Source organism: Ambystoma mexicanum, chromosome 13 (assembly GCF_040938575.1).
Source record: "Ambystoma mexicanum isolate Mex_15411 chromosome 13, UKY_AmexF1_1, whole genome shotgun sequence".
Classification (NCBI taxonomy): Eukaryota; Metazoa; Chordata; class Amphibia; order Caudata; family Ambystomatidae; genus Ambystoma; species Ambystoma mexicanum.
In genome coordinates this window covers 449712625-450000982 of record NC_090938.1, presented here as the reverse complement: position 1 = coordinate 450000982, position 288358 = coordinate 449712625, and positions in this window count along the sequence as shown.

Here is a 288358-nt window from a genome sequence, read left to right as displayed (position 1 = left end):
GTGACTCACAAGACAGCGCAAAAGCAAGACTTAGGAGGAGCGTGTAGTGAGAGACATAAGACTGAAATGGGGATTGACTGCGTCTGCCGATAACGCAGGAAGAGATAGTCAAGCAGATCAGGATTGCAACAAGAAATTCGAAAAGGCATCTGCGCTGTCAGACAGAACCTATGCAGGGTCCTCTCTGAGGGGGGACAGCAGGAACCTGATGGATTTAGGATGGCAACCAAAGGAAGGCATGGTACTGAGTAGACTAAGCTTCCATGACGATTTTGACAATGACCTGGAGACACTGGGTCATAAAACGATTTGGTAGAGAGTGAGGATGAGGGAATGGGACAACCTGCTTGTCAGTCGACAGGGAATAAGACGGATCGAAGGTCGATATGGGGAGCAGATAGAGACGCAGGGGAATTGCAGGATGACAAAGGTGAGAGACAACGACAGTCCAGGGATGCATTGCGCAGCCTGGATGGTGTAAACCCATATGCACAGAGGCTCAGGGACATCCCAGCATGAAGGAGGGGAGAAATGGTAAGGGTGTTTACCGCCAGCAAAGACACTGGGAGATCAGAGGGGGAAAACAAGTTGACAAGAGGACCGGACAGAGGACCGGACAGGGAGATTGGGTTCGCACAGATACCCCTACTGGGAAAGGGGGGGGGGCAGCCTCAGTACATACCATGGAAACATATAGACAAGGAAAACTGGAGGTGTAAGGTACCCTTGTTGACCACAGGTGCAGGGAAATTGATATATGAGATGGAAAAAATGATGCAGGACAGAAACTAGCAGTAGGGGACGTAAATGATTTACTGGTGGCGACCCTTGGAAGGCCGCTGATGACATATTACGAAGGGCGGGGCTGTATGGCAAGCTCTTCGGACGCAGTACCCAGACACGTCAGACATTAGTGCAATTATGGCACGCAGAATGGTGGAAAACAAAGACCCACTACAATATATTCAGGCTATTCAAGAGCTCTGGCGCCTTAAAACACGAGAACCGTGGGATAAAACAGTGACATTGTTCTATAATATATCATGGCAAGGGTTGCCAGAACAGGTGCAAAGGCAATTGAAGAATCTGGTGGGAATGGAAGCAAAACCATGGTCAGAAATACAACTTACAATAGTACTTACTGAAGGTTAATGCAAGAGACTGCAAGGAAAAAGCTTGAGGAAAGAAAACAGGAATAGACAAAATTAGTACAGAAGAAGCTATCTAAATACGCAATGGAAGGGGCAGCATGGGAGGACAAGGCACACCACAGACACAGTACATACCACCGCCCACGGGAGGGGGGTTCATGGGGTGGGGAATGCACACAACGGGTTTCAAGGAAGAGAGGGGCCACCAAGGGGGTGCAATAAATGCAAGGATATGGGCAACACATGAAACAGAGCCAAGGGGGATTTCCGGGGGGGTATCAGGGATATGGACAACAAATGCAGCAGACTCCAGAAGGTTTCCATGAAGGGTATCAGAGGCAAACGAGAGAACCAACCCAGTGCTTGGTGTGTGGATTGATAGGACATATCTCAAGAGTGTGTAGGAGCATAGGAGGGATTCAACAGAATGGGAGAATGCAATACCAGCCAGCATATTCAGGGGAACAAAATGAGTTCTATGCCCAGGAGCAGACACAACAACAAGGACAGGCACTGAACGCATACCCGCAGACACACCATCCCATGACACAGACCCCACAAATGCAGGCGCCCATGCAGCAGTATTCACAGATACTGAAGATGCAGAGTAACACACAGCAATTATACACAGCACAGCAAATATTGCAGATGCAGAACAGCACATAACACAATGACAGGACAGTGGCACACATGGACTCCATGACAACGACTCCCATAAGGAAACTAGGTGGGTCACTGTAGTGGGGGGCAACCCATTCTTGGGAAACAGAATGTCATTATACCCTGAATGGGACAGCCCGCAGATGGACTTGATGTGTTCCAGTGTATCTATTACACCTGACCCAGCGGAGGAACCACATATACAGGAAACGATAGATGACAAAACTTTTTCCTTTCTTGTAAACAAAGTGGTGACTAGATCCTGCATCCGGGAGGGGAAAAATAGTATGTCAGGAATGCTCAAGGGTTTTCTGAGGTGGACAAATTGGTTCCTTTCACAGAAGATATTGCACTTTTCATAGGGGAACGCGATTTAGCTTTGGCCCTACTTTATTCTCTATAGATACCTGTAAACATACTAAGGAGAGATATGATGAGCAAACACTTAACATGACCATTTCATTCACTGACAGGGGTATAGTGTGTTCCACACCAGGGATACACCTTCTAAATGTGGGGGAGATCATTCAAACCAATTGTGAATGGACGCTACAGAGAGGGTTGCCAGTAGACAAGGAACTGTTTCAGTATGGGACTAAAATAATAATAGCATGGCTCCCAGAGATTGTGGGGAAAATGTTGTGCTGGGAGGACAGCTGGGTCATGCATTTTATACAGGACTCTTGCCCTCTCAACCACATTGTAGAAGCAGAATGTCCTTTAGTTCCGAACCCAGCAACAATCTTGTGTAGCATTCCCATGGAAGCTGCTTACTTCACAGTCATAGATCTGAAGAATGTATTCTTCTCTATATCATTACACCCAGATTCACAGGGCTTAACTTCATTTCTATATAGAAATAAGATGTGGAAACATACAAGATGTCCTCAAGGGTACTGTGAATCACCTTTCATATTCAACAGGGTACTTCAAATGGACTTAGTCAACGTACAGATGGAGAGCATGGTCATACAGTATGTTGGTGACATACTAATCTGTAGCAACACAGAGGAACAGTGCAGAAATGACTCAGTACACAAACCCACAACAGTCAGAGAGATGCAGAAGTTCTTGGGACTATGCAATTATTTCAGGGCATTAGTATTTGACTACATCGCATATACCAGACCCTTACTAACTGCACCAAAAGAAGCACAGAAAGGGGAGAAAAAATTAAGGACAACAGAAATGACTGACACCTTTAACAAGCTGAATGAAGTAATCTGCACAGCTCCAGTGTTAGGGATCCCTTACTATCAAAAGGAATTCTTCCTGTTTTCCAACTCTGATGGCGTGGAAATGACAGCAGTACTGACACAAAAGACGAGCCTAGGGCACACGCCACTAGCATACTACAACAGGAAGCTAGACCCAGTAATGAGAGGACACTATTCATGCAAGCGAGCATTGGCTGCAGCCGCATTTGCAGTGGACAAATCAGCGAGTGTTATCATGGGATGAAGAACCACTCTTTACGTGGAGGATGCTCTCTTTGCAATACTGGAGAGACCGAAGAGCACACTGTGAACACAATGAGTATCAGGTTTGAGGTGTTACTATCCAACCCAGCCCTCAAGGTAGTGAGATGCAGATTTGTTAACCCAGCAACATTTATTGCTGACATTCTAGAGGAAGGGGACTATGCACATGACTGCGCAGCAAACCTGGAATAATTCAGTGACACTTGCACAGTACAGGAGGACGCACTTGAGCGGGGAGACGTGCTTTACATTGATGGATCATCAACGATCGACAGATGGGGAGAGACATACTGGGACTGCAATAGTGAGATTGAAAGAAGACAGGACTAGTGAGGTAGTGACAAGTGCAGGACTGCGATCAAATTACTCACAAGCAGCAGAGCTAATAACCTTAATATTAGCCTTAACGTGCAGCAGGGGAAAGGAAGTGATGACTTATTCAGACTCGGCCTACGTGACATCCACAGTACATTCTGGACTGTCATGTTGGATGAGGAGGGGCTTCAGACCTGCTGATGGATCGCCAGTGCAGCACGCACTTCTATTGGGCAGGTTGGTTGACGTCATACATTTCCCAGAAAAATTAGCAATAGTAAAATGCCAAACACACACAGAGGTGGAGGACCATGTCTCAGAGGAAAATGAAGCAGCAGACATGGAAGCAAAATGCGCCACATATTTTGGGGACCTTTTAGAAATGGAGGCTTCATCACACGCATGTGATTATGCAAGAACAATGATACTAAAAGAGGGATACAAAATACTCCCATTGAAACAAATCATGGAGCTGCAAGGAGCTGCACCCAGGGAATAGAAGGACACGTGGCTTAGGAGGTGATGTACAGTATCTCCAACAGATGCCCTATGGTGGAAAAATAACACAAGGAAAGTGGTTATGCAACTCGCATTATTGCACATAGCACTAACACAACTACATTTTCCAACACATATAGGGAAGGAGGTGCTTGCCGCCCATATTGGAGAAACATGGTTCTGGCCTAACTTGGCAGAACATGTGGCCAAATTCATAAGTAACTGTCTGACTTTCCAGCAGTTTATCTTAGGACATACATTGAGAGTTGTGAGAGGAGCCCAGTTGGTCCAATCCGATACCTCCATGTCGACTATGTCGACATGATCCAAGTTTGCAAAGGATACCACTACATGATAGTGGTTGTTTGTCCATTTTCCCGGTGGATCAGTGGCTGGTACCTGTTCTCATCCTGAAGCCCTCAGAGCGTCGAAGTTACTGGTCCGGGAAGTGTTCCCACGATGGGCCGTGTGTGAGGTCCCGCAGTCTGACAATGGCCCTCACTTCGCCAATGAGATGTTCCAACATATGACTATGTTGCTGGGCATGCAACACAAATTCTCCTGTGCTTATCACCCACAAGCGAACAGGAACTGTGAACACCCCAACGTCCTGCTCAAGGAATCTAACCCTACACAAGGTGGTAACAGGACGGCACATGCAACTTCCCCTGGTTCCTCCCACTAGGGCAATTTAGGATGCGCAGAACACTGCAAATGCATTGCATCAGGAAATGTATGATTATGTGACTTCCTTTATTGCTAGTGCCTCTTTTATCTCTTGCCTGATACAACACCAGGTGTGGTCTGAAGTCGGCAGAGACAGCAACGGTGTCGACAGCACCAGTAACCCAGAGGACCTGCTTAAGCAGCCACTCATATATTCAGGAGACAAAGTTCTCCTCAGAAATTTCTCTAGCTCTTAGGATGCACCCAGTTGCAAGGGTCCCGACACGGTCGAGGCAGTGGCTGAAAGAGAGATCAAACTAGTGGGAAAGACTGTTTGGAATCATATCAGTGACATCAAGCCCTACAAAGCTGTGGCCTCACCTGACAAGGAGATAGACAGGGCCAACAATCCGCCACAAGAAGAGCAAGGAGACACTTCAGAACCAGCACTGCCGAGCAGAGGACACCCAATGGTTACTCGCTCATCGGGCAGCAGAGTTAGGGCAAGGACTTCCTGTACATCCATAGTGAGGGTATACTGTCTGTTTGTTATTTTTCTCTCCACACACATTCTTTGTGAAAGTGCGACTGGTTTATGCATAATTTTTCATGCTGCCCAATGATTCACAACCTGCGTCTTATCAGAGACAATTTTCAACTTCATCAGAAGGTCCAACAGATTCCAAGCATGTCCTCCTAGTGTGTACTACAATATCTTTATAGCATACTTGGCCCAAGCTTATCCACAACTTGAACGAGGAAGCCCATCTGTCCTGGAAGTATTCAGAGACCCTAGAATTAGAACTGTGTGGGAACAACACTTTATCTTTGCCATGACCGTTTATATGATTTACGGGGCTTAAACTAACACAATACTAAAACAATAACGCCCAGTTTTTGCGCATTTCAGGTGGTATACTGATATCTTCACGCTGCACATGGATTGAGCAGCACAGGTAAATGGAAGCAGTAATTAAAAATATGCTTATCTTGTCTTGCCTTTTATTTCTAAGTGAGGTTTTTGCATTTCTCTTTTGGCGAATATCTCTTGTCTCTAGTGAAACCGCTCTATCCTCTACTAACATTATCCCAACCCCATCAGATGGAATGACCATGTCAGGTGGACAGGGGAGCACTGTAAGCATGGTAAGGAGAGGTAAGCACAGTGCTGACACAGACATGGGGGATTGACCTATATCTCACTGGCACTGCTCAAGTGTCTAATAACATGTGGTATACACACATGACCAAAGTAGGTAAGGAAACCACTGGGGAGAGCTGCTATATCTGCTCACTAATTGCCTATGTCATGAGTGTCTCCAGATTGTTCATAGCAACTGAAATACCAGCAGCAAGAGCAAAATGCCTCATGTACCTATCCATGTTCATGACCCGAGGAAGGTTCCAAGGGAAGACAGTAACATTGAGATGGATGTCTCAAACAACATTCTCCTATGAAGACAGCTGCATAAAGACTCTTGACATGAGGAACAACTACTGGCAGTTAGACCAAGCTATACAATACGTAACTGATAGCCTGAAGAAAGGTGAGACGAAAACAATAACACTGAAGAAACTACCGTGCCCGAAGAGGGGTGTCAAAGAGATAGAAGCAGAACCAATATGCTGGGGAAGACCACAGATGCTTGTGTATGGCCAAGTATACACAGAGGAAGGAGGGATGATATTGATATTTTATTTGTATCGCACACGTACACAAGTGTTTCAGAGCGCGACAATGCAAGGGGGGGGGACAAGGGAGAACAAAAACAACTATCTTACTAGGCCCAGTGACATTGAGAACACGTAAGTGCATGGGAGAGGAAAAGGGGAGAAGTGCATGGAAGTGGGGAGTAGTGGAGAGTGCGTAGCAAAGGAAAACCCCAACCCCAGCAGGTGGAACGACCATGTCAGGTGGACAGGGGAGCACTGTAAGCATGGGAAGGGGAGGTAAGCACAGTGCTGACACAGACATGGGGGTTGACCTATATCTCACTGACACTGCTTGACTGTCTAACAACATGTGGTATATACACATGACCAAAGTAGGTAAGGAAACCACTGAGGAGAGCTGCCATAGCTGCTGAATAATCCCCTATGCCATGAGTGCATCCAGAACGTTCATAGCAACTGAAATACCAGCAGCAAGAGCACAATGCCTCATGTACCTATCCATATTCACGACTCGAGGAAGGTTCCAAGGGAAGACAGTAACATTGAGATGGATGTCTCAAACAACATCCCCTATGAAGACAGCTACATAAAGACTCTTGACATGATGAACAACTACTGACAGTTAGATCAAGCTATACAATACATAACAGAAGAGTGAGACGAAAACAATAACACTGAAGAAACTACCGTGCCCGAAGAGGGGGGGGGGTCATAGAAATAGGAGCAGAACCAGGATGCTGGGGAAGACCACAGATGCTTGTGTGTGGCCAAGTATAAAAAGAGGAAGGAGGGATGATATTTATTTATTTATTAGCATTTTTAAAGCGCTCACACAGCCTGCGGGCATCGAGGCGCTGTTACAGGAGTTGTTTGTCTCAGTTGCATAGTTGTTTTGTCTTAGTTGTGTATTTATAACGCACTTCAACACCCAGAGGTTTCGAAGCGCGGACCCGGGGATCGAACCTGTGTTGCTTTGTGTCATCTTTCTTCCAAGGCGAGCGCATTGCCGCTGAGCTATCCTCCCGGGACGAGGAAGATAGCTCAGCTATATTTTATTTGTATCACACTCGTACACAAGTGTTTCAGAGCGTGACAAGGCAAGGGAGGGGTACAAGGGAGAACAAAAACCACTATCTTACTAGGCCCAGTGACATTGAGAACACGCAAATGCATGGGTGAGGAAAATGGGAGAAGTGCATGGAAGTGGGGAGAAGTGGAGAGTGAGGAGCAAAGAAAAACATATAAATAAATTAAAAAAATAGTAAAAGGCAACAAACAGTGGTAGTGCAGCCAGAAATTGGCAGGTGCTGGGTTTAAGGCAGCAGACAGGGTATGTCTGATAAGTGCAGGAAGAAAAGGGGGGACTGTATGATTACAGATACAGACCCCAGTGCAAGGGATTGCCATGAGTCAGTGTGGGTGGGTGGCAGGTTGAGGATGTACCTGGGCCCGGATGTCAGAGGGTAGGCCAGGTGCACAGTGCTGAGAGAGAGAAGATCAGCAGGGGAGAGGAGGGGAGGGAGGGGGGAGCGAAGACAGAAGTAAAGAAAGGTCTTGAGGTGTTTCCGAAACCGGAAATGGTTCGCCTCAAGTTTCAGAGTGGCAGGGAGGCTGTTCCAGAGGGAGTCACCAGCTGAAGACCGAGATCTAGCCCTAGTTCGTTTCTTTGAGAAATGACTGACCCTGAGGGAGTTAGAGGTAGAGGAGCAAAGACCTTGAGAGGGGAGGTATTTACGGAGGGATAGCCGAAGGTATTTTTGACCCAGGCCCCAGAAAGCCTTGTGGACAATGCAGAGGGTTTTAAATTTAATCCTTGCACCCACAGGGAGCCAGTGGAGAGATTTCAGGGCTGGAGAGTTACGATCCCAGGGTTTGAGGCCAAGGACAAGTCTCGCAGTCCTGTTCTGGAAGAGTTCAAAAGGGCGGAGAGTAGAGGCAGGTAGATTTAGAAATAGGCTGTTACAATAATCCAACCTAGACGAAACCAGGGCTCGGGAGACAGTGAGCTTCTGGGGAGGGAGAAGAAAGGCAGAGTACCTCTGAGGAGGTGCAGGAGGAAGTTTGACTTTTTAGAGACATCAGAGATGTGGCAGAGAAGGAAAGAGTGGAATCAAAGATGACCCCAAGGTTTTTAGCCTCAAAGGTGGGGGTAGGAGGAGGGCCAAAGGAGGCTAGCCAGAGAGTGAGGGGAAAGGAGGGTGAAGGTGTGCAGATGAGGAGGATCTCCGTCCTGCTGGCATTCAGGCAGAGATTGTTGGCAGCACACCAATCCAGAATGACAGATAAGCAATCAGAGATGAGAGAAGGAGAGGAGGTGGCCGAAGGAAGCCTGAAAATGAGTTGAGTGTCGTCAGCATAGCAATGGAAATTGGAGTCGAAATTTGCAATGCAGTGGGTGAGGGTTTCCATGTATTGGTTCAAAAGCCAGGGCAAGAGGTTAGACCCCGGGGAACACCGCAGGTAGAAAGGGGATAGATGAAAGGAAGGATCCAAGTTGGACCTGGGATAGTCGATCAGAGAGGAAAAAGGTCAGCCAGGCCAGAGCCTGATCAGTGATACCCAGGTTGTCACTGAGACGGTTGAGCAGGATGGTATGGTTGATATTGTCGAAGGCAGAAGAGAGATTGAGTAGGATGAGGACAGAGAGAATGTTAGCGTCAAGGTTGGAGAGCAGATTTTCATGGATGTTCAAGAGAGCAGTTTCCGTGCTTCTGGCAGCTCTAAAGCCAGATTTATGGTCGTGGAGATAGCCAACAGAATAAGAATGAAGGCTAAACTGCGAGATGGACAGCTTTTCCAAGAGTTTGACCAGAAAAGGAGTAATGGAAATTGGCCGATAGTTAGCCAGGCAAGAAGGATCAGCTGTGGGTTTCTTGAGAAGAGGATGCACAAGAGAGTGCTTCAGAGGAGAGGGGAAGGCTCCTGAGGCAAACGAGAGGTTGCAGAAACCGATGACAGCCAGAGGGAGCGTATCAATGTGATCCTTGATGGTTTTAGAGGAACAGGGATGAACCTGTTTTGACAAGGTTTTCATAGATCAGAGTTGTATAGCAACCTTGTCAGGGGAGAAAAGAGGAAAGGACGAGAACAAGGGTGGGGGGTGGCTGAAGGAGGGTCAGAGTTCACAAAAGGAGGAGGAGAGGAGGAGAGGAGGGAGAAGGGAGGAGAAGGTGGACAGGATGTCCTGGGTTTTTGAGATGAAGTGAGAGGCAAGGGCATTGCAAAGGGCCTGAGAGGCGACAGGAGGGGTAGAGACTGCAGCAGGGTTGGCCAGCTCCTTGCAGGTTTTAAAGAGCACGGCTGAGTTATTTGAAGCTGTAGAGACACAGTCTTGGATGTAGGCTCTGTTCTTGGTGAGGGCAGAGAGTCTGTATTGCCTTTGGAGCAGGTGACAGGCCAGTTTGTCTGAGGATGAACAAGAAGCCCTCCATTTCCTCTCAGCCGCCCTACACTTACGTTTAAGTGTAGCTAGGTCAGAGACATACCAAGGGTTGCACTTGGCTTTGGGCTTCAAATGGATCCTCATGACGAGGCAAGAGCATCAAGAGTATCAGAAATAGAGGAGTAGAGCAAAGACAGGGCTGTGCCATAATGTTAGTCAGCCAGAGGTGGAGGCGGGGGAGAAGGTGGCGATGAAAAGCCTCCAATGACACACGTATCATGGGCCGGATGACCGAGAAGGTAGGTGGCAGTGTTGGGGTAGGCTTGGCCTGGGGGGAAGAGAGGGAGAGATGAGAGGAGTGGTGGGAATGATTGCTGCAGGAAAGAGGAGTGGTCAGAGGGATGGAGAGGGGGAGTTCAAAGGAGATGAAGACCTCAGGTGTTTGCCCTGCAGAGTGAGTCGGCCCAGAGGGGAGGATAGAAAGGGAGAGGTAGTTGCAGAGGTCACAAAAGAGTAAATAGGAGGAACAAGGAGAGTCTAGATGGATATTGAGGTCACCAAGGAGGATGAGTTGAGTTGTGGATTCCAGGAGGGAGGAGGAGAGGTCTGCCCACTCAGAGAGAAATGAGGTGATTTCACCAGGAGGCCAGTAGATAGTAGCCATGGTAAGAGAATTGCTATGAGAAGAGTAAGTCTGAGTAGGAATGACAGAGGCAGGAATCCACCCAGGAAAGATCAGGGCTACACCCCCTGTGGACCGAGATTATCTGGGTGCAGAGAGGATCTTGTAGCCATCAGGGAGGAGAGTGTCAAAGCTTGTGACAGAGATGGCCATAAACCACGTCTCAGTAATACCGAGGACTTAAGGTCTAGTTCTTCAAGGAGATGGCAGATGTCAGAGGAGTATTTGACAGTAGAGCGAGAGTTGAGAGTGGAAAGATGAAGAAGGTTGCCAGCCTTAAAGACCTTCCGCGGAGGGGCACAAATCAGAGGTACACCCTGCAGGTTGGTCGGAGGAGGAGGAAAGAGAGGGCAAGGTAGCCAGGAAATGAAAGGAAACGATGGAGTAGTAGAAAGCAAAGCACACACCCTAGCACAATCACCATTGATCACAGTTCAAGGAGAAAATGATAAGTACCTGAAAGAATGGGATGCCAGGGCCAAGTTGCTCACATGGGTAGACAATGAAGCTGGACCGATGCCCATAATACCACTGAAGAAACCAGCATTGTGCTACAAGAGTGAAGGAGCAGTAAAGGTTGGAGATAACATAGAATGTAGGTACACTGAAAAGCATCTAGCAATGAAGGTCGGAAAAGCAGTATTAATGGACCACTATTGGATTTGTGGATCCAAGGCATACGAGAAGCTCCCACCCAACTGGGGAGGAGTTTGCTTGTTGGTGCACATCAATATGCCAGCACTGGTAGTGTGCCACAGAAAGAAGTGAAGATAGATGACTTCCCAAAGATGGATACTAACACGAGAAAGAAAAGGTCAGTGGACGTAAAAGAAAAGGGAAGAAAGAAATGATCTGTGGAAGAGAGGCAACTATTTCTCATCAGAGTCAGAAGCATCACTAGATGATGTACCACCTGAACATCGGTTATTCAGCAGAACAGAAATGGTTTTTGCATCAGTGGTTCCAGCAGTTCAGACGTTTACAAACACAAAATGGTTGCAGATGCCCAGGTTGGAGCTGATGCAGACAATAAACTCTTCAGCAAATGGCTTAAATGCAATAAAGGAAGAGCTCCGAGCAGTGAGAGTGATGGCACTCCAGAACAGATATGTTCTAGATCTTCTCACAGCAATGGAAGGAGGAGTCTGTGCCAAGATCGGGTGTTCCTGTTGCACATCTGTGCCTGCTAATGACAGAGAGAATGGCAAACAGACAGAAGCAGTGACACTTTATAGAAGATGCATGCCAAGATGGAGGAAGAGGCCAGAGACCAGAAAAGACCAGAGCTGGTTGGCGTACCTATGGTCCTGAATCCCGTCATGGCTGGCGGGCGGACTGAAAGTATTACTAGGGGTACTAATATTAGTACTAGTGGGACTGTGTGTGGTGAATATCTGCATTACACAATGTCGCAAAACTACTGAGCAATCAATAGGGATGAAGGTGATGGTGGATGTGAACATGGGAGAAGAAACACACAATTTAGTGGAAGAAAGAAATAGCTGAAGGACCAGGATAAAAGAATGCCCAATGTTTCCAACTGAATTCATAATATTCGACAACCCATATGACAATAACAGATACTGGGGAGGTGGGTGGCGTGCAACACAGAAGGAGAGTGCATTTGTATGAACTGGAGTTTTGAAGTTAATGCACGTTTTTATGGACACCTTGGAGAAGTGACAAAGATATGAATGCCAAAAGCAAGAGTGAAAAAGTATGGAGGATTGGTCAGCAAGTCGACCAGAGGGGAGACTGAAGAGTGGGTCCCAGGAATGCCCCTCCTCACCCCCACGAACATGATGGCCCGAAGAGTCAAGGACGCCCGAAGTCACTCATTTATCGGACAACCCCCAAGTGCACCACTGACTGGCACTTAAGCAGAGAGGTATTCCCTCACACAGCCATTCCAACCTTATCCAGTGCATGTCCTCATGGATACAGGTGGCTCGACGGTGATCATGAATCCAAACACCAGGATGCACAGCATCGATTAAATACCAAAGAAGCTACAGTGCTGACGTCATTAGTGACACTATGACATAGCTGCGTTAGCCACCAACAACACCTGCAGCCATGCACAGCTTACACAAACGCTCACTCGCATACATGAAGAACATGCTTACACAGTTCTGTAGAGGCCAGACACATATACATACTGTCAAAGTTTTTTAATTATTTTTCTCATTAGACAAGTGCAGCAACGCCAAACGCATGGCAACAAGAGATCCTGAGCAAGCTTGCAGAAGTTTATGGCAATTAACTCTATGAGACTACAGGAGTAAATATGGAGTCTGGTAGGACCATGTACGACGAAACTATCAGATACATAGCCCAATATAAGTGTGTAGAAAGCATATTTATTATAAGTCTAATGAAAATCATAGAAGGCCTCAAGCTACAGAACACCAGACAAGGGAAGCAGACTCAGGCTGCAAGAATCGGGAAAACCGAGCTCACAGCCAAGGTCAGAGATAAACTAGTGCATTCCAACCACCAAACGACATGGGGCCAGCTACAGGAAAACAGAATAAATCCTCATAAATGCAGTACCAAAGAGCTCGATTTTGTGGTCCACAACCACGTGATGCGGCCAAACTAGACAATGGGAATTCACCCTTGGTGGGAAGATAAGCCATTCTCAGCAACCCAGATGAGACGTGAAACAAATGTTGCAATGGGGAGTGCACTATCATAGGCAAAGGTGGTGTTACTACCAGAAACATTTGGGACACATAGTCGCTTCACATAATTTTGGAGAGGTGCACAGAGGGCTGAGAACCGAACTGGGTGCCAGACCTGGGGGGACCAGTCCAACCATTCAGGAGACAGAAATCCAGGGGTGGGTGACAGAGGGCAAAGGCCAAAGGTAAGTCTGCAACCTTGCAACAATATAATAGGTAGTTTAATGGGGAAGGAGGACACTAGCCACATCACATAAGAAGGCCAATCAACTAAGATCCCTATAGGAGATCTATAGAGTATACTACTCTGAGCACCCAACTATAAAAGGGGATAGGATTTTGGGGGAGGGCCCAGGCGATGACGCCATTTGGTATCAAAACGCTTGTCTTGTGAAATTGAGAATGACTGGAGAATCGTTATTGTCCTGTATGGTCCCTGTCAGTTTTTGTAATAAACAACAGTTCTAACTTGCCCTTCTTGGTTTAGTGCTCCATTTATTCTGGGAAAAGGGTTGTTGAGCCCCTTGGGAGCCATACGAGTAAGCTCCTAGCATCTCCAGACCTCTGGTATACAGGGATTTCTCACCAACACTGGTCGGGAGATGTTCCCATGATGGGGCATGTGTGACATCCTGCAGTCTTACAATTACCCGTACGTCATCAAAGAGATGTTGCAACACAACAAAACCTTGTTAGGAATCCGACACAAATTCTCTTGTGCCTATCACCCGCAAGCAAACATGATGTGTGAGCACCTCAATGGCTTGCTCAAGGAAAATATAGCCAAAACTAAAAAGACGCTGAACAAAAATTGCCCCATTGCCATCCCTCAGCCTTATTTTCGCATTGTCCAATAAAACGCGCTTCGACCACCATTTAACCCCACATGAGGTGGTAACAGGACAGCGCATGCAACTTCCCCTGGTTCCTCCCATTAGGGCAATCAAAGACGCTGAGAATGCATCTGATATATTGGGTCAGGAAATGTATGAATATACTGCACCCTAGATTGCTAATACCAGTTCTATTTCTCATAAACTGCAGAGACAACGGGAGAGGCCTGAAGCAGGAGAAGAGAGTGACAGCACAGAAGCCAACAAGGACATACTTAAGCAGCCACCGTTGTATCCGGGGGACCAAGTCCTCCTACGCAATTATTGTAGAAAGTGGGAATCACCACTTATCACAGGACCGCATATTGTTGAACTAATAACTGAGTGAGCAGTCAAACTTGTCGGGAAGATCACTTGGAACCAACTTAGGGACATCAAGCACTACAAAGTGGTGGCCTCTCCTAGCACCAATATCGAAGGTGCCAACAATCCACAAACATAAGTGCAACACAATAACTTGGAATCAGCACAGCCCAGCAGAGGACAGCCAATGGTTACCCGCTCACATACAGGAGATATAGGGCAAGGACCTCCTACACATCCTGAGTGAGGACACACTGGGCCTCATTACACGGTAGGCGGTAAGGGTTTACCAGTACCGGTATTTTACCGGTACCGCTAAACCCATACCGCCTTACTATGAGGTCCCTTTGCGGGTTGGAGAATTTAACGCCTGCTTTTTGCAGGCGTTAAAAACCAACCCGCAAAGGGACCAGGGAGCTAATTAAGGTACCGCAATTTGCGGTGCCGTAATTAGCACCTTCCCCATTCCCATTATGCCCTATGGGGCAAAAATGGGAATGGGGAAGGGCAGTGGGGGAAGGGGGAATTACTGCAACACCAACCTTGGAATAGGGCGGTAATTCCCCTTTCCACCAAGGCGGTGCCGGTATTTTACTGGCATGGACCAAGGTGCTAATTGCACCTTGGTCCACGGCTGTCCGTGTAATGATGTCCACTGTCTGTTATTTTTCTTTCCACACACATTAATTGTGAAAGTGTGAATGTTTTGATTGCATTTGTTCCAAGATTCCCAGTGATCCTCATCCTGAAACTTTCCAATTCGTTAGGAGGTCCAACAGTACCAGAAGACGCCACACTAATGTGTATTTCCGCTTCTTTATAGCACATTTGTCCCAAGTATATCCACACCTGGAAAGGGGTAATCCATCTGTACTCTCAGTATTATGTGACCCCAGAATAAAAGTTGTGTGGGAACAGCTATTCCTTCTTGCTATGGCAGACTATTTTGTTTGCAGACCTTGAATTAATACAATACTGACCCAATACTGTTTGTTTTTTGCATTCCAGGCGGGCAACTGATATCTTCAACTACACAAGGATCCAGAAAGGGTGTAAGTGATGTGCAACATTATTAAAAGATTGATTGTGCCTTGTGTCTTATTCTCTGGTCATATTTTCGCCCTCATGTTTTGGCGAGTATCTTATGTTGCTAGAAATGCTACTGTATCCTCTTCTAACGCAACCCCAACTATAGCAGGTGGAATGACCATGTCAGGTGGACCAGTAAGCACTGTAAGTACACTAAAGAGAGGTAGAAGCAGTGCAGATTCAGTCATGAGGGGGTTGAACTCTATATCACTGATACTGCTTGAGTATCTAACAACATGTGGTACAAGCACATGATAAAAGTAGGTAAAGAAACCACTGGGGAGAGCTGCTATGTCTGCTCACTAATCCCCTATGTCATGAGGGCCTCCAGAACATTTACAGCAACTGAAATACCAGCTGCCAGAGCTCAATGGCTTATGTACCTATCCATGGTTATAACCCAAGGAACTTTCCAAGGGAAAACAGCAACATTGAGATGGATGTTCAAGGCAACATTTCCCTATGATGACAGTTATATGAAGACACTTGACATGAGGAACAATTACTGGCAGCTAGACCAGGCTATAAATTACATAACTGATGGCCCACAGAAAGTAGAGACAAAAACGATACGACTCAAGGAATTACCATACCCTAAGAAAGGATCCAAGGAAATAGGAGAAGTCTCGGGATGTTGGGAAAGACCACAAATGCTCGTGTATAGCCAAATATACATAGCCAAAAGATGGAAGGAGGGAGTAGTAGGTTGCAAGCCACATGCCCTAGTACAAGCACCGGTAAACACAGTACTTGGAGAAAATGACAAGTGCCTGAAGTGCCTGAAGGAATGGGATGCGAGCACCAAGATATTGACTTGGTTGGAAAATGAAGCTGGGCCAATGCCCATAATACCATTGAAGAAACCAACATTGTGTTTTCAGAACAATGGAGCAGTAAAGGTTGACTAAAACTCAGAGTGTTGGTACACATGAAAACATCCAGCAATGAAGACCCGGACAGCAGTACTAATGGATCACCATAGGGCATGCAGATCTAAGGCGTACGAGAAGCTGCCACCCAACTGGAGTGGTGTGTGTTTGTTGGAACACATCAATATGCCAGCACTACTAGTACCACAGAAGGACATCAAGATTTTTTCGTCAGTGGCTGTGCATACGTACACAGATACGAAATGGTTGCTGATAACGAGATGGGAGCTGATACAGACAATAAACTCAACGGTAAATGGCTTCAACGTGATAAAAGAAGAGCTCTGAGCAGTAAGGTTTACAGCTCTTCAGAACAAAAATGTTGTGAATGTTGTCACAGCAATGGAAGGAGGAGTTTGCGACAAAATCGGGAATTCTGTTGCACATTCGTGCCCGCAAATGACAGAGAAAATGACACACTGACAGTAGCAGTAACAAGATTATCAAAAATGCACGCCAAAATGGAGGGGGATCCCAAAACAACAGGAAAAGATCAGAGCTGGCTTTCATATATATGGGGTATGAACTCTTTGTTGACCTTTTGAAGGAATTGTGTCCTGAAGATGGCCTAAGAAAAGAGAGATCTAAGACACTAGAGATAGTGTCTGAAACAAAAAAACAGCCGAAACATGTCGACATCTATCTGCAACACCCTTATGATTTAACTGTGGGATTCATATACAAACAAAGCATTGTGTGTTTGTTTGCACCCCCATGTTCTATGAGTATATTTGTACCTTGTTGTGTCATAGTGAAACAAGGTTTTTTAACAAACTATGTCTCGTCTAACTGTTTAACTGTGTAATGTTGTTTGTAGGGCATTTTTCGCCCCCTGTTTTATCCATACAAATATTAAAAGTGAATTTATTATTATTTTTTCTAATTCAGTGCCTGCACTGGGTTCATGATGTCCTTTAGTAGTAAGATGGGATGTGTCTAGTCTGTAATTGAGCGTCACGTTGACACAATAGGGCAACGGAAAGAGGGATAATCAGACTCACTCTCTGTTATTTCTTCTTTGAATGTCATATATATGGTCATGGATGCCAACATGGATGGCGGATGGACTAAAATTATTACTAGGAGCACTAATACTAGTACTAGTAGGACTGTGAGTGATTAAGATCTGCACCACACAATGTCACAAAACGACTGAGAAAACGATTAATATGAAAGTGTTAGTGGATATAAACTTTGAAGAAGAAAGGGACAAGATAGGGGAAGAAAGAAATAACCTGAGAGCAACGATAAAGGAGTGCCAACTGTTCTCGACCGTGATGATAACATTCAACGATCCCTTTGACAACAACAAGTACTGGGTGAAATGGGTATGGTGCAACCTGGAAGGAGACAGTTACATGACACGGCATTTCGATTGACCATGCAAAATACTATGGACATCTTGGAGGAGTAACAAAGATATGGCTACCAAAAGCAACAGTAACTAAGTATAGTGGTTTGGTCGACAAGTCGACCAGAGGGGGGACTGAAGAGTGGGTGCCTAGAATGCCCCTCCTCACCCCCATGAACATGACAGCCCAAACAGTCAAGAATGTAGGAAGGAACTCACTTTTGGACAGCCCCCGGTAGGGCCAGTGATATCCATGTATGTGAAAAGATATTCTCTTGGCCAGTCATTCAAACCTTATCCAGTCAATGGTCCTCATTACGGGTCCGGCAGTAACCCTGCTGGTGCTACCAGCGGATTGCCACCATACCCATAATAATTTACCGGCGCCTCACTTCCCGGTGCCACTGGCTCATTACGAGTCCGGGGGCCCAGGAAGTCATGCGCCGGCAAATTGTTAGTCCCCATTCCCAAAGAGTCCTATTGGACTCTATGGGAGTGGGGACACGGCAGCACCGGCAAGAGTTGCCTACCGTGGCCGCTGCGCCCGGCAGGGTCATCCCTGTTGGACACAGTGGCTCTGGAAGACAGACACAGACTTTGCCGATCCGAAACAAGAGTGCCGGTGAGCTTACTGTCACCCTTGTTTCCAGACTGGCAAACTCCTAATGAGGCCCAATATCTTTATGGATACAGATGCCACTACCCTGATCATGGATCCAAATGCCTCGATGGATCAGGTTGACTAACAACAGAAAACCATTGTGCTGACGTCGTTAGTGACACCACGGCATAGCAACATTAGTCATGACGCGAACTCGCAGCCATGCACAAAGTTATACGGACACACACTTGCACACACGAACAACATGCTTACACAGTTCTGTAGACAGAGGACAGATACATCTACTGTTGAACGCTTTTTTTATTTTTCTCATTAGAGAAGTGCAGAATCACTGAACGCAAGACAAAAGAAGAGCTGCAGAGCAAGCTTGCATACACTTATCGCAACTAACCCTATGGAGCTACAGGATCGTATAAGAAGCCTCGAAAAAGCGAATACTGCTAACCTATAAGAAACATAGCATGGTATAGATATATTGAAATCATAGTATAACTATAATAAGGTTACATGAGGCCACAAGCCACAGGACGAGAGGCGAAGAAAAGCAGAACTAGGCTGCACAGAACAGCAGGCCAGGGCTCACAGCCAAGGTCAGAGGCAAACTGCACATTCCAAAGCTAAGAGACAAGAAGCCATCTACAGAAAATCAGAATAAATCCTTATAAATTGCAGACCAGGGAACTTGATTTCACAGTCTCAACCATGTGGTGCAGCCGAGCCAGACAATGATCATTCACCAGTGGTGGGAAGACAAAAGTCAACACAGACATGAAGTGAAACATGGATTCTTTAACAATGTTGCAACACTGAGGGCACTCTCACAGGCAAAAGTGGTAACACTGACGGTTATATTGGGAACACAAAGGGCCTCATTATGAGCATGGCAGTAGTCTTGCCTGTATGGCAGGTACGGCTACCACCATGCTCGCTACCGGCACCGCCTCCCGCGAATGGGCACTTACCGGCCCATTACGAGTTGAATGGGCTGGTAATTGCCCATTCGCGGGAGGCGGTAATGCCGGGCTCCTGATCCCCATTCTGCCCCATAGGGCAGAATGGGGGTCGGGAGCATGGTTGCATCGGCACCATTGATAATGGTGCTGGTGCAATCACGAGTTTCCCTCGTGAGTGCAGCACAGCCCACCAGGGAAGACCTGGTAGACTGTCAGGGACCCGTGAGGGAAACTCGGAATAAGCCGGTACGGTATGGACGGTGCCGGTGCTATACCGGCACCGCCCATACCGTCCCGCCAGGGTCGTAATGAGGCCCATAGTCTTTCTCATCACCTTGAGAAGGCGCGCTGAGCGCTAAGAACAGAGGTGGGTCTGAGGCATGGGTAGACCAGCTCCAGCCAATCAGGGAACAGAAATCCAGGGGTGGATGGCAGAGGGAAAGGGCCAATGGTAATCCTGCGATCTTGCAACAATGTAATAGATAGTTTTCAGGGAAGGGGCAGGCAAGCCACCTGACATGTTAGGACCAATATCTATAGATGCCATGCATGGGCACTAACACCCCAACACCTCAACTACCCAGTCCTGTCTTCTCATAGGTTTTTGGGGAACAGCCACATGTTGTGACGTAGAAATTGAACAAAATCACCCAACATGAGCTTAGGAGCTGTGAGTCCAGGAGATTTTCATTGTCCTGTATGATCCTTGTTTGTTTGTGTAATAAACAATAGTTCTAACTTGCCCTTGACTGAGTCCTCCGTCTGTGCACTGGGGAAGGGTTCATTGGGCCCTGGGAGCTGGAACAGTGTGCTCGTAGTGTGACCCCCAGTCCCTCTGCTATACCCAAGCCAACATCAGGGTCTTCAGTTACTGCTAGAACAGGACCGACTTGCACTCCTCGTAGGCACCCCTATTGGAAAAATGTATTTGCAGATGACGCAAATGAGTTACCACCCACCACTGTCACTCCTGTGCATTGTGGCACGGTATTCTGTCCCAGTATGGTTTCCCTTTCTAGAATTTGTGTCTGCACTGTTGCCTGAAGTACACTCACTGTACCTTTGAGTTCCTGCCATTTCCCCACCTTGTACCTGCACTTGTTTCTGGGTAGTAATACCTTGTGTTTGTGTGAGCTGTATCGGTAATTGCTGTTGCTGCTTCAATACCTGCTCCTGTTGAGGAGTCTGTTGCATGTATGTCTGCTGTTGTTACACTGCCTGTGCAATAAGTGGCCATGTTAGTACAAAATGTCCAAAACTCCCACATGCGAAGCACTGTACTCCAAAACGTGGCGTCTTTCCGCTGTTTATCATTCCCCTTCCACGTGCATAATATCCTCATCCAGTGTGATACTGTCCCATGTACCCATTTCCTCCACGGCCTGCATGACGCCTGGCTGCTGCTGCTGCACATTTATGAAAGTGGGTTGCTGCTGCATCTGCACTGTTCCCCACTGCTGGTTGGGTGGCACCTGAGTGTAACCTCCTGGCTGCATTACTGTGGCCACTGGAAGCCCTCCTTACTGAGCTTGTAGAACGACAATTGGCCCTGTGAGTACTGCTCCCTCCATATTTATTTTCTCCAGTTCTTTCTGAACTAATTTATTTTCTGCTTTTGTTGCATTATCGTCTGTCTCCTTATCCTTCTCCTGCTTCCTTTTGCAATAGTGTACAATTGTTGCCTGTATTTCAGGCCGCCCTTTTGGCTCAATTCCCACTATCTTTTCTAAAGAAGTCTGCACATCTGCAGGGAGATCCCTCACTAAGATGTGGTAAAACAAGGGTATTTTTTCATCCCATGACTGTTTATTTTCCTGTGCCCGCATTTCTTGTATGGATCGTATGTATTGCGCGGGATCCTCATCATGCTTCATTTTGCAAGCTAGTATTGAGCCTATATCTGATGTATAGAGTCTACCATACATGTGCTCGATAGATGTTAAAGGGTCTCCATCATGTATGTTACAGCTTAATTTTACCCCAGCATATCCAGCCCATTGCCTTATTTTGTCACTTCTCTCCCCTACCAATACTGCCAATAAACTTTTAATATCACCTGTTGCCAATGGGATTCCTGCTGTCCCCTTTTCAAAAACATAAATCCACTTGCTCGCCTGTGCCATTAATGAAAGGCAAACTGTAAACTAAACTGTCCCCGTCGATTGTCTGCCATGGTATGTAGTGAACCTCGCCCTTTGCTTTCTGAAAAAGGGGCATCTGTGCATGCTCTATGTTTATTATCACATTGTGGTCTCTTGGATACCCCTATTCTCGTTTTCCTACTCTGAAGCCTATTTTCCCAGTCACCCAGTGACTCTTCTCTTTCCTCCTCCTCTCTCTCATTTCTTCTCCTTTCCCTTCTCATGTCTGTCAAATTGCGTGTGTCTGTTTCGTCATCCACATGATCGCTGTCACCACTGTCTTCCCAGTCTGATATGGTGCCCCCCCCTCGTCTGCCATATCAGTTACACTGTTGTCCCATTCCTGTACCCAATTTTCTATTTTAAAATGTATTCATCCGGCTGTACACCCCTGTTCATTGGCTCACTTCTCATGTTCTTTTCCTTTCAGCTCTGTTTCCCTTTCCATTGCTTTTTGTGCGTCCTTGAACACACTATCAAGTTGCTACCATGGGCGCTCTTTCTGATATCATTTAAATATTTCCTCCTCCTTTTCTCATCCTGCTAATAGTGCTCATGTCACCCTTCTCTTTCTATTTATGTGTTCCTTCATTGTCTCGTTTAGGATTCGTATAGCCTATGGCTGGGTTTAATAAAGGGTATTTTGTTTAGGGAGGGGGTGGTGCACTTCCCTGCTCCTCCTCCTCTTTCCCTTTCTCTCCTCTTTTTCTTTTCTTCGTACAACTTCCAAAGCCCTAAAATAGCCTGTCTCTTTTTGTGCTTCGCACCTTTGTGTATGAATACATACTGCCTATAATACCTTTGTCGAACATTCCTTCTCCAGGCCATTCTTTATAACACTTTCCCACTGTGTCATATACCCACTCAAATTGATACTTTGTTATTTTATCGCGATATTTGGGCAATATTTTGGACATGTGATTAAGTGGGCATCCATCCAATAGGACGTCATTGCCCCTGCCTTCATCCTTTTTATTGAAATATTCTTCTCTCCCTTTTCCCTTTTCCTCTATTATTTTAAACCTTTAAACTCTCACTGCTTTTTCAATCAGTCCCACTCACTCAATGTTATACTTACCACTTCACTCAATCACCCTATTTCAATTTGCTCTGGCCTTCTCCACAGGCCCCACCCTTTCACACCTCGCACTCAACACTGTCCTTCTCCACAGTCCCACTTTGTTATATCATATTAGTACAAAAATGGCCTTCTCCCCAGGCCCACCACCTCAAGAATGATGCCCTATGTTAGTGCATTTGACAAAGTGGTTATTCCTCCACTCAATACACCGCTTCATTTACTTGCGCTACGCAGCTCTGCAACTATTTACAAGCTACTTCGACTCTGGCACTTCCGTTCTTTTCCACAGCCACATAAATCAAATAATACAATAACTCCTCAGAACACAAAAACAGACCGTTGCTATTTACAAAACATGTGCACATATATATCTTCCTCTCAAACCCTTTCCCAAAAACCAAAAATTATGCAACTATACATTGCCGGCACTAAGCGCAACTCTTGGCTACTAAGGTCGCCACTTACTACGCATCCTTGACTCCCTGGGCATCTCGTATACAAACTATGCGGATGACACCCAGGTCCTCATCCCACTCACAGGCGATTACTTGGCGGATACTAAAACTCTTACCACCATCTACTCCACTATCCAATCATGGATGGCAGATAACTGGCTATGCCTTAATAGTGAAAAAAACGAACTCCTCCTCATAGGAGCACCTTCCACGCTGGGGAACCTCGGTGAACAGTACACTTCCTTCACTATTGATAACATTCCCATCAAGGTCTCCAAACATGTGAAGATACTCGGAGTCTACCTAGACTCCGACTTGTCAATGGATAGACAGGTCAATGCCATTGCCTCCTCCTCAGCCTATTACTCAAAAGTCCTCAACGCTGCCAGACCTTTCCTGTCACGCCAGAATTGCCTCACCATTGCTAGGGCAATAATTGGATCCAGGCTGGACTACTGTAATGCCCTACTCGTTGGGACCTCCAACAAGAACCTGGCCAAACTTCAGCTAGTTCAAAATAATGCACCTAGGGTGGCCACAGGTACCGCTAGAAAAGACCACATCTCAGAAGTCAGAAGACAGGCACATTGGCTCCCTGTGAAAGAGAGGATTGTCTTCAAAACACTCGCCCTCACCCACAAATGCCTACATGAACTTGCTCCACCATACTTGACCCAAAGAATCTCCAAGCACTCTGCCACCAGACCATTAAGAACGTGCTATTCCAACACGATTGTCACGCCCAAATCACGCAAGGTGCGCGCTGGCGGCGCCAGCTTTCCCACTCGGGCCGCCACCCACTGGAACGCACTGCCACCTCACATCAGAATGATTGAATCCCACCAAGCCTTCCGCAAAGCGGTTAAAACCAAGCTCTTTGTATGAAACGTACCTGAATGCATTCTGCTACTGTATTATGAATATCATGCCTCACCTGCAACTATGCCCGTAATTTTGTATCCATAAGACCTCTGGTCTCATGCATATCTGCTGAATTAAGAATCCAACACTTACTTGTAACAGCGCCTCGATGTCCATGGGCTGCAAGTGCGCTATACAAATGCGAATAAATAAATAAATAAATAAATTCTCTGCTGTGGCGCAGATGTGCCACGGTCCCCTGCTCCCTATAGGAATGGCAGACTTAACATCTAAGACCACTACAATCAATCGGCCTCCACCACTATAATGAGGGTGTGTCTAATACAACATAAAAATAATCCCTCAAGCCACTTGCGCTATCGTGCACCGGTACTCTCATATATCCTTTTAGAAGATTCTTCAATTCTCTCGACCTCTGTGTCTCCCATTAAAGCACTTCGTCAGAGGGAAGGCAGCACCGGACCAGGTGGACCTTTGTGTACTCTGCGTCCACGGACCTCCTCTTACTAGAGATCTTCATACTGGACAGTGGACAATGTCCTGCACTCCATGTAGCATGGCTGGAATCCCACACCTGGTCAAAAGGCTGACATATCTAGCTGGGGCCTCCAAAAATGCATCAGGGGTTGCTTCAAAACTCACCAAGAAATTACAAAAGTAGTCAAAAAGGAGTGTACGCCATGCGAGAAGTAACGCAGTTTTCTTTGGTGCCCTAAACACAGCGGGGACAGCAAATTCAAACAGATCACAGAACAGAACTGCATGAAAAGGTGCTTCCAAAGAAACGCCCCTAAATCTAGAACTTTTACACAATGCAAAATAATTAGCATTCGTGACTATGCGACATGAAAGAAATCTCCCCACACAAAGCTGATTGGTGTTTGCTCTTTGAACCCTTATAGAAAAGCATACGTTATGTTCAATAATTTGGTCCATGAGCCTTCCCACACCGTCCTCAATTCCAATATGTGGTGTCACAATCCACCCACAGTTCCCACAGCACAAAGTTAATTTATTGAAACATTTGAGATGACCAGCGGAACTTTAATCATCTGCCCTGGTCGCCTCATCTCTGTTCACATGAGAGGCGATTACCACCATGTCACCATCAGATCTTTCAACCACGGACGTACTGCTGCACAAACGCATTCTGGGGACACTCTTAACCTTTTCCCAGAGAAGACATACTACGGAGCAATTTGAAACAGCATGGTTCTTTTCGGTTCCATTAAAAATCGTATTTTACAAGTGATTTTGGAATTATAAAATGGCTATGCATTCATTACTTCTTAGCGGAACCTGCGAGATCTAATCTATGACCTTGAACAAATAACAACCATTCTATACTTCTTTCAGTATTGGCTTGGGATCACAGGCTCTGCACTAAATCACTAGCCGCAGCAGATTTTTCTGCACACAACAGGCTAACATGCGTTTTCTGCAAAAGCAAGCTTTTAAGGCCTATTTACCGCATTTCATCCTACCACTAAGTTTGAATATACTTACCTGTGCTCCTGTATTTATGAATTTATTTTGTTATGGATTTCATTTCATAGTATCAGAATGAGCCCACTCCACTTTTACCATGCTACTCTCGCAGCTGATAAGTGCGTTCCTTTATACCGCATTGAACTTGCATCTTTATTGCATTATTATGCTTCTTACCTAGGGAATGGTGCCAAGTAGATTCAACAAAACAATGGTAGACTATGGACACCACGGTAGGGGCCATACCTTTATGGTGACCCTTATGACTGCCCAGGAATGCCAGGCCCAAATCTCTCTGCGTCAGCCCAGTGGACAAGACAACTCTCAATACATGGAATAAGCTTGCTGCCTCTTCCGGTTCAACCACCTTCCCATCACCACTCACCATACGACAATGTAGAATTCAGCTTTGCCAACAGTTCTGGTGCCTTCAAGAAATGGAGGGACAACACAGGGGGTGGTGCGTAGTAGACCCTTTAAATAATGAAATAAAGAAATTCCAAGGGTGCAACATTGAGGTTCAAATAACAGAGTAGAACAGATTTCAATACTACCAGATCAGACACTGGGTTCAGCATAAAGACATTGAGGAAGCAGCTACGAAACAGCTAACCAAACATGAACATTTTTTGGTGCATTCTGACTCCACAAAGGGCTTGATTACGAATATCTGTCAGATTCTCAGGGAGATGGGAGGCAACAGAAAAAGGGCCTACATGATGGCATGGGAAAACAACTTTGGCAGGGAAATCACGGACGAGGAATGGAAGGATATGTGGAACCATAATACAACCTCCTCCAGCTCAGTCCAGTTGCAGGAATTACAAATTAACAAGGGGGGTCCTGGGAGTCCCTCTGCCAGACATTAGTCCTGGTTACGAGAGACTTGCCCAGAGTCTTTAGCTCACTATCTTTCACAGAGAAGAAATATCCCAAACATATCAGTCTTTGTGCTGCCCTGGGGCAGTCCAGCAACGAAAGGCTAGGCAATTCTCCTCTGAACAAGAGTACAAACAGCAACCCCAGACACGTGTTTCAGTCTGGTTGGACCTCATCAGTAGGGTGGAGCTGTGCCTCTCTAAGAATAATGAGCAAGGTGTCCATGTCTGGATTCCCCTAGTAATTTAGGGTGAGACCCAAAGTTACTTAAATATACAGATTAACAAGGGGGTTCCTGGGAGTCCCTCTGCCAGACATTAGTCCTGGTTACGAGAGAGTTACCCAGAGTCTTTAGCTCACTATCTTTCACAGAGAAGAAATATCCCAAACATATCAGGAATTAGCCTATAAAATGTCACTAAGATGGTATCTAACCCCAAGGTGCCTGCACAGAATTTACCCTGACACCTCTGAGAATTTCGGGACAGGGTGTGGTCAGGTGGGAACCTTTATGCATATGTGATGGGAATGCCCGGTATTCTGGAAAGATGTTTGTCACATATATTGAAGGTTATTTATAGGACCTTCCCATTCGAGCCTGGTGCTGTGCTTCTGAGTATACCTATTAGGGAGATTGAGCCAAGACAGGTCAATAGAGGGAGGGTGGTAACCACGATACTGATGGCAGCCAAATTAGCCTCTAGAAGCGAGAACCCTCGCACATAAACTTAAGGTGTGTCAAATTGTGGAATATTCTAGCAATGGAGAAACTGTCCACCGATAAAATGAAAATAGGGGCTCCTTCCCCAGAAAGTGGGGAATACTGCTGATATATTTAACATCAGAACTGATGAAAATCACATGCCCCAAGAGATTACAAGCCATGAATCTGTTTGATCTTCACATACAGGATCAAGAAGGGCAATAATGGACCACCAGACATATTCAAACTGTCAGCTAGGGGGCTTGCGTCACTAGGGAATGGGGGAGAGAACTGGAGTCATACACAACACGGCACCCCCAGAATGTCAGATTAAGGCATAGTGATGGAAGGATCTAAGGAGGGGAGACACTGGTGGGAGGATGGAGGAGGGATGAGGGGGTGAGGGAAGGGCAATAAAGTAATGCTTTCTATAGGTTGCTATATTGATTGTTTGGTTAATATGTATTGGTTTGAGTATTACTCTATTGATGTTTATGAAGCAATAAAATCAATAAAGAGATTTTGACAAAAGAAGAAGAAATGACCTTGCTTAATTTGCACATCCACCTGCGTCTGTTCTGAACAGGCCCTGTGGGAAGGCACTCGATTCTGGGCATTTCAAAGCACATCACGTTGGACAATTCGGTATCTGCTATAAAATGCGCATAAATAGCCCTTATTTGCACAACTGCACAAAGGGTGGGTGGTGCATCTGAATGAGCGGATCAAAAATGTGCTCATTCAGAGGCCCTTTGTGAATTGGGCTGCCCCATTTTTTTGCACAAATGTGGAGATGCGCTAGTCGGTGACAAGTCTTTCATTCTTATGTGGGGACTGCAATACACGCGCCTTCATGGGGTGTTGAAGCGCTTGTATATCCTTGTACCCTGGGTCTTTCCTCTGCGCGGGGAGGAGGCAGCTGGCCTGTCGACCGGGCACCTGATCTTCAGCGCACCTTCTTGTCCTGTCACTGGCACATTCGCCCGTAACTCTTCCAGAACTCCTTTTGCTTCTTTGGAGGAGGTGGCCCGGCGTCCTTTCCCCCCCACTCGAAGTTGAGTGAGAAGGGGAACACCCGTCTGTACCGAACATGTTGTTCCTTTAAACCAGGTTATGAGCGGCCGGCATCCCTTCTGTTTGAGGAGGATAAGCGCAGAGAGGGCCTGGAAGATTCTCACTGTTGATCCTTCAAACATGATGGGCTCTCTTTCTCTTGCCTTTGCAGCATGTCCACTTTATGTTTGTAGTAGTGACATTTGTCCAGTATGGACCTGGGACCACTGGGCAGGCCTCCGGCCCTGTGTACTCTGTCGAATTTGGAAGTCTGCAGTTGCAGGGGGATCAAAGAGAGCATTTATCAGGGCCTTCACTTGAATTTCAAGAGCAGAAGGGGAATCCCCTGGTTTTTCTTGGAGACCCATGATGCAGATCTTCATCCATCTTTCCCTGTTTTCCATGTCGTCGAGCTTTAATGCCAGGTCTCTCTCCCTCTGCTCCAGGTCTTAGATGTGGACTTCGCTGGTCATTATGGTGAGATCGCTGGGTAGTTGGTTGTTTACGAGTGCCTCTATGCGATCCTCAACTTTCCCCATTCTGGCCTGAAGGTCTGTGACCTTCTTGGTTAGTGTGGACTTGATGGGCCTAATTTCTCCCAACAGGAGCCGAATGTCCGCTTCGGTGGAGCTCTCATGATCCGGTCCTGCACTGTCCGACTGCTCCTACATTTTGCTTGTTTCTGCGTCTGCCGGGGCGTAGCGATAGCTCTGGAGCCTGTCCTTGGTGCACTCATAAAGTGACAAGTAGCTTGTATATGTTTCTGACAGGACTGGCACTGATTCTCTTTGGAGCAGCTGCTTTGCTTTTCTATGCTGGCCTTTTCCCGGTGGTACATAGTCCCGGGCCGCTGTTCGCCCCTTGCTGCGTTTGCTTGGTGTGATCTGTGCTTGGCGACTTTGGTCTATCTTGTGTCTTGGGCACTTCTGTGACTCTATCTTATGTCACCCATTTCTGCCACATTGATTGGGGATCCGGAGCACTGCTTCAGTGTTGGATGATGGTTTCAGTGTTTGCTGGGGACGATTGGGTTGTTTGGGCTGTGGCTCTGCGATTAGGAGCCAAGGTCATGTTGGAGAGCTCCTATCTATTCTCAATCCCCCAGGCCACTTGGTTCCCGCTGTGTACATTCCTCCCTCTCTGCAGCAGATAGTGGTGGAAGGTTTCAATCTCATCTAGGCTGCACCTTCATTCACCCCCCTCTCCCTCTGGCTGTCACACTGCTGCCTCTCTCATCTGTGATCCTGGCCACGTGGCCCTTTATCCCCCAGACCTCTGCGCTGCTGCTCCTCTCCTTTTTGGTCTTCCCTGCAGCGGGCAGGGAAGAGGGAGGATTCCGCCTATTTCTCAGGGCCTGGGCATGTGCACACTTCGCTCCGGCATGGGGCGCCCTTTTGCTGGGGGCACAGTATTGGGTGCTGGTGTCTGCTTTTGCTGGGGCTAGGCTGAAATGATCAGGCCGGGGCTCATTGATTGGGAGCAATGGCCGAGCTGGGGGTGCTCCTCTCCACTCTCCTTCTTCCCAGCTGTCCGGTTCTCACTGTGTCCTCTCCTCCCGTGCAATGCCGGTTGGGGGGGGGCATTTCAATACTGTCTGTGCCACTTCACTGCCTGCTGCACCTCTGTTCGCCCCACCCCCGCCCCAAGATGTAATTCTGCTTCTCCTTACTAACACGGCCTCCGTTTACCTCCTCCTTCTTCTTCAACCATGTTGAGAGCGGGGTCGCGCTCTTGCTGCCCACTGCTGTGTCAGATCTTGCCTTCAGCCGGAAGAACAGTTTGCTCCATTCACTATGCCTTCGCGCCTGCCATATTTTGTTCCTCCTTCTTTCAGGCCGCCTCTGGACTTCGATCCGGGCTGTGTTCGGGCCTGCAGCTGACTCTAATTCTTCTGAGATTTGGCCCCAAGGTGCTCAGCGGGTCCGGTCCCTGTTTCTTTAGCCGGATAGTACCCCCTTATCGTTTTCGCGATCTGCTTTTATTTGCCAGTTTCCTCGGCGAAGGACACCATGCCCTAAGCTGCCATGTCGTCTGCGCCCCCTGGTGTTCTCCCCATGATTTATTTGTAATCAGTAATAAATATCAGTGATCAGTGCATGCGGAAATCCATGATGAGCATTGTTCTCAAGTGCATGAAAGGGAGAATATGAAGGTCTTAAAGATTTGTATTTACCCCAAAAATATTCCTAAATTGGCATGATTTGCACTGGCATAGGTTTCCAAAGCTCAAATGTGGAGCCAGTTCCAGGCAGCTGCTTATGGCGACACAACCAGAGGGCACCATAATTGCCAGAGAAGGTATGCAGGCATTATAGTCAAATTGAAAGGAAAAGGGGAGCCCAAAATGTTATTTCCCTTAGGGCAGGGGTCTGCACCCTTTGGCTCGCCAGATGTTAAGGACTACGACTACCATCAGCCCTAACAAGTGTAGTCAATGGTGAGAAACCATGGGATCTGTAGGCCAAAATATCTGGAGAGCCAAAGGTTGCAGACCCATGCCTTAGGGTAAGAAAGTTACTAGCACTGACCATGCTCACCTGAAACCTATTGCAACAATTCAGAAATAATGACTCTCGTCAAAAATCCCCCTCCTCGTAGTTTTCCCACAGTTGATCCAATCTCTTCAAAGCTGAAGTCTTCTCATTCAATCCACTATAGTTCCATTAAAACGCAATTTATTCCTGCAGAAACCTTTGTTTGAATTTGCAATCCCGGATGAGATAAAAGTCTGAGCCTGCTCTCAGTGTCGAGCTTGGAGGGCAAATCACACAGCATAGCAAAGCAATTCCATTTATATTTGATGAGGCGCAATGTGTCTCTGTTAATATAGGATATGCACAGTCTGGCAAATGGATGCAAGGCTTAGTGTCATCAGAAATGAAATGTGAAACCAAGTAACTTAATGAAGATGCGTCCATTCAGAAGAAACTATTGGGGTATAAACAATGGTTTTAAAATGAGCCGTTGTTTTATGTATTGATAATAGTGTTGCACTATTTTCAAGTCAAAAACTTTTCCCTGTGTAACAAAACAAGCATTGGCAATGCCAACAGTTTGGGCTTTTGCGTAGGCATGGCAAAGGCACTTGTCAGGCATAGTCGTAGTGGTACTAACTGCCCATTTATGGTAGCAGGTGCAACACTGTACATAGGGATCTAATAGCACTGCCCAGCAAATGCATAATACTTGTACACAAGCCAAAACAGTTGGCTTTGCCAATGCTTGTTTTAACGGGTCTTCAGTGAAGGACACGCATTACACTTAGAAATAAAGTGGCGGAAGATAGACCTGATTAAGACATTTGTATTACACCAGTAGTGAGTTTACAACTTCAATTAAGTTATTAACTCCCAGAAGACTGCTTTGAAAAAACACTGTCAGGCACTTTGAATGCAAAGTTTGATGGAAGGGCTTGAGTAAAGCGAGCTCAATGAGGAGTCGTTTTTGGTGTGGAGGCGCAGGAACTGGGTGTAATGGCCAAAGGGATTAGCATGGCCATGAGCATCCAATTGATGGGCAAATAACCAAACAACTCCTTCAAGGTGTGTGTCCCTCAGCCTATGCCATTTTTTTCCTATCTGTACTCGAATGCAATAGTTTTGGCTTATAGGTAGCACTGAAGCACCACCTAAAAGCCCAAACTAAAAAGTAGGGCCGGTCTGCTCACTCTCCTCATCCTCTTCAACAGTTCATTCAGCAAGGTGGAATACCAGGACTTTCTCCCCACCACATCATCCCTTGACGGAATTATCCATACAGTACTGACTGGTTTACCTGATTAACTTCAGGTAGACAGGAAGTTGTGCAATACTAGTCCCGATCAAACTTGCCACTATGAGCAATGATATAGAGTACTTTTTAAAGTGTAGACGATAAATTAGATTAGAGAACTAAAAAAAGGAACTGTGCTCCCAAAATTCACCAGTTCTGCAAAATGCTAAAAACTTGGCTTTTTCAAAAGCACCTGACCATGAACTAATTCATCCCTGTGGATGCACAGACCGCAAATCCCGGTATTGCGCCACTATTTTAAAGATGTCCGCCCAAAGGCTGTCTACCCAAACCTTGTCCAGCACTCCACTGCTCTCGATCTAGGACCTTTCTTTAAACCAGAGGCGTTGGTCTTTGGTTGCAGCCCCGGATAGAATATCAGGAGCTACAACCAAAATGCTAGCTAGCCCCCAGTCCCAACAGTTCCGACATCAGCGTAGCCCCGGGTCTTTTCCAGACCTAGCAACACCCCTGCTTTAAACAATAACATTAAAACATTTAAAATAATGCTGCATGGGGAACTTTTGTGTGTGTTTTTTTAAAACCTTTGCTGCCCTGCCCTTGACACAGTATCTTTAAAATGTATAGTGTGGGTTGCGGGAGGTCCTGGTCAAATGTTTCAGGATCATATCTAGAAGAGCGGTATTGATACATTTTTTGTTGTGTTTTATTTTCCTTTTCTCCCCTTATTATGACACACCACTGACCTGTCTTCTTAAATTGTACATATTGATCAACTATTCGATGTATTAATCATGTTTGGGGGAATTTTATATGAAATATAACTGTTAAGCCTGAGGAAGACCATTAGTGAAAGGTCGAAACACATGTTGGCACTAACAATAGCGATTGGGCATCTATTGTAAAACTGCTAAAGCATCAATTGAGGAAATTGAGTATTAATAGTAGAACTGTGAAAGCAGACTAATACCCTTTTGTATGGTTGAGATTTGTAAAAAGTACAAAGATCAAAAAGTCTATGGCCCTCATTACAAGTCAGGCGGTGGACCATGGTGCTATTAGCACCATGGTCCATGGATTCCGCCATGGTGGATGGCGGAATTACCGCCCCATTCCAAGGTGAGTGGGGCGGTAATTCCCCATTCACCATTTGCCCTTCCCCATTCCCATTTTTGCCCCATAGGGCTCAATGGGAATGGGGAAGGCGCTAAGTACGGTGCCGCAAATTGCGGCACCGTACTTAGCACCAAGGTCCCTTTGCGGCACTCTACTTTAACGCCTGCTAAAAGCAGGCGTTAAGGTCGGGTCCCGCAAAGGGAACTCGTAATGAGGCGTTAAGGGTTTAACGGCGCCGACAACTTTTACGGCGCCGTTAAATCCTTAACACCAGGGTCGTAATGAAGCCCTATAACTGTGAAAGTGATACGATTAAGAAGTGATATATCTATATAAAGGATTTACCTTTAAACCGTACAACCTGTACATGCATTCATTTTTGTGTGTTTGGTGCACAGAGAGGTTTAGTCTTTGTGCAGATGGGTTCTCTTTTTTGTGACATGGGGCTTTTAGTCACTTTCTAAACCACCCTATGCAGCCTACGGCACCAGGATAATCTCACATTTTCCAATATAACTGATTGTTTAATAATTAGTAAGTGTAGAGAAGTACGAAGCCCACCCTTTTACTTTATATAAAAGCACCAACTTGCTATTAAGCAAGGGCCAGTGCAGTTCAGTGTGGCAAACATTATTTCATTAATGCTCACATATCACCATATAGCTACTTTAGAGTGTATTTGAAATTATTTGAAAAATAGGGATGTCAATTTTGATAAGAAATGACTTGAAATGGCACATATACAGATGGTGGAAGCATTCCCCCAAATGGTGCCTGTACAACAGAATAAAGATCAAAACAAGTAGCAAGCCAGTTTATCAGGCTGTAGAAAATTAGGGCAAAAACTAGGGACAAAACAAAAGGCATGAATAAATGTATATAAGAAAACATGTGACTTACAAAGATAACATTAACCTGAGGGGCCAAGGAAGAGAGAAATGATAGGATGAGGGAGAGGTGAAACAGGTTACACAGTTGACTACAAACGTGGCAGTGATTCAGAAACGAATAATGTAAACCTGATATCAATGTATACAAACATGTTAAAACAAAATGCGAACTATGATCTTTTAAACATGCATCAGTGCAGGAGGATAACATGGTCACCAGCATATAACCAGAACACCAAATAAAAGTGTCATCCACAATGTACATGACGTTTTCTGCAACCTCTATTTTATAATACCTTTGCATTATTGAAAGTTAGTTCAATAAGTGATGATTCAAATGGATTTAAAATTTGGGAAATATAGAATCAACATTCTGGTTATTTTATTGCTACTTTTCATATATACTTTTGTTACATTTTATTACAATACAGGATATTATTTCATGTTGTAAAACATTCTATGCAATTCCAAAAATACAACAAAGCGACTGATTAGCTTCTGCCCTCCCTCCCATGGATTAGAAAAGTATTTTGTAAATTGGTTGCTGCCTTACGTGCTATGGTAATTTTTTGGGAAAGATTGGCGAATCCATTTCTGCACCAGTCTCACTATTTGCTATCTCTGTATTTCGTTTAAATTGAACTGACTTTGTTGGTCACTTTATATTTTTTAGATTAAATTGAAATAATGATGCTTTATGACATGAAACAACATGTTGAATTGTAATTAAACGTAGCATAAATAAACATAGTATTACCAAAGTAAGAACTTTGTTGGTTTACTAGGAGAATTATGAATTATTGAAATTGGTGGCACCTTCCTTTAATCGTACAGAAAGTGATGCAGTCAATTCATTATAAGTCACCACCTTTGGGAGGATTCCATAAACACATATATTGAAAAGGGTGAATTTTCAGTTGTTTGCAGAATTTCATCCAGTCTGGTTCCCGTCTGAGAGGAGTCGAAATGGATTCCAAAAGTTAGGAGCCTTGATAATGTGGATTTCTACCATTTTACTTGGGCCTGCTGGTGGCCAGCAGGTTTTGATAGACCAACCTTAGGTGTCTGGTCAGCAGTTAGGGGGACCTTTCTCCGGTGAGGTATCCTGGAGCTGTGCCACATAATTCTACCACACAAACTCTCACCCACTACCACCTGCTCATTGATCCACTCCCTTGCATTGTTCAACCCGAGTAACATAGCACTTCCAGTGCTTTTAGACTCTCCTCAAAGCATCCCATCAGATTCTAACCCTTTAACCATCCTTGCCATACTACCCTCCTACCACTCACCCAAGACGTTTGTGAAAGTACAAGGTGACGATACAAGGCAGAAAAGTTCCTCTCTGAGGACCCTTGAAAAAATTGACATGCCCATGGGAGAAGTCTCCTTACTGGAGCCACAGGGCCAAAGCCCTAACAACTACCCACTTGGCCCAACCACAACAGGACTAATAAGGTTGGGTACATTGGTGAAAATTGAAGAAAAAGGTCCCACAGCAACTAGCCCGTTTTTAAATGGATTTGCTCTTCTACGACTATGGTCCACGATACCCCAGCTGGCTACGATCACCTCAACAGATATATTACACTTTGAGCTCCCCAAAAGGGACAGTCCTACAAACTGGGCTCTAATACGACTTATATCACCAACTGTTGTATCATTGTTATGTTTATGTGCAGATGTTTTATATTATTCTTTATTTATAATTGTTTTTTAGTTCAAGAATCAAACTTTTACAACTTTTCATGACACGTATTTTACAACAGAGACACATTGACATAAAACATTGAACATACATCGCAATAAATAATGATCAGACTAACATTATTCTATCTTGCAGTCATTTCATATAGTGCTCTAAAATCTAAAAAGTACATAACAAAAATAAAAATAGAATCATTCACTATTTCATTGCAGATTATCATTACCCAGAAACAGCAGAGCATTTTCCCATACTCTGAAAAGTGCTATGTTTATAGCTCCTGACTCAGTGTTCAGACAGTACTGCCAGAATTCCATCGATTTAATTGTACGATATAGATTTTCATATTTTGCAATAAGGTCATATAGACAGACCCTAAGCGTGGACATTCTGTAAGCACATGTCTGGCAGTTTCGATGTTATTAACATTTTTGCACATGCGACATATTCTTTGATAAGGGGCCAGCTTCCATTTACCGCTACATAGGGCACAAACTGGAAGTTGGTTGGTACGCATTAGCAGCCTAAAGTTTCGTACAGCAGGGTCAGGACATTTAACCAGATATATCTGGGGGTGAAGTTATGTCGATAGCAACCAAGAGGCTCAAGCGCCTGAGCTTTACTACTAGTTAGGGTGTTTTGGACTACTTTGTGATAAATCCCTACTTGGGCCTATAAATCAATGCCAGCCAAAATTATTTTCACATAAAAGAGACAAAGACGGCTAAGCCCTGACGCTTGACCCATTTGGTCGAGGCATTTGCGAACCAAACAGCAGGTTACTCAATAGAGGGGATAATTACGCGCTATAGACAGAGTTTCTGCCCTATGGTTTTGTATGATTTAGATTCCCTGGCGATGAGTGATCTAAATTGGTTGGACAAATTGGAGGGATATTTCTGGAGAAGGATATTAAAGCTTTCCTCCTCGACTTTGGTTGAATACTTGCAGTTGAACTTGGGCTTGGTCTCCCTAAAGGGACAAATGCTGGCAAGGCAGGGAACACTACATCTTAAAGCTAATTCCCATCCCAAATGCCAATTGCTTACTCTGTTGGGAGGTGTTAATGGTCGAAAACAAGAACACTGCAGAGGTGAATTTCAGTGGTTGAATGCCAATTTGTACGAACATATAAATTGGCAAGCTAATTTTGCATGAGGAACTAGGTGTGTCACCCTGAAACATCTATTTAAGAGTAAACTTGCGCAATGGGATTGGGCAAACAACAATGCATACCTGTCTACTTTACACACCTATAACTATATCTCAAATGTTACCCATAGCTTCTTACAAACACAAAGGTACTTGAGACAGTGTTCTAGACGGGCAGTACAAAATCTCATACTGAGATTACGTACACACTAGCTTACGCTCCTTATCCTCAAGGGTGCATATTTTAAGACAGTAGTCCCAGGTAACATTGAGACCACTAAAAATGTCTTCACTGAGTGTAAACATCTGCGGCCAGTTTACACAGTAATCCTTGGCAAGCATGTGGATAATCTTGACTCGATAAAACATGAGGCATTGTGGGGCTACTGCCTTAATTCGGAGTCTGATAGTGTACAGATTGCCCTGTCCTGGTAGCAGCGTTTTATCGTATAACTCTTACTTGGAGACAATAAGGACTTCTAGTAGTTTTCTAAAGTATGTGCATTTCCATTTCTCATTTTCTCCACTACTATATTTAAATATTTTATTTTTTAATATTTAAATTCGAATTTTTAACATTGTATTATTCTAATAGTGATCCATTTACCAGATTTATGTTTCATATTGTGTTTTATGTTTTTACTTTTACTTAACAGTCTTTTATTATGGTGACATGTTTGTCAAATGTTGGTGTTTTATCTTAGAATTGAGCCGAATTGAATTTTGTTTCCATATGGATAATGAATCAGAATCTTAACAGTCTGATTTTTAACATTTCGATTTTAGTATAGATGGTAAATGTAAAAGTATGTTGAAAATGAGGAAACGTTTAATTGTTGTTGTTTGTGAATGCTCTTATAGAATCAGATACAAATAAAATAAAATAAATACAATGTTTTAATAATAAAATGTGACGAATAAATTAAAAATGATGGGGATATGTTAACACATCTCGCCTAAGGGTTTATAGTCATTCCATCGACAGCCAAAGCATCTAATGCCATACCATCTAAAAAATGCATCTAAAAAAAAGCATCTAATGCTTTTATTTTACTTTTATTTTTTTTAACGGGGGTTCCCCCCCAAACCACCCTTTTTTTAAACTTTAAAACCCATTTTTATTAAACTAAACCCTTTACCATCTAAAAAAAATGCATTAGATACTTCTTTTAGATGCTTTTTTTAGATGGTATGGCTGTCGATGCTTTGGTTGTCGATGCAATGATCGGATACCCACCTTAAATATTCTAGGATTTTATAATGTACTATTCTAACTCCAGCCCTAGAAATTTGGGGAACGTTTTTGATTTTGGGTCCCCATGTATGGAGCTACAGCCCTCCCACCCCCCCTCCCTGCCCCCAGGGGGACTTTTTGGAGAATACCTGGGGATAGTGTGAGTGGCCCAATCTATTTTGGGATTGTGCAAAAGTAACCAAGGTATACCCAGTATCAGCACAACTGAAGGGCATCTAGTAACTGGAACCTATTTCTTTTCCTATGTCCCCTGGGCATTCTAATTTCAGTTCAACATTGTGGTGCATAATGAGACCTCAGGATAGGTGGGTTCATCTACTGCCCACACTTTCTCATTCCAAATCTTCCTTAAACAAGGAATTCTCATCTCCCAAACACATTTTCAGTCACAAAGAAATACCTAGGCCCTCTAAGTCATTCATTAAAAAACATTCCTCAGCTTCACCACGTCAGACCTTAAGGATATATTAAAAGTGAGATGTGGACCTTAAGTTTGAAAGTTTTTGGCCACCAGAGGGTGAAGAGGAGATATGAGCCTTCTGAGGTTAACGCAGGAAATCAATAATGACATGCCCATCCTCTCGCAATAAATGGAGACATTATTTTTTCAGTGATTCACGAGTGAGTTAAGAGAGCCATCTCTCTTAACTCACTCGTGAATCGGAACTGATCTGTCAAATTGTTTGAGGTTTAAATCTCCTAAACTCCCCTTGCACTTTTTTATTTTACCCCAATATCTTCCTCCGGGCGGACATCCTTCTGGCGCATACGTCCTCCAATCTCCCCGCGGTCTCTCAGTCTGAAGTCAACTGGAAGTACCAGACGTATCGAACCCTCACAAATGGTACGTCAACCCACAATGGTGGCCACTGTATTTATTGAATCTTTCATAAATCCCAGTTAAAATAGAGATGCTGTTTTTTCCACAGGCACATCACGCTTGAGATTGAAGGGGTCAAACTGCAGCGCTCTTTACAAGCCTTTTGTTTGGGTACTGGAACACTAATATGAGCACTAATGCATTCTCACACTTTTTGTGATAAAAAAAAATAGTCTTAACCCCCACCTTAAACAGGATGTTTTATTGGAGGTATGTATAAATGGGTAATCCCTACTTTTTTTGTTTACGGGGGGTCAAAACTGTAGGAAGGGATTCTCTGTGACGGAAAAATTTTACGAAAAAACAGATCGACTACCCCTCTCTTTAAGTCCTATATGGGTCACGGGTGAAGATAAAGGTTGACCTGTATACTTTGTTAGTAAGGTGTTTTATTGGAGCCAGGGCCAGCGGCCACACAGCCCTAAAAACTAAGTAGTTGAAATTAATACAACTTCAGCCGATCGGCCAATCGGCCAAGTCTCCACATGATGCTAATCTGTACTTTGTTGGTCCCTCTGACTATGTATTTCATTGGGGAATAGGTGAACATCTCCATAAACAATAATAATTTGTGGTGCGAGGGAACGAGCCGTCCTGCACAACTTGCAACATTGCTCTGGGCCGCTACACTGATCAATGCGGGAAAAGTCTCAGACTAGGGCATGCACTCCACCAGTCTTGGAGTGCAGGCTCCATCATTGTGGATCTGGCAGCCTCAGAGAGACTGTGCCACTAGTTTAGCGCATGTGTGAGAAGCTCTGCAAGCATACACTAGCCAAGTTAGAAAGACCTTCTGCCCAACTCAGTTTCCAGCCAATACATCTCTGACTAGAAGCCCCTGCGCCTTCTAATTGGATGCATAAAATTGCACACTGATTCCTCTCTGAGCTTAGAGAGAAGCTTTGCACAGCCTCTGCATCTCACGGATGTTGCCGAACGAGACAAAAACACTCATCTGGAGTTGCTATTCATCCTGGGGAGAAGTTCCTGGTGTTTAGGGCCTGGACTGACCTTGTGGCAGGACTAGGCTGAACTAAAATGTGATTTTTGCCCCTCCTTAGGGGTCACCAGTTACAAGCATAAGTTAATTAGCTTTATTTCTACTCAGTAGAGGGGCTGGCACATTTTAAGACAGGCCTAGTTTTCGATTTGTAGTATTTTAGTCATGTAATATGATATTGCCATTTTATATTAAAACTCCTTTTTTTAGAGCGCACCCCACATTGTATTAGCAAGTGCAATATGATCATCATGAATATTATATCGAAGTACTCATTTATACGCATAACGTGTATTGTAAATAATACAATATTATACAAATAAACGATGCCACATGTCACACGTTATCTAAGTCAATTTTAAAGATAAACAATGCACTTCGCTATAGATAAAATGTGTTCATATGTATCATACATTTAGAAAAATATTAAATAATATATAAACAGTATTATCCATTTTAGTATATTTAAGACTGATATTAGCATCGTGCCTGTTTAAATCTGTGATTGATATGACATACACATGTTTTTTACATTCATGTTTCATGAATCCCTCTGCAATTAATTAAACTTAACATATGTACGAATATTGCAATATCTGAACATACAAAATACAGGGGGATAAAACATACTGCATTGTATTGTGGTGAAGAATAAGATGGCCACCATATTGTTCAAGCTCTGGATCATTTAGCAGTATCACAATTAGTGATATGTGACTAAATTGGTGATGGTAATCATTGTTTAGGTTTATAAAATGCCCAGGATTGCTAAAAATATTTAATCAATGTGAAGTATTGCTATATGCATTCAATATATTTTAAATGATAGGATGTGGGAGTTATATAAGTACATTATGAATTGTAAACATGACTCATTGTATGCATAAACAACTAACTGATGAGGGCATGAGGGCGTCATGAGTGTCAACCCTTCGCTTGTTATGGAAAGCATCCAGTACTTTCTGTTCCACATAAATAGTGTAAATCTGGCAGTGGCAGCGGACATCATTATCCTGTGACTGGTGTTTTTGAGAAATCCATCTTTTTTCCATGCCATATTCCAACGATTCTAATTATCTCTGAAGGACCACCTTGATGAAGCGTGATGGGGTCGAATAATGTCATTGTGTACTGCTCCTGAGAAAAAGACTGCATTTTACTCAAAATCGCTTGCCTGATTCAGCGCTAGGTCTGTAGCACTGCGAGCTGAGAACTCTTGCTACCACAGTTCCTGCTTCCTGGAGGAGGCGGGACGTTGCAGCCTCATGTGACCAATCACGTGATAATCATCAGGCTTTTTATTCAGACCTAAACCACCCTTGCGGCGCTAAGCCCGGTGGAGACAAGCCCGCTGGCTGTTGTGCGGCTGTTTGGCGCTGGGGCGCTCAAATTGATGCGCAGAGTAACACTGTTCACCTTGTTGGCCCGGAGAGGTGGAGACCTAATGCTTGACCACATACCCCTGTTATACACCAGTTCTAATGAAATGGCAACATACTCATAGGAACCCACGTGGAGATAAGGGAGCACTGACGATTGCGGTGTGGTTGGAGGCTTTATTTTTATTTTCAGAATAACCAATACTTCCTTGAAAGACTTACCTGCTCCAATCGCGTAAGTCTCTCAGCTGATTATTCATCAGCAGACAGCAGTTGAAGTGAGCGGGCCAGTATTCATTGGTTGCCATCTCCCCACGTGAGCAGGTTCACGTGACTACCCGGAGACAAGTCTCCCGAACATCGGCACAAAACCGCAGCAGTGAAATCCTTGCGGAAGCCGGCCGAAAAGCTAGGTAAAATACCAAGTTTATCTAATTCTGGTGTAAGTATAGTGTCTGACTAAGCTTAATTTCAACTTGACCAAGATGGATAATGTAAAACCTCGTACTAGACTCCAAGAGAAATTGGAAGAAACATTAGCGATGAATGAAAAAGTCAGAGCCCAAAAAAGTACAAAACCTCAAATAAATAACACGCATATAGAGGAAAAATTAAGACCAACTAAAACTAATGCAAATATCGCACTGAAACACGACCAAAAAAACAACATTAGCGAGGTAACACAAAAAAACTCACTTAAGAGAGATGAGATTGTGAACTCCGAAGCACATGGTCCAATCAGGACCTCTACAGATCTGGTTTACCCTTTATCACTTGAAAGTATAAATCGACAGACCCCATCAGATGCATTTATAGCTCAGGTCAAAGAGACACCAAAACAAGGAGAAGCGGAGTCCAAATCCACAGAAAACAAGAGCAAATGATTCATGCGTTACTCCATCCTTAAAAGAGAGAGCATCGATAGCAAAACAGTGGCAGACAACATATCGTCCCACTCATTCCCTATGTGATAAGAATCCACAGGCTCTCCCTCTCAGGATTGCTCGATTGTCACTGGATATAACAGAAATTGATGCTTTAATGGACTGCCAAGAAAAAAGACAAGAGGTATTCAACGGGAAAGGTTTAACTAACCAAATAAATACCTCTACGCCAAATAACTACAAAGACAGTAAAGTACCAGCATCAGTAAAACCATGTGAGATCGAAGCAAATAGTTACGTGAAAAACCTTAAATCTGAAATTGAGGAATCCATATCGACAAGCATGCACTTAGACCGCTCAAAAGATTTGGTGGAGTCTCCAATGAGAATACCGACCACAATGTTAGACTTGCAAAATACTCTAATTGCAGTCCTATCAAATGCAATGATCCCATTCTTGAAAATACAGGAGGCTATGGTCGATGCTACAAAAGACCAAGCAACGCTACTAGCGATGATCATGACTAAACAATCCCTTTTTGAATCCCTAACAATTAGCTTACAAGAAAGAATGAAATATGAGGCAGAAACGTCTAGGACCTGGCAAGCACGTTTAGCGGACATGGCAAGAGCGGAACGCATCGAAAAGCAGACCCTAATGGAAACAGTCTCAAATATAACAAAGAAATTAATAGATGAAAAGGCGAAAAAACAGTCACAAATAACACATCTGCCCAAAGTACTAACACAAGAAACACAAACTGAAGGAAAAGCCTGCCCAAATAAAAATCACATCGATCAGACAACACAGTATGAGATCCAACCATTAATGATGGAAGCAAATTCCCAGTTAAATCCAATCATAATTGATAATAACGAACCTCCAATGTGCACACCTTTTGACATATTCGACCTTACAAAACGCAAACCAATAGGACAAGACAACTTGATTAGACAAAATCACAAAAAATTGACAACCAAATCACAAACGGGATCCCGTGCATTTTTGAGAAACATGCAAAGGGTACAAAAAGCAACAAATGACAAATTACCACAATCGAAGCAAACCAGGGCAATGAAACATATAGAGCTTGCAGCTTCAAATTTGGCACTGGCTAAAACAAGCAGTTCCAAACCAGTTATCCAACTAGACAAACTAAAATCAAAGGAACCATTGGATGATCTGATAAGTGAAATAAACCTTCACAACAATAAGCAGACATCAAGCCAGGGCACCGATATAAACGGAGACGACAAAAATTTAAAATCAAATACAGTATCGGCAAAAGAGCCATCAATAATCGGGGATTCAACAGAAGATATTTCATCTGTCACCAATGATCAAAATGAAGAGTTGATTGTTATCGATGAATATAACGATTAAACACTGTCTTCGACGACATACTCCCAGGAATTGACAGATCAAGGTGGAAATGAATCCCTTAATTATTCAGCGGTTTCAAGTGATGAAACATTGTCATCTACAGAAACGCAACAGAAGCAAAAAAATGATGATAAGCAGAGTTCCACCCGAGATTCTATTATTATGAGACCGAAGTTTCAGAACCCTTTGTGTCTCAAATATCGCCACATCCAGAAGACTTGGTGACATTAAACAGATCTAACATTCTTCGACTGTTGAAAGCAATTCCGCAACTCGGAGATATTAAAACGAATGACATCGAAGTAATTATCTTTCCGAATAAGAAATTTATGGAGGAAGCCCATATTGACTTCTATTCAGAAGAAACCATGCAACGTGTCTTAGAATCAAACAAGCTACTCAAAAATCTTGGATTCAATGTAGAAGAAATATACGTATCCAGATCGATGGCTAGTAAAAAATCTATGAATATTACACTTCTTGACCAAAGGCTGCAAAATGACAAAAAGAACAAGCCAATCCAAGGGAACACCAAAAAAAACAACTCGAGTACTCCAACACGTGCAAATAGAGTGGATGAAGTCAATAACTCCAGACAACCAAGGAAAACATTTTTATAACAATCAAAGGACAAAGTAAGTGACACACAGAAAATATCCCTAATGTCATGGAATACAAGGGGATATAAACATCTCTTGAAAAATCAATCCACAATGTTAGCAAAAGCGGAAATAATCTGTTTACAGGAGACCTGGCTAAATGAGGAGATCCTGTGTGAGGGATATATAACCTGGTTGAATCCCGGAATACCGTCGAAAACAGGCAGAGCTGCTTCAGGAATAATAATTCTCATGCAAATCAATGTGACATGGTCTATAACTGCAAGAAAGAACATTAATCCCTGGTGTCAATATATTACCATTAGCATGCCAGCATATAATCTAGAACAAAATAGAAAGCTAACGACATGCAAAATGGAACACAGAAGTATTTCAATTTTTAACATCTATTGGAATCCTATTGCAATCAACGACAACATTTTTATCGATGCCGTATTTGAAGAAATCGATTCCATCATACAAGCTAATAACCGAAATGAATTTATTATAGCTGGCGACTTCAACATGCATCTCTTTGACAAAGCGGGTAATAAATACTTGTCACACGAAATGTCATCCCGGACAAGGAAATGGATGAAAGAGCTAAGAATTCGCAATATTTACTTAACTAAACAAACAACGAATGCAAATGGGACACTTTGTCCGACTTGGACAGGAGAAACCACCACTTCAGTAATTGATTATATATTTGCTTCTGACACCTTACAGCATTCTGTTACTGGAACTAATAACTTCCCTAATGAAGAAAGCGACCATCATCAAATTTCAATTTCATGGCTTGTATACAAAACTAGAAATGAGCACATAAATTTACCTGATTTAGAATTATCCAATGGGCTGAATAAACTAAGAATAAGAAATCATCAAGCCAGCGAAATACTTTCAACTTTTCAACTGGCCCCCCAGAAAGAACATGAAAAACTGGACTATAAATGGATTTTAGAAAAATATACATGTCCACAAACAAAAACAAAGAGTGTTCCCAAAACCTCACATTGCCATCAATATAATCAAAGAATCAAACAAGAAAAGCAAGAACATCAAAAGAGAATAAGGCATTTGAAATTAAAAAACGACCCAGACCTTAAAAAACAGATACACAAGGAAAAACAAAGATATTCTATTTTTTTAAAAAGTAACAAGGCAATGATGATACAACACGATGCAGAAACAATTTTGAAGGCCCTACAAAATAAAAACACAAGAAACTTGTGGTCAATGATGACTGATAAATCCAAACAACAACATTTAATACAAGAAGTTGAGTCCCATGTTTGGATAAACCATTATCAAGAAGTTTATAACAGCAAAACATCCATTTTGACAACGATCGGAGTAAACAAAGTGTGTACCTGGAAATTTGAGTGGAACATTGAGGATATAACAAACAAGATTAAAGCCTTGAATTCATCACGAGCCCCTGGCCCGGACGGGCTTTCAAATGCAGTCCTCAAAGCGACACCAGAAATATGGGCCAAATTTTTCTTTCATTTACTCGAACGTATAGCAAAAAGAAAAGAAATTCCCCACACTTGGACAGTCGCAATTCTGATCCCAATTTACAAATCAGGAGACCGAAAGACGCCAGGCAACTATAGACCCATAGCCTTGCTAGACCCATTGGGAAAATTATTTGCAAGCTACCTTCAAAAACAACTGAACATCTGGGCAGCAAAGAACGTAAAACAGGCGAAAAGGCAAACTGGCTTTTTGACAAAAATTGGAACAAATGTAAACCTAATGTTACTGAATATGATAAAAGTAGAAGCAAGCATCAAAAAGCAACAAGTATATGCTTTGTTCATAGACTTGAAAATGGCATTCGATTCAGTAAACAGACAGAAACTCTGGGGTAAATTAACAGCATGGGGTTGTCCCACTTACATCCTAAACCCAATCATTCAACTATATTCAAATACCTCCATTCGAGTTCGACTCACAAATGCTGGAATGGTCACGCAAGCAATTCCCACCTGGAATGGGTTGAAGCAAGGCTGTCCGTTAGCTGCGTGTTTATACAATCTATATACCAACGACTTTGAGAAGCAGATTGAAAACACGAAAGCAAATCCCCCAAGAATTAACAACGAAACGATTCAGGCACTAATCTATGCTGATGATATTATTATACTGGATAAAACGATATCCGGACTACAAGAATCTCTGAACAAAACCAAAGATTACATGTATATAAATGATCTCCAAATCAATACGTGTAAAACAAAGATCATGAAACTCATCTGTCAGAAGCAGAAAAAACAATATCCTATAAAAATCTTGCATGATAATAAAGAAATTATTATCACAAAGACAATCAAATATTTAGGTGCTCTCATAAATCCTTCTAATAATGAAAAAGAATGGTACGAAAACATTGAACAAAAGACCAGATCCTTGGCCAGGCAAGGTAGATTCTTTCATCAGAAGTATGGTACATACTCAGTGAAGGCCACAATGCTACTATACAGGCAAAAGGTAGTTGCAATCGTAACCTATGGCAGTGAATCCTTAATCAACGGGAAGGATTATTAACTGGTCTGTTCTAGAAGGTCTATGTTGGCGACAAACGTTAGCACTCCCCAAATCGTTTCCTATTGCTAGGATCCGTTTTGAATTGGGCTTACAATCGATAGAATCTATAGTCACATGGAAACAGATGGACCTTTACAGAAAAGTCATTTCGGATGATCAGATACCATCACTGGAAATATTAAAAAGAAAAGAACAAGCATTTCAAACAACAGCTCTTTTGAAATGTATTACAATAATAAAGAGAAAAATGCAAGCTGAAGAAATTACCGAAGAACTGTTGGTAAAGAGACCCCAGCATGCGAAAAGAAAATTAAAAACGAATGACTGGATAAAAACAATAGACAAACAAAAAAACTACAAACGCTTCCTTAAATGTGACACAGAAGTAAGAGCCTTAAATGAACTACCAGAATATTTAATGCAATTCCCTGATAGGATGATTCGTGACTTATTTTTAAGATTTCGCCTGAATATACTCCCAACTAGGGACTACTTAGCTACATTTGATAAAACTGGTTCTACTTCCGCGGACTGCAGATTTTGTAAAGAACTCCAAACACCAGAAACACTATTCCATTTAATCATGGTGTGCCCGATGCTGAAAGAAAAAAGAGAACTATTCAGAACCTTCTTTGGTATTTCCAATAAAGAGATGACGACAGAAGAAAGATGGGCGAATCTGCTAAGAGGAAATGATCAGTGGCTAATAATTACAATAATTAAATTCTGGACTGAGATCATGAAATGAGTCGAAATGAATGGACCAAATGAAATTTTTCTTTCTTTTTTTTAACTATAGATTTGAAAAAGAATGTAATGTAAAGTTTGTAAAATCAAACCAAACATTTAATTTAAAAAAGTTTGTGTCCTGGCCAGGTCTATGAACTTTTTTGAACTGTGCTGTGAATAAAATATGCTATTTTAAAATGTTTTGTGTTGTCACCCATGTGTCACCTCACCCTTTTTGAATTCCAGTATTGTAAGTCAGCCCTGCTTCAACAGTGGCAGATTTGTTCTCTTTTTTATATATTTATTTATTTATTTTTCTTTGATTTGATTTCCCTTTGTGGGCGTTTGTTGAAATTCGCACCAACTCAGCCAGACTCCAATGAACATGTGGTTTTGGTTCAAGATAATTTGAACCAAGAAGCAATCGAATTGGGGATTTTTAGTTGACATTAAAATCCCATCTTGAGTCTCTTCTAAACTGCTAAGCCTGATTCAATCCATTATTTCAATGATTGGAACAATGAGTCAAGCAGCTCTGTCTAAGACTCCACCACTCTCAACCTGTATTCCTCCTTGCTAGCTTTCCCAAACTGACATTGGGTGAGGACTTCAAGTGTTGACTGCCCTGAGAAAGCTTATTGAATTCTATTCCTTCAATCTAATATTTGCAAGCACAGCCTTTCAATGTCCTGTGAAGTAGTCTTACTCTCATGGAAACCAGCGCAGAGGTCAGAGGTGATGTGTTTTGTTTCATCCAGCTTCATACGCCAGTGGGATTGTGGGTGCCCTCTGATATTTTCTGAAGAGTGTATTCAAAGTCACAATCACAGTAAACTATGTATTTCAGAGTTGTTCTTAGGAACAGAGAAGAGCTGCAAGAAGCAAAGGGTGCCTCCAAAATAAAATATGAAAAAGTGTTGAAGTACTTCGAACGTTTGATGCTTCAAAGATTCAACAGCGCAAAGGTGTTACATGGCATAGCTGTTTTCATCCACAGGGAGAACAAAGCGACTGATGTCAGATAAAAGGGGAACTTTCTAGTGGAAGCTCTGTGTGCAGCCAAACCTCTGCGAAAATAATATGAAAGTTACGATCCAAATGCTTTTCAGTTTTGGGTGTCCTCATTTGGGGCATTAACTCCCAGGGCAGGGGGGACGAAGGGGTGCTACCCTTTAAAAGAAACTGAAGGACATGTAAAGGGGTTGTGACCTCTGCTCCTAAGCACGTCATAGAACAAAACATGGCGGCTGCTGAGTGGAGTCAAAACGAGGAGCTGGAATAAAACGCAATTTCAGAAGTCGACAATGGTCGAAGTCTATGAAAAGAAGTCGTGGACAGCTGTTTAAGGGAATGTTCAGTGCAGTGCACAAGTGCAAGTTTAAACTTCTTCCTACACTTTTGTTTTAAAACCAAACCATTCAGGACCAGTTTCTTTTTAAAATAAAGGTAAAGCAACAGTAAAACCTAAAACTAAAATAAGTAGAGGAGCACCGCTCCCAACTGACCCTGGAGGTCCAACTGATGTTGGCTTCCACTTCAGAAGGATGAAAGCAAACATCAGGCAGCCTGCGAGGTACATAGCGCATGAGACAGCAGCATATTATTGAAAATACTCCGCGTATGTTGCGTTTATACAGTGGTTGTGAGTGAGCCGGGTCAAGCAAATGCTGTCGACATCACTTGAAAGCGGCTAAAGGAAGCACACATGACAGTACGCTAGTGGTGTCTATGGATAGTAAAGGATGTGTGAAACCAAACGAGCGGTGTAGGGGTTGCAGTTGGGCCAGAAGAGATTAAAATCCAGTTTAGCGTTTCCGTAGGCATGTGTGCTCCAGCGCCAGCAAAGGATTACTGCAGGTTTCAGTTTAGAAACTGGATAAAGCATTCCTTTTGGGTGCTTCTATATGTTGAAGTTTAAAGCTTGAGGCATATCTGATTTGCTTGTTTACTAACGTGATATGTGTGATGCAGGCATCCAGCTTAAAGGATGACTGAGGGTGCTGTAGTCTCAGAAAATGTGCAAAATAAAAGTGGCAATTGCGGAATTAATACACTCTAGAGACTACAACTACATGAAAGCAATTATGACCTGGGGAAGACTGGCCATCAATTTGGAACGCCTAGCCCCTTGGTGAGAAGTGGGTGAAGGGAGGTAGATGCCCATTATTTTTACCACACTATAGAGCAGTGGTCTTCAAACTTTTTCGTACTGAGTACCCCAAACCCATTTGAGTAAAAATATTGTTTCAGGTCCCCCCGCCACCTATGGGTTGCCTACCTGAGGGGCCCTAAAGGATGTCCAGGGGAACTGCAGGCTCTTTAACCAGGTTTTCTATTGCTTATATTTTCTATTAAAAGCCGTCACCGTAATCCTTTTTTATTTTAAAAACTGTCATCTTAATCACTTTTCAAAGAGTCTAGGAGCCCCCTGGAAATCCTTTGCTCCCCCACCCCCAGTTCGAAAACCACCACTATACAATAACTACTACACCCAAACATACACAACACATTTTGGGCAAAAAATACTGTGTACTATATTTTTGAAGACAGGCTTTAACAGTTGTATAGGGGAAGAATCTTTGGGTGGTTTGGGAGTAAAAAAGGGGCGGTCAGTGGGGGCGGTCCCCTCCATACTTGGGCAGGACCAAGGTAAGGCGTGTGGGGAATTGGAACCACTGGGAGAAGTGAGGTAGAGGTGGAGAGAAGTTTGTGTATGAATACTCAGCTTACCCCCAATGTACTGTGATAATACATTGAGAGGTATTTGAAAAATAAAATGAAAAACCACTTACATTTGGGACCCATTTGACAACATAGAACCATTAAACAGAGCTATGTCCTATTCTATAAATAAGGACATTGGTCAGAACTTATCCAGATGGTTGGCATCATTTGATCAAAGAATCCTCAGACATCCATTGTTGTGACTGCTCATTGGATTGCATCAAAGTGAATGTAGCTCTGCAAGTGATTGCCCCAGTAAGTGATGAATTATGGGGCACACCTACTTTTAACTCCTTGGTCTCTTCAGAGAATTATTTCCTGAAATCCTTCTTTAATCCTCCAAATTATGCCATTTATTCCAAACTTTTTCGCCACACTTAAGATATTGCCATATGGCAGCTTCAGGTGGTATGCCCGGATACTTAAATCCACTTGCTGTTCTGTGATTATCCATACAGAAGGATCTTGGAACCAATTAAAATCAACAACATGATCTGTTATGATCTATTCATCAGATCCATGAGTTTGGCAATGTCATCTGGCATGCCATGTGAGCGGGGGATAAGCAGTTTGTTCTCTAGTTGAAAGAAAGCGATGGAATGTCCTATGTAGACTTATTTGCACGCATCTTTTGATAGAGTGTGGCCTCCCACAGATAGTGGGCAAGGCTTTTTAATAAACCCCATCAGACTTTCAAACTCTCCTTCATTGGAACTTTGAAACAGTGATCAAATGTATTCCAGAACACCATATGCTTTTAGTTTCCGTTCACCATGCTTTTTCTATATCACTATATCTTGTGCAATCAGGAAGAGCTGGTTCTCACAGTGAAATAGCATGGGAGCTAGGTGGCTTGTGATTATTTTATTAGTCTTTTATGAGAAGACTCTCTGCATGGTGCAAAGAACCAGGAGACAATTCTACTGGTGTGAACTAGAGGCGTTTCAGCATGGGCGCCCAATAGTCATAACCAGAAGTACCAGATGTATCAAACCCTCACAAATGGTTGGTCTACCTACTATGGTGGCCACTGTGTCTACTGAATCTTTCATAAGACCCTGTTAAAAGAGAAATGCTGTTTTTTCCATGTTCACCTCACTCTTGAGATTGAAGGGGTAAAACTGCAGCCCTCTTTCCAAGCATCTTGTTTGGATACTGTAACACTAATATGAGCATCTTGTGGAGGAGCCGTGCCCTAATATGAGTGCCTGCTTGAGGAATTAGGTCCTAATGTTATTATCTTCTGATCAAATAAGTATTTCCACTTCTGTGGCTTTGTCCCCAATTGGTGGAATTGCTTCTCTGCTAAACTAAACTCAAATGCGAAAGCTAACTAACCAGGCCCATACATATTTAAAACTGCTCTCACTAATACTTACCTGAAACCTAATGGATACCTAACTACAGTTCCCCTTGCAAAACACTAATCCATTCTCACACTTTTTGTGATGAAAACGAATAGCCCTAACCCCCATCTTAACCAGAATGTTCTATTGGAGCCAGGGCCGGAGGCCACACAGCCCTAATAACAAAGTAGTTGAAATTAATACAACTTCAACCGATCGGCCAAGTATCCACGTGATGCTAATCTGTACGTTGTTGGCCCCTCTGACTATGTGTTTCACTGGGGAATAGGTGAACATCTCCATAAACAATAATAACTTGTAGTGCGAGGGAACGAGCCATCCTGCACAACTTGCAACATTACTCTGGGCCCCTACACTGATCAATGCGGGAAAAGTCTCAGACTAGGGCATGCACTTTTCCATTCTTGGAGTGCAAGCACCTTATTGGTAGATCTGGCAGCTTTGGTGGGATTGTGCCGCTAGTTTAGTGCATGTGTGTGAGAAGTTCTGCAAACATACACTAGCCTAGTTAGAAACACCTTCAGTATTGTTCAGTTTCCTGCTGACTAGAAGCCCCTTTACCTTCTAATTGTATGCATAAAATTGCACACTATTTCCACTCTGTGCTAAGAGAGAAGCTCTGCACATCCTCCGCATCTCACTGATGTCGCTGAACCAGACAGAAACACACATCTAGGATTGCAATTCGTCATTTTATCCTGAGATGTTCCTGGCATTTGGGGCAAGGACTGACCTTGTGGGCAGGACTAGGCAGAGGCATCATTTGGGGGTTGCCAGGGGTAGCAGCTGTTACCCCTGGCTCTTGCTCTGCTATGTCGTCAGGCCTAGTATGATTGTAAATTACCCATTCTGAATGTCTCAAGGCCTTGTAAGTATGTTATTATATTTTCCATTGCTCACTCCCCTGCCTTGAAGCACTTTGAAACACATGTGTATAGGCGCTATACAAATAAACTATCATATCATGTCATACCCCTAGCTGCTCAGCTACCTCTAGACCTGTTCTTGTGACCCCTGGGCCACTGGATAAAGAGGACGTGCCAAGAACAGATATCTGTGTTGCAAATGAAAAAGGCGGTTGTAAATGCAGCTAAATGTGCCAGAGCTTTTTTCAGCTATGATCTAGATCTCGTTAGCTGGAGAAAAACAGGGATGGAGGAATAACCATGAAGCCGCCATCACTATAAGGTTGGCAGTGCATTAGTAAAGAATGCCTGAATGGTTAGGTTCAGAGGCGAGGCTGTCTGTGCTGCTCATACCGCGTACTGTAGCAACAGGAAGGGTATGGGGGCTAGGTCTAGCTAGCTGGGAATGGGTAAGAGCAGCTTGCAGTACTCAGAGACAGCACAGCATAAATGCAAATCAGATCAGTGTTTCTCGTGCTCTACTTTGCACATCAGTGAGCCACTGGGCCTGAGAAGAGAAGTGTGTGCGCCAGTGGCTTCTGCCACCAATCCTGCCTGGACACTGTGTGATCTGACCCAGATTTGCCAGACCTGCATCACAGGTACACAGTAGATAGACGCAAGGTAAGATAATTAATTTGCATGAAGTTGCCCTGCACGTTTGAAGTAAACCATCCGTTGCTTCCGCAATCAAAAAAATATATATATTATATATATATATAGCTCAGGGGCAAAGCACTTGCTTTGCGAACAAGATAATGCAGCACAACATGGGTTCTGTTCCTGTTCCAATGCTTACAAACTGGAGGAGGCTGGCATTAAGCAACACCATACAAATCCACTTGCACTCATTAATGCAAGATGTATGCAAGCACACACTACAGAAATACACAATCTGATCACAAACCTAGAGCTTGATGCACTAGCCATTACTGAGACCTGGCTACACGAAGCCTCCGGTCCCGCCGTATGCCAATCCCTTCCACCAGAATACACCATCTTCCGTCAGGACAGATCCACCCACAAAGGCGGTGGGGTTGCACTCAAAGTCAAAGAAACACTCAAGGCCAGACAAATCCAGTCCGCCACATCAAACAACATTGACGGTCTCTCAGTAAAAATATCCCTCTCATCCAATGACACTATTACACTCCACCTAGTTTATCGCCCACCAGGCTCTTTGCTAGGCTTCCAACCCAAGATCCTACATCTCCTAGGTAATAACCTTAAAGCCAGCACTCAGGCCATTCTCTTAGGTGATTTTAACCTCAGATTCAATGACACAAAAGACAAACATGGGAAAACCTTTGCTACGTCTCTCCTCGATCTACGATTCATTAAAAAAGTAGACTCCCCAACTCATATTAAAGGTCCCATACTTGACTGGTTAGTGGACCACAACTGTGGCATTGACATCAGCACCAACACCCCCCTCCCCTGGACTGACCATCACCTCCTCCACTTCCACATACCTGCCAAAGTAGAAACTCAACAAATGCCTTCCATGCCAGCCGCTATGGCCAGATCCAGAAAATTGCTCACTAAGGACAGAATTCTCCCCCTCCTCGAAGCATCAGCGCTAGTACGCCCACTCCCTAACAACCCTACAGAATTGGTTGAGCTCTATAATACAACTCTCAGTGAATCAGTAGATGATATAGCCCCCTTAGAAAACAAAACAGCAAAAGTATCAAACATACCAACTCTTGGTATAATCAAGACCTTCTTGATCTAAAAGCCATCAAAAAGCTAGCCTTGAAAAAATGGCACTCTAGCCCATCTGGCCCCACATGTGAGGCCTACCTCACAATAGCCAAACAATACAAAACATCCATTGCCACCGCTAAAGCTGCCGCCTATAATATCCAAATTGACAATGCAAAATCTCAATCTAAGGAATTATTTCCCATCTACAAAGAACTGAGCATCCCTCCTTCATCTACACAACAATCTGTAAAAGATGAGAAATGGTGCAACGACATCCAACATGCACTGCTCAACAAAATTGACCTATTGCAAGATAAAATCAAAGCCAACCTCAACAACATACCCACTGCCATGCTCCCAATACATAACGACCCAGAACCAGTCTTACCCAACCCTCAAAACCTAAAACAACCAACACTTTTTACTTTTAGGGAGGTAACCATACCTGAGGTCCTTCTAATCATGAAACGCATAAAACCATCACTGTGCAATGGTGACATCTGCCCAGCAAGTGTAATCAAAGACTGTGCAGCAACATTAGCCCCCTTCATCACAGCCTTCATTAATGCCTCCTTCACCTCTGGCACTGTACCCACCTCCCTTGAGGAAGCCTGGGTCCAGCCTCTCCTGAAAAAACATACACTAGACCCAGACTCCCCAAACAACTATAGGCCAATCACCACGGTGCCTTTCTTGTTGAAGATCTTGGACACGGCGGCATACCTACAAATTCATTCCTACCTTGAAATGCATAACATCCTGGGAAAAAGGCAATCTGGCTTTCGCCCACGGTACGGCACATAGTCAGCTCTGCTAGACCTACAAAATCAGCTTTTAGAAAACATGGACAAAGGCAAGGCCACACTCATCCTGCTCCTCGACCTCTCTGCAGCATTTGACCTGGTCGACCACGAGATCCTAACAAGACACCTCAGACAGTCTGCCCACTTCTCCCAAGAAGTCACCATCTGGATTACATCCTTTCTGGAAGGCCGGGCCATGAGGGTTTTCTCAGACCAGGCCTCAGCCAACCCATCCCCTATTGGGTGTGGAGTGCCAAAAGTCTTGTGTACCTCTCCCACACTCTACAACCTCTTCACTCTAGCACTATTCAAGGACTTAGAAGAATTTGGCATAACTTTCACCAATTATGCTGACGATACACAAATTCTTCTCCCTCTAACCGGTGACTATGAGCAAGACTTGAAAACCCTACAGCATATCTACGCTATCATCCAGACTTGGATGGAAGCTAACTACCTCTGTCTCCATGGGGACAAAACTGAAATCTTACTAGTTGGCCCCAAGGAGACTTTAAAAAAACTAGACACCAAATACTGCAACTTCCAAATTGAAAGTACTATAATCCCTGCTTCAACCACGGTAAAAACTCTAGGTGTCTTCCTGGACTCCACCCTCTCCATGGACAGACAAGTTAGCTATATCGCATCTTCAGCAGCATTAACACTTAAAGTCATTAATGCCATCAAACCTCACCTCTCATCCAAAAACCGCCTCAATATTGCAAGAGCCACCATAGGGCCTAAATTGGACTACTGTAATGTCCTCCTCCTAGGTACTTCATCCAGAAACATTAATAAACTACAAATATCCCAAAACAATTCCCTCAGAGCCGCGCTTAGCATCTCTGGGAGAGAGCATATCTCTCAGGCTAGACGAGACGCCCACTGGCTCCCTATCAAAGAGCGCATTCTTTTCAAGGCTCTCACAATCACCCACAAATGCCTATCACAAGCTGCACCCCCTTATCTAACCGAACGAATGCACCAAGCACCTTCAACCAGACCCAAACGTGACCTATGCTCACACCAACTCATAATCCCTGCCTTTAAACAGAGCCAAAGCAGGAGGCTCTAGTCTTGAAGTGCTTGCACCAAAATCATGGAATGCACTCCCACACAGACTTAGGAAAGAATCTTATCTCATGGCCTTCAGAAAGGCCTTGAAGACCATTCTTTTTAAGTAGACCATACTCTCTCTGCTGCTATGCCTTATAACCCCACCTTACTGTATATTTACTTACCTTACTATGTACTGTATAACTACCACCTTACTGTATAATATGTATGCCAACCAACAATGTACCCAACACGTAAACTGCATGTATGTAACAACTACACTGTAACCTAACACCAAGAAATTCTCCCATATAACCAGCACCTAAGCAAATATTCTTGTAACAGCGCCACGATGCCTGAGGGCCGTTGTGCGCTTTATAAATGGAAATAAATAAAAATAAATATTAAGCAACATATAAAAGGCCAGGGAACATATTAAAATGGGAATTTTCTAAGTGTGATATCATGAAGTTGCTGCAGCTGTTTACATGTTTACATTTTAAAATTAAAAAACCTGCAATTACTGTGACCTACAACACATCCTACCACTCTATCGCCCAACTAACAAAAAAATTGTGGGTTACTTATCAAATAAGCAAAACAGAAAGATGATGGCTGTAAGGTTTCCAAATCATTCATAACCACTGGCACTGATCTGGATTTCAGCAGTAGCATATTTAGTCTTTCTGCTGCCCTAGGCTCAAATAAGTGCCTGCGCCCCTGAACTTTACTCTACCTCTGCCAGACTCTGCACCTTCCCCAGATTTTGCCCCTTCAATAAACTCTGTCTGCGTTGTCCAAACTACACCCCTTCACTCCCATATTGTCCGCCATTTTGGCTCCATAACATTATAAGGGCGTTTTTAAGGTTGCAGGGATTAGAACGTTATTGCTTCCTCTCTATTAATTCCAAGCCTGACATCTTCTATGTTATGTTAGTTGAAAAAGAGTTTTCAGATCTCTGCTGCCCAAGATTTGGACAAGGCATTGTGTTCCACTAATTGCCTACTTTCGGTTAGGTCCGAAAACATTCTTTTAGAGGAAGCAATAAGGACATAAACTGTCTGGCAACTGGACACAAGTGATAGAAGGTTGAAACGAGGAATTCAGGTTTCAATGCTAATATCTGGTTTCTCTCACAAATTGCCTGCTGTCACTCTATTTGAAGCACCTAGACTGGTCTGTAATATTAATGCAACATAACTAAATGTCTACAACCGGTCTTGTGAAATGGTAAATATAAATATGAAATATATGCAAGTGTTACAGGCACATCTTATAAAAATGTTGAATAAAAAGAACTGAACCCCCTTCTCATGGTTAAAGCTCTGGTGTTAGCAGAGGGCAAAATGTAAATAAGGCAAGTTACCTGCTCCAGCCGTTGTACCTCTAATTGCGTGGCCTGGAACACTATTAAAATATGCCAAAATCACAAGTGAAATGTGTAAACTCTGCCTGGGCATAAACACCTCAGTAGAGTAAAGACAGTTGGAGAATGTTCTTGGAATCTTTGGCTGTGCATGCTCACAGTAGAGTAATGGATAAGGTCGACCCTGAACATTCATGTGTGGGAAGCAGCAGCATTCCTCGTAGCTGCACAATGCAGGCACCTTGTATAACCAATGAAGTGGTACATACTGTTTACATCATTGCTGTTTGTGTAAATGTTCAAAATACCCAAAGTGTAGAATTGAGCAATGGATGAGGCGTTCCAAAACAATATTACCTATCTGGGTGTGGTTTAGGCTATGGGTCTTGCCAGTTTTTGTTTAAGCTAATTTAAAATCTGCGTCTAGTAGAATTAGTTGGATTGTACAATACGTAGCAACGTTTTGAGATTTGTGTGTATAGATGTGCTTCTGTCGTTTGAAGTCCTACCTTTTATTAAAAATATAATAAATGCAAAGATTACTCATAAACATCACAGTTAATAATAATGTGTTTCTTACACAGAGCTACACATCCTTAGGTCTCAGAGCACTGAAATAACAGAAAGACATTATGAACCCAGAGAGTGGGACTTCATTTGCTGACCTCAGAAGGATGAGTTGACTCAGCAGGGATTCGAAACAGCCACAGCAGGCTGCATGCATATCCAGGGCGAGCGTTTACCTCACTGTGCTATCTGACCAGATTGTTATGTTATGCATTGTGTGCCATGCTTTGCAGTTGATTCTCCTGGTAGTACTGAGTGTGCAGCAGAATGTCATCGAAGACACATGACAAACCCAGCAGGGATGTCATTTGCCTGCTTAGTACTGAGCAGCTTCTGTAAAGATGGCTGAATGGATATCTTTACGGGACACCTTTAAAGCTTTCAAACAGTGTGTACCTTTGGCACACACTTTTTGTTCTCACCCTTCTATGGCTTTGGGTATCCTTTCACAGGTTTCTTGATGCACTTGCGCATTCAGATTTACTCTTTTCATTTTAACTTCTCTATGATCTATTTCATGCTTGCACCTTTTGGGCGGCCACAGACCAATGAAATGTGGGGAAGGGGAGGGAAATTAGTGCTTGCTTCTGAAAATAATTTTAGAGCCACATGTGGGAACTCTGTGCTTGACTTTAGCTGAGGCATGTGCTAATTATTGTAAAATTATGCATTGTTTCTAAACTTTACTTTCTGAAGGGAAACCCCTGATTTTTGGAACAGTTTAAAAAATGCATGTATTTAAATATAAAAGTGATTGCTTTACACAGTGTATGTGTGTATTGATTAGAAAGAACCCCAAAGCTAATGTGAAGTTGCATCAATAAAACCAATGAGGTTTTGGCTGTTTTGCATATTAAAGAGCATTTTGGGAAGCTAAGAATGACCAAAGCGCTTTATATATGTAATATATGTGTGTGAGAGTTGTATGACTGAAACAGTAGATACCTAAAGCATGCTGGGCTTGGTACACATTTAATTTAAAGTCACCCTAACAATAAAGCTTTTGTATATATCCAGCATGTATATAAGTTTGGCCATGAAAAACATTTGCTGTTAAAGTGGAATGACTGCTAAAAGCTCAAAATTACTCGCAGTGTTGTGGATCAGCCAGACTCAGAGACACAAAATTGGCTTTATATTTAAAAAATGACTACCAGTAAATTGAAAGTAAACTCCCAAAAAATAATAATGCTCTTCTGGCAATCTGCCACCCTAGGCCTGGGCCTTGTTGTAAATACATCTATAGGTTTGATGTGTGTACTTGAGGCTCAGTGTTGTGGAGGCTAGTACTGGAGACTTAAGATGTTGTACTAGTGACTTACAAATGTAGTGAGAGAGTATTTGAGACGTAATGTGTTGAAATGCATTGAATGCAGATATAAGATGTTTGAGGAGGGTAATTGAGACTCACACTGTTGGGGTGTTGAAGGAGGGTACTGTAGATTTCAGTTGCTAGTTTGCTTGAGGTTGATGGTGTTGGAGAATGCTGGAGAGTTAAATTGCTGGAGGGTGACACAGTGTAAACATAAAAGTATTGGAGTTGTAAGGTGTTGGAGGGTGGGAGTGGATGCCAGACATTTAAAGCTGTTGTTGGAGGGCATCTCGCAGTGGATGGTGGGGTGCTCATGGTGAAAATAGCTGGGGGAAATTCAGGATCTGGGTGACTACTGGGAGTGGAATGATGTGCAATAGTTCAAAGTGCACTATTGACAAGAAATCCCTGTGTGTATTGTAGCATGCGTTGGTACAGACTCTGGTTGGACTTGTGTTGGTCAGTTGCTGTTTCCCGTCAGTGGCCAGGCATTGGATGTCTGTGATTTGCGGTTTAGGCCTCTTCGAGATGCTCTGTCTGTTTAGAGTTTAGCCCGGGTGATGTACAATGAGTCCAGGTTGTTGTGTTTGGCGTCTGCTTACATTCACAGTCAGTTGGTAATATGGGCCTTTACACACTGATATTAACGCTACATATGGTGATCCATTCTTGTATGAAATGTATTCAATATTACCTTGATATCGTAACCATATTTTTCTTAGTGTACTGAGAAACAATACTATGTGATGCTACTTCCTGTTTTTTCAAGGGGAGAATGGCTTTGTGCCATCAGTTCCTGTGATATCACGTGGGGTGGGGTCAAATGACAACACTACCCATGATGTCATCAGAGGTCAAGGGTCATGTGATGTCACTTCCGCTACCGAAGGCATTTTGGTGACATGATGTCCCTGGGTCTAGGCTGAACACAAATGTGTTAGTTGACTCTCCTGAAGGCTCACCAGTCCCTAGCACACATTAATTGGCCTTATTTTGTCTCAGTAGAGGGGTTGGCACATTTTATGACAAGAGTAGTTATTCGATTTGTTGTTTTCAGTCATGTAATATGATATTGCCATCTTATATTAAAACCCCTTTTCTTTGATAGAGCACCACACATTTTATTAGCAAGTTCAATATGGTCATCATGACTGTTATATTGAATTAGTAATCGGCGAGGGAGAATCAGAATGAAAGAGTCATTCTGATTGGCCCTCGCCGGGTCATTACCCAGCCGGCAATCCCTCGGATTCCACGCCTTTGTCCCCGGCGGGGTTGTGGCGGCCCTCAGCCAATGAGGAGGCTCGAAGCAGGACCATCCCTGCTCCGAGCCTCCACACGGCTGGAGGCTGCCTTCGTCCCCCGCCAGGGATTACGGTATGTTTTATTTTTATTTTATTTTTTTTACTCCCCCCCTCCCTGCCCTCCCAACCCCACTTACCTTCTTCTTTTTATTTTTTCGGGAGCGTCCGCGCCCTATGGCCGTCACAGAAAGGGAAAACAGACTCTGTTAAAGTGAAAACAGACTCTGTTTTCCCTTCCCTGGCAGCCATTTTCTCAGTAATGTTTTTTGTTTCTGTTCTGAAACACTGCAGCGTTTCGGGACAGAAAAAGATGCTTTTAGTATCCCGGTCTCGCAGATCTTGCAGGCCGGGGTACTAATAGCAATATGCACCTCGCGGCAAGGGCATTACCGAGTCAGGTGATGGCCAGGGGCCTTTGTTAAAGCCCTCGCTTCGCTTGGGCCTCTAACTATGGGCCCCGGGGCATTACCTGACTCGGTAATGCTCCCGCCGCTCGGGGCATATTGCTAAAATAGTCATTTATAATCGTAATGTGGATCATAAATAATACAATATGATGCCCATGAATGATGCCCCATGTCACACGTTATCTAAGTCAATTTTAGTAAAGAACAATGCTATTCATTATAGAGAAACGTGACTATATATATCATACATTTAGAAAAATATTAAATAATATATCAACAGCATTTTCCATTTAATATAGTTAAGTCTAATATTAGCATCATGCCTGTTTAAAAAATGAGTTTGACATGTTATTTACATTCATTTTTCATGAAGCCCTCTGCATTTTATTAAATTAAACACATACATGAATATTACAATATCTGAACATACAAAATGCAGGGGAATAAAACATAATCCACTGTATCGTAATGAAGAACAAGATGACCACCATAATTGTTCAAGCTATTTAGCAGTATCACAATTAGTGATATGTCACTAAACCTCGGAGGGCATCATTGTTTAGGACTGCAAAATGTCCAAGACTATAAAAGATGTTGAATCAATGTGAAGTATTGCTAGATGCCTTGAATATATTTGAAATGATAGGACGTGGGAGTTCTTTAATCATATTATGAATTGTAACCATGACTCATTGTATGCATAAACAACTAAGTGATGCGAGCATCATGATTGTCAACCCTTTGCTTTTTATGGAAAGCATCCAGTACGTTATGTTCTAAATACATTACATAAAGCTGGCGGTGGCGGCGGACATCATTATCCTGGCACTGGTGTTTAATATCAATCAATTTTTTTCCTGTGATATTCCAAAGATTCGAATTATCTCTGAAGGACTAACTTGATGAAGCCTCATAGGGTATAACAAAAGCATTGTCCTTAGTTGGCATCCTCGCCAGGACTAATGAACCTTTTTAAATGTGTTACCCAGCAATATTTAAGAAAGTGCCCAAACCTGGCAGTTAGATTCTTTCAATTGAGATTGCGCACCAACCGGGTACCGTTGCTGGCGCTGATTGGCGCCCAATTAAAATTGCCACGGAATGAAAGATATTGTCGAATCTGTAAGAAGCCAAATATTTTAGAGACTCTCCAACATATATTTACAGAATGTTCTGTTTTGAGAGTCGAATATATGATAATCCTGGGCCCTCTTGTACATGAATATGAGGCGCTTTAAAGTGACGCCTTTTGGATATATTGTCTGAATACAGAGTGTCAAGTGGTACATATAGCCCCGTATCAATTGTGGGTACGTATCAAAAAGGTTTACCATCGGCTATCTAGGCACTAAAGGTGGGGACCAAATATGTAAAGTCCATATATTACAGTTGTGTGAAGTGAGACGAAAAACCCGTAGGTTTAAATGGTTTTAACATGAATTTTTATAATGAGTTAACGGTTTTATAGTTATTGTTAAATTAATAAAAATTAGATAATGTGTGATAATTGATTTTAGAATTAGGTGATGAAATTGATTATTTAAAATTCGACATGAGTCAAATGGTTTTTGATTTGATTTTGTTTTGATTTGATTGATTTTCCAATGAGATGTGAGCAACAATCGGTGAGAACATGGGAAAACATTTAAATTTGTAATGTAACTGTTAAGCTGTTTTTAAGCACAAGTGTAAGTAGTTGATGTAATGTTATTTTGTAAAGTTTTTATGAAACTTCACAAAATAAATTATTATAAAAAGTGTGATGAATAAAATATGCTATTTTAAAATGTATTTAGTGGTCACCCATGTGTCACCTCAGCCTTTTTTATATTCCAGTATTTTAAGTCACCCCTACTTTAACAGTGGCAGTTTTTTCTCTTTTTTAAATGTATTTAGTTTCTTGGATTTAATTTCCGTTTTTGGGTGTTTGATGAAATTCGCACCAACTCAGCCAGACTCCAATGAATATGAGGCTTTGGTTCAAGATCGAGAAGTTTGAACCAATTTGAACCAAGAACCAAGTGAATTGGGGATTTTTATTTGACATTAAAATCCCATCTTGAGTCTCTTCTAAACTGCTAAGCCTGATTCAAAACATTATTTCAATGATTGGAACAATGAGTCAAGCAGCTCTCTCTAAGACTCCACCGCTCTCAACCTGTATTCCTCCTTGCTAGCTTTCCCAAACTGGAATTGGGTGAGGACTTCAAGTGTTGACTGCCCTGAGAAAGCTTATTGAATTCTATTCCTTCAATCTAATATTTGCAAGCACAGCCTTTCAATGTCCTGTGAAGTAGTCTTACTCTCATGGAAACCAGCGCAGAGGTCAGAGGTGATGTGTTTTTTTTTCATCCAGCTTCGTACGCCAGTGGGCTTGTCGGTGCCCTCTGATGTTTTCTGAAGAGTGTATTCAAAGTCACAATCACAGTAAACTATGTATTTCAGAGTTGTTCTTAGGGACGGAAAAGAGCTGCAAGAAGCAAAGGCTGCCTCCAAAAGAAAATATGAAAAAGTGTTGAAGTACTTCGAACGTTTGATGCTTCAAAGATTCAACAGAGCGAAGGTGTTACATGGCATTGCTGATATCCTGGGCTGGGAGAACAAAGCGACTGATGTCAGATGAAAGGGGAACTTTCTAGTGGAAGCTCTGTGTGCAGCCAAACCTCTGCGAAAATAATATAAAAGTTAGGATCCAAATGCTTTTCAGTTTTGGATGTCCTCATTTGGGGCATTAACTCCCAGGGCAAGGGGGACGAAGGGGTGCTACCATTTAAAAGAAACTGAAGGACATGTCTTAGAGCAAAACATGGCGGCTGCTGAGGCGAGTCAAAACGAGGAGATGGAATAAAACGCAACTTCAGAAGTCGACAGTGTTCGAAGTCTATGAAAAGAAGTAGTGGGCCTGTGTTCCCTGCTGTCCCGCTCACCAGCAACCCCATCGCCACACCCCTGCCACGTGCAATCTAAACAACCACACAAGCACACCAGCTGTTTAAGGGAATGTTCAGTGCAGCGCACAAGTGCACGTTTCAACTTCTTCCTACACTTTTGTTTTAAAAGGAAACCATTCCGGACCAATTTCTTTTTAAAATAAAGGTAAAGCAACAGTAAAACCTAAAACTAAAATAAGTAGAGGAGCACCGCTCCCAACTGACCCTGGAGGTCCAACTGATGTTGGTTTCCACTTCAGAAGGATGAAAGCAAACATCAGGCAGCCTGCGAGGTACATAGCGCATGAGACAGCAACATATTATTGAAAATACTCAACGTATGTTGTGTTTATACAGTGGTTGTGAGTGAGTGGGGCGCAGCAAATGCTGTCGGCATCACTTCAAAGCAGTTAAAGGAAGCAAACATGACAGTAGCTAGTGGTGTCTATGGATAGTAAAGGATGTGTGAAACCAAAAGAGCGGTGTAGGGGTTGCAGTTGGGCCAGAAGAGATTAAAATCCAGTTTAGCGTTTCCGTAGGCATGTGTGCTCCAGCGTCAGCAAAGGATTACAGCTGCAAAGCGTCCATATGTCAGGGTTCAGCTTGGAAACTGGTTAAAGCATTCCTTGTGGGCTGCTTCTATATGTTAAAGTTTAAAGCTTGAGGCATATCTGATTTGCTTGTTTACTAACGTGATATGTGTGATGCAGGCATGACTGAGGGTGCTGTAGTCTCAGAAAATGTGCGAAATACAAGGGCCAATTGCGGAATGAATACACTCTAGAGACTACAACTACATGAAAGCAATTATGACCTGGGGAAGACTGGCCATCAATGAGGAACGCCTATCCCCTTGGTGAGAAGCGGGTAAAGGGAGGTAGATGCCCATTGTTTTCACCACACTATAGAGCAGTGGTCTTCAAACTTTTTCTTACTGAGCCCCCCCAAACCCATTTGAGTAAAAATATTGTTTCAGGACCCCCCCCCACACCTAGGGGTTGGCCATCCGAGGGGCCCTAAAGGATGTCCAGGGGAACTGCAAGCTCTTTAAAATATAAGCATGTTTTCTATTGCCTATATTTTCTATTAAAAGCAGTCACCGTAATCGTTTTTTATATTAAAAACTGTCATCTTAATCACTTTTCAAAGAGTTGAGGAGCCCCCCCGGACATCCTTCCCTCCCGTCCCCCCCAGTTCGAAGACCACCACTATACAATAACTACTACACTCAAACATATCATACACAACACATTTTGGGCAAAAATACTGTTTACTATATTTTTGAAGACAGGCTTTAATAGTTGGATAGGGGAAGAATCTTTGGGTGGTTTGGGAGTAAAAAAGGGGCGGTCAGTGGGGGCAGTCCCCTCCATACTTGGGCAGGACCAAGGTAAGGCGTGTGGGGAATGGAAACCAATGGGAGAAGTGAGGTAGAGGTGGAGAGAAGTTTGTGTATGAATACTCAGCTTGCCCCACTGTACTGTGATAATAAATTGAAAGGTATTTGAAAAATAAAATGAAAAATAACTTACATTTGGGACCCATGGGAAAACATAGAACAATTAAACAGAGCTATGTCCTGTTCTATATATCAGGATATTGGTCAGAACTTATCCAGATGGTTGGCATCATTTGTTCAAAGAATCCTCAGACATCCATTGTTGTGACTGCTCATTGGATTGCATAAAAGTGAATGTAGCTCTGCACCGGATCCATGAGTTTGGCAATGTTATCTGAAATTCCATGTGAGTGGGGGATACGCATTTTGTTCTCTAGTTGAAAGAAAGTGATGGAATGGCCTATGTAGACTTATTTGCACACATCTTTTGATCAAGTGTGGCCTCCCACAGATAGTGGGCAAGGCTTTTTAATAACCCCATCAGACTTTCAAACTCTCCTTCGTTGGGACTTTGAAACAGTGATCAAATGTATTCCAGAACTTTACACCATATGCTTGTAGTTTCCGTTCACCATGCTTTTTCTATATCCCTATATCTTGTGCCATCAGGAAGAGCTGGTTCTCACAGGGAAATAGCAGGGGAGCTGGGTGGCTTCTGAATATTATATTGGTCTTTCCATGAGAAGACTGTCTGCATGGTTCAAAGAACCCAGAAGACAATTCTACTGGTGTGAACTAGAGGGGTTTCAGCACGGGTGCCCATTGGTCATATCTCCCAAGGTTAAATATGCCCATGTTCCTCACTGGTTGAGATATCACAGGGGGATCATCTAAGCAGCCACGCCACCTGAATAGAAGAAGGCATGTATTTCAGGAAATAGGCCATCCATCCTGTAACACTTTGGACAAAATAAACTGTCTTTCATTCATAGAAACATGAAGTGTAAGCAGGGCATGATATTTTTCTTATTTTGTGATCCCCTTTCTAGTAACGGATTTAGCTGAAAGTTACGAATATGCATCTGGAACTAGAGGTGTTGCTTTATGACTGAGCCAAGAGTCACATGAACACACTGAGCGTCAGATATGACAGCGAGGATATGTATGGCATCCTGTTGATGCTAGACATTGTATTGCCCTAATATGATCCTTTCGCTTAAGTCACTTTATTCCCTACCAAAGATTCCCACCCATGTATGCCGCCATCATAGTGGTGTTTGGTGATTAACAGTTACACAAGATCAGTTCTACAAGATTGGGTGGTACTCAACTAGGGCAATACGTTGCACTTCACTGATATCTATTCAAACCAATTCCATTCTACTGACTGGTGTGAAGCTGAACCGTCCAGAGTCTACGGCCATTGGGTTCAACATATATCTCCAAGCCTTTAATTGTGAAGGGACATCTTCCAGGAAGGAAAACAGTTAAATTGGTCTTACGATTTGGATGCTGCCTTTTTGTGGAGATTGGTCACAACCATGTGTTTCAGTAGCCCGGGGCCTATGGCCAGTTGGAGGGAGGAATATACAGTCTCACATACATGTGAATAATTGTTGTGAAAAATTCTTGTATCCATTAAGTATAACAATTTCAGAAGAGTCATTCAACTTCTTCATTTAAACAATCTCGAAGATCTGCAAATAAACCTCAAACAAATTGGATGCGTCACCACTTCCACTGACACAGTTCTGCTAATTATATGCCTAAAGAGTTCAAACTATTGTCTCAAAATTGTTATAGTTTGTTGAATCTTGACAAATTCACATAGCCAATATGCTCCTCTTGACAACCAACTTACAAGCCACAGATGCAACAGGTAACACCTTAAGCCTGAATTTACAATGCAAATGAATCTCTTAAGGAACCAGGGCAAACTGTGCAAACTATCCCTTCATTCATGTGTCAATGAATACATGACTAAAGTAGACTAAAGTTAAACATGGTTAAGGTTGTGTCTTTTTTGTTGTAAAACACCACAAGTACTAAGTGTTTTTGTCCTAACACAATACTTCAAACAGCAGAAACTCACCAACATGTACCCTGGTATTAGTATTGAAAACCCCCACAGACAAGAGTTTAGCACTTTTTGTTTTTTTAATGGATGGCACCTTGTTTCTGCCACCACATTAAATGGGTAGCAACAAGAAAACATCAACAACCGGAGTCCATCAATACCATTAGCAGGTGTTTTGGTATGTACTATAGGCAATTATTTGCTGTAATTGATGTTGATGCCTAAGAATGAAGAGGTAACAATTCGGAGTTTTCATTTTCATTTGATTTTTTCTATCACATTTGTCAGTGTGTCGAAGCTTGAACCACTGACAAAGCTGTAGGTCTAACAATTGTAATGTACCGTGTTGTTAGGAGTTGTGGCAATTACATTTAAATTGTCAATCTAGTACTGATTGTCTTGAGTCACTGCTGTTGTCTTTGGAGTAGGAAGAGCCTTTTCTCTCAGTTAGAGCCATTAAATATAAAATACTCCTGCCCCAAATAATTCTAAGACGTTTTCTTTGCAACTAGTATTTTGTCTCATCATGAAATGATTGCACACACAGTTGCAACCACTAACTATGATTTCTCCAAAGAATTCTAAACGTTTTCCTCTGCAACTCACTTACAATCCTTTGAATATATTCTCCACGCACCTAAAAATAATTGTAAGACTTTTCATTGTAACTAGTATTTGTTCCTGTGTACCACAAAACATCGGTACTGCATCTACTGATTGTAAACATTTTCATTTACCTCATAATTAGTGTCTGTCTTTTGCAACAAAAGTCTTGGCACATTAACAGCCACTGATATAATCTCCTCCTGCCTCTTATGATTCATAGATGTTTTCTTCACAACTAGTGTTTCCACTCACCCATCACAAAAAGATAGGGAATTTAGTTGTAGCCACTGAATGTATTCTCCTAACTATTGTTTCTATAAAGGAGATAGAACTGGACTATAAACTAATTGACTTGACCATACAACCCAAAAACATCCCTGATTACCCAGCACACTAAGTCAGTAAAAATAGACTGTATGCTGTAATGTATCAAAAACTATAATATACATTTATTCAGAACAAAGTAAATTCAAGTAAAAACACAGTGGAACAAATAACCTAATACCTAGACATATTGTCTAAAAACTCCTAACATAATTACACAAACACAAAAGACACTCAACTAAAACAATAAACATCCTACATGTGTTGTAAAAATTATTCCCGACATGTTTCTGTTCTTCCAAAGCCTAAACAGGGTGGACATTCTTCAGGGGAAAACTTCTGTAAAAATTGTTGTAGACTGCTTCAACACTGTGTACAAATGGTCAATTTCCACATCACATGAATGGATGTACCTAAAATGCAAAAAAATTGAGGGATCTTAGGGAAGGTCAAAAAGTACTACATTTATAACCACACACTACAGTATAAATTTCTGAAGCATGAGGACTGGAGGAAAGACCAAAAAGTAAAGTCCACCTCACTAACATTTCTGTAAATGAACTTATTAAATTGCCTTCAATGTGTAATTTCTTCAACGGTGTGCTGACAGTTTAAACTACAGCATATGCACCAATTAACAGATGCATCTACTGCCACCAAAGGTGCAAAAAGTCACCCCAATATTCAGTAGAGGACACTGCAGAGACAAGAAAAACACACACCCAAATATTGGTACGGGTAGTGACTGGCTTTTATCTAGGATAAAAACAAGAAAGGGACTCATTCCCATCAGTTACCTTCAGTCAAAAACGAAATCCTGATAATTATATCAGGGATTGCATAGAGTCCAAGATTCAACTTGTTGATCACAACAGGGCGTCCAAAAAACTGTATCCACGTAGCCTAGGACCACAAACAACAGAAAACATATTTCCAAATGCAACTCAAAAAGGCTAACCTGCAAACAGAGTAGAAGTGCAACACTACACCTCTCCTTAGTTATCCCAACACCGTCAGTGAGCATTGCACCCAGTGGTTGCCTATATCATGTACAACAACATGAAACGCAAAAGACCACCGATGTTGTTGAAATAAACAAACGCTGTAAAGTGGAGGCACAAATCTGATTACCCATGTTCGAATAGCAAAACACACCCTTCACTGATGGTATCAGAATGAATCACGGGAGAGAAAGTGGCGTGAAACAGGTGAAAAAGATGAACGGCAACATATATCCTTCACTGATGGTATCAGATGGATATACTGAAGAGAGTGCACGGCATAAAACAGGTGAATCAAACACACGGTCAAAAGCGCAATCGTAATGCACAAGTCACTTACCAAACAATGTGGTGGCAAAATCACCCACACGTCCGTCAGATCGAGCAAACAGGCAGGTCCCCAAACACGGACACGCTACCAATGGTAAACATCGACAACAGACTCACCCCATTAAGTGGAGAGTACCAGCCACAAAGGAAGGACAAAAATCAGGTCAACAGTAGACGACCATATTGAAGGTACTGCTACAAATGAATTAACAGTGTACAAAAAAGCTGCGGGGGTACAGCGTTCACAGAAAACAAGAGTATGCGCAGGTATGCACTGGAGGGGGATACAATTATGGTAAATATCACCCATGATTCAGATTGAAGCAGCCTACAAGCCACAGGATACATTACGACATTATCACAAAGTGACCAGATGATGATATTATTGCTGCAGGCATTCCTAGTATATCTATGTTAGAGCTCTTCACACCAATGTATTTTACAGAAATTACAGCGCAGGTCAACAGATGGCAGCAAAAAACAGATAGCAGTAGAACAGGGGTGGACAACAGTTACCCCAGCCATCACATAATGAATGTGCAATTGGTTACTATTGGAATATTTAGAGAACCAACAATAAGAGGGGAGGAGAATTCTATCATATGATGATTACATTGTTTTCACATATCCAAAAAAGTACACAGAAAGATATTAATGGTATACAGATTGGAAAATTGTAGACAGAATGAAATTACTTGAGCTCAACCAAATAACATAATTCAAATAGCATATCATTTCTCTAAGTGGACTTGACAGAGAGGATTCTGAAATTAAATTAACACAATGCCAATCAATTGCCTCATTCAAACCTACTTTGTGGCTCTGTAGCTTGAAAATCATCGTTTGTTCAAAATTAAGCAACTTGCGGTCAATCTCCTGTTTGCTGACACCATTTATCTTTTTTAATATAAACCATGTGAAGTCTGTGTGTGAATGATCTTTCTCCCAAAAATGTTTGACTAATGGAGCTGTAATTATTTTATTCGTAATGCAACTTCGATGCTCAATCACTCGTACCCGGCACATTCTATTTGTTTTGCCTACGTATTGTAAGCCGCAAGGGCACGTGATCAAATATATGACATTCTGGGTATTACAATTTGTCATTTCATTGAAATTCCATACCAGATCTGGAAGAATTTGAAAAGTCCTTTTTACTTCTGTTTGTGCACACATACTGCATTTACCACATGGGAAATGACCCTTGACATTCGGTAGTTCTCTCCTAACTACAAACAATCTAAGACTTTTTCTTGCAAATAACTTTTTCACTTTTCCATCAGAAAATAATGGCACACTCAGTAACAGCAACTGATATTGCATCCAAAGAATTCTAAGGCATTTGCTTTACAACTAGTGTTTTCTATAGTCTGTCACAAAAAAGATGCCAAATACATTTAAAGCTGCTGAATATCATCTTCTGATGCCTGCCCAGAATTCTAAGACTTTCCCCCTGCAACTGATATTGTCTCTTGTTCTTCACAAAAATCTTACACAACCTGAAAAACCACAAAATGAACTCTATGGCCACCAATTATACGACTTTTTCTTCTCAACTCGAATTTTCTCTCATCTTTCACCAAAATATTGTACACTTATTTACAGTCACTGAATCGACCATAAAGCCTCCCAATAATTCTTAGGCTTTTCATCAGAAATAGTATTTTCTCCTGTCCATCACAAAAACTTGATGCACTCAGTTATAAACACTGACAGCAGTGTCCCTTTTGTGCCAGAGAAAGTGAAGACTCTTTCTTTGCAACCAGCAGTTTGTCTTATTACAGAAAGATGGACACTCAGTTACAGCCTCTGATAATAATCTGAATATAATCTTCTCCTGCCACAAAAATAATTGTAAGGCTCTTTTCCTGTAAGTAGTATTTTCTCTTATTTGTCACCTAAAAAGGGAACACCAAGTGCTACCAGTAAAATAACTGTCCTTCTGCCAAATCATTTTAGGACATTTTCCTTACAACTAGTACACGGAGATGGCACACTCACTCCACTTACTATAATCTCCTCCAACTTCATAAGAGTTCTAGAGATTTCTCTCATCAACTCAAAAATAGGACACATTTAAATATATCCCTATAACACATTCTACCCCTTTCTTGTCATGAATTACATATAAAATGTAAAAAAAAACAAAAAAGGTAACAGGCACCCCTCTCTAGAAAGAACATGTCATGATAACCTGTTCAGTAGTTTTTACCCACTTTGAGAGTCCGCAGTCATCGTTTTTTGCCCACTTTACTTTTCACAAAGGTGGAATTTCTATTTGCATATCTGTCTTTGTCCCGCCCACAAGGGCAGTCCAGCACTGAGATGCTAGGCAAAGCTCCTTTGAGAAAGAGTACCAACAGCAACCCCAGACACGTGTTTTAGCCTTGTTGGGCCTAATCAGTGAGGTGGAGCTGTGCCTCTCTGAGCACAGTGAGCAAGGGGCCCACATCTGGGTTCCCCCGCGACTTAGGGTGACCAACCCCAAGTTCCTTGCAAAAATACAAAAAAAGGTTGCAGGTGCTCCTCTCTAGATAGAACAATGCATGATAACCGGTTCAGTGGTTTTTACCCACTTTGAGAGTCTGCAGCCATCGCTTTTTGCTCACTGTACTTTTCACAAAGAAGGAATACCCATTTGCATATCAGTCTTAGTCCCACCGACAAGGGCAGTCCAGCACTGAAATGCCAGGTAAACCTTCTTTGAACAAGAGCACCAACAGCAACCCCATAAACACGTTTCAGCCTTGTTGGGCCTCATCAGTGAGGTGGAGCTGTGCCTCTCAGAGCACAGTGAGGAAAGGGTCCACGCCTGGTTTCCCCCAGGTAACTTAGGGTGACCAACCCCAAGTTCCTTGCAAAAATACAAAAAAGTATTTAAGCATCTGCCACTTCACCACTAAAAGAAAAACATTGTTTTCAAAAGAAAGTATGTTCTAGCCAGTTACCAGATCATGCAGCAACATTTAAATTGTAATAAAAACCTAATTCATAGAGGTAAAACGATTATTTGCTGAGTTTAAGTGTTTTGTTTGAGATAATGTTCAGTATGCATTTTTCGTTCAATATTTCCATCAATCTAAGGGATTTTTTGATTCATTTGCTACATTCGTTTGGTAGATCATTATTATTTTGTTGAAGGATTCTAAAATAGCTGTAGACTGAGACTGGAGCTGAAAGAGATATTTCATTGTCATAGGCCAGAGTCTCTGCTTATATTCCACACTTTTAGCCTTTATGTGACCCTTGACGCAAGGATGAAACAGCAAAACCTCTCACCAGGTGCTGAACAGTCCAAATATCTTTATATATAAATATATTGTGCCTAGCCACAGCCACCAGCCCCTATTTTGGAGATAAAGGACCCTGAAGCCTCTAACTGCCAGGTTGTGCCTACCACAAAGATACTGGCAGGGATCAGTATAGTAAGGGCCTTGATTCCTGTATTTAAAAATAGGATGACCAGCACATAAAACCATATTAGCAAGCTTAAATCCAGAGCCAGCTCAAGTTGGAAGTCTCCGAAAGACCCTACCTCCAAAAAACTCTAGGAAACATGATTATTGACAATCTGAGACTGAGCGAGGTGTCTGAAAGTTGGAGAGCTAGCCTAAAGTTAGACATGCAGGCTTATCTAAACACATTATGAAAGTCCTTTTACCTGAGGCTGCATTTGCTCTTCCAAATGTCAATTTTATGATTAAACAAACTTAACAGGTTGGGAAAATCACACCTAATCTAAACCTCCTCAGACAAACACTTATCCAGTTACTGAACTTCTTGATGACAGAGAGTTTCTTTTCAGACACATCAAAACCCAAAGGTAACTTCTTCTTGAAGGCTAAAACACTTTTTTAGATCTTCCAGATAAGGTTGCTGGCAAAATAACTACCTTTGGTGAAGCATGCAAAATGTCTCAACATCTCCAAATTAGAACAACGTCACCTGGCCACTGAAACAAATGGAAGCCTTTCAAATTTTTTGACTACCTCAAAAAAAGGAAAAGCAGTAATTGGTTTCCCACAGCGCCAAGTCTCTACACATGGAGTCTCTTTGCCCCTTAGGATATCCTGGAACAAACATGGCCCTTCCCTCTTCTCTGGCTTTAGCCCTCTGCCCCTTGACTCTGTCCTCACTCTTTCACAATTAGTCTTTAATTGTTTCTATTTCCTTTCATATGTTGTATTGTAATTCTTTGATAAGGAAGGTGTATTTTCGACACAGGGGTTAAGTGGAGTTCGGAGGCTGATGCCTTACCATCATTTTAATGCTTGGCATTTCTGTAGGCATTAATTATCATTTGTCATGTGAATGTCTCAGGATGCCGTTACTTAGGAACCATAGAGTTACATCAACACAGAGGGCAATCGATTTATGCAGGAATTCCTCAAAATGAAATGTGATATATGTAGTTATCTCCTTTATTGCTATGGCCTAGAGTATTGGGTCCAGACTGATTGAGTGTATTTTATAATCTATATATATAAAATGCTTAGGTATATTTCTGTACAAACTGATACAATTTATCAGTGTTAGGTTGCCCTCTGCTGTCCAAATGGCAAAGTGCACCATGTGTGCACTTCAACAATAGCTATCATTTTAACAAAGCAATGAATCTGTGTTATGTTGGCCTCTGCTGTCCAAATGGCAAAGTACACCTCTGTGGGTCCTTCCACATCAACAATAGCTATCATTTGAACAAACAGAATGAGCACGGTTCTATACGGTCACCTTCATCTTCCACTATCGCAAAGATTCGGAATAATTTCAAGTTACTTCTTTCTATCCCGACTCCTCTTCACACAGGGCACGGCGGTTCCAGTGTCAATGAACAGTTAATTACCGGCTCAATGTTTCAGTCTCTAAAGAGTGAAACACTGTAGGATGAATGCCACCTCATGAGCTAAAACTGAAAGAAGGTACTGTAATTAGGCTACTACGCAATCTTATGCCCTCATAGGGACTCTGCAATGGAACAAGGTTGACAATTACACATCTACAAAGACACATCATTAAGGCCTGTGTAATCAATGGTTTAAACTTAGGTACTGTTCTGACACCGTGCATACCTCTATTCCATCTGATACAAGTATGCCATTCAAATTCATAAGAAGACATTTTCCTATGCATTTAGCATTTTCAATAACCATTAATAAGTCACAGGGACCTACATGGAAGCGATCAGTGGTAATTCTGATATTTCAGAAGGGGAACAGAAGTGACCCTATTAAATAGCGACCAATATTGACATTTAAGATATGCTAGAATGGTGCATGTTACGCCGGGAACAGCTAGTAGTTATTTATACATTCCCTAGGTACTTCAAACACTATTTGCACTATTGCACTTTTGCATGTCTCAACAGATACTTTGTATTGTATGTCTTATGTTGTATCTACATGCTGATTATTGATGTTTTTACTTGTTAACATATTGTTGTATACCAATATTTAAGATTTATTTTACCACCTATGGTAATTTATTTATTTACTTATATCACAATGGGGCTCATTACGGGTCCGGTGGTAACTGTGCCAGTGCTACCGGTGGGTTGCCGCCGGACCGTAAATATTTACTGTCGCCTGACTTCCCGGTGCCACCGGGAGATTACAACCCCGGCAGCCCATAGAGTCAGACACCGGTAAATTGTAAGTCCACATTCCCAAAGAGTCCTATAGGACTTTATGGGAATGGGGCCCACAGAAGCACCGGCCCAGTTGGTGAATGAGTTATTGCTTAAATATCAAAGCCTCCAGGGCTAGTTACACTATCAAGGAGGAATCCAACACAACCTGTCTCACGAATGAGACATCAATTAAATTCTCATGCTTAATTAAAATACTTTATGAGAAACTCTACAGTAGCAATACAGAGTGTTCAGGAGTTCCTTCACCATGTGGACATTCCCGAGTGAGTGACTGAACTGTCACATCTCCTTTAAAGGAGTAATGCAGCCACCAGCTTACAAAAATCGAATAAGTCTCCAGTTCCTGACAAATTCACAATTCATTTCTATAGGTCCTTTGCTCCACTAATTGCCCCGCAGTTACACAGAGTCTTTAACAAGGCCATGTATGATATGATATTTTATTTATATCGCGCTCGTACACAAGTGGTTCAGAGCGCGACCAAGCAAAGGGAGGGGAACAAGGGAGAACCAAAAGGCCCAGTGACATTAAGAATGCGCAAGTGCATAGAGAAGAGAAAAGGGGGAAAGTGCGTGGAAGGGGGAGAAGTGGAAAGTGCAGAACAGAGGAGAGAAAATAATAAATAATAAATTAGATAAACAAATAAATGCAGGCAATGAAAAGGTTGTAGTGCAGCTAGCAAGTGGCATGTGCATGATTGGTCAGTTAGGGTATATCTGATAAGTGTAGAAGAAAGGTGGGTGGCCCGGAGGCAGTGCAAGGGGGAGGCAGGGTGAGCAGGTACCTGGGCCAGAAGGACAGAAGGTGGCCAAGTGCACGGTGCCAAGAGAGAAAACATGTCAGCAGGGGGGAAGAGGGGCAATGGAAGAAGAGAAGAGCAAGGTCTTGAGATGCTTCCGGAACCAGAGATGGTTCTCCTCAAGTTGCAAGTTGGCAGGGAGGCTGTTCCAAAGGGAGGACACAGCCGAAGACAGATTTACCCCCAGCTTGCTTCTTTGAAAAACGACTGACCCTGGGGATATTCAAAGTGGAGGAGCAAAGGGCACGGTAGGGGAGGTATTTACAGAGGGATAGTTGAAGGTATTTTGGACCCAGGCCCCAGAAAGCCTTGTGGACAATGCAGAGGGTTTTACATGTAATCCTTGCATCCACTGGGAGCCAATGAAGGGATTTCATAACTGGAGAGATACGATCCCAGGACATGAGGCCAAGGACAAGTTTTGCAGTCCTGTTCTGGATTAGTTGGTTGTAGAGGGCAGAGAGTGGAGGCAGGTAGGTTTAGAAAAAGGCTGTTACGTTAGTCCAACCTGGAGAGAACCAAAGCTTGGGAGACAGTGAGCTTCTGGAGGAAGGAGAGAAAAGGGCGAGTACCTCTAAGGAGGTGAAGTAAGAAGTTTGACTTTTTAGAGACATCAGAAATGTGGGCGGAAAAGGAAAGTGTGGAGTCACAGATGACTCCAAGGTTCTTAGCCTCGCAGGTAGGGGTAGGAGGAGGGCCAAGGGATGCTGGCCAGAAGTGAGGGGAAAGGATGGTGATGGTGTACCAATGAGGGGGATCTCAGTCTTGTTGGCATTTAGACAAAGATCGTTGGCAGTACACCAATTTTGAATGGCGATTAGGCAATCAGAGATGAGGGAGGGAGAGGAGGTGTCTGAGGGCAGCCTGAAAATGAATTGAGTGTCATCAGCATAGCACTGGAAGTTTGAGCAGACAATCGAAATGCAGTAGGTGAGAGTTGCCAGGTATTGGTTGAAAAGCCAGGGCAAGAGGTTAGACCTCTGGGGAACACTACAGGTAGAGAGGGTGATCGATGAAAGGAAGGACCCAAGTTGTACCTGGGAGGGTCAATCAGAGAGGAAAGAGGTCAGCCAGGCCAGAGCCTGATCAGTGATACCCAGGTTGTCATGAAGATGGTTGAGCAGGGTGGTATGGTTGACAGTGTCGAAGGCAGAGGAGAGATCAAGTAGGATGAGGAGAGAGGGAATGTTAGAGTCAAGGATGGAGAGCAGATCTTCAAGGATGTTCAGGAGAGCAGTTTCTGTGCTTCTGGCAGCTCTGAAGCCAGATTTGTGGTCATGGAGAGAGCCAACAGAATCAGAATGAAGGTTTAGCTGAGAGATGGCCAGCTTTTCTAGGAGTTTACCCAAAAAGGGAGTAACAGAAATTGGGCGATAGTTAGCCAGACAAGAAGGATCGGCTGTGGGTTTCTTGAGCAGAGGATGCACAATGGAGTGCTTCAGAGGGGAGGGTAACGCTTCAGAAGTGAAGGAGCGGTTGCCAAAATCGGCAAGGGCCAGATCGAGGGTATCAATGTGGTCCTTAATGGTTTTAGAGGAGCAGGGATGGACCTGTTTTGATGAGGCTATCATATATCGGAATTGTCTAGCAACCTCATCAGGTGAGAAAAGAGGAAGGGAGGAGAAAGAGGGTGGGGGGGTAGCTGGAGGAGGGTCAGCAAGCAGAGACGGAGAGGAGGGGGAGTGCAGGAGAGGGTGGACAAGATGTCCTGGGTTTTAAAGATAAAGTGAGAGGTGAGGGCATTGCAAAGAGCCTGGGAGGCAAGAGGAGGTGTGAGGACTGCAGTAGGCTTGGCCAGCTCCTTGCAGATTTTGAAAGAGTTTGGCCAAGTTGTTAGATGCTGCAGAGAAATGGGCTTGAATGTGGACTCTCTTCTTGGTGCAGACAGAGAATCTGTATTGCCTTTGGGGCAGGCGGCAGGCCAGTTTGTCAGAGGATGAACAAGAAGCCCTCCATTTCCTCTCAGCCGCCCTACACTTAAGTTTAAGTGTAGCTAAGTCAGAGTCATACCTGGAATTGCACTTGGCTTTGGACTTCAAACGGATCCTCATGACAGGGGCAAGAGCATCAAGAGATTCAGAAATAGAAGAGTAGAGAAGGGACAGGGCTGTGTCTGGGTGTGAGTCAGCCAGTTTGAGGAGGGTGGGGAGAGAAGGTGGCAGCAAAAGCCTCAACTGACACACACTTCATGGGCCGGATGTCCGAGAAGGTAGTTGGCAGTGTTGGGGTAGGCTTGGCTTGGGGGAAGAGAGTGAAAGATGAGAGGCGAGGAGGCAGTGGTACTCCAGGAGAAAGAAGTAGACAGAAGGATGGAGAGGGGGAGGCCAGAGGAAATCAAGACATCAAGTGTGTGACCGGCAGAGTGAGTCAGGCCGGAGGGGAGGATAGAGAGGGAGAGGGAGTCACAGAGGTAGCAAAAGAGCACAAATGAAGAACAGGGAGAATCCAGATGGATATTGCGGTCACCAATGAGGAGGAGGTGAGTGGTTGAGGCCAGGAGGGAGGAGAAAGGTCTGTCCACTCAGAGAGAAAAGAGGTAATTTGACTTGGGGGCCGGTAGAGAGTAGCAACAGTGAGAGAGGGGGTAGGGGAGAGAGAGAGCCTGAAGACAAGGCATTCGAAAGAAGAGTAAGTCTGAACAGGGATGATAGAGGCTCGAATACACTCAGGGTAGATCAGTGCTATACCCCCTCCAGGCGGGTTGAATCTGGGAGCACAGAGGATCTTGTAGCCATCAGGGAAGAGAGTGTCAAAACTCATGACAGAGCTGGCCGTGAACCAGGTCTTGGTAAGTCCAAGGACATCAAGGTCAAGTTCGAGGAGGTGGCAAATGTCAGATGAGTGTTTGACAGCCGAGCGAGAGTTGAGAGTCGCAAGGTGAAGAAGGTTACCAGCTTTAAAAAGCTTCCTGGGAGGGGTACAAATCAGGGTACGCCCTACAGTGGTGTGGAGAGGGCTAGAGGTGGGGCAAAGCCTGATGGAAAGGAGGGCAGGGTAGCCAAGGGAGGAGAGTAGGGGACAGCTGGAGAAGAGAGGAAGTTGATGAGGCAAGGGAACCGCCTATCAAAGAGGAGGAGATTAGCCTGAGGGCCTTGCGCCATGACAGTGCCATTCAGGTAGACATTAATGATGACTCAGGAGGAGTCAAAGAAAGCCCTGAGGACTTCCCAGCGGGTGCCACCTTTAATGGGAGAGGAGGAGACAGGACAGAGCACAGAGATCATATGAGGGCTCCATAGATCAGGTGAAGGAACGAAAAAGTGAATGTCAGCGAGGGTTTGTCTGGCAGAGGCACTAGAATTGGTATCAGCGATGGGGAGACCTCGGTTGGAACCCAAGATATCCTTTATGAATTTGTTTCTTACCAGACTTAGTGGGAAGGGTAGTTGATAGAAAAGCAGTTGTAGTAGATAGGAGAGATAGATAACACCATGAATGAATAGAGAGAGGAGGCAGTAGGAGAGATATGCAAGAGAAGCGGTAAGGAACAGTCACTGGGCTAGCAGGTTACAATTTAGGACCAGAGTGATGTGGAAAACATACCCAAATTTGACTTTCAGAAACAACCCAAAATTGCAGTTAAAAAACACACCCAAATGTGACTTTCAGAAACAACCCAAATTGCAATGTTAAGGCAACATAGGTGAAAGAGATGAGGTATGAGTTAGAGGCAGGTGCTGAGGCTAGGGCATTTGAGTAGCATAAAAGGAGACCAGTTGAAGCAAGCAGAGGGAAGAAAGAAAGTCAATGAAGGGAATAGAATGGGTAGGCAGAAGGAGGGAAACTAACTCATGGGGAGGGAAGTAAAGTAGTCCAGAATCATGTCTGTGAACTGGCAACACCAGGGAGGGTCACAGTGCGGTATTGGCTTCATGTAGCGTCCTGACAGCGGACAGGGAAGCAGACAAGGGCCTTAGGAGTGGGCTTCTGGTAAGGTGGGCCGGCCAAAACCTGCCAGTACCAGGTTGGCCAGGAAGAGTCAATGGCCAGCCAATGGCAATGCTGGAAAAAGGGATGCAGCTCACTCCAGCTGCCTCAGGAAATGCAAGCACCAGCGTGGCCATCTTGAAGGGACCGCATGGTGCAGCACTTTGGTGGCAAGAAAACAAAGAAAATCCACAAGCCCAGTAGCCAGCAGCAAGATCATTCAGAGGGGCTGTAAGCAAGCACATTGGAAATGCACTGTAATTTGGTTGTATTTCGCTCTGGAAAAAAAGTGCTTCACAATTTATTTTTTTTCTTCAAAAATACACTCCAAATTTCATAATTAGTCTCCTTCAGGTGTCGTGGATATGGACAATGCACCTACCTCTTGCCAAAGGCTGCAGATCGGAGCATACACAGTCAGGAGGTGCCGATGATCAGCTCAGCTGGGAATAGAGCTCCCTCACGCTCTGTAGTGTTGAAAGGATATGGGAGCAGTGGAACTCTGGTGAGATGGCCAGGAAGAGTCAATGGCCGGCCAATGGCAATGCAGGACACAGGGATGCATCTCACTCCAGCTGCCTCAAGCAATGCAAGCACCAGCACAACCATCTTGAAGGGACCGCATGGTGAAGCACTTTGGTGGCAAGAAATCAAACAAAATCCATAAGCCCAGTAGCCAGCAGCAAGATCATTCAGAGGGGCTGCAAGCAAGCACGTTGGCAATGTGCTGTAAATTGGTTGTATTACGCTCGAGAAAAAAAAGCACTTCACGCATTTTGTTTAGCTCACCATGAAATGGTCATAAATCTCCCTCATACCCAAACTTAAAAGAATCTCACATTTTGTGCTTACTTTGCCCGATACCCTTAATTAGTAGCAGTGCAAAATTGCTCACCAAAACCTGGGCCAACCCCTCAACTTTATCATCTCAATGGTAATTGATAGAGCTCAAGCATGATGTATTAAACACCAAAAGGATACTTTTAATATCTGACAAGTGGTAGAAACCATTCACCTGGAAACTCAAGGAGGGTAATTCTGAGTTTGGCAGTATTGCCATGGCATTTCGCAGAAAAACCACCAACATCAGCTATCATTACCACCACTCTGTCGAGCAGAATTAGCACTGTATTACAAATTATGGCATGATAGTGTTAATTCCCATTTGTGGAATTCATGGCTCCGCATTGTGGATTTGGCAGATTTAATGCAGGAGGTAATTCCACTGGTGGTTAATGTACCATTTTCTGGAGTTAAAGTGGTGGATTTACTTCCAACTACATGCTAGCGAAAAAGTAGTTGTACCACGACTGCTACAAAAAATATACTGCACCACCAAACCCTCAAGTTCATCACACTCAGCTAAGTCTGCGTGTCAAGAAGGCCGTTGATAATGTCATGTGGGAACATGTACCTCAAACCATGTGCTTAATGAATTTAGGTGAATGGTTCTGTTCAAATGCTAGGCCGCTATACTAGGGGTCTAGACCAAAGGTGAACACCAATGATATTCAGCCCTAAACAAGGCTGCCCTTTATATCTGTGTGCTTTACTCTCTAACCCCTGGCATTTGTGATCAGGTCAGATGACGGCATTGAAGTAATGCAACTAGGGAACTGAATATCAAAACTCTTCTCTTCACACATAACATGCTTGTCATGATTTCTTCACTATGGCCAACTATCCCAGCTCTCCTTAACTTAATGAATCTGTTCTGAGGGATAGCGCGTTACAGAGTAAACTGGTCTAAATTCACTTTAAGGCAGATCTCTCTTCACGTCAATCACAAGACAAATATGGAGTGGCCACTGAGTAGGAAAATCAAAGGCATCACCTGGGCATTTTCATTCCATGCTCAGGAGAAATTACCTGAATGACAACCTGAAGATGGAGATCAGGCGTGCTGAGAAGAATGCTGAATGCTGAACTAAACTAAATCTGGGGTTCTGGCCAGGGTCAATTTACTCAAGATGACCACTCTTCCAAGGTTCCTGTATCTACTGCATAACCTTAGGCCCACTGTCCATTAACTCACCTTGCTAAGATTGAGAGCACTTGAATTTCATCTGGCACCAGGAGTTGAAGCTCCTCCTGGGTCTGGAGAAAATTAAACGGCCAGTGTCCTCTATGTGCTTTAGGTTTTCTGAGATTTATCAGGTATTTAGGCTCAATTGCTTTGGACACTGGCTGGGACCGAAGTCATCTGAAGTACCCAAGTGGGCCTTTATTGAACACTCCGGTTTAGGAAATGTCAGCCTATCTCAAACTTTAGTCATCAACAAAGTCCTTCTCAGGGGTCAATCCGCGACTCTGCAAAGCAAACTAGGAGGACTTTTAAGCAGATATTCAACAACATGAATATACAACAAAATGTGACTCTTACAACCAGTCATTGGAACAACAACTTCCTTAAAACCACTGACTGTAGACATGTAAAGGTGAGTTGGTTCCCACATGGAATTGATAATGCTTCACACATGATACAAAACAACCAGTTGAAAATATTTGATGGTTTGAAGGAAGAATCAACGCTCCACTTGTAAGAGGAAGGATGATATGAGGAGTCAAGAACTAGTATCCAGCGAATTGTGGATGGTCCTGACATAAACCTTGAGTCCCAGGAGAAGCTGGACTTCCTCCTTCAGAGGCAGTCTAACCCTCTTCTAGGATTTATCGATGGCTCTATGTTCAGTCTGAAGTCTCTATGGAACAATCAAGAGTGACTTGGGAAAATTAGCCAGGGGGATCGGTAGAAGCAACTAACTGGTTGTCCTACCTGATTGAAGTATGCAAAGTTAATCACAACTTTCATCATATCTATATGCAGAAAACGATAGTAAGCAGGACATGATGGGCTCATGAGATGTTGTGTAACCCCCACCTTCTTCTGATGGACCAATTCTGCTGTAGTTACTGCCCTAATGTCACCCTGCTACATATACGTTTGTGCTGCACCTGGCTGTCAGATTGGTGGAAGGATTTTAAGGAGCACATCCTCCGCTCCCTGGGATCATTGATTAATCTGACCCGCTACGTACTCACTTCAATGAGCTTGTTTCTATGCGCACACTATCTAGACTGCACATCTTGGCCTAATCAGAGGAATTATGCTGGCAAAAAAAGTAGTATCGCAATCCTGGAAGTCCCAGGGAAATGTGAAGGTTGAAGCGTGGCAGGTGGACATAGGCACCCTTTGAAAGGCTTTCCTACAGACGAAACAATAATGCAGTCTCATCTAGGTACTGTGAAATGTTCTGGATCTCTACGATGAGGAGCTTTATTGGTAAATTCCCCGCCTCAAGCAGAAGATGATGGGGTGTAGTATGGACTACAACTTGTCTATCACCATGTGACTTAATATCTCATTTCTCTCAGCAGGAAATGACTGGTCCCCAACTTGACTGTGATACTGCACCACATGCCCACTTATCTATCTTCCACCAGATCCCTTGACTTTTCTCCCCACCTTCTCTTACGCCCCTTTATGTCCCATTTCGCCCTTCTCGTTTGCATCCATATAATATGTCATTTGTTTCTGCCTTCTTAAAACCCATTAAGACATGTTTAAAAATGAAATCTAAACTCTGTCCATTTGTGTCTAAAGATCCATACCAGCTATCTGGTTTTCTCCAGATTAAGCTACATCAAGACAGCGAAGGATAGACAGCTCAATACATAACAAAGACACAATAAATTACCTACATATAGGGATACGTACAGAAGAAAAAATATGAACAAACATTGTAAGATGCAGAGGAGAGTTGGCACTTACCCAGGGAATAAGGAGTGCAATGATCAAAGCATAGGAGGGTCTCTTAGGCTCCAGTAGCCCATGTAATTTACATTGGATTAGCAAGGCAGATTTCTAGCCTATGCAGAGGCAGTACCTCAGTGTCTGGCTTTAGCATTATCTAGGAAATCTTCTAGTGAAACCCACTGTTACCCAGATGGGTAATACAGAATAAAGTATGCGGAACCGGAGGGCTTGAAGTAACATCTTTCTTTAATGCAATACAACTCAAAACTGAAAACCCTTTTCCAAACTGCTCCCTTTCCTCCCACATTATCTCTCTCCTATCACTAGTCTCTTGTCTTGCCCTTAAAGGGGCAACAATGTGTAACATCACCCCAGGACAAATGTTCACACTTCCGGCCTTAGCATTCTTCAACCAGGCGAGTGGGCTTCCTGATCAGGCGATGGGGTTGTGTGTTTCTCTCGCCCATCCCTTCTGGCTCTGATGCCTCGAGTGGCACGGGCACTGATGGCAATCTTCTTCCAGAGGGATCCATAGATCATCTTGAGGTTCCCTTGGTTCCGGATCCATCTCCGGATAAGGTGTTTCACAATCTTCTCTCTTGATGAGATGTTTGAATTGCGAACTGTTCCTTGTGATTTCAAGATCTCCATTTCGAGCAGTCACCATAGTTCTTTTAATGTCGACTACGTTCAAAGCTCGCTGTTCATATCTGGATTCTGTCTGCCTTATCATGGCCTGCTGGACTAGCACTTCGTCCCCTACATGGAAGTCTTTAGGCATGGCTCTTCGTCTCATGTCTGAGTCCAACTTGGCCGGTTCTTTCCTCTCATTATCTCTTCTTCTGATTTCAGCGTCCCCTTCTTCAGGGACATTGGGATGCCTCACGATGCGGGTATGTACTTCGTATCAGATTATTAGCTCTGCCAGTGACTTATTGGTGGCTTTATGTGCCGTGTTGCGGTAGTCTCGTAAAAGGCTGCATAGCGCTTGGTGTGGGTTTGTGCCTTCTATGTGTGCTCTTTGAATTGTTTTTTTAATGGACGCATAAAGCATTCGGCCATTCCATTAGCCTGTGGCCACCTTGGGGTTATCTTCTGGTGGGTGAACCCCATATGTTTTGCAAAAGTTGCAAATTCATGGCTTTTGAATGGGGGTCGGTTATCCGATTTGATGGACCTTGGGATGCCCCACTCGCTGAGCACTTTGTCAAACGTTTCTGCCATTTCGGAGTACGCAGTGGTTGTCACTTTCTTGACAATGGGAAATCTTGAATACTCGTCAATGAACAACAGAAGATATTCCCCTGAATCCAACTGCGCCGCAAACGTCAACTGCTACTCTGTCCCATGGACGGTCCAGGATGTGCATCGGCTGGAATGGGATCGGGGCCTCCACTCTTGCTGTACACTGGCATGCCAGGCAGTTCTGGACCCAGCTGTCAACCAGTGAGTCTAAAAAGGGGAACCATACATGGCATTGGAGTTGCCTCTTTGTGTTGTCTGCTCTCCAGTGTCCTTCATGGGCTGTCTTAATGACCTCTGCTTGGAGAGCTGCAAGGATGATTAACCAACACCCTCTCAGTAGGATGATATGGTGTTTGACTGCCAGTTCAGTGTGTATTCTTGCCAACCTCACCAGCTCTTCTTTGCACATCCAGAGTTGGTTCAGAACTGCACCCCAGTAGTCTTTCCACTTGTTATTGCTTGTCAAACTAATGGCCAGTGCCATGGATGGGTCGGCTGGGGATGCAGCCGCAACCGTCTCGAGTGACAGTGCTGGTGGGAGTACATTTGCAGCCACGTAAATGATGTATTCAATGTCACCTGCTCGGGTGGTCGGCATGCCAGCTGGATGCCATGCTAGGTAGTCAGCCAGATTTTGGTCCCCTCCTGGCCTGTGGACAATGTAGTAATCATATTCTTGAAGCCTGATAATGCCCCAGCTCTCTATCCTGGGCGACATCTTTGTGCGTGGATTTACGAAGAGGGACAATAACGCCCGGTGGTCTGTGATCAGGGTGAACTTCTTCCCAATGATGAAGTTATGGAAATGTTTGCAGGCCCAGATGGCTGCCAGGCTCTCTTTCTCAGCCTGCAAGTATGCAGACTTGGCGGCCGACAGGGCTCTGCTCACATAGGCGATGATGTGCCTGAGATGTGTTTCGGCTCCGCTCGTCTGCACAAGGATGGCCCCGAGGCCTACAGGTCTAGTGTCCATTGTGATTTTGGTGTGCCAGTTGGGGTTGAAGTATGCCATGCGGCATGCCCCTGCCAGGGCTTTCTTGATGGAGTCAAAGGCTTCCTGGCACGGAGGGGAACAGACAAATGCTGACTCCTTTTGCAGTAGTATTCGGATTGGCTCAGTGATGGATGCGAAGTGAGGGATGTAGCGTGCAAAGTACCCGGCCATTCCCAGGAATGAGCGGACATCGGCCACTTGCAATGGTTCTCATAGGTTAGTGATGGTACTGACTTTGTCTGGGTCAGGTGTCATGCCGTCGGCAGAGAAAATATGGCCGAAGTACTTCAGTTTCCTCTTGCTGAACCGACATATCTTAATGTTGAGGGTTAGGCCGGAATTCTGTATCACTGTGCATGTCACACGTAGGGCTGCGTTGTGTTCTTCAGATGATGTTTAAAACACAAGAATATCATTGCTGTAATTCACTGCACCTTTGGTGGGTCTGATCACCTGTCTTATGGCCTCCTGGAAAATTCTGGCAGCAGAAGAAATGCTGAAAATGTAGCGCCTGTACCGAAATAGGCCTTCATGGGTGACAAATGTAGTGATGCCCCTTGATTCGGGGTTTAGTTCCAGCTGGTGGTACCCTTGAATCAAGTCAAGTTTCGAGAATATCACAGACTTGTTGAGCTGGACTATCATATCTTCTATGCAAGGCCCAGGGTGGCGCTCTCTTTGTATAGCACTGTTTGCCATCCTCATGTCCACGCACAAGCATAGTTGTCCACCTTCCTTGGGCACAATAACCAAAGGGGACACCCATGGGGTGGGGCCTGTAGCTGGCTCGATGATGCCGTCATTAAGTAATTGATTCAGCTCCATGGAGACGGCCTCTTGGAGATGGAAACCCACCATTCTGGGGAGTTTGGGGACCGGCCTGACGGCTGAGTCTATGTGTAGTTTATTAGGAGTTCCTTTGAGCTTCCCAAGTCCAGTGCACAGTCGGGGGAACCTCATCAGGATCTCCTGCTTGGGGATGAGATTTGGACCTGCGGAGGAGTTGATAGTGCACACAATGCTTGTCTTGTCACTTCCCCCTGCATCGAGTGGATCACATCCCCTTCTCAGAAATGAATGTCAATGAGGTCTAGCCACGAAGCTGTGTGGTAACTGAGGAGGCATTGACCTTTTGTCAGGCTCCTGATGACATGGATAGTGGTGTCCACTGTCAGACACCTATGCATAAGTTGGCGTTCGAAATGTCTGATGGTGTGAGGGGGTGACATCGCGCGCCATTGAAAAATTCTAGAATACATCTTCTCCAGCGTCGGCCTCTCAGGGATTTACAGAAATTCGTGCTCCCCCATGATGTTAACTGTGGCACAAGAGTGGACTAAGAAACAAAATTGCCTGTTCCCTAACTTGACTGGTATTCTCAGAGCCTCCCTCGCCTCCCTATCATCCTGGATGGGGTTGACATATTCATTCTGGTATGAATGGTTGTAGTTAGTACTTCCGTGATAGGGTGTAAACTGTTGTTGGTCCTCATAGTCCTGATAGTTGTGTGGGGGCTCATCATACTCATCCTCCACTCAGGGGGGCTGACCATAGTATCCGTAGTCCTGTGTGTAGTCGGGTGGATTGTATTCCTCTACTGCTCTGATGTATCGCTGTTGACCTGAGTAGTAGAACCTGTTCAGGTAGGCTGGGGCTTGCGGTGGTCGTCCATACATCCTGTTCTGTGGTTGTGGGTTCATTCTCGGGGTAGGGAACAGTCTCCCTTCACTGCAGACAGATTGTAAGTGGCCTTCCACCCGGAGTTGGCGCATCTTTACGAGAGGGCAGGGCAAGTCCCTGAATGTGGGAAAGCCATTCCACACCGGTAGCACTGCCTTTGGGGTCTGGTCGTCTTGAATGATGTGGTCCCTCTGTACCCTGGTCGCTGGGTCAATGGTTGTACTGCAGCAATGAGTTTTATGCTTTCCTGCTTCATGGCGGGGTTTGTTCTGACCTCCATCTGGTTTGGGTCCAGATGGTGCACTAGCCTGATTTGGTTTTTCTTGTGGTTTACCCTTATGTTGCTGTTTGTGGCCCTCTTTTGGATTGGAGGTATTGGAATTCTCCTTGTTATCTTTCTTTGGCTGCTTTCCCTTATCCTTCTTCTGAGTTGCCCCAGAATCCTTGTGAGTAGCCCTGTTGGCAACCCACAAGTCAGCAGCCTTAGCTAACTTCTTGGGATCTATCTCCTTAGAATCAGCCATGTGCTGTCTGAGCTCAGGAGAACAGGCATCATAAATTGACTCCAACATAACAAGATTTATCATACCTTCATAAGTGTTTACTCTGTAACCCTTAACCTAACCATCTAAGTTTTTACAAACATTCACATACCCAGGTAGCCCAAGGGGTACCATCATGCTTTTTGAGGGTCCTAAACCTCTTAAGGTACTCGGAAGGGGTATTCCCAAATCGAGCAATTAAAGCTAGCTTCACACACTCATAATCCATCCTATCCACCTCCCCCAACTCCATCACAACATCAGATGCAACAATGGGTAGCCTAGAGAAGAGCCAGGGAAGCAACTGATTCCCTGTAAGACCTTGAATCCCATGGTTATATTCAAACATTGCCAACCAATCTAAAATATCAAGCTTAACCTCATACATACCCACAATTTCTTTAGGCATACGAGGTCTCTTAGGACTGGAAGACCTAGAAGACTCTGGGAGAGAAGCATTTTCAATAGACAACCTTTTAATTTCTAAGGCATGGTTCATCTCCATTTCTCTGAGCTTAAGTTCTTGATGCTTTTGTTCAGTTTGAGCATTTAAACATCTAAATTCCAATTCAAGCCTCATCTTTTCTAGAGCAATGCATTCAGGACTGAGTGTAGCACCTGTAGGGGTCCCAGTGGACAAAGGTTGAGGTTGCTGAGCAGGTAAGGGAGCAGTGAGGCCTACATTATGAGACACATCTACTTCCCCTAACTCATCAATAATAGACACATTATCATCCTCATTATTTTACACATTTGCTGAGGGGTCAGGTATTTCAGACCTACCTTCCAGACTTTGTTTCTCTAACAACCTTTCAATCAATTCAGACGTTTTGCCTTTGGCATAGAGATTCCTTTCTCTACACAGATTTTTCAGATAATCCACAGTGTAACTAAGGGGGGTCTCCTGACTGTAGCTTTCCATATCAGACATGATTAATATTGCTTTTTAGTGATGTTTAGCCTTGTGGTTAGTTGATCCAAGGTAATAGCAGCACTCTAAGTGTAATCACTATGCTTGATCCTCACCGCTGTACACCAGTGTTCAGCAGAATTATATGCAGTTCCCTTTGGGAACACCACACACAATTAGGACTACATGTGACATTACAAATTCACCTTTGGTACAAGCCCGTACTACGCAGTAAAGTGGTAGCAATGGCTGAGCAGCCAGACTTATCTCAGAGTAAGTGAGCAGTGTCAATAGTTACACAAAGGACAGCAATTACTATGATTCAAACAAACACTGACTCGAGGTTTCTGAGTAAAAGAATAAACATTTATTTACACATCAGTTGTAAAACATTTCACTAAAGTAAAGCAGTTGAAAAAAAGCACACTCTTAATACACTACACCGCACCCAATAGATTCTGGACAAGTTAGGCTCAAAATGAAGTCTGAGGGAATGGCACTCCAGCAATTTAAAAGGGAGGGAAAGACAAAGTTAGGTAAGAATTGAGCAGTACCAACAAGTAAGTAAGCAGGGCAATCTAGAAAAAGGAACTACAGTGAGGAAATCAGATTAAATCAGATTAAAGGGGCCTGGCCCAAAGTCAAGGGACCAAAGTCTTTGTTCAAGATCACACAATTCAGGGTAGTTTGCGGTTAAGTCTTTGCCAAGAGTTCAGGACGAAGGTGGTCGGCAGAAAAGTTAGCTTAAAGAATGGAGAAGGACAAGCCCTCAGATTGGCAAAAGGTTGCACATGCTTTCACCGCGGCTGGACGAAACGAACAACCGGATTTGAACAGTACCTTAAATGAAGAAGAAGGTTGTAGCTGAGGCGGACGTTCCTGGCAGGTCCTGAAGTCACTGTCGGACTGACACAAAGTAGGAAGACTGGAGGGTCCTGCACTGCCTAGGGAAGAAACCAGCAGCAGAGCAAAGCAACAAATAAAAGGTGCGCTCCTTAAAACGCAAGCAGGGTCCGTTCCTCCTGGCTATCCGGTTTACTGTAGCTCTGTACAGAAAATTCAACCAGAGAAGGGAGGCCTGGCAAGCAGTTTAGTAAACTGGTTGTTCTCACCAGCTCAAGGGGAGAAGATTCCTTACAGATCTTCCCTGTCGTTGGAGTATGACGATTCGGACCCTCAGCAGGGCTTCACCGGGCGGTACAGTCATGGTAGGGGTCCTCTTCTGTCAGCTCCTCTTCGGTTCTCTCGTTCCAGTGGCGACTATGCCTTTCCAGCCTCAAACACCTTCTTTTTATGCAGTTTTCCCCCCATTCACACAGCCTGGCTGTCAATCACACAACAAGGTGCCTGTCCCGCCGGGACAGTCACCACAGCCAATCAGATCAGAGTGCGACATGTGTCTCCAAGGAGAACCTGTGCAGGGAATCCTAAACCCCTCCCTCACATCCTGCCCCCTCCCAGACATACAGGCGCCTAAGCAGGGCTTCTGTGTAGAAGCCAGTGAAAGGACAGCGAACAAGGAACCAAACCAGGTTTGGCGCGCACAGTAAAACACAAGAAAGACTTTTACAAAAAGAAATGGTGAATAAACCTAGCCGAAACCATATAAAAATGTATATGGTCTAGCAGGTTTAAGTTCGGAGCTACCAAGATAGCCTGAAACTATACCAGAGTTATTTACGATAACCGCGGTAGGAAAAATAGGGTAGTTACCACTGCCACCAGCCAGGTCTTAATGAAAAGGGAGAGAAACATTGCTCCAAAAGAAACAGACAAAAAGGGATATGTATTAACCCTTTCCGGAACTCTATTTAAGATAGTTTGTACTGGGTCTGTGAGTTTTAAAAGAGACTAATAAAGTCAATGGCAACTTTACATGTTCTGGGAGACAGTAGTCAGTCCCAGAAAATGGAGTCGGAGTTGGGAAGCCAAAAAGACAACCCTGTGTCACTGCACTGAATGTGCTTTGTGACACACAGTAAAAAGATGATACCTATGGAGTAGGTGAGGCTCCACAGTCTATGAACACAAGAAAATGTTAAAACACACACAGCAAAACACATGCAAGAGTGGGAAAAAAGGCTCACACTCTTACCAGGTGAAATAAATAAATCCTAGAAATACAGCAAAGCTGCTGAGGTACTCAGTAGGTAAGGGAAATTACCCATTCTGGAGAATTCTCCCTAACAGAGCGGCCATAGGGTAGTTGCTGTCCATGTGGCCCCAGTAGGTGGTGCACCTGCTTATTTGCGCAGGACAGTGTGTACTGAACCGTCGTGGGTTAACGTGCTCTTGTCTGGGAGCTTACTCCCTCTCTGTGTTGACACCTAATCCTTCTTACGTTTACATTTTTTTTTAAATTCTCAGAAGTGCACACTTACTTTGGTGCGTATGTGCGGCCCCAAATTGTGGATAGTTCTTGTTTGGGGGCACGCAGTACATGGAGGGGGTTTGATCAGGAGAGGGGCGGTGGTGGCACGATTTGAAATGGCCACCCACCTGCTGTGTGCTCTGTGCTCCAGCATGTGCGGTCTGTGCTCCGGCACGTATCCCAGCCACATGGAGCTGCCGTTGCAAATGAAAACCACTGGCGGATTGCCGTGAGGCCAAGCACCTGTGTTTCGCTCCCCTTTATGAAGTGTCAGAAAGGGATGCTGGAAAGGCGTGGACTGCTGGGGTGGGGTGGATGGTACTGCTGCATCGCCATTGCGCGTGGGGATATGCGGACTGTGTATCAGGCCTGGAATGGTGCTATGGCACGGTAGGATCACCCGCCGTTATCTGGAGGACGGTGCTGTGGGATCACATGCAGACAGCAGGAGCTCCAGCCCGCTGGAAAGCAGCCTCATCGCCCGTTGTTACCCAGATAATACAGAATAAAGGAGTGGAACCAGAGGGCTTGAAGTAGCATCTTTCTTTAATGCAATACAACTCGAAACTGAAACACCAGAGCACCATGTGGCACTTGTGTTGTTCACCCACTTCAAATGACTGAATGTGTCACATCAATGAAAACATACCTACCCTAAATCTAACTCTGTGAGTCCGCAGTGACTCACTACCTCATACAACCCTTCTTCCCACTCAAGTACTATTTATACTGCAGTAAATTACCTATTCACTACATTTCCTATACATGCCTGCAGCAACAGCCCCTTGTCTCCCTGAAAGCTGCTTAAGACGGAAACCAAACTCCCTGCATGTCCCAGGAGGTTACAATCAGCTGAGCTTCTCAAAAGGTTCGACTGCAGGTCGACCAGGTTAGATCATCTGAAATCCAGGTGATTTGGGACTCTTCTGAAAATGTTTTCCCAGGTTTACTCGGGAATCACATTCGAGAAGACCAAAAGGAAACAAATATGTGTGATGACTTTACTGATCAGCAAATCTAACAAAGTCATTATTGGTAAGCAATCCCACATGTAGCTCGCCTCAACCTGCTAAATATTTGGAAAATCAGGCACCTCCTTCCTTTCAACACCGCCAAGCAACTCTTGAGCACTCTTGTCTTCTCTAAACTGGACTGCTGTGCCAGCATCCTCTCTGGTCTCCCCAACTGTGCTTTCTGTCCTCACAACATGATCATTAACTTCGTTACCAGGACCCTCTTTGAACTCCCTCACTTCACACCTACTTCCTTGTACCGTCACCAGGCTGAATGACTGACGATGCAAAACAGGGCCAGATATACATTTCTTCTTCTGGCTCACAAATCTATCCACGGTAAGGCACCACTGTATCTATCCTCCTCTATCCAACTCTACAAGCTTTCTTGTAATCTCTGCTCTGCCGCCTCAACTACCTTTGTGGCCCTACCTGTCCTTTCTTTCGCTTCTGCTCATTCTCTCTTCTTGCTCCACTTTCATGGAATTCTCTTACCCTGGACAAATCGGAGAAACAGTTCATACAAATTTGTTCAAAACCAAATTAAAAGCCTACCCCCTTGCCTCCGAGTTACCCTCTTAACCTTTGTCTTCTCTGCCTGCTATCTAACATTTTTCTCTCACCTCTAACCTGACTCTGTCCCTCACTTCCTCTGCCCCCACTCTAGCACTTCACCCATCAAAGTCACATTGCAAACACAGCTTGTTGTACCGCCTACCTGCACTTAAAAATGTCCAATGTTTATTGTCCTTAACCTATGTATGTAGCACATGTACTGAACTTGTTAGATATCTGTAGGTCAGTACACCTATTGCACTTAGAAAATTGTCGAAGTTTAGCACATTTTTGCCCTTAGAAGACTGCAAAGGTTAGCTAGTGTTTTACACTTAGAGGCAATTCTGTGCGTTAGGTCATGCCTTGCACTTAGAAGAAGTTGGGTATATCTAGCACTTGTTTTATACCTGAACAACTGTGAAGCTGGAAATTGGGTTGCACCTAGGAGTAATTTTGTGGGCTTGCACCTGTATTGCACTTAGAAGGAATTGGGTAGGTTGACACATGCATTACACACGAAGAACTGTGAAAGCAAATACTTGTACTGCTCTTATAGAATTGTGAAGGTAAGCACATGCAATGCATTTAGAAGAAATTCTGTAAATTTAGCACACCCATTGCACTTGAAGAACTTGGAAGGCTGGCACTTGTATTGCACTTAGAAGAACTATATTAGTTAAACGGATCAGAGGGTGGGCAGAGTGTGGCATTAGATGAATCTGGGAGTGGACATTTTGTGTTGTGTCTCATATTTTTTGCCCAACCATCACGCTCGGAGAAATGTGTGTGTAACCCTCCATTGCACTTGTAGATCCTTAAGTTAGCCATTGTAACATATATTGTCTCCTGAGGATAGCTGAGGGGCAACTTGCTGACCTTGGAAGCAAGGCGACACTGAGCAACACAAGTTCGATCCCCGGGTCCGCGCTTAGAAACCTCTGGGTATTAAGCGCGTTATAAATAACCTACCATATCATATCATATGCAGGTATCATTGATATCGCATTTAGTAGATTCCTGTTGGTAGCGTTTAAAGAACTTGGAAGATATTTAGTAAGACCATAAAGGTAACCTGTCTATTTGTGTTTAGAGAATCCTATTATCCTAGATTCTATGATAGCCTCCCTGTCTTGCCTAGAAGATGTACTAGGACAGCAAGTCTATTGTGCTTAGTTGACTTAAGTCCACAGTGCATAGTAGAGTCTACGAGGGTAGCTGTTTGTTTTTCCCCACAGACGGTCGGATGACAAAGCGACATCAAAGATAATCTTCATCTGAGCTTAAACTATGTATAAACGCACCACTTTGGTGGACATCTGGCGCAGGCATGGCTATCCATCCACACACTTTAGAATGCAGCTATGACTTTGACAAATTCGGTCTAACTGGACATGTAACGACTTCACCCTTATACCAGACTTGCCTCAACATCTCTGCCATTAGAATGCAGCAACAACCTATGACAATTTTCAGTCTATCTAGTCACATATCGAATATTTTGCACTAGTGCTCGTCCGTGACCTCCCACGGCACCAATCCACATGCCTGACCTCTTGGGTTGCTTACTAGAGCCTAGCCAGCCCACCCAATTCCTAATCTTGGCCAAATGCCCACATGCACTTTAAGCCCTTCTGAGAATGTTCCCTTACCTGGACTTCGGTCCCTGAATGCATTCCTACCACAAAGCGCTTTGAAGCCATACAAATGGGTAAAGGTGCTATATAAATGACAACTGCTACTACTATTGGTTCCACCTTCTCCCCTCCAACACCTTACCTTCACTGTCTCCTCAATGAAAACTCTGCACAGTCTCCTCCACAAATTCCGTCCACAACTTCCCACTCCTTTGTGGTTTTCTGGTTTCTCCTCCACTCCACTGACCTCATCTGAAAAACCCACACTTAACTTGAATTCTCCCTGGTTCTGGGGCGGTTCTGTCTTTGTTTGCCAGCCCACAGTAATCCGTGTCCAGGGGTTGGGGCAAGCAGAGTCTGGATCTGCCATTTTAGTATCGCCTCTCTCACCGAGCTGCGTTCCACGCGTCTCGTGGAGCTGAGTGCTTCCCCCTGGCTGCTGCGTTGCTGTGGGTGGCATTGGCTTCTCCTCTGCTCTCATTGGTGCTCGGCAACTGCATCCTTGGTTTTCGGCATCCTTGGGTTACTTTCCTTTCCTTTCCTGCAGTGTTTCTCCAGCTCCTGTCTCCTTCTCCGCTGGTAAAGAAAGACCCATCGAGTCCATTAGTACTTTACCCACCACATCCATTAAATGACAAAGCAGGCATGTGTTTGCTGATCCCTGTCACACTTCACAAACCCTATTTAGCCTACATGAATCAGATTACGCCACACCTTTTTCAATTCACTGCTGAAGAACAGTCACAAAGAAATGACATTCCAGATTCTGAAGAGAAATTGACTGATCATTATTTTCATATGAAGGGTTTTACATATCTTTTTTTTGTATTTACAGTCATCGCTGTGCGAATGTACCTCCCTCTACATTATCTACTACTAAAGCATTAAAGAGATCTAACACCTTTAAGCAAAAATATCTTGGTAAAATCTCGTAAGATTCTACATGTATCCTTCAGTCAGGGAATTTGGGATTGAATTAATTCCCCAATGGTTGGCCGTCTGTCAAGTGTCCTGCCCCCGTCATTTAATCAGTTTGAACAAGGTATCCATCCCACCCCTTAAGAACGCTCTGATCTCTTCCAGACACATGTCTGTTCTGATCTGTATCTGCATAGTATTTCCTGGCTTCACAATCAAGCGCCCCTCATCAGCATGCTGTCCTACTACCTTTTTATTATCTTTTAATTTACAATGTTAGAAAGGGCACCCTAACCCAATGGTAGCAGGGGACTGTGCAATACAAGGAGAAGCATACAATATAATAAAAGTCCTCATCAAATATTAAATCACAGTAGACCTAAAACAGTGCATTCCCAGAGAGCAACAGAACATGAAAAATGCAGGAATTAAAACATTAAGATTATGGGCCTCATTATGAGTCCGGCGGTAGCCGTGCCGGCAAAAATGGCATGGCTGCCGCTGGAGTAATTTTTTTCCGGTGCCCGGCAATGGGGACTTACTGGGGCATTACAGCCCTGGCAGTCCCGGTAATTGCCCGTTTCCGTGCACCGGAAAATATTACTCTCCATTCCCATTCGAGTCCCATTGGACTCAATGGGAATGGGGAGGATAGGAGCACCGGCCGTTTCACTCACCAGGTCAGACCTCGTAGTTTGCCGGTCCGGTAAGAACAGTGCCAGTAGCTTACCGGCACTGTTATTACCGGACCGGCAAACTTGCAATGAGGCCCTATATCTTGAAAAAAAAGAGTTTTTAAGTCCTTGTGAAAGTCCATCAAGAATGGAAGAGCTCCAATGGAGATGGAGGTTGATAATGAGCAGCAGGCACGAGGCGACGTGGCAGTACATTCTTGGGCAGATTACAATGCATGGTGAAAATAGGGAATTGTTCATCTAAGAAAAATGGCACTTCTGGTTTGTCTGAGGCCTCCTGATAATTGAGGATTAGTTGCAAGATAGGCAGATTGACCTAGTACAAATGGCTTGGTTACATTAGCTTTCTGTATTCCCTATCATTTTACCTTTACCTTTCCCAGCCTTCACATAGAGCAGGTGGTACTAAGGGAGCTTGGGGCATTCTCACGGGCTGAGGATGCTGAGGTTCTTTCATCAGCAAGGCTGAACCAATGCCTTGGCGGATGCTGTGACCACAAAAATGACGGGTGGAAGGCTTTGAATGAATCAGTACCACTGGCATTGCTCTGGGCAACCTTCCACACCACCGTTTTTTAGCCTGTCTGCGCCATTGCAAAAGGGGTCCAGCCATATGCAAATTAGTCAAGTACTGCCACCAATGGTAGCAGCCCAGCCCAAACTTCTAGGCCAGGTCCCCTCTGCCCAGAAACACAAGCAACCCCAGACATGTTTTGTCCTTGTTGGGCCTCCCCAGTGAGGTGCAGCTTGGTTCCATATGGCGCAGTGAGCAAGGGACCCACGTTTGGGCATACCTTCTCTCACATAGTGAGACAAACTGTGACCACAAAAGTGATGGGTGGAAGGCTTTGAATGAATCTGTACCACTGGGATTGCTCTGAGCAACCTTCCACACCACAGTTTTTTAGCCTGTCTGCGCCATTGCAAAAGGGGTCCAGCCATATGCAAATCAGTCAAGTACTGCCACCAATGGTAGCAGCCCAGCCCAAACTGCTAGGCCAGGTCCCCTCTGCACAGAAACACAAGCAACCCCAGACATGTTTTGGCCTTGTTGGGCCTCCTCAGTGAGGTGCACCTTGGTTCCATATGGCGCAGCGAGCAAGGGACCCGCGTCTGGGCATACCCTCTCTCACATAGTGAGACAAACTGTGACCACAAAAGTGATGGGTGGAAGGCTTTGAATGAATCTGTACCACTGGCATTGCTCTGGGCAACCTTCCACACCACTGTTTTTTAGCCCGTCTACGCCATTGCAAAAGGGGTCCAGCCATATGCAAATCAGTCAGGTACTGCCACCAATGGTAGCAGCCTAGCCCAAACTGCTAGGCCAGGTCCCCTCTGCCCAGATTCACAAGCAACCGCAGACATGTTTTGGCCTTGTTGGGCCTCCTCAGTGAGGTGCAGCTTGGTTCCATATGGCGCAGCGAGCAAGGGACCCACGTCTGGGCATACCCTTCTCACATAGTGAGACAAACTGTGACCACAAAAGTGATGGGTGGAAGGCTTTGAATGAATCTGTACCATTGGGATTGCTCTGGGCAACCTTCCACACCACCATTTTCTAGCCCGTCTGCGCCATTGCAAAAGGGGTCCAGCCATATTCAAATCAGTCAGGTACTGCCACCAATGGTAGCAGCCCAGCTCAAACTGCTAGGCCAGGTCCCCTCTGCACGGAAACACAAGCAACCCCAGACATGTTTTGGCCTTGTTGGGCCTCCTCAGTGAGGTGCAGCTTGGTTCCCTATGGCGCAGCGAGCGAGGGACCCACGTCTGGGCATACACTCTCTCACATAGTGAGACAAACTGTGACCACAAAAGTGATGGGTGGAAGGCTTTGAATGAATTTGTACCACTGGCATTGCTCTGGGCAACCTTCCACACCACCGTTTTTTAGCCCGTCTGCACTGTTGCAAAAGGGGTCCAGCCATATGCAAATCAGACAGGTACTGCCACCAATGGTGGTAGCCCAGTCCAAACTGCTAGGCCAGGTCCCCTCTGCACGGAAACGTAAGCAACCCCAGACATGATTCGGCCTTGTTGGGTCCTCCTCAGCGAGGTGCAGCTTGGTTCCCTATGGCACAGCGAGCAAGGGACCCACATCTGGGCATACCCTGTGGGCGTGTGCTGTACTCAGCTTCCATCAGGTTTGGAAATTATCCTCAAACTGAGCATTGCTTTTTTGAGTCTTTGCCCCTTTTTCTATGGTTGCATCATAAACGTGTATTGGTAGCCAATTTTTATAGAGATTATTGTAGGGCATACCCTGTGGGCGTGTGCTGTACTCAGCTTCCATCAGGTTTGGAAATTATCCTCAAACTGAGCATTGCTTTTTTGAGTCTTTGCCCCTTTTTCTATGGTTGCATCATAAAAGTGTATTGGTAGCCAATTTTATAGAGATTATTGTAGGTGTAATGTGATGAAATGTCCACCTATTTGAATTAAGGTGGCCTGCAGAAAGGAAGATGATTTTTAATGATATGATATTATTGGTTATTCATAAAATGCTTAATACTCAGATGTTTCTAAGTGCGGACCTAGCGATCGAACCTCTGTTGCTCCGTGTCGTCTTGCTTCCAAGGCGAGCACGTTGCCCCTGAGCTATCCTCTTGAGACAATGAGGCCAACAAGGAAGAAGAACGGCCCACCAATACGGCATCTTATGCCTTTCCTTTAAGAATCAAGGACAGCCTTCTCTCTGCACGGTCACTGGCTGACACTATCAATACATCTTGGTAAGCTGCTCTCATTCAGACTTTATTAAAGTCAAACTTTAATTTCAAGTGCACAGCACTTTATGAACCATTATAGATTAAAGGCTCTTCTAAGTCTTTACATTTTTGGGAAGGTGTTTCCTGTCATGTCTTGTACCTTCCCACCAGTCTTTTACACCTTCCCAGTTCACACTGCCAGGGGTCTGCAACCTGCGGCTCTCCAGATGCTTCGGACCATGAATTCCATGAGCCCTCACCATTGACTGTGCTGGCTAGGGTTGATGGGAGTTGATGTCCGAAACATCTGGGGAGTCAAATGTTGTAGACCACTGCACTAATCTCATCCGTCAAATAAGTCTCATATAGACTGTACGAAAATCCTTATCCTGCAGTCACCAAGCATTGAATCTCCATCTTGCTGTCCTTCTATTCTCACCGCATTTTTTTTCAAATGAGAAAGAAATAGGAGCATGATCAGAAAGCACTAATGGATCAGATTTAACTACACACATAGGAGTAAAACCCATCTTCCTTTATAGAAAATCAGCAATGATAAAACAACACCTCTCACCCAGCTTCATGGCATGGTATAATTCCAATGAACTATCTTGGGTGCATAAAAACAACACTGTATATCATACGTGTGGAACCTGCTTTCAATGTGTTCTCTAAAGAACCACTCATTGTGTTAGTGACACTGGAAAGGTACAGACTATTTAGGGTTTTATTATTTGCAGAACTAATTAGTTATGTGAGGGGCAACAAAATGAGAAATCCGTGTTTGAATTAAGAGCATGTTCAAACCATTAAGAATAGAAACCGACATTGTTCTTTAGCATCAGAGGGAAACACATCCACTACAAACTATCTCCAAACATGATTTCTAGACTTAGAAAGAGTCAAGGTGAAAGTGAGATGTGGCAACAGAACTGAAAATGCAACAAAGAGAATCCAAATGTATCTTCGCGTTCAGGACTCTGTAACACGGACTTAACAAAGATCATGAGCTCACTGTGTTTATTTAGAATCTGAATTGGAATTATGTATGCTTATGAGAAACCTGCAACAAGTGATGCACCCTACTTGACTCACCACCTGGAATGAAACAAATATTTTACAGAAAATCATCAATACGAAGGAGCCCCATCCATAAACAAGTTATTTTCATAGCTATGTTATGTTGATTTATACTGTGCACCGCTACCATTTGCATGGTTTCTATGCGCTCACAAGGCTCTGTAAGAAAGCAGGAGGGGTAGGTTAGGGAAGGAAAATAGATAGGATACAGGCTGTGCTCTTCTGTTGTTGTTTGCAGAACCAGGAGAAACTAGCATCTGTGCAAGTCAGCTTTCTGAGTGTGCTTGGGTAGAGTGCACTGGGCTTGTTGTGTCCAGAGGGGTAACGTCCAGTGTTTGCGTTGTTTGTTGTTTGTGGCTGTTTGTTCTTGTGGTGGAGGTATGGCTTGTGTGTTTTGTGTGTAGTATTGACTAGCCCTTTGTGTGTGTGTCAAAAGTACATGGGAGGTATGTGTGGCAAGAGCAAAAATCAGGGGGTGGTTAGTTGTTAGTGGTTGTTGTATTGTTTTTTTGGACTGCTATGTTGGAAGTAAACCTTATTCTTTTTTGTCATACTATTTAATTATTAGTCATAACAATATCATTCATTCTTTATACAAAGTGTTTTAGACAAAACAATGATATACTGGTATGCATGTTACTAAATGGTATAAAATGATGATCTTTGATCTCATAACCCCAAACAGGAGGCTAAACTGTCTGCACTCGACAGAAAAAGATGCACTCCTAACATTATTTATTTAAGGAGATGAAATGATACATTGTTTCAAGCTCGGAAAAGGAAAATTCATACACAAGATGAGCTATAAACAAACAGGATATTGCAAGTAGCGCCATGTTTACCTCCAACATGGCTGTCTCAGTATCAACCATACTATTTCAACCGTCCATGCATCTTGTGGTTATTAATACAAGCACAAGATAACATCTCGTTGCACACGTTGACCAACTATTTGCTCTCACCAACAAAAGCTTAGACCACAGAATCTTAGTGCACAGCAAGTAAGACACATGATCATCTAAATAGTTTTTTACTTTATGAGTATCATGTTAATTGTAAACTGATTCAACCAACCCCTAACCCTGACAAACTCCCTAATATAGTGCCCCTCTTACTTTTTTGTAGCAGCTCCTGATCTAAATTTGCCAAGCTTAAATGTTGGACTCACTGTTTGTAGAGCATGTGAACATCCAAGAATTCCACAATGCAACCATTAGAGTAGACAACACAGGGGGATTGTGTAATTCTTCACAAATGACAGAATTGTCCATGCTTGCTTTTTAGACATATATCATTTGATGAATTCATACTAGTTCAAGCCAACACACTTTAAGTTCCAATCAATCGGCAAGCAGCCATTCTCCTACCACCATAATGTTGTACTCAAGTTAGATCATTCCTTTATTTGCAAATGCCTAGGACGTGAAAACAATCCTCTTTACATATACATAAATCTATACTGGTGGTCAGCGCCCCCTTTCTTTTAGACATAACCTACAAACGTCACATTGTTTGAAGCTAACGTGCTGTAACCATAAAATACATTTTAAGTAACAACTTATCTTTGTTCTTCTACAGTCATACTCGTCCATTATCCACTATCAGACAGCGGTCATTAAAAGCTAGTAACCATTGACAGAGGAGCCCCTAACTTGAATTTGCAGAATTCCCGGATGAATCCAATTCTCAACCTAATCTACTCCAGCTATGATAACAGGAGTAAGCAACACTTTTCATTCAGCCTTTCTTTTCCATTATAAGATAAAGATTCTAAATGGCAATGCACCAATAGAGGCTGATGCACTAGGCAAGAATAATAGCTTGATTCATTAACAAATTAATCATGTTTATACCCAATCCTTAGCGATTCTTACTATTAGTCATGCACCCCCATCGCTCAAATCTAGACTCTAATAATAACAGAACCTATAATAGTGTACATATGCCTTATTAAGTAAGCTTTTCGTATTCCTACAAACAAGTCAACCTGAATGTATGTACTCTTCTGAATTAATGTAAATTCGTTTGAAGAATCAGACAATTTTGTTATTTCAAATTTTTCCCTTCTGTTGTTTTGTTTTTATAAATGATGTTCTCTCATCATTTATCATGCTTTCCATCTGCATTTTTCTATAAATATTTTGTATATCTTGCTTTGTATTTCTAATGGTTATAAGCCATACTAATATTGGTAAAAAAAAGTATAAGATGTCGTGAAGCATGTGTTGGTATGTAGATATCATTGCACACTTGTGGCATAATGTTTTGTACCAATTAGTAAACACATTTTGTAAAAAGAAAAATGTTTCTCTGGCATTTTATGATTCACACCAGCTGACAAAGTAATTATGTGAAGACACAGTTTTAAAAAGTATAACTTTGGAACCAGTGCAGGTTCAGGTTCATATCCAATATAAAAGGCACAGTAATCGGTCAATGTCTGCACTCATCGGTCCTCTTACTAACCCTGGTGTACAAATCAGTATCTGTGAGTGCAAGTTGGGGGTATGAGGATAGAAGGTGATGGTCAGGTCATGATGATGGTAGAGTCACCAAGTATCTGTTGGGGTATTTTTCAACACTAGTCTTTTAATCTACTTGTGCAGCCTTCCTAACAGGGGGGTCAAAAGCTAGACTGCAATCTACCCTAACTTCCAGAAATAAGTTCAGAAAGAAACCTAGAGAATGCTGAGGCACCCGTGGTTAAATCATAAATATGTTCAGAGCATTGTATGTTGGTCCACGTAGGGCTACCTACATCATCAGCCATCTTCCCACCAAGTCTTGCGTGCTGGAGATGACCGTCACCCCATTCCCTTTCACATTCAGGTTGGGCAAACCTGGATTATTTCCATGATCCTTACCAATGACCACCTCCTCCAGCCATATTTCAACTCGTCTGATTATTTTTCATCCAGATATGTCTCTTGTATTAGCAGCATCAAATTTGTTTCCTCTTTGGATGAGTTACATTTTTTATTTATTTAACCGGATTCTTGATTCCCTTCCCATTTCAAGTCTATCGCTCTGAGACAGGGTGGTATGAATCTCATACGAGGGTAATGAACAGAAGAGAAGGAATTCCAGAGTTTTAAAAATGTTCTAGCTATGCAGTGCTCTATTCATAAAATCCTCTCCTTCACTTGCTCAAGTCTACTGACAATACATCTAATATGTACAAGCAAATTCCATTCAATCCCTCCCCACGCTGCTTGTTAACAAATCTAAAGACATCTGTAGACTAGTACAGGAAGACAAACATATAAAACAAAACACAAACAAGCAAACATTTCATTTCAGGAACATTGGCCTTGACCCAGCAGGAAGCCGGAAAACCTATGGATATGATAATGCTCAGCCAGAAATAAAGAAAAAAGGGGCACATTCAGTGCCCCAGACGCCTTGAGTAGAGAGCCATGTCTCCTGCCCTGTGGACCCTTATCGGCACATTCATGCCCAGACTACCTTCAATACAAGATAAACCAGGTATCTATTTAAATAAGAGGTCAAACTTTATAAGCCCTGATGAATTTGGTATTGCCCGGTAGCTCTTGGCTTTAAACATCGGCACCTTAATATGAGAGCCCATGGCGGGAGCTCAACCTGACGCCCCTAATTTTGACACATTACAGACATATATCCATTCAGACGCAGACATGTCATTGGAGAAATCATTGGTGAAAATGGGGTGCCTGCAATTGTGTTTGAAGATACATTTTTAGGATGCCTGTTTTTATGATTTAATAACAGAAAATAGGGAATTCAAGGGATGATATTCTGTCAATGGATATAGGGGAAGGTTTGTATTCCTTGCTTAGTGGAACAGCGGTGAAATACCACGTACTTATGGGCCACTTCTCCAAGGTGCTGAGAGGCCAGAGAGGCCAGATAATGTCCTTGGCCATGCTCTAGTTTAGAATTATTGACTTTTATTTGCAGTCATTAACAGTTGTAAGTAGGCTGTTTTCTTGCTATTGGTTACAAGTAAAGCGAGGCTGCATAACAGAGAAAAGGGTCAATTGACAACCATCAACGAAAGCAAATGGAACAATAATGGTTTAAAACCATAGTGTGAGTACATCCGTGGAAACCTCCTCAAACATTGGGCTGCTAAGTACCAACTGCTGACATCAGCTGTGAAGCAAAACATTTCCTTCATTATTTTGTTTTCGTTCAGTGCCAGCAAAGCTGCAGGCCATTACAGTGAATGATTTATTTTGACAGAACAATGATGAAATCATGCATTTCTTTCAGTTCCAACACCATTACTGACATTGCGTGAAATTAAAAAATGATTTTTTTTTCATTCATATCACCAGTAAGCTGCTAACATGTTCAGTGTAATGTTGCACTTTTGAAAAACAAAGGGAGCATTGTTTAGTTTGTTTCTATACTCGGAGTCACTTAGGACCGTGCGTGTGCCCAGTGAGAGATAGAAACCTTGAAGAAATTGGTGATGCATAAAAGACTTGGGGGCAGATTCATGGAAATGTGCGCAGAAATCCTGCAAGGGCCGCATGCTGAGAAGGACACTGCTCAAGCCTGCGCACAGAATAAAAAATGCACGCTCCCCCGTATTCATGGAATTCACTGCACCAAGTAACCGTATTCGCAAGTGGCACCCGGATCGCCCTCGACACGGCTACACGCAAAGCATAAACAGCCAGAACAGTTACGTTTGTGCACACCCCCGGGCGTGAATACACACAACCTCAAAACAGTGTGTGGGGTCCCCACAAGCAGGCCTTCATTTCTGGGACCCTGCGCAGGGTCCCCTGTAACTGTTGCAGGCACCCCGCTCCACAGTTTAAATGCATCCCTAATTTAGATGGGAACCCCGGTTCTGTGAACGCACCCCTAAATCCTACATGCAAACCCACCTCCGTGCTGCGAATCCTATGCACAAGTGTACTTGCACAAGGGATTTGCGTGGCCATTCCTATGCCGAGAGGTTGCGCACTCGAATCCATCAATACATCTCATGCCGCGCAATTGTGGGCGTGCGAGGGACTGCATGCGGGCCGTCCCTCGTAACACCCACTTTTTTGTATGTTCTTCCCCATTTTGTGTGTTATGCCCCCTCCCCCACCCCCTGCGCAGGCCTCACCTACGGTCTGGGGGGTGAATCGCACAAGGCACTCGGCGGCTCACAGAGACACGCCGAGCCTGCGCGAACTCCACACAAGTCCTGGAAAAGTATAGTACATTTGATTGCATGAATCGACGAATGGCGATTTGCACGCAGTGTGGCACGCAAGAACTCTATTTTCTGTGCAAATAATTCCATGAATCGGGCCCTCAGTCTAGTGATAAAACAAAACAAGCATTGGCAATGCCAGTAGTTTTGGCATTTGTACCGACCTGGAATAGGTATTTGCAAGGCATTGCTGTAATGCTACTAATTGGTCATTAATGGTAGCAGCAGCAAACATACTGCAAGCATCCAGGCATATAATAGCAGTTCCTGGCAAATGTCCATCTAATAAAAATACAAAGGTCACAACTGTTGGATTTGCCAATGCTTGTTTTTTTATTGTGCATACAGTTTGTAAATAAACCTTACACGTTATATAAAATAAAGATGATATGTATACAAAAATCAGCAAGTAGCAAACATGAGTACAATTACATACAATTACGTACAATTCCTAATGTCGATACCTTACAGTCTTTGAGCGCTCTATAAATATCTCATACAATACAAATACAATATCAATAAACATACACATACAAAGATACTATTTAAAATTCCTTCATTCTTGTCTGATTTATATCAAGGCATGTTACACTTATGTCAGCCTATGTAGTTACAATGAAACATTATTTTCATTACCTCACGGGTAGTCGATTTACATCATTTCTATTAGGTGATGAGATTAGATTTCATTTAGATGGTTTTCAAATTTCGCCAGTGCATATAATAGCTGCCAGTATCAAGGATATGTGGGTCCCTGCTAGGATCTTGCTCCAGAAATGCAGCCGCCAAAGTATTTATATCTTAAAAAGAGGATTTTCGGGCATTCCGTTAAAAGGTGATATAATATGATATGATAGTTTATTTATATAGAGCCTATACACAATTTGTTTCAAAGCGCTTCAAGGCAAGGGAGGGGACAAGGGAAAAGACAATGGGCCTCATTACGAGTCCGGCGGTAACCGAGCAGGTAAAACCGCCTGGTTACCGCCGGACTCGTATTACCATTCCGCCTCCGTGATTCCCGGAATTACCGGGGCATTACAACCCCGGTTTCCCGGGAATCACGGAGGCGGAATGGTGTTAATCCCCATTCCCAGTGAGTCCTATCGGACTCAATGGGAATGGGGATCATGGAAACACCTGCAGCATCTCGTAATGCTGCCGTTGTTTCCTCGTCCGCCTTCAGGCGGGCGGTGTTAAACCCGCCAGGTCAGACCTGACGGGAACATCACATCCCGCCTGCAGGAGTTGTGATCGCCCGGCATGGAAACAACGGTGGCGGCGGGTTTACCGCCACCGTTGTTTCCATACCGGGCAATTTGTAATGAGGCCCATTGACATTCTTACTGGCCATGAACAGTAAGGATGTGAAATTAAATATCGTACTCGGCCTGATGACATTTCAGATAGTGCAAGAGCTAAGACATAGATAAGGAAGGGAGGGGAGAGTGGGAAGGAAATAGAGACAGACAGGCGACTACCATGCTAGGCCTCACAACATTTCTGGTAGAGTAAGAGAAATCAAAAAGTGAGGGGGAGGGGTGCAGAAAGGGAGGGGAGGAATAAAACAAGTGACTATCGCACTAGGCCTGATGATATTTCAAATAGTGGCCTGAGAGGGGGTGCAGGATAGAAGAAGGGTGCTCCAGGGTCTTCATTACACCCCGCTCCAAGCAATATCTACATATCCGTTTATCTCTTGTGATGTCTCATCTTGCCCCTTTCCAGAGTAGGAAAAAGATTTACTTAGAGTCTTAGAAACGACAGCCTCAATTTGGGAAAGAGATATTTTTTAATATAGGGCTCTACAGAGTAAAAAGGTTTCTCTTGACGGATCAGGGTATGGTCTAAAGAGTACTTAGTAATACTGTCTATTGTAGTGCACCAATCCTCTTCCATAAAGCTTTCTTTACTTTATAAGGTTTGGAGTCAAAGACTCACTTGTCCGATTGATATGGATTAAAATAGATTGACAATCATTTACCCAGTTTAAAAAATGGATGGAAGATTCCTTTTTCAGCAGTAAATTCAATTCAGCAAACAATCATTTTTTGGGAGCATCCATGATTATCCTGTAGAATGCAAGGGTTCTCCAGTTCATCAGAGACGCCATAGAGAGGATGCCAAATTCATGTTCGGGACAAAGTTCGGCAACCCAATACTTTGCGCCAGATGAACCCTTCCAATTTCTGCCATTCCAGGTCCTTGATATTAAAAATAATCTATGCATCATAGAGCAATTCTGGAATTACTTTTGCTCGATAGTACTTCACTATGAGAAGAAAACAGTAACGGCCATATTTAAAATGTAGCCTTTTCGTCTGTGGTATGTATACCTCACATTTCTTTTTTAGTTTGTCAAAACGTGCGACTATCTGAGAACAATTAAAAATGGTAAAACCTAAGTATGTATATTGATCTACGAGGTCCATCGCTTCCCCATTAATCTTCCAGTTATTCTGCAGTTTCTTCCTCTTATTGGTACAGATCATAAGATTTATGGGTATTGATTGCCAGTTCATGATTCCTCATATGGACTGCTAAGGCGTCCAAACTACGCTGAAAGGCCTATAATGGTCTGATCTAAGTTGACCAGCTCATCAGCATAGACAGGATAATGAGCAGCCAAGGTGCCTATACGAGGAGTGAAAGCCCTGACATTTTTAAGGTGGTCCCACAAGTCTAACACATAAAGATTGAAAAGTGCTGCAGCAAACCAACAACCTTGCTGGAGCCCCCTTTCGGTGTTAATATGACATTGCCAGTGGGGCACACAGCCTTCAGCAGCGCTGCCCTGGGCCTTTGCTCACTTGTTATGGAGAAACTGGCACATCCTTCAGACTGTCAGTACTGGGAAACTATGTTTCCCTTAGTCTTCGACCATGTGCTATTTCTTGGTAACATTTTAACAGTGCACAATGTACCTTCCAGTACCGTGCGCTGGGGTTCTTTTTGTTTTATTGCGTTTTACTTCTTTTTATGGAATCACATTGAGTTTACCGCATTTGGTTCAAGACAGTGACCAGGTTCGAAAATGGCAGAGCCACAAAGTCTTTTGTTCTGTCCCATGACCATTGTGTCCCTTGCCTTTACCCAGGTCGAGTAACCCGTATTTTCTTTATTGGGGAAAGCTGCCTTCCGCGAAAACCGATCTCTTTCCCGTGCTTCTGCCTGTCGCATGTGTGAACCCTGGAAGTGGGTTGGGACTGTCTGGTCCCAATCCACACTACTGGTGCCAGGATGTCCGGTGGACTTGAATGACTGGAACCACTGTGGACCATAATTAGTCCACGATTGGGATGCCTACATGAGAGCATATCTTCGATTTGAAGTCCTCGATGTTGGCGCGAAGGGGCTCTACATCCATTCCAGGTCGATCACCAGAGTTCTCCCCGAACTACATAAGGAGCCAAGTATCTTGTACGAAGAAATGGACTTGTGGAATCACCAGAGATGCACTAGATGTTTTTGGCACCCTTTGCCCTCTGCTGTCCTTTCGGACCCCTGTTTTCTTCATCGATTAAGAAGGCATGCCAGGGCGCTTTGCCCCTTTGGAGTAGTGGGAACAACTACTCCCGGCGCCCCCTGCTTACACGCTGGGCGAGCCCCTTCAGAAGTGTTCCTAGGCCACCCAGTGAACTGTCCAGCTCTACCACAGGGTATCCTGTAGAACCACCACCATCTCAAGTTGAAACCCGAGACTTGGGATATTACATGCTTGTGGTCCTGTGCCCTCTCCTGTCAAATTCTGTAAGCCTAACTCCTCTAGGTCCGGAATTAGGAGAGTGCATAACGCAACACACAACTGTAATTACGATGTCACTACCTGCTGGTGACCATCACTGTAGGTGCTTTGCTGACCTGCTCTCCTGTGCCCTGAAGCCTGCTGCATGGAATTTTCTTGGTATCTCCTTTGGAAGCTGAGAAAAGGCAACTGTCCTGTCACGGACAATTGTTCTATCCCACAGCCTATGAGAGCTGGAGCACCGCAAAACTGCAAAACTCGAACCTGCTAGTGACCTCGACTAAACTGGCAAAGTTTGGTCCCGACTGTGGCGAGGGGTGGTGAGTACTAGCATCACTTTCCAGTGGCCCCCTGGCACAACAGATCTCTTTTACGAACAAATATCCCTTAAAAGGTATTCACTTTTGGATGAGTTAGCCTGCGCTACCTACCTATTCTCACATTTTGAAAACTGCTCTGCCGCCAAGGGCAGACCCTACTGGAATAGTGGTGTAAGCGGATTCAATTCAACACTACAGCTAAGTCAATGCCTAGTCTGGGATGCTGAGGGAAACCCTTATTGATATATTTTTATGTCCAGTTTGTTTACTCTGGATGACAACCCTTATATAACACCCCTCTCTTAGAATCCCCCTGACCCCACTGAGCCAAGAAGTAGGTTTGTTTGAAAATTAAACAATATATATATATATATATATTACACTTTTATAATAAATTAATATTTGGTATCACACTTGAGAATATGATGTTGATCAACAATGGATAATGTTATAGTGGTACACTCTTTTTAATGGCTTAGAAGTTGATATAGAGAGGATAAAGTAGGTATGCTCATATGGCTTCAAACGCAATGCAATCATGAATGAAATGCAGTACAGAAAATAAACTTGATATGATTTCAACCAAAACAATGTAATCACTTTTCCCCCTGGTAGCAATTCACCTCCCCCCCTTTATGCAATGTAAAGAGATGGAAGGAAAGCACACAGTTCTCAGGAATGCAATCAAATATAATTCAATTCCCCCCTAGCAAGCTTAGAGGGAAACAGGTAGGAGTTTTAAACACAGGCAAAATCCATTTAAATGTGGTGGCAATGAAGTGAAAAATATACTCAAATTGCTTTTAATTCCCTATAGGAGGTTCAGGGTGAGTGAGAGATACTTTGAATCAGTTCAGGCCAGCCCTATCAATGATTCAGGGATGGTTATTAGGTTGAAAACAGATTTCAAGGATGGAAGCAAAGACAAATATTTTTACCCTTGGCTGAAATGAAGCAAAATGTCAAATCGCGCCCATTTACTTGCGTGCGTCGAGTGCAAATACGGAGGCACTAGCAAGTTAGCTGGAGAGCTTAGAATCTTAGCTTTAAGATGACAGTTAAAACTCGCTCCTAGCACAAACGGTTCCGGAGATACGGACGATTTTGTGAAGGTAGTTTTTCAGAAATGAAATCACAGTTTCAGAATGACAGATGACAGTTTTCAGTTTTAAAGATGACAGAATGACACGATTCTAGGAGGCAGTTCTAATAGGTTAAAATAGTTTGGATTAGATTATTTTAAACTAAGAGATTGGTTTTGGCACAGTGCTAGCTGGGTACTCACACTAGATTTTGGACAGGAATGCGACTTCGTCACGGATCGGGTCAACCGGTTGGACTGGAATCCTGGCGGTTCTCTCGCCACGGACAATCTCTGCCTGGTTCTGCTCACAGCAGTCTGGGTCAGCCCTGCTAGCGGCGCTGCACAGCGGTCTGGATCTCTGGTTCTGACAAAAGTTCTTGGCACTGCACGGTGGTCTGGTCTCTGGTTCCGGGTACAACTCTGCTTTCTGTGTGTTTCTGGCACAGGGTCTTAGCCAGAATCAGACAGCTCAGCCCGGCTGTCTGAATAGTTTGGTTTGGTTGCCAGGATTTGAAGGCCTGCTGATAGGAGTTCAGCTGTTGGGTTCTAGTGTTCTTGGAGTTTCTGGATGTGAAGTCTGAAATCAGGATGTGGAGTTGCCTGTCAAAATGCTCCGCAGAAAGTGAAAAAGAAAGTCCTATCTGGCTTCCAGTGGCTCTTTTTATGTGTTTAGAAAGTGGGTGGGTCAGCTAATTCTGCATGCCCAACCCTCTCAACTTATCATTGGCCAGTTCCTCCTCTCTTCCTTGATTGGGGGAAGGAAATGGAGTGTCAGAGTGATGTCAGCCATTTATGATCTATTGAAGAACGCCCCTTTACTTTTGCTTTAGAAATCATTTTCATAACTACACATATTTCCCAGATACATAGTTGTTTGACATTACATGTACATATTACAGATTACTTAAGGTACATTCTGGCCCAACTCTGATCTTCCTGGGGGCTTGCATTCAAAAATGACAACTTATTTTTGTTTTTAGTTGGTTTACCAATGTTAAATCTGTATCAAAAATTACACAAATGTACACCCTCCTTCTACACACATTCCAGTAATTTACTAGGTCTCTAGCATAAACCCAGTGTCTGTAATATCAATAAATAGCGGGGTTTTGCCTCAGAACATGTTACAAAGTTGAATCAAGTCTTGAATTGTGGGTACATTTCTTAGATTAAGGTTCTCCAAATTGCACATTTTTGTGAGCTTAATACAATATTTTAGAAGCATTTTACTTAAACATATATTTGCTGCAATATGATTCCACAAAAGTGTCTGGGTCCGCCCCCAGAAACTTGGGAGTCAGGAAAGACATGTCTCTCCTTCAGGCAGGGCTCTGTTTACAGTCCACACTGAAAATCAACATACCCCATTCAATTGCAAGGGTCTAGTGTGTTGGGTCCAGCAGGCTGAGGTCAACAGATCAGGGGGCCACTCTGCATTTGATTAACAGAAACCTGTGATTTCCCTGGGCTGTTTTGTGGGTCTCTGAGGTGAGAAGGTTTCCCAGCCTCTTGGCCTGTTAATGCAATCAGATTGTCTCTGGGAACCGCAGGTGGTTAAGAGTTTTAATTAACCAGCGGGCCTTTGAAGTTTCCAGCTGTCTCGGGAGGCTGATTAGCTTCTGAAGTAGCAGTTCTCCTGTCAGAGTTTAGACCGCTAGCGCCGGTTTGTGGACAAAGCTGGTACTGCACCCATTTTTGGGATCTGTCTTGAATTAATGCATTCCAAAAAAGGGGATTTTACTTGATAATATATAATCCTTGCTTAACATGGCATTGGTGTTTTTCCTTTGGCACCACATTTCACTCATGGCACTCCTGGCCCCTCACACTCGCACTGGTGGGTGGCAGGTCAGGGACCATTTTGCTGTGCGCAAAACTGCGCGGTTCTCCTGGTTCTGGCGTGAATGTGGGCGGCGACAGCTCATCCCCACATCTACCCAGTCTATTGATTGAACATGGGTCAAACCCCTTGACAGTGGGAACCAATTCTTCATCGCCTCAAGCCCCTTCCTGACTTTCTACAGCTCTCCCAAGAAGACCCGCTTTTTGTTCTGCTTGCGCAATCGTGCGTTTTTACGCACAACTGTACTGTTGAGCACAAGGCTCCCCTCTTCTTAGGGCTGCACTCGAAAGAAATAGAAATAGTTTGATAGCCCATTGGGGCCTGCTGCTCTAGACAGGTTAGCCCTGAGAATCCGGTGATCAATGTCTTCAATGTCCATCTCCACCATGTCCATATTGTTGGATTGGTACTCCACCCACTTGGGTCCACTAGTAGCAATGTACTAATCCCCCAAATAGTACAAGCAAATATGTTCCAGGGATGGGATTTCATTGTTTACATTCTTGATAACCTGGGTCCTCATTTATATGTTTCCAAAAGGCCTGAGAGCCTTTTGATATAAGAACCCTTAACATTTTGTCCCCATCTAATTGATATAATTTTGATTTGTAGCCCTTCAAACAGTTTTTGAAAGCCTGCTTTAGAGATTTCCTTTTTTTGTCAATTTCCTGGTTCTACACCCTGAATACGACCTTGATTTCGCAGACTTCCTACTGTTCTGTTTAAACATCACAGCGTCCTACGTTCGGTTTCCATCACCATAGCTCCAATGTGCAAGATTGCTGTCTTGACAAGACGGTTAAGAAACAGGTATGGTAGAATATTTTTTGTTTAATTTCCAATATATTTAAGGTGATGAGAGTGGGGCACAGGGTCATTACAAGTTTGGTGCACCTGTAAAAGTGCCAGAAAAAGCCTGGTAAATCTGTTGTTGGCACTTTTACTGCCCCGCCAAACTACAGGTCTGCCAGTTGGGGCCCAACTGGCAAAAAACTGCCAGAATTACTGGTACTGAAATACCAGTGCCGGTAATTCAGGTAATTCCTCGTATGGAGCCCTAGGGGACTCCATGGAATGAGGAATTACTGGCATTCCCGCAACCAGCAATAGCCCAGAAATACTGGGATATCTGGCGATGTGAAAGCTAATTCCATAATACCAGCAAACTTGTAATGACAGTGTGTTAACTAGATAATCAATGCTGTTTAGGTAATCCATTGCAGCTATTCATAACAGAATATTAAGGAAAGTGAGAACACAATATTGTATGGTCACAACAAGCTGCTGTGAGCTTTACATCCTTCAGGATTATTATTATTTTTTTAAAGTTGTGTTAGCTGAAAATGTCAACTTTTTCAACAGATAAGAGAATAAAGAAAATGGAATAAAAAGCATTTGCTTCACTTTGATCATATAATATACAATTTAGAGAATGTTTAAATCGCGTGGGGCAAACAATGTGCAAATATTAGAGCCTGATACACAATCCAGTGATTTAACACCCAATCTATATGCAAGTGTACATTTGTACAATTCCTGTTTGTGTTAGTTCATAGATCAAGGATATGAGCTTAGATTATATAGATAAGAGCTCCTTTAACAAACATTTGTAATCAGTTTTACAATCCATTTGCTTCCTTGAAATACTTCTTGTCATCAGCTATAAAGAGGTTTGCAGTTGGTTTTTATAGTAAGGCAATTGGCAATTTATGCTAAGAGATAGAGACAATTTGTACCAAAAATGACACATAAAGTTAAATAGGCAGATGTCCATATTTTAGATTGTAAAATGGAACTAGAATATCCTTAATAGCATTGGCTCATAAACAGTCAAATCTCCTAAGGCATAATGTTTTAGCAATCCAATTATTCACTCAAAACTGTTCTGGTTACAATTATAGATTCTTTGGAGAGCCATCTTCTACTAATATTCCGATTTGAACCTCATCTTGAATGTATAAATAAAGACATAGAGAAGGGGTTACATAAACTCAACATTTTAAGTTCTTGGGCAAATTATCCTTGAGAGGTTGGGTCTAAGTCCAGGTGTAAAGCTAGAAGAAAATTAACCTCAGCAATATTCACAGATATATTTGGAGTGTTAAATATATGAATCCATATTTCATTTTTCGTCAGCGTGGTTAGGTCTTTGAAATATTTAAAAAGATATAACAACCTTGTTTCTAGTAACGCGGGGCAGACCATGAAAAGATGTTTTAACGTTTCCTCAGATGAGTCATCTTTGCAAATTATGCACCATTGGTCTTTGTCACTCCTGTGTTTAAATGTTGCCCTTTTCACTTTGGTTGGCCAAAGGTTTATTCTTAGTCGAAGAATCGCAGTCGCATACGTTGAATCAGGGAATTTTTCTAGATAAAATGGAAGTTTGTCTTTTGATTTGTTTATAAAGGCCCAAAGTTTAAATATTGAGTAGGACTGGCATATGTCCCATGTATGGCACCAATCCCAGCACCACAACTTCTTCGACTTGGCTTTGTCGGGGTCCTCTAGAAGGAGATCTAGAGATATGTCGGCTTTCTCAAGAATTTGATGAGAATAAGTCTTCCATGCATGTAGTGGGCCTTGAGATGGAATTAGTAAGATAGCTTTCAGGAGAGGTAACACATTTGAGGCAGAATTTGATGATGTTAAGCATTTGCAATATGCCGCACGGTATTGCCAGGAAACTATGGTAGAAAGGACCATCATCCCAAGTTCAAAACAGATTACCGCTATCGGAGTACTAAATGGTAATGATAGCATGGTTTTTCAATATAGGGATTCAAGCACATCCCATTTTGGTGCATTACTTGGAGGTTTTAATTGGGCTCCGTAAGTAATTACAGGAATTACTTTAATTTTATAAAACATAATAGATGGTTTTAGTGAAAATGTACAAAATGTTCTTTGAAGCGCTTTCCCTTGGACAGCTAATAGTGTCATACTAGTTTTAACTCAAACTTATATGGAAGGTCTGATCAATGTGTATTCAGGTTAACTGAGCTATTTATAAGTTGACACTTGGGATAAAGATGTTTTAGCTAAAGTCCAATTAAATTTGAAGCCATTTGGCGAAGGGTGGTGGTAGAAAACTAGTACATTAGATTTTTCTGAGTTGATTAATAGATGATTTGCTTGGGCATAGACGTCGAGTGCCAGTAGCTTTCTCTGAAGCCCTATTGGAGTCATGTCTAAAATCACTAAATCATATGCATATAGCAGCCAAGAAATATCCTCTGGTCCTAGTCGCGAAGGGAAATGTCTTACTAATTTAAAAGCTTCATCTGAATCATTGATGTAAAAGTTAAATAAAATGGATGCAAATATGCATCCCTGCTTTAAGCCTTTGTTTGTTAAAATAGGTTGGAATAAAACACTATCAGTTGTGAGTTTTACTTTGACATTTGTTTCTGAGTAGAATTGACAAAGAAAATGTATAATATAAGCCGGACAGTTTGCATTTTCTAATTTGGTCCATAAATACTCACGCGATACTGTGTCAAAAGCCTGTCTAAGTCTATCAAGGCTAAAAACACTGACTTCTTGGTTGTGATTGCTTGTTTCTTAATCGCTGATAAAATCGTTACATTTAAAACAGTACCCATACCTTTTATGAAAACCCGATTGGTGCCTGTCAAGATGACTAGTATCATTAAGGCTTCGAGGATCAGTCTACAGAAAATGTTACCGGGCGCATCAAGGAACGAAATGGGGCGATAGCTGGTTTGCTTCTGTCCCCTTTTTTAAAATTATAATAGCCCGACGCCTTAAATATGATGTTTAAGATGTTTAAGATGTTTGCCCACTCAGAGGGGTGGGATTTTAGGATGTAGTTAGAAAGTGAGTCAGGTTCCAGCGCTCTAAATGAACTAAGAATCATTATCATATCTTCCTTATCGAATTCAATTGAGGAATATGTATTCACTGGTTTAAGAGGAGGAGGAGAGAGGGGAAGTGTAGGATCATATAAGAGAGAGGTAAAATGTTGAATCCATGTCTGCTCATCAATAATGTTTAGAGTTAACGACTGGGGAGTGTTGTTCTTGATGTTTTTCATGAGTTTCCATATTTCTGATGCTGACTTGGCCATTATGGCTGTTAACATGTGTTCAGCTTGTTCTTGTTTTAGTTTAGCAATGATTTGCTTTAATTTATACTTATATTTCGTCCTCGGAGTAATTCTCTGGGGCTGCTGATTAAAAGTGGGGAGTGTTCGTAGTGCTTTACGGAGATTCCTTTTAAGGTCTTGAATTTCTGTATTAAGTTGGTACTTATTGGTAAATATTGGACGTTGTGAGTGGTGTGAGGGCGTTTGTTTCAGATTGGCTATAAAGTGGGATAGTCAAGTGGATTTTCAAGTTGATGATCACAAGAGCCAGCAGTTAATCGTAGAAGTAAAATTGATAAATCAAGGGATCTCCAAGCCAGGCAGTTACTGCCTTGATTTAGACTGACCATTGGGCAATATACTTGGTTTTTATAGTTTGATGAGGAAGCCATTTTGTGACCATTTCGTTGTGATCACGTGCTGAATTGGAGAGTACCTCAAAGGAGGCGACCCTAATGCTATCATTAGACGAGATGTACACAGAGAGCCTCATTACGAGTTTGGAAGTAGCCATGCCGCTATTTGTGGCATGGCTGCCTCCAAACTCGGGTCCGGGTTCCCTGAATGGGGATTTACCAGGTCATTCCAACCTTGGAGGACCCGGTAAGTCCCCATTCAGGGAAGCCATCCCCATTCCCATTTGAGCACCCATAGGGCTAAATGGGAATGGGGACGGAACTAATAACAGGGGCCCTTAATTACAGGCCCGTTATTAGCTCCCTGGTCATTTAGCAGCTCCCGCTAAGGGCGGCTGGTTTTACCAGCCGCCCTTAGAAGGAGCGGCTAAAGGATTTCAGAATGCGGCGGTAAGGGGTAAACGGCACCAGCATCCTTACCTGTGCCGTTAACCCCTTACGGCCGCACTCAGAATGAGGCCCATAGTCTATTATAGACGAATGTGTTCCTCTGTTCCAGGTTGATTTAGGAGGGTTATCTTCAGCGAATTAACCTTTCAGCATAGTGAGTTGCCTAACTTGCATCAAGAGAATCCAGTTTGTTAATCTAGAATTGGCTTTTTTAGCATTTGCTGTAACCCAGTTCATATTCAAATCACCTGCTAGAATTTAGAGTCTGTTTTCAACAGGGGGTTCCAGTAAACATTTACCAGCGCTGTTTTAGGAAAGAAGGGATTATTAGATTGTGCAGTTGACATGATTACTAAATGAATGGAGGGACATGGAGAATAGGATTGTTCAATGTGTAATTTTGATTTTATCGAAATGGCAGTGATTAGCCCTGCGGCTGGTCTACCCTTTGCTGCTTTCGTTGCTGGAACCCAAGCAATGTTATGATTAGGCCATGTAGGCTCTGATGTGATCCAGGTTTCTTGCAACATTATCTGGTCGGACCAGACGTTAAAGGAGGGACCCGCTAAGGGACCTCGGAAGAGGGCACAAAGGGATTACCGGCACCGGTGTCCTTACCGGTGCTGGTAATCCCTTTGCGCCCAACTCGGAATGAGGCCCACTGTGTTAAAACTGCGTTGAAGATTGTGAGTAAAGAAATTACAAGTACCAAGAGGCCACAGCGGAGGCCGTTATAAGGTGTTGCGGTGGTCATATAACAGTCGAGCCAAATCCCTTGTACAATCGAAAGTCCTTAACACATTGCAGAAGTTTTGTCATTGTGGAACTGGTAATTGCGCCTGGCTGAGGGAAACGCCATGCTAATTGTGATGGTAAAAGTCCTACGCTTGCCGTAGGTTAACAGAGTGACCCACCGAGAAGAGATCGCCCTTCGGAAGTCTCTGTTTGAATTTGCATGTGCTCTGGTTGATCCGAGCCCGACTGAGGGAGGCTGACGATGGAGAAAAGGAATGGAGCACGGCTGAGGGGGATCAAGGGTGAAGGGTAATCACCCGATTTAAAGGTAACAGAAAGAACTGTTTTGTTTTGGCGTATCAAGCCCTCTGAAGCAAGAGACTTTGCAAAGAAAAGCAAAGTTTTTATTACAATACTTTCGTGCTGGATGCCACCGCCCTCTTTGTCTTTAAAACACTATCACCTTCCTTTACACTCCTCCTTTCGGAGCTAGGGCCCCCTTCTACCCGTGGCGCGCAAAGCCCCCTGTGGCTTCGTGCCCCGTGCAGCGCGCTTTTTGTGCCACCCAGCCTTTGCCATGCTGCCGCTACACAGCGCACCAGCATCGTACTTCTAACTCCTCCTGCTTCCCCTCTGACTTCACTGCCTGCGCAGTGTATGCCCTTCTCTTCCCCCTCCCACTGGTCGCACCACCTCTCAGTGTGACCCCTGTGATCAAAGACATGCTGGCGTTCTCCATGCGCGGCCGCCCTTCGCCCCTCCTTTACCGCGTGTCTCTGCCTCGATCACGCTTGAAAAAGACTGCGGTGTCCTATGCAAATTCTATGGGTGACATCACCAACTACTACAATGGGTTACCGGTACATACAATTACAACAGAAAATGAAATGTGTGCTATTTTTGACAATGTTATTGCCCACAATCCCCACACCTGTTCATTAATCACTTTGTTATTACAATTGGAATACACACGCGGCGGCGCCTCGCGTGTGATACGCTCCCTCACTAGGGGAACTTAACCAGCCAACTATCTTCCGCACTGAGCAACAATCTTGCTACCTCCTGAGGGAATATGTCATCTATTCACTGAGCTAAAACACTCAATCAATAGGAATCCACATCTATTCATTGATCTACAACACCAACTCATAGGAATGCCACACCCCCTTATACAGGTGTCCGCGATCAAGACCAATCAGCGCGATTCACCAGTCACGTGTGGGTGCTTAAAACCCCACCCAGCTTGCTCTGTAATACTAGAGGGGGCGGCCCTCGTGCCTGTCCCCACTACACCTTACACATTGATCGCCGCTCAATGACCAAAATCTTTTCTGAACACAATGCGACAACCACACGCCTCCCTAGTTACAATGCCTCCCGCCACCAGCACAACATTACATTGCTGGTTGTGTGTGCCATACTCACATCAGGCTCTCGCCTGCCGGTGCCGCTAGACTGCGGGCACCCCTCCTAATCAGCTCGCCGCCTCCCCTCGTTTGGACCACGTCTGGACACTCGCAAACCGCAGGCGGGATACTTCTGAAGTCGGCTCCCGATGGCCAATCTCCGGATATCGCTCTCTGGTCGTCTCGCAGTTCCGCGATGGTCCTGCAGTCCTCCAAAGGGGGCAATGGCAGAGGGGGCTGCGTTGCCGGGCCAACTTGATGCAAGCTGCCTCGCTGTGGTCTATCTCACTATCTCAGCAGTGCCTCCAACTTGACAGGGTAATTTTGCAGGGGTCGGCAGGGCCGTCCGCAGACCACTGGGCTTGGGGAGGACCCAACTCCTCCTGCGTCCCAAAGAAGAAAGAAGTATGAGGCACACACAAGAGCAAAAGAGTTACTGCTGTTTATTGCATAAAAAAGACAGGGACAGGTTCTCGGATCACAGGTACCCAGGAAAACGACTCATTCGTGGTGGGCTTTCAGGCCCTTTTTCTAGCCGGATGACGCGGCTATGTGTGTCACCTGGGAGAACTAGCCCCTAAACGTAACGCTATCTCGGGTTGGCTCCCCGAGTGGTAGGGTCTGTATGGACCCGTATAGAAGAAAAGGTTATTGGTAGAGAAAGGGTCAGGTGGTACACTTGGGTCGTCCCTAATAGATGCTACATGAGAATTGTTACAAGGGGAAAATTAGTGATTGGCTAAACTATAGTGGTGTCAGTGGTTAGCCCCTTGTATTCTGATTGGTTCACCTCTGAGCCCCCAAGCTTGGAACCATCGCTGTTCCCAGCTCGCGGTGTACTTGGTGCTGGCAACAATGTATGACTATGTGTCAGTGGTGGACAATGGACAGGTCTGACTATTGGCTGTCGGGTGTCCCTTTCCCATTGCTGTTGGTGTCCTCTCGTCAGGGTTTGTTCTGCATGATCAGCATCTTGCAGCTTCGTCTGAGCTGCTCTGGCTCGGGGACTCTGGTTTGTGGCCTCCTTTGGCCTAGCTCATGGGTGGCAGTATACAGTCCATAATACAGGGGTCACGAGGGGTGACATGGGTTCTTATGAACTAGTCCATGTACAGGGCTACATCTTCATAGTTTTAGTAGGGAGGAAGCGTCTGCAAGCATGTACACAAGCTCTTCTTGCATTTCTGCAGTGCTGTAGCTGGCCTATGTGAAAAATAACAATGATGCATATGTGAGTGTGAGTGGTCCTCTATGTCATAGCACTGAGTATGTTCTTTGTGTGGCTTGGTGTGTGTCTGATCCATGTGCTTGGTGGCACGTGTGTTCTTGTCCTCTGGCTATGTCGTCATGGCATCTCTAACGATGGCGATGTTGGTGGGTGATGTCTAATCGAGTTGGTGCATATGGTCGGTGTCAGCTCCACCCGAGGTCCCAGCCCGAGTTTGGGATGACGCGCAGCTTGCCTGGGTGTGTGGGGCGTGGCCACAGTGGATCTTGACGTGCGGGGCGGCAGTGAGCTGGTCGAACTCCTCCCGTGGTGGGTGCTTAGGTCGTGATGTCATAGGTCATAGTCTGGATGAGAATCGGGGGAAGGGGTCATCCCATTTTCCCTCTTCACAAGCCTTTGGGACCCCCCTATGGTCGTGAAGAACCACCAGACTTATGACTCTTTCTGGGCGCTAGTGGTTGGCACTTCCTTTACCTCTTCTTACTGTTCCTCATCATCCTCCTCCACATCACTGTGCCTGTTCCCCTGTCCAGACCCTCAAGTTGGTGGTTGTGGTGGTGACCCCTGGGAAGGAGGGATGGCCATGACCATGCCATTGGAGCAGGGTTTTAAAATTCTCCAAAGCAAGTCTTCTCCTAGTGCTCTCTCATGGATAGCCAGCTTGAGAATGATTAAAAGTAATGGGTGGTTCCCTTCAGAGGAATCGTCTCTGTACCGTGCGACTGTCAAGCCGAAAATAGGCCTTGGAAAGTTCTAGAAAGTTGACAGATCAACTAAAATGGGTCTAGAAGATCTGGAAGGGTACACTTTCAACCTGAAACATCTTTGATTGGCTGAAAATGCAGTTTCAAACTGTCCGCACTGACGGACAACGGTCCATGGACACGCCGTCACGCCACTCCTCATCGAGGGAGGGAGGGATGTTTCATGAATCCGTCTTTGATTTATATTTTATTAATTTTATTGGGGTGATTTCTGGGGGTTAAGGGGACAGGTACAAGTAGGACAGTGATAATGCACATTTCTAATAATATAATTTTTAACATAATGGCAAAGTTATTTTGAGTAATTTGTAAGTTTATCCAATTTTGAAGACAAGATCATAATTGTATTGTGTACAGGTGGAGATTGGGATTGTCTTTTTGATTGTTGGAATTTTCCTTAATTAATCTGTGTTGTTTCTTCACGCAAAGTATGTACTATAAGAAAAGGAGAAATTATTATGTGAGGTCTGTATACATTGTATAATTTATTTGTATTAAAAGATGTATTGTTTATCATTAAAGATTTCATCATTGCGCATTTCTTCTTTGGGAACATTTTCATCTAGCCACTTGTATGTTTGCCATTTCTTTCCCCAAAAAATGGTGAAATTTGCTTATGAGAAATGTTTATATAATGAATGGTAATAATATAATTGGTTAAGATGCTCACCTTATAGAAAGAGTACTTTTTGGACTGCTTATAACTTTTGCGCCATTCGACGAATGGTCACCGAACTTTGCAGAGAGGCGGACGCTGATTGGTTGTCTCACAATGTGAAGTGCGTCATCATTTTTTAAACTGTGGCCATATTGGATGGGCGGATCATGGCCTTTGTCTGCGGACAGCGCGGTGAGGAAACATGGTCTGGAAAATATATTTTGGGCTATTTTGTGGACGAAAGATGGCCTGGAAAGGGTGGAGCAGTGGCGAAAAGTTCTTATAGAGCTCTTTTTATAGGTAAAAAAAGCTGTGTAGGTGCTCGTCCCTGTGTCGTGAATTTTTCTGTTCATGGACGTTATTGGAATTGGGAGGAGAGGATCTGGGTGAGTCTTCTTATTTGAAGGTGTATTGTACATACTTGTTATATGGTTTAATGCTATTGTGGTGGTTGTGGCCAGTGGCCAGATTCTTGGGGGCATAGTAATGTGTAATAGGTCTATAGTTATTATAGGTACTATAAGGGGAGTATACCGTATTTGTAATATGGTGGAATTATATAATTGAAGTGTATATAGTATTTCTGATCATAGTACAATTGAGGATAGTGCTCCTCAATCTCTCCTCCACCCTTGACATGGTCAACCATTCTATCCTTATTAAACAACTCCATGATACTTTCTTCATCACGGACCGGGCACTGGACTGACAGACCTCTTTCGCCACTAACCACCCTTCCCAGCTGCAACTGGGGTGTTTCTCCTCCACCACCTCACTCTCTACCTGCAGCATCTCCCAGGGTTCTATCCCATTGCTATGACTCTTCAATATCTATCTCGGCCCTCTTGGCCCACCTGATCTCCTCCTTCTCTCCTAATTTCCAGTGTTATGCTGATGACACATAGCTTTCCTTGACACTTCCCTCTACTACTTTCTCCTCTCCCTCTCTCATCCCCAATTGTCTGACTGCCATCCAGGCATGGTGTGCAGCTAATGATCTCTGTCTCAATGGCAGTAAGATGAAGATCCTTCTTATTGGGACACCTTTGCCCTGTTTCCTGCCTGCCCTCTGGCTGCCCTCCTTGGGCCCTCAAAAACCTTGGGTCTTCTTTGACTCATCTCTTTCCTTCACTCCTCACATTTTTTACCTTTTCAAGAAGGCCCACTTTCAGCTTCACCTCCTTAAAGGCATTCTACCTTTCCTCACCTTCCCCCAGAAGATCAACGTCACCAGAGCCCTGGTCCTTTGTAGGCTGGACTACAGAAATAGCCTCTTCCTCAACCTCCCCCTGTGTTCCCTACACCCCCTTCAGCTAACCCAGAATAGGCCTGCAAGACATATCCTTGGCCTCAAGCCCAGGGACTGTATCTCTGTAGCCCTAAAATCTGTACACTGGCTCCTGCTGGCCACAAGGATGACATTCAAGACCCTCTGCATCATCCACAAGGCTTTCTGGGGCCTGTGACCACGCTATTTCCAACCTAATCTCCCGAAATACTGCACTGCCAGAGTTCTCCGCTCTGCTAACTCCAATTCTCTGCTGGTGAAACACTTCTCCAAACAGAGAGCAGGAGGCAGGTCCCTCCGTTCGGCTGGTGCCTCTCTTTGGAATAGTCTCCCTGTCCCTCTTAGACTTGAGCAGACTTCCTTAAGGTCCAGAAACTTCTCAAAACTCTGCTTTTCTCTTCCTTTTTCCCTCTTTCCCATCACAGTTAACTCATCCCACTGCCACTGAGACTGGTGGTCTGGTCCCTCATGAACATCAGAGGTTCCAGGCCCTATACCTAGCAACATTAGTACCTCTCCTTCAGCACTGCCCTTGTGGGCCCACCACCTGGCGGCTGTGCACCCCACCATTGGAACTCCTCCACCTCAGCACTTAGCCAGTGGCCTCCCAACCTGGCACCCATTGGCACTTCCTTCCTTGGCTCCTATCAGCACTTGCCTATCCCTACTGCCCCTTCAATTCACGCAGTCCTCTCAGTGCACAATGCATATGTGCATTTATAGCAGCAATGTGTACAATTTATTTTGTAAGAGAAATGCAGATGGAAAACATTTCTAGAACATTGTTAAGTGGCAGTTGGTGTGTGGGAGTTTAATATGTCGATAAGGTTACATGTAGAGATTTTGGAAGTGATTGCTGGATGGATGTGTGACGGTTCGAAAACAGGCAACGAGGTAGTGTTGCAAACATAAAATTAAAAAGGGTAGAAGGGCAGTCTGTGCAATGGTGTGCACATGCTATCTGTGTCTTTTAATGATGCTGGGCCTGGAAAGGGGACTGTAGAGACCATGGATAGTCATGAAGGTCAATGGATTATGGTCCTTATTGTATGCTAGAGAAACATATTTGTGGCAGAAAATAGTTTCTGTTCTTTTATTCTTTTTCTCTAGTATACAATTGTACATTACTTCCATAGTACAAAATGCTAATAGAAATGTTGGAGAATCATATTGAATCTACTTTATTCAAAAATTTAAAGTAGATGGAAATTTTGATTAATAGTTTTTAGTTGTATTTTTTAACTGTGAAAGGTGAACCTTTTTTGGAGTGGTTTTTGATTTTTTATTTTTTTAGTTTTGCAGGAGAGGCCAGGCAGTAAGGTGGGGGCTGGAAATAAGGGATAGGGCACCAACCACAGATAGAGAGGGGCACGTAGACAGGGGAAGATGATGGGCATGCCTTAAATCTAAGCTAAGGGGCAGTGTTTCGCATGCTCCATGATCGCATCCTCTAAAGCTCTCTGAAACTGCAGCCCCCTGCAGAGTGGTATGTTGCAGTATATACACTGTACTATTGTCTTGGAAATATATGGATCAACAGCCTCCTTTATGGCTTAAAAGGTAGCGCGTGGGATCCTCTGCCCTGCAGGTGTAGCCTGTGTGGTGGCAGTAGCGGTTGAGGAAGATGAGGTAGAGGAAGACAGCCTACTACTTCCTAAGAAAGGAAAAGCCTTTCTCAGAGCACCTGTGTGGTATGAGCAGGTGTGGAGGTGCCGGACGTGGTAACAAAAGAGTACTGCCTGTGTTTTCCATGACTGAGTATGATTCGACACTCAATATGGGTAGCCTGAGCCTTTGGAACCCCTTGTACGGTCTTAAAGAACTGCCACACCCATAATTCTCTCTGGGTGCTGGAGGTAGGCATTTCATGTATCTCGTCTTCCTGGTCCTCTTGACCATCCTCTGCATCATTGCACCTTTTCACTTTTCCAGGCCCTCCAGCTGGTGGTGATGGTGGTGTTGGTGGCTCCTGGGGAGGGGGGATGGCCATGCTTCATACCATTTTTGATGTTAACTGGCAGATGTGCAAATACTCTTCCAACCAGGTGCTCTCTCCTGGATTGCAGATGGAAAATTAGTAAGAATAGGTTGAGGAGCTGTGTAAGGGTAAACTTTCAGCTCAAAACTTTCTAGATCGGCTGAAAATGCAGTTTCGAAACGTCAGCGAAGCACTGACCCATTTGTGGACATGTCATCATGTTGTGTGTGGAGTCACATGACACTGTTCGGGAAGTCCGCGAACATCCGCGAAAAAGAACAGTGTCAAAAGTTGCAGAAAGTGGATAGAAGTGTTAAGAATGTTGCTAGGAGGTGGGGAAGGGCACCGTTTTCAGTTGAAACTTCCTAGATCAGCCAGAAATGCTGCTATATTGGGGTGAATATGATATACATGGGGAAATAAGCATGCCATAAACAAACAATTCATTTGTATACATGACAGTAACCTCTAATCTTATTGTCATTTTCTAGTGATGTTCTTTCTTTCCTCCTTGCTGGAGTTTCCGTGTATGTGCCTCAGATTCCTATGCATTGTGGCTCTTCATATGTATTGTTTGTACTAACACACTTGTGTAGTAAGTCTTGTATATTTCAAGTTTTACATTAGTCAAGATTCTGATAGCCTTGCATTCATTATTTTACTGAACTATATTACCAGATTAAAAATACTGTATTTCTGTGGTGCAAGCTGCACCAATTGCCTATGTTTATGTATCATTAGGTTGTTTTATCAACAAGAACACGCCAATATAACATTTTGATTAAATGAGTACATTTTGAATACATTAAGTACTTTGTGAGAGCACTCCCGATCATCCCTCATATGATGCTACGAACAAAACCTTTTATCGACTTTTCATCAGAATTAATTTGATATGTCATGTCATCAGTTATGTTATCAATGTCATTTGTGATATCATCTTTGATGTCCTGGGTGTTAGTCTTAGCAGTGCATGGTAGTGGTGCGAGTTATGGGTGCTTAGCTTACCATAACTGGTGAATTTCTGGGGTTTTCAATTTTACTTGTTTGTAACAATAACATCCCTTTACCAAAGTTTTTTCACTGTGTATTTATATATATATATATATATATATATATATATATATATATATATATATAGTAGCCTGCAGTAGTGGCCATGTAGTTATGGTTTAGTTGCTAAACTCATAGGAAGAGCACTTTTTTTATGGGCCGCTCTGAATTTTTTAGCAAACGTTGGTGAGGTTTCGTGCAGGGGGGATGAGTTATAAGGGGGGTGCCAAATGTTTTTCTTCCATAGACTGAATGGGGGAAAACTTTGCGCACGGCTACAGCACGAACGGCTGGACGGATTCACACCAAATTTGCGGCAGGGGCGGGAGCTTGGGTCAGAAAGTGTGCTTTTGTGTGTTTGGTAGGGATTCCGATCAGTACTTTTGTTGCAAAAACTGAAATGTACGTCTCTAAAAATTATTGATATCTGGATCCGCTCTGCGGACCCATTTCTTTGTTTGCTCTGCGGACAGAAGTGTCATTGGCTTGCGGTACGGCGTGCTGTTAGAGAAATTTGGTCGCGGCCGGTGGTTGGCTGGAGGGAAGTGTTCTCTGCGTCAAAATTTTATGGCAAACGCAGCCATGGTGTATCGGAGGACAGTGCACCGGTGGAAGGGTCTGCAAAATATAACGTACGCCATGTGTTGGCGGCAAGAAGGGAGGGAAAGTGTGGAGGAATGAGAAGTAGTTCATGTGATATATGTAAATAGGTGGAAGAAGACGGAGGAGTGGGTGCAGTATTCGTGCATATTGTGCCAATTTGCAGGTGCCTAGACAGGCAACTACTTTGTATGGTGATTGGACGCAGCTGGTGTAACAGCCCGATAGCTTCTGCCGTGAGCTGTTTGCAGCGACCTCTTTCCCTGGTGAGTCCTGGCAGGTGAATTTCAGAAGGGGTGTGAATTGCACATGGCATTGGTTGGGTGGAGCGTGGGTGCCTGTGCTATGCGGATGGATAGTGGTAGTTGGGCACATGGTTTTATGCATGGGTGCATGAAGTTGGGATGGGTCTGTTGAAGGATTAGACTATTGGGTGCATGGCCGAAGGCCGTAGGGCGTAGGATTTTTCCTACTGCCAAGGTCATTTTCTCATGCATAACACCAAGAGGAGTATGGGCCTATGATGGTGTAATTTGTGGTGTGTTATAAACCCAATTATGCATGAATTTATGCAGACTGCTGGCATGTTCTCCACCCACTATGAGATCATGAGGTCGCAAAATATGCACTGCTTCTGTAGAAATGGCATTTATTTGAGCGCCATTGGCAATGCTGTTTTCTTTTACACTGTGCAAGAAGCATTGACCAGAATGTGGTAAAAAAGTGAGGAGAGGCAAACAGAAACGCATATAAAGAAAAAACAAAAAAAGTTGCTTGCATGCACGTAAAAAAAAGAAAGAAACCTTTATATATCTACGATGGAAGACCCAATCCCCTACCCAGCTTGATATTGCTTACATTACCACCCCCCACCCCCTCTCACCCCCCTCACTATCACAAAAAGTAGCAGATTCCACAGTACTTTGAGGATTACACATGCCACATCCTGGGTGGCCATGTAGACGTATGCGGATGGAGAAATCATGCATACTTTTATTGAACTTTGTAGTGGACGTGCTTTGGAATGGCACAACACTTGTACTGTAAATGTGTAACATACATTTGAAGTGTTGTTGTCGAGTAACAGTGTTCGATGATGGCGGCTTCGATGCGATTGGTGGATGCCTGTGTGCTTATTTATGCGTAACCCAATAAGGTAGTGCTGCAAATGGCATGTCTTTGTCGACCATTGGCAATAACATTTTGTTTCACGATCTACAGGCTGCACTGAAGACCCTATTGTAAGAATGTGACCTGACGTTGAAAACACAAATTTACTCATAAAAACCGCAACAAAAGGTGTTTCTACGGAAGCAACTTTAAAAAAAAAAAGAAAAGAAACAAAGGCTCTTTTAAGAGCCGCCACAACTAACGACGTCCCCACCCTGGTTGAAAGTTATTCCCCCACTCCCACACACGCAGAGCACAAAAAGTCTGTGAATAACGCAATAGTTGCAGGGTAGCATGTGTCAGATACTCCCCTTTTGCAGATGACGGCCATAGAAATGAGCCTGTAGAGGCTACGGGTTTGGGCAATAAGGTTTCTGGGTGTGGTGTGTACGCACAGACTGTGGTGCACAGTGTATTTGTCAACAAAAATGCAGAGGGTGTGGTTATGGCTGTGTGTTTCACGAGTCACAGCGTGCAGGTTTTAGGGGAGTTCGAAATACATTGACTGAAAGTGAATGGAAAACAATGTGCAGTATCTACAATGAAGTTACTGATTTTGGTTTGTCTGTGTGACACGCAATCAGGCCGATATTATTGTTGTTCAATCTGGAGGGAAAATTGCACAGCATGTTACACGAGTTTCAGTGCCGTTTATGATGAAGAAGGCACTTGTCCAGGTCATGCATTTGTTTCCGATCTCTTGCATAACTTTCTATAGCATTATGCAGACACTGATGTGGCTGCGTAATTTTCTATTTGGTCCGCAAATGGAGAAAGCACAGTACATTGCGAAGAAGTGTATCTGTGCCTTTGTACGACATGTGCCAATGGCATACTTACACATGGGAATATGATGTTTCACAGCACGAACAGTTTTCCCCAGCTATAACATTCATTTTACTGTGCCTGTCATCCCAATTTCTGCACACCCTATCCAAATTGCATTGGTGCCCTTCTTGAAAGTAGTGAAACATGTGTGTAGTAAGTGTTGCGCACTGACACTCTTCAAAACACTCTGCAACACATAAAGAAACCTCTTTCTTCAGCAACCCCCTTTCTAACCGATTGACCTACAGTGTTTTGCATAGTGCCACGCCTCACGACCTGCATCCATTCATTGGCAATTCCATTGTTCATCTCTGAAAGGTGCTTTGTTTATTTCCCTTTTTTCCTTTCCCAGTTAATTTCCATTTATTATGGTCTTCTGCCACATGGCACAGAAGGAACGGCAGGAAAGTCCCAGTACAGAAGGGGCAGCACCTGTATGGATACCATGGGGGACGTGCCAAGAGACGGAATTATTGGGTGTCCCTCACCTACATAGGGGGCAGTCATTGTCATGCTCCCAAGAGGACCCTTCCCATGCACTTCCAACTACCTTTCCTCTGTAGAGTAGCGCATTGCAGTACATGCAAAATACAATGCCCTTTGCTGGGTAAGGGTCTGTAGCGCAGCATATGGTCTGCATGGATGTTTTAGAGCTCCGCTGCCCTACTGGAGTGCCCCTCTTGTTGCCCGCAGCAGATGTGGCAAATGCTGTACATGAAATGACCCTACGTAATTGTTGGAAGGGCGGTAGACTGCCCACTGGTCCTGTGTGCTTTCATTTCAGGTGTCGTCACATGCAGTACAAACACTTCATGCTACGTCATTAGTCTTAAGGGTAGCATTCCTCGAGATGCATACATTGTGGAATACAAGAATGTTTACAACAACGCGAAACACATCTTCATTACGTGGAGCAGGAAGCCATTTATTATGTGCAACCCATGCAGCTAGAGTACTTTTCTAACCATCACCAAGATTGTTTGGGCTCTGCATATTCTGCTGTTTCCTTACTTGCCTTTACATGCACAAGTATGTGCGTGACCAAGCTGCACCAGCTTTGCTATTTTGCAGACTCACTACAAACTGTTCCACCTGCAGTTACATGTTTTCTTCAACTGTGTGACCCGCAGGCGACCTCTTGACACTTTCCGTCACACTGCTCAGTGCAGACACAATGTGTCTGTTTCATGGGGCATGGAAAGGCAAGCAGCACATCAATCAAATTAATGTGACATTTAACACGCCCACGTTACACTGCATACACTGCAGGTTGCTGTTCCTTCTTTACTAGTGGGCATCATACAGTCAGGCATGCATTAGCCACACGTTGGTAGGTTTGCAGAGCCACCCACGTAGTCGGCAGGAGTACTTGAAATATGGTAGACATCTGTATGAATCCGTAGGGCTGGCGGCAGGGGCGGTGTTACCAGCACACAGTGGATTACCTATGCATGGGTATAGGTATGGAACAGACACACGTGCGCTTCCACAATTATTTGAAATTGCATTAGAAGATGCGGACATGTGGCCACTAATGGAGTCCTACGGAAAACTTGCAGTGTGATTGCACATATGCCGACTAGGTGCAGTCTCCCTAGGAAACGTCCATATCGTTCATCTGTAGTCATCTCGGCCAGTACTGTGCAGCACAGATTCACCATGCAATGTTAACACAAAAAGAGAAATTACTCAAACACTCATCAACATTTACCATGTACATCTGTAATTGCTAAGATACACCAACACTATTTGGAAATGGAAGGGCTAGCGCAAATGGATACATACACCAGACAATTTGGCCTTTCCACATATTTATCATGAGGACAGCCAAGGAATCAGTAACAAACCATTGTTAATGGGGCGTTATGGTTCTGTTGCAGTACCAAACAGCTATCATCTTTACAGAAAACAGTATGCTAAAGCAACGTTCTGGTTACAGTGCACTACTAAAAACCTATGAAATTCACTAACAAAAACATTGTTAAAGGGACATTAGGGTTACGTTGCACTAGCAAAAACCTATGAAATTCAATGGAAAAACGTTGTTACAGGGACATTATGGTTACTGGTAAAACCGTTAAAAAAAAACGAAATTCGCCAGTTATGGTAAACTAAGCAACCAGAACTTGTGCCACCAGTGTGCACTGCAAGGACTAACAGCCATGACATCAAAGATGCCATCCCAAACCTCATGGAAGACATCACATGTGCATTTAGTTTTCATGGAAAGCCTCCACAAGGGATTGCTATTGTAATGGTGGCAGAAAACTATCAAAGATGATTGGAAAAACTATCATGAGATAAGTAATTCTGTTAAGGATTTCCATTAGGCACACACCCAGGTCTCGCCTAGCATGTAGTGTGCAATGAAATACTTATTTATTTGTCTATAAGTTCAACATTCTGAATGATATACCACTCATATCACACCCGTCTCAAAATACCCCCCAGGTCATACTGAACCAGGAATCAGGCTAGTTTGTAAAGGTAAATATTTAGTTATTTATTTAATATTCACATCACACATACATTTTAATATATATATATATATGTATGGGGCAGCAATCACCAAGTGGTGTCAATACAATTCAAAATAAGTAAAGCAATTGAATTCGCTTATATTAATGCATAATGTGAAACACAGGAAAAATAACAGTTTTGGTTTGTGAACAAATAGCGTTTAGGTTAATATTTCCCTCTGCAAAGTACTTAAGGTACAAATGAGCAATCCTACACAGATGTCAGTAATCAGCAGGTATTCAGGAATGAAAGATAATGGGCCTCATTATAACAATTGCGGAATGCGTTTAACGGCGCCGGTAATAGTGCCGGCACCGTTAAACACATTCCGCACTATTACGAGGTTCCCTCGCGGGACCCGATGTAGACGTCTGGTTTATCCAGACATCCATAGCGGGTCCCACGAGGGAACCATGGAGCTAACAACGGGCCCTCTTGTAATGGACCCGTTGTTAGCTCCCTCCCCATTCCCATTGAGCCCTATGGAGGCTCGAATGGGAATGAGGGAGGTCCGGGTTCCCTGAATGGGGAAATACTGGGCCCTCCATACTCAGAATGGCCCGGTATTTCCCCATTCAGGGAACCCGGACATGGTTTTGGAGGCAGCCATGCCCTTATTTAGGGCATGGCTACCTCCAAAGTCGTAATGAGGCCCAATTTCTAGATTCTGAATGCAATCTTCCCTCCCCAAACAAGAGAGAAAACCGTTTTTGGAAATTCACACTTGAAAATGGCTTTGTGAAATAATGCAAAAGGGTGCCAAAATGCTTAAATGGAGAAAAGTTCTTATGAAAGCAACACTAAACAGGTCCTAACATACATGAGCTACAATATAAACAACAGTACACGCTTTATATCAGGATGGGATTTGAAGAAACACTTTGAAAGGGAAAAAGACATGTGTAATCTTTTGATAAATGTAAATTCGTGGCAAATTTTCACTATGTGTTTTTTTATAGAAATTAGTGTGGATGTAGCTAAGGGTCTTGGGTATCAGTGAGAGTTGAAATTTCGTTTCTATCTATAAAATTGAAGAAGTTATAAAGGTTTTAGTGAGAGGCGTTTTTGAAAAATAGGCACGAAAAATGAAAACAGAAGTTTGGTTTTAAAAATAACAGATTGGTTTTATTACACTAATGACTATGAAAAAGAGAATGCCACCCGGGAATCTCCACAGTTATGTGGCCAGCATAACCCTTCATGTGGTGGATACTCTATTTCTTTCTGGGATTTACTTTAGTTACTCAAAATCACAGATGAGAAAAATCTGCGCAAAAATGGTTCTGACAATACTAAGGTTCTGAAGTTCAAGATGGAATAGGTTGAGATAGGGATAAGACAATGCAAATATATTATGGGTCACTGTTCTTCCTATTCATACTCACAGTCGCTTGTGATTAAAATTGGACCGTCAAGGTTCTGGTCATTGGATCGGGTCTGGTCTACCCGCAGCAGGGCACCTCTGGTAGGATTGGATCAGCAGTGCGGTTCCGGTCAATTTTGGACTGCAACTCAGACTGGATTTGCATGGGCCCTTGTGGTCACTGGACACGGAAGATAGCAGGATGCAAGTTTCAGCGGGCAACCCTTAATGGTAGCAAGCCAGACTGAATCAGAATTAAATCCCCTAAAGTTTGGGATGGTTGAAATTGGGTCTAGCTAGAAAGAGTTCGACAATACTAAAGTCTGGATTCTGCAAGGAAGTCTGGAGTCAGCTGCAAGGTGAAGAGTTCTGGATAGAATGAAGAAGTCAGGAAACAAGCACTGTATGGGACCCTGGATGGTTCCAGGAAGCAGTGTGGTCAGGAAGCAGTCAGTTATGTGTGGTGAAGTTCCTATATTTATCTTCCCAAGTGACATCACAAAGTTTGTGGTGTGGGCAGAATTTCAAAACACACTCCCATGGCTGTGGGTGGCCACAGGCACTTGCCTTGTTCTGGTTGGCAGTCAGAAAAGAGCTGTCATCTTTATGATCGGATTTAGGAACTCCCACATTGATTTAACCCAAAATGTTACTTTTGCACATATGTACATTTCTAAAATTATGTCCCCTAATAACATTTGACACATACATTGTATATTTGATGGGTTATGTTCACATTCAATCCTCATATCTGTGAGAGCTGTCTTTGTCATTCTATAGAATTTTATCAATTTGAACCATAACAGTTTAGACTACTCATTTCTAATTCAGTACATATCTGGGCGATTATCACTGGATCATGTATATACAAGCTTAGACTGGCAACATTAATAGTTTTTGCTCCAATTAGGGGCTTTCCTGTAACTTTGGTCCTTAGGTGGTACAAGATTCATTAATATCTTCAAAGCAAAAGCCATTAGGTTAACATCCACCAATTTTTACATTTATCCTCCTTCAGGTTGCACAGTTAAAGAGTTTCAAATTTAATCACAAACAAAGATTTAAACATCAAAAAGTTCCAGCACTTTTTTTTCCTTTGTAACTCCCCTTCACAGGCAACAGCTGTCACAGTCCTTTGATCAGGGCGTGCGTCCTCTTCCTTGAGAGGGAAGCTCCCCTTAGAGATCAGTAGGCAGCTTGCCATTGTTCTTGGCTCAGCCACAAACGAAAGTCTGATGAGTCCATTGTGCTCCTTGTTGTCACTATGCGGGAACCATTAAGGTTTCCTGTAGCAAGGGAGTGTCCATTTTGAAGTGTCAATCTTTCCCAGGCTACCACTGTCAGGTCAGAATTAAGTATTTACTTAACTCCAATACTGGGTTGCTTTAAATTAAAGTCTTTTCATTTGACACATATAAAAATAAGCACAGTTTACAAGGGATTTGACCATTTAAAGGAATTAAGCCCTTCACAAACATGCTTCAAATAGGCGAGTTTTACAATTTCTTCAGGAAAAAGAAACACGTTTAAACTGGGTTTGACATCCAATTTTCTTATGCAGCTGTCAGTCAGTGAGGCCCGGCTTTCTCTGAGCCACCTGGAGAATCTGTGATTTCAGCACACTTTTCATTTCAATAGCTCACTGGTAAAATTACTGAAATTAGCGCCAAAACAGCACTTTGAAGGTTGCAATAGATGGGGAAAACTGGATTTTAAAGGCATTTTTGGATTTTAGCTCTTCTGTGGCCTTACTTCATGTGACAGGTGACAGCACCCACTGACATTCAGTGATGCCTGTTTTTAAACCAACATTGACTTTGTGTGGCAGGGTGATGCAGTCTTTTATGATTTGTGAACCATGCGCAGTTTTGTAGATTTGGCCTGCACAGGGTTTAGCACATCCATTTTTAGCTGTTTCCTTTCCCCCATTGGCAAAGGGGTGTAGTGGGGCGCTCACTGGCATGGTTAAAAATATTCCACAGTTCATTGAGCAATGCATTGCTATACACACCATTGTATTACAGACTTGCGTCCAGTACATGAACCAACTCATGTGGACATATATCCATAAGTCTGCACCATGCCCCATAGAAGTGTAATCTTGAAAATCGTCCCATGTTACATAGTGAAATCATGAATGCTTTTGTTTTAGAGTTTCAGTACTGTGAAACATGTAAGAGGTAGCTACCATTGCCTTAATAACTACATAATTACACTACTGCACAGAAAACATAAAGACACTACAATGCATACAAATATGAGCATATATAGGGAAATTACAGTAGGCAAACAAGGAGCAGTATTACCAGAAAGTGTTCATAACATAACTGATTACCTTCATGCACAGAAATGAATGCCATGTTTTAGGCTTTCTTCTTCCCCTATATGTATATGTATCATATTATGTGAGTGAACCCTGAGGAAAGTAGTGCAAGAACATACGAGAAGGGTGTCGTGCACAAAGATAGAAACTTTTGAATTGTTACTTCCTGACTGGGAGTGAACAAAAGCACCTGGCCTACTTATGTCAGTGAACAAAAAAGGGGCAGGCACACATGTGATGTCATCAGTGATGTCATCAATGAGATGTGTGATGGCATCTTTGATGTCATGGGTGTTAGTCCTTGCAGTGCACACTGGTGGCGCAAGTTATGGTTGCTTAGCTTATCATAACTGGTGAATTTAGGGTGTTTTTCGTTTTTACCTGTAACCATAGCGTCCCTGTGACAACATGTTTCTATTAAATTTCATAGGTTTTTGCTAGTGCAACTTAACCATAACGTGCCTTTAACAATGTTTTTGTTAGTGACTATATATATAATTAAACCAGCACTCGTCATATGTGTTAATAGGGTCCCTTACACTGCATTTTACAATTGTTGCAAACCTCAATGAAGTAGGCTGTGTCACTCAGTGGTAATGCACAGCGGGATTAGAAACATCACTCGTGTTTCATCCATTCCATTGGCTTCCTCCTATGGCATTAAACACCAGGTCATGTTCTTCTCCCTATTAAAGAGAACAGGCACAAAAGTCATTTATTTAAAATAATAATGGCTCGATATGCAAATGTAAGATCTCATCCTTAAAAGACTCATGGCTCTGTATGCAAATTTAAGATCTCATCCTTCTGATTACTGATGCTGTTTTCACAATTATATATTCACATGAATATTCGTAAGGCTTTATTTAAACATGTGACTCTAAACACTGTGCAATTGTTTTCCTTTTACATTTGTGCCGAACTAATGTGGTGCGAGCTGTAGAATCAGAGACACATTGAATGTAGAAATTAATAAAAACAATCAATGGCTCATAGAAATAAATGTAAAATAGATTAATTTCTCCTAATGTAAACTACCGTTTGAGATGTATTGTAGTATGTTTTATCGGGCAACAGCTAACTCAGGAATGTTTCACCCACCCCAAACCAGGCAGATACAATTTGTTTCAATTGAACAAAGTTCTTTTTATTAACCTGGGACCCCAAATATAACAACATTGATTGGCCGCAGCCTCCCTCCCCTTCCTGGACAAAAAACATACAGGGTTGCATAGAAGATATATTTATTAATAAAATAGAACAATAATAATCAATTTAAATATCAACCAAATATGCATTTATGAACATCCAATGTCAAATGTTAACTACAATGAAGAATGATAAATACACTTGTTTTATCACATTTCTCTGCTACATTTAAATGAATATGGACTTTTAAAAAACACATATCACCATATACACATTTGATTTATCTTGAGCGTGATTCACCATGCTTTGACCACTGTATGAGAACTCAGGATAACATTCTCATTTAATAGGAACCCTAATAAAATCAGAAAATCCCTTCCTAAATCTAATTCTTATTCATTGCAAATACACATCCCCCCTCAATGGACATATCTCAATTTAAAACAGCATTTTAGTAAGAAAAGCTGCTTGGCATTCCTCCATGTGAATCAATCGCAAAATCAAAGTATATGTTGGCTAGATTTCCTTCAGTGGTGTTTCTATAGCATTCTGATGTAAAAGTGTACCTTTCTCATTTTCAATGGACAATTTAAAGGCAGGAAAATGGCTAGCAGTTCATTACACTTTCCCCTTTGTCTTGAAGGGTTCAGCACCAGTAACAGAACATTGCTTGGTGATGTAACCAGGAAATGACTTCAATTTGTATTATTTTTCTAGGTGTGCACACAGTGAGTAATCCTTTTGACTCCCTGAATACTTCTTCTGTGTTTGATAATTACACTTAGAAGGAGGCAGGGGATCACCTAGTAAACACACCATATCCCTAATCTATCAATTCTATCATTCCAAAAGCACACACACTTCTAAAACATTTATTAATTTCTCAGTATGTCTCATCAATTTGCATACCCCATCCCATCAGTACTTTCACTAATCAAAAGGGCTGGGATTTAATCTATTGCACTGGATTATTTCCCCTTAATATTACATATTCATTTATTTTGATTGTCTCCCATATAGGAGGGCACTCCCTTAAGGACTGGTTCAAATCCCCCCTCTAGGAACAGGTAGGCATCAGTCAGCAAGATGGGTTCAGCTTTCCTCCACAGTCTGGTTAGCTTCTTTCTATTTTGGGCATGTCTGTTGTCTCTTCCACTAAAGAAGCCCTGGAATATTTATTCCAATTAGGCCTCTATTACCGGGTGCTGATAGTAATCCATTAATGGGTCCAAAGGAAAGCAAAATAGTCCCCTCTCCTTTCAGTTGTTATCAATTCTATCAGCCAGCCAGTGAGTGAGTGATCAAGTGAGTGCGTTTCTGTACAGAATCTATGGGTTTGAACTTTTATAGAGTAGAAACCACTCCCTTTAGTGTTAGGATAGATTCCATAATTGTACGTAATTTTCCCTCCATGTGTCAACCCCCAAACTTTTTGCTGCTGTTGTAACACCAATGACTGACTTTGCCAGAGAAGCACAGCCCTCAGCTGCACTCCTCTGGGCTTTCGCTCACTTCTTATGGGTAAACTGACATGCCCTTAAGACAGTCAGTACTGGGAGACTTTGTTTCCCTTAGACCTTTCCTTATGTTGCAACTTTTGTGCAACATGTAACAAGTGTGCAATGTAACTTAAGTTACAGCACACTTGGGTCTCTAGTCATTTCCAAAGGCCCTAGAAACTATCGCTGGACTTTTTATGAACTGTGCAGATGTGTCATGGACAGGATTGGTGGCAGCTATCGTTTTCTTATGGTTTTAACCCTTTCTTGCCATGTTACCCCCGTTTACTGCGCTTGGCACAAATAGGTGGCCTGGCTCCAAAATGGCCATGCCACGAGGTTCTTTGTCCTGTCCTTTGGCCATCTTGCCCCTTCATCTTCCCCAGGTCGAGTCGATCCGGCTCAGTCCGTATTTGGTCATGCACCTTCCCGCGAAACCCAATGCTTTCACGGGTTTCTCCATGCCTTGTGTGTGTGCCTCCAGGATGTGGGCTGGTATGTCTGTTCCCAATACACAACCTGGGTGCCAGAGAGTCTGGAGTGTCCTGAATGCATGGGACCACCGTGGTCCATGATTGGTCCACGTATGGAGTGAGGGTTTGTGAGCAGATCTCCCATTGGGTCCTCTCCGTTTTGGCACAAAGGGAACTTTGGATAAGAGGAGGCTGAACATACCACTACCATGTCGATCTCCTGAGCTCACACCGAACAAGGGATAAGGAGCCAAGTATCCTGTAACAAGAAGCCGAGTCAAGGAACCGCTGGTGACCCGCTGGAAGGTTTGGAACCCTGAGCCCGCTGTTGAACCGTGGGACCCCTCTGCATCTGATCGTCCTAGAAGGTCTGCGAAGGCGCTTCGACCCATTGGAATAGTGGGATCAACTATACTCGGCACCTTCAACAAACACTGCAAGTAAGCCTCTTTGGAAGTGTCCCTGGGCCAACCAGTGGGCTGACCAGATTACACAGGACGTTTGCTCTGTTACCGCCGCTGTTTCGGGGAGGCCCTCGAAACTTGGTGTACTGCTTGCTCTGTGTCCACGGCACCCTCACACTGAATTTCGTACACTTGGCATTCCCAGGTATGAAGTGAGACGGGTGCGCCCGGACCGGAGTAAACGCGGTTACCGTGTTGCCCTGCTGTGGCAACGACCTGTGCAAGTTTGCTGCATTTGTGACCCCCTTCCCCCTGAAGCCTGCTGCAGTGGAATTGGGCTGATTCCTCCACCCGGAGTGGAGAAATCGCCACTGTCCCATTTCGGAATCCTCACTGTATCTCGGGAACTACACAGTGTCGAGACGTCCTGATTGTCGCATTCAAACCTGCCAGAGAAGTGGACTGTACTGGGGAAGTTTGGGTCTGCCTGCATCGGGGACCGGTGAGTAGTCCTTACCCCAACCGGTGGCCCCTAGTCTGGAGCCCATTTTTACACACGAAGTGACCCCTGAGGGCCCCTTTCCTTTCCACAGCTATTGCAAAATAGCAACTCCATCCCGCACTCTCAAACTGCCTCTGCCCTCAAGTGGAGGTCCTGCTTGAATAGTGGGAACTTGTTCTTCATCGCCTTATCCACCTTCCTGAGCTGCTAGAGACCCTTGAAGAGACCCTATTTTGTCCATTGGCACCAGCGCGTGCAGGTACTATTGAGCATAAGGCTCCTCTCTTCGTAGGGCTTCGACTGCCTCTTAGTTAGGTGTATTCTTGATGTGGAACTGGGTCTAAAGATTACATGCACTGCCTGTTTTCCTCCCCATCTAGGTGGTCTACATATTTCATGAGTTTAACCCCTTACACCCCATTGGTCTTGTATATATATTGGGTTGATTGTGATGTATTGGTTTAATCTAGTGTTACTGTGATTCTTTGCTATGGTCTATGTTACAAAGGCCTTGTAATAAATGTGTCTATATTTTTAATATAACACCTGTCTGGAGTAATTTGTAAGTGTCCTTGCTTTGTGTGCCCATTGAGGTCTTTCAGTCACCCTCACCCCTCCTGAGACTTAGTCTTGACCACCTGCCATAGCTACCCCGATTGATCTGGCTTGTCCAGAGGTTACCCTGTTCCAAGAAACTAGGTTGGCCTTCTGAACCTCTGCCCCTCCAGGTCAGAGTTCAGAAATCCTTCTTAACATTTAGAGGTGGGTATAATTTGCTATAATGAAGACGGTACTCTAATGGGAGTGTCTTCGAAACCCAATTTCCCTCCCATTTGATGTGATGTCATCTTAGAGATTTTGACATTAAACAATTGCAACTTTCTGAAACAGCATGTTACTCACATGTGATCAAGTACTAATCAGTTCATCATATTACTCTCACTTAGATGAACCAAATAATATGATATGGCAGGACATATGATGGATGACTTTCATATTTTTACATTTGTACTTCTGACACTTTTATATAAACATTTCATTTCCAGCTCAGAATAACAGGCTCACCGGCAAATACTCTACGATATATGAATCACTTTGATAAGGACCTATGCAAAGATATCCACAATTGCCTAATTCACATAATAACATAATATCTCAAAAATATCATTTTACATTCCGCTTATAGATCTTTTCACCCTGAACATTTTCTAAAAAGTATATATCTAGGACCTTCCATGAATAGTTAGAAGCAAAAATATGATTCCTGAGGTACATTTTACATATTACATTATTTTCTTTATTGCTTATTGTGGGATGAAGCATCATCTGAACTGGTGTACCATACCCTCACTGCGAACAGTGCATCTGGTGTCATATAATGTTTGCTCCTTTATATCTGAGATCTGGGCCATTTATGACTTATGAGAATACATGGCATAGTGCAATGTTGTTTAGAGGGAGATGAATATGTCATCCATAGCTTCTGCTCTGCCCCCGGACCCAATACCACAAAGGTGAGAAACATTACCCACTGAGTACCACCCTTACCCTCAATCAGGTGCAGCAGGGCATGTAGGCAATTTAAGCTGAAGATGGCAAAATCAGTCAACTTAACATTGTAACAGTAACAATCACATGTATTAGACATGAAGCAAACATGCTCATCACGTGAAGAACACATACACTAGGTAATATATGCATTTATACATGTTGAATATTAACATAGCATCTACAGACATGAAGAAAACTAACATGACCAATGTATAAGGGGACTGCACCATCAACTACATTCTAATAAAGCTTGCTAATGCAGATACAAGAGTATAATTGGACAGCCATCTTCTTAGAAAAGCAAGTTGCAAAAGGGTTTTGAATGAGCAGAGGCCTCATGTCCTCGGGAAAACTCAGAGATTAATCCACAGAAATACATATCCATGAGGAGCTCAGAAAGTAGCTGCCACCTAGTGCCAAAGGTCAGAGTGAAATAAGGGAGGATTGGAACTGCAGAACAAAGGCACGAGATAACAATTCTCAAGACATAAGCAGTATATGCCCAGATTTAGTTATATATTTATTTTGCATTTTTTAAAGCACTCACACAGCCCGCGGGTATCGAGGCGCTGTTACAGGAATTGTTTGTTAGTTGCGTAATTGTTTTTTTTGTCTTAGTTGCGTATTTATAACGTGCTTAAATACCCAGAGGTTTCTAAGCGCGGACCCGGGAATCAAACCATGTTGTCTTGCTTGCGAGGTGAACACGTTGCCACTGAGCTATCCTCCCGGGTCAAAGGGATTAATTAAAGATTTATAAGAATGCAACCAGTCTTTGTTAGCAAAGTGCAGGAACGAAGTAAGCCAAAAGACTCTGTGAACAGTACTCAAGAGAGTCCCTGTTGGCAACAGAAAACACGGCACATACATTAATATTAGCTAAAACCTCAGTGAATAGGAGGTAATTCAATTTCATACACAGTCTTCTAGAACGTGATCCATAATTGGAGAACAATGACTTTTCATTAGATGCCAACATAGATAGAGAACCTGCAGTACTCCCTAGATGCACATATAGATGCAAGCCACCACACAAGACCAAGTACAAAGAGATTGCCCGGTCACATGACCAACAATCCATGGGTCTCTCTCTCCCTACTCCCTGTCTGTCCCATATCTTGACGACCTGTCAAGTGTCCAAGGTTAATTTACAGAGGGCCAAACTATCAAAATCCCTAGTGTCATGCCGCCCATCAACCAGTATGTTTTGTTATTTTGCATTTATATAGTGCCTTATGTACCATTGATCGCAAGGCGCTGGTAGGTCGAACTCCCTCGGGATCCGTAGTAAAGTCAGTAGAGAGAGAGAGAGAGAGAGAGAGAGAAAGAGAGAGAGAGAGAGAGAGTCATAAGGTGTGGGTGTGCACCAGATATGTGTGCAGCAGGTGTGACGCTCGTATGATAGCTGATTCTTAGTGGTTGGTGTGGTGGTTGGAGAAATCAGAAGTATGTATTCATTCTGGCAGGGTGATTCCAGACTGATTCTGGCTGCGTTAGGCCTGAGGAGAATGCGTAGGCTGGCAGGTGTGCAGCCAGCTGTGTTTAATTAGGATGATGGAGTGTGTGGCAGGTGTTGGTATGAGAAAGGCTATACTGAATGTGTCATAGTATCGCTGTGTTCTAGTTGAGTGGTGGTGTATAGAAGAGAGTAAGTGTGGTGGTGTGATATAGTGGCTTACAGTAGGTGCTTGAGATTGAGTGCCTCCATGCTCCGTGCATTGAATGCTCATCGACCGTTCCATGCCCTCCAAATGTTCCACACCCTCCAAACATTCCATGCCCTCCGACCGTTACATGCCCTCCGACCGTTCCATGGACTCCGACCGTTACATGCACTCCAGCCATTCCATGCACTCCCGCTGTTCCATGCACTCCCGCTGTTCCATGCACTCCAACCGTTCCATGCACTCAAACCGTTCCATGCACTCGAGACATTCCTTGCACTCCAACCATTCCTTGTACTCCAACAATTCCATGCACTCCGACTGTTCCATGCACTCCAACCGATTCCATACACTCCAACCGATTCCATGCACTCCAACCGATTCCATGCACTCTAACCGATTCCAGGCACTCCAACCGTTCTATACAATCTAACCGTTCCATGCACTCCAACCATTCTTGTACAATGTTGATTCTATGCCCCCTAACTGTTAAGTACTTCCTCACGTCTATGCACTCCATCTGTTCAATCAGTTCCATGCATTCCTACTGATCCATGCACTTCTTCCATTCCACACTCTTTGTCCGCACCACACTCTTTATCCGCTCCCCCACTTTGTCGGTTCTATGGGTGATTACACGCTTGCAGACACTCACCGTGCTCCAAGATGGGAAATAGAGCCGGTGTGGCCACGCAAGCAGGTACACTCGTACCAAACAGAGGATGCACCATATGCGAAGGCAGTGGGCGGGTCGGGAGGCGGGGGGGATCGCGGCCACCAGGAAGAGGGAAGCGGGAGGGGGACAGCGATAAGGGGGACTCAAGCAGGGGCGTAGGCTCAGCGGAAAACCTAAATCAACCAGCAAACTGGTGACTACACGCTTGCAGACACTCACCGTGCTCTAAGATGGGAAATGGAGCTGGTGTGGTCACGCAGGCAGGTACACTCGTACCAAACAGAGGATGCACCAATTGGAAGGCAGTGGGCGGGTCGAGAGGCGGGAGGGAGCGCGGCTACCAGGAAGAGGGAAGCGGGAGGGGGACAGCAGCAAGGGGGACTCAAGCAGGGGTGCAGGCACAGTGGCAAACCTAAATCAACCAGCAAACAGTGACTACACGCTTGCAGACACTCACTGTGCTCCAAGATGGGAAATGGAGCCAGTGTGGTCACGCAAGCAGGTAAACTCGTACCATAAAGAGGATGAACCAATGGGAAGGCAGTGGGCTGGTCGGGAGGCGGGGGAGCGCGGCCACCAGGAAGAGGGAAGCGGGTCAGGGGACAGCGGCAAGGGGGACTCAAGCAGCGGCGCAGGCTCAGTGGCAAACCTAAATCAACCAGCAAACGGGTGATTACATGCTTGCAGACACTCACCATGCTCCAAGATGGGAAATGGAGCCTGTGTGTTCACGCAAGCAGGTACACTCATACCAAACAGAGGATGCACCAATGGGAAGGCAGTGGGCGGTTCAGGAGGCGGGATGGAGCGCAGGCACAAGGAAGAGGGAAGCGGGAGGGGGACAGCGGCAAGGGAGACTCAAGCAGGGGCGCAGGCTCAGTGGCAAACCTAAATCAACCAGTAAACGGGTGACTACATGCTTGCAGACACTCAACGTGCTCCAGGATGGGAAATGCTGTAAAGTACTGTAAAGTCTAAGAGAACGTACCTCGTGTTGTGTACCCTCACTTGTTCTCAGTTGAGACTTGTCTTGGTTGCTTTTGTAGAGTTGCTATCAGCTTCTTTACCTCACAAGCCTAATTAGCTTGTGGCCCTACTTTGATTTATTTCTTCTTTTCTACAACTACTTCTAAAACATTGTGCAAGACTTTTACTTACCTGCAAGAAGTGCTTCAGCTCACCTAGACTTTTGCCCAATTGACTTTGGCCTAGCCTGGCTCCCTGAATGACTCTTCTTTCCTCTGACATTCTGTTTGGTCTTCCTTCCAGGAAGGGGTTAACTGCCTTTGCTTTTTATTTTTTTAAAGTTCTTAGCTGCTTCAGAATATTTCTGTGATCTCTTGTTTTGTTCTAATAATCTTTTTCCTTGACATACTCACCAGTATTACTCTAAATGCAACAGTGATATATTAATGTCCACAGTGGTCTAGTCACTTAAGTCACCTGAGGGTGTAGGAAGTGTCTGTGTTCCATCGCAAATGGGTACTTGCTGATCTAGTAACTGTAACTGTTCTCCAGCATGGGTCTGGCATGGATTCACATGCTTATGAACACTCCCCGTCGTCAGGCTGGGAACCCTCAGCAAAGAAAAAGTCAGCTTCACCTCTGAACTGTCTTTGTCCCAATAGCCAATCACCGGTCCCCGGGTCCCACCGCCCCAGCCAACGACTTCCCTCCACCCAAGCCCCACCCCCAGGCAGCCATCCCCAGATTTGGTAGCATGTAAAGTGGCAGTAGGACCAAGAGAAGAGCCTCAGAGGGGTAGGCGGGAGAGTTTGCATGTGAATCCATGCCAGACCCATGCTGGAGAACAACAGTTACAGGTAAGTAACTTGTTCCTTCTCCAGCATGGGGTCTGGTATGGATTCACATGCTCATGAATAAAAGAATACATGGCAGTACAACATGCACAACCACAGGAGGTGGCAAGGCTCAACATTAAGAATTTCAACAACTCAACATTTAGCATCTCTTACTTCCTAACCAGACTCACCTTCAAGCGAACAGGTTGCGCATCACTGCTTGGCCGACTCTGGACCATGCTAACCAACCACTTGTCGTAGAGATGATGTACTTTTCACCATATCAATATAGTGGTGGTTCCAGGTGGAGCCATCATATATTTGTAACCCAATGAAATGTTTATGTGGCCAAACCCAATAAACTATGCCCGTTCCCCATAGGTTTTGTAAACCGAGATTATATAATGACATCATTGATGACACGTTTATAGTACTTAAACAATTGTTTTTTATTAACATGTTTCGAGCAACAACATTTCAGTGCTTGTATGCTCTCCCGACTTTTGCACTGCATATGCACTATGTCGCTGCCTCCAGCATATCACCACACGGGACAGTCATCCCTGGGAGTGCATTGAACTGAGCCTAACAGGGATACCACAGCGTGTCACTGGTTCCGCACACCCATAGGAGGGCTGCAAGTCACCATGGTACTGATCAGTGCAGAATTACGAATATGCTACTGACAACAGCCAACACTCCCTACTACCAAATCTCACAGAACACAACACATCAATGATTTCACTCCAACACTGCTGCATGCATATAGGATGCACGTGCAACAAGATGTGAGTGCACACCATAACCCATCCTGAGGATGCTACCCCCTCCATCATCCCATTGCAAAGGACACATAGCGGGGCCAGAAAAGGGGGCAATGCATCCAGGGACATGTGTTTATGGGCAGAAATCACCTGCTGCCATGTATGACTAGTACAGTTGTCCACCATGAATGTAGGAACGCTTACCTTCATTCCCCTCTCATGCAGGTGATGGTGGCTATCCCTTGAAGCCGTGGCTCATGACCCCTGTCCGAAACCCACAGAACAGGCACGAGGAGGACTACAATTGTTCCCATACCCATACATGTATGGTGATTGAGCAGACCTTTGGCCTGTTGAAGGCACGATTTTGTTTCCTCAGCCGGTCGGGTGGGGCACTTATCTACAGCCATGAGAAGGTGTCCAAGACCACCATGACATGTGCAATGCTGCACAATATGTGCATCCATCAGAACGTACCCCTGCCCCCTGACATGGAACTGCTACCACCTAAGGAAGATGAAGGGGAGGAGGAGGAAGAAGTGGCAGGACAACATCACGGTGCCGATGCACAGGAGGGACGTGCCGTGCGGCAATCATTGATTGGACAATATTTCTGACACACAAGTCAGCAGAGGGTGTGAGGATGTCAGGACATCGGGCACTGGGTGTGGGGATACATGTACACTATGCACTGTGCAACATTAAATGACACATGCGCAATGATGAATGTCCACTCTGTTGTTTTTTTGATGAACAACCGGTGTATTGAATTAGAAGCTTCAAACGTGAGAAACAAACCCTCCCCCCACAACTCTGAAACACACCCTCACCCCCCTCCTACTCCCCCCACAACTCCCAAACACACCCTCACCCCCCTCCCCTTCCCACCACAACAACCCCACAGTAGTCCCATAAGAACCACATAGGCCACATGTGTATGTCAGCATTGTCACTGTGCGCTCCCAGAGCCAGGGGGAGCCATGTCCTGGCGGCGCAATGTACGTTGGGAGCGACGGAGCGGGCTAGTCTGGGTGGAGGAGCATTGAGAAGGTGTGTCCTCCTGCTGGGGCTGTCGTGCAGGATGTGCAGCCTCCAGGGCATCTGAAATCCGGCCAAGGACCTCGCAGTGCCGGTTTGTGCTGCTTGTAATGACTTCGCCCAGTGCCCTGAGTTCATTCCGCCATTCCTCCCTGGCCTACGATTGTCTTGCATAAAGTAATTTATGAGGCCTATGAGCTGCTGAGCCCACTCTGCATCAATGGCTGATGTGGTTGATGTGGTTGGCCCGCTGGGAATCGGGCTCACATGTCTTTCCGGTGCGTCACTAAGGGAACTGGTCACAGGACTGGCATGTTCCAGTGTTGCTCCTTGCCCCATAAACCCAGGTGTATCACTCTCACCAGAGTCACTATATGAGACCTGGGGGTTGGTTTGCAAATCAGGGGTGTGGACAATGTCATAAGTGTCCTCCTCCGTTGCTCCGCATATGGATGAGGGGCTGTCAGGGACATCGAGGGGGCCCGTGTCTGCAATCTCCCCAGCCACACTAGACTCCTCAGAGTGCGGTGTAGGGCATGTGTCTGCTGCCAGTGCAGGGTGGGGTAGTGGTGGGGGTGGTGGTTGTGCACCCTCCATGGGCCTTGTTGGAGCCGGTGGTGTGGCTTGAGGTGTTTTCCTGCTCGCAGGTAGACGGCGGGGCCTTTCTTGGCCCCTGGAGGTGCTGGGCCGGTTGCTTGCCTGGTCCTTGCTGTCATGCTCGCTGCCTGTGGGGGTGGAAGAGAGGGACGGCATGAGTGATGATTTGAGAGTCAGCATTTGGACATGCCTACAATATCACAATCAGATTCTAGTGGGTTGTCGGCATTTGGGTGGTGAACGGAACATTGATCTATGCTTGGATGGTAGATGCATGCATATGTCTGTGTCACTCATGTTGGCTGGGTACTGTGCTGGCTCACATGCACACTGTTTACATCAACTGCCCTGTGTGCCTCATGGAATGGGCCTCTTTGTGTGGTATGTGTCATATAGGTTACAGCCTTGCACCTGGCACTAGCCTGGGTCTCACTTGGTTCGGCATGATTTAAAGCGGGGGGGGGGGTGGCCGACCATGCCGTAACACCTTGCCCAGCCCTTAGCAGTGACTTTCATAACAAATGCATTGGCAGTATTGACTTTGGACTCTCATCTCCATCAATGGATGACGTTGCCCCGCACTCCATGTCTCCAACCCCTTCAATGACTTCTGGGACTATCATGGCCGCACATGTCTCCTCCCACAGCATCAATTTCATGGGGGAACCTGGCCCTCCTCCTGTCTCCAGGGCCTGGCTTCTGTTGGCCGAGAGGATGCTCTGCACCCTCAGGTACAGGTTGTCCCACCGTTTTCTACAGTCCTTAGTGGTGCGGGAGATGTTTCCCACGGTGCTCACCTTCTGCGCTACCATAGCCCAGATCTCTTTTTTCTTGATTACCGTCACCCTCCACATGTCACTGCTGAATATGGTGTCGGCATGCTTGTGGAGGGTGTCCACCATCACTTGGAGCTCACCATGGCTGAAGCGCTCCTTCCTGAGGCGGGCAGCTCCCTTTTTTGGTGCTTTTGGCATTCCTCCTTGATGATGGGATGTTTCCACAGTATTGAAAGTTTGCCATGGGTCCTGTCTGGTGAGGATGGCAATAGATTGTGTTTTTAAAGATGGCTGCCGTGCTCCTTCCAGTTCTTGTGCGATGACGCTGTTTCCGGTTCCGCAATTTAACGGTGACCGTAAATAACGGTGACAGCTATTTACGGTCACTGCTAATGCCGCTTTACTCTATGGCGGTAGTGTTCGCTACGGTGCGATTCATGCCGGTAGAGGATTTTTCAGCGGTTTTTGCGGCATGGCGCCAGGTTCATTACCGGCATGGCGCTAAGCTTGTGCCCGCGAACTCATAATAGGGCGCTTTTAGCGGTCTATTGCCAGCTCGGACACACTATTTGCACAATGCCGGTAATGAACGGAACTTACCTCCAAACTCGGAATCAGGCCCACTGTTTTACAGAAAAACAGAACAAAACTGTTGTACTAGGCCTGACGGAATTTCAGAGAGTGAAAGTGCTATGACACAAATGAAGGGAAGAAGGGGAGGGGTAAGAGAGGGCGAAGGAGCAGACAAGATGACATGATAGTGAAGATCAGGCAGGCAAATGGTAGGCAAGGGATGCAAGATGTAAAGCACACCTATTCGAATTTGCCAAAAGCACTAGAAGGCAGCACAAACTTGAGGATGCACAGCCTACAAATATTCGTACAGGCCTCAAGTCATTCAGGATGAGCGAGCGCAAAATGTGAACAGGTGGATGCAGCAACACAGAGGAAAAAACTGAAATATTATTGTACTAGGCCTGACAGCATTTCAAAGCGTGCAAGTGCTGTGACATAAATGAGGAAGGGGGAGTAGGGAGGGCGAAGGGACAGTCAAAATGATGAGAAGGAGAAGTTTAGACATGCAAAAGATAGGCAAGAGGATTCAGGGATGTAGAGCAAAACATAAAATTCGAATTTACCAGAAGAAGGCACAGTTGGACAAGCACCACTAAATTCGAATTTGCCAACTACCACTAAAATAATCAGTACACAATGGGGGAATGCACAGCTGGAAAAGCACACCTAGGTTCGAATTTCCCATCAACCACTAAAAATCAGTACAAAATGGGGAAATGCACAGTTGTACCAGCATACCTAAAATCTACATTGTGAGTAGTATATGTTGCATGGTCCTGAAATGCAGGGATAAGTTAAGTTGCAGATAGTGCAGTGCGGGCTTTGGGAAGCTTGCAGCAGCGGCATAGCGGGGGCCGTGTGAAAGTTTAAGTGAGGCTGGAAGATTGTAGGGCAATCAGAGTCAGAGTTCCCAGGAGATCAGGAGTGTGTAGAAAATGAGCTTGTGTGCAGATGGATGAGGGCACAGTAAAGGGGGTTTAAATGTAGCACGGGAGTAAAGGCTCATCGGCAGAGATGAGCAGGAAGGGTCCAGGTAAGGCATATCACTTGTAGTGACAGAGGGTGGGAGTTTTAGGATAAAAAGCTTTGCATAAATATGGTGGTTTATGCAGTGTTGCTTACGGCCTGGATTGGGGAACCAGTGGCTCATAATAGAAGAGCAGGGCATGCCTGTGCCCCCAGATTAAGGCTCATGCACAGACAAACAAGGGAGCAAGTAAGATCGCTGGGACCCTGACAAGAAATCCCAGCTCAATGATCTTCATGATCAAAAGATAACAAGTAGTTCAGCCATTTCGTGCCACAGCGTTTCCAGAGCCGTGCCAGCTAAATATTCTGGTTCCTAACACCCCTTTCTTCCAGCTCTGTTGTAAAGGCTTTCGCCCTATATGGTAGTGTTTCGCCCCATCAAAATGTGCCAAAAACAACCAGGATTGGACATCACTAGATTGGAATTGGGCATGATGACATGTACTCTCACAAGCACCACGAGCCATTCTGTTCTATCTCAGCAGAACCATGTTGCCAATACTTCTATTTATAATGTAATTGAATGGATCTCCCCATCAAATCACATGGCAAAACCAAATGCAAGTAAGAAGTTCGCTATGATTAATACCACAGCACTGTCCACTGTTTTACAAAACGGTTGTTGATTTGAAACAGACATGTTAGGTGCAGCTGGATTTCAGCTCTATTATTTGTTTGCATTTAGTTTGAAAAATTAAGCCCTTGAACAAAATAAAAAGCAACAACTGAGATAGGTTAACCTTTTGACCTTTTCCATTAAAATAATACTCGCAATGTTTAATTTGATTTAACACGTTTGTTTTATTCTTTTGTTTTTCTAGCCTTCTTAATTGAAAAGTCTGTTAAAAAGGTCACTACTGACACGCTGTAGAATGGAACAACCCTGTGACGCTGATACTTGTAATCAGTTATTGCTGCTGTGCAGGCTCAGCCTTGGACCCTTTCTTGTCCCATTTCTTCTTCTACTACTAACGAGAAATACAATCTGTGTATGTGTGCATTGCTTCGCTTTTCTCTTCAGCTAAAAGGTTTGTTCGCTGCTATGAGTTTCACATGCTTTGATCTAGAGCAGGGTCAGATGAATTAAGCGAGGCATTAGAATATAAAAAGAAAAGAGATCTTCACTCCCCCATTTGGCATTTCATTCTGTTATTTCATGTAACTTGCCTAATTTAGTATTTTACAAAAGAAATATTCATATGCGTGTTCTCTGACCGTTGCAGGGATGAGGGAGAATGAAACCATGGGTGCATGTATACATACAAATCCTGTAAAAGAGCAAAGCAGATTGAACAAGAATACCGAGAGACTAGTAAAAATACATTGAATCTCACTTCAACATGTGTCTGATGCTTCTGAAATGCAGAGCTGCAATACCAGCAATCAATTATTTATAGTGTTCACTTGTTTCAGAGTGCAACCCCGTATGCCACATGCCACATGCCACTTGGTAGTGTAAGAGTCCTGTTGGATGCCTCTGTCTTGTGCCCTGTCATGCAGCCAAGTTCACTCAGCAAAGGATGCACCTCAGGGATTTGTTTCAAAAGATGTACTTGGGGCTATGTACTATGTTGTGCAGCTCCCAAAGTGGTCAGAATGACAGAACACTTTCTTCAAAAGGGTTCATCAAATGTCTCCTTGCCATCACTCACTCACAGTCTCTTGTACATAGGTGCTTGGTTCAATGCTGGTTGGTGTCTGAGTGCCCTTCCCCAGGATAGACTGGATAGTGTTGCCAAGATGTCTCGGGTACTCTTGTTTCAGGTTCTTCTTGAGCAGCTTCCACAGCGTCTCCCAGAGGTGGGTTAGGCAAGGAAGGTTTCTAGGAGCGTGAGTTGATTGTGGTTCACTGCCCTGCCTTAGTGTCCTCCACCCAATCCAGTCTTACTCCCCTCCTCCTCCTCGAGTGGACTCTGACTCATGCCTCTGGGTCAGTTGCGAGACCTTCTATATAGCCCTCAAGTTGGCTGCCATCTGACCTCCTCGATCTTCTGCCAGATGCTTGTTCCTCCTCTAGTTATCACACTTAACAAGTAGACTTTTGTTGTCTTACATTTGGTCCATCCTGCTCCCTGTGCCTCAAAGGTACTTCCCACAGCCCCCTCCATTCAATTCCTCCTTCTTCGCCTCTTCTTCAGCTACCTCTCCTTCCTCTGTGCAATGTCTTCACTTCCTCTCTTCTGGCTGTTTTCCACTTGTCCCTTCTTCACTGCCTTCATCCTTTTCTGCTTCCATCTCTTCTCCTGGCTGTACGCATCTGTTGGGAAGGAGAGAGGGTCTTCCCAACCCCCAGGCAATACATAATGTGAAATAAACACTAAGAGAGCACATCCAAGGAGCAGAGTGTACCCTAGCAAGTGATAACAAGTAGGGGAGAGTTATAAGGGGAAGAGAGTGGTTTGCAAAGGAGTGGAGGACGAGGTTGTTTGTATGGCGTGGGTATGATTTTCTGCTTTTATTATTATTGAGCTTTTAAAGGAGGACATTAAGGAAAGGAAAACAGGAGTGTAGTGAGCCTCCCCTAGTAAGGGGAGAAAGTGGTACCACTTATATTGTGTAATGGAGGAAAAGGACATAAATAGGAACCCCGCTAAATTAGTGGGCTTGGATACAGTAGAGGTTATTTTAGCTTGTTATTTTAGCTTATTGTTTTAGTGTTTTGCGGTTTCTTGTTGTGTAAGGGGAAGGCCCGAGGAGGGGCAGTGCTAAAATAGCAACTTGTTTTGAGTGCGTGGAGTGTGAGAGTGGGTGTGTGTGAAGGGAAAGGGAGGGACAGTAACATGGGCTGATTGGGAGGAAGGAATGGCAAATAGATTTTTTGGCTGTGACATCTGCTGCATGCACAGAACACAATTAGAAGCGTAGGGACTTTTTAGAGCATACACAATGCTACAATGGTATGAAAACTCCCCTTCGAGTACATTTATAAGGCCTTGCCCTTGTACCAGGAAAACATTGAGAAATACCATAAGCAGTGAGTGGCAGGAACACAAGGGGGATGCCTCGCTCATGGCCAGAGCACGGCACCCATAATAAGGGAATTCTGGAGCATATGACTACATTTCTAGCAGTGACCTACAGGGGCAAACAGTTATAGAACAGACCTATTGAAGATGATTGAGGATGGGGAAGGCTCTGATGAAGGATGGGCACATAGTACTTACAGACGAGACAAACAAGCAGAAGGGGGTGGGACATGGACAGAGTTCAAGGGGATATATCAATTGACAGCGCTGCCAGCAATGGGATACACTAACCCAACCTATGTGTTGTAAGGAACTCATGGTGGCAACATTAAAGACAGGCACAAGTGATCATAGTTCATTGAAGTTCATAATGGGTGAGATAAATGCTTAATCTAAACCTAAATCTAAGAGGCGAGCAAGCTATGACTATCAAATAATAATAAGGTAGCCCTAGTGGCGGTGTGTGTAATAAAAAAAAGGCCTATATAAAAAAAAAAAACTAGAGTGTGGGATAATGTTCACCAGAAAAAAAAGAAGTGTTCACCAAATAATAAGTCAGGATGGTATGGCTGGGTCTCCCTTCCCCACGTTTGTAGCACGGAACAAGGCGGGACTCTCAAGCACATCACACTCCTGGCCGTGGCAGCACAAGGGTCACAGTTCAGTTCAACGATATCAAAGCCCCTTCAGAGGCTGAGTCTCTTTCCTGCAAAAGTCTCTTGCCTTAGAAGGTTTACTGATTAGAAGTTACAAACAAATAAAAGTTTTCTCTGTGGTCTTGCACCTTGGGCGCTTGTTCTTCACCCCAATTCCACACTGACAAACATACACAAGTTCTCTCAGTGTTCTTGCACCTTGGGTAATTGCTCTTCACCCCTAGGATGTCCCTCCAACTGGGCTTGGATCCTTCTTGCAGCTTGGGCCTCCCTCCATTGGGTTCACTACAGTCTTTCATTCTTAAGATCAACACAAGGTTCCCCGGTGTGTCAGACTTCACATCAATTCAGACATCCCTCCGCCGGGTTCACAATTTCCCATTTCACAGTTCACTTTAGTTTCTACACAATGCAGGATTCAATCTTCTTAGCTTTCCCTTTGGCATTCCTTTGTCGGGTTCACATAGCCATCTTTAACACAGTTCACAATCATAGTGGAAAGCAGGGTTCCCTTCTCCTAGCAACGGGACAGAGACTTTTGATTGTTCAGGGGATTTGACGTGACCCTTGTAGAACCACTCTGACGCCTTACTCTACCCTTTCCTAGGGCCTTCTGGTTGTTGTAGTTTCAAAAACAGGTCCCAGACAGAGCCTTTATCATGGGCACCCATGTGGCACCGTACCCCTCTGCACCTGGACCTCAATTGGGCTTTCTTTAAAGTTCAAACATATACACAAGTCCTTTCTGAAGTTCATCAATGGTCTGCCTTGGCCGGGCTCAGACCCCTTTTTTGAAACAGTTCAACAAAGAAAGCTTCCCTATGCCTTGCTCGAGCCTCCTTTCAAAGTTCAGAATTAAAAAAAAATATATATTTTGGGACTTCTGGTTCCAGAATGCACTGGGCGAATTTTGGTCCCAATGTGTTGCTCCCCGAAATGGCATTGTCTGTCGTAGAGAGCTGTAGGAACCAAAAAGGGATGTTAGTTAGAGGTCAGGGTCTCTCCCTCTGCCCCTCAGAGACCTGTGTTTGCATGCCTGGCCCAGAGGAGGAGTTTATCTGTTGGTACCACCAGGCAACCCCAGATGCCCCTGGTCTTGCCTTCTGGAAGTGGTTTCTTCCTGCCCATCTCTCTGGTAGCAGGGCCAGTGTTTGAGCAGTTTTCATCTCCTCTTCCAGGTCTCCCAGGCACTCTGCAGCTCACTAGGGCTCTGTCCATCTCTCCAGTACCTTCCAGCATCCCTGACTTGCCCCTTGGTGTGCTTGGGTTTGTGGTAGGGATCCTCTGCCAGACTCAGCCTTGCAGCCTCCCTCCTCTGCTCCCAAGTGCAACTGACCTTTCCTCTCCAGCAGCTTCCCTTTATACACCTGTGTGATGTTCATGGGTATGTGATTAGGGTTGGGTCTGCCTGTCCCTGTCTGACTTCATTAAGGGGACAGCCTGCTGTCAGAGTTTTGCAGTCTGTCTTCTGTGTCTTAGTGGGTTTTTCACTTGTAATATTCATCCCTCCAGATCACCTCTTTTTCCTAGTATTATGTGAAAATGAGGTGGGGGCAGATGTTATGTGTTGAAAAATACCCCAAAACGACAGAGGGGTTGTGGATAATGGGTGGGAGAGGATACTGTGTCTCGCCTAGGGTATTGCCAAGAGAATGACCCCAGACTCTACCCATGTGATCCTCCCACACTGGTCCACTCCCAGGGTGTGATGGGTGTACCCTGGCCACCCAAATAGAGGCTTCTCTTGGTCCAAATGGGAGAATAACCCTAGGTTTCTCACAGTATCTACCCTGGCCATGGCCCATCGACCCACATATATATCCACTCTAGTAATCGCTACGCCTCAGGAGTGCGCAGGGCAGAGGCAATTAGAAGGAGCACTAAAATTGGTGCAAGCAGAGCTGGTGCGACTGCGAGCAGCACAGAGCGAGGTTAAGGGGAGCAGGCTAGATGAGTGGAGGGTGGGGGACATTTTGTTTAGACTGCACAGTACAGCAATAAAGGATGTACATATTGAGAAGAAAGAGGGTGGGCAAGCAGGCAGCGAAGAGTATGCAACTGTAGGGTCCAACAGAAGTTTAGGCAGGGATCCGGGAGAAGATGGGTGGAATACCGTGGATGAGTTCGAGGATGATAGTGAGGAGGAAGTGCAGCAGGCACCAGGAATAACACCTCAGGTGGAAAGTTTGTGGAAAGAGGGGTAAGGAGGTTTGGCCGGATGTCAGTAGTGAGGAAAAAGGGAAGTGCCGGAAGAAAGGAATTGAAGAAAGAAGGCTTACAGATGCTCCTGATATACAAGGGCATGTGTAGGGCACAGTATGTGCCCGGGGCGCAGATCGACAAGAACAATATGATTAAAGCGATTCTGCCATTTAACAGCAAGGGCAGGGAAATGGATGTACGTATTTGAAAACCAGACTGCGGGTGTACCTCTTGCTATGGGTGATATGAAAAGTTTAATGGTGGCGTTAGTGGGAGATCAGACGGGGGACGTATGGATTAAAGCAGGATACCCAGGAGTGAGGTTAGACAACGATGCACATGATGGCACACCGTTCAACAACATCAGAGCGCAGGTGTGTGATGCGCTTTGGCACACGTAACCTGACACACAAGACCTGACGTCAATTATACAATACACTATGGGTGATGATGAGGACCCTGTGCAACACATTATTAAGGTTCAGGATATGTGGAGGATGGAGACGGGGGACCAGTGGAACTGATCAGTTCCTCATTTTTATTTTGTTATCAAAAGGGGCTTACCAAAAGAAGTGCAGAAGGCACTAGATATAATTGTGGGCATTGAAGCGAAAGGGTGGGTGGAAATTCAGAGTATAATAATACACCACTGCAAACAAAATGAAAAGGAAATGGCACCACAGTTGCAGGCAAATGAGGCAAAATTGGTACAGAGAAAGTTAGCTAAAATAGGTGTAGAGGGGACAATGGCGAAACCTGCACATACAGAGACGACAGGGAGCACGCAGGTGCCCACAGATGTCCAAATTAGGTGTTCCTGTCCTCTCTAATTCCGTACTGCAGTCACTTTTGAGCAGTTTGTGATTTAAACCTTCCCAAGGGACCCATGCATTAGTGATAAATCCTAATCATGAGGTGAAGAAACAACCATTAACTATGACTGGTTTTATGGTAGCCTCTTTATTATTTTGGTGGCTAGTCTTGTGAGTTTTTTTCTTAAAAAAATGATCAAGTGTTCAGATAAAACGAGACAGCACAGAGAAACACCATGATTTTAACTTGACATAGCCTACAGACACAAGTCTTTGTTTAAAAGAACACAATGCTTCTGTTTTTGCAAGCAATTTGCGTACAGGGGAGAGACACATTCCAGGCCTTGCTATCTCCTAGTTTCTATTCGTGTACTGGGGGTCAACTTGCTCTACAGGGCTCTACAGGGCTCAATAGAGGGGGGCCGCAAAGAAGAGCATAATTCAAGTCATTTAATGTTCGCTTCTAGCATTTCTACTGTGCTTCTGAGACTAGCTGGCACCTGTGTACTGATTAGAATGCCTTGCTGCTTACTTTCCAAGGATATGTGGGGGAGGAGACGGGGCATATCTGTCTGGGTTGCTGCGTTATGTTTCAACATGTCTCTCGCGGCCTTGCGTTATGCACTAGTGGAGCAGAATAATATTTCAGCAAAGCAGTTTTAACAGAAAGCAAAAAGCAAACATTGAAAGAAAACAAAATGGCGATTTCAGTGATCTTTCAATGGCTGTGCTTCAGTCAAACTTATGGCTACATAATAATAATGCTAAACACATGAGGCGGTTGGTCTTCGGCCAACAAAGTTCATTGCCTTATCATTGAGGGGTGTCTACTTTTTCTGGACTGACAGCGCTGCTAGACGAGAGCACAAAATATTATACAGAATGCACAAACTATACAATATAAGCACCAACTAACTACGTCCAGTGATGCAACTAGGAAGCAGCGGGACATTTGGGAACCTAAAACCTGAACTTGTGCAGGCATACCATCCTGGATTAACCAGACTACTCCAATCAAGATACTGATGAATAACTACTTGGAACAATTGATTACGATGGCCTCCGAGGTGGGATAACAGAAGGTTAGGCAGGTTGTAGGCATGCTAGGGTTGTTGCAAGAGAGTTACTAAATGGGCTTTCTTATTACTTTATTAGTAATTCATATGCTATCGTGGTCTTATGCCTCATTGGACACAATAGGAGTAGCAGGCGAAGGGTGAAGAAGGGGAATGGTTGAGGTGCCGGTTGGTACGCTAAACGTAAAGGGTCTGAACTCTGAAAAGAAATGGTCCCTGACTAGTAATATGTTCCGCAAACAGAAACTAGCGGTCCTCTTCTTACAAGAGATGCATTATCTACGGAATCACTGATAAAAGGTAAAGAGATTGGTAGGAACTTTGGGGCCTCTTACAAATCCTCCAAGAAGGAAGGGGTTGGTATACTGCTTGCTAAGGCCTTCCATTTGATGGAGAATGAGGTTAAGAGGGGTTTTGGGGGAGTTTTCTTAGTACAAAAGGCACATATGAGGCAACACGGACTACGCTTGCTACCCTGTATGCGCTCAACGTGGGGCAGGTGGGGTTCTTACGCCAGGTGTTTAAGGTGATGGATGGGTGAGCAGAAGGTGTTATGTTAGTGGGGGGAGATTGCAACTTGATACTGACCCCAAGCTGGACTTGTGGTCAGTGAAAGGCTTGAGTATGAAAGGGGTGACAATGGATAACCTCGCCCTGAGGGACCTTCTGCAGGTTCACTTCTGAGTGGATGATTGGCAGAAGTCCTGGCCGGGCCCGGGGGGCTATATGTTTTTCTCCCCCCTGCATCAGTCATACACAAGGATTGACCTCCTCCTGATACTGAGGGAGCCGAAAGGCAAGGTTGGAGTACCTAGGATGGAGGCTATCACGTGGTCAGACCATGATCTTGTAGTGGTGAACTGGCGGTTTCCGGAGATCCGTCAGATCTATAGGTGAAGATGCAGTGACACTTTGTTGAGAGACCATTGTTTAGGGACTTTCTGGGGAGGGAAATACGGGCCTATTTTGAAACTAATGATAACGTGGAGACGGGTATGTCGACGGTGTGGGAGGAGGCCAAGGCCACGTTTCGGGATCTGCTCATCGTGGAGGGGGCCCGTAGGAAGTGCAAAAGGGCGCAGATTGAAAGTAAGCTCCGCGAGGAATTGAGAGTCCTACGCTCACAGCTGAATCAGCGTGATGCAGATAGGGAGGTTCTACTGGGTGAGATGAAGGACAAGAGACATGAACTCCACATAGTTCTAATTGAGGAGGTTTTTAAGAAGATGAGATATACCCGACAGAGATATTATGAGAGGGGGGATGCGGTGGGGACCCTCCTGGCAAATAGCGTGAGGGGTTGTGGGGCGGAAAGGAGGATAGAGGGAGTTTGAGATACAGGGGGACAGGTGCTGAATGGGGGAACCAACATTATGGCCTGCTTTGCAAACGTTTATAAGGAGTTATATGCCAGGCCGGCAGAGCAATCTGTGGAGGACATCCAACAGTACTTGGTAGAGCGAACCCTCCCCAAGCTTACAAGTGAACCCATAGACCTAGGGCCCTTTAAGATGAAGTAGTAATACTTAGAGCTAGATGGGGATGCAGAATTTACTCAAACATCAATAATCAAAACTGACTCAGGAAGTTGGCAAAACTTAGTCTGTTTTATTTGCAATTGTCTAAAACAGGGAGTTACAACAGACATCAACGGACATTCGCTTGATTTCTCTCAGTGCATATACGTGGCAAACTACAAAAACCTACTTGGGGATGTGATAGGCTTACAAAGAAAATCTAAGTATATGTTCCATACTGATGGGGGTTGTGATGGGCCTCTACTGTCAGGTGGGCAACTAAGCCCATCCCAAGTACAAGTCATCTTCTGTGTCACAATAATACTCAACACTTCATTGGTTATGCAAACTATAGGGCTCTTGGATACGTGGCCCTCTACAATTGGTTTGGCACACTTGTACACTTATGGAATATTCCACATGCTAGCAGCATGCAGGCTACCATACCAGGTGCAAGGAGGGTCGGCGTGAGCATGCCTCCCCACCCAATTAGCCCAACATCGATCATCACTTTTGCAGTCTGCCAGTCAATTAAGGCTTTGAACTTGGCCTAGCAGAAGCTCTCTGTGCCTGGGAATAAAAGGGAGTATCTTGTTGGTTTCGGTGTAGCTCGACACAATGGCCCTCATTACGACCCTGGCGGATTTTTTCCGCCATCGACGGACTTTTCCGCCATGGCGTAAAGTCCGTTTACGCCATGGCGGATGGCGGACTTACCGCCCCATCCCGAGGTTGGCGGGGCGGTAAGTCCCCATTGACCCATTTACCCTTCCCCATTCCCATTTCGGCCCCATAGGGCTCAATGGGAGTGGGGAAGGCGTTAATTACGCCACCGTACATTACGGTGGCGTAATTAACACCAAGGTCCCATAGCGCCATGGATTTTTACGCCCGCAAAAAGCGGGCGTAAAAGTGACCATGGCGCTTTGGGAACTCGTAGTTGGCGGTAAGGGGTCGGCGCAGCTAACGCTGGCGTAAACCCCTTACCGCCAGGGTCCTAATGAGGGCCAATGTCTATTTTGCTCCGACCATGTGACTTGGAGACTGCTTCTTTAAGATTTTTGCAGCATTTAATATTATTAAATGCTGAACTCTTGACGCCTTCAATGTTTTTCCATTTCACCTCAAACAGACGTTTGTTTCTTTCTCACGCTCATGTAACTACTGGATGGACAACCAGTCTCACAGTGGCCTCAACTTCTTGGTGCTGGGCCAGCCAAACCTTTCTTGTATTTCTCCATCGCCTTTAGTTATTTTCCAACTGTGCCACACTGAAAACCCTTTCCAATCACTGGGTTCAAGCCTTGTTTAAAGTGCATCCTGGAATATCCAGGTTTTATACATTCCTATGTATTATATATTGGTGCATCGGCACAACTATTCAATACATAGCCAGCCTTAAAATCTCTTTGTCTACTTGTGTTACTGCATCTGTACAAGTATAAACTGATTTAGCTTTTTCTTCAGCGTTTCTATAGCATGAGCATCTTCATCTCGAGCCGGAAATGTTGCTCATCTTTACCACCTTATCTTCAGATCTTAGAGAATGTCTATGTTCTTTTACCTCGTGCATCTTTTCTGGGTACGTCAGCTCCGCTCCGTATGACATCACCAGTCTTCTTTTTCACTTGTTTTCGTACTTCCTCCGGGACTTTGTCCAGAAGACCATCATATCTTTGTGAATGCATATAGGGTTTTCTCAATGGATACCTTGTTTCCAGGATTCTCTGCAGTGCAGGCATTCCCACTGGTACACTTGTGTCACAATTTCCGGTACCCAACATATAGGCAACATGGAGGCAGAGCTTTTGGTGGGGGTACTTCACTCCTCCTCTATACAAGGGTGGAGAGGGATGCTGTGGAGGGAGAGATAACCAGGGTGGAAGTGCTGGGAGACATCCAAATGTTGAAGGTAGGAAAGGCCCTGGGAGGTGACGGCTTCACAGACGATTATTACAAGCTATATCAAACCAAGCTGGCAGCGCCCTTGGCCAAGCTATTTAACTTAATAGGGGTACAGGACAGGATACCACTGACATTTCTTCAGGCCTTAATAAGAGGCATTCTGAAACCAGGGAAGGACCTAGCCGACTGTGCCTCATATAGGCCGATCTCCCTTCTTAATGTAAATGCCAAGATCTTCGCTAGAATCCTGGCAACACGTTTGGAAATGCATCTCCCCTGACTGATTTACCTGGGCCAGATAGGTTTTGTGTTAAACAGGCAGGGAGCAGACAGAATGCGAAAAACTCTCCATGTCTTGTGTGCACTGGCAGCAACGAGGAGGGGGTGCTCTTGCTGTCCCTCGACGCTGAGAAGGCATTCAACCGGGTGGGTTGGGCCTTCATGGGGGAGGTTTTTGCATCACCAGCGATGGGCTTAAGGGGGATGGGTTGGATATGGGCCCTGTACTCAGAACCCACTGTTAGGGTGGTGGTCAATGGGAAAGAATTGCGGTCCTTTCCACTGCGGCAAGGCAGGTGCCAGGGATGTCCTGTTTCCACGTTAGTTTAGGCATTGGTGATGGAGCCGTGGACGGCATCGGTCAGGGATAATGGGAAGATTAGAGGTGTCACAGTGGGTGGGGCTAACTGTAAGATCAGTCATTCTGAGGATGACGCTTTGCTCTGTCACCAGGCCATCTCAATCGGTTCCCCCCTTGTTGGAGAGCTTGGAGTATTATGGGAAGTTGTCAGGGTTCAAGGTGAACCTGGGAAAATAGGTGCCATATGTGGCAGGGGCTGTCAGATGGAGAATGGGAATACGTTGAAGGGCTTCCATTTAAGGTGCAGATGGAAACGTTCTGTTACCTAGGGGTCCAAGTGGCGCGGCATTCTGGGGATCTCTTCCCCAGCAATTTCCTTCCCCTTTGTCCCGGTCATAAAGTGAGACATGGAGAGGTGGTCGGGATTGTCCTGGATGGCGCACGCAAACTGTATACATTCTTGTTTCTATTTCAGATTCTACCTGTACTTGTTCTTGTATCCTTTTTCTCTGAGGTGAAACAGAACATGTTGCGGTTCCTCTTGGCCGGGGCGAAACACAGGGTCTCTTATGGGACATTAACCTGGCCAAAGGAGGAGCCGGGAGTGGGATTCCCAGATATCCCAACTTGTTACAAAGCGACCCAGCTCCAAGTCTTGGTGGACCACTTTAACCCGGTGTCAGGGAAACAATGGGTGGCAATGGACAACGCAGTATTGGCCCCGGTCACATTAGACGAGTGGTTATGGGTACCCAGAGCCCGCATCCCGAATAGAGTAGTCCACCATCTGGTCCTGGAAGTCCTGTGGTCCATCTGGAAAGAGGGAGGGCACAATAGGTGGCTCACAACGTGGCCATTGCCTTTGAGTTGCATCTGGGCTCCACCACTTAGGGATGGGATCGAGGAACTGCTGGCATTTCAACCCTGGTATGAGGCTGGGTTTAGCAGGGTGGGAAGGGGATGCCTTCATATATCTGACTGGAGTGGAGGAGGCCCTTGGTCTCCGTAAACTATTGCCCTTCCATTTCTTACAATTGAAGGGGGCCCTATCTGAGGGAAGGTGGAGGAAAAATCTCAGGAGGGACTTGGGGAACTTTGAAAAATTCTTGATTACACAGAAAGGTTCTAGAGGATTGATAGCTGGACTATATAGGCTTCTCCTATTGATCCCGAGGGATAACCCCCTTCAAGAGTGAAATGGCGTCAGGACCTGGGCACAGGTATTGAGGACACATTGTGGGCTCGTATGTGTAAGCAGGCTCACTGCTCCAGTCCGTCACTTCAGTAAAGACATCAGACCCTGAAACTATTGCATAGATGGCACTAACCCCTAGCGAGGATGCCTGGATGAGGGAGGGATACGACCCACATTGTAGGAAATGTCATCATGAAAACGGGGAATACATCCACTTGTGGTGTAGATGTCCCAGGGTGCAGGCATATTGGAGGGAGGACCTGTCCTGGATAAAGGGGGTCGACGGGATTCAGAGGGACCTCTCACCATGGCTTACTCTCTTTGTTGTGTGCACAGAGGAGGAGCCACAAATGAAACAGGGATATGCGTTTCAAATCATGATGGTGGCAGAGAGATGCTGCCTGGCCCAAGTGTGGAAAAGCCCACAAATGCCAGTGGAAAAGGAGTGGATCTACAAGATTCATGCTATATATGATATGGAATACCTTACCCACCTCATGGATGAGTCCAGGTCTGACATTGAGGGTTTATGGCTCCCCTTCTTTGAGAAATACAGGTGGTTAGATCGACGGGGTTGAAGAATAGGCTGGGTGTGTATGAGGAGTAGAATCTGCCCATTACGAGATGAGATCAAGGTATTCAACACCCAGGATGGGGATTAAGGGGAGATGTTCTCCCGCTTTGCTTTGCGTATATGCGTACCCAGAAGAAGAAGCCTGGTTAAAGAGGATGTTTCATCATGTACCTGAATCTGGTGGAGGCATTTAAAACTCTGTAGCATGGGGGTCGGGGGAGGGGGTTCAATGTTTGGGTTAGTAGGGAACACAGAACTGCTGTTCTGTGTTGTTATAACTAAACTGGCAATAAAATTTGTTTTTCAAAAATAAATGGCTGTGCCATTAGGGCACCATGCCCCTCCCTCACCTCCCCCACCAAAATGAGCTCCTCTGCGGTCTTCCCAGCACAATCACACACACATATCCATTCACTTACTTACTTACTTAAACCATTCACTCTCGCACCCATACACCATTCACTCGCTCATTCATGCGCACACCCAGCCACCCACACATCATACACTCACTCATTCTTGCACACATAACAATACATACCATCATACACATACATCATAAGCAAACAGCAGAAATGTACACACACACACAACATTTTTTTTTGTTTACCTTCTCTAGAACCGAACTGTCTTCGCCAGGAAGGCCTCCTCTCCAACCGACTCCCCCACACCAGGCTCCACTACGCAGACAGGAAACCAGGAAGCTGGTTTCCTGTCATGCGCAGTTGGGCCGGACAGAAAGAAACATTCTAGTTGCAGCACGGCACTCTAGAATGCCATGCTACAACTACAACATTACTTTCTGTAGTTGGAGCACATGCACTTCAACTTCGGAAATGATCTGACTTCTTTCTGAAGTCACATTGCTTGCACTGCGCTTCAGAACGCACAGGGCCTGCTTGAGGGGCAATACATTGCACGCTCTATGTTTTGCACCCCTATGCAGCCACACTGCTCGATCACCCCTCAAGCCGCCCCTACTGGATCATATTCAGTTATAGAGGTAGATGAGGAAATAAGGGCTCCAGGCAGCCGTGATGAAGAAACAGTAATTTATTTCATTACAGCGACAGCGGCCTATGAGAGCCGAGTTCCAACATGGCTCTCTCCCTGCAGTCTGAACTGTAACCCATCAACATTCTTAGAATAACATTCTTAGAACTTAATGAGCTCATAGTGCAGCTCAAAGCTTAACTAGGATCTGGTAATACATTTTTATGAACTTGTTTTAACTTACACTTACATCATAACACATCTCATCCCTTATGTGCATACAGCTGTTTACTCCACATAATAATCCTTAAACCAGCTGGGTTTGTTCTTGACTCTATTTGAATGTGTCTCTGCTGCAGACCTTGAATTGTTGTCATCCTTGGAACACTTATCTATGACACTAGAGTCTCTGATACTGTTATTAGCAAATTCACCATTGTCATGTTCACCATTGTCATGTTTATCATGTGCATTGTCCTTCATGCATTCTGGACATTTCACAATTCTGGACATTGACCAATACTCCCCCCTTCTACAATTACTACATTGTTTCCTACTGCAGATATTTTCTTGGGACCAATGTATTTGCTTTCTACACATTTGGGAGTGAATCTAGGGTTCTTTATGAGAATACAATCTCCCACTTTCCAGGTATTACTTTTGATGAGAGTCATAATTCTCTCGCGATCAATGTTGGAACTCTTGGCTAAGTCCATCCACCCTGGACATAGTTTTGTTCCAGGTTGTTTCCCTTTCAATGACATGAACGGAGATACATTTGTAACTGAGTGTGGTGTGGTACAGTAGTACCATATCATTTCTCTTACTACACCAAACCATCTTAGATTAGAAACCATGGCCAATTACAAACCACCCTTTATGAACCTATTGGCTCTCTCAACGAGGCCGTTGGCCCTTGGATGATATAAAGCAGTTCTAGTGTGTCTGATGCAAAATTTCTTCAAGAAAGTTAACATCCTTTCAGAACAGAATTGTACTCCGTTTTCAGTGATTAATTCTGTCGGGAAACCCTCCCTGTAAAACACTTCCTCGAAGAATAACACCATCTCTGCAGTGGTTGCCTCAGGCAAAGCCTTCCATTCAATCCATTTAGAATGGTAGTCTACTAACACAACAATGTATTTATACCCATTGTCAAGGTTTTGTAATGGTCCTATCAAATCAACTGCAACTTTTTGCCATGTTCACTCGGTACTTTGACAGGATTTATTGGTACTTCTCTAACCATCTTGGTCTTGTCACTCTTACCACACTCTCTACAACCCCTAACACACTTCTCTGCATCGCTGTCAATCCCGGGCCACCAGAAATATTGCCGCAAATATCTCTTTGTTCCTCCCATGCCCAGGTGACCTTGATGTGCTATATTTACTAAATGAGATCTGACTCCACTGGAGGGTATTATCCTATTTCCTTTTCTAAGTTTACATCCGTCCTCAGACATACTTAACTCGTCCTTCACACCAAAATATCTGTCAAACTCTTTTCCCACAATATTCTTGTGAGGCCATCCTTCTCTGGTCCAAATCATAACTTGATTCAATATTAAATCCTCCTCACCAGCTCTTATCCACATCTCTTTATCAATGGCATCATGCTCAGTTTCTGCAATGCTCACATCTTGAAATTCAGGTGCTCCCTCCAATTCACCATCACACACAGGTAATCTGGATAAACAATCTGGTCCCACATTCTCCCTCCCGGGAATGTAACACACCTTGAAATTATAACCCAAGAGTTCTACCATCCACCTCGAAACTCTTGGAGACCCTTTGGCCCACTCAGAACCGTTCATCAATTGAACCAAAGGCTTGTGATCTGATCTGACAATAAAAGGTCGACCCCATAGAAAGAACTTGAAGTGCGTGACTGCCCAAAATACTGCTAGTGCCTCTCTTTCAATGACCGAGTAATTTTTTTCTGCTCCTCTAAGTTGCCTGGATGCAAATGCAATTGTGTATTCAGTTTTACCTGAGTCAAACTGAGTCAAAACTGCTCCTAAGCCAAGGGTACTAGCATCAACTGAAAGCAACATTTTCCTGCCAAACATGAATCCACTTAAGGATGGGGCCTTGACTATACAATCTTTGATTTGCAAGAATGCTTCCTGACACTCTTTGGACCATGTGTACTTCACGTTCTTTTTTAGTAACTCCCTCAATGGAGATGAGATGGATGCAAAGCCATTCACAAATTTATGGTAATCCTCCGCTAGTCCCATGAAAGAACGTAGTTGGTCCTTTTCTTGGGGCTGAGGAGTATTACTAATACTTTCTATGAGTGACTTTTTGGGAGAAATACCTTCTTTCGAAACTTTGTGTCCCAGATACTCCACTTCCTCAACACTTATTTTACATTTGCTTCTTTGGACCGTTAACCCAGCCTCTTTCAGTCTGCATAGTACTGCCCTAAGTACTCTGTCATGCTCATGCTCATTACTTGCAAAAACCAGAATGTCATCTTGAAACACCTTAACATTTTCCAACCCTTTTAACACTTCCTCCATCACCTTTTGGAACACAGATGCGGCCGAGGCCAACCCAAATGGCATGCGATTGTATTTATAAGTGCCTTCAGGTGTGATAAAGGCAGTGAGATGTTGCGATTCTCGGGAAAGGGGAAATTGGTGATAGGCAGCAGAGAGATCAATGACAGAGAACAATTTGGGTTCACCAAGAGTGGAGAGTGTCTCGGAAATGTTGGGTAGGGGATGTCTCTCCACCAGAATATTGTGATTAAGACTGCGCAAATCTACACAGAGTCTTAATTTACCATTATTTTTGGCCACTAAGACAATGAGGGACAACCACTCTGTGGCCTCAACAGGTTCAATGACACCCTTATCTACTAAGTTATCGAGTTCACTGCGTAGTTGCGCTCTCATGTTTAACGGCACATGTCTCACTTTATGAACAATAGGCTGAGATTCTTTCTTTAGTCTAATATGATGTTCGAAGTTCTTGAATCTGCCCAGACCTTCGGTGAAGACCTCTGGGAACTCTCTTGACCACATACCATCAATCTCGGCAATGGTGACAGGCTCAGTGGCACTAGCTTGCACCCTGACTCTCAACTTCCTTTGTTCCTCCCAACCTAAAAGGGAGGCTCCCTTTCTTGCAACCAAAATGTCAGCTATGCATTCTCCACCTCTGTATTGCACACTTGCAGTAAACTGTCCCAGCATCTCAATAGGGGATTCCGCATAGCCGCAGGGCCGAATTGTTGGTGGATCCAGCATTGATTCATCCTTTTTTAGAACATCTTTAAATGTCTCTTTAGAAATGATGGTCCATGGGGAACATGTGTCAACTTTCATGGGTATTTCTTGACCATCAATTACAAAAACATCTGTTGGACCTTTGCTGTCTCCTCCTCCAATGGTCGAAATCTCGAAGACATGTCTGGGGTTGTCTTGCGAGGAGTATACCTCCTTTATGTTGCAAACTGAGTGAGCACCTTCTTCTTGGTTGTCTCTGGTTTCTAAGAGATTTATTGATGACCTCTTGCATACATTAGCGAAATGTCCTCTGGCCCTACACTTGAAACATTCAGCATTCCTTGCTGGGCACGAAGGGTAATTCGGACCATGCTTGACACTGCCACATCTGGTACACTTCGCACCCCATGTTCCTTTCCTGCTTGTATTGACATTAAGTCTCTTCCTGTGATCAACTGCGCACACAGCTTGGGTACTCTGTTTGTCAGACTTCAGTTCTTTGACATATTGTGAGGTTTGTTCTATGCTTCTGGCTAGGTCCACTGCTTCATCCAACTTCATGTCTTTTGCCAACAATTTCTCCTGTATCCTAATATTATTTGTGCACCTCACTAACTGATCTCTAATTAACGAGTCAGATAGATGTTCGAATTCACAGGAGTGGCTTAATGTCCTTAATGAGGCTATGTACGATTCCACGGATTCTGAGGACTCCTGCGTACGCTGAAAGAACTTGTGCCTCTCGAATGTAACATTTTTTTTAGGCTCAAAATGATCCTTGAGTTGTTTAATCGCAAGGGCATATTCATCTGTGTCCTCTGCTTCACCAGCTTGTGCACTGCCTAACCCATCAAACACTGCACGGCCTTCCACACCAAGATTGTGAAGTAATAATGCCTTTTTGCGAGTTGAGCTGAATCTCTCTCCTCCCATTGCCACCAGGTAGTTTTCAAACATGTCTTTCCACCTGTCCCACCTAACATGGGGGCGTCCAGGTTCATTCAAAAATGACATTGGCGGAGGTATTGAAGCAGCCATGTCTTAAGCGGTAAAAAAAAAAAGTGGTAAAGAGTGGGCTTGCTAGATGCAACCAATAGACTCCGGATCAGTTCAAGTATGCCCAGTGGATGCACAGACTGAGCAGTGACAGTGCTGTGCTATGCAGACAAAGGGATCAGTCTTGTATGAGTACAATCCCTTGTGTATGATGTCACAATCCTCCTTACATCAGTCTGAATTGGAACGTGATGGCTGCTCATCCACAGAATGGATACATGTCATAATGGCTGGCTCCTGAAACTTGCCAGAACTGCATTGGCAGGTTGCTCAGCAACGATAATGTCAATGCTAGGGAGGCCACGCCCACTTCCTTGCTCAGTGACTAGTGCTCGAGCCGGGGATACTTGAAAGTAAACACTGCTGCTTTGAGATAGAGTCAATACAGTAATGGGGAAGACAAGATTACACCCCCAGGGGACGCGCCTGCTGACCTGTTGTTCCACTCCTCCTGACCTTCCTGCAGCGTCCGCTGTCGCACGGGAGTGTGGAATAACGCAGGCCGCGCTATGACGAGACTTCAAAGGAGTAGGGAGACACTGCTGAGAGCCATCCTCGTCGCCAATGAGGAAATAAGGGCTCCAGGCAGCCGTGATGAAGAAACAGTAATTTATTTCATTACAGCGACAGCGGCCTATGAGAGCCGAGTGCCAACATGGCTCTCTCCCTGCAGTCTGAACTGTAACCCATCAACATTCTTAGAATAACATTCTTAGAACTTAATGAGCTCACAGTGCAGCTCAATGCTTAACTAGGATCTGGTAATACATTTTTAAGAACTTGTTTTAACTTACACTTACATCATAACAGTAGACTAGTTTTGGCAGCCCGCCCTAAAGATGTTACCAAAGGGGAAAAGCCTTCTTCAGGGCATATAGGATCTGAAAGATGATTGGAAACTTATTTTGACAAGTCCCTTGTAGACCAATACACTAACCATTCAATTCAATGAGTGAATGAACCGGGTGAACCAATCGGATGTGGAGTAGAGGGAATGAAAATGAAAACACAAATCAGGACAACTCATTGGAGATCTCATTGAAGTAGAACAGCATCCCTATTTAACCTCAAATCAGATGTCAGAACTGTAGGAGCAACAGTATGCAAAACAATGAATTGCTGATCACGAGTTTGGTGATAGTGATAAAACATCTGCAAATAACCACAACTGGATGTTTTTACCGCACCACCAAATTCTGAATTTCGTTACTGAAACTTATTTTTCTGCCAACTTTTATGGTAGGTGCTTACCCCCAAAAAAAAGCATGAGGCCGTTGCAGGAGTTAAGAATTGTCTGTTCAAGGCAATGAGTTTCACTGTGTAGGCTGTGCTTTGGGGGACAGCCAGTGGGGCATGAAGCGGGTCAGCAGCCGAGATACCAATGAAGATTCCAGAGGTGCATTGACCAAGAAATTATTTGATCCAGGAGATAGCCTCAGCAGAGAATAGAAAGTGAGTGCCTAGGTGTTGGTCGAGGATATCATGGTCAACTAAGTCAAAAGCATCTGTCAGGGTTTTTGATATGTTATAAATGCAATTTAAGGTCAAGCAGGACAGTTTTGATACTGCGTTTGGGTCAAAACCCTGATTGACTAGCTCCTAGGTGGGATTTAAGGAAGTGTTGGACTTGGGAATAAGCAATGCAGTCAAGAATTTTGCATAAGAAGGAGACAGTGGTAATGCATCAGTAGTTGGTGGGTAGTGCTGGATCTAGGGATGGTTTTTTTAAGCAGAGGGTAAATCCAAGAAAGCTTTGATGCTACATTACTAGACTTAAAGGAGACATTAACAAACTCAGTGATGATGGGTGACAATGTGGGAGCGAAAAGCTTGACAATGTGTGCCAGGCAGTAGTCACCCTTACAATTAGATGGTTTGAGTGATTGAATTGTCTCCAGTACCGTCACTTGGGAGTCTTGGGAGAAGGAAAAGGGGGTTGGCAGTATGGGGTAAAAGAGCTCAATTGATGGTAGAGTGGTTGGATCAGGAGATTAAGGAGCAAGTTGGGACTTTTTGGCGATACTTCTTTTTCTTATTAGGTCAGTTTTGTTTCTAAGGGTGTCTTGAATGGTGGAACGCCATGTTTTGTCAGACTTGATATGGGGCTTAGACCTAATGGGGTTTTCCAATTCTCTAAGTATAGCAAACAGCTCCTTAGAGTTATAGCTAGCGTTCATGATTCTTGTGTCATAGGACTTAGCTTATTGACCAATTACTGCTTTTTTTTAAGTCATAGAGGCATTGACAGCGTTTTGACAATTTATATGTAAATGGTGTCTTTTGGGAAGGTGCTCAAGGGCTGTCTTTTATCTTTGGAGAGCAATTATCTCATTCGAGTAGCAGGGGTTGGCAGGTTTATGGGGTTTGGGTAGTTTAGATTTTAGGGGTGCGTGTAGGTGCATGATGAGGAGCAAGCTGTGGTTGTAAAGGTTTGCTAATTCATCTGGGCTTTTAAGCAATAATAGCATGTGGGTGAGAAGAGAGGAGAGAGTGGGCATGAGAAGATCATGAGTGAGTTTGCATGTGTTTTGAACCAGGATTGGTGAAGGGGTGAGGGCTGTAGTAGGTCAGGGATGGGAGTGTATGAGGTTGAATTATATGAGGAAATGGTCTGACAAGTTAACAGATGAGATATCTGAGATAGCAATGTTAGTGATAGTGGTGAGAATACAATCTAGTATACCTCCTTTCACGTCCATCAGGTACTTAACTAGTTGAGAGAAGTTAATTTCCTTAAGGGCCTGGTACAATAGTGAGGATTTATTGTTGCTAGGGTCATTAACGTCAAGGTTGACGTCGCCAAGGCTAATACATTTAGTGGTGAGCTTAATGAATGGCAAGATAAGTAGCTATCAGGGATATCAGACTTGGGTTGGCTGGTAGCATTGCATTGTTGAAAGAGGAGGAAGAGGTTATAGGTAGTGCAGGAATGGATGGACAGTGTAAGGAAAAAAGTTTCATACCCTGACAATACAGGTGCATTGGTACATCTAATGAGGATAGAGGATTTAGCGATGAGGGCAACCCCACCTCCTAGAGAGCTAGAGCAGCGGTCAGCCATAAAGTTGGAATAATTAGGAGGGATGGCTAATGGAAAGAGCGGACCAGATGCACTATCTAGCCAAGATTCAGTGATGGGCAGTAGGTCAAGTTGAAAATCAATGATGAGTTCAGGTATGTCCGGGGCATGGGCACCATTGAAGCAAGCATTGATCAAGGCATATTCAAGGGAATCCAAGTGGTTATTTGGAAGAGGGGCTCCTGGGGGAACGCTGGGTAGGCCTGCAGAGCAGGGGATATGCGGTTGGTTGGTGCGGCTGAATGTCTGGAGAGTCTGGTGGCAACCAGTGTGGGGTAAGAGGGGCCATACACTGTGGGTGTGAGGAAGGTTCTAGTGCTGAGTTTCATAAGGCGTTCCAAACTAGGCAGGGCCAGAAAAAATTGCGGGAACCAGTAGGGTGAGGCAGCCCAGATATGTTTGTGGAAGTGTTAGAGCAGTCTTTGTCTAGTAATGGTAAAACAATAGGCACTGGAGGTGGAAAGTTCAAGGTGAGGATAGATGGGAGAGTGAGTTAGTGTCACAATTGAGGCATAGTTGGGGAGGAAGAGGGTGGGTTTGGGTAGAGTGCAAGGAGGAATGACATTTGTACCTAATGTCTTTCGCAGAAGAGGGCATGCCGTGTTAAGAAGGACCTGGCTAGTATTATGAGTATGTTGATTGAGGTAACAGACCGTCTCTGTATCCTTGGCTTTGATTTGACTCATGCAAACTCCTTGGAAATTAAACAACTGACATCAAAAAAGGAGAACATAGAATTGCGAAGTGCACTCACTTCAAACAAGTACGGTGCTCCCGAGGGAAAAACAGACAAGAGACAAGCAAATAACAGCAAAACAGTTTAACGGTCCCTTGGTGTGGGCTGGGTCCCAAGGGACCCGGAGCCCAGTATAACAGTTACTTTTAAAACAACCCAAGGCAAAATCCAAGGATCGATTGACTCCAAAGATGCACCATCACAACTGGAGATGGATGCTCTAAACAAATGGTCATGGATTTCGGGAGTCTCATCAAAACAGCAAAACATATAGCAATCCAAAGAGCAAGTCTTTAAGACCAAATTTGATGTGACAACCACACAGCAGACAAACACACAATCAGTGGTAAAGATGGCTTCATGGAACACCAGGGGCTTCAGACATCTAACCATGCTTAGTGATGTAAACTTGGGCGATTATGATATCATATGCCTGCAGGAGACCTGGCTGATGGGCAAACCATATCTTGACGGATTCGGCGTGACGGTCGCCCCGGTGGTCAGAGGACTTAAAGGCCATCCAACGTCAGGATTACTGATGGCACTTACATCAGGATCAGGTTTGAACTGCATCAACAAACTATTTTCTGGTTTGTTCTGTCTTGCTCTTCTGGTATGTTGGACAAATTCAACCTCTAACATGAACCATGGAAAGCAGGCTAACATGGTGGTGATAAACTGTTACTGGAACCCCCATTCTATAGAAAACCTGTGTTTTATTATCACCATCACCACCATAGTTGATGAGGCATACATAAATAATAACGTAGCATACACGTTAGTCTGTGGAGATCTGAGCGCTACATGTCTAACATATCCAACATGTCAGAAATGTACTTCACCATCAGAAGTAAGAGGGAAATCATGGTCCATATTGATTAACTTGCAAGACCTATAACCTCTAAAGATGGAAGACTATAAAAAGAAATCTAGAGAACTATCACAGCACATAAAAACATACGACGTGATCAGAACTGTCCATAGTGATCACAACATTCTAACTACATCATGGACGACTGCGTCAAAACAAGTGAAATCATTCATGAAGGAAGAGGTGGAAGTGAGCAATGCTGGGAACTGCCTCAGACTAAAGGGCAAGGATATCAAAGCCCTAACTGATAAATATGCCCCAACCATAAGTAATGATGGTGGAGACGGGGAGAACAATTTGGTAGAGTATAGGCCTTTACTGTAACACTATAGAGTGAAAAAACTGGGAGGCAACAAAGCGACAAAACAAGGACACCATGCATATGACAAACTGTTAGTCAAAAGATGAAAAGAAGTGAGGCGACTAAAGCGTGCAGCAGCTAAATCAAATCTGGAAGCCACAAAACGCAAGAAAATAATGCATGCTATGCTTATAAAACTTGAGTAACTGCACGCAGACACCCTATGCTCCAATACCATTCCGAGCAAATGCTTTGCGTACTAAGCGGGATAAAGTTCAAGGAACTTTGGTCACTGATTAAGATAAATCCGACAATACTTTGTGACCGTCAACAACATTCTGTTAGTGATCTATCTTGGAAAGAACATTTTACTACCTTGTTCGCGGGCCAAACTTCTATTGAATTACCCCTAAAGTTGGAAACAAGTCAAGAATGGACAATGCAATATGACGTAGAACACATCATGGGGAAAATACAGAAGTTGAATTCATCAAGGGCATCGGGTCCCGACTGCTTAAAAAACGCAATGCTGAAGGAACACCCAGAGGAATAGGCCCACTTCATACATGCAGTAATCACAAAAGTAGCACACCCCAGGATAATTACAACTTCATGGAAGACAGGCACGGCAGTACTTATTTTCAAAAAAGGGAGGAAAGAAGATCCAATAAACTATTGTCCAATCATGTTATTAGACATGATTGGGAAAATCTTCGGCTCCCTTTTGTTGATGCAGTTCCAGGATTGGACTAAAACAGCTTGTTGGATTGACCCATTCCAAACTGGATTTGTAAAAAATGCTGGAACATCAGCTAACATCATGTTTCTAAGCATCCTAAAAGGAAAAATCCAACAAGTAAACCTAAGATCTTCATAGCATTTGTTGACCTGGTCCAGGCTTTCGACCCAGTGAACCGTTACCTGCCGTGGAAAAAACTAGCAGAGAGGAACTGTCCATATGATTTAATGGAGCCTTTAATTGTCCTGCACTCGGATACCTCAATAAGAGTGTGCCTAAACCAAGTAGGCCTGCTATCATCAATGATCGCAACATCAAGAGGAGTAAAGCAGGGCTGCCCACTTGTGCCTGCAATTTACAACTTTTACATATCGGATAGTCAGAACTTCGAGCCACAATTGAGATCCTTCCCTCCGAGTGTTAGCGAGATGAAAGTGATGTGACTTTTATATGCAGAAGATCTAATATTAATTGATCAAACTGAAATAGGTCTACAATGACAACTAGACAGCCTCCGAAGATATACCAGACAAAAATGCTTGGAGATAAATAAAAAAAAAAAAAGAATGTGCCTGGAAAAACAAAACACCCGAAGAGAGCACTTCTAATGGTCCTTTAGGTCCAACGCAATAGAGCAAGTCAAAAAGTTTAAATACTTACGAGTAGCTCTGAACAACAGCAGTATTGAGACTACTATGCAGGAAGTTTTGGTAGATAAAGTAAAAACCCTGGCTACTCAAGCTAGACTATTGGACAGAAGATACAGCCGCTTCTCGTTGGTTGCAGCCATAAACCTCTACAAGGCTAAGGTAGTGCCTGCCTTAATTTATGGGGCCGAGGCTATGCCATACCTTCCATCTGAATTACGGCCAAGATTCGAAGGCACATTGTTGAGGAAAACACTCAACCTCCCTAACTCCAAGGCAATATCACTAATACAAAGAGAACTTATCCTAGTGTCATTGTATGCCATGGTTAAGTGGAACATCTTGACGCTATTCCAGAAAATCATACTACCAACAAGCGCAACAATTTTCCAGATCATAAACACAGAACTAATGAACGGATCGAGCAAATTACTATCTCAGTGGGCCACAAAAGCCAGGAGGGATTTGAAAGAAATTGGCTGTTCTGAAATGGACCCGAGAACGAATCCGACCAGAGTGAAGAGGAAAATCATGGACCTGGATTGGATCCGTACCTTAGAGAATGCAGCCACCTGCAAATTAACTAGGGATTTGCCTGTGAACACTAAAAAGCTTAACCAACATCGAGGTTACCTGTTAAAATTTCCAAAAAGGCAATATCAAGAGACCTTCCTAAGAATGAGATTAAATCTGAATCCCACCAATGAAATCAACGGAATACGTGGGAAACCTGGAGGAAACACCTGCAGATTTTGGTTATCGCTGGATTAAGCCGAAACTATCAAGCATTTGTTAGTGTTTTGCCCCGGATTGACTAAGGAACGGGAAAAGTTCCTAGTACCTTCGATGACTGAATTTCGAACAATCAATGAAGAGGAAAGGTGGGGAATTTTGATTAATGCTGAAAAGACACCATGGGTTATAGCCGCAGTTTCTTTTATATGCAGCTTGTTTACCAATGACTGGCTATTCCGGGAAGAAAAAAACCATTGAAAAGTGAAACAAAAGAGAAAAAAAAATAGACGGTATTAATGGGGTATTGGGAATGGAGGGAATTCATGATTTGTTATACATTTGTGAAAATTGTGAAAACAATTAAATCAAATTAAAAAAATAAATAAATGAGGGAAGGTTTTGCATTATAATTTGGAACCTTTGACCTAAAAGGCAGTGAAACCCTCACGGGACTCACTTTGCATTCATCCATCCCTAACACTGTTTTGCCTCAACCCATGCTTATTCGTATTAGAGAAAACCCCTTAGTTTCTGCAGGCATGAGATCCAACCCATCCTTGTAAAACTGCAGAATAAATGTAAAGTTGTTGAACCAGTAGAGAACAAAAGAAATCCAAATTATGGAGAACTGCGTCCCCTGCACACTTTCTGAGAGGCCAAAAGCCTAAATGGGTTAGACAAAGATTTTAAAGTTTTTTATGATGAAATTAGTGTCTCTTAAGATTCAAAGTTGAAATGTGCAAAAATTCATAAGAAAATTCAATAGGCCGTTTTCTTTAGAGAAAGATGGTCTTCTCCTTTTTATGGATTTTTTATGTTCGCCCAACGCGTTTCGAGATTCAGATTCTCTTCATCAGGGGCTTAGGTTTCAACATAAATTTCACAAGCATCTATAAAGAACATATAAAGATAACACATTGATCAGATTTCTTACTATTTTTCAAACGAATCACACCTTATTAAGCAAAAAAAAGAGCTTATTTTAGCAAACAGAGATTACTTTTGAGCAATAGATTTTTTGTTTTTTGTAGTCAAACAAAAAATTGGTCTAAGATAGACAACATGTCCCTTGTGTCATTGGATGCCTAATAATGCTTAGATTTGAATAATCTAATAATCAGACATTAGAATGAAGATCTTAAGTGTTTGCAATGTGGCTATAAGAGCCCATCTTAAATGTATTTACAAAAAATAATAGGGTATATTATGCTCTATTTCTACTGTAGTACCCTACTCAGACTATGTATATGAGAAACTGCCTAACAATTATATTATTGAAAAGGGTTGTAAGAAACGAAGAGAGCAAAAGAACTCACCCTTCTTCAAGGGTCTTGTAGAGAAAACTTTGTAACGGGGTGGGAGAAAAATCCCCAGGGAGTTCAATTCTGTAGAGACCTGATTGCCAACATGGTCCCATGTGAAGAAAGCTGATTCCAGTCTCCTAAGGGAGAATGAGTGCGTTTTAAAACAAGGGGTGCGTTTTAAAACAAGGGGTAAGTGTCAATGGCCAAAAAGACTTACTTGTTCAGAGGTCTGCAGCAGAGATGCAGCCAGGAAGCGCAGCTTTCTGCCCGCATCTTCCGCGCCTCTGTTTATATATCGTGAATATGACCTGTGACGTCACCCGCGCATGCGCGAGCGGCGTCAATGATAGTGACATCACTCACGCACGCGCGAGCGACGTTAGTATTGCGCATATGCTGGAAATGACATGGAAAGATCTCAATGGTAATGACGTCACTCGTGCTAGCGCGAGCGACGTCACGTCTTAGGTGAGTATTGCGCATCTAGATGCAACAGATGTCTAAAAAGACGTGGATGAGTCTCTGGTTGGAAACAGATGCGCGTGCACGGGTGGCGTTCATAATAATGACGTCACTCGCGGCACTTATGGACTATCAAAAGTAAAAAAGGTGATGAATGGAGCTGAACATAAATTCAGTTAGTAGAACCGGCGATAGCCTGTGTACAGGCATGTGAAAGAGATTAATATGGAGTAAAAGGGTGTGCAAATTGGAAAAAATAAAACACAAATGAAAATAAACCACATGTTTTCTAACAAAACAGACATGTAAAAACATATTTTAAAGGGCTGTTCTGGATAGGAGCTGAGTAGACTCACAGATAAAGTAGTGTTAAAAGATGAAAGAGAAATGAGTCCCATATAAGAATATGGTAAAAATAAAGACAAAGTGGTGAGTAGCCTACTTGTCTGGACAGAGCTATTATATTACAACTGATATGGGTAAGGAAAATGTGTGTAAATCTATATGGACTGGGTTAGAGAAAGTAAAGGTATTGCATTGTAAAAAAGCCATGGTATTAGACCCCAATCGAAGTGTGGGTAAAATGGTTACATAATGGACAAGTCATTTTCCATAATTGTCTATCCCAAGACAGATGGGTGTACAATCTTGTGAAAACTTCATTGGGTGTTTGGAACACATTGTGAGAGTTTTCTCACTCCAATTGGAACATTTACATCAGAATCACAAGAACATAGTGGTAAAATGAGGGAAAACATGGCATTTAGTATTCTCAGGAAATGTGAATGTATATCTACAAAAATGGCCCTAAGTAATACTCTTCATTTAATCCTAGAGGGGTCATAGCATTTAGTTTGTTGATCCAAAATAGTTCCCTTTGTGCCAACAGTTTAGGTAAGTTGCCTCCCCTGCTGAATGGACGTATGACTTCCAGTATTGCTAGTCTCATTTGGGAAACATTATGTCTCATGTCTCGAAAATGTCTGAAGACAGGTGAACTGATATTTTTAGTCCTGATGCATGATTTCTGTTCCGTCCATCTGTTTTTGGCCCTTTTGTTAGTTTTCCCAACATAATATTTACCACAAGGGCAGCGTATTGCGTAGATGACATTTTTTGTGTTGCATGTCGCAAAGGTCTTTAGAAAAATCTTTTTGCCTGTCTGTGGATGATGTATATGATCGCCTTTAATCAGGTTGTTACAGTGGTGGCAATGCAAACAGGCAAAGGTGCCAACCTTTGGTTTGCTTAGCGTCCTCTGTGATGTTGGTTTCATTCTTTCTGCTCTTATTAGTTGGTCTCTAAAGTTCTTTCCTCGCTTGTAGGCCATCATGGGTGGATCGGGGAATAGATGTGATAGAGTGTCATCAGATTTGATTAATTCCCAGTTTTTATGAATGATTCTTTTTATCTTGAAGTTGTTGAACCACCCACATTCTGGGGTCACATATCATTACTCGGCCTACCATAGTAGGTGCTCTTCTACGCTTGCCCTGGCTTTATCAGACCATCAGCCTATGACAAGATTAAAAGACCAAGGAGTTTAGGGTCTGTTTAAACCCTATCAGTGACAGGAAAAAAGAAATAAAATAAGCAGAAGTCACTCGACAAGACAAGGGGCCCCACATCAGTATATATGGCGCATTGCATGTTGACCGATATTTCAGTTCAGAAGCATAGGGACTGTAAGGGCTAGCAGAGAAGGACATTTTTGGTAGCACGTTTTGAATGTCACATTCTAATCACCCGGATGGTTCCCAATACAATCTGCCAAGTGCATTTCCTGCAACACCACCAACCATTCTACTTATACTCCTGATGTACATGTGAGTTTAAGTTTATTTTTGTCTTCATAGATAACTGCATATAGTCAGAAAATGGCCATAAGCATACCCATCTCCTCGACCCATGCTCATGCCTGTTGTAATACCATACATCCTACCTACATTACAATTTTTCTTTCTAATGGCTTATGAAGAGAGCATCATGCTTGATGCTCAAGAAATAAACGTTTCCAGTGGCATTAATAATGATAAGCTGGGATACTGACTTGACTTTCAGGACAATATTTTTCGCCAACTCGTAGAAATTCAGTTTTCTTTACACAAGTAAAAACAAACACTCAATATGTCAAATTCAGGTAACTGACAATTCAGTTTTAAGAACACTTCCACAGAGATCGTAAAATAATTTGCTAACCAGGCTACAAGCTGGAGGAAAGCTAACGGCAGAAAAAAGCTTAATAAATCTCAACTAAGAAAACATGCCAATGTCAGCAAAAACATGATAAGATTAAACAAAACAGCTGGAACCTCTTTGCTGAAAATGGATGCAATGGCCCATCGGTATTAATAGTCCAGAAATTGGCTTGAAGGATAGCTCAGAGGCAATTTACTTGTCTTGGAAAGAAAACTAAGCTGAGCAGCACCGTTTTGATAACAGGTCCTGCACTTAGAGGATGGTCTCTGCATTAAGAGCATTATAAGAAACTCATGAAAAATGGCAAGCAAGTGCTTCTACAAATCAGGAGCCAGAGTGTTTGGGGAAGAAAGTAAGCAATTCAGAGTACTGTATGCATTCTTCAGTGCTGTTTTCTTCGCTGCACATGCCATGCTATTAGTTTTGGCTCCAGTGTGTGGCACTTCAGCTCCACATGTGAGCCTACACCTAAAGATACTTGGCATAGGCAAACTAGTACATATACATATAGGATGCATTGAAGATTGTGTACATGTGTAGATGCAAACTTATATACATGTGTTGAGCAAGGCACCACCGTTCCAAATTCTGACATGTATTTTTCCCCTAATGTTTATATTTTATTTTTTAATGCATTTATTTAATGGACACTACAGTGCAAACAATGCATTTTTGCCACAAACATGCTTACAAAACATTTTAAAAATGATTTACAGAGCAGATGACCAATGTCCTTAACATTGGATGAGAGGATGTGGATATAAGACCAGATGATGCAGGGGAGGTAGAAACATGAATTAGGGACAAAGGCAGTAGAACATGATATAGGAACGGGATAGTGGAGGATGTGCTAAGTTTTATGATGAAGGGGTGAGGGATAAGTGTCGTGGGTTGTCATAGACAGGTGGGGGAGAGAAGAACAGGGTGAGTGGGAGTAATGTGGAGATGGAAAGGAAGAGCCTTCTAGATTAAGAAAGCTAGGAGAGATAGACAACAGAAACGAGAATGAGTGCAAGAGGCACACGAGGTGGCAAGGAAGAGAGCTGAATGATGATTGTAAGGAGTGCAGGGGGATTAGGGAGTGAGATGGGCCGATGGGTAGGGTGGGGCAAGTCAGTGCATAGTTTTGAAGATGATGAGAATGAGTTTATACTTTGCCCTCTGTCTCATAGATAACCAGCCTAGCTGACAGGCTGGGGAGGTGGAGGTGAAGCAGGGAAGGTTGAAGAGTGTCCGGACAGCAAAGTTGAGGACTTTGTCAAGAGGTGAAATTTGGGAATGCCAAAGAGAAGCCTGGCACATTAGTCATATGGAGAGAGCACTAAAGAGGGGATTAGGTTCTTAGCTGTGTTGAAGGGAAGAAGATGTCTTATTTTCTGATGTTGAGGAGATTAAGTTTGGCTGCAGTCGCAGATTCGGAGATTGAAGAGTGAGAAGTTGTGAGATCGGTCGAAGATGACATCAAGGTTGCAAGCAGAAGCAGAGTAGGGAAGATAATCAGAAGAGAAAAATAGAAGGGGTAGACTAAGAGAGTTTCGATATAAAATAGAGAACTTCAGTCTTAGTGAAGTTGAGCATGAGCAAGTGAGATGCCATCCAGTGTTTGTTGGTGGAGAGAAAGAGGTTTTTGACCATAGCTCATCAGATAAGGAGGGAAAAGAGAATAAGATCGGAGTGTCATTGTCAGGAATTGGAGGCTGTGGAAGCGCTGGAAGCTTTGATCACGCTCCAGTCCTCACCCAAGATGGCCGCCGATCGATCACTCTCCAGTCCTCACCCAAGATGGCCGCCGATCTCACCCAAGATGGCCGCCGATCGATCACGCTCCAGTCCTCACCCAAGATGGCCGCCGACCCTTTATAGGCTGACTCCTCCCACAAACCGACGCGTTGTATCTGTTTACCAGCGCTCGGTTCGTGTGGAGATTCTCTCGTGAAATTCATCCGTTCCGGCTTCCTATTTTCGCCTACTGAGTGATTCCCTTCTGTATTCCTCAGCCCAAATTCTACTGCACTATACGCGGTATCGGCTTGCTTTGGGCCGTGCCGTGCTTACTTACTCTTGCCTTTATTCTTTGAGCACTTTTGGTCTTTTCATTTCTTGTAGGTACCGGGGGTATATTGCTACCGGTGCCGTCACTCTGTTTTTGCGAGCTAGCCTTGCTCACTGGGACCTTAAGGAGCATTTCTAAACTGGTGAGTGGGTTTCTTTCTATACTTCTTCCTTCTTCCTAATGGTTCGTCTTCGCGGTCTGCTTTGTATGGGTTCTTTCATTCTTTACCTACTTATCCTTTCTAATACTTTCTCTGTCATTCTGTTTAGTCTTAACCACTGGTTCTAGTAGCTTCTTATATCTCCTGTTCTATTATTCCACTTCTCCTGGATACACTGAGCATTCATCAGCGGGGGAGTTTGTTCTCAAGTCTAACGGACTTCCTTGCCTGCTGCAAATGGAACTTTCATAATTGGAAGAGAGGAGTTCTAATTGCCACCCAGCAGAACCCAATTGGGAACAGGGTTTTTTCTGCCTTAGTGCTTTTTCCCTGAATCTAGGACTGGCCCCCTGGGGATCCCCGCGGTCAGGGATTATCTCTGCCAAGGTGGCCTCCGGAGGGGACAGACCCTATCTGTACGATAAAAAGGCCCGAGCACCAAAGGACAAGACTCCCACAAGGAAGAGGGATCAGAAGAGATCAGAGGCTACTCTTACAGAACCCATTCCGGAAGAAACAGGTGAGGAGTTGGGGGAGGAAGCCTCGGTACCTGACAGAATACAACGCCCAAGATCCTTCATGGCGTCACTCGAGCAGTATCAGGAGTTGGTGGCTGCTCTGCAGAACCTTACTATGGAGGTGCAGGCCCTGCGAACAGAGAACGTAGCCCTCCGACAGCAAGTGGTGTTACATCGGGATGATCGCGGGGACCTGCCTACGATGCCCTTTTCCTTTGGCAAATACAACGGACATCCAGGAGATCTGAAGGAATTCCTTGACGCTTGCAGGGTGTATTTCGCCTTCCGACCTCACGCCTTTGAGACAGCCAGATCAAAGGTTGGGTTCATTATAGCCAATCTTACCGGAAATGCTCTTTCATGGGCTACACCCATTGTCACCCGAAACGATCCCCTTCTGAGTGATTATGACCGTTTTACGGAACTTTTCAGTGAAAGGTTTGATAGGCCAGAAATATTCTATTCATCCTTGGAAGCAATCCTAGACATCAAACAAGGAAATACAGACGTCCAAACCTATCTAACTCGCTTCCAGAGGCTAGCAGCCAAGGCAGATTGGCCTGATTCCGCCCAGCAAACCATCTACAGAAGAGGTCTCCAGGACGAGATCAAAGATGAACTAGCCAGAGTAGCCCGTCCTGCATCTTTTCAGGAGCTAGTGACATTGTCCCTTCAGATTGAATCTCGTCTGCAAGAAAGAAGATCTGAGAGAAGAAGAAACCGAAGCTTCTCACAACCTAACCCTACTCCTCCACCTAGAGCCAACCCTGCTACAGATGAGCCTATGCAGATTGGAGCTGCCCGTGGTCCTCTGACGCCAGAAGAAAGAAGAAGGAGGAGAGAGGCAGGTCTATGCATGTACTGTTGCTCTTCGACACATTTGTTGAGAGAATGCACTGAAGTCCCTCCTCGTCGACAGGGAAACTTCCGCCCCCGATCTATAGCAAGGGAAGTCTCGGGGGAGGTAACAAGCACCCTTGCAGCTACACAAGAGCAGTGAATACCCCGGAAGATAACAGTTTAATGGTGTTCAGAGTGGACCTATGGTTAACAGAAGAAGCTCCCACAGAGGTGTTCGCCATGTTGGATTGTGGAGCAGCGGGAAACTTCATCGACTCCAAGTGGGCTACAGAGCACTTGGTACCCGCCAAAACCAAGATCACCCCGATTCCGGTAGAAGGGGTTGATGGTAGACCCTTGTCTTCCGGACCCATCACATTGGAAACTGTTCCATTAAGGGTGAGGTTAGGTCAACATGAAGAGTTCCTGGTGTTTGATCAGATCCGAGCTGCTCATTTTCCATTGGTATTAGGGATTCCTTGGTTAAGAAGACACAACCCTCACATAGATTGGACTGCAAACCGAGTTTCTTTCAATTCTAAGTTCTGTGAAAAACACTGTATGACCTTGTGTAACGCTCCCCACACCATAGACCGCAGGAGAAGTATCCAGAAGCCAGTCACAGTGGCCTCAGTACCCTTACATTACCAGGACTTTTCAGAGGTATTCATGGACATAATTCCTAGACAACTACCACCCCATAGAACAGAGGATTGCTGTATCGATCTAATACCGGAAGCAGTAGTACCGTTCGGAAGAATGTACCCTTTGTCACTACCGGAAAGGAAGGCGTTAAGAGAGTATCTAGATGCAAATTTGCAGAACGGACTCATTCAAGAATCCAAATCTTCATGTGGGGCCTCCCTTTTCTTCATTCCAAAAAAGGACTCGACAGAACTTCGTCCTTGTATAGACTACAGGGGTCTCAACAAGGTCACTGTCCGGGATAGATATCCCATGCCCTTGATTCGGGACGTCTTGGAGGCTGTACAAGGGGCTGAGTACTTCACGAAGCTTGACCTGAGAGGCGCCTATCACCTCTTGCGAATCAGACAAGGAGACGAGTGGAAGACGGCTTTTCGCACCCCATTCGGGCTCTATGAATATTGTGTGATGCCCTTTGGCCTAGTAAACGCACCAGCCGTCTTCCAAAGGTACATGGACAAGGTTTTCGCTGACATGCTGTTTGTGTCGGTAGTGGTGTACCTGGACGACATCCTGATCTACTCCAAGTCCTTGTCTGAGCACAGATCATTGGTCCGACTAGTTTTACAACGTTTGCAGTCTCACTATCTGCTAGTAAAACCAGAGAAGTGTTCATTTGAATCCAAGAGGGTGTCCTACTTGGGTTTCGTATTGTCCAAGGAAGGCGTTGAAATGGATGCTAATAAGGTAAAGGCCATAAGAAACTGGAAAGATCCTACCAACATCAAGGAACTGCAAGGGTTTCTAGGATTGGCAAATTTTTATAGGAGGTTCATTCCCAATTATTCCAAAAAAGTACTCCCTCTGACCTCCTTGTTGAAGAAGGGTGTTAGATTTGCTTTTGACGGTGAACCTCGAAAAGCATTCGACTTTTTAAAGGATTGCTTTTCTACAGCACCCATCTTGGTTCAACCAGATCAGACTAAGCCCTTTATTCTGGAAACTGATGCTTCTACGGGGGCAGTAGGGGCAGTATTACTTCAAGAGGCAGAAGACAGCTATGAACATCCGATCGCATACTATTCCAAGACTTTAACTAGTAGTGAGCGAAACTACTCGGTTATCGAAAAGGAACTTTTGGCAATAAAGCTGGCCTGCCAAGAATGGAGACACCTCCTGCAAGGAGCCACACATCCTTTCACTATTCGAACTGACCACCGCAACCTACGGGTCTTACAACAATTGGAATGTTCCAACGCCAGACATGCCAGATGGGCGTATTTTTTCCTACAATACGACTTCATGATGACTTACATACCAGGCACAGAAAACAAGAAGGCAGACGCCTTATCTAGAAGCCTAGGAGATCCATCCGGATCCTATATAGGACATGAACTGGTTTTACCACATCTCACTGTGTTGGCTTCTACGGTTTCGTTTCTTCAAGATCTAATCCCTCATTATCAGACGTGTGCGGAATTTCCGCTATCTACTAAACAGGAAAAGGACGGGTTGTTTTATCATGAAGGAGCCCTCTATATCCCCACAAAGAAGCTGCAAGAACAGATACTTTCTTGGTGTCATGACACCCCCCTGACAGGGCATTCTGGTATTAGGAAGACTTTTGATTTGGTCCGGAGAGGATTCTGGTGGCCTACCCTACGAAGGGACGTAGGTCAGTATGTCTCTACTTGTTCAATATGTGCTTCCAACAAACATCAAACAGGAAAACCTCTGGGGTTATTACACCAACACTCCTTACCGGATCGCCCATGGGAACACTTATCCACTGACTTTATTGTGGATCTGCCTCCTTCATACGGAATGACCACGATCATGGTGACGGTCGATTCCTTTAGCAAGCTGGCACATTTCTCCGCCTTCAAGCAAGTGCCTTCGGCCTCAGAGATGGCTGCAACATTTCTCCAAGACATAGTCCGTCTACATGGTCTACCTAAGACCATAGTTTCGGACAGAGGACCACAATTTACCTCAAAATTTTGGTCTTCCCTCTGCCAGGTTCTCGGGATTCATAAGGCTCTTTCCTCAGGATACCATCCTCAAAGCAACGGCCAAACTGAGAGACTCAATGCCAATCTAGAGCAGTATCTCAGGTGTTTTTGTAGTCCCCAGCAGGAAGAATGGTATCGCTTTCTCCCGCAAGCGGAATTCGCCTACAACAACTCACTTCACACCTCGATCCAGATGAGTCCTTTCTATTGTACCTATGGCTACCATCCTCAACACCTGCCCGGGCTCAGTCCGCCTTCAACCAAGATTCCAACTCTGGATACGATTCTACAGGACTTGCAAGAAGCTCACAAACTCGCTAAGGAGGCACACCAAGCAAGTCAACTTTCACAAAAGAGATGGGCCGACAAAGGTCGGAGAGCCCATCCCAGCTGGAAGGTGGGACAATTAGTCTGGTTATCCACCAGATTCCTACCCAAGTGGGTTCATAGGGGGAAGTTCTCCTCTCGTTTCCTTGGGCCATTTTCCATCATACAACAAATCAATCCAGTTGCTTATAAACTCAGGATGCCAGAATACCTCAGAAGGATACATCCTGTCTTTCATGTCTCCCTTCTCAAAGAACATAAGGAGGATCCTTTCAAGAGACCTGTAATCCGTACACGAGCCCGAGTGAAACCAACACCTGAAGAATACGAGGTGTCTCATCTGGTGGATTCTAAGTACCGCAAAGGGCGGTTGTACTATCTGGTCCATTGGAAGAACTATCCAGTAGCAGAGAGGACGTGGGAACCTGTAGGTCATTTACACGCCCCGCGTCTGGTGCAGAAGTTCCATCAACTCCATCCGGGCAAACCCGGGGGCGCCCCGAGAAAGAGGGGGTATACTGTCAGGAATTGGAGGCTGTGGAAGCGCTGGAAGCTTTGATCACGCTCCAGTCCTCACCCAAGATGGCCGCCGATCGATCACTCTCCAGTCCTCACCCAAGATGGCCGCCGATCTCACCCAAGATGGCCGCCGATCGATCACGCTCCAGTCCTCACCCAAGATGGCCGCCGACCCTTTATAGGCTGACTCCTCCCACAAACCGACGCGTTGTATCTGTTTACCAGCGCTCGGTTCGTGTGGAGATTCTCTCGTGAAATTCATCCGTTCCGGCTTCCTATTTTCGCCTACTGAGTGATTCCCTTCTGTATTCCTCAGCCCAAATTCTACTGCACTATACGCGGTATCGGCTTGCTTTGGGCCGTGCCGTGCTTACTTACTCTTGCCTTTATTCTTTGAGCACTTTTGGTCTTTTCATTTCTTGTAGGTACCGGGGGTATATTGCTACCGGTGCCGTCACTCTGTTTTTGCGAGCTAGCCTTGCTCACTGGGACCTTAAGGAGCATTTCTAAACTGGTGAGTGGGTTTCTTTCTATACTTCTTCCTTCTTCCTAATGGTTCGTCTTCGCGGTCTGCTTTGTATGGGTTCTTTCATTCTTTACCTACTTATCCTTTCTAATACTTTCTCTGTCATTCTGTTTAGTCTTAACCACTGGTTCTAGTAGCTTCTTATATCTCCTGTTCTATTATTCCACTTCTCCTGGATACACTGAGCATTCATCAGCGGGGGAGTTTGTTCTCAAGTCTAACGGACTTCCTTGCCTGCTGCAAATGGAACTTTCATAATTGGAAGAGAGGAGTTCTAATTGCCACCCAGCAGAACCCAATTGGGAACAGGGTTTTTTCTGCCTTAGTGCTTTTTCCCTGAATCTAGGACTGGCCCCCTGGGGATCCCCGCGGTCAGGGATTATCTCTGCCAAGGTGGCCTCCGGAGGGGACAGACCCTATCTGTACGATAAAAAGGCCCGAGCACCAAAGGACAAGACTCCCACAAGGAAGAGGGATCAGAAGAGATCAGAGGCTACTCTTACAGAACCCATTCCGGAAGAAACAGGTGAGGAGTTGGGGGAGGAAGCCTCGGTACCTGACAGTCATCAGCAAAGAGTTGATATGAGAAACCAGAGGAGGAGATCAAGGTGCCAAGAGCAGAATTATGCAGAGTCAAGTGAAGTGGACCCAGGACTGACCCATGCGGAACACCAATGGTAAGATGGGTGAGTGGGGAGGTAAGGCTGTTCCAGGTCACCTGGAAGTGTCTGGCAGTGAGATATGAAGTAAACCAAGCAAGGGCCTAGGAGAGATAGTGTTGAGAGAAGGTCAGAATGAGTGACGGTATCAAAAGCAGCAGAGAGGTTGAGAAGAATAAGAATAGATGAGCTGTTAGCATGATGAGCGGAAAAAATGTAGTTGCTGACATTGAGGAGAGCTGACTTGGTGTAGTGCAGAACTCAATGAGTCAGTTGAAAGCTACAAGCTCTAGGATTTTGTGATAGTGAGTGTCTGAAGATAGGTCATGTTGTATGTATTACATACAAATGCATCATTTTAATTTGTAGGGCATCCTGAATTGGCCTCCATTTTTCACCATCCCGCTGCCAACAGATTGATTGCTTGTGCTTGTCAAACATTAAATGGGTTTGACTCATTGGTGGGGCAGAGGCACCTGCATCCCTTACTGAATGGCAGGGGGGGGGGCTGAAGACATATGTGCCCTTGATGGGTGGCAACTTAATCAGAACCATGGTGCTTCTTCTGTGATTTCTTCCCTGTGCAAGTGGTTTTCATGCCGCAAGAGGAATTCATTTAGAGGAATCTCAAGTCATGCCTGTCCAGCAATACCCAGTCCATGTTAAAGATACCCAAATTGGCTGATTCCTGCTTTGCATTTCACTTTTAGGGTGAGTGTTCTGGAAGATAGAATTAGCACCCGTCCAGTGTGCATTACACGCTCAGAAATCTTTCATTAACAGAAATATCATTAACAGAGATATTTGCCAAATATAAAGATCTTTGGTCATTCTAATGCAACCAAAGTGCTCTTTGAATGTATGCAAAGGAGGTAGGAACTCACCATAAACCTCATCACGAGTTTGGCTGTAATCTGGTGATAGAGCCATGGAATCACTGCCAAACTCAATTACCATTACTGCCACTTGGTCCCATGGCATTACCACAGGATCATCTACAATAACTGGGGTGCATAGTCATCCTCATTCCCGCAAGACCGCATGGCCAGCCTAGCAAACTCCTCCAATACCTCCTTGGAGGGCGGAGTGTCAACTTCTGCAAATAACTTTGGCTCCACTTCATATAGCTCTGCCATCAAACCATTATGAACATTGCTGATGCCAGAGGCATTTTGGGCACAAATATCAAGCTTGCTTTTCATATCTGCTAATATTACGGAAAAAGACTACACTTTGATGGCCTTGTATACTTTAATGAGGGAGTTAAGAATGAAAGTAAGAGCAGTCCGAGTAGGTGGATTATCTGCCATGGTAACCAGATTATTTGAATAGTCTGTTGAGCTGGAGGAAACTGATGACTATAAACAGTCGTCCAGCTGCTCCGGGACTTGAGAAACAAATAGGGCTGGAGTATCCGATAATGAACTCGTACAGGAAGGAAACTATTTTCCTTTGGGTAATGCGCCAGTTCCATTCGTGGCACAAATATCCTCTGGGCGTTTTGTGCTTTGCTTGCTCTGTGGCTCGCTCTCCATTACTCATCCACAAGATCGTGAAGGGACAGGCGGAGAAACCAAACCCATGCTAACAATACACCCCCTCGAAAAAAGTCAGTTATGTTCCTCTTAATGGAGGTACAGGAAAGCATGTAGTCATGCACATGAGCCATGGGCGAGTGGACCTAGTTGCCTGATATGGATCTATGTGATCACTGCATGTCCCGTAATTTCACATACCAAAGGTTTTCGAATCCGAAAATGGAGGCGTACAGTGATCACCTAGATCTCTATTTCCCTCATTCTCCTTACTCGCTACCCCTTTACCCCTTTATACCTTTGCTGGCGCGCTTACCTTCTTTTCTGTCCCTGTCTCGGCCCTCTCCTATTCCCTATCCCACAAGTGGGTTGCAACCCACGATAAAGGGCCCTTTTTTCATTTTATCTTTATTGTCTCCTGCCTTTCATGTAATGGAAGCAGGGGACATCTTGAAACTCCTGGACCCATCATACCAATCAAGATTTTCTTTCCGAGATCAATTGCTTTACTAATACCCCAATCTAGAGTGTGGGGTTCCCTGTGTCCTTCAGAAATATATGATGAATTAACCAAGACATCCTCTACTCTGTATATTTCAATAGCACAGGAGTCGTCCTGTAAATTCTTGGTTCTCAAAAAAATACATGCTCCGAAATGGCCTTATGCTAGTACACCAAATGTACACCTAGATACCACAGCAACTTGTTCAAATTTGTTAAGGATTCTAATAGAGCGTCACACACCAGACGAGGACACTTGCCCTTAGCCTAGGATGTAGCGCTCAATTAGAATACTTTTTCTTTATATTCTAGAATTTGGACTGAGCTAGCACCCAACCCGTCTCACACCCTCTTTTACAAAAACCCTTGGTCACAGACCATGAACCAGGCCGGTTGGTCGGAATACAATATTTGAATGTAATTTTAAAATCAAAGCAAATCACACCATTTAATATTGGGCCAAAATCACAAATGGGGTGATAATTACAATGTAAAATGATGAAATACACTTGGTTGACCTTCTACTATAACAGATCCAAAGCACAGTTGAATAGGAGCAATTGTACTGTTCGGTTAGATAGCACCCGAGTTAAGATTTCCCCCTGCAATGTTCCCTCAAACCCCAATTAATCGAGTGGATAGAAAGGAGAAGCAAGGAGTCAGGCATACTAGGCAGCAAACAGAATAAAAATCCGACCTTCCCTCACGAAATGGTTTGAAAACCCTTGGCAATTGCATAAATAACACTCGGAGTTGGTAAATAATTAATTTATATGTGCGGTTGAATAAATGAGGTAAATATGATTTCTAACAGTATCAGCGATGTAAGAATGCTAGCAACTACAAGGCATGGGATCAACAAAGGGCATACAGTTCAAAAATACTTGAAAGTAAGAACACATTGCAGCCAAAATCATACGTTGCAAAGTTGCATTTTCCTCTTTTCACAGTTTTAAATGTCAAAACGGTTTGGAAAAGAAAACCGGGGAAATAGACAGAATCAAAAAGCGTTTTTTAGGCTGGGTGATAGATGCACATCACAGGGATAAAAGGAAATTGAAATAGGGACTCCAGCTGAATAACTGGATGAGATTTTCAATGTGAAAGGAAATTCGGTTTTGGGAAAATAAAAGCAGTTAACAGAGAAAATCGGTTGGGAAAGAAAAGTGACAAGAGCTACTACAACTATATCGTTGTAACTAGATTATCAAGAGAATAACGCTGCTAATGAAACAGGTTAAGCGGCTGTCTTAAGCCCCTTCACACATCGTGTCTCTTTATGTGGAAATTAATGAATTTACTCCAAATATGACTAAGGACTTATGCAATGGTTTAAAGGGATGGGAAAGAATGGCGCCAGCACATGAATTTAAGAAACAGGATACACAGAGGATTCAGATTATCTTAAACAAGTTACCAGGGAATGGATGGGATTACTTAGAAGGTGGAACCAAGACAAGGTATCAAGATATGGTAGGCTATCTGTTGTTATAGGTTGGGGAGATACTCACAATCAGCACTGGAGTTTGGGATGTGGGGCAGCCAACCGGGTTTCTAGACTCAAGGGATCTGATCACAGCATCATGATGGGACTCTCCTTACAGAAAACAGCTGGTCCTGTCTGGTCATGGCACAGTGGCACGCAGGTAGTGGGCCAAACAGCCGGTCTGGTCACAGTATACTCTCCAAAAAGGGTACCACAGCTTTTCCCCCGTTCTCCCTGAGTTAGTGGGATTTTGGTATGGGGTTTAGTTCTGAAGGGTGGTTTTGCCTGGATAGGGTCAGCTATGCTTTGGCCTGGCAGTGGATCTGGAATCTGCAGGATGAAGATGAAATGTCTGGATACGCAGCAGCTGGAAAATTCAGAAAAGTGTGTGTCCTTTGTCTCTGTGTGCTTCCTCATTTTATAAGGTGGGTGACATCAGAGGATTTAATGTGGGGCAGAACTAAGCTAAACCTACCCTTAAGAATCAGACAGGTCAGCCTATGTCATGTCGCCTCCTCCCTGGAAGCAGATTGGGCTGGAGGAGGGGACTGAGTTGTATGGGGTGTGTTTCTATGAGGTACAGAGCCATCCACCAGTCTTTTTTGTCAAAAATCAGTTAGGCCATAAATCACACATTTTTACAGATGTGGCTCTTTTGCAAATCACATAGGCAAATTACATATTGTAGACAGGACATGTCAGTCAAACTCTCCGTTTTGTACGACATTTTATCATCCTTCTAATAATCTTTCGCACTTTTTGGTGGGAAATATTTCACTTACAATTCTATAACTTTATACATGTATACCTATTTTCATAAGGCATGTTTGTATTGAATTTCAAAGTGGCACCATATACACTTTCCTCGGAATTTACAATTTTCCGTCATTTCCACCCCCAACATGCTAGTGAAAGCTACCACATCTTAATGTGATGCCCCAAAAATTGCATTTAAACTATAAAACTTTGCATTACTGCATTGTCCAATAGCAGAAAGAACAGTCTTAAAGTTTATTAATTAAAACAGTCTTTTGAGCCAGATGGCCAGAATTGTCTCCTAAATAAGGGCATAATCTCCAAGGCTGCTCTGCAGTTGGCTGTGAAGCCCCCCCTCCCCCCCAGTTCAAGTTGAGGGGAGGTGTTATTTGTAATTTCACTCCTAAGTGTCCTGGAACTCTATTGTACCAGGCTCAAGCCCAGACACAAAGTCTGACGAGCGTGTGAGATGCTTTCTCTTGGTCCAGTCATAGTTTTCAAGGGGCTGGTCCCTTTGGGGGATGGCAAATCCTGTTCCCAGCAAGCAAATGTCCTTTGAAACCAAGCAGGAACACCTGTTCTGTGGCTTCCGCAGTAAATGCACTTATTTATTTACTTATTTTTTTCTGAATCAGAAGCAAGTCTGTTGAAATAAAACATCCCAAATATGTTTTCAAACAAAACCCCCCTTACATTTCTAGGCAAGGACAGGGCCTTATTCAACATTACACTTTTAAAACAGACATTTTTATTGTTTGCAAAAGCAACCCTTTTTACACGTGGTGAATTTTCCTTTTTCTGTCACCTCCCAATGCGGTTTTCTCTTCCATCTAGATTCCAAACATTGTTTGCAGCCCTAGTCAGTTTCTCTTACACAGCAATCTGTTCAAGGCAAAGGTCCACTGACACTGACATAGGCACAGAGGAATAGGGCTTCTTTTGAAGAGTTCATCTGTGATATTTTGTTGCAAAGTGAAGCCATTTTCCTGTACGGCTAGGAGTAAGGTTGTTTGTGATTTCACAGATTTTGCCTGACACAGCCGGCCATTCAGTGAGAAATGCTTTCTTTTGCTGGAGCACAACCTGAATATGGCTGGACATAGCTGGGTCTCACTGGATCAGAACTGTGTATTGTTGAACAGATGAAAAAGGGCATCAGGCTCCATCATTTTAATGCAAAAAATCTTCATTTTTCATTTTTTAAATTTTGATCGAGCAGCCAAGCAGCACTGCTTTTCAATTCTCTTCTTTGGTGTGCATAAGGAAACACACTGGGAGCCTTTCTCTGTGTGTTCCCTGTTCCATCTTGCCCAATACGTGCTTGGCAAAGACAGCGCAGCCATCATTTGTGTAGCTGCAAACACAGCTTTGATGCAAGGGAATGGCGCTAAAAGGAGCCAGCGCCGCCATTCTGCTGGTAACTGCTGAAATGCAGATTGGTTATGGAGGGGAATTCTGCAAGGTGGGTAAACGTACCCCACAAATTCTACTTGACCGGTGGTGCAATTTGCAGACCCAATACAAAAGAAAGCTCTTGAAGTGTTGAAAGGCACCAATTACGCAGGACAAAACAGCAATAAAGTTACAAAGTCAGATATTCAATAATGAAACTGCTGAGGACATACCATGGTCTGGGTTTAGGAAGGTCTGCTGTCTACCGCCAGCCACCTGCAGACTGCTGTCACTTTTCACACCACTTTGTGCACCCTTCACATACTTGCCCTCTAATGGTGTCCTAGGGGTGGAGGTTGTGGCCACGGCACTCCCTTTGAAGCAGGTAAGCAGATAAGCAGTCTTCCTTGTAAGCGCTGAGCACAACCAAGCCAAACCAAATGAGACTTCTGACTGCAGTCACTTTGCTCACCACTTCACGAACGCTTCACATGCTCAACCCCCTACTTGTGTCTCACGAGGTGGGGCTTGTGGCCACGGTGCTCTGTTTAAAGCAGGTAAGCAGATAAGCAGTCTTCCTCGTAAACGCTGAGCACAGTCAAGCCAAACCAAAGGAGACTGCTGACTACAGTCACTTTGCACAACACTTTGCGCATGCTTTGCGTACTCGCCCCCATTTGTGTCCCGGCTGGGCTTGTGACGGCACTCCATTTGAGGCAGGTAAGCAGATAAGCAGTCTTCCTTGTAAATGATTTTCAGTGTTATTTCAGTGAGCGGTATTGCCGCAGGGTAAATCTACTGGGCTTAGGCGGTAAAGTGGAGGCACATCATCTACTTTACCTCCATACCGTAGTACGGAGTTCCAGTAATACGGCAGTAAAGTGGCAGTAATGGAATTACTACCACTTTACTGCCATTTTTTCCACACGCTTGTAGTAAGGAGGTGATTTACTCAATCGTTTAATTTTTTATATATAACAAGTGTGTTGTATTTACAAACAGTGATTTATTTACAAATAAAGCCAGAGAGATGTATTTATAATAAAGAGACTGGATACAAACAAGACCACCTGAGACCATGCTGAGCGACCCAAAAGACATTTTTGCAGGGGCTCCTGAATTATTGTTTGGGGCATTCTGCCCCCCAAACCTCTTTGAGGAGAAATTAGACCTCTGCCATGGCGCATAGTAATGTTACTGGTCGTGCACAGTGCCGGCTGATTGGTTTGGGCCCAGGGGCCGGAAAGAGCCAGCCCTTGTTTCTACATGAGGTGAATGATGTAAGATTTGATCAAAAAGTCTTGCACCTTTCACCTGGTTCTGCGCGCGGTGTGCCCCAGCGGCAGAATGAGCCTCGTGATGTGTACCGCGATTGTACGGTGGCTCAGTCCGGCCTACGTGTCCTGGGGCAGTATGCGCTTCTTTGGGGGTCCTGAGCAGGGCTCACTTCGTTTTACGTCACTCTCATTTGTCTCTAATCCATGGCAAGGCATGTCAGCTGCTTGAAAGTGCACTCCGGCTGAAAAGTTTGTATGAAAAAGACAGCAATGTTCAGACCACAGTTGTGAAACGATAAAACCTTTCCCCAAGCTATTCATAGAAAAGAGCAAGTGATCCTTTACAAACATACATCTGCCAGTACTTGGATGTGGCGAATCATATTACCGTATGTTAAACCTTATACACTTGGGGTGGGGGGCCGCTCTCCTGGCCTGCGTCACTTCTCTGCCTCAGCAGCAGCTGCCTCGCCTTTTGGTAATCACGTGTTAAGGCCTGTTCCATTCCCGCCTCGCTTTCTGTGAACTGCGGCCGCGTGATCTGTAACTCCGCGAGAGCATAGCTCTCAACTCACCCGCTTTTGGCGGGTGTCACCCGCCTTGAAAGCAGATGAATCACCCGCCAAGTCCCTGAGGCGCCCATTCACTTCTATGGGCCTCTCACCCGCCAAAAAGAAAATCGGGTGTTTTCACCCTCCTTGGAGACAAAAAAGGTTGGGAGCTATGCGAGAGCCCCGGAGAATATTCTGTGAATGCTGCGAGATGAAGCTGTTTGGGCTAGAACACTTCCTGGAGGCCCATTACAGCCAGCCAGACAGCTGGAGTGGAAACGACACTGGGAGCAGAACAGCAAATGTTATTTAAACTGCAATGTGCAGCATGCGGTTGCCAGGCGACCTGGGAGACGAGATGATCCAAGCCGTGCCCAGATGACAGTTGGCACAACATAAGATTTTACAATGGGATATTAAGATGAATGGCCTGCCGCTTCTAGTTTTGACATTTTAGCTCGATGTTAGTAAAATGGCTGATGCTTTTGGCCAGGTTTCTTTATTCATGACAGTTAAGGCCTTTTTGTTCTTGTTGATAAAAGAGAAAAAGGGTGTTTCCTAAGAGTTTACGCAACCTCGATTGGAAATCTATGTCTCCGCTTTCCCCATTTCACAGAGCCCCCATCTCTGTTACAATTTTTGTTCTGGTGTAGCATTTCATGCCAGATACCTCACGTGTCTAAGCACTGTAATTGGGGTTGTTATTGTCCAATTTGACGGTACTCACCATATTTACCTCAGCTGATGAACGGCTGAGTCGTCCCCGTCGTTGCTTTCAAACTTGCAAAGTGCGGGCTAGCAACTTGTCTGAGATATGTACCTAACTCGTGACCTCTCTACTTATAGTGCATAGATTTGCAACCTTTGCGTTTGCTTTTGCACTACAACTCCCATCAGCCCTAGCAATCATAGTCAATAGGAGTCCTCGTGTGAGTTGTAGTCCTAAATATCTGGAGAGCCAAATGTTGCAAAGATGATTCTTTCAACTGCAACAAGACTCCCATTGTGGGCTACAAACGCATCATCCTGTACCAATTTCCACGTGCAAAACAACGCTCACAGACCCAAGTTCCTCCTGGTTCTGACCCTATCCTTTCATCCTATCCTCACACTCCCAGCCCCCTCTCTTGGAGAGCCATGTGAGCGCCTGGAGACTGCCCTTGGGTGCTAGTGCTTTGCAGTATAAATCAACATAAGATAACATAAAAAACAAGCAATCTATGGTTTCTATATTAGAGTATCTGAATCAGAAGCCGCCATGGGAATACTAGCGACAAAGGTAATTTGTAACGCCGGAATTGGTGCATTAGCTGCTTACTTACCAATATCAAAGGTCAAAACAAACTATGGGAGAAGCAGGTTGACCTTAGGCATTCCCTCTGCTCCCTATCCATAAACGTTAATGCAAATATGGTTCTTCGGCTTTGTGTGTTTCGGTAAAGGAATGTTTCTATACATAACGCACAAACTTAAGGATAGAGACAATGCAGAGGCTGATGGCTGGACTCACAGGGCATCATTATGAGTATATTGGCAATGGGAAACACACGTGATATTTTAATATCCCTGTTTTTCAGAATACCATCTAATTTTGAGTTGGGATTGCATGGAATATAAAAACCGTACTTCAGGAAGTAAATATGGGTTATATGGCCCATGTGGTACTCTCTTTGCACATGAACCCCTGCACTAAATATCCTATGCAAACAAAAGTCATAATTAGTTGGAAAGAGACCCTTGGAGTTCTAGCTTCCTCATCAACCTCAGAACCAACATTCACTAAAAAATTGGCTTCTGTAGATGGATTAAACAAGTTTGTTCTAGTTTTGAGGCCACTTTCCTCCCTCACATCTCTGTAGCGCCTGGATATACAATGCCTTGAAGCATAGATATTGCTTCTCACTCCCACAACCTGCTGCCATGCCTGCTCAAGCACAGGAGAAACCAGCCCAGTTACTGCACTTATTTTGTCCATCTGTGTAACTCCCTTCCCGAAGGGCTCTGTATCTGCTTTGTTAGGAGGGCAAGCGGGCATGAATGTTACACAGAAATGGTGCATATAAAAAAACATCAATTACATTTAAGAACTAACCTGCCATGAAAGTGGTAGCTATAACTGGCCAGGGAAGAATGCAGACATGCACAGTGCAAAAGATGCACTGCTTTTGCTGCAGGGTTCTGGGGAAGAAAAATAACTCGCTCCCTGGCCGACTCTACACTTGGATTTTTATAAAATACCCATGTAGAAGCAGTCTTCCTTCTTCAATGTAACACCCACCGATAATGGAATGAAAAGTTGTCTTGACCATAGTGCTTACGGTGTGGGGGAGTTTGCCATGACCTCGCCACAGATCTTAATTCTGGGCACCTGTCTATCTTTTCTCAGTCTCAGTTTGATTATGATCTGGTGTCTTGAAAACGTTATTATTTAAAATGTCAGTCATGGTCACACAACAATACAAAAAAGGTAGCAGGCGCCTCTCTCTAGAAAGAACATTGCATGATAACCTGTTCTGTGGTATTTTCCCACTTTGAGAGTCAGCAGCCATCGCTTTTTGCTCACTGTACTTTTCACAAAGGAGGAAAATCCATTTGCAAATCAGTCTTTGTCCCACACACATGGGCATTCCAGCACTGAAATGCCAGGCAAACCTCCTTTGAACAAGAGTACCAACAGCAACCCCAGACATGTGTTTCAGCCTTGTTGGGCCTCATCAGTGAGGTGGAGCTGTGCCTCTCTGAGCACAGTGAGCAAGGGGTCCACGTCTGGATTCCCCCAGGTAACTTAGGGTGACCAACCCCAAGTTCTTTGCAAAAATATAAAAAAAGGGAGCAGGTGCCCATCTCTAGAAAGAACATGGCATGATAAACTGTTCAGTCTTTGTCCCGCCTGCCGTTGGTGCATTTTTGCTGTGCAGAGTCCGGGCAAAGTCAGCGCATAGTCATTTCTGCAGTTGAAAAGGACTTTGCCTGGACTTTGCACAGCAAAAATACACTTTGGACGGTTCCATGAATCAGGGTTTGTGTCGGCAGTGCAAAGTCACTTTTCAGCAGTGCAACAAAGTCAATTTGAACTGGGCAAATATTCCATGAATAAGGCCTTTTATTGGCAACACTCGTTCTGGGGAGCCTGTATGCTGAACAACTAACAAAGCCTTTTTTTATGTGCTCTACTGATCCAGCCTGGGAGCCTTTGTGAGCTTGGTAGGATAGGTGCTCTGCGGTTTTCTACTGCCCCTTCAAAAGCTGCTACCAGCGTGAATCGTGCGCAAAGTCGTGGGCAAAGTCTACAGAAGCAGTTTTGCAGTTCTGCGGGTTCTCGGTTTCGGTGTGGCCCCCTGGAGTGACCGTCCGCTTCTAATATGCTCTACAACGCGGTAGGTGATTATACTAGGCGCGAAAGCAGTGTGCACAAGTCCTGTGATATTGGATTACTAAGGGCGCATTTTGCTAGTGACTGGTCAATATCAATTTAGACTTTTATTTCTTTTTAAAAAAAATGTGTAAGTAGTACTATTTCCTCACTCAGAAGCAAATAATTAAAAAAAATATGGGAGAGCAGGCAGCCAATAAAAAAAAATCTGTTTATGACCTGAGGAGCAAATACAGGAGTTATGTCAGCTGCTACACAGTTGGATGCTTCAGCTGCAATATCCCTTGCCATGGAAATGCCACTGCCTGTGTCCGTGGTCGTGGCCCCCTCTCACTCCCCCCTCTGCTCCCCAGAATGTTGCAGGCCAAGTCAGGAGGGTCAGATGTGATTGTTCCTAAGGGCAAAAATATGGTTTCAAAATTAATCTCCTCCTATTTTTCCACAATGCGAAAGATGAAAGTGTCAGAACCTCAACAATCACCTGCATCAGGAATGAAGGAGAAGTAAATCCCTGTTGATTTTCTCCAGCCCCCACAATCTTATTTAGCAACCTATCAGGATTGTTTGGCAATATAGGAGGTTGAGGAAGAGGAGTCGGGAACGGAAGATTCTTTTTTGAATGCTCCAATTTTCTCGGAAGCTGCGGATACTGACTCCTCTTACATCCTTACGCCTCACCCTGGCACCTGCAGCATAAAAGATTGTCATCAATGATTAAGAACATTGACCAAACACATGTAGGGGCCACAGATTCAATTTTGTTGGAACTGAATCATGTTTTGTGTGCATTACTAACACTTTTTGAGAATCTGCCACATGATACTCAGGGGCTGATTCATGGAATTTGTGCGCCGAAAAATGGGGATTTGTGTGCCATTCTGCCCGAAAATCCCTGTTCAACAAATGTGGATTTGCGGGCAGAATGGCGCACAAATCCTCGTTTTTCGGTGCACAACTTCCATGAATCAGCCCCTCGATCTCATGCATCTTTGTTGGACTTAATTTGGGAAAAATTGAAACCTATGGGTGTAAGTGTATAGAGTACTGCTGCTGACCCGGCAAAAAAAAATGTTATTGTGGTGAGTGAGTCAGTAGTGGAAAATGGCTTATCTAACTCTGTTCAACTTTTGCCCAGGGGAGATCCCCGAGGTATAAGAACAGAGGATGTAGTGGAGGGGGAGAGGAGGTGGAGGGGGTGTGTCCTCTACCCCTCGCCTCTTACTAAATGCTTGGAAAAAGCCAAAGCAAACAGTAAAACAAATCTAAAAATGTCAAACAAACAAAGATCAACTCTGTCAATCCCTATGAAAAAAAAACTGTACAGGCTTCGAAACCTATGGTGAGGCAGGAGGCTGTTACATTCTCTGCTAGTGAGGGCCAAGGTAAAAAGAGATCACCATTGCTTTCTAAGGGGGGACAGACTGAGATCGCAGCTGTAATTGATTCAAATGTTACCACTAAGGACTCAGCGGTACAGACATTTGTTCCTAGTGAAAAACCAATGTAGGGGGTGGAAGGGAGAAAACCTTGACAAGGGTGATTGGGAGGGCCCCGTTGGGGATAACAAGAGCTGTGAACTGGGGATTACATGTTGACAATTTTATCTTTAGCAAAGTTTCTCAAGGTGTGGGAAAGGGTAAAGAGAGGTGGTATACTAGGCAGGAGGTGGCATCGCAAGAAAGATATACTCAAATGGAGCCCTTAGGGCTCCTGGACTCCCCTACAGAGGCTCCATAACATCTGTGGTTTGCTGTGGATTTGCCGCATAATGTTGGGAGAAGAAATGGAAATGCTTCATCCAGAATTCTGCGTAGCTCTAGGGGTCCAGAAGGGAGGGTGCAGGAGGAGAGAAAAGGTCTTAATTCTGCCCCTCAATATAAATGGCAAGAAGTAAAGAAAAAAAGATCAAATAGCCACATAAATAACCAACAGAGGGTCTGGAATTTTAAAATTGAATGTGCATTTTAGGAAAATAGACACAGGCTGTTGAATCGCCCTGGTATTCTGAGGTTGCTTTCTGAGATTCCTTGTTTAAGGGCTATATCTACAAAGATCTCAAAAGCATCAACTTCACTTATACTAATATAACAGATGTAGCTATGGTTGCTGTTCTCTCTAAGATAATTGTTGACCTAATATTGAGCGAAATAGCATCTCACCGCCTACTGGGTTTCGATCTCTTTCAGATTGAGCCACAGTTGGGTCATATCAATGGGGGAAGATCGGCAGGGTCTAATGAAGTCTATGGAATCGAATTGAGTGATGCACTCAGGTCTGAAAATTGAGGTTTTGGAACTGGTGAAGAACCAAGGGCGGAAGGATCTAGGAGTCCCAGTGAGAGGAAGGATTAGACCTGGTTGTCAGGTGCCATCAATGAATATTCACAATCGAGGCAGAGGTAAAGAAGTTTGAAACTATCAGTTTTATCTTGGAACAGTTGTGGTCACACCCATTTATTTACAAATCCAACTCTAGGGAAGCTCCTATGACAATATGTTATCATTTATATACAAGAAATCTGGTTGATGGAGGCTCCGGTCGTAGATAGGTATGTGACAATGTTCTGTCCGGCAGAAAAGGGGGTCAGGGTAGACCCTCTGTTGGTTTGGTTATACTAATAAAAGAAGCGGTGGGGATTGGGGTTGACCACCAAATTATGAGGAACAATAGTAGGCTTGCCATCCAAATAGGTATGGTGATAAGCAGAGTTAAAAAGAAGATCTTATTAGTGAACATTTACTTGCATACTGTATTGTGCAGATTGGATACCATCTTGCATGAAGCATCAGAACGTATAGTGAGTTGGTCATCTATTTGGGGAGATTGATAGTTTTGGCTGGTGACTTGAACTCATTTTGTTTTTTCAAGGCGTGCATGTGTGTAGGGCTGGGGCAGACTCCCTCTTTGGGGAAAATGAAACATGGTAAGAGATGGTTGGAAAGATTGGAATCTCTGGGTCTGCATCGGCTGAATGGTTCGACTGAGGGTGACCTACCAAGTCAGATCACCTGGGCTAGGGGACAGACACAGTCCATTTTGGGCTATATGTTCGTTGATGAGAGTCTGTTCCTTATATGAACTCACTTTAAAGTGATTCCTTGTGAGTGGAGGGACCGTGACATGATTGTAGCAGCGTTTGACATTCCTTTCGGTAAGGGGTTAGCTCATTCTCTGCCTCCAGTCATAGACAATCAGGGGGAACATAGAACAACATGCACCACCATAAAGCTTTGCATATTAATAATAGGGCATCAGGCGTATTGGCATCAACTACCCTCAACTGGAAGATGGATATGTTTAATGCTAACCATTTTAGCCTCTTCCTTGGGGAATTACTAACAAAAGCAGAATCCAAGTTCAAGTGTGGGATAAAAAAAGGGCCCTGAGAGAAAAAACCAAGGTAATTAAACGTAAATATCGCGATGATCCCCTGACCCAAGTGAAGGAGGTTAAGTTGGCTAAACAAGCTTATCGTTATTGGTCTAGATTGCATAAGGCTCAGCTCCTTTGAAACGATTACAAACTAATGTTGGAATCTTTGTGTAAATCTGATACAACATCTTTCTGGTGTCTTATTAACAATCTGAGGAGAATTCAGTCAGATTTGCAATTGAATACAATAGGGGAACAACAGTGGGTAACCTATTACGAGGCAATCTATGGGCAGAATCTGGATTTGGACGAGCAGTTTCCCATAGTGAGGGACATGAAAAGGGACAACAGGCATTTGACCATTGAATTTGAGGAAGTGTTTGACATCATAAGGGGAATTAGTAAGTCCAGAGTGTCGGGTCCGAATAAGTTAGCAAATACAGTATTCAAAGATGACCCAGCCATCTGGTCAACAATATTAATATTATACTTTTCTGCCAAATAACAAAAGAACAGCATCTGCCAGTTAGTTGGCAGACAGCTTATCTGATCCCTATTTTTAAGAGTGGGGATCGAGTGATCCCAGAAACTAAAGGCTCATCTCATCCTAGAAGCTGACAGCAAGGCCTTTGGGACCTTGCTGTTAAAATATTTGGAGGATTGATTGACCCGTGTAGGCCACATTCAGAAATGGCAGAACGGTTTCCAGAAAAATTATAGCAGCAATCAGAATGGTCTCCTTCTCAGATTTGTCCAAGATCTCACTCTCACCAGTAAAGTTAAGGCTACATACGTGGCAAGTATAGATCTAACGGCAGCATTCAATATTTTTAATAGGAATCTACTATGGCGGAAGCTGACTAGTTGAAACATCCCAAGCGAGTTGTTAAAACTGATAATCGCCCTGCATGATAAATCAAATATTAAGGTGAGATTGAATATTGATGGGGAATCAACAAGAGCAATCACAACGTTTTTAGGGGTCAGACAGGGATGCACAATAGTGCCCCGTCTTTTTAATTTGTATGCGTCAGATGTGGGAGAGTCACTGGAGAAGTGTGCATTTGTATCTTCTTAGCTAAATATTCAATGTTTAATGTGGCTCACCTATACAGATGATTTTTTATTGTTTTATCAGACCTGCAGGGTCTGCAGAAACCAATTGACACATTTGGGTTATATTCAATCACAAATAATTTTAACAGTAACCAAACTAAAATAAAGGTGATCAGATTTACGAGGAGAAGGAACAATAGTCCTGTGTCTTGGTGGATAGATGGTCATAAATTGGACATTATTGGTTTATTTGGGATTTTATATAACTGTGAAGCCTACCAAGGTCTCCATAAGAAGGCATCTTCTGCAGAAAACCACGGGGTTAGTAAATTAAATGAAAAAGGTTGACAGGAAGTATGGTACATTTTCAACACTCCCAGCCCTAAAAAACATTTCAAGGTAAAATAATCCCCAAACTACTTTATGGCATATAACTCTATGAATATTCTATGTTGTGTTTACTGCCAGCCCTTGAGTCTTTAATTTGAAGGAAATTGTTGAAACTTCCAAATTCACTCCCAGGAGTTGTTATCAGGTATGAATTGGGCATCAATCTCTTAGATCGAGGGGGATGTCGAACTACCTGAACTTATATCGGAACATTTTAACTGCAGAGGATGCTACTCTTTATGGGGATGTCTTGAGGGCCATGAATTCTTTTAATGAGGGGAGAATTTTAACAGCTCCTTTTATATTTGTTAAAGAATGTGAGAGCATCCATCAAGATATATAATCCAATCGGGAGGAACTGCAATTAAGACCATAGTATACGAAGAGAAGCCTAAGAACATGGGACTGAATCAATCCTATAGAAAAACTGCATGGTTACCCTTCCTTGACACATTTGCTGTCCGAACGCAAGAAACAGGGAGTTCTAGCACCTCTTTTATCTATTTATCCAAGTCCATAAATTATTTTTGAGGTTTCATTGGTAACCTTAAATTGACAAAAGAAATTATTTTTAGATATAAAACAATCGATCAAACTGAGATTAAATGTAGATATTGTGCAGTCGAGAATGAGATGGAAACAGTTAAGCACTTAGTATTGGGATGCTCTTCTCTGCAACTCTATCAACAGAAATATATGGACACTTTTTTCTTCTTGGTACTCAATCGACTTGGATTATCCTTGTAATAGGTTCCTTGGAGGACTAGTAACCTCTGCTCTGATAGCAGTTGTGAGCTTTCTTAGGTTTTTTGAACTGTGATAAGATAAATTAGAATCTGGAAAATGGAGAAGGGGAAGGAACATAATTTTAAAGTGTATATCTTGGAAATATTTTAGGACTAATATTTTAAGACCCAAATTGATATGACTTTGAATGATTTTTAGGAAATGTGAAATTATTGGTACTTTTTTAACTATATGATTTATGTTTTATAATGTATTGTTGTTTATCTGAATTGTGTATGAATTTATTAAAGGTTTCTTGTCTGCCGAATAACAAATACAAGTACAAAAAATAATTTGTAACAATATGCATTGTGTTGGGTGTCCTGACCCACGTTTGAGCTATCATGCTGCAACATTTGGTGCTGTGGGCTTAGAAAATCCAAGATGGCCAAAAAGCCCACATGTGCGCCAGAATCCAGGAGAACCACGCAGTTTGTGCGCACACCAAAATGGTTACCTAACTTGCCACCCACCAGTGTAAAGAAAGATCTTTGTTAAAAAAATCCACTGTTACTGATGTCAAAAAGTTGCTGAAATCGTGGCTCATCGGACCACTTTAAAGATTCAACCCTTTTGTGGGGTTCCACATAACCATTTTACTGTAAGGAGCCCCCTCAAAACAATGTTAAGCAAGGATTATTTACTACCATGTAAGAACCATTCCTGTTTGGAATGCATTAATCCAAGAAAGATCCCAAAAATGGATGCAGTACCAACAAAATCCCCAAGGCGGCGCTAGCGGTCTAAACTCTGACAGGAGAACTGAGTGCAGTTGCTGACAAAGGAATTTGACTCAGCTGACTTCAAAGGCTGCATTTTAATCAAAAATTAAATTAGCCACCTGCTGTTCCCAGAGGCCAGAAGCCTGGGAAACCCTCTCACCTCAAGAGATTCACACCACAGCCCAGGATATCACATGGTCATAATAACCAAATGCAAAGTGACCCCCTGGTCTGCTGACCTCAGCCTCCTGGAGACCACACAATAGGCTCTTGCACTTGAATAGAATATGTTGATTTTGACTGTTTCCTGTCAACAAAGGCCTGCCTGCCAGCAGAGGCATGGTTTCTGACCCACCCAAGTCTTGGAGGCGGACTCCAACACTCTGAGAACTGAATTGAAAGAAAAATATATATTTTACAAAAATACTGATAACTCTTTGTAATCAAATGACAGGAATGTATAACTTTGAGAGCCTTAATATAAAAAATGTACCTTCGATTCAAGCCCAAACTCCAATTTGTGTGATGTTCTGGGGCAAAACCCCGCTATTTATTGACACCACATACTCTGTGTTTAAGCTAGAGATATGGGAATTTACTGGAGTAGGTATGGACAGCCTGTGTATATGTGTATAACTTTTAATGAAGAACCAAGGTTGCATAACCCACTAAAATCGAAAATAAGTTGCCATTTTTTAATGCAAGCCCCCAGGAAGAGCAGAGTTTGAAAAGAGTATACCTCATGTGATATGTGATGGGTGCATGTAATTTTAAACAACTGTGTATCTGTGCAATATGTATTTGAATCAAATATAGATTTGTGGGCAAACTGACCAGGGGAGGATCCTCTGACCCATAAAACCTACAGCATCACTCTGACTCACATTTCCTTCCCCCAATCATGGGAGAGGGGAGAATTGGGCCAATGACAAGTAGAGAGGGGCAGGCTTAGCTAGGCCCAGGCACACACCCATTTTCAAAACACATAAAAAGAGACTGCTGGGACAGGTAGAGACATTCAAATCCAGTTGCTGCAACGCGCTCTGCCGGACCACACAACATCCAGAAGATACCAGATCCAACACTTAGACTTTAAAACTCCAAAGAACTTGATTCAGAACTCAAAGCAAGGGCCTAAACCCACAAACTGAGAACTCTTCTCAGCAGGCCTCAGCATCCAGCAAACCTAACAGCAGTAGAAGCATCCAGGAGCTGTGCAGATCAGCGCTGTGTCCAGAGAAAGCTGTGCAGAAAGATCCAGGAGCTGTGCACAGACGCTGTACCCAGAGATCCAGGAGCCGGGCCAGGAGCAGTGTCAGACCAGACCAGCAGAGCAGAGACCAGACGCTGTGCGCAGAGACCGTCCAGGGCGAAACCAGAACCGAAGCCATCTTGACCCGATCCGTGAGACCTAGACCTTCCAAATACATTGTGAGTACAGCTAGGACGGTGTGAAACCAAATCTCTTAGTTTCCAGTGATATAATTCAATCTATTTAATCTATGTAGAACTGCCTCCTATCTGTCACTTGTCAATTCTACAGCCGCATAGCTGTCACTTTTCATTTTTAAAAGCTGTCACCTGTCAATTTGAGTTACTTTAAATTCGAAAAACGACCTTTACAAAATCGTTCATATCTTTGGAACCGTTTGGGCTAGAAACTTGGTTTAACTTTCCTCTGAAAGCTTAGAACCTAGAACTGACTTGCTACTCCTTATACTTTTGCCGTAGTCGTGATTCACGCATTTGCGAATTTTGCCGCGATTCGAGATTTGGTTAAAAATCCAGCCACGTGTGAAAACAGCAGCTTCCTTGCTTTACTTTGCCAAAAACTCGTTTAACCTGCTAGTTACTCCTAGAGCATTGTTAAAGGGAGCCTGAGCTCATCCCAAGTATCTTTCACTCACCCTGAACCTCCTAAAGGGAATTAAAACCATTTTCAGCATATTCCTCACTTCATTGCCAGCACATATAAAAGCATTTTGGGCCTGTGTTTCAACTTCTATCCGTAGTCTAAGCTTGCTGGGGTGAACTGAATTACATTTGATTGCATTCCTAAGAACTGTGTGCTCTCATCTCCTTACATTGCATAAAGGGGGGGGGGGTGAATTGTCCAAGAAAGTGATTACATTGTCTTTTGCTGAAATCCTATCAAGTTATTTGCTGTACTGCATTTTCATTCCACATTGCATTTATTTCAAACCATAAAAGTATTGTTGCTATCTTATCCATCCTATACCCACTCATCATTGATTATAAAGAAGTGTGCTAGTGCCGGACTATCCATTATTGATTACTGCTCAGATTAAGTGTGATATTCAATTATTAATTCATTATAAAAGTGTGATATATATATATATATTGTTTAAATTCTCAAATAAACCTTTTAAACTTGCAAAACAGAACTACTTCTTGGCTCAGTGGGGTCAGGTGGTTCCAAGAGAGGGGTGTTATATAGGGGTAGTCATCCAGAACTTATGAACTGGACATAAAGATTTATCAATAAGGGTTTCCATTCAGTATCCCAGACTAGGCATTGACTTAGCTGTAGTGTTGAATTGAATCCTCTTACAAATTGGGGGCTCGAGCCAGACGTCTGGGTTAGATCTATCACTTGTGCAGCTTAATACAGTGTGCTAACTGACGGGATACATACATCCGGTCGGATCACCACGCTGTTTTACGCTGTAAAGCACTCTTCAAAGGGACACTCTAAGGAAAAGGTCTGTTTTGCAAAAATAAAATACTAATTTCTGTAAGTCAGGAAGGAACTCAAATTCCAGAATGACGACACTGGTAGACATCAAAATAGCCAGAGAGCACTTCTTACATAAGCTATTTGTGAGAGGTGAGTGGACTCATCAGGACCAAACGGTCTGGTTGCAGACAATCGCGCAACAGGTCACTGAAACAGGGTCAGATATATGGGGAGATCAGGGTCCATTACATGTGGCCCTGAGTGAACTATATATGGCCCCTAAAGCCAAAGATGAACATAATAAGATTGCCAGGATAGCGGCATACTTGTACCTATATATGGGAGACATGCAGGACAAATGTGCTGAAGGCCAGGATCTGGCAAATAGGCAACAGATGGCGTTAGAGAAGGCCCAATCTGATCTGGACTCTTCTGAGCAGAGGCTGCTCAGGAGCCAGGAGTCAGAAAATGACAGCAGACGGTACGTCACTAAAATAAAGGAGGACATGGATGTGCTGCAACAGGAGAAGGCTGACCAGGATACCAGATTTTTGGCCTTGCAGAAGGAGTACCAAAAGGTTTGGACTCCCTTCTGCAGAGCCAGAAAAAGCTGGAGCAACAACTGGACTTCAACAGGGCATGTGCCGAGCAGGTAGTCACCCTGCAAAGCCACCTAGATAGGGAGAAGGCAGAGAGCAATAAACTGATTTTGAAAGACCTGGATACCCAGGCAGAGTTTGACCAGGAGCGCCAGAAAGCTGGTGCCTTCCAAAGGCAAAGGGACGACCTGGCGGCACAGATGCAGGCTCTTAATCAGGGAAGGGATACCTTAGGCCAGGAAGTCTGCCACTTAAAAAGGAAAATGGAAGAAAATCACCTGGTCCTCCAGGGACTAGGTGACCTCCAAAAGGAACACCAGAACTTGTTAGAGCACACCAGGAGGGTGGAGGAGGCTCTGGCAAGAAAGGAGCAGGCCAGTAGGGAAGGGACTCAGGAGGTAACCCTCCTGCAGCAAAGACTGGCCCAGTACTCCAGGACCAATCAGGAGGCACAGAGAGAGAATGAGGCTCTCTGACATCACAATGATAGGCTCCAACAACAGGTAGCGATGCAGGAGAGAGTGATAGAGTCTAGTAAGGCCTTAACTGAGGAACTGAAAGCGCAGGCTCTTGCATTGCAACAGGGAGTAGGGGCGGATAGAGACCAGGTTCGCTGGGAGAGGGAGACTCCTGAGCATAACCTCAGGAGCCCTAGTACCAGAGGCCTTCATATCTCTCAGTCCCTGGACTCTGCCACCCCCATGTCCCCTCGCGCACATGAGCCCAGGGCCACGGGGTTGGCAGATTACTATCCAACCAGAAGTATGGGGCTCATAGGCCAGTACCTCCCAGGAATGGAGGGGCGGGCATCCGGGTATGGGCACCCAAGCACAGTGCAATTTAGTGGGGAACCCCACGAGAGTAGGCCCATTAAGGGCATCCAGAAAACTTCTGCCCAGTTAGGTCAGTGGGGGGGGTACCCATCAAATCCTGGCAGCAAGGAGGAATCTGAAGACTCCTCTGAACGGCGCAGGACACAGGAGACCAGGTCCCCACATTCTGCCAGCCATTCCCAGGCTCGCAGAATCCGGGAAAACCTGGAAGAGCAGACAGGAACCTCTGGGAGCAGTGCCTCTGAGTCAGAGGATGAATGGACCAGGGTTACCCGAACCAAAAAGGCCAATAAGGCAAAAAGGGCCTTGCTTAAGGACCCATTAAAGCAAATAAAGGCAATAAGGAGTGTCATCACGCCTTATCATAAGAACGCCAAGTATTCCGTTTGGGAACACTTGGAGCTCTATGAGCAAATGATGGAGACTTTCCATTTGAAGGACAGCAGTAGCTGCATCCAGTACGTCAAATGGACATTCTCCCCAGAATACTCCAGTTTCTTTGCGGGGCTGGAGGACCAAAATCGTTTAAGATGGTCCACCTATAAGGCGGCCATCTTGAAACATTTTTCTGTTCACAGAAATCCTCAAGAGGCTCGCAAGGCAGCCTACAATTTGCAATGTGGGGAGGATCAGGCCCCACAAGAGTTTTTGCAAGAATTAAAACGTGCTTTTGCGCAGACCACCAGAAGGGTGCGCACAGACAGCAAAGAGTTTGTCAATACATTTTTCCATGCTCTCCCTAAATATATAATGATCCAGCTCGTGAGAGATTTTCATGAGAAAAGATCTTTAGACTGGGTCATTGAACAGGCTACCCGGATCTATGAGGTGCAGAAGCCTATTGAAAATAAAAATAAAGCGCCGAAAAACCCCAAAACCAACAGCACCCCTGCTGCTGTCAAGGTGGCAGAGGTAAAGGTTGTCCCCGTTTTAGATTTGGAGATGGGGGGGCCTAAAAACCTGCCTGCACCAAATAATTCACAGCCCAGAAGGCCCTCCGGCCAGTCACAGACAGGGAGTCGAGGAGGTAGTCCCACAAATGGGGTCCCCCGCTCCCCTGACTATGTAAGTCCCCGCTACAAGGGAAACCGACCAATCCTGGGTTATGTGTGGACTCCTCCAGCCCAAGGGGGGGATCCAGCCAAGCACCTGACCCGGGGAACTTCCCTCCTAACTTCCCCCAGGAGGGCAGAAATTCTCCAAATCCTGGGCAGAACTTTTTCCCCAGGTATCCACCCAATTTCCAGCCCCATAATCATCCATCCTTCTTTCCCCAAATCCCTGAGCCCAGACAACCTAATCCGGGAGAGGGGAGGCCACGGGTGGAGGGGTACCAAAATATTCCCAACCAGGGGTACCACCAGAGAAGGGATAGCTACCCTTCCCGGGATCAGCCCAGGGGAGAAAATAGAGCCCCGTATCAGCCTGAGCGGGTTTCACAACTTGAGCGCCAGGTCCAAAATATGGCACGAGACCTGGGTCACATACTGAGGGCTCAACAGAACCCTCAGATGAGCATGCCACCGCCGAATGCCCCAAACTCTGGACCTGGTGCTCCAGAACAATGACAGGGGCAGCACCCCGATAACACACTGGTTCCCAGGGAGGAGGCACAAGGGGAAGGGGGGTGTAAAGCCTTGGAGGAAGCTTCCTTCCCAACTTGTAAACAGCCCCTGGAAAACCAGGAACCGGAAACAAAATCTCCTACCCCTGAAAGCCTGCCTCCCAAGGAGCAGAGGGGGGTAGGAGAAACAAAGGACCCAAATAGACCCACTTTGTGGAGGAGGTACAGGTCTTCCAATTTGAGGGAGAGGGATCCTCAGAAGATCCTGGGAAAAGGATCTTCTCCTTCAGAGATGGGGGAACTCCTCCCAAAGAAAAATGGGTCCCAAGGGATTCCAAACCAGACTGGGGAGATATGGAGACTGAGCTACCGCCGCCCATCATCTCATCCCAGAACCCACAACACCAAAATCCCCTGGTTCAAACCCATCCTGGTGACTGCCTCCAAAAAGGGGGGGGCGGCCCAGAACCGGAACCAGGGGAACCCACAATGGCTCTGATCTCCAGTTGCCAACTTTTTCTTTCAGATTCCCAAGACTCTCCACAGAATTCTGCCCAAATCTCTTCTCTAGCAATGTCCAAAACCAGAAAGTTAGCCCACCAGTTGTCCAAACATGTGCATTATCTGTGCCCCCTTGAGGAGAAGGAGGGAAGATACTATGCCCCGGTACAAGTACAGGGGCAGGGTACAATTTTGGCACTGGTGGACACTGGATCCCAAGCTACCCTTCTGTCCAAAAGGGCCTTTAAGGAACTAAATGCAGGAAGGGGGGAGAATTACCAAATTCCTCTCACCTCTCTTCCTGGACAACTGCAGAACTTTGAAGGGAATGAAATTCCTGTTGAGGGGACTGCAGATTTGGACATCAAAATTGGGCGACACAAGGTGAAACACCCGATCATAGTAGTGACTCCAGAGGGCACCCCTTGTTTACTAGGGAATGACCTCCTGAGAAGGTTGTCACCCCTAATAGATTGGGTAAACAAGGTCCTCTGGACCCAGACTAGCCGACCAATAAAATTAAAACAGAGTGTCAACCATGTTAGTTTAAACGGCACCTGCCACATGGTTGAACAAAAATCTGACCAAGTAGAATTTCACTTCCAGAACAACCAAACTCCAGACGTGACAGTAATAGCAGTAGGACAACAGACTGGTGATGGGGGGTCCTCTCTATTTCTGAAAATCACCCTTCCTTCCAGTTTAAGGTGGTATTCCACACTGGAAGGAAACACCCTGAAATTCTTTACTAATCCACAATCAGAAACTCCCACTCCTATAGTCCAGAAAGATGTGAAATCAGCTCAGAGCCTGGCTGATATTCAGCAAATTGGAGAGCAGTTGTTCATCCCTGTCCAGTTAAATGATGGGAAGGACTCTGTTCTCGCTCGAGTGTGTGTGAACAACGGTAAGAGCTTCATCAGCGAAGCCATGTTCCGCCAACTCCCAAAAGATCCAGCCATTCCAACATTCAAACTGATAGACAAATGGGAAATGGACCTGGAAGCACCTAATTCCAAACATCTCCTGCCAAGCAGGTGTATGCTCAAAATCTCCATTGGCAACAAGAGCATAGTCCATAATTGTTGGGTCGTGCGAGACGTCACTGCCGCCTTTTACTTAGGCAGTGACATTCTCAATCGCTTTGCCATTAGTTTGGACCTAATAAACTTCAAAGCTTGGTCCCGATTAGCGGATAATCCCATGGGCATTGATGATCCAGAAAAAGCATTTAGGTCAGCTCAATTGCTACCTTATGCAGTTGAAATTCAGATCAAAGAGAAAGTCACCATCCCAGAAAGGACCCGACAATTCTCCCTGGAAATGAAAGTTAAAAGAGGACAACATTTGAAAAACCCTCATGCTTACATACATCTAAACGCTTCTCTCCAACAGCAAGGGTTGGGGGTAAATCCAACTCCATTAGTCAACATAGTACGTGACACCATTCTAATAGAGGTGGATAACAGCGACTTAAAGAGTATTACTCTAGCCGCAGGCACCATTATTGGAATGGCGGTTGATGACCGACATTTTTCCATCGATTTAGGAAATGAACTGTTAGGACCAATCCCCAAGGACTGCTTTGACAGTGACAGTGATGACAATACAACACCAGACAGGATTTTTACCCGGCATGGGGGGAACTTCCTGGTGTACACTTCCTGCCCCTATGGTAAGGAAGATGTGACTTGTGACTTCAGGAGGGATGAGGTGATTTTCCAGGTCCATAAGGGTTGCCTTTCCCACCTGAGGCCTCCAGTCCAAATCAGCACTCTGACCAGGGACTTCTCCACCCAGCTGGAGGAGGCCGCTGAGATAGCCAAACCAGAAGTCTTTCTAGGCTTCAGGCAGATGGTGGAAGAGAGAGTCAACCTAGCTGATGCCTGTGTGACTCTGGAACAAAAGCAAAAGTTGAAACAAGTTTTCTTGGATTTCCAAGATCTCTTTGCGGTAGACTCATATGATTGTGGCCGCACCGACATCCACACAACAACAATCCCCACGGACCCTGGAATGACTCCAGTGTTTGTGAAGCAATATCGCTTGCCTCTTGCATCCATGGAGTCCCTTACTGAAATAATTAAGAACCTTGAGTCCCGGGGAATAATCCGTCCAGTCCACAGCACCTTCAATAACCCGGTGCTGGGAATATTGAAGCCAAACGGCCAGTGGAGACTCTGCGCCGACCTCAGGGAGCTCAACAAACGGGTCCATACTTCCCGATGGCCTCTGCCCTACCCTGACCAAGGGCTGGCCCAGATCCAGGGGTCACAGGTATTCACTGCAATAGACCTGACCAATGGATACTGGACTGTGCCTGTCAGAAGGGAGGACCAATACAAGCTGGCTTTTACCTTTGGGGGCCAGCAGTACACATGGACCCAGACTCCCTTCGGATACCTCAACTCCGGCAATGAATTCAACATTTTCCTACACAAGGCCATGCCCGACCTGGGTGCAAGGGGTAACCTGGCTTATGTAGATGATGTCCTCATCAAAAGTTCATCTGTGGAGGAACACATAGCGGAGATCCGTTATGTTCTGACCCAGTTAAGGGCCGCCCGAGCAAAACTTTCCTTTCAGAAAGCACAGTGGTGTAGAACCCGTGTTAATTTCTTGGGGCATGAGATTACTCCTCAGGGTCTCTGTCCCCAGGAAAAGAAAGTGGAAGCACTTCAGAAACTAAAAGACCCCACAACTCTGCGGGAACTAAGGAGCCTCCTTGGACTGACTAATTACAGCAGAAAGTTCATTGAGGGCTATGCAGAGATCACCAGACCCCTGATTCATCTCCTGAAGGGGGGGTGGGGGTCAAGTGGGAATGGGGTCCAGAACAAGCCGAGGCAGTAAGACAACTCAAAAGAAGCCTCTCACAAGCGCCCTGCCTAGCTTACCCTGTCAGAAACAAGGAGTTCTTCCTGGAGACAGGGTTCTCTAATACGTGCTTGACGGCAGTATTATACCAAAAGCATGACAAGGTCAATAAAGTAATCTCCTATGCGAGCAAAACTTTATCCTCTGTGGAGGAAAAATTCAACGATTGTGAGAAGGCACTCCTGGCAACGGTGTGGGCATTGAAGAATTACCGCCCGTTTATCCATGGGGAACACATCATAGTGGAGACTCCACACGAGCCTCTGCAATATCTCCAAAGTGACAGAATCCGGGCCGGAAATGTGAGTAATTCCCGAATTACTTCCTGGATTCTGTCAATGCAAGGCTTTCCTGTGAAGGTCAGATATGGCCAAAACAAGAAGAGTCCCCTCGCGCAAGGTCTGGCTGACTTGCATGATTGTGCCAGAGAAAACTGTCTCGAGGACGAAAGTCTAAAAATCAAGGACAACACGGAGGCATACCTTAATTCCCCACACAAAGTCTTTGAAGAAGACAAGTGTGAGGGAATGCCCACTGTCTATGTGGATGGATGCTCTTACCATGTTGACAACGACGGGGAGAAAGAACTGGTGGCTGGCGTAGGGAATGCATGGGTGAAGGAGTTCCCAGAACCCTCCGCTGGATACAAAATTGGTCCCCGAAGTAGTTAGGTGGCAGAATTGATGGCTGTGCATCTGGCCATCCTCACTGCTGTCCAGCATCAACTCCACGAACTGGTCATAATCACAGATTCGGATTATGTACGGAACGGGTTTGTGGAGCACCTGGTTAATTGGAAAACCAGAGGCATGTTATGTGCTAACAACAAACCCTTGAAACATGGGAAGTTAATCCAAAACATTGATGATCTGGTCACATCGAATGGGATGACCATTTATTGGAAAAAGATCAAGGGTCATTCCAAAGTAGAGGGACCAGACAAAACTGGAAATGACTTAGCTGATCAGCTGGCCAAAACCGGGGCCATCCAAGGGGATCTAATCGAAATAGAGTCCCTGTTGGGGGAAATCCAGTTCACTGCTATCACTAGGTCCCAGACAAATGCTCACAATGATCTTTCAACTGTACAATGGAGTAATGAGACCCCTGATGCTGATTTAATTACATCTCAGAAGGGGGATCCAATTATTGGTAAGTTTTACCAACACCTTGAGGACCCTGAGAACTTTCCCCTGACGGACACAGATTACATTGGGAAAGAGGACCTAAGAGTGTTGATGAAATGTCCAAAAATGTTCTGAATCCAAGACGGTTTGCTGGTAAGGAAATCCAAAGCTGGCCACGATCAGTGGGTGGTTCCTACCTCATTCCGAAGCCTGATGTTAAGTCACGCCCATGATGCAGCCACCGCCGGTCATAGGGGGTTTCACACAACACTGGAAATCTTAAGAGAGTTTGCATACTGGCCACACATGGGGCAGGACCTCGACCAATACTTGAAGGGGTGTCTTGTGTGTGCACAATTTCAGCCAACATCCCTCACACACCGGGCACCTCTCCAAAAGAGGGGAATGACACTCCCATGGTCAGATTTACAAATCGACTTTGTAGGCCCCGTGATTCGCTCCGCTAGGGGGAATAAGTACATGTTGACTGTGACATGCTTGTTTACCAAGTGGGTGGAATGTCTCCCAGCCCCAAACTGCAAGGCAGAAACGGCAGCTGCCTTGATGATTAACCACATCTTTTCCCGTTTTGGTCTACCTCAAAGGATTGAGTCAGACAGAGGTAGCCACTTCACCAGTGAAGTGATGACAAAGATGTGGGAGATACTGGGGGTCAAGAGAAAGCTACACATTGCTTACAGGCCAGCTTCTTCTGGAGCAGTGGAACGCTACAACCGGACAATTGTGAGCATATTAAAGAAGTTTGTGGCAGATTCTGGGCCAAGTTGGGATATCCGATTACCTCTGGTCCTAATGGCCATCAGATCTACCCCTTCATCTGCAACCAAAATGTCACCATTTGAGTTGATGACTGGATGCAAGATGGTGCTTCCTCAGCATTTGCTCTACAGAACCCAAGAGCAAACGTTGATAAATGCCTCCACAACTCATGAGTATGTGGAGAATTTAAGGAAACACCTTCAACATGCTTTTGCCTATGCTCAGCGGAATCTAGAAAGATCAGCCGAGAGCATGAAGACCCACTATGATTTAAAAACTACCCGAAAGGAATATAAGGTGGGTGATCGGGCCTATCTATACAATTTCCAAAGGAACCAGGCCAAACAGGGAAAATTCTTGCCTACATGGAAGGGACCCTTTGAGATTATCGACAAGATATAACCTGTGGCCTACAAGATCCGCGTCCCCAAAGGCGGTTTGGCAGAGGGGGAAGACAAGTGGGTCCACATAAACCAGTTGAAGTGTTGCCATCCCAGGCACACTTTGCAGCAACTGGAGGAGTCCTCGGTAATCCCAGAGGGTACCGCTCCAGAGTAATTCAATTCCAACCCTAAAAGTTTATGTGTTCCTGTCTCTTAATTTAAAAAAATGTGCATGTTCATATCTGTTGAGTTCTAAAATATATATGCCACCCCACTATATCAATGGTGGGGGAGAAATGTCCATGAATAGGTATTGCCGCTCTTCCTTTGTCGTCCTAGGAGAAAGAAAACCTGGAGACTGGCCAAGGAGGACGATCCGGAGACCGGGAGCAGAGACCCGAGGGGCCCGGGGTACCGCCCAATCCTCCCATCAGGACCAGCAAGGAGAACTGATTGATCGACTGGAGGGAGGAAAAGATGCTGAACTGTGCCATTGCAGAATTGGAAGAAGATTATGCGGACATACCAAACGTGGGTCAAAACCTCCTTTGCACCCGACTCCCCATCGACTCAGATTTAAAGTGCAGTCGGGTGGGAGGGCCTTGTTGGGTGTCCTGACCAACGTTTGAGCTATCATGCTGCAACATTTGGTGCTGTGGGCTTAGAAAATCCAAGATGGCCAAAAAGCCCACATGTGCGCCAGAATCCAGGAGAACCACGCAGTTTGTGCGCACACCAAAATGGTTACCTAACTTGCCACCCACCAGTGTAAAGAAAGATCTTTGTTAAAAAAATCCACTGTTACTGATGTCAAAAAGTTGCTGAAATCGTGACTCATCGGACCACTTTAAAGATTCAACCCTTTTGTGGGGTTCCACATAACCATTTTACTGTAAGGAGCCCCCTCAAAACAATGTTAAGCAAGGATTATTTACTACCATGTAAGAACCATTCCTGTTTGGAATGCATTAATCCAAGAAAGATCCCAAAAATGGATGCAGTACCAACAAAATCCCCAAGGCGGCGCTAGCGGTCTAAACTCTGACAGGAGAACTGAGTGCAGTTGCTGACAAAGGAATTTGACTCAGCTGACATCAAAGGCTACATTTTAATCAAAAATTAAATTAGCCACCTGCTGTTCCCAGAGGCCAGAAGCCTGGGAAACCCTCTCACCTCAAGAGATTCACACCACAGCCCAGGATATCACATGGTCATAATAACCAAATGCAAAGTGACCCCCTGGTCTGCTGACCTCAGCCTCCTGGAGACCACACAATAGGCTCTTGCACTTGAATAGAATATGTTGATTTTGACTGTTTCCTGTCAACAAAGGCCTGCCTGCCAGCAGAAGCATGGTTTCTGACCCACCCAAGTCTTGGAGGCGGACTCCAACACTCTGAGAACTGATTTGAAAGCAAAATATATATTTTACAAAAATACTGATAACTCTTTGTAATCAAATGACAGGAATGTATAACTTTGAGAGCATTAATTTAAAAAAATGTACCTTCGATTCAAGCCCAAACTCCAATTTGTGTGATGTTCTGGGGCAAAACCCCGCTATTTATTGACACCACATACTCTGTGTTTAAGCTAGAGATATGGGAATTTACTGGAGTAGGTATGGACAGCCTGTGTATATGTGTATAACTTTTAATGAAGAACCAAGGTTGCATAACCCACTAAAATCGAAAATAAGTTGCCATTTTTGAATGCAAGCCCCCAGGAAGAGCAGAGTTTGAACAGAGTATACCTCATGTGATATGTGATGGGTGCATGTAATTTTAAACAACTGTGTATCTGTGCAATATGTATTTGAATCAAATATAGATTTGTGGGCAAACTGACCAGGGCAGGATCCTCTGACCCATAAAACCTACAGCATCACTCTGACTCACATTTCCTTCCCCCAATCATGGAAGAGGGGAGAATTGGGCCAATGACAAGTAGAGAGGGGCAGGCTTAGCTAGGCCCAGGCACACACCCATTTTCAAAACACATAAAAAGAGACTGCTGGGACAGGTAGAGACATTCAAATCCAGTTGCTGCAACCCGCTCTGCCAGACCACACAACATCCAGAAGATACCAGATCCAACACTTAGACTTTAAAACTCCAAAGAACTTGATTCAGAACTCAAAGCAAGGGCCTAAACCCACAAACTGAGAACTCTTCTCAGCAGGCCTCAGCATCCAGCAAACCTAACAGCGGTAGCAGCATCCAGGAGCCGTGCAGATCAGCGCTGTGTCCAGAGAAAGCTGTGCAGAAAGATCCAGGAGCTGTGCACAGACGCTGTACCCAGAGATCCAGGAGCCGGGCCAGGAGCAGTGTCAGACCAGACCAGCAGAGCAGAGACCAGACGCTGTGCGCAGAGACCGTCCGGGGCGAACCCAGAACCGAAGCCATCTTGACCCGATCCGTGAGACCTAGACCTTCCAAATACATTGTGAGTACAGCTAGGACGGTGTGAAACCAAATCTCTTAGTTTCCAGTGATATCATTCAATCTATTTAATCTAAGTAGAACTGCCTCCTAACTGTCACTTGTCAATTCTGCAGCCGCATAGCTGTCACTTGTCATTTTTAAAAGCTGTCACCTGTCAATTTGAGTTACTTTAAATTCGAAAAACGACCTTTACAACATTGTTCATATCTTTGGAACCGTTTGGGCTAGAAACTTTCCTCTGAAAGCTTAGAATCTTAGCTTTTCAACGAACCTAGAACGGACTCCTTATACCTTTGCCGTAGTCATGGTTCACGCATTCACGAATTTTGCCGCGATTTGCGATTTGGTTAAAAATCCAGCCACGTGTGAAAACAGCAGCTTCCTTGCTTTACTTTGCCAAAAACTCGTTTAACCTGCTAGTTACTCCTAGAGCATTGTTAAAGGGAGCCTGAGCTCATCCCAAGTATCTTTCACTCACCCTGAACCTCCTAAAGGGAATTAAAACCATTTTCAGCATATTCCTCACTTCATTGCCAGCACATATAAAAGCATTTTGGGCCTGTGTTTCAACTTCTATCCGTAGTCTAAGCTTGCTGGGGTGAACTGAATTACATTTGATTGCATTCCTAAGAACTGTGTGCTCTCATCTTCATCTCCTTACATTGCATAAAGGGGGGGGTGAATTGTCCAAGAAAGTGATTACATTGTCTTTTGCTGAAATCCTATCAAGTTATTTTCTGTACTGCATTTTCATTCCACATTGCATCTATTTCAAACCATAAAAGTATTGTTGCTATCTTATCCATCCTATACCCACTCATCATTGATTATAAAGAAGTGTGCTAGTGCCGGACTATCGATTATTGATGACTGCTCAGATTAAGTGTGATATTCAATTATTAATTCATTATAAAAGTGTGATATATATATTGTTTAAATTCTCAAATAAACCTTTTAAACTTGCAAAACAGAACTACTTCTTGGCTCAGTGGGGCCAGGGGGATTCCAAGAGAGGGGTGTTATATAGGGGTAGTCATCCAGAACTCATGAACTGGACATAAAGATATATCAATAAGGGTTTCCATTCAGTATCCCAGACTAGGCATTGACTTAGCTGTAGTGTTGAATTGAATCCTCTTACAAATGTTCGTCAAGAAAAATACTGAACACCCCAACACAGGGAATAGCATTGCTACACACCTTCTTTCGCAGCTCACGCAATGTTGGAGCAGAACACATGTATTTGTTTATTTAGTTTTTTATTTGTTATTAATTTTATTTATTTATTTATTTGATGTGGTTTTTATAAGGTGCTGGCCACAAGCACAGTCGTTTTGCAGCACCTAAACTAAACGTCCCAACACTTTGATAGCAGAAGGACTTAGAAATGGTACCCGAACGTGAAATACAACAGCACACCAAGAAGTCTCATTGGCCCTCATTACGACCCTGGCGGAATTCGGAAAACGATGGCGGAAATGCAATACCGCCATCGAATAGCGCTCGGTGCGACTATGACCCGTCACCGCAAAGTACGAAGCCATTAGCGACACCGTAGTGAACGCCAACGCTAACTGCACCAAGCACGCGCGCGCGCGCCATGCCAAACCGTAAACACCACCATGGCGCAAGGGTACGCCAATTCCGACCCTAGCGGACATGTACCTAACGCCATCAAGCATGGCGGAATGTACCATTCCGCCATGGTGAGAAGTACGGCATCGCGAATCAACCGTAAACGGCCCCACTGAGTGCCTGTACACCGCTCCCTGCCCACAAAGTACAACTCCCCGTAGGTGCAATGAAGTCACAATGCAACCATTGAAATGTACAAGTCACCCATGCATGCCAACTAACAAATGAAACACAAGAGGGGCCAATGGGAGCTGCAGGGCACAGATGGCACGAATACAGAAGCCATCCCAATGGACATGACCACAGTCCCCCACCAAGAAACGCACGCAAACACAGGCACCTGTGACCAGCAATATTCCAAAAATCACATCATTCCACCAGTCCACCTGGCTGACCGGCATCTGTTACACAAAACCCAATCCCCCGCCCCTGAGCATGACAACATTCAAACAGTCATATTGGCAGCCCCCATCCCTGACCTCACGGGCTTCGTAGGCAAACGCGCCCAGTACAGTACCACGCAACTAAACTCCGAAGCTGGAACCCAATGCAGATCTCCTCACAATACATCGCTCCCCAAATGGGAATATGCCACATCACTTGCAAAGAAGAACGCTACACGGGCCAAATCAGAATAGAAATTTAATGCACAACAAAATCACCAAGCCCATACAGCCATCAGGCCATGAACTCCAAAACACATTTCACCATTGTGGGCTGCATCCGCAAGAAATGACCAGCCACTACTTGTGTGACGCCCTGTTCCATCATGGTACACAGAGCCACATTCACGTACGAAAAGGCAACATGGAAGCGCACAGAACCGCAGGGCCGTCCCAATGGGGAGGCACTAGTCCAGCTGAAAGGCCGAAATGTTGCTCCGAGCCACCAGTACTGCGTAAGGGCATGTGGCCCATTGGCGATCGTCCCATAAGATCGTAATGCTGCTCCACTGATTAACACGAAGCAGCAGGTGTCGGGAGTAAAAGCCATCTGCAGGAGTGGCATACAGATGGCAGTGGCAAAAGGGGAGGAGATACCTGTCAACCAAAAGAAAAGAAAAAGAACAGAATGGCCATCAGAACTACATTCGAACAACTCACTTCAATGATCACACTAAATCCACAGCCATATGCATGCTAGCCCACTCCAAAGGTTCATCACCACCCAAAAACCACTTGCGACTCATAACTATCTATATCGAGGTGTAAACACCATCACAAACGAGTGTACCTGTGCATGCGTCTGTCAAAACAGAATCCATCAGATGGGATTGGTAACGTGCATGGACACAAGTGTCTGAGGGCGCGTCGAGACAGGGAGGGCTCAACAAGGCCAGATAGACGATGGTCCCACTATGGCAGCCCTGCATCACATAGCGTAGGGGAGGCGGATAGATTCCAAGAAGCCCTGTACATGGCAAACTCTGTATCAAATCACCTGCCCATGCATCCATTCATCATTCCCTCATCCCGGGATTAAAACGCCTGAATATTTACTCACATAACATTAGAAATATCCATTGAGTCTGTGCGTTATGCAGCCTGCAAAATCCACAGTGCCCCAGCCCGTAATTCCAGTGTAGTGAAGTAACATGTATTTGGGAACGTCCGGCCTCATCGCCCACGTCGCCATTGCGCATCCCAAACCATTCATATCAATCATTGCATCCTCGCCATGGCCCCTGTCCCAAGGACATTGAACAATAGTACGTTATATTTGCAGTCAGACCTGTGGGCATTTCCTCGCCGCTAGCTGAAAACCGAAAGCGCCGCCCTTCGAATTCCTCATTTGCAACATCACGTCGAAGAGGCATCTGTGGCCGTTTGAAATCACTAATTAATCCATCGAGTGCGGCTGTGTGTGAAAATGGCAACTGCCTTCACCCACAAATGGGACGCCCCGCCCGTCGTTGCAACTCGGTACAGTGATGCATGAGGGTCCACCGCTACTCGAGTACTACGTTCCACTGACCCTTCACAAGTCTGTTCGCGACTGCACAGATAGTATGTGAAACAATGGGACCACAGCAGAATGAACATATCAACCAATGTTACACGGCCATCGGGTACAAATACATGATTGCAATAGCAAGATGCCATTCCCCGAATTGCAGCGTTGTGTGCGGGACGTGCTCGGCCAAAGGGGAGAGCAGTTTGCACAGGTGGAATGAATCACCACAGGTGGAGGCCATACAGCCTGAAAACACATAAATTGCACACCCAGTCTCCTCCCACAACCACACCGAAATGCTACCGGCAGGACTCGCGATGTTGGCCCTGGGGGACATGATAGCACTGCAAGTACTCCAACTCCAAGAAGAAGACGAACACCAACTACAACCGGCCGCACGGAGGAGACGCAGGAGGAGGAGGAGGGCAAGGCAGGGCCAGCAAGGGCCGCCAGCACAGCCACTACCACCACGCAGGCAGCCCGCAATCCCACGCCTCCGAGCACATCCGTTCAACCTCACTGATGAGCAGATCCACACCCTCTACCGTCTGGACAGGGACACCATAGCCGCCATTGTGGACATGACACAGGCAGACCTTGTCAGCATGATAGATAGCCCAACCGCCATCCCACCCCTACTGAAGGTGGTGTCTGTACTCCACTTCCTGGCCACAGGCACCTACCAGCACACAGTCGGACAGTTGCATGGCATTTCTCAGCCACTGTTCTCACGGACACTATTGCAAGTGCTCGATGCCCTCCTGCAGCACGCAGACGACTACATCTCCCTACCACGCTCGGAGCAGGAAATTACCAACACAAAAGTGGGATTCCATGCACTTGCCGGCATACCGGGTTGCATTGGTGCCATCGACTGCACCCATGTGGAATTGGTCGTCCCACATGCCATGGAGGCCCAGTACCGCAACCGAAAACAATTTCATTCTCTGAATGTACAAATGGTGTGTGACTCCAACAGGATCATTACACATTGTTGTGCCAGATTCCCTGGATCAACCCATGATTCTATGGTCTTGAGGAACTCTACAATACCACGCTACATGGAGCGACACGCAGGGAACAGATCCTGGCTACTCGGTGAGTCTCATTACATGCATGATAATGTGGGGTATGTGATTCGGCAATGACCTGGCAGGAAGGGGGGGGCGTGTGCGTACGTAGCAATGTGTTAAGACGGATTTCTGAACTCTGTCCTGGTGGCGCAGAAGTTCAGAAGGCCAACCTAATTACTTGGAACAGGGTAACCTCTGGACAAGCCAGACCAATCAAGGTAGCGATCGCGGCGGTCAAGACTAGGTCTCAAGAGGGGTGAGGGTGACTGAAAGCCCGCAGTGAGCACACAAAGCAAGAGCGCTGACAAACTACTCCAAACAGTTGTTATATCAAAAATAGATACACATTTATTTTAAGGCCTTTAAAATAATGACCGTAGCGAGAAAATCACAATATCACAATATTAAACCAACACATACCATATCAACACAATATATATACAAATACACAGTCGCAAGCGTTTAAAGCACGAAATATGTAGTCCACCTGCCAGGGAAGGAAAACAGGCAGTGCGATAATGCTTTCGACTCAGTTCGCCTTCATAGGCACCCAACTAGATGGAAGTCCGAGCCCTGCGAAGAGTGGAGCCTTGTGCTCAAAGTACCTGCCACGCCGGTGCCGACGGGCACAAGGGGAAGCTCTTCGGAGGAAGTCAGGCGGTTCACGTTAGTGCACAGCAGAAGAAGAACAGGTTCCGCAGCTCAAGCGCAGCCTCCACAGCGGGCAGAAGCAGAGCGCGAGCGCGGCAAAAGGGTGCTGTTTTTACACAGCAGGGAAAAGCAATGGGATACTGCAGGAGGGCGACCAGATCCTAGATATACTACTCACCGGTCCCCGAAGCAAGCAGACCCAGGCTTCTCCACGATAGTTTCAGCAGCTGGCAGGTTCAGAAGAGCCGGAGACGCTTTGTAGTTGTGTAGAGCAAAAAGACGTCCCAATCGACGAAACCAGCACAGTTTTGTTGCCGCACAGGACAACGGAGCGGCCGTGTGTATTCGAGCCAAATGAACACTCCTCCCTTCAGACCTGGGGACGCCAAGCGTACGAAGCGTGGGAGAGTGACAAGGACTCGCAATACAACACCACCTTGCGGCGGTTGCAGAGCCAAACTCCTTGGTAAGCTGGTCAGTCAACTGGATGGCCCAGAGACGCTTCCGAAGGCTTACTTGGCAGGAGATGGTTGAAGATGCCGGGAATAGCTGTTCCTGCTATTCCAAAGGTCGAAGCACCAGTACAGGCCTTCTGGTTCGATCAAAGGAGAACAGGGGCTCTCCGGACGACAGCAGTGCAAAGGAGGATTCCTTCAGCGGGTCACCAGCGATTCCTCGGTCCAGCCTCTTGGTTGCAGGATACTTGGCTCCTGTATTCCTTCGTTCGTGAGAACTCAGGAGATCGACATCGTAGTGGTGTTTCCAGCCCCCTCTTATCCACGGTTCCCTTCGCGCCAAAACGGAGGGGAGCCAATGGGAGATCCGCTCATCAAAACACATACCATACGTGGACCAATCACGGACCACGGTGGTCCCAGGCATTCACACCACCCTAGACTCTCTGGCACCCAGGATGTGTATTGGGACCAGACATCCCAGCCCACACCCTGGAAGCACACAAACGACATGTAGAAGCCCGCGAAAGCAACCACGTTTCGCGGGAAAGTACATGCCCAAATAAGGAAGGCCCCGGGTCGCCGGACCTGGGGAAGGTGAAGGGAGCAAGACGGTCAGTGGACAAGACAAAGGAGCCTCGCGGCCTGGCCATTTTGGGAGCCAGGCCACCATTTTGGGTTCAGTGCAAAAACGTGCTCAGAACGCCAAAAGGAGCTCAAAATAAACAAAACGATCGCTGCCACCATTCGAGTCCCTGAATGACTTGCACCGATCAAATACATTCCTAAAAGAGTATCTAGGGCCTGTAGAAGGCTAGAGACCCAAGAGAGCTGTAACTTAGCTTACAGTGCCCTCTTGTGTCGTGTTGCACTAAAGCTGCGACACGATAAAAGAAACTACGGGAAACCACGTTCCCCGGTACTGACTGTCTTAAGGGCATGTCAGTTTCCCCGTAAGAAAGGAGCGAAAGCCCAGAGAAGTGCGGCAGAAGGCTGTACTTCTCTGGCAAAGTCAAGAACAAGGTTAAAAACAATAGCAAAAAGTTTAGGGGTTGCCACATGGAAGGAAAATTCCCTACAATAACGAAATCTTTCCTAACACTCGCCCCTCCCAGACTATGGACAGGGGGAACTAATCCACCCCTGGATGAGTCTCTTGTTCAGGTCGGTTAAACATTCTGGACAACCCATCAGCATTGCTATGTTGGACACCTGGCCTATGCTCAATAGTGAAGTCGAAGCCTTGAGGACTTATGGACCACCTAAGCAACTTTGGATTCTCCCCCTTCATGTTCATTAGCCACTTTAACGGCTTATGGTCAGTCTGCACAGTGAAGTGGGTCCCATAGAGGTAGGGCCTCAGCTTCCTTAGGGCCCACACAACAGAGAAACATTCTTTCTCTACCGTGGACCATCTGAGCTCTCTGTCCTTAAGCTGGCGACTAATAAAACCGATAGGGTGTTCCTTACCCTTCTCATCTACTTGTGATAGTACAGCTCCTATCCCAGTGTCAGAGGCATCCGTCTGCACGATAAAAGGTCTTTGATAATCAGGGGCCCTGAGCACAGGGGCCTGGCACAAGGAGTCTTTTAAGCCATTGAAGGCCTTCTCACACTCGTCGGTCCAAGTTACCTTCTTGGGTTTCTTCGGAGTTGCGAGGGCAGTCAGAGGAGCAGCTATGGTGCCATAGTCTGCCACAAAATTGCGGTAATACCCCGTGAGTCCTAAAAAGGCTCTCACTTGGGTTTGCGTAGTGGGGGTAGGCCAGTCTTGTACTGCTTGTACCTTACTGGATAGAGGCTGTCTCCTCCCTCCACCTACTTCATGTCCAAGGTAAACCACTGAGCCTTGTCCATTTTGGTGAGGGGCCACTCGGACACCCTCAAAAGAGCTAACTGAAGGACTGCTTGGGAACAGGTCGGGGAGAGGTTCAGACTCCTCTTCCTCAACATCTGAAGCCAGTAGCAGTGCTGCGATTTCGACGCTTGGGCCGAAAGCCTTCAGCCTATTCACGTGAAACACTTTTGGAGCCTGTCCAGGCCTTCCAAGGTCCACTGAATAGTTAACCTCACCCAGGGGCTCCACCCCTGGGCAAGGGCCTGACCATTTGTCCTGTAAAGCTCGAGGCCTTATGAGATTCATGATCAGGACTTGCTGACCAAGTGTAAAGTTGATGAGGGAAGCTTTCTGGTCGTACCAATGTTTCACCAGCGCTTGCCCTGCCTTCAATTTATCACTAGCCAAGCCCATCAGAAGTACCATCCGTTTTCTGAGCCCTAGCACATAATCAACTACATTGGTAGTAACAGGGGGAGTGGGCATCTCCCATCCCTCTTTGACGATGGCTAAGGGTCCCCGTACGGGATGACCGAACAGAAGTTCGAAGGGGCTGAAGCCAACACCCTCCTGTGGTACCTCTCGGTAGGCAAACAGTAAGCATGAAACAAGAAGATCCCATTCTCTTCTCTGAGGCTCCTCCAGAGCCCCAATCATGCTCGTTAACGTCCTGTTGAAACGCCCCCCCAGACCATCGGTCTGGGGGCGGTATGCAGAAGAGAACCTGTAGGTGACCCCACATTCTTTCCACATAGCCTGCCTATACTTCGACATAAAGTTGCTGCCATGATCCGACACAACTTCTTTAGGGAAGCCAACCCTAGTAGACATGCCGAGTAAAGCTTCTGCAACTGGCTTGGCAGTTACAGTTGTCAATGGGACGGCCTCAGGATACCTGGTTGCATGGTCGACCAGCACCAGGATAAACCTATTGCCTGAGGATGTTTGCGGCTCAAGGGGACCAACCATGTCGATCCCTACCCTTTCAAATGGTACCCCCACAACTGGGAGCGGTACCAACGGAGCTTGGATTGTCGCGCCAACCTTACCAGACAACTGGCAGGCGGCACAACTCCTGCAGTGACTTTCTACTTGCTCCCCCATCTTGGGCCAGTAGAAGTGCATGGATAACCTTTGCTTGGTCCTCCTCATACCAAGGTGACCAGCAAGGGGAACGACATGCGCCAACTGCAGGAGGAAGGGCCTAACAGCAAGGGGAACCACCAACCTCCTATGGTCTCCTTCTGTAGACTCTGTGGGCTCACTATACAGGAGTCCACCTTCCTGGTAAATCCTATGCATCCCAGGAGGTTCACCCTCAAGCTGGGAGCAGGCCTGTCTCCTTAGGCCTTCCAGAGATGGGCACTCACGTTGGCCTTTACTGAATTCGTCCCTATCAGGACCTCCTTCAACTAACAAGTCTTTTAGTTCAGGATGATCGTTGGGGTCGAATACTTCAGGCATCGCCACCTCCTCGTCAGGCTCGGGCGATTGACCAACTCCCTCCACCGCAGTGGTAGGCGAGCTCGGGGGAATATTCTCTTTCCCCCGTCTTGACTTGTAGACTCCTTTCGCCTTGGGTTGCCCCTTCGGCTGGGGCGGCGTATTGGACTTGGCCAATGCTGCCCGTGCTTGAGACCGTGTGTAGGGTCGTTCGGCAGTGTCTCCTATGAGCCCTAAAGCTCTGAGATCATTACCTAGTAAGACCTTTCCCGGGACGTTTCTCTGAATGCTCACTGGAATCCTGACAGCTGTACCATTTAAAGTTAGATTAACAGGGATCACGGGAAACATACGGAGGGGGCCGTCAGCCAACTTAGTGGGCATCAGAGTAGCTCTGGCAACTTCCTCTGAGTCTACCAAGGTAGAATCCACTACAGTTCGACTGCACCCACTATCCCTAAGAGCTGGAGTATCCACTCCATTGATCAGCACACTGTCTTTAAAGTAGTGCTTGGTATTATCCGGAATCCTAGCATACGCCTCTGCGACTTTAGGCTCCCAGGAACCCAGGGACACTAAAACTACCTCGGCCTCTATTCCGCTGGGAAACGAGTCCGAGGAGAAGGATGCTCCTGTAATCTCTTCTTCCTCGTAGGAGGAGAAGGCCAGATTAGCGGAGTGGACCCCCAAAGGTCTAACCTTACAACGGGGATCCCCCTTCACATGGTCAGTTGCTCCACAAGAAAAACAAGCCCCAGTGGGTCTGTTTACGTAGGGAGGCTTATTGTAACCAGAGTTCTGTTTCGGAGGCGCACCTCCACTACCCTGTGAGTTCTCTTGTGTCTTACCCTTGTTTTTCTTTTTGTGGCCCTTTTGGGAAGAAGATTTAGCAGATTCCCCACCCTCCATATCTTTGGACTTTTTCCCCTCCTCCTGCTTACCAGGATGAGTTTTGTCCTTATGGGACACTCGATGTGACACCCATAAGTCTGCTGCAATGGCCAGCTTCTTAGGATCTATCTCCTTCGAATCGGCCAAATGCTGCTTAAGCTCCGGGGAAGAAGAAGCAAAAATGTGTTCCAGCATGACAAGATTTATCATGCCGTCGAAGGTAGAAACCTTATAGCCTTCGACCCAGCCAGTTAAGTTTTTCAAAGATTCGGCGACATAAGATACCCAAGTACCACCTTCCTTTTTCTTATACTCTCGAAAACGCTTTAAATATTGGGCCGGAGTCTTCCCAAACTTTAAAATGAGAGTCTGCTTTAACATTGCGAAATCAGCCCGCTCAGCCTTCGACATTTCCATAATGGCACTACAGCCAGAATGGGGCAGTCTACTGAGCAACCACGCAATCTTATCAGCATTGTCGACTTCCTGGACCTCGCATGCATACTCAAACGCATTCAGCCAGTCCATAATGTCATTCCTCTCTTCATACACACTGAGCAGATCTTTTGGAAACCGTGGATGAGAGGAGGCCCCAGACCCATGTCCAGGACCCTTGGATCCATTTGCAACCTGAAGCTTGGCCAGTTCCAACTGGTGATCCCTGTCTTTTTGTTTTTCTGCCTGTTCGATTTTTAGTTTGGCTATGCTGAATTCAAGCTCCTGCTGCCTAAACCGCAGCTCTTGCTTCTTGAATTCAAGCATAGCCTCCCCATCAGCACTGGCAGAGGAAACATTAGACAGCTCGTCCTCCCTGTCCTCTTGGTCGCGATGGATCAGTGCAGCGGCAGAACCGTCGGTTCTGCCAGTGAGAGCAGCCCCACCACCTTCTGCACTGTCCTCGGAAGTTATAGCGTCAAGCTGCGCTTCCTGCCACGCCACGATTCTCTGGATCATTTCCAATTTAGTGCCTTGAGAGGAAACACCTCTCTCCGCACACATCTTTTTCAATGTTTCTGACTTGGAAGCATTTAAAGTTAACAACGTACTTGTTTCCATACTGTTTGATAGGACTATGGCCTTTTTAAAGTTATACTATAACAATTCACTACGTGTACTGTTTGGAATAACCTGAAATGCCTTAGTTCGAGCGCAACACTGGATACCTTCAGTCGTATCCCACCGCTGTACACCAATTTGTTAAGACGGATTTCTGAACTCTGTCCTGGTGGCGCAGAAGTTCAGAAGGCCAACCTAATTACTTGGAACAGGGTAACCTCTGGACAAGCCAGACCAATCAAGGTAGCGATCGCGGCGGTCAAGACTAGGTCTCAAGAGGGGTGAGGGTGACTGAAAGCCCGCAGTGAGCACACAAAGCAAGAGCGCTGACAAACTACTCCAAACAGTTGTTATATCAAAAATAGATACACATTTATTTTAAGGCCTTTAAAATAATGACCGTAGCGAGAAAATCACAATATCACAATATTAAACCAACACATACCATATCAACACAATATATATACAAATACACAGTCGCAAGCGTTTAAAGCACGAAATATGTAGTCCACCTGCCAGGGAAGGAAAACAGGCAGTGCGATAATGCTTTCGACTCAGTTCGCCTTCATAGCCACCTAACTAGATGGAAGTCCGAGCCCTGCGAAGAGTGGAGCCTTGTGCTCAAAGTACCTGCCACGCCGGTGCCGACGGGCACAAGGGGAAGCTCTTCGGAGGAAGTCAGGCGGTTCACGTTAGTGCACAGCAGAAGAAGAACAGGTTCCGCAGCTCAAGCGCAGCCTCCACAGCGGGCAGAAGCAGAGCGCGAGCGCGGCAAAAGGGTGCTGTTTTTACACAGCAGGGAAAAGCAATGGGATACTGCAGGAGGGTGACCAGATCCTAGATATACTACTCACCGGTCCCCGAAGCAAGCAGACCCAGGCTTCTCCACAATAGTTTCAGCAGCTGGCAGGTTCAGAAGAGCCGGAGACGCTTTGTAGTTGTGTAGAGCAAAAAGACGTCCCAATCGACGAAACCAGCACAGTTTTGTTGCCGCACAGGACAACGGAGCGGCCGTGTGTATTCGAGCCAAATGAACACTCCTCCCTTCAGACCTGGGGACGCCAAGCGTACGAAGCGTGGGAGAGTGACAAGGACTCGCAATACAACACCACCTTGCGGCGGTTGCAGAGCCAAACTCCTTGGTAAGCTGGTCAGTCAACTGGATGGCCCAGAGACGCTTCCGAAGGCTTACTTGGCAGGAGATGGTTGAAGATGCCGGGAATAGCTGTTCCTGCTATTCCAAAGGTCGAAGCACCAGTACAGGCCTTCTGGTTCGATCAAAGGAGAACAGGGGCTCTCCGGACGACAGCAGTGCAAAGGAGGATTCCTTCAGCGGGTCACCAGCGATTCCTCGGTCCAGCCTCTTGGTTGCAGGATACTTGGCTCCTGTATTCCTTCGTTCGTGAGAACTCAGGAGATCGACATCGTAGTGGTGTTTCCAGCCCCCTCTTATCCACGGTTCCCTTCGCGCCAAAACGGAGGGGAGCCAATGGGAGATCCGCTCATCAAAACACATACCATACGTGGACCAATCACGGACCACGGTGGTCCCAGGCATTCACACCACCCTAGACTCTCTGGCACCCAGGATGTGTATTGGGACCAGACATCCCAGCCCACACCCTGGAGGCACACAAACGACATGTAGAAGCCCGCGAAAGCAACCACGTTTCGCGGGAAAGTACATGCCCAAATAAGGAAGGCCCCGGGTCGCCGGACCTGGGGAAGGTGAAGGGAGCAAGACGGTCAGTGGACAAGACAAAGGAGCCTCGCGGCCTGGCCATTTTGGGAGCCAGGCCACCATTTTGGGTTCAGTGCAAAAACGTGCTCAGAACGCCAAAAGGAGCTCAAAATAAACAAAACGATCGCTGCCACCATTCGAGTCCCTGAATGACTTGCACCGATCAAATACATTCCTAAAAGAGTATCTAGGGCCTGTAGAAGGCTAGAGACCCAAGAGAGCTGTAACTTAGCTTACAGTGCCCTCTTGTGTCGTGTTGCACTAAAGCTGCGACACGATAAAAGAAACTACGGGAAACCACGTTCCCCGGTACTGACTGTCTTAAGGGCATGTCAGTTTCCCCGTAAGAAAGGAGCGAAAGCCCAGAGAAGTGCGGCAGAAGGCTGTACTTCTCTGGCAAAGTCAAGAACAAGGTTAAAAACAATAGCAAAAAGTTTAGGGGTTGCCACATGGAAGGAAAATTCCCTACAATAACGAAATCTTTCCTAACACAATGGCATTCCACATCATACGTTTATCGTCCACATACAGGTGATGCTGGATATCCACTGAAGAGATGGCTCCTCACACCAGTCCGGAACCCACGGGACCAGCATGAGGAGGACTACAACCATGCCCACTCACGTACCCGTGTAGTCATTGAACAGGCATTCGGCCTACTGAAGGGTCGTTTCCGCTGCCTCAGCAGGTCTGGCGGGGCACTCCTGTACCGCCATGAGAAGGTTGCAAAGATGGTGATGGCATGTGTCATGCTCCACAACATGTGCGTACGTAGAAATGTGCCCATGCCCCCTGACGCAGAACTGCAAGCACCTGATGATGGTCATGATGAGGGTGGGGATGTGGCAGCACCTCAAGGAGTCTGCGAGGCACCGGAGGGCCGTGACATTCGTCAGCATCTCATTGATGTATGCTTCTAGCACTCACGCCTGGTGGCTGATACATGGACACGGGACTCGTGGCACTGTGTGTGTCTGGGACATGCACAATATGGACTGTACGCCTATGATGGCCTAGTACACAAAGATCAATGTCCACACATCTCATTGGTTGATCGTGCACTGTTTATGGCATATGTGATATCATGTTGTACACCCTATCGACCCGCCACCCAAGTGAGCCCAACACACCCCCTCCACCCTCCTACCTCCCCCCCGAACACCAGTGTCCAAAGATGCTCATTGTCAGTGGGCAGTCGCTATTGCAAGCCCCCTCTGCGGGTATCAGGGGCACCCCTGCCTGTGGAGCGCAGGTTCCTCCCAGATCTACGTTGGGGGCTGCCCTGGACGGAACTTGCAACGGATGATGTCTCTGCCTGCTCACGTCCATGCATGTCCCTAAGGGTTTGCGAGAGCTCAGTGAGCACACGGCGCACTGCGGCAAGTTCGGCACATACGTCCTTGGACGTCGCATGCAGTTCCCCCCTCAGGCTCTCGGTGCTTCTCTCCATTTGGACTCCCAGGCTCTCGGTGCTACTCTCCATTTGTGCCCTTAGTGTCTCTGTACCTCTCTCCATTTCTGCCCTAAGTGTCTCAGTTGATGTTTCTATGTCTGCCTTAGTGCCCCCACATTCATCGGCATGGTCCTTGAGGAGCGTGGCCAGTTGCTGCTGTTGCACGATTAACTGGTCGAGGGACTGTTGCCTCTGCTGGGCCATGGCCATTTGCGGGGGTGTCACAGAGGGGCTGTTGACCTCATGTTGCCTTGCCACAGGGCTTGTGGGGGATGGCCAGTCGTCGTCTTGTGGGTGCCCCTGCGTGGTATCCTCATGGTGTACGGGATGGAACAGACAGGGGGATTGAGACAGGTCATGGATGGATCTGACTTCGACATCCCCGTCTTCTGTGTCGGAGCATGCTGCCATCAATGGGGTGTCACCTATGGTGCTGCTGCCACCAGAGGCAGTGCCTTCTGTGGCATCCGTTGGGGGGACCTGTGGTGGTGGTGGTGTGGGCATGCTGGCTGCTGGGGTGCCTGTTGATGTTCCCTCCTCTGTGCTGCCACCTGATTTGTGCTGCTGCCGTGTCTTGATGCGTGCAGCTGAGGTGGAGGGTCTTTGGCCGTTGGTCTTGGCCCTCTTTGCAGGTGTGCTGGTAGGGGTGTCCTGATGCTCGTCGTTTGGATCGGACCCTGTGGTGGAGTAAAGGAGGGCGAGGGTTATTGATGGGTCTGTGGGAATTGGAATGGCATTGTATCACATGCATTGGGGTGGTACCTGAGGGTGATTTGGGTCGGGGCCTTGGAGGTGCTTTCATTTGTGTGTGGAGTGAGGGTGCAGTTGTTTGGCAGCCTGCAGTTAGGGTGTGCCTGCTGCACGTGTAGTGCGTGTTTTAGGGGTTTTTAATTATTTATGTATTTATTGTGGGTTTTAACGTGCGCTATCAGGCCGATGTGTGTGGACGTTCTCCTGGACATGTGTTTCTGTTGCACTATGTGGACACATGGTACTTCACATGGATGGACTTTGTGGATTTGGCATTGTTTTATCTGGCCCACCTACCTGAATCTTCGGATGTCTGCACTCCTTTCTCCATCCCTCCGACTCCCTCTATGCTCTCCATTCCGATGGTGGAGGCACAGATTTCTTCCCAGGGGGTCAACTTGATGGGTGATTCAGGACCTCCCCCGGTGGCTGTGGCAATGTTGCGGTTGGCAGAGAGTATGCTGCGGACGCGTATCCGCAGGTCGTCCCATCGCTTTCGGCATTGCTGTGGGGTGCGGGGTGCGGTCCCCACCGCACTTACCCGCTGTGCCACCAGAGCCCATATGGCCTTCTTGTTTGCAAGTGCCGTCCTGGTCATTTGCGTGCAGAAGACGACGGCAGCATTCTCCTGGAGGGTCTCTGTTAGCACGGTGAGTTCCTCACGGGAGAAGTGGACCTGCCGCTTGCGGTCGCACACTTTCTTCGCTACTTTTCCCATTTTTCTTGGTTTCGCTAGGGTGGATGACGGGTTGGGGTGTGTCTCAGGGTAGTGTTTTTAGCGGTTGTGTGGTTTTAGTGGTTTTATAGGTGTACGGCGGGATGTTTCCCGTTCCGGGCCCATGTTTTTACTTCCGTTTCCGTATATTTCCGGTCACCGTACTTTCCGGTAGGCGCACACTGCGGTGTCCGCTGTGATGGGTGGCGGTATTGCACCTAGGGGGCCGTACGGCGGCGGTGTGGGCCGTTTTGGGGTCATTTCCGCCATCGCGGACTTTGCACTTCCGCCATGCCGTGGTGCTCGTGCCCGATGGGTCGGAATGGGCCGCACTTTGCTCCTTCGTGCAATGGCGGAAACGCTATTTACGCTGTGGCGGTCCGGTCAGTCACTTTCCGCCAGGGTCGTAATGAGGGCCATTATCTTTTTTAACAACCGCTGGAAAACAACAACCCAAGACCTTTGGTGCCTGTTCTGTATTCCAAAAAGCTGGACCATCCATGTGGCATCTTTCCTGAAAGACATCCATAATCATTCCATCAGAGCCAATGCAGTTTATAGGCACTGCCCGCCAATCATCTGACTCTTACACCACCTGAAGTGCAGCCACTTGAGCTAATATGCATGCCTTCTGCAAGAATACTCAGAGTTCCAAGGCAGACATGCAGTTTAGGAGTCCTGCAAAACACGTTTCTCTCATTTATATTGACCATTAGCTCACCGGGTAGCAGGTGGAACACGTGTAGTGGCCTCAATGAAGACAGGACACCATGTGTAGTAACTGTGGTATTTATTTGATACTGGGGATGAGGGGATCAACTTTGGTGTATATGGTCCAGGGGCAAGGGGGTACAACTGGTACTCACAGTTTGGCAATCCTATTAAGGGAGCTGCTTCTCGCGTTTCTCACACGGCTGTTCTCGCGAAATTGCGTCCCCGCGATCTCGTGTCAGGAAGTCCCCACAACACGCTCGCTTTGGGAGCAAGACAATGCCGTGTGACATGGGTACGATACACACGTCACATTCTCACATCTCTTTATCAACCCCATGTAAGTAATTTGGGTACCACCAGTAGGTAATAATGGATACAATGATTAGTACAGTGCAGCGCTTGGAAACAGGAAGAATCTTGTATGAGGTCCTATGTAGATCACCATCTTATTATTATTCCCATTGCTGCTTGCATAGTCTAGTGCATTTGCCGCTCTCTAATGTGCCCATAATGTATTCACTGAGATGGCTCCAGGTGAGAGTAGGAACAACGCACTGCTTGAACTTTGTAGGGAAAGCAGTGCTTTTCTTTCAGTGTCTCGTTGATTTTCCTCTACATTGCATCCTCCTGTTTTTACAGATCTTCAATGCATCCTACATACTGATGGTTGCTAGGATATGTAAGATGCAGGGAGTACAAAGGTTTTCTAAGTAAGAAGGGACTACTGTGTTTGTGCCATTGGCTTTACTACTACCATGCTTGTGTAGTCTTTAGTGTATGTTAAGTTATCTCAACTTATGTTACCAAGCATTTACACCGCCAGAGTGGTCTTACGGCACCAAAGCTTGCCCCCTCATCCCACGCCCCAGAGTGACGTATGGTGCCCCCGCCGGTGCTTAACCAGACCTTGCTCTGTGAAGGAAGGTGGCAGCCGGCCAGGTGGAGAAAAGAAGAAGCGGAAAACGTATTGACAGAAAGATGCCAAGAGACCATGGGAATGTGGGGGGTCGGGGGAGATTTGGTTGTGGAAATATGAGTGCATGATTAGTTATACAAGTCAATCAAGTAAGCTTTGATCAGAAAAGAGGCAATTCAGCCCATCTCTGTGGGTTTGAACCCTATTAGTCAATAACGTTTCCAGTCTATTGCTGAAAGGGACCAGACTGAGGCAGTGCATGGATGTGTGATGGACTCAAGATGTGATCGAGTGACTATTGAAGTAGGCAGACTTTACCCAGATGTGTTTAATAAAACTTCCAACATATAACAAGAAGATCTAGAAGTGCAGAGACAGTGGACAGAAGTTCTGGGACAAATGAGTGTCATGTATAGATGAATGCAGCAACACAAGTGGAGAGATTGAATGGGGATACAAGGGAAAGAGCTGTCGTCTTCCAGAGGTGAATCTGCTTGGCTCCTTAGAGAGGGAGGTGTGTCTATAAATATATTTCTGAAAGTGGGTTTGTATGTTCGGGGTTGGCTCCAGCCCCCTAACAGTTGGTGGGCTGAAATATTGGCCCAAGTTCGCATACCAGTCTAGGGTGTACTGGTGATAGTGAAATTTGACCACCCCACCCAATCCCCCTGCACAAGGTGGGGTCCGGCCCTGTGCTATCAGTATAGGTGATTTCGTAGATTGACAATTTTGTGACTTTTCCAAGAATAGGAGGTTAAGACTCAAGGTCAGCATACCAGTCTTGGGTGTACTGGCGATAGTGAAGTTTGACCAACCCCACCCATTTGCCCTGCACAGTGGTGGAGCAGGGTCCGGCCCTGTGCTATCAGTATATGTGATGTCTGGAGACTGACAATTTTGCGATTTTTCAAAAATAGGAAGTTATGGCACAATGAAACATGCACAAGTCTCTGCACTATAGTTAAGGTGCATAGCTAGTTCTATAGGAAACCCACAAATTGAATTGCTAAGAACTTTTGACTTGCAGGATAGATTTAGCTGATATTTTGCAAACAAAAGGTTTGTGTCTGCCCCCCAGACTGGACATTTGCTGAAGGATTCATTAACAAATGAAAAAGTTAGTAAGAAAGCAAAAGAATGCTGTTTTTGGCTTGCTCCCCTACATTTTCCCAGAGAGGAAAAAGTTAAAATTTCGTTGCAGGGCAGAAACCGCAGGATGGAATTGGATGAGATAATAAAAAACCTGGGCAGAAAGAGTTGACTAGATTTCTGTGAGGGGTCTGGGTTTATTCTGTCCAGCATCATTAAAATATTTGATGGGGTGTCCCCTTCTCCCAAACTTAAAGCTACATTATTCACAAGGTGCTTTGCAGCAGATGTTCTTCAGAAATTAAAAAGCTGCCTTTTTTTGCTTGATGTGGACGAATATTGCGATTATTACCGCTGTAATGCGAAAACAAAAAGTGGAGAAAAAGCTATTTCAAGGTGTAAAAATGATGAAATCACTGCAGGCTAGAGATGGGCAGGGGGAAACAGGACATCATGTGAAGTTGAGGATTTGAGAGTTGGTGTGGGAACAAGTCAGGGATCGAATGTTTTTGCATTACCGTAGTAATACCCTGATAATTACAGTGGTAATTACGGGGGAAATGCATCACTGATTAAAACTGGGTTTTATCGCAGTAAAAACCTATTGATGTAACATGTACAACAGCCACAGCCAAAGGCCGTGGCCACTGGCCATTGCCAAAGGCCAGGACAAGTGGGCTTGAAAGAAACCTAGTGTATTAAAATGTACAGTGGGCATGGCCAAAGGCTGTGCTCACTAGCCTGGGCCAAAGGCCATGGCTAGTGGACCCCAAGGAAACATCTAGGTGCCACATGTATCATGTCCACAGCCCGAGGCCCTAGCTAGTGGGCACTAAAGAACCGTATTGGTGCAATATGTCCAGTGGCCACGGCCGAAGGTGGCTATTGGCCCTTGAATAAACTAAGTTACAACACAACCCTTGAAATTCAGTGAAAAAGTTAGTTTAGGGACAGTTAAGGGGATCAGATGTAATGCAACAAAACACTTGAACAGATGTGGGAAGTAAGGATCACCTTAACTCTGCGTCCCCCTTGTTGTAAAGTCCATGAGCACATACATAACAGATGGGATTCACAATGACAAAGAAAATTAGAGGTTGACAAGATAGCTCAGTGACTTGAGTGCTTGCATCGATTGGTAGGTCGCAGCCTCGAATCCCGGCAAGGCCAACTCAGCCTTTCATTCTTCTGAGGTCGATAAATGAGTACCAGCTCCGGTTGGGTGATATTGTATGTATATATGTTCTATGTAAAGTGCTTAGGCCTAAGCGTAATATAAATAGCAGATCATTAGATCCTAGGGGGTCATCAATGGGGGACGGGGACGCTGAACTAAGATGATCATCACTTCCCACATCCGCTGAATTTCAAGGTGTTCATTGTGTTAAATTGGATCATCTTAACTGTCCCTTAGCAAAGTTTTTTTCAATGATTTTATATATATATATATATGTATGTGTGACCAATAGGGTAGGTAGTGAGCGAAGGGCCAGATGTCTCTCCTCCTGTATGCAGTAACAGTCTGTCACCCTTCTGTTATGTCATGTACCTATACTTTGTTACCAGAAGGCTAAAGCATGCTTTTTTGCTTGTCCAGTGCTTAATGCTAGAGTAAGCACGCCTCACGGGACTGAAGAGCAGGAAGGGAACCTAGCAGCGTAAACACCAGTGCACCAAAAGATCCACACTGAAATCACTTCAGCCAGCCAACTGAAGTGGTGGGCTCCGAACCTAAATCACAGAGAAGAGAAACTCTGATCTGGAAAGCTTGTACACCTGCAAACCCTTTTAGTCAGTCAAGTGTGGTTGTATGCCAAAAATGAGAGTTTGCTATTTTCACGACTCCCTGAAAAATGAGAAACATCTTCTGGTTTCATTTTGGTAACAGTTCCCATGTTTTTTCCTTCTCAATGCTATGTTACAAAGGTTTTATACTGTAGTAACTTGCCACCATAGTATTATCAGAGGACTATTTTAAAGGACATGAACACATATTTTGCTTAGAGGTGGTCAGGCTTGGATTCCACACACATTTGTAGGCTGTCATTGTGAGCCTGAGCATGTTGAAACCATGCACAAGGACAGAGGAGGGCAAAGCCTTTCTACTTTACACACCACTAGGCCCCAGACAGTGACAAATGGACACATTCTAGAGACAGGAAAGCTGGGAGGAAATATGGGCATTTTTGAAAATGGATGGATTTTGAACTCGAGATACTCTGGTGCAAACCCCAGAACTGGGCCTTCTTGAAGTTCTGGTACTCTGCTAGGAGGTTTGTGGGGATAGTTCTATCCGTGACTTCTGTCTACCTCTCCTTTTGTCTCAACCCTCTCAATTTATGCACCTCCAAACATCCCTGAACTCAATTTTCTCACCTCCTAACCCCACCTACATCTCCTCTACTCATTCGGCAAATGATCTTGCTCTCCACTTTCCTTCTAAAATGTCTACCATTCAAAATACCCTCACTACTTACATTTTTTCCTCTCCTCCTGCTCCCTTTTCTTCACCACTCATACCCTCCTCTCCTGCTATGTCTTCCTTTGCCCCGTTCCTGTGCTCCCAGTGACACACTGTCTCTGCACATTGTGAAGCACATAGCTCCCAGTGTTGCTCCACATCTTTCTTCCTACTTCAACAACTCTCTTGTCAATGCAACTTTTCCCTCTTCCTATAAACCAGCTACTGTCATCCCTCTCCTTAAGAAACCTGGTCTAGAGCCTAACGGTCCTGCCAACTTTTGCACTCTCTCTTCTACCATACTTCCAAAATCCTAGAGCAGGCATAATTCAATTGACTCACTGAGTTCCTTGATACTCACAACCTCTGGGGCCCTCTTCAGTCTGGCTTCTGACCTCTGAATTCTGCTGAGACAACTCACTGCAATGTCAGCAACTTCATCTCTTCCCCTCGGCATGCAAACCTTCATCTAGTCTTATTCTTATTGACCGCTCTGCTGCCTGCCACACTGTCGACCATTCTGACCCTCTCTCTACTTTATCTCTCTTAGGCATTGTATATATCGCTCATGTGGTTTGATTCATACCTTACCCCCAGACACTTTCCGGTGTCCTGGAACAGCCTTACCTTACTCACCCACTTACTGTTGAAGTTCCCCAAGGATCTGTCCTTGGTCCACTCCTCTTCACTCTCTATACTTCAGCTGTTTGTGCCCTGATCTCCTCTTACAGCTTCTCCTATCAACTCTTTGCTGACGACACTCAGATCTTCTTCTCGTTTCACTCCTTGTCTGACAAGTTGTTGTCAAATATGTCAAACTGTCTCTCTGCCATCCAATATTGGATGGCGTCTAACTCGCTCATGCTCAACTCCACTAAGATAGAAGTTCTCTACTTCCAAGCCAAACAAGCTATCTCTTCCTCAAACCCTCTTCTTCACTTCTCTGCTGGCTATCTTCCTTACTCTGCTTCTGCTCGTAACCATGGTGTCATCTTCGACCCATCACACAACTTCTCGCTCATCTTCAAATCTGCTATTGCAGCCATACTGAACCTCCTGAACCTCCTCAATATCAGAAAAATCTGTCATCAGCTTCCTTTCAATATTGCTAAACCGCTAATCCCCTCATTAGGCCGTTAAAGATCTGACTATTGTGCCAGCCACCTCCATGGCCTTCCAACTATGCTTTTTAACTTCTGGACAAAGTCTTGAACTTCGTGGTTTGCACACTTTTCAACCATTCTTGCTTTACCTCTGCTGCCTCTGCCCGTCACCAGATTGGCTGGCTATCTATGAAGCAAAGGTCTAAGTATAAACTTGTTCTCATCATCTTCAAAACTATCCATGGACTAGCCTCACCCTACCTATCTGCTCATCTCACTTCCTACTCTCCTCCTCGCTCATTAAGATCATCCTCAGCTCACCGCCTTGCTATGACTTGTGCCCCCTGGGCTCCCTCTCATTTCCGCTCTCCTCTGTCCCCTAATCGGGAATGCTCTTGCTTTCCCTCTCCGTAATACTCCAACTCTACAACAATGTATATCCAACCTCAAAGCTCTCCTTCTTTCTAAATAAACTGTTTCATAGCACTCTACGCCACTGCATCCCCCTGTTTTTCTCTCTACCTACCTGTCATGGGCAACCCTACAACACTTTTCTGTCACCCCTCCATTCTTAATTCAGCACTTCCTCCACCATCCGTGTCCTATGTCATTCTGTCCTGTTCTCGTCCCTGGTTTATGTGTCCACCTTCCCCTTCCTTATCTCGTCTTTAAGTCATTCTTTCAGCCCATTGTAAAGGACCCATTTCCTCGCTCCGTTATCAATGGTACATTCTGTAAGCGTTTTCTTGCCAGTGCTTTCCCTGTGATTTTTATAACTAAATAAATAGTTATAGTAGTGTGTGAGGCAGGACTCTCCTTGGACTGAGGATGCGTATTTCTGGGAGTTAATATGTGTAATCCAGCCTTGTCTATTTTTCTTGACAGTGTTCACAGTTGCCTTGTCCTATTAAGGGAGGGCAGCATGCAGAGCTTAGTTCAAAACAGAGGTGTAGTGTCTTCTTTCCAGCTTACATTTGCAGGTCTACTTTGGCATAACTGCCCTTTTCATAAAATGAGTACCAGTCCTGTGCATTATTTATTTTTCTGGGTTTTTGGGGGAGTGCTATCTGAAAACATATGGCTGCTTCAAAGCACTTGACATTAGACATTAAAGTGAACGATATAAGTACAGATGACATACCAGATCCTGCCATTGCATGACCTAACCAGCTGCTACAACAAAACGGGCATAATCACACAAGAGATAAAAAGAAGAGATGAAAAAATACAATGAAAAATAAGAATTATTCCCTTAAAAGCCAAGACATTCAAATTTAGTGTGAAGATCACATTTGAGAAGTGTGAATTAAAGAAAAACACAATAGTGCAGCAGGGTTATGCTCAGATACAGTGAAGGAGGAGCTCCAAACAGGGCACTGTAGGATGGGGCTGAATGGGAGGGGAACTAACTTAAAAAGAAAGCTAAGGTGTACATCAAGAGAACACATTCAAGTTAAGATGCCTTTATATATGAGAACAAAACACAGAAATCTAAATAGACAAGGATTGCAAAACATGTTCTTACAGTTTAAGCATCACATGGCGCAACATAGCACAAGAATGAGTAGCATATCAAACCTAATAGAGCATAGCATTTCAAGCATGGCTGGCCATAGTGAGGATAGCATACCCCAGCCACATAGCAAAGACATGCCATAGCTTGGCACAAAAAACAAACACCCTGTTCCAGACTCACCACTTACAGATTTGTAGTATCCTGCTCTGGAAATTGACTGGCAAGGTATGTAGCATCTATAGCTCACAGTTCCACTGCCCGCTGTGAGTATGATGGCATTGTTATTAATAACCAGAGGTGTAGACAGCGTGTGGCATGAAGGCAAAGGTCCACTCTCATGGACTCAGTGCATATACTTCCTTTCTGGTTCAGAGATATTCCTGAGAGCCGATGAAGGGTGCTTATTAGAAGCATAACACATGTGTTTAACATTTTGTTGAACTCCCAATATTATACAGTTTATGAATAAAAAAGAATCTGCACCCATGTGTCAACAAATGACTACAAGCATTCACTTTATGACACAAGGTATTCTGAAGTGTAAATAAGCCTTTAAAATTGACATAATTAATTAAGCAAGATCTCAAATGCGAGATGTGAAATAACCCATTAGTCTTGGCCTTGCCACTTTCTTAGAATTCAAATGTAATACTTTGTAGTCTGTATTTATAAAGTGTAATGACATGGCTAACAATGCCAGAAGTTGTGGAGCACAGTTTGAGAGCTATGTATGTGTTCATATCGTGCAAATCCAACTAGCAAACAATAGAGGGCTATATGGATATGAGAGGATACGCACAGATAATGCATGGGGAAGCCAGAGGGGTGGACGAGAGCAATGGCAGCTGGATTCAGCAGGATCCAGCCCAAACCAACTGTTTGACTGGATCCTGCTGCTCCTGCCCTCCTCACCACTTATACAACTGGTCTCCTATCTCCCTAAGGTCACAACTCACTTGTGTGGCCTCTTTGGCTCTGCTGTGAACCCTCTCTCTGGCTTCTGCTGACGTGCGGCCTCCTTCCTGCGCACTCCTATTATGTGACCTGGCCCTCCGGTCCACCTCTCTCCCGGGTTTCTTGTGCCTACTCCTTCTCATCACTGCCTATAACCCTGCACTATTGGCACTGTCAGCCCACTGGCCCTATCGCAGGCTCCACAGCAGTCTCCTCCTCAGCTCCTGCAGGTAGCACGGCCTCCTTCCCGTGCACCCCTAACTGCTCAGCCTGCCTCCCCTGTCCACCTCCCTCACGGACCTCAAGAGCCTGCTCCTTCTAATTACTGACTCTGATCCTGCTCCACTGGCTTGGTCCATTTGCACTGATTTCCCGAGCCCACCGCTTCAAACTGCCAACACCTTTGCTTCCCTCCTGCTTCTGGATGAGTGGTCCCTACTGTCTTCAAACTGCCTCTCCACACTGCCAGTGTCTGAGCCCTCTCTCCATCGGCCCACTCAGAGTGTCTCCCCCACTAGCACATCTCAGTAGCGGCTACCCCATACAGCTCCTAACAACCCCACTGCTGCCTTCCAGTAACACTGCCTCCATTTTATGAACTCCTGAAGGCGGAACCTGATCCACCCAACCTTCTGCGTCCTCTCCAGCTTCTTGCAACAGCCCTCTGGACCTCTTGCCTCTGAGTTTGCCGGACTACTGCTTCGCGCCACAGCCCTCTGGTCTTCGTTTCTCGTAATACCCCAGACTGCTGCCCCTATCCTGCCCTACCTCCTAGTTTGCCCGACTCCCCTCACCATTCCCCTCCCTCGTTAGGGAGCCCTCCTACTCACAGACCACCTTCTCACTAATTTTGCTCCTTGTTATACACTGTTCCTCCTCTCAATCCCACCCCTCCCCCTCCCTCCCCTCTCTCCCCTGTCCTCTCCCCCCTCAAAACTCTCTGTCTTAACATCATGGCCATATCCTCTACCCACTCTTCCTTCCTTTAAATTCATGTATAAATTCTTTAATTCTCCTCCTGCTATATCATTCCTCATAATTTATCGCCACCCTGGCCCTGTTGGCTCCTTCTACGAGGACATTGACCATGTTTTCAGCCTCATCGCCCCCAGCCCCACCTCACTATTCGTACTTGGCGACTTCAAACTCCATCTCTCCTCTACCTATTCCACCTCTCCTCTCCTGTCTATCCTTGATTCCTACCTTCTCACTCCTCTCCCTTCTCCTCCTACACACCAATCTGGTTCTACCATTGACCTCCTCCTTTACCGCTTCTCCACTATCTTCTCTACCTACATTTCATTCGACCACTCCTTACTCTCCTTTTCCCTCACCCCCCTCCCCTGCCTCCCCCTCCCCTCCTTCCTCCAGCCCCTTCTTCCGACGTGACCTACGTAACTTCAACCCTTCTCTCTTCCTCACTTCCTGCTCCTCTTCTCTCCCGCCCTTTCCCACTTTTCTTCTCTCTCAGCCACTGAAGCCTCTTCCACCTTAACTTCCAACCTCACCTCCACTCTTGATCTTCTCTACCCTCTCTCCTCTTTCCGCCCTTCTCGCCGTCCTGCTCAACCCTGGCTCTCATCTCATCTTTCCTCTATGCGCCACCTTCTTAAAATCCTTGAACGATCCTGGCTTAAGCACCCTACCCCCTCCAACCAAGCTGGATACTTCTACTATCACTCCCTCTACAACTCTTGTCTCAACTCTGCTAAGCGCATTTACTTCTCCGACCTTCTCCACTCTCAGTCTTCCCATCCTCGTGTATCTTTCAAACTTTAACTCGACTTCTCTCTCCACCTACCCTTGACCACTCCATCGCCTCTCCTCTCACTGCCTCTGATCTTGCCACCTTCTTCTCTAACAAAAGTCCTTAATCTCTGCCAAACTATCCTCTGTTTCCCTTCTTATTCTCCTCTTCCACCTCCCCCCTTCCCCCTCCCTTTTCCATGTCCTAATTCACCCCTATCTCTCAATCTGAAGTTGCCCTCCTCCTTTCTAAAACTCATCCCACTGCTTCTCCCTCTGGCCCCATTCCTACCTCTCTCATTCCTAAAATCTACCCCCTCCTCGTACCCTATCTCACCTCCTTTTTCAACACCTGTTTATCCACATCCTCATTCCCCACTCCTTTTGAGCATGCTACCATCATACCCATTCTCAAAAAACCTTCAGCTACTCCCCATCTTGCATCCAATTATCGCCCCATCTTTCTTATATCCTTCCTTTCTAAACTTCTTTAGCGCATTGTCTATTCTCAACTCTCTACCTTCATCTCCAACCACTGTCTCCTCCCCTCCACCCAATCCGGCTTCCGCCCTCAGCACTCCACGGAAACCGCTCTCATCTCTGTCCTCAACTCTCTCCTTTCTGCCCACTACTCTAAGCATTCCTCTATCCTTATCCTTCTTGACCTCTCTGATGCCTTTGATACAGTCGACCACCCTCTACTCCTTAGCTCTCTCTCTCCTTTTTGCCTTAAAAACTCTGTACTTAATTGTTTCTCCTCCTACCTTTCTAACCGCTCCTTTTCAGTTTCCTGGGGTGGCCGTACCTCCCCTACCTTTCCTCTCAACCATGATGTTCCACAAGGTTCTGTCCTTGGCCCCTTTCTCTTCTCTCTCTCTACACTTCATTCTTAGCTTCCATTATCTCATCCTTTGGTGCCTCACACCATTTCTGTGCTAGTGATACCCAGCTCTTCCTCTCTTTCTCCTCCTTCTCTCCTGACATCCACCATAAGCTTTGCTCTTGCCTCTCTGCTATTAAATCTTGGATGTCCTCTTACTTCCTTACTCTTAATGCTAAGAAAACCGAAATCTTGTTCTTCCGTGCCAACACTCTTCCTCCATCCCTCCCCTCCTCCTTTTATTCTCTTCCCCCCTTCTCTTCCCAACCCCGCAACCTAGGTCTCCACATTGACCCCCACCTCTCCCTCCGTCACCACATTTCTCTCACTGCCAGATCTTGCCTCTTCCATCTCCATAACATCCATAAAATTCGCCCCTTCCTAACCTTTCATGCTACTAAACTCTTAGTCACCTCCCTTATCTTCTCCAGACTCTTCTACTGCTCCACTCTTTTTCTTTGGATCCCCTCCTCTCACCTCTTCTCCGGCAAATCCATCTACCAATCTGCCATCCACTCCCTCTGCCTTCTCTCACCTCATGACTCCATCTCCTCTTCTCTCAACTCACTAGGTTGGCTCTCATTTCATTCACAGCTTAAATTTAATTTCCTCTGTCTAGTCTTCAAATCCCTCTATAGCCTTGCCCCTCCCTACCTATCCTCCCTTTTCACTTTTTATTCTCCTTCTCGTTCACTCCGTTCTGCGGATCTCTTTCTTCTCTCTCCTTCTCCTCCACTCTGTGCCCCTTCCCGCTTCCGCTCCTTCCAACTTCTCACTCCTTTACATTGGAACTGCCTACTCCTTCCCGTCCGCTCTATTACCTCCTACCCCTCATTCCGCACTTCTCCAAAATCTTATCTCTTCCACTCACCCCCCTAGCATCCTTTTTCCTCTCTCACTACTGACTCTACCTCTTCCTACTCCTCCTACCCCCTCCCTCACTTAGCCCCTCTCCATCAGCACCTTTCCTCATCGATAATGTATATTGTTCCTTGTACTGTTCTCTGATTCAGATTCATTCTTCATGTATTGCTTGTTGTATTATGCTTGCTCCTCTTGTAAAGCGCTTTGGATTAAAGCGCTATATAAATAAAAATAAATACAAATAAAGTTCTAGGTCTGCCTAAGTCGGCTCCAACACCAGCAATCCGGCGTGACCTAGGGCTACAGTCCCTCTCCTCCGTGGTGACTCAAAGCGCGTCCCAATTATATGGAAAAATCCAGGCACCAAACACCATGCCCATCTACGGAATTATCCTCTCTGAAATTCGAAAAGGGTCCTGCAAACCGCTCACTACCTGGATCGATAAGATTAAAACTAGTCTTGAAGAAATATCATGCACTGAAGACCTTCTTATCTCAAATCCAGGCCGTGTCAAAATAAAACTACAGCAACAAGACTGGATCAACACGCTGGAGCTAGTACAGCAATATAAGTCTCTAAAGCATCTTCCACCGACCCATAACAAACTAAAAGAACCCCTGAAATACTGCGAGAAATTCCCGGAGAAAAATTTAAGAATGATCTATCTCCGCGCGCGCCTAAACTTACTACACACTAGGGAAATTCTAGCAGCAAGATCTTCAACGCTGAATTCGGACTGCCGCTTATGCGGCGTCCCAAATCAAGTGGAAACGGTCCGCCACCTTCTCATGAACTGTCCTGCGCTATCAAATGAGAGACAAGCATTTATGACACCACTTATCAGTGACCCACTAGCCATCGATGGTCCCGCCTGATGGCAGGTGATTCAGCCAGATGGTCAAGAACTGCAGCTAAATTTCTGTCGCTGGCCCTGTCCAAAGCCAACATAGTTGCTAGTGGTCCCTAGTCAGCTACGTCTAGGAGGCTTGAGACTTTCAGGTGGGACTGTTCGGCAGACCCCATTTATGCCCGCCAGACCGGATTACTCGTCTCTTGACCCCCTAAGTGGTGTGATAATGCGTCTCTTTTCTAATTGAAATTTAAGCAACGCATTAAAGAGAGAAACAGAAGCAGACTTTTTTACACTTTTGTAAAAACCAATAGGTTAAAACAAAAAAAAAAATACAAATAAACAAAGTGCAGAGGGCTCATTCCATTGGGCCAGGCACACAGATATGTAGAGATGTTTGTGACCCTTCCGTGAATGTGTTTACATTCTGCCACGGCTCATACTTCGTTTCAGCTTTACCTTGCCAATCAAATGAGTGCCATTGAGCTGTGTAATTGTAACAACTTGTATGTATAATCCAGTGAGGATAGCCTAGAAAAGATCAAATTTTGGCATGGTTGGGGGGTAGGGGAACCTCTAAAATAATAAGCAATCCAAATAAAACAATGGTATCCCACTATTTGGATCCCTGCCCACCCACGTACATAAGGTCCATGCCCACACTGTAATGAAATTCTGGCGTAGCATTTTTAATACCAGCTTGATTCCAATAAATTAGGAATGTGTTCCGAAACTAAAAAGACCATTGCCGCAGCTGGATAGCTGGGCTATTTCGGAGTCATTTTGAAGGGAATTTGCATATTGCGGTGAAAAAGCTTGGTCTTGGGGCATCAGCACCTCTGCGAGCACTTCACCACCAGACAGACTGCTTGTGCATGCATTAACTCTGTAGGACTGCAGAATCCCTGAGTGCACGTGCAAATGCTACAGCATGCAGCAATGTGGTTATGAGTACCTGAGACCCCTCCATAAGCACTGCTGACCCCCGATAATATAATACTGACCAAGTGATGTACCTTATACAACTACGCAGCCACCATATGCGTTCCCTACTTCTATCATTCCATTTGCTAAGCGCCATACGCTGATGGTCGCAGCGTCACGTGCTGCAATAACTGTCCTGAGGCTCTGTCCTGGATTACTACCTCCCCTTCCCCCACAACTGCCACCTCGCTCTGCCACTACTCTGTTGCCACCGCTGTCTGGACTCCTCATACACAGAGCTCCCTGCTCTTGTAATCCACTACCTGGTGCGTGGCTCTTTGGCTACATTATTTTATTTATTTATGTGATATAGTTATTATTGCAAACTTTCCACGCATACATATAAACAGGTAACAATTATACTTTAAAAAAACACCAATACAGTACAATACAATCATTATTTCCACTCCTAAATCCATACAATGTCAATATGTACACAAATTAAAAATCATCTATACACGTGTGGTAAAATAAAGTACAGATGCATGTGTATTCACTTATAGGTTCTTACCAGAGTAAGCAAAGTGCATTTATAGACGGGCAGTAATTGTCATGCCGTTACATTATTTAAATCATGCTGATCAGCGTGTCTATCAATGTTCAAGGAGCATACAAGGAAGGAACATGCAAGGAAAATCATCTCAATCATGTGGGCAGATTACATTTCACCTTTCCTTTTACATTTCCCACTCTGATCGCCTTTTCATTTCATGTAATCTGATTTTGTGTGTAATGCCTTCACTACAGGTGGTAACAAACGTTTCTCGATTCAGTACCAGAGATTGATAATGGTTAAGGTTAAAGACAGGTTGCCTCACAGACACTAGTGTCAACAAGCCTCTGATTTCAGATGTTCTGTACCAGAGAGTGATAATGGTTAAGGTTAATGACAGGTTGCCTGCCAGACACTTGTACCAACAAGCCTCTGATTTCAGATGTTCTGTACCAGAGATTGATAATGGTTAAGGTTAATGACAGGTTGCCTCACAGACACTAGTGTCAACAAGCCTCTGATTTTAGATGTTCTGTACCAGAGATTGATAATGGTTAAGGTTAATGACAGGTTGCCTGCCACACACTTGTAACAACAAGCCTCTGATTTTAGATGTTCTGTACCAGAGATTGATAATGGTTAAGGTTAATGACAGGTTGCCTGCTAGACACGTGTACCAACAAGCCTCTGATTTCAGATGTTCCATGTTAGGTACATGTTTCCTCAAGCAGGTAGCATACAGTGGCAGTAAGGCACTGCATGATGTCAATATGTGGCGATTGCTTTCGAGCTGATTTGTAAAACCCCCTGGTGTTTACACAATCTATTTTCCACCTTCAAACCACTCCATGAACCACACGCTGCCATAGTTGGCAATTCACCCATTCGTACAAGGAAGAAACATCTTCCTAAGCGTGGCAACAGGAATTGCATAAGGTCATTTTGTGCTGTGAGGTATGTGTGCTCTAGTCTAGACTCTAGAGGATCTTTTATAAGTGTTTAGCTGCCCTATGCATTGCTGCAAGGAGATCCAATCATACTCCCTTGCTTTGGTTTTATAATTCGTTCTTTATTTCATAAAAATCCCTTCCCCAGTCAGAAGCCCAGTCTATATCCTTAAAATATGATTAATTAGTTTGACGATATAAGTCGCTGCAGCATTTCTGCATTCTTTGTAGACTTTGGCAAGCAATACCAATAAAGCACACGCGGAAATGGTCATAAATTCGATTTCCAACAAGCCTGTCTTATTACAAACACAGGTATAAATAGATATGAGAGTTAGCACGAGCCTAATAGCTTAGTTGGGCATTCCTTGTGATAATCCAAGGATTTGCCTCCAAAGTATCGCCTCCAGTTTATGCAACCGCATCTCATAGCGTCCAAAGCTTTCTTCCAATCCATACATTACAGAAGGCATGAAGCTTTGCTTGTATGCCAAGACAATGCCCTCAAGGCTGGTTCCTGTGGTTTCATGCGCAAAGTTCTTGAGGACCATCATCCGGTTGTTGGCTTTGCTGGTCTTACCAGTTACTAGTTTTTGATACCCACACTTGCAATTAACTTCATGATCCAAGTAAGTAAGTGACCCTACTTGTTCAATGCTTCCAAGTGAGGTACACATTTTCAGAGATTGTACTTTACTAGTGCCAACAACCATGACTTTAGTTTTGTTTAAATTGATTTGCAAGACTTTTGTCTTAGCATATTCACAGAGCTTCAGCGCAGTATGCTTAATGCCCATAAGTGCGCGGTCAAAGAGTGCATCATCATCTGCATACGCCATCCAAGCTACACGACGGTCACCAAGTCCACGAAGGGGATGAATCCTCATTAATATTAATTATTGATTGTCTTACAAGCAAACTTACTGTATGTCTGAAAACCTGCCATCCGAGCCTGAAAGACTCAGTTTACATGGGTTTGTTACACGAACTTGGTTTTATTGGTTAGCTCCCACCTTGTGCAATGTCAATCAGCTGAGCCTGGGTGGGATCATAGTTGCGTCACCCCCTTCAGACTCATGATCCTGACTATGTTTGCAATGGAGGACTGGAAATCCTCAGTCCTGAGCGGAACAGACAGGCCGGGAAACCCCACACCCAATAACGGAAAAGTCAAGGTAATTGACAAAGGCCTGTTCTTATTAATAATCAGTATAAAACAGCGACAGCAATAAACACCAAGGTCTCCACTCTCTTGTCCTTCACAAGCATAGCAACAGCTTAAAAGCAAAACATACGTCACGATTGACATGACATTACAATCTGGTTACAAAAACCTATGAGAAGGCGGGATTGTTTAGAGGAATTGTCTACAAATAGTATATATAAGTGTTAGTTTCTTTATTGGTTACAGATATCTGATGGCCCCACCTCAGATCACCCGTAAATTGATAAAGGTAAGGAAGACATCATTGTAATAACAAATGAATGGCTACTGCGACAGTTGCAAAACGGCATCATTGGAGAGCGCTAAGTGGTTGGCATTAGCTTTACCAACCTTCAGCACTTGGCAGGTTATCCGCCCATGAGCAGAAATAGTGGAAGGGGGGGCGACATCAAGGAGCTGCTTTTCCATTAAATAAGGCACCATCCCTGATTTCCTAGACCAAATACCAGAACGTCTAACTTTGAACTTGGCCTTGTTTGGCACCTGTTTCTCTGAGCACTTTTGGGCAGTTGAGGCAGGTGTATATCTGTGTCTGGCACTATTAATGGACACTGTTCTCTAATTATGAGTCACATGTGAGGAGACCACGTTTTGAATTATTCTGCTCAGCTTTTATTAGGGTTTTATCTCTTTTTAGCACAAGTTTCATTACCCTCTCTGGCATCTGGAGACTTGGTCGACCTATTCTTCACACAGTTTTACGATTTTAATTATCCGACACCTGGCACTTCTTTACTCAATCTAAGAGAAATATGCCTTATGCTTGGGAATTGTTATCTTGGTCTTCTTTAAAGAATATACAAACCTCCCTTGATATGATATGATATTAAATATGATATGGCATTCATAACGCGCCTGTACACAAGTGTTTCTAGGCGTGACAAGATAAGGAGGGGGAAACAGAGGGTGGACAAAACAATAATCTTACTAGGCCTTGTGTCAATCAGATTGCGCAAGTGCAGGAGAGGGGAAGGGGAGAAGTGCAAAACAGAGGGTGGAGAAGTGCAGGTAATCAAAAGTGCAGCCAGCAAGTGGCTAAGTGCAGGTAAACAGGGAGTGCAGCCAACAGGTGGCTCGTAAGTGCAGATAGAGGAGACTGTAGTGTTACAGATACAGACCACAAGTGTTGGGTGTCAGTGCAAGGTGCAACTGGACATGCAGGGGCCTGGGCCCCAGCTCAGAGGGTGGCCAGGTGACCAGTGCATGGAACAGATGGGTCATCACCAGGGGAGAGGAAGTGTTTTTCTGAAGTAACCTTGAAAGGGAACCACGTAGCCACTGTCTGGCTTACAAAGGTCTGTATTTCAGCTAATTCAGCAGGTTAAATCTCCCTGCAGCTTTGAGGCGTCTTCAGGTTTCCCATTCACTCCAACATGGTTTTGCAGTCCATTATATTCAATATGGCCACTCTTTACTGTTGCATTTCTACATTAAGCAAGATGAATATGTATTCTTGTGCATCTTGTGTTTCTGCATATACATTTGTTATGATATGTTTTTAGGGTCTCTTGGTGCAGGTAACATTCTTCATGTCTAAATGCATGTTTAACCTAATGTCTGTGTATCTTCGTGGTGAGTGCATATCTGCTTCATGTCTAGTGCGTCTACATATATCAGTTTGGCAATGACGTCACTTGTTCTCGTCATCTTCTTTTACACCATATTCAGTTCATCTTGAGTGTGTAGGTTCATCTCTTCCTCGATAGTTCCAGGATAAGATCGGTAGGTTTGTCTTAGCGAGTAGTGTCTCTCATGCTTGAGGTACTTAGACGGGGAAGGGGCTGACGCCATGAATGACGTACGCCACTTGTTTCCATGGTAAGGAGGCGGGGGAGGGACAAATGTTATGAATAACCTATTCATATGTCTCTCGACATGTCAGTGGCCCTTTCGGTTGCAAACGTTTAACCTAATTAGATTACCCATGGATTTGCTGTTTCTGTTATTACCTATTGTATTTTGCATGGAGTGTCTCTTATAATGTAGTTGCTCTATTTTAGCATAATTATTAATTTCTGCATTGTGTCATTGTTTATGTTTTTAATGTAGCTGCTATCTGGTGGCACTATTTGCGCTTTATAAGTAATGAGCGTAAAACATATGTCGCTACACACATCTGACCATGATTCGTAAATCTTCTCTTTTAGGGTCAACCTATATGTTTACCCAGATTAATTTTGTCTCCACACATCTAACACCTAAAACAATGTGCTTGTGGTGCCCTAACCTTACCTAGGTCCTGCAGATGGTGCCAGCTGAGCGTGCTGCTGGAGTCACCAAGTTGAAAGTGGGCTGTTCTAGAGGCAGCTAGCCGGGTGCTTCATGCCTGGGAGATAGGCATGCATCTCTGAGTACATTTGCTAGCTGGTGTGTTCCCAGGGTGGAAAAGAAGAGTTTATGTTGCCCTTGGCAAAGGGGGATTTATATGTCCCACCCCTTAGACAGTGACCTGGGCAATGCTTTAAGGCACCCAAGGGAATCCATCTAACCCCTCTTGTGATGCCACCCTATTCAGCCACTTGGAATTGCCTCTTGGTAGCACTCCCCTGGGCGTGACTGCATCATTTTATTTGGTGCCTATGGAGGAATTGCTGTGGGGGCATTGAAGGCTGTCAGTATGCTATGCATTTTTACATTTATTAGTTTCCGCTATTAGGTGGTGCTGAAGCACCACCTATAAACTGAAACTATTGCATTAGAGTACAGATAGGGAGAAATGGCATTTGAGGAGTGGCACAAAGTTTGTAGGTGTTGTTTAGTTATTTGCCCACCCATTGACTACCCATGGACATGCTAATCTCTATTGCCATTGCCCCTCCGCCCCCAGTTACCGCCCAAAATACCTCTTCATGGGTACTCTTTGAGCTTGCTTTAATCATGTCTTACATCAGCCTTTGCACTTGAAGTGCCTGCCAGTGTTTTTAAAAAGCAGTCTTCTGAGAGTTAATGACTTCATTTGAGTTATAAACCCACTACTGGTGTGATAGAAATGTCTTAACCAGCTTGTTTTTAACAGGACTTCAGTGAAGGACATGTATAGTATGTATAAGTACTATACGTGTCATTCACTGAAGTCTGGTTAAAAACAAGCTTTGACAAAGCTAACAGTTCTGGCTTGTGTATAAGTACTAGGCAATTGCCAGGCACTGCTATTAGATGCCCATGTACCCGCACCATGTTGCGCCTGCTACCATCAATGGCCAGTTAATAAATCATAAAAGACAACAACAAATGAATGTATACATACATGTACAATCTGTGAGAAAAGAAGGATTACATTATTTTTGTTTGAGGGGTCCCCCAAATGGTGGAACTGATAATATGTTCACACGGTCAGTCTGTAAAATGTCAAACTTTGGACACAGAATGAATGAGTGACTAACCCTTCATGCTTCAGAAATGTTGTCACAATGTCATGCTCTGGGAAGTTTGTATCCTCAACAGATAAACCCAGTTAATGACATTTAAAATGTAAGAGTTCAAGGTGTTTGCGCTGGACACCCTTCAAGAAAGTTTAACAAAATTGGCTTTTAATGTTATCTATCAATTTCTGACATGAAACATGGGAAATTAAAAACATAGCAAGTAGCTGAACATTTCTAAAGGTGTTTATGGTGGGGACAGCAAGGTCAAGAATTACTTGTATATTTTCAAAGAATACAATATTTAACATTTGAAGCATTGTGAGTAAGCGCAGACAATTAGCACAAATGCTACTGTTTTTATAAATATATAATATATTGAAACACTTGTGTACAAGGCTCAATAGAAATAAAATATCAATCAATCAAATAACGGATGCACCGAAGCGCCTGGCTTTTGAGTGTCCCTTCGCCCTGGATATATACCCGCTCCATTTGAGAGGTTTTGGGGGGTGCCCCACATTTTGAAACCCATTGCACTAGAAGTAGCCCAAAGGTGGAGCTGTCTTTTCTGGCAGCATGGTCCAGAAATGTATTCTTTTACATTTAATCTTTGCTGCCCCTAAGAATTCCGGGCCAAATTATGTATAAAATCGTGAGGCAAAAGGCCCCCAGGGATAGGGGGGCCCGAAGATTCTGCTCCAGATCCTTCATTTGTTTGTATTTATATGTATTAAATACTGTGAGCGCTTCTAACAGACACTGTACGTGAGAATGCCCCAGTGTCTGAAGCAATGACTTTGGAGGGTGCACTATTGAGTAGGATGAAGTTCGTGAGGTTGTCATTTTTGAAAACCCATGAGGGCCCGATTCTCATGAAGGCGCAGTGAGCGTGTTAATTAGCACGTCTCACTGCACAACATCTTGACGCCCAGGCACCACGACTATTCTGAAGTTGCCCTGGGAGTCTTTGTAAAGCACAACAGTGCTTTCGCTGTAATCCGCCGGCTTCTAATGGAAACAGGCTGATTGCAGAATCTCGGCAGCACTTTCATTAAATAATGAGAGAATCGTTATTTAACAAAAATGCTGCTGAGATGACAGCTCTTATAAACTTTGTACTGTTCCGCCTTTGCTCTATGCTTTACGGACTATTACAGGCTTCAGAGGCAACCTAACCTACTTAACATAGCTTAGTGATGCAGCCTTTCCTCTCCTAACTCCTTCCCTTTCTTCCAAGCTCCCTTTCCTTCTTCTCCTATAGCACTTTGAAATCGCATCTGTATGGTGTTAGGCACTAATTCACATAAACACAATTTACGCTAAAGTGTCTCCCCTAGCAAAGATAAAGAAATATAGTCCATCAAGGACCCACTTGTCACCGTCTGCACAACCAAATAACTGCTTCTTGTTGCACTCCTCCGGTACAACACCAATTTGGTACCATACTTGAGCGCAAATTTCACACGCTTACGAAATTGGAGGAGTGCCACAAGAATACCCATATAAAGGGACAGATAACGAAAGTGCCGGTTGCTAGGTCGTTTTTCATACCTTCCTAGCAACCAGCACCCATATTCCAAAAGTGGCGCATGCAGTCTGACTTCGGAAGAATGCACCACCTTCAGAATAGGTGTTAATTACCAAAAATGTCATTACCACTTTTTTGCGACATTTTTGGTAATTAACACCCACTTGAGAATTGGGGCCTGATCCGGAAAAAGTGGCGGTATAACCAACACGTTTACTGATCCAGGGGATGTGATTTGCCAGCCAGAATTGGGATCCAGCAGACTTTACATGTCCGCCCCTTTGCCACAGTTTTATCACCAGCATCAGACTTTCATGCTGCAGATAAACCAGTGGACGGCCATGCAAAAGTGCAATATTAAAAAAAATCAATCAGTATGAGAGTATAGCTTTAAAAAACATTGCATACTGAAAGAAAATTGCCTTAAAGTGTTGGAGGACAAGTCACAAAAATGTTACTCTTATTTACCCTTGACTTAAACCTGGAGTGAGCTATTTGATTCACAAAGAAGTTACTACGATTACCTGTGATTTGCTCCTGACTTACTCCTATTAACTAGGAGTATGTCAGAATTGCTCACTGTAACTTGTTTGTGAACCAGCTTCTTTGTGCCTAGGAGACCCAACCTCTCTTAATCCGGCCCTGCAAGAGTCTCTCCCTGTTCTTTATCACACTACCTTTATCAAAAAGACCCCGTCATGCCCAGCCATATTTACATTGTGCTCCATCAGAAAAGAGCCTTATTCTTGAATGGCAGGTTGTGCCAAATCTGAGAACATCAACAAAAGCTTCACTTCAGCTACACGGAAAAACGCTTAACCTTTTGCTACAAAATGTTAAAAATCACTGCTTGAAAATAAATTCTAGCTTTCTGGACCTATGTCAATTTCAGTGCATCTATATTTAAACAGAGTGCTGCATACGAGATACTAACTCTGGCTCCAAACCAATGTGGGAAGTCAGAGGGAAGAGAAAAATTGAATTTGCAAGGACAATGCCAGCAGTCACCACATGTTAAAGGTACTTTTGCAAAAAAAGAAAAATACTTGTTTAAAAGTTTATGTTGGATAAGGCCCTGCCCTTATCTAGCAATCTAAAGGGGGTTTGTGCTGTGAAAGATACATGAGCGATTTTATTCAACAGGCTTTATTCTGATTTATAACAAAAATAAACAAAATAAGGAATTATCAGGCAGTGGCTACATGGGGGAAAACCACCCAAACACGTTTCTGCTTGGGGGGCATGCTAGCACCAGAAGGCCCCCACAGTAGATACTAGAACCCACAAGTGATAATTGCTACATTGGCAGACTTGGGTCTTGGCTGAGCCCTCTTACAGTGGAGATCTGGGACACAGATGTGCGAAGTGATATGTCACACCTCTCCGTGACTTCTACAAGAAGCTTCAAAGAAAAACTCCATGACAAACCCTGGACTTAGGGGGATGGCCTGGAAAGGCAGAACCATATTTAGAGGACAATTCTGACCAATTGGTTTAAACAGCTCTTTTATTAAGAAACTTTTCTTCAGACTTTTATCTTTGTAACTGGACTTTGCAGGAATGTAAAAAATTAACAGCTTTAATGTAATTGTGTGGGTTTTAATTTAAGACATTGTAGCTTTCACTGCCATATTGGGAATAGAAATGGCAGAGAATTGGGTATTCCACAGAAAGTGTACCTGATGCCAATGTGAAAATCAATACTGATATGCCTAATGATAATCCATACACATGTATAAAGTTATAGAATTTTAGGCCGAATATTTCACACAAAAAATGACCAAAGATTATTAAAAACAAACAAGGTTTTACAGACTGCAGAGTTGAACTGCTATGATCTACACAAAATATGTAATCTGCTCATGTAATTTGTTAAAATGCTACTACTGTGCCAATGTGCCATTCATGGCAAAACTGGATTTTAGCTAAAGTAACTATGGGAGGGTCTGGACATTGTAAAACTCACATCATAAATCTGACATCAGGCACTTGAAACCCAACCAGCTAAGAGGAAGGCTGCAACTATCACCCTGACCAATCCAGTAGTTTAGAGGCGTGATTAGCTAAGCCTGCCCTACCGTATAATTCTATGATGTCACATTGCCTTATAAATAAGAGTGGTTGACAGAGCTCCAGGACTCTTTCCTGAATTCCTGCGCCTGAGTTCCTGATTTTCCACATTCATCTTGCCAGATTCCAGATCCCCTGCAAAGGCCAAAGCATAGCTGATTCCAGATTCCATTGAAAGGCCCATGCATAGCTGATTCCAGATCCCACTGCAAGGCCAAAGCATTGCTGATCCTATCCCCAGCAAGGCCTCAATTCTGAAATCCCCCCATAAAATCCTAAAAACCAAAGGGAAATCTGTGGTGTTCTTTTGGGAAGCATCCTGAAACCAGACCGGCTTTCTGCCCACTAACTGCATGCCCGCTGCAACCCACTCCATCCCGCTGAGGCGTCGATGTGCTGTGACCAGACCTTTGCCCAGCTGTCTTTTGCCAGGAGAGTCTGCTGTCCGGTGACCCGAGCCCTAGAGTCCAGAACCCGGTTGACAGTGCCTAATCCCAAATTTAAGAGCGAACTGTGAGTATCCACATCCCATCATATATAGTCTACCCCATTTTGACCCTTTTTTTGTCTTTATTACCATCTCTAAGCAACCTTATCCATATCCTGGTAACTTGTCCAACCATCAGAATTCTCTGTGCATCTTGTCCTTGATCTTCAAGCGTTAGCGCCACCTTTCTCTTCAGTTGTGTCTTGCATAGATCATAAGTCATTAGTGATATTTTGATTAAATACATACATTTTCCCTAAAGAAAAGGGGTACACCGCGTGAAGGGTTACAACTGCAGTGTAACTTTTATATTCACGGGTGGCGTTCCTCTTTTCTTAGCCATTAAATCTAGTTTAAGTAAAATTTGCCTTTCATTTTAAAACCGATTTTCTCTTTTTCACCGCTCTATTTTCCTAAAAACAAACCTCATTCTAACTTCCAAATCTCTCTTAATTCACCACCTATAGCTCTCCTTTTACCTCTATATTGTCCTTGGGCTATGCATCTATTACCAATTCAGTGTTCTTCACCCGTTGACATTTAAAACTGCAAACTAAAAAAAAATCCACTTTTCCATGTGTGAATTGGCTGCACTGGGTTTTCCATTTCAATCTGCTTTGTGAATTGTATGCTTTGGTGATATTTTGCCTTGGGATTGTTGGTGTTTATATATTCATGCTAGTGTGAGAAATCATATTTGCCTCATAGATTTAACTGCACATTAATTATTTATTTGTCAATTTCTGAGTGTCATTTTAGGCCTTTTACCCTCTTATTTTGTGAGGGAAGATCAAATTTTGATTCTGTTCATTGCCTCTTATCCCTGATTACCTGGTGCTTATTTCTATCCACTCAGAATTTGATTATTGAGGGCTGAGGGAACATTGCAGGGGGAAAACTTAATTTGGGTGCTATCTATCCTAATTCAAAAAGTGCTCCTATTAAATTGTGCTTTGGATATGTTCATGTAGAAGGTTAACCAAGTGTAGTTCAGTAGTTTTTATTGTAATTATCACCCCATTGGTGATTGCTGCCCTATATTAACATTTGTGTTATTTTTGTGAATTCTAAAAATAAATAAATATTGTATTTTCACCAACCGGCCTGGTTCATGGTCCAATGTGACCCGGGGTATTTGTAAAAGGGGGTGTGAGACGGGTCGGGTATCGGCTCAATTTGAATTCATTGAAATTAAAGATAAAGCATTCCTATTGAGCGCCACATCACAGGATTAGACCAAGTGTCCTGGTCCCGTGTGTGACGCCAAATGGAATCCTTAACACTCCTGTTCTGATATACAAATATATGGACAGCAGAGTCTCATCATACCCCAGTACCTTTCTGCAAGGAAAAGGAGAAAATGACCATGGAGAGTAAAACCCAATAGGAAATCCATTCACCCATCACAATATATTTCCCAACTTCATCCTGACTGAAACCTACATGGTTCTTCCATGATTTCCAGGAAAACCTTCAACTCCCACAATCCCTAATTCCATTCTAGAAGTCCAACTACTGGAATGAAGAAGAGGTAGATGGGAGTCATGGGGATTACCCATAGGAATCAATGGGCAATGGATTCCTATTGGCAGTCTCCATGTTGTCCCAATAATTAGGTCAGGCAGAGTCAGGCAGGGAGGGACAACTACTCACATCTGAATCCAACCAATTATTTCAAAGAGTATGAAGGTCAGACACCCAGGCACACTCTGAGCCAGCTGGGTGTGCTAAAGGAAGCAGATAAGCCAGGAGCCAGCGCATAAGCAACCCTGGAAAGCTTGGAGTGGGAAGTATTGCCAGGGCCCTGAGCCTGAAAGCACCAGAGAGGCTGCAGTGTGGCGGGGAGCCTGTACAGCAAGAATGCTAACCATGGGGCATTTGAGGCTGCCTGGCCGTACCCATCCCAGAACTCCTCTCCTGGGTCAGGCTCAAAGACCCAGGCTCTTGAGGGGCAGGCTCTGAAAAGGGAGAAATCCCCTTTGAACACTGATGCACTCTGGGATTTGAAGTCCAAAAACATTGATTTTGAGAACAATGAAAGAGTAGTCTAAACCTAACTGAGGGAGACCCTGAGGAGTCAAGAGAGAGGCGGTGCAGGAGAGAAAGCTGTACTTCTGGGGCAGAGGCAAATGAGATGAAGGAGAGCAAGAGACCAAAGGGCTGAATCCAGGAGGCTGGAGAGAGAAAGCCCCTTGGTCAAGAGATCGCTACCACCTAGAAGCCAAGTGTTACACTCACCTGGTCTCTGCAGAGGCGTTGGGGCATGATTGCAGCCCTCCCTGAACTTGAATCACCCCCTTCGGGCCTCTCCCTCAGTAGAAAAGCTGTAACAGTGGTACGTGGTGATACTGCTCCTGCATGGAGATAATAGTGTGGGAGTGCGCCAATCTGTGATTGTTGTACCTCTCAAACCCATCACCCCAAAGTACGGTTTCTGCGAGCATACGCCGGCCCATAAAGCTCACCTGTGAATTATAGAAGATAAGCTCTCCGTCCTGCTACTTCTGGCAGGGGCGCGTCGAATGGGATCTAGTTCCTTCACTGATCCCTGATAAGGATTAGTCCAGTCCAGCTGCGACTATGCTTCTCCTTATGATTGGTTAGTCTTTCTTGAGCTCTTATGATGCTTTTCGTTCTGTTTAATGTCTTTATATGTTGCTCCTATTTATGCCTGCAATAATGTCTCTCTTCTGTTTTCTTCCCAGAAATACAGTCTCATTGCAGCTGTGAGACGCGAGACGCGGCCGGATGGAAGATGGATGCTAGTGCAATGTTCGACAGCAGGTAAGTGATGGTTTAAAGAAAAGCGTGAAGTATGACAAAGCGCAACCTTAAAGTGACTGTTTTTTGATGTCTCACCTTGTCTTCAGTTTTTCCTTGCAGGCGCTGCTGTCGACGATGGAGCGTGTCATGCTGCGGTGCCAAGCTGAAGATTTCGGCATTCCGGAAAGTGTAAAGATGAATACTTGGTTCGCCGAAGAGATGTACAGATAAGAACAGCTTCCCCAGTTGGTAAGTATGCTGGCAGGAAGCAGGATGTCTAGGAAGCTGATCTTCAAAGGTAAGTCTGACCTCAGGCGACAGTGAGCGTTAGGCTGCTTGCAAGTGCAGAATAACACGAAGCGTCTGTCTTCAGGGTCGGGGCAGCTTATATAGCTGAGATCGTTGGCACGCCCATTAGGGCCGCTTACCAGCCACACCCTGCCACTCCTAGAGAGTGAGCATGTGCGAAGGCCATCCATTAGCAGCCACACCCAAGAATACACTTGGAACTGCTTAATGGATGGAATGTTCAAGGTTAATGCATCCTGCTTAATGGATGAAATGTTCAAGGTTAATGCATCTGAAGTGCTATGTCCATAATAAAAGCTTTTTGGTGTTAAATGGATGTTCTTGTTTACTTTTGTTCATGAGCCTGGCGCCAAAGGTGCCAGGACAGTGCCCACCCAGGTCTCCTGTGCATGTGACCCCTGCATGCCTGTGCCCCTGAATTCATGACCATGACAGCACTCCCCCTCAAGGCCCCTCTCAAGGGTGGTTCTCCTTCCGGTCCTGGTTTGGTGGGATTATTGCAATGGAACTGTTTGATTAAATGCAGAGCATGGACATGTTGACTGGGTTCCTAAGTTCGGTCTTGAGGTCCGTAACCTTTCCAGTCAATTAGGTAATACAATACAATTTTGATCAAACCACCTTGGAGTCCAGGATGGATTTGACTTCATATTCTGGTTCTCCATCTATAAGCCGTGTATTGGATTTCATTGGTTTGAGGAGAGAGACATGAAATACGGGGTGAATTTTCAAGGTGTTAAACGGGAAATCATATTGTGCCTCCTTTGAATATATATTGGTCTAAGCCTAGTCGCTCTGCGAAGAAAATCGTGTTGCAAAGTTCCTATTTAAATCGACTTCGCCGCCATTTTTAGGATCGTCCGCCATTTTGATTTCTGTTCATATGTAATTCTGTGTTCTAAAATGGTGGACTGTGTTTTCAACTTGTAACCGAGCCTTCCTGACCGTTGTGCCAAGTTAATGGTTAGACTGTCCGAGGCCTGAATATTTGGACTAGGTAATGAGACCTTGTCCCGTACATGACTTGTGGTCTTAGGATTGTCTGCACTAACACGTCTCATCCACGAACACACATCGAGGACAATGGGCCTCATTCCGAGGTTGGTGTTAGTCATGGCGCTATTAGCGCCATGACTAGCACCATTACCGGTACCGTGTCCGCCCTGTTTCAATGGGGACTTACCGGTCTAGTCAGACCTTAAGGCTCAATGGCAATGGGGAGAGTGCTAATAACGGTACCATAAATTACGGTACCGGTATTAGCTCTGAAGTCCCTTTGCGGGTCCCGTCCTTAACTCCTGCTAAAACCAGGCATTAAGGAAGGACCCGCAAAGGGACCTCGGAATAGGGCACAAAGGGATTACTGGCACCGGTGTCATTACCGGTGCCCGGTATCCCTTTGCGCCCGGGTCGTAATGACCCCCAATGTAATGCAAACGTCGAGCGTGGACACTGGCAGAAACACATTGTGAAGGGATATGTGCTAAGGCTTACTGCTAAATCCAGAAATATACTTTGCCATTGTAACTTTTTTGAAATGTAAACCAATGTAATCCGTGTGCATATTATTGTATGAGACATAAGTGAACTCGGCACGAACTCTACACCACAGATTATTAACCTGTTGAGGGGCTGGACATTATTACTGAATTGTATAAATATGCAAATGTCTAGATGTCCAGTACCCCTCACTCCTCACTCTGAAGGGCTGGTACTCATTGTGATGTACTGAGGGCCAGATAGCTATCTGAATTTGTTTCTTTGTAACTGTGCAGTAGAATAAAGATCTGTGAATCTTTATAGCCCGTGTTTGGTGTATTTCCTTTTGTGGTACTCAGCCTCGATATTTCCGTTGCTTTTACAAAGGGAGATGGTAACTCCAATTTCATGGCGACAGGATTGATTATGGACTTTATAGTTTAGGGGCCCAGGTATCTCGGGCAAAAAGCTCTTGGCCCCTTCAGGGGAATATATTTGGATGCTAACCACACCTTTTCTCGAATCTGGTAGGCGGGAGCTTCCTTCCGATGTCGATCAGCAAACAGTTTTTGTCTTTCCTTAGCCTTGGTCAGATGCTCTGTCGCCTCCTTAAGAACCTGAGTGATGGTTTTATGCAAGTTTTTTATGTCTGGCATTTCCAGGTTATCGGGTGGATCAAATACTGATGTCCTAGGATGTCTTCCATGCACAGTGTAGAATGGAGTTTGCCCTGTGCTTGTATGAACTGAGTTGTTGTATGCATACTCAGATATCCAGAGTATATTTTTCCAAGAATCCTCAGGCTGTTGCAACATACACCTGAGATATTGTACACACTTTCTCCAAAAGGCAGAAATAAATTGAGTTCCGGTGATCAGATACTAATATTGATGGAAATCCATGCAATCAAACAATTTGCTCTAGGAACACAGAAGCGAGAGTTGACGCAGTTGGGAGTCCCTTCAGAGGGATGAAATGGGCCATTTTGGAAAATAAATCCACAACGACTAATATGGTGTTGTATCCATTACAGGGTGGAAGATCTGTGATGAAGTCCATCGACAGGGTATGCCAAGGTGCTGGCGGTACTGTTAGGGGATATAGTAAGCCAGCGGGGTTCTGTTTCTGAGACTTGGGTTGTGCACAGACACCCTGCTGGTTTCAATAAATTGGGCTATATCTTTTTGCCAGGTTGGCCACCAGTAGTTTTGTTTTACCTTAGCCTGAGTCCTGGGTGTCCTTCCACTAATTAATCGTGGTAATTTGTGATGATTTGCTTTTACAGTTCTTGTTCTTGGAGATATAATCGTCCTTGGAAATACAGTAGATTGTCTTTGATGGTGTACTGGTCACCTTTTAACAGCCATTCCTGGTGTGTTGATTGATCCATCGGGGATTGCACACTGGTTCTATGGTCATCCACACACGTCGTGGCAGCTATTCTGGTTAAATCCTTTCCTCAGGAATTATGGCCACGGGGTTGGATGCTGTAAAAGCCTCTTTTTCTTCACTCATGCATGATAGAGCATCTGCTTTCCTATTGCGTACTCCAGGTCTATAAGTGATAATAAAATCGTATTCCGCGAAAAAGAGAGCCCAGCGAAGTTGACGCAAGGATTGTGCTTTGGTGGTTTTTAAGTATTGCAAGTTACGGTGGTCCGTGATGACAGTGACCGTATGTCTCGCCCCAAGAAAGTAATGTCTCCAGGCCTTGAATGCTGCTTTAATCGCCAGTAATTCCTTATCTGTGATTGCGTAGTTCAACTACCTGTTTTAGGGTCTCGTTGTGACAATACTGCTCCCATATTTATTTTTGAAGCATCTGTCTCAACTATGTAAGGTAGGTCTGGTTGTGGGTGTCGAAGGAGTGGTGCTGTAGTGAATGCTAGTTTCAACTTCTGGAAGGCTTCTTCAGCTTCTGTCAACCAATAGAACTTTTGATTTTTCTTTAACAAGGAGGTAATTGGATGTACAAATTGTGAAAACCCAGGTATAAACCAACGGTAAAAGTTGGTGAATCGGTGCACGCTTTGCACTCCTTTCGTGGATGTTGGTGAGGGCCAATGGAGGATTGCATCCACCTTTCGTGTATCCATATGTACACCTTGTGCTGTGAGCATGAAACCAAGAAACTCGACCTCGGTTACATGGAAAAACATGTTTTCCGATCTTGCCATACAATTGATGTTGTCGAAGCTTCACTAAGGCTGCATACATGTTCTTCCATGGAATTTGAGTAGATAGGAATGTCATCAATGTAAACAAGAGCGCAAACACCCAGTGGTTCACAGAGTACATCATTCATAAAGAATTGGAACGCCGCGGGGGCATAGCATAGGCCGAAGGGCATGACCTGGTATTCAAAGAGGCCGTACTTCATGCAGAAGGCCATTTTCCACTCATCTCCCTCTTTTACTCTTACAAGATGGTATGCTCCTCTTAAATCCAGTTTTGTGTAGATTTGAGCATGTTTCACTTGGTCCAGGAGCTCTTGTATAAGTGGTAAAGGATTTAGATATTTTACTGTGATCTGATTGATGGCTCTATAGTCGATGCAAGTTCTCAAGTCCCCCTCCATTTTAGGCACGAAAAATAAGGGCGAGGAGGCAGGTGACTTACATCGGCGAATATAACCATTCGCCAGGTACTGATCCAGGTAAGTTCTAAGATGCTGATTTTCCTGTTCTGTCAGAGCGTAAATTTGGCTGCAAGGGATCTGGGCTCCGGGTACAAGATCTATTTGACAAACGTAGGATCTGTGCTGGGGCAGAACGTTGGCTTACTCTTTTTTGAAGACATCCTGGTAATCTTGGTATTCAATCTGTAAAGAGCTGATGAGGCCCAACACGATTCCTTTCTTTGGTTTCAGATTGGTGTAATCTTTTATGTAACATGTGTCGGGACAATCATGATGAAATGTCAGAACTCATTTTCACCAGTCGATCCTAGGATTGTGGGTCTTCAGCCAGGGCATTCCCAATATCATCTGGAACTGAAGAGCACTGATGAGATCAAAAGTAATGTCCTTTTGATGCCCGTCCTGACACAGAAGCTTGACTTTGTCAGTGTATTGTGTCACTGGGCCAGATGATAGCTGAGAACCATCCACAGCAGTGATGTTTTCCGATTTCTGCTTCTGTTGGAGAGGAAGGCCTATTCAGAGAGCCAAATCTTGGTCAATGTAGTTACCCACAGCTCCCAATCAATATATGCCTCCAAGACACGTACTTTTGATGGTTGCTTGTGATTCACGAAAAGCTCTGGAAGGACTAGATGTGAGGTCTGTACGGATGCCTTTTTCATGCTCGACCAGCAGACCCCTACACTTGCCGGGCATTGGCGTTTCCCGAGTTCTGTTCTTCTTCTTCATCAGTTTTGTCGGTTGCCCCAACTGTTTTCTTGGGTGGTTTTACCGAGCAGTCATGGAGGAAGTGACCTGCTCGTCCACAATATAAGCAAAGCTGTTGTTGTCTTCTTTTTTCCCTTTCTGCTTTGGTAAGGGGACTTCGTAATCCACCAATTTTCATTTGTTTAGACTGTTCATGTGGTTTAGACTGATGGCACGATGTCGTACGTAAACTGACCATCCCTCTGATCTAGCTCGATCCATTTTCCCATTCTGCAACCTATAATCAAGTTGCACCGTCAGGTCTATATAGTCCGCACACCTCTCAGGGGGGTTCACCAATTGTGCCAACACATCCTTAAGTTCTCCACGTAACCCTCAGTAAAAGAGTGCAGTCCTCTTCTCTTCTGGCCAGTTGGTCTGGGCTTTGAGACGATTGAAGGTTGCAATATAGGTTAATAGATATCCCGCCCATAAAGCTCACCTGTGAATTATTGAAGATAAGCTCTCCATCCTGCTACTTCTGGCAGGGGCTCGTCGAATGGGATCTAGTTCCTTCACTGATCCCTGATAAGGATTAGTCCAGTCCAACTGCGACTATGCTTCTCCTTATGATTGGTAAGTCTTTCTTGAGCTCTTGTGATGCTGTTCGTTCTGTTTAATGTCTTTATATGTTGCTCCTATTTAATAGATATTGACTCCCTTGTCTGAGTGACAACAACTCCTTGTCCAGAGCTTGTCCTTGAGTATGACAGGCAAACAATTTCTCCATCTCATGTTGGGAATTCCCAAAGTTCAGAAGTAAAGGGTCATCTTGATTTACCAAAGGTATAGACCAGTCCGCCACACTACTTCCTAAATACGAGAGTACAAACGCTACTTTGGCTTGGTCATTAGGAAAGGCTCCTGGTCTGCACAAGAAATGAAGGCGACATTGGTTCATAAATACAGCGAATTTGTTTGGGTCGCTGATGAAGCGTTCAGGAGGGGCTAGAGGCACTGCTCCTGGAAGAACCACCTGAACCGGTGTTGATTGTTGTGGTGTGGAAGAAGGAGAATAGTGGGTCATTCCAGGCAGTGGAACCTGTCCTGCTTGTGCTTCTAGAAAATGTCAATTCGTCAGTTCTTTCTCAAGTTACAATAAGATACCTCTGTAATGCATTGGTTCCTGTCTTGAAGCATGTTCTTCAAACCGTAATTCCCCTAGTAAGAGGGCCAACTGATCTGTTTCTGAAGTTTCCATAACATCCAGGCAGAGAGTATTAGAGGCTTCGCGTTCTGTTACGCTCACCTGGTCTCTGCGGAGGCGTTGAGGCACAGTTGCAGCCCTCCCTGAACTTGAATCACACCCTTTGGGCCTCGCCCTCAGTAGAAAAGCTGTGAGCGGTGTTACGTGGTGATACTGCTCCTGTGTGAAGATAATAGTGTGTGAGTGCGCCAATCTGTGATTGTTATACCTCTCGAACGCTTCACCCCAAAGTACGGTTTCTGTAAGCTTCTCCCGCCCATAAAGCTCACCTGTGAATTATTGAAGATAAGCTCTCCATCCTGCTACTTCTGGCAGGGGCTCGTCGAATGGGATCTAGTTCCTTCACTGATCCCTGATAAGGATTAGTCCAGTCCAACTGCGACTATGCTTCTCCTTATGATTGGTAAGTCTTTCTTGAGCTCTTGTGATGCTGTTCGTTCTGTTTAATGTCTTTATATGTTGCTCCTATTTATGCCCGCAATAATGTCTCTCATCTGTTTTCTTCCCGGATATGGGGCCTCAATGCAGCTGTGAGACACGATATGCGGCCGGATGAAAGATGGATGCTGCCGCAATGTTCGACAGCAGGTAATTGATGGTTTAAGGAAAAGCATCAAGTATGGCGAAGTGCAACCGTAAACTGACTGTTTTTTTGATGTGTCACCTTGTCTTCGGTTTTTCCTTGCAGGCGCAGCTGTCGACGATGGAGCGTGTCGTGCTGCGGTGCCAAGATGAAGATTTTGGCGTTCCGGAAAGTGTAAAGATGAATACTTGGTTCACCGAAGAGATATACAAGTAAGAACAGCTACCCCCAGTTGGTAAGTATGCTGGCAGGAAGCAGGATGTCTAGGAAGCAGGATCTTCAAAGGTAAGTCTGACATAAGGCGACTGTGAGCGTTACATTGCTTGCAGGTGCAGAATAACACGAAGCGTCTGTCTTGAAGATCGGGGCAGCTTATATAGCTGAGATTGTGGGCACGCCCATTAGGGCTGGTTTACCAGCCACACCCTGCCACTCCTAGAGAGTGAGCACGTGCGAGGGCCATCCATTAGCAGCCACACGCAAGAATACACTTGGGGCTGCTTAATGGATGGGTTGTTCAAGATTAATGCATCCTGCTTAATGAATAGAATGTTCAAGGTTAATTCATCTGAAGTGCTATGTCCATAATAAAAGCTTTTTGGTGTTAAATGGATGTTCTTGTTTACTTTTGTTCATGTGCCTGGCACCAAAGGTGCCAGGACAGTGTCCACCCAGGTCTCCTGTGCATGCGACCCCTGCATGCCTGTGCCCCTGACTTCTTGACCATGACACCAAGGGGGCTATGCAGTCCAGCCCAGCAGAGAAGGTGAAAGACAGCATACAGTGCTACAAAGTTACCAGCGGGTCCTCCCGGGTGAACGGCAGAGTTGGGGAGGCACTGAGGCTGAAAGACTAACAGCCTTTGACTCCGACATCAAACAGATGCGATAAAAGGAGACTCCTAAACCCAGCTGGTAAGTTAATTGTAGCAGCAAAATGCCGAACTGTGGTTTGAAGTGCTTGCAACATTGAATCATAAAATGAAGGTTGCAAGCAAATGAGTAAGACACGAGAAAGAGTGAGTATATTTAAAAAATATATATTTTCAGTTTTTCCTTTGTTCCGCACTTTCCACTTCTCCCACCTTCCATGCACTTTTCCCCTTTCCCTCTCCCATGCACTTGCGCGTTCTCAATGTCACTGGGCCTAGTAAGATCATTGTTTTTGTTCTCCCCAGATCCCCACCCTTGCATTGTTCAGCTCTGAAACACTTGTGTACGAGTGTGATAGAAATAAAATATTAATATCAATATAAATATCATTGTTGAAAGCCAGAAGTCATGAATACTAAGTATCAGAGTCGTCCGGCAAAAGGGAATGTGCCTTATCGAAAGCTTCTGAGAAAGGTTATCAAATTGAAGTGAACTTTGTTTTATGAAAACTACAAGTACCAGAAGGCAATGCATGTGATGAACTGTGAATCGAAGTGGTCCTGCGATGGGTCAAGCAAAATCTTTGATTTTTGATGCAAAGATGGGGAATCGAACACGACAGAGGGAAATACAATAAAAAGGTAAAGAAAGCTATGGGAAGGACACCCCGGATGTGAACTGAGGAAGGTTTGAGTCCCATCAAGGAGAGCTTTTAATTGAAGAACACACACGTATTAAGGAACTTTAATGTATGTTGTGTCACATCAGGCCCTCTGAAATAAGAGACTTTCAATGGAAAAGAGACTTTGGTATAGAAAGCCCTGATGCTGAGGTTTTGAACTGCATACTCGTGCTTGAGAAGCCAGAGAGTGTGCTAAGCTCGAGTGTGCTGCCTTGTCCCGTGCTGAAAACATGGGGAAGGGAAGCCAAAGGCTTGAATATCCAGACATATCATTTCATGAACACTTTTTTTGCATAACATTGTTTCCCACACAATTTTGTATTTAGAAGTAAGGATTGGCAACAGGTTTATTATTATAGGCCTTTTTATTTTGACAAGACTCTACTAGGACTGCGTTATTATTATTTGATGGTCGTATCTTGCTCCCATCTTTAGATTTAGGATTAGAGAGGCGTTTTTCCAGCCCCTTTTCAAGTTCAATAAACACCCTTATACTGTGATCACTTGTGTCTGTCGTCTTACTGTTGATACCATGGTTTCCTTACAGTGGGTATGAGGAGCAGGAGGCCTCCGGGGGGGTGGCACCATTGTGAGCTGAATAAGGTCCCTCAGCTCTGCATCCTTGGTTGGGACGCAATGTTGCTGTCTGCCCGTGGTCACTGGGTTGCGTAGGCAGTGCTGTTGCAGGCGGTTCCCTCCACAATGCAGTGCCCACCCCTGCTGAGTAAACCGCACAGTTGAGGCTCTATGAGAAGGAAGGCAGAGGAGCAGCAGCCACATCAGATGGAGGGCAGGTGGTCAAAGGCACACTCAGACGTGATTGGCACGCTCTGAAGCTTTCAGAATACAGATTGAGGAAACTGTACTCTAAATTAAAGAAGAACACATTTTCTGTGACTTTATATGCATACAAAAGTTTTATACAGTTAATACTTAGTAATGGGGCTGGAGTTTGTCAAAGAGGACTCACTTCCAGAGTCCCAAAATCAAGAAACAAAGAAAGAAATGTCTGGGCTGAACCTGCTCAGAACACAAATGCACTCTTCCTGGAGTTTAACCAAAAGGTTGCAAAGATTACCCCATTAACTTATATAAGATCATGTAGTAACATTTCATAAATGCAATTTAAGATGCCTAAGTGAGGCAGCAATAAACGGAGTTTCTAGTCAGAGGAGAAATATCAATTTTGTATATAGAATGAAATAACAAATAACTACTTTCCAGGGCTTCGGTCCTGTGGGTAGTAAAAGTACACCTTCACAACAAAAATCAATGAAAACTTCAGTAACAATGGAGTAAGCATCCACAAAGGAAGCTCATAGCTACAAAGTCATTTATCTCAACACGAAGTTCAACAAAGTTAAGGGCAATAGAATCATTAAATCAAACAAAATTCAACAAAAAATTAGGGTAGTGATATTGAAAGTCCTATGCTTTTCGGGGAAACACCCTCTAATTATTCCTGGAAATCATAAGAAAACATAATACTTTACCATGGTTTCCTGAAGCAGAACTGGTCATTTCATGATGCAGAACTGGTCGCACCTATTTCACTGCATCTTGAACAAGAGGGAAGACTCTAGTGTCTGCATTCCTTCAACCAAATGAACTATTGCTTGCATCTCAATCAACTCTATACTGCAACGTGTCCCAGCGAAGCACGTCACCTGCTAGGCCCGAAGCAACTCCTCACTGTAGGGACCTGAACTGAATCACATTAGAGTCACCCGCCGACTCTATGCTCCAAGCAGGGGTTACAACCATGGCTCGGCCTAGTTGGTAATACAACTGCCACTTCACCGATTGTACCTTGATGCACCCAAAATCACCACTTCAATGACCGTCTCCCGCGGTCTCGAACTGCTGGTGCATCACTCATCAACACCTCTGATCGTCTAAGGCCGACTCGGCCTGGCCAACTGCAAAGCATTCTTGGGACTGCACCAACCGCACAGAGCACCGGCATTCACACTTACTTGACAGACCTTTGCTGCTGGAGCCTCCACGATCCTACATGCCCGAACTGAGCTTAATCAACTCACATCGACATTCGAACCTGGGTCTGATTGCATCAGCCCACCAAGAATTAAATCCAGTTACTGCTGATTCTGAACTTCCCCCTAGGGTCCACTTGGACCCTAGAGGCTGGTGAGGTCAAGATCGCTCCTGTTTTAAACAAGATAGCATTTTGATGATAGTACCTTACCTACCAGCCCTGGAACTACACTCGGAGTGCTACTTTCTCCAGTCTGTTGCATCTTCTCTGTTTGTCATTTGGGGTGGGGTTTTTGGGTAGTAATCTCTTTTTGTTCTATGGGCAAATGGTGTGTTTTATTAAAGTATTTATATTTTTATCGAAACTTGGCTGGACATTCCCTTTATTTTGAACAGAGATACTGTGTTGTTTGAGTCTGGTGACTGGTTCACCTTCACACCCGTCTTAAGAGCATAGCCTTCCCTCAGACAACGTTACCACAAAAGGCACCGAAGGTATATCTCTTAATTGTCCCTGTTTCACCTTTATGATTGCACTGTGATTTGGGTTTTAGAGGTGTGAGGGCTGAGTGGGCCCTGTTACCACTAGTCGTCCTTGTACTCCTGCAGAGTAGAATCCAATTCATCACAACATGACCCTTAAGTATCTGGCATGAAAGGTGGCCTTTTTATTGGCCATCACTTCAGCAAGATGGGTGTGCAAGCTGGGTGCACTATCGTTTACTGATCCCCATTCACAGTTCTGTCCAGATGGAGTGTTTTGCGCCTCGACTACCACTTCGTTACAAAGATTCGGTCATCATTCCACATAAACCAAGAGGTTGTTTTGCCTTGGTTTCACAGCATTCCCCCCCACACTCCAGAGGAAGAATCATTACATACGCTGGATATCTGGCGGGCCATTGCTATTTACAAATTAACAAGGGGGGTCCTGGGAGTCCCTCTGCCAGACATTAGTCCTGTTACGAGAGACTTACCCAGAGTCTTTAGCTCACTATCTTTCACAGAGAAGAAATATCCCAAACATATCAGTCTTTGTCCTGCCCTGGGGCAGTCCAGCACCGAAATGCTAGGCAATTCTCCTTTGAACAAGAGTAAGAGTAACTTAGGGGACTCCCAGGACCCCCTTGTTAATTTGCATTTTTAAGTAACTTTGGGTCTCACCCTAAGTTACTAGGGGAATCCAGACGTGGACCCCTTGCTCACTATTCTTAGAGAGGCACCGATCCACCCTACTGATGAGGTCCAACCAGACCGAAACACGTGTCTGGGGTTTCTGTTGGTACTCTTGTTCAGAGGAGAGTTGCCTAGCATTTCAGTGCTGGACTACCCCAGGGCAGGAAAAAAACTGATATGTTTGGGATATTTCTTCTCTATGAAAGATAGTGAGCTAAAGACTCTGGGTAAGTCTCTCGTAACCAGGACTAATGTCTGGCAGAGGGACTCCCAGGACCCCCTTCTTAATTTGCATTGCTATTTACATCCAGCAAATTTCAACGTTTTCGGGAATCTCCTGCTCTATTGTTGGCCTTCAGGGGATCTGCAAAAAGTAAAAATGCTGTCAACTAATGCTATCACTCACTCGATTAAGGTGACTGTCATGGAGGCCTATACCCAAACATAGACCCGGTAGCTTGGGCAGTCCAGGGCAGATCCACGAGAGGTGTTGCAACTTCATGGGGGGTGGATGCCCAAGGAGTCAACTTGGAAAACAGTTGCAACGCAGCCACATGGGCAACCCCATCCACCTTTGCGGCTCATTGTAGACTCCAAATGGGGCGTACTTTTTACACAGAATTTGGGACTGAGGTCCTGGCGTCGGGACTTTAAGATCACAGTGATTTTCGCTAACAGTCATTAAAATTTGTTTTGAGTTAGGATCTATGTGATCACTGCGGCAAAAACAATTTGAATATGAAAATGTCCACTTTGCATTTGCACTTTGCACCTTGCATTTTCCTGTGCAGCCACCCCATGCTCCTCTTAACTTATTTATTACCTTGACCACCCCTCATATACTTGCAGTGAAATGCGGAGCATTCAGAATTTTTGAAGGCGCACTGATTGTATGATTCCTTGCAGTTATTCTGCCTGGCTGGGCATGGTTTGTTACGTGGCTATTTCTTTGTACGCATCGGGAGCATTATAAAACCCCACTAAATAATTAAACAAAAATAAAAAAAATTTGAAATGTCCAAAATGAACTGAAAACTTGCATGTTTCTCGAAACTGTTTCTTTTCTGCCACCCAATCGCTGCATGCATTTGTGCGCATGTGCGGCTTTCACCACCGCGTGCCCTGGATCTGCTCGCCAGTGCCAGTCGAGGCTGAAAGTGGCAATTCTGGGAGATTATCTGCCTTTACAGTGTGAATAAAAAAAAAGATATGTTCCCTTCAGCCGTGTAAGAGCTTCTGCTTGCGGCGGCTTCCAATTCTGCAAAGGTGATGAGAGTCTGACAGGCCGCCCCAGGACTGAGATTCACTATCAGCTTATGCTGATAGGAAGCAAAGCACCCTGAGGCTCCATGTGCAATGCCATATTTCTTTGTTAAACCGTCAGCGGCAGGCAGTGCAGCGATTAAAAAAAGAACACCAACAAACTGGACAGGGAAATCATTTTTGTTTGCTGCCCTTGAATATCTTCAGTTTATGTGGACCTGAAAACCAGCAGATAAAAGGCATGGAAAGTGCGGTTGGTGGCAGCAATCTTACAACTGCCTTACTGCTCCCCACAGCCCTTTCAAGGCTCATCCACAAACCAAAGTGTGGAAGTATTGCTTCCCATTTCATGCGCAAGTTGGGCGGTAAGTGGTAAAAGTCACAATAACAGAATTAAAGCCACTTTTGCCGCATTTTGGATCATGCTTGGGCGGCTGCTGGGTGCACACTTGCAGCATGCACCACAGCGCATCTCCCTGCACAGATAGATGCCACAATGGCACAATTTTACTCGGCAGCCCATCTGCCCAACGTTATAGCAGCCCTGGACTGCACACATGTGGCTTTACTCCCCATGCAGCAGAAGAGGTATATCGCAACAGGAAGCAGTAACATTCCCTGAATGTACAGGTGATCTGTGATGCTTACCTCACCATCACACACTACTGCACCCGCTTTCCTGGTTTACGCCATGGTTCTGCGGAGCAGCACACAGCCTGCCTACATGGAGAGTCACAGAGGGCAATGGACATGGATAGTGGGTAATTACAAGTGCCATGACAAATTCCAAATGTGCAGTGTAAAGGGTAATTGGGGGGTAGAAAACCACTGCAATGACTAATCATTGCATGCCAAGTCACAACCGTGTGCATGCAGGACCTGCCTGCTCTAACCACACATTACAGCCATCAACCGACACGACTAGGCCCTGCAGGGCCTTGCTGCAGCATGACAGTAAGGCGAAATGGCATAGCAAGTAAGTAATCCACTAAGAGAGAACTACAGGTATCACAATGCATACAGAAACCATACCTTCACAGGCAATAGCAGTTTACCACTGCACAATGATAACATAACACTGCCAAACAGTGATGGCATGTACATTGCAAACCATGAATGTAATTCCAGAAGAGCAGGAAAGCACAAATCATAAAAATGCACAATATCACTGGCAACATATACATTTCTAATCCTGTCACAGTTTAAGAATCTTACATCTGGTGGTTGAAAAATGTGTGAAAGTGGAATCCCAAAGTGGCATTGCATATGTTCCCACTGTAAGTGAATCCAATCTAGCAATCCAACTAAGTCAATGCCTGGTCTGGGATGCCCAATGGAAGCCCTTATTTATATATTTTTATGACAAGTTCATAAATCTGGATGATGAACCCTTATATAACGCCCCTCTCCTAAAATCCCCCTGACCTCCCTGAGCCAAGAAGTAGGTTTCTTTTGCAAATTAAAAGGTTTATTGGGAAGATTAAACAATATATATATCACACTTTTATGAATAAATTAATATTTGATAGCACACTTATGAATATGACAGTGATCAACAATGGATAATATTACACTAGCACACTTCTTTAATTACTTAGGAGTTGGTATAGAAAGGATAAGGTAGCAGAGAATACTTTGGATGGTTTCAATGAAAAGAAATGATGGAAAGAATGCAGCACAGAAATAAACTGACATGGTTTCAACAATAGATAAGATTATCACTTTTTTCTTTATGACAACTCACTCCCCCCCATGCAATATGAAGAGATGGAAATGAGGGCACACAGGTTTTCAGGAATACAATCAAAAGCAGTTCAGTTCCCCCCTAGCAAGCCTAGAGCAACCAGTTGTTAAGCAACTTCAATTCAGCACTCCAACTAAGTCGATGCCTAGTCTGGGATGCCCAAGGGAAGCCCTTATTTATATATTTTTATGACAAGTTCATAGATCTGGATGATAAACCCTTGTATAACGCCCCTCTCTTTGAATCCCCTTGACCTCACTGAGCGAAGAAGTAGGTTTGCTTTGCAAATTAAAAGATTTATTTTACAAATTAAACAATATATATATATATCACACTTTTATGAATACATTAATATTTGATAGCGCACTTATGAATATGACAGTGATCAACAATGGATAATATTACACTAGCACACTTTTTTAATGACTTAGGAGTTGGTATATAGAGGATAAAGTAGCTGAGAATGCTTTTATGGTTTCAAGGAAATGCAATGATGGAAAGAATGCAGGACAGAAATAAACTGATATGGTTTCAACAAGAGATAATATAATCACTTTCCCCCTTGTGGCAATTCACTCCCCCCCTATGCAGTATAAAGAGATGGAAGGAGAGCACACAATTTTCAGGAATACCATCAAATGCAATACCAATTCAGTTCCCCCCTAGCAAGCTTAGAGCAACCGGTATGCTTTTAAACACAGGCAAAAATACTTTAAATGTGATTTAAAAAGAAGTGAAAATATGCTCAAAATGATTTCAATTCCCTATAGGAGATTCAGGGTAGTTGATAGCTACTCAAGATTGGTTCAGGTCAACACTATCAGTGATTCATGGGGGATTATCAGGTTGAAAACGGATTTCAGCAATGCAAAGCAAAAGCAGCTATATTTTTACAAGTGGTGAAATGAGCTAGTTGCAATTCGCGGCACTTTTTCCGAGTGCGTTGAGCGCGATTACGGAATCAAACAGCTCACCCAGCTGTTGAGTAGTTTGGTTAGGTTGCTGGACTCTGAGACCTGCTGAGAAGGATTCAGCTTTTGGACTGGGCCTCTCTGCTACAAGTTCTGAAGTCTGGATTCTAAGTTCTGGTTCTGGAGTCTTCTGTATTTGAAGTCTGGAGTCTCCCGGCAAAATGCTTCTCAAGAAATCAGTTTGAATTGGAAAGTGAATGTCTCTACCTGGGTCTCAATGACTCCTTTTATGTCTTTTGAAAATGGGTGTGTGCGTGTGCATAACTAAGCCTGCCCCTCACAACTTATCATTGGCCAAGTTCTCCTCTCTCCCTTGATTGGGGAAGGAAATGGAGTGTCATCGTGATGAGGTATGTTTATGGGTCAGAGGATCCTGACCTTGTCACTTTGCACACAAATCTATTTTTGATCCAAATGCATATTTATCTATGTACAATTTTTCTAATATTATATGTCAAGTTAACATATTTCCTGTAGCACCAAACCATCCGATCCCTGTCTTTGTAAGATGTTGTGTCCACTTCTGACAGAATTCTGCCCTTTCATCCAGAACACAACCTTTAAACTTTTCCAGAATTTACACAAATTTGCGCAAGGAATATGGGCATCAGATGATAAAGTGTCTGATTTTTAACATACAGACATTTGGAGTAATGCCTTATTTTCTGCTACTACTCCCCAGAACATACCACAGAGTCCTAACACCTCTTAAAATGTGCACAGAAAAATCACAGGAATGATGATATTATTTATATAATTTTGACAGTTATGTACTATAAATTATCCATCTTTTTAAAATTATGCTCTGGCCCAAATGGGTGTGGTTTAGGTTCCAAAGCACATGGGGGAATTTCTGTCTGTCCCCGCCTCCAAGCTCAGCTTGCTCACAGAGGCACTGCTCCTCCCAGTTTCTTCCAAGAGGAAGCCATTTACGACCCCCCTAATTTAACATTTGCCTGAGCCAAGGAAATTTCATTGTTCTGTTTCCTTTTCAGTCCCAAGTGCTCCTCCCCTGATTCAATCAGAGAGGTGTGATCTCCTTTTGGTGGGGGCAGCAGAATGCAGGCCAGGGCAGGGAACAGTAGGTGTTGAGAATTCTCATTAATCAGCAAGCCTTTGAAGTCCCAGCTAGCTCAGGATGCTGTTTAGCTTCTGAAATACAGGTCCCCAGTCAGAGTTTAGACCGCTAGCGCCGGTTAGTGTCGAGCACCGGTACTGCACCCATTTTTGGGAGCTGTCTTGAATGAATACATTTCAGATTTTGAACAGCACCATCTTCCTTTGCACTGATTTCGCTCATGGCGCTTCTGGCCCATCACGCTCGCACTGGTGGGTGGCAGGTCAGGCGACCATTTTGGTGTGCGCAAAACTGCGCAGTTTTCCTGGATTCTGGCGCAAATGTGGGCTCTTTGGCCATCTTGGATTTTCTAAGCCCACAGCACCAAATGTTGTAGCATAATAGTTCAAACGTGGGTCAAGACACCTGACAAGCCCCCCCGCCCGACTGCACTTTAATTTCGAGTCGAGGGGGAGTCGGGTGCAAAGGATGTTTTGATCCACGCGCTGGGATGTCCGCATCATCTTCTTCTGATTCCGCAGATAGCACAGTTCAGCATCTTTTCCTCCATCAGGGTGAATCGATCAGTTCTCCTTGCCGGTCCTGATGGGAGTATTGGGCGGTACCCCAGGCCCCTCGAATCTTTGCCCCCGGTCCCTGGGTCGTCCTCCTTGGTCAGTCTCCATGGTTTCGCTCTCCTAAGATGACAAAGCAAAGCGGCAGAAACAGATTTGTAGACATTTCCCCACCACTATTAATGGTGGGGCGAACATATACATTTTATACATCAGGAGACATTTGCATTCAAGAATCATAGGATTTTATAGGCTATATGTGGAATATTTTAGGGTTGGAAATGTATTACTCTGGAGCGGCCCCCTCTGGGATTGCAGAGGACTCCTCCAGTTGCTGCAGAATGTGCCTGGGATGGCAACATTTTAGCTGATTTATATGGACCCACTTGTCTTCCCCTTCCACCAAACTACCTTTGGGGATGCGGTTCTTGTAGGCGACTGGGGAGATCTTGTCTACAATTTCAAAAGGTCCCTTCCAGGTAGGCAGGAATTTCCACTGTTTGGCCTGGTTCCTTTGGAAATTGTATAGATAGACCCGGTCTCCCACATTGTATTCTTTCCTAGTAGTCTTCAAATCATAGTGAGTCTTCATACTCTCGGCTGATCCTTCTAGGTTTCGCTAAGCATAGGAAAAAGCATGTTGAAGGTGTTTCCTCAAATTCTCCACATACTCATGAGTTTTGGAGGCATTGATTAATGTCTGCTCTTGGGTCCTGTAGAGCAAATGCTGGGGAAGCACCATCTTGCGTCCAGTCATCAGCTCAAACTGTGACATTTTAGTTGCAGATGAAGGGGTAGATCTGATGGCCATTAGGACCAGAGGTAATCGGATATCCCAACTTGGCCCAGAATCTGCCACAAACTTTTTTAAGATGCTCACAATGGTTCTGTTGTATCTCTCCACTGCATTATTTCATATGTGGTTTGCCCCACACTACAGTGATACCCCTCCTACCAAGTGGGGATATACTATTTATTTAATCAAAAGAAGGGACATATACATATTTCTTTAACACAACATGTTACCCTCAATAATCTGAAACCTGATCACGCAGCCATTCAAACATATATAGGCTGTGTAAAGTCTAATAAGTGACATCTATCCAACATTTAAAATATTATATTTTAATTCATTTGCTAAACAGCACAAGTATCAAAAATCATGTTACTAAAAAATGCATTTACATCACATAAAAGATATACAATGTTTAAAAATGGTGATTTCACCACACATATTCAAGTTAAACAAATACTTGAAAACACACAACAGTAGCAAACTCAATTTTTCTTATTTCCTACTGTGTACAACAACTTGGCCCGATTTATATTAGTTTCTGTCCTGGATGTTATTATTAACGGGACATTCTTCAGGGGCAGAAAATTGTCTTGTGCTTCTCGTAGACTACTTTGTATGGTTCCGGTTTCTATAATTAGGGGTACATACAAAACATACAAATTACTACATTGGCATAATTGGTTCTTTTACTTAACCTAGCCAAACCTAATCACCATTAGGATGCATCAAGTATATACTTTATAAAATACTAGTGCTTCAAACTTGTAACCAATAAATGTTATACAGGTTTATATGACAATCACAATTCTTGTCCTTCACCATTAACAGTGGTTTGGAGAGAGACAGCCCACATCTTACCACATTCTCTACTGTCATCATCAAAAACATTGTGCTTGCTAACGTCTATTCTAATCATTGAGCACATATCTCTATTCTGAAAGCCTAAATAAATAGACCAAAACCAGTCTTACAGGGCATACCCTCACCTTAGTTCCAATACTGATTGTTCTTTCTTGTAGGCACAGTATTTAGGATCTTTTCCAACCCAAATCAGGGTTATGCATTCACCATGCGGTATACGCTCTGTTAAAAAACACACAGAACACTCTGTAGGTTCTTATTTTTAAGGTTACAGCCTAAAAAAGGGAACACCAAGGGAGAGAAAAACGATCCTACCTTCGTATCCCTCAGTTATAAAGTGTAGTTACTTCCTGGGGTCTGCAGTCTTGTAAAGGTGCTTACAGAAACTAATTTCTACTCCACATTGTAGCCCTCTGTGGGAAAAACGGCTTCCCTATAATGGGAATGTAACCAAAAAAAGTACACCCTTAAATACTCAATATACACATGGGCAAAATTGTAAATACTGGACCTCACATATGCCCCTAGTAGGCACTCTAGCTTACCTCTTTTAATGCTGAAACGGAATCCCATGCGCAGTTCGTTATTGTCCTGCTGGCACGTTCACAACACGAGCCGTTCTATTCATATCGCGCACAGCGATCTAGCGCGCATAGATGACGTCATCGCGTCAGATGTAACGCGATGACGTCATCGCGTCGCACGACGTCGTCGCTGGAAAATGCGACGTTGCCATTAGCAACACGCAACAATGCCACTAGTAAACAAAGCTCTTGTAGGTTGTTACATTTATTTGAAAAATAAAGTAAAAATAATTTTCTCCATTAATACCGTGATGCAAATATTGCATCCACCGGCAAATGAGCACACAAAGCCTATCTACTATATAAAGATATCTCAGCTATCTGTATAGGTAGGCTTTTGAGGAAAAACAGGCCCATGCAGACAAATACCCTACACTTGATGATATTAATTATTCAATATAGCCAGGTCCACATCTCCCTATCCTGTGTCACAATCCGGGGAAGATCATTTATACTAACTAGTTCCCTGACCACGTCGTTTCCTGACATGGATTCCAAGATATAAATCCTTCTTTAAAAATGTGTCTTGATAGGAAATGCCACCAGACCATGCATGACACGACCGATAATATTAGATACACACAAATAATTCATTTGATGTTGTGCCATTCAATATTTTCATTAAGTCCCATTACATGGCTATTAGTTAGAAATATCAATTTCTGTTCCAAATTCAACAATTTTCTATTGATATCTTTCTGTGTTTTCCCTTTTACTTTCTTAAGGATACACCATTCAAAATCCATAAAAGAATGGCCCTTCTCCTCAAAATGTTTCACCAGAGGGGCTTTCTCAACATGGTTTTTAAGACAGCTCTTGTGTTCTATCATGCGTGTCTTGCATCTTCTGTTGGTTTTACCTATGTACAATAAGGCACACGGGCATCTAATCATATAGATCACATTATCAGTCTGACAATTAGTATGTTCCCTCATTTGCCATTCTGATTTTAAACCCAGATTCACGGAAGTCATTTTTCGTGTAAGGGGGCACATAAGGCAATCACCGCAAGGATGATGTCCTACAATCCTGGGTAATCCCCATAATGTGCTCTGTCTCACTTCAGTGCTATGAGTTTTCTGCACATCATTCCTCATTACTAAATTGCGAATGTTGGTACTTTTCTTAAAAGCCACTAAAGGAGGTGGAATGGTCATTATCTTTTTCCAATTCTTATGGATGATATTCTTGACTTTATAAGAAATATTGCTAAAGGTGTTTATGAATACTAGTGGGCTCTCTACAATGTCTCTATTTTTCTTTTCAAACAAAGCTTCTCGATGATTATTAAAAGCTCGTTTCGCTGATTGTTTAACAATCTTGGCTGGGTACCCTCTTTCTGTAAGTTTGTTAATCAAAATGTTGGCCCCTTCTTCATAGTCTGACCTAGTGCTACTATTGCGTTTGAGGCGCAAAAATTTCCCGAAGGGCAAATTGTCACGCACATGTTTGGCATGGTGACTGCCATAATGCAGTAATGCATTCTTATCGGTACTTTTTACAAATGGTTTGACCCACAATTGATTGTCTCTTTGATAAATAGTCAAATCTAAATAATTAACTTCATTGGAACTCATAGATGCTGTGAATTTCAGGTACCTGTTTTGATTGTTCAGCCACACCACAAAATTATTAGCTTCTTCTACTGATCAATGCCATACCATAAAGACATCATCAATATATCGCAACCACTGAGATATTTGTTGTCTAAAAGGATTGACCCCAGAGTAAATAACGGTTTGTTCCACCATATCTACATATAGGTTTGCTAAATTAGGGGCCATTGCTGCACCCATGGCGGTGCCTTCCACCTGCATATAAAATTGGCCCATGAATTGAAAAAAGTTTTTAGTAAGGGCCATTTCGGCACACCATATAATGAAAGCATTACTAACCGGATGGTTATCCTCACGTTTAAGCAGAGTTTCCTCCACTACTTCTAACGTGGCTCTTTGAGGAATGTTAGTGTATAACGATTGTATGTCTAGACAGATTAATACATCAGTAGTTGGATCAAAAATAAGTCCTTCAATTTTTACAATAGCATCTCTTGTGTCCTGCACATAGCTCTTCATTTTGTTGACAAAAGGACGTAGATAACAATCTATGTATTTGGACAAAGGTTCCAAAATGGAGTTTACGCCTGAAACAATCGGCCTACCCAGAGGTTTATCCTTGTTTTTATGGATTTTGGGCAAAATGTAAAATATCGGAGTTCTCGCTGTTTCTCGGGTGAGGTAGTCACCTTCCTGTTTACTGATAAGCTGTTGGTCGACAGCTTTATCAACCTTTTCCCTTATCTGTTTGATAATACCGGGACTAGGATCTTGTTCAATTTTACGGTAGCTGTTATTGTCTGACAATAGCCTATCGCATTCATCTACATAATCTTTTTTGTTTAGAATAACAATGGCGCCGCCCTTGTCCGCCTGTCTAATCACTATTTTCTCATCGTTACCCAGATTGCGTAACATAGTAATTTCTGATTGACTTAGGTTGGAATTTTTAGGCGTCCCTTTCTTTTCTAATTTCTGTATCTCCCAGAGTACCTTTTTTTCAAAAACCAATGATTCCGGGGAATGAGTATGCTGGGGAGGGCAAAAAGTAGATGGATTTCTCAAACCACTATAGTTGGTATAAATACTAGCTGGTTTGTCTTCAAAAAACTCTTTCAAATGTACCTTCTGCATAAAAGCATTAAATTCCAATCTGAACTCAAAAGGATTGTGATATTTCGACACGACAAAATTTAAACCTTTATTAAGGCACCGTTCCTCTTCTTTAGTAAGAATCTTATTAGATAAGTTCACTACCAGCCCCGGTAACTGCGTGTTTGCATTCGGTCCGTTGACCAATCTTGCCGGCTGTTCCCTCTGCCTAAAAAAGGTGGGCGTATCGATCCATTTCTTGTACCCTGGTTCCCCCTAGTATTACGGCCTCTTTGTGGAGGGGCATTTGTATTTTTTCATCTCTGTCCACCCCCATTAGTATCTTCATTGTCATTGGATGTACCACCTTCCTCACTGGAGCTATAGGAAGTGTTCCTAAACCTCACTCTTCGATTAGTTTTCTGCCCTTCGACAGGTGCTCCGAAGTTATAATCCTTCATTACATACCGAAAAGCTTTTTCATGTCCAAAACTGGCTAGATCTTTTTTGAGCCTTTTAATTCTGTCTGCACTGGATTCTATTTTGAAATTCTGCATTTCCTTCATGTGAGCTTCTAATTTGGTTTTGAAGCTTTCAATGTTGAAGCTCTTTTTCATTTCTTCTTCTAATGTGTTTAGGTCCACCATGATCTTTTTTGTGGTTTCTTGGGCTGTTTCAATGATTAGTACTAACCAGTCCCTTCCACATTTATTAGCTATATAGCTCCATTTTACTTTGAAGTCTGCATTATCCAAGAATAATCTTGGTTCATTGCGTACTATAAGGCCCTGAGGTAGGGCCTGGTCCTTAAGGTACTCCAACATAATGATCGCATGCAACTCGGTCCGTACGAGCCTCTTTCGGGTTTGTGTGAGTTCATTCCATTTATCATCTTTACTGATGTCACTTAATTCACTATCTAAACCCAACTCAGGTATCGAGTTCAACAGTTGTAAGATATAGGGGCCGATTCATGGAACCAACGTGCGCCGAAAATCTAGGCGCAAGCATGCGCAAGCATGCGCAAGCGGAAAAAAACAGGCGCACGCGCACGCGTGCGATTCATGGAAGTCCCTGCGCGTGTTCACCGCGGGATGTGCGCCAAACCCGTGCATGGCGCACAAGTCACTGCAACATCGCGAAAGGCGTGCGCGACGGTGCGCGACGCGCACAGTGAAAGCGCACAACCTCAGCGCACACAGCAGAAAGTGGGCGGGACATGGGGCGTAACGCGCGGAATGGGGAACAACACGCGAAAATAAGGGCGTAACTGGGGATGCACTGCACGGAAGCAGAGGTAACGCCCACACGCACACGAACCACACGTATTCATGGAATGGAATAGGGCAAACCCACGCACAGCCAAAGCCGCGCACAAGCTGAAACACGTCCGCCACACGAAGGCAGGCGGTAGAGTCCCAGCGCATCAAAAAAGTGGCGCCGCGGGAAGTAAAATACGCGATTGAGCGGGGTACGTGTATTCCGGGTGTGTGCGGGAAGTGACACACGCGATTGAGCGGGGTACGTGTATTCCGGGGGTGCGCGGGAAGTTACACACGCGAATGAGCGGGGTACGTGTATTACGGGGGTGCGCGGGAAGTTCCACACGCGATTTGGCCGGGTACGTGGATTCCAGGGGTGCGCGGGAAGTTCCACACGCGATTTGGGCGGGTACGTGTATTTCGGGGGTGCGCGGGAAGTTCCACACGCGATTTGGCCGGGTATGTGGATTCCAGGGGTGCGCGGGAAGTTCCACACGCGATTTGGCCGGGTACGTGGATTCCAGGGGTGCGCGGGAAGTTCCACACGCGATTTGGCCGGGTATGTGGATTTCGGGGGTGCGCGGGAAGTTCCACACGCGATTTGGCCGGGTACGTGGATTCCAGGGGTGCGCGGGAAGTTCCACACGCGATTTGGCCGGGTACGTGGATTTCAGGGGTGCGCGGGAAGTTCCACACGCAAGTTGGCCGGGTACGTGGATTTCAGGGGTGCGCGGGAAGTTCCACACGCGATTGAGCGGGGTACGTGTATTTCGGGGGTGCGCGGGAAGTTCCACACGCGATTGAGCGGGGTACGTGTATTTCGGGGGTGCGCGGGAAGTGACACACGCGATTTGGCCGGGTACGTGGATTCCAGGGGTGCGCGGGAAGTTCCACACGCGATTTGGCCGGGTACGTGTATTTCTGGGGTGCGCGGGAAGTTCCACACGCGATTTGGCCGGGTACGTGGATTCCAGGGGTGCGCGGGAAGTTCCACACGCGATTTGGCCGGGTACGTGGATTTCAGGGGTGCGCGGGAAGTTCCACACGCGAGTTGGCCGGGTACGTGGATTTCAGGGGTGCGCGGGAAGTTCCACACGCGATTGAGCGGGGTACGTGTATTTCGGGGGTGCGCGGGAAGTGACACACGCGATTTGGCCGGGTACGTGGATTCCAGGGGTGCGCGGGAAGTTCCACACGCGATTTGGCCGGGTACGTGGATTTCAGGAGTGCGCGGGAAGTTCCACACGCGATTTGGCCGGGTACGTGGATTCCAGGGGTGCGCGGGAAGTTCCACACGCGATTTGGCCGGGTACGTGGATTTCAGGAGTGTGCGGGAAGTTCCACACGCGATTTGGCCGGGTACGTGGATTCCAGGGGTGCGCGGGAAGTTCCACACGCGATTTGGCCGGGTACGTGGATTTCAGGGGTGCGCGGGAAGTTCCACACGCGAGTTGGCCGGGTACGTGGATTTCAGTGGTGCGCGGGAAGTTCCACACGCGATTGAGCGGGGTACGTGTATTCCGGGGGTGCGCGGGGAGCAGCACACGTGAATTGCACGTGTGGGTCCTCCCAGGTGTACCCTCTACACCCTCCACGGCCCCTGCAGGTGGCTCACACCACAGGGGCCTACCCAGCACATGTCCTGCAGGCACCCCATCCACCATGGCCATGCCCAGCAGCCAACCCACATATCAACTAGCACTACTGCCCACCAACGCATGTCCCCCTGCACCCCCAGCCACCAGGGGCAGCCTCCAGCAGGCCCCCACCCATGTCTCCCCCCACCCCCACCCCCCACCAGTGCAGGGGCACCCTCCACCAGGCCCCCACACATGTCCCCCTGCACCCTCACCCCCCAGCATCCAGGGGCACCCTCCACCAGGCCCCCACACATGTCTCCCACCACCCCCACCCCCCAGCAGTGCAGGGGCACCCTCCACCTGGCACCCACACATGTCTCCCACCACCCCCACCCCCCAGCAGTGCAGGGGCACCCTCCACCAGGCCCCCACACATGTCCCCCTGCACCCTCACCCCCCAGCATCCAGGGGCACCCTCCACCAGACCCCCACTCATGTCACCCATCACCCCCACCCACCAGCAGTGCAGGGCACCCTCCACCAGGCCCCCACACATGTCTCCCACCACCCCCACCCCCCAGCAGTGCAGGGGCACCCTCCACCTGGCACCCACACATGTCTCCCACCACCCCCACCCCCCAGCAGTGCAGGGGCACCCTCCACCAGGCCCCCACACATGTCCCCCTGCACCCTCACCCCCCAGCATCCAGGGGCACCCTCCACCAGACCCCCACTCATGTCACCCATCACCCCCACCCACCAGCAGTGCAGGGGCACCCTCCACCAGGCCCCCACACATGTCCCCCTGCACCCTCACCCCCCAGCATCCAGGGGCACCCTCCACCAGGCCCCCACACATGTCTCCCACCACCCCCACCCCCCAGCAGTGCAGGGGCACCCTCCACCTGGCACCCACACATGTCTCCCACCACCCCCACCCCCCAGCAGTGCAGGGGCACCCTCCACCAGGCCCCCACACATGTCCCCCTGCACCCTCACCCCCCAGCATCCAGGGGCACCCTCCACCAGACCCCCACTCATGTCACCCATCACCCCCACCCACCAGCAGTGCAGGGCACCCTCCACCAGGCCCCCACACATGTCTCCCACCACCCCCACCCCCCAGCAGTGCAGGGGCACCCTCCACCTGGCACCCACACATGTCTCCCACCACCCCCACCCCCCAGCAGTGCAGGGGCACCCTCCACCAGGCCCCCACACATGTCCCCCTGCACCCTCACCCCCCAGCATCCAGGGGCACCCTCCACCAGACCCCCACTCATGTCACCCATCACCCCCACCCACCAGCAGTGCAGGGCACCCTCCACCAGGCCCCCACACATGTCTCCCACCACCCCCACCCCCCAGCAGTGCAGGGGCACCCTCCACCTGGCACCCACACATGTCTCCCACCACCCCCACCCCCCAGCAGTGCAGGGGCACCCTCCACCAGGCCCCCACACATGTCCCCCTGCACCCTCACCCCCCAGCATCCAGGGGCACCCTCCACCAGGCCCCCACACATGTCTCCCACCACCCCCACCCCCCAGCAGTGCAGGGGCACCCTCCACCTGGCACCCACACATGTCTCCCACCACCCCCACCCCCCAGCAGTGCAGGGGCACCCTCCACCAGGCCCCCACACATGTCCCCCTGCACCCTCACCCCCCAGCATCCAGGGGCACCCTCCACCAGACCCCCACTCATGTCACCCATCACCCCCACCCACCAGCAGTGCAGGGCACCCTCCACCAGGCCCCCACACATGTCTCCCACCACCCCCACCCCCCAGCAGTGCAGGGGCACCCTCCACCTGGCACCCACACATGTCTCCCACCACCCCCACCCCCCAGCAGTGCAGGGGCACCCTCCACCAGGCCCCCACACATGTCCCCCTGCACCCTCACCCCCCAGCATCCAGGGGCACCCTCCACCAGACCCCCACTCATGTCACCCATCACCCCCACCCACCAGCAGTGCAGGGCACCCTCCACCAGGCCCCCACACATGTCTCCCACCACCCCCACCCCCCAGCAGTGCAGGGGCACCCTCCACCTGGCACCCACACATGTCTCCCACCACCCCCACCCCCCAGCAGTGCAGGGGCACCCTCCACCTGGCACCCACACATGTCTCCCACCACCCCCACCCCCCAGCAGTGCAGGGGCACCCTCCACCAGGCCCCCACACATGTCCCCCTGCACCCTCACCCCCCAGCATC